Source organism: Cibotium barometz, chromosome 13, assembly GCF_041138505.1.
Source record: "Cibotium barometz isolate CiBa-2024 chromosome 13, ASM4113850v1, whole genome shotgun sequence".
NCBI lineage: Eukaryota > Viridiplantae > Streptophyta > Polypodiopsida > Cyatheales > Cibotiaceae > Cibotium > Cibotium barometz.
Window position 1 is genome coordinate 35,079,904 of NC_141058.1, and position 288,358 is coordinate 35,368,261.

The following is a 288,358-nucleotide window of genomic DNA, read 5'->3' on the forward strand; positions in this document are numbered from 1 at the left end:
ATGAAAACTGTCCAAAATCTGCTAGAAAACACGCCGCCTGCTCCTGGAGCTCTAGGAGAGAGGGGAAATCACCAATGAGTTGATAAACTTCTTAGCAATGACCTAATGCATCATGGGTATGAAGGGTTTGGCTCAATTTTGCCTCAATCTTCCGCATTCGATCCTCCACCGAGCATATGTTCTCTGTTTTTGTAGGGTCCAAAAAACCAGAGTTTTTTTCTTCACAAATTGCCTGTAAAGCATCAATTTTCCATGCAATGATTTGCCCCAAAGTTGCTAATACATGTGTTCATTCACAATACATGAGAGCCTCTGTGTTTCCTTTGTATTTGCCCCAATACATTTGACAAAATACATTCCTTCACAAGCTTTCCATGAAAGCTTCAAAACCAAAAATTTTCTGCTTGCTTTTGCACCTTTAATCTTCTCTTACACTTGCTCTTGATACCTGCAATCCGCAGAGGGGGTCTTGCTACACTTACCAATGGTCCTTAGCTCTCAGATCTGATGCAGATGTGTGCTCCACAGCTTCTCCTTTGCTCCAAGCTCCAATGGCTTCCTTCACAGCTTTTTCTTCTTCTTCCCTCTTCTCTCACTCACTCTCACAACACAGCTAATGAGCTCTTGGCTCTGATACCATGATAAAAAACAGAAGCAAGGAGGAGCACGCACAAGAGAAGCAAACCCTAATCCATATCCATCAATCATAAAGAAGGAGAGAAGCCATAGTCACCATCTCTCTCACACACACAAAGGAGAACACAACATAGTGTTATGTCCACACTACAAAGTAAACCTAATGTAATGTCCACACCACACATGACCAGCTGGACGCGGTCATAAACACACCACACGATATCTATCTACCATACTGTCACTCTGTCAGCACCCATGTGCTATCCTCCCCAGTTGTATACGAGCTTGACATTTCAACAACCCAGATGGGGATCAAACTTTGAAAGCATGTCGCGATGGCCCCTCCCACATGCTTGCAAAGTTTGGTCCCCATCGGAGCATGTTTGGGTATGATAGTATGGGGAAGACCCGGAATTTCCATGGCCTCTTAAGCACCAAGAGACTTGAAAAATTCACACTCGCGCTAATTACTAACCCAAACATGCTCCGATCATGACCAAACCTTGAAAGCATGTGAATGTGGGTCCCCCACACATGCTTGAAAAGTTGGATCCCTATCGGAGCATGTTTGGGTACAATGGTATGGGGAAGACCCGGATTTTCCATGGCCTGTCTAGCAACAAGAGACATGAAAAATCCACACCGGGCGTTGATTACTAACCCAAACATGCTCTAACTGTAATCCAAACTTTGCAAGCATGTGGGGGTGGGTCCCCCCACATGCTTGCAAATTTTGGTCCCCCATCGTAGCATGTTTGGGTATGATGGTATGGGGTAGATGCGGATTTTTCATGGCTTCCTAAGCACTAAGAGACTTGAAAAATTTGCACTGGGCGCTAATTACTAACCCAAACATGCTCTGATCATGACCAAACTTTGCAAGCATGTGGGTGTGGGCCCCTTCCACATGTTTACAAAGTTTGGTCCCCATTGGAGCATGTTTGGGTATGATGGTATGGGGAAGACCTAGATTTTTCATGGCCTCTTCAGCACCGAGACTTGAAAAATCGGCACCGGGCTATAAATACTAACCCAAACATGCTCCAATCATAACCAAACTTTGCAAGCATGTTGGGGTGGCCCTCCCCCACGTGCTTGCAAAGTTTGGTCCCCATCGAAGCATGTTTGGGTATGATGGTATGGGGAAGACCTGGATTTTCCATGGCCTCTTAAGCACCAAGAGACTTGAAAAATTCGCATTGGACGCTAATTACTAACCCAAGCATGCTGGGATCATGACCAAACTTTGCAAGCATGTGGGGGTGGGTCCCCCACACATGCTTGCAAAGTTGGGTCCCCATCGGAGCATGTTTGGGTACAATGGTATATGGGGAAGACCCGGATTTTCCATGGCCTCCCTAGCAACAAGAGACTTGAAAAATCCACACTGGGCGCTGATTACTAACCCAAACATGCTCTGAATGTGACCAAACTTTGCAAGCATGTGGGGGTGGGTCTCCCCACATGCTTGTAAAGTTTGGTCCCCATTGGAGAATGTTTGGGTATGATGGTATAAGGAAGACCCGGATTTTCAATGGCCTCTTAAGCACCGAGAGACTTGAAAAATCCACACTGGGCGCTAATTATTACTAACCCAAACATGCTCCGATCATAACCAAATTTTTTAAGCATGTGGGCGTTGGCCCCCTCCACATGCTTGCAATGTTTGGTTCCCATCATAGTATGTTTGGGTACAATGATGGTATGGGGTAGACGCGGATTTTCCATGGTCTCTTAAGCACTAAGAGATTTGAAAAATTCGCACTAGGCGCTAATTACTACCCAAGAATGCTCCGATCATGAACAAACTTTGCCAGCATGTGGGAGTGGGCCCCCCCCACATGCTCGGAAAGTTTGGTCCACAGCGGAGCATGTTTGGGTACGATGGTATGGGGAAGACCTGGATTTTTCCTGGCCTCTTAAGCACCAAGAGACTTGAAGAATCCGCACAAGGCGCTAATTACTAACCCAAACATGCTCCGATCATGATCAAACTTTGCAAGCATGTGGGAGTGGGCCCCCACATGCTTGCAAAGTTTGGTCCCCACCGGAGCATGTTTGCGTACGATGGCATGGGGAAGACCCGGATTTTTTATGGCCTCTTAAGCACCAAGAGACTGGAAGAATCCACACTGGGCACTAATTACTAACCCAAACATGCTCTGATCCATGACCAAACTTTGCAAGCATGTGAACGTGGGCCCCTTCCACATGCTTGCAAAGTTTGGTCCCCATCGGAGCATGTTTGGGTTCGATGGTATGGGGAAGACCCTGATTTTCCATGGCCTCTTCAGCACCCCACCGAGAGACTTGAAAAATCAAAACGGGACTCTAATTACTAACCCAAACATGCTCCGATGTGAGGACCAAACTTTGAAAGCATGTCGCGGTGCCCCTCCTCCCCACATGCTTGCAAAGTTTTGTCTCCATCGGAGCATGTTTGGATACGATAGTATGGGGAAGACCCGGATTTTCCATGGCCTCTTAAGCACCAAGAGACTTGAAAAATTCGCACTCGGCGCTAATTACTATAACCCAAACATGCTCCGATCATGACTAAACCTTGCAAGCATGTGAAGGTGGTTCCCCCACACATGCTTGCAAAGTTGGGTCCCCATCGAAGCATGTTTGGGTACAATGGTATGGGAGAGACCCGAATTTTCCATGGCCTCTCTAGCAATAAGAGACTTGAAAAATCCACACCGGGCGTTGATTACTAACCCAAACATGCTCTAAGTGTAATCCAAACTTTGCAAGCATGTAAGGGTGGGTCCCCCCACATGCTTGCAAATTCTAGTCCCGCATCGTAGCATGTTTGGGTATGATGGTATGGGGTAGATGCGGATTTTCCATGGCCTCCTAAGCACTAAGAGACTTGAAAAATCCACACTGGGCGCCCTAATTACTAACCCAAGAATGCTCGGATCATGAAAAAACTTTGCAAGCATGTGGGAGTGGGTCCCCCCCACATGCTTGCAAAGTTTGATACACACCGGAGCATGTTTGGGTCTCAATGGTATGGTGAGGGACCAGATGGTATGGGAAGACCCGGATTTTCCATGGCCTCTTCAGCACCGAGAAACTTGACAAATTCGCATGGGGCTCTAATTACTAACCTAAACATGCTCCGATCATAACCAAACTTTACAAGCATGTGGGGTTGCCCCCCCCCCCCCACGTGCTTGTAAAGTTTGGTCCCCATCGGAGCATGTTTGGGTAGGATGGTATGGGGAAGACCTGGATTTTCCATGGCCTCTTCAGCACCGAGAGACTTGAGAAATCCTCACCGGGGTCTAATTAACCCCCAAACATGCTCAAATCATAACCAAACTTTGCAAGCATGTGGGGGTTGCCCCCCCACGTGCTTGAAAAGTTTGGTCCCCATCGGAGCATGTTTAGGTATGATGGTATGGGGAAGACCCAGATTTTCCGTGGCCTCTTAAGCAACAAGAGACTTGAAAAATCCGCACTGGGTGCTAATTACTAACCCAAACATGCTCTGATCCTGACCAAACTTTGCAAGCAAGTGGGGGTGGGTCGCTCACACATGCTTGCAAAGTTCGGTCCCCATCGGAGCATGTTTGGGTGCAATGGCATGGGGAAGACCCGGATTTTCCATGGCCTCTCTAGTAATAGGAGACTTGAAAAATCCACACCTAGCATGCGCTGAAGTGACTAAACTTTGCAAGCATATGGAAGTCGGTCCCCCACATGCTTGCAAAGTTTGGTCCCCATCGGAGAATGTTTGGCTATGATGGTATGGGGAAAAACTGGATTTTCCATGGTCTCTTAAGCACCAAGAGACTTGAAAAATCCGCACTGGGCGCTAATACTAACCCAAAAATGCTCCGATCATGACCAAACTTTGTAAGAATGTGGGAGTGAGCCCCCCCATATGCTTGCAAAGTTTGGTCCCCATCAGAGCATGTTTGGGTTTGATGGCATGGGAAAAACCTGGATTTTCCATGGCCTCTTAAGCACCAAGAGACTTGAAAAATTTACACTCGGTGCTAATTACTAACCCAAATATGCTTGGATCGTGACCAGACTTTGCAAGAATATGGGAGTGGGTCCCCCACACATGCTTGCAAATTTGGGTCCCTATCGGAGCATGTTTGGGTACAATGGTATGGGGAAGACCCCAATTTTCCATGGCCTCTCTAGCAACAAGAAACTTGAAATATCCACACCGGGCGTTAATTATACTAACCCAAACATGCTCTGAATGTGACCAAACTTTACAAGTATGTGGGGGTGGGTCCTTCCATATGCTTGCAAAGTTTGGTCCCCATTGGAGAATGTTTGGGTATGATGGTATGGAGAAGACCCGGATTTTCAATGGCCTCTTAAGCACCGAGAGAATCGTAAAATCCGCACTGCGCACTAATTACTAACGTAAAATCTGCACTGCGCACTAATTACTAACGCAAACATGCTCCGATCATAACCAAATTTTGCAAGAATGTGGGGTGTTGCCTCTCTCCACATGCTTGCAAAGTTTGGTCCCCATCGGAGCATGTTTGGGTACGATGGTATGGGGAAGAGCCCGATTTTCCATGGCCTCTTCAACACTGAGAGACTTGAGAAATCCGCACCAACCAAGAGACTTGAAAAATCCACACTGGGCGCCAATTACTAACCCAAGAATGCTCTGATCTCATGAACAAACTTTGCAAGAATGTGGGAATGGGTCCCCCCCACATGCTTGCAAATTTTGGTCCACACGGGGGCATCTTATGGTATGGGGAAGACGCGTATTTTTCATGGCCTCTTAAGCACGAAGAGACTTGAAGAATCCGCATTGGGTGCTAATTACTAACCCAAACATGCTCCGATCATGATCAAACTTTGCAAGCATGTGAGAGTGGGTCCCCCCCCACTGCTTGCAAAGTTTGGTCCCCACCCGAGCATGTTTGGGTATGATGGTATGGGGAAGACCCGGATTTTTCATGGCCTTTTAAGCACTGAGAGACTTGAAAAATCGGCACCGAGCTCTATAACTACAACCCAAACATGCTCCGATCATAACCAAACTTTGCAAGAATGTGGGGGTGCAACCCCCCAACCCCTCCCCACGTGCTTGCAAAGATTGGTCCCCATCGGAGCATGTTTGGGTATGATGGTATGGGAAAGACTTGGATTTTCCATGGCCTCTTAAAGCACCAAGAGACTTGAAAAATTTACACTCGATGGTTCTAATTACTAACCCAAACATACTCCGATCGTGACCAAACTTTGCAAGCATATGGGGGTGGGTCCCCCACACATGCTTGCAAAGTTGGGTTCCCATCGGAGCATGTTTGGGTACAATGGTATGGGGAAGACCCGGATTTCCCATGGCCTCTCTAGCAACAAGAGACTTGAAATATCCACACCGGGCGGCGCTGATTACTAACCCAAACATGCTCGAAATGTAACCAAACTTTGCAAGCATTTGGAGGTGGGTCCCCTCACATGCTTGCAAAGTTTGTTCCCCATTGGAGAATGTTTGGGTATGATGGTATGGAGACCCGGACTCTTAAGTGAAAAGATGCAGGGGGGAAGAGAGCTTGAGCTCTTGCAAGCACACACACACTCACAAAACCCTAATAGAGAACACACAAGGTGAGAGGCTGAAAATATTCTTCTTCTTCTTCACTCAACACTCAACACACCATATACAAAGATGAGAGTACACACAATATGAAAGGTACTCAACCAAATACATACACGGGTTCTCTATAGTGTGAACCCAACTAAATGAGTTGGCGCTATAACTATGCCAGTCTCTAGAATGGCTGTCACACAGCCTGTCATCCCACTGGCCGCATATCACCCAAGATCTCACCAACCATGCTAGTGGTGTAAGTGTGGGGCCTATCCCCCAACAAGCGGGTCATCAGTGTCCACCGCCTCACTAGACGAGCTCGATATCTCAACACTCCCCCTCGAGCTCAACTCCATCTCATGTACACCAAGCGAAGCCCTGAATCTGCGGAGCTTCTCTGTACCCAATGCTTTGGTGAAGATGTCAGCTACCTGATCCTCTGTACTGACATAAACAAGGTGAAGGTCTCCTGCCAAGACCTTTTCTCTAACGAAGTGGTAGTGGACCTCTATGTGCTTCGTACGAGCATGAAAGACTGGGTTCCTGGCCAACTGTATACTGCTAATGTTGTCACAGAAAATGACAACTTGTCTATCCACTGATAGACCCAAATCTGCAAGTAGCTTTCTCAACCAAGCTACCTCACATGCTGCCATAGCAGCTCCTCTGTACTCGGCCTCTGTACTCGATAGAGCAACCGTAGGCTGCTTCTTGCTGCTCCAAGTCACAGCAGCACTCCCCAAAGAAAACATAAAGCCACTGGTAGATCTTCTGTCTGAGATACTACCAGCCCAATCAGCATCTGTGTACCCATGTACACATATCTCTGTCCCAGTCTCATAGAAGAGTCCACAATGCAAAGTAGACCTCACATACCTCAGTATGCGTCTCACTGCATCCAAGTGCGGTTTTCGTGGAACCTACATAAACTGACTCACCAACCCAACAACATAGCTCAAATCTGATCTGGTGATTGTCATGTAGATCAAACTTCCTATGCGCCTGTACATAGTAGGATCCTCCAAGATCTCTCCTGAATCTGCACTCAACTTGCCATTCTGATCCAATGGCACGGAAATAGGCTTACAGCCTGTCATACCATACTTAGACAACATGTCCAAGCCATACTGTCTCTGCAGTAATCCAATACCATCATGTGGTGACCTAATCACCTCAATGCCCAAGAAATATCTGAGCTCCCCCAGATCCTTCGTCTCAAACTTCTGTCTAAGCAAGATCTTTACATAAAAGATCTCTGCATCATGGTCCCTTGTAATGATCAAGTCATCTTGTTTTAAGCCATACAAGGCTTTCTTCAACCTGCAAACATGCTCGGGGTGACTCACATCCTCATAACCAGGTGGCTGCAACATATACACCTCTTCTTGCAAATCCCCATGCAAGAATGCATTCTTAACATCCATCTGATGAAAGACCATTGCTTTGACGCAGCCACTGCTATCACAACTCTCACCATTGCCATCTTGGCAACTGGGCTGAAAGTTTCCTCATAATCAATGCCATATGTCTGCGCATATCCTTTGGCTATCAATCTAGCCTTGTACCTGTTTATGCTTCCATCACTGTTATGTTTTACTTTCTACACCCACTTGCATCCAATGGCTTTCTTGCCTTCAGGCAATTGCACTAAATCCCAAGTTTCATTTCCATATAGTGCATCCATCTCCTCATCCATAGCTTTCTCCCAACACACATTTCCAACAGCCTCATCAATGCATGTGGGCTCAACAACCTGCACAACCTTTGCCATATATGCATAGTGATGTGCCACATAACCATCATAGGTAAATCTCTACACAAGATTTTTCACTCTCCCAGATCTTCGCAGCTTTTCATTCATGGCTTCCATAGCCTTCTTTACACCAGGTGTTCTCATAGCTGGGATCCCAAGCTCCTCATCAAGGCTCATATCTGAGCCACTAGACTCTCCATCAACATGAGAATGCCCTGCAGAAATGTCAGGCATACCAAGGGGCTCAACCACTTTCTCTTTTCCTTTACGTGATGTACTAATCACATTTGCAGGACTGGTATTATGACGCAGCCTGCCACTCCATGGTCTATCAACAGACCCACTAGATGAGGACTCTCCTGCTCCACTCAAAGACTGTGATTGCTGACCTGCATTCTGTGCAACCACACTTACACTCACATCAGCCCCAACAACAACATCTTTTTCAGCAGCATACCAGCTGCTCATCTCATCAAAGACAACATCCCTGCTTACCCTCAACTCACGTGTAGCAGGGTTATAACACCTGTATCCCTTTTGCTCAAGGGAATATCCAATAAACACACATTTTTCAGCTTTTGAATTCAGCTTAGTTCTCAGCTCATCTGGCACATGCACATATGCAATGCATCCAAAGACTTTCAGATGAGACAAATCTAGTTTTCTGCCAGTAAACCTCTCCTTTGGAGGTACATCATGTATGGCTACAGTTGGAGTCCTGTTGATGATGTATACTGCTGTAGAAACAGCCTCAGCCCAATAGTTATGCGGCATATTCTTCTCTTCCATCAATGCTCGCGCAATCTCAGCAATGTGCCTGTTTTTCCGCGCAGCAACTCCATTTTGCTGCGGAGTGTATCTGCATGTAAACTGTCTCCGAATACCATTCTTTTTCAAAAATTCAGAGAACTCATTGGAGAAGTACTCTCCCCCTCCATCTGACCTTAGGCACTTTACATATTTCCCTGTTTGCTTTTCAACCAAAACTCTGAAATACCCACACTTTCCTTGTGTGGTCATCAATGAAAGTCACATAATACCTGCAGCCTCCCATAGACATGGTCTTCGTAGGACCCCATACATCTGAATGCACAACATCTAGTGCATTTCTGCTCACATATCTATTACATGGAAACACATGCTTTGTTTGCTTCCCAAATTGGCATGCTTCATATATTCTCTGCATACCTTCCACTTTAAACTTTGGCAGCCCTGTCACAATTCCTTTAGTCTGCATAGACTTCATTCGTTGCACATTCACATGTCCAATTCTTTTATGCCAAATGTCTGTTTCTGCAACAATTCCTAAACCATTTGCCAACATCGCAGCACTCATTTTAGGCATGTCTACATTCAACGTAAACATTCTGCCCACTCTGTTGCCTTTTGCAACACTTGTCTTTAAAGTCTTCAACATAACAACCATCAGGGTTAAACCGAACTTGCAAACCCTGCTCAATCATCTGGCCAATTGAAACCAGATTCTTTGTTATGTTCGGAACGTGTACATCTGCAAGGTACTTCACTTTGCTATCCTGCATAGACAATGGCACATCTCCAACATGGGCAATTGGATGAGCAGTGTCATCCCCTGTTTCCACAAAACCTGGTCTTTCCGGGTTTTTCATCTTCTTGAACCACTCCCCATGACTTGTCATGTGGTTCGAAGCACCTGAGTCCACATACCATACATTATCTTTTTGTGCTGTATCAACATTTTCAGACATGGCATTCAGACATGCTGCATAACAAACAACCTTTCATTATCCTCATTATTTCTGCTTGAGGATGCATAGTTGTTTTGCTGCACTTTCCCATTTTGCATGTCAGCCTGCTTCTTATAACATTCTGCCTGCACATGTCCAGGCTTACCACAATAATAGCATTCACGTGCATCATTATACTGCCTTTGCCAATTTCCACGGCCTCTTTGACTCCCCCTGCCTCTGAATTTTCCTCTTCCACCTGCGTGTTGTTGTTGTTGTTGTTGTTGTTGTGTATTTTGGGACTGTTGTTGTTGTTGCTGTGGCCATAATTCTGATTATCTGTTCGGCCACCTCCTTGACCGCGTCCACGACCTCCTCTACCTCGTCCTCTTCCTGAACTTGTGTAGAAGGCCTGTTGCTCTGAACTGTTTTTGTTTTGTGAAGACTGTTGGTCTTCACCCAAGCTCTTCTCTTCTATAATCAGCATAGACACCAAATCTGTAAAGTTGGGAATGTTTTCTCGAGTCTGAATAGACGTCTTGAATGCCTTGTATTGTGGCCCGAGACCAGGTAAACAGACCTCCATCTTATCATCATCATCTACTGACACACCAATAGATGCAAGAGATTCCACAATACCCTTTATCTTCAACGCATAGTCATTCACAGACATGCTCTTTTTCTCACAGTATGAAGTTCATTCTTCAACTGTATCTTACGTGCCTTGGTATTTGCTTCATAGAGCTTTACCAAGGTGTCCCCCCACGCCTCCTTGGGGGACTTGGCATCCTGAATATGCCCAATCATGGTGTCCTGTATACTAATGGAGAGCCAATACATTACTTTGCTGGCTCCTTGGTTCCAGTCTTTAAACTCTTTCACATCTGCAGCAGTTGGATTTACCGGTATCTCTGGTGCCTCTTCATGCTCACCTTCTATGTAGTCCCAATAGCCCTTTCCCATCAGGAAATTCGTCAACCTGAACCTCCAAGCATGGAAGTTATTCTTATCAAGCTTCTCAGCCACAATCTGGGTTATCCCATCATTTGACATCTTGTCAAACACACATTTTTACCAGAAACAGCACTCTGGTTTTTCTGCACAAACTTGCTGTATTTTCTGTAGCGGTACTGTAGTACTCTCAAATGTCACAACCAGTGACTTCAATGTGCATACATACACCCAATGGCAGCTGTTCATCTCTTTGCAGCACCCATAGTGCCTGTACAGTCAATCTGTCTTCCTGCAGTTCTTAAAACAGAGTTCTGCAGAGAATCGATGACTTACCCGCAGTGCTCGAAATCGCTTGCTTTCTGAGAAACGGAGGTCCAGATGTGCCCGAAATGCGTTTTCGGCCCAGAAAATTTTGTCCGCCGATAGTTGCCCTTTAGCTTTACTCCCACGAAGAAAGCTCCTCAATCAGAGATTGTTTGCCGGTGCCTCCCGTAGAGCTCCCGACAAGGGTGTAGTCACCAACACAAATAGGGAAGAGTAGTTGAAGCTCTTACCCTCGTACCGCTTCCTGTGGTTCTCTTGCTTGCAGCTCAGCCCTTAGCACGAACCTGGCTCTGATATCATGAAAAGATGCAGGGGGGAAGAGAGCTTGAGCTCTTGCAAGCACACACACACTCACAAAACCCTAATAGAGAACACACAAGGTGAGAGGCTAAAAATCTTCTTCTTCTTCTTCACTCAACACTCAACACACCATATACAAAGATGAGAGTACACACAATATGAAAGGTACTCAACCAAATACATACACGGGTTCTCTATAGTGTGAACCCAACTAAATGAGCTGGCGCTTTAACTATGCCAGTCTCTAGAATAGCTGTCACACAGCCTGTCATCCCACTGGCCGCATATCACCCAAGATCTCACCAACTATGCTAGTGGTGTAAGTGTGGGGCCTCCCAAGCGGGTCATCAATGTCCACCGCCTCACTGGATGAGCTCGATATCTCAACATTAAGCATCGAGAGACTTGAAAAATCTGCACTGGGCGCTAATGACTAACCCAAACATGCTCCGATCATAACCAAATTTTGCAAGCATGTGGGTGTTGCCCCTCCCACATGCTTGCAAAGTTTGGTCCCCATCGGCGCATGTTTGGGTGTACGATGGTATGGGGAAGACCCAGATTTGCCATGGCCTCTTCAGCACCGAGACACTTGAGAAATCTGCACACCGGGCTCTAATTACTAACCCAAACATGCTCCGATCATAACCAAACTTTGCGAGCATGTGGGGGTGCCCCTCCCCCCACATGCTTGCAAAGTTTGGTCTCCATCAAAGCATGTTTGGGTACGATGGTATGGGGAAGACCCGGATTTTCCATGGCATCTTGAGCACCGAGAGACTTGAGAAATCAGCACCTGGCTCTAATTACTAACCCAAACATGCTCCGATGATAACCAAAATTTGCAAGCATGTGGGGGTGGCCCCGCCCACATGCTTGAAAAGTTTGGTCCCCATCGGAGCATGTTTGGGTATGATGGTATGGGGAAGACCCGGATTTTTCATGGCCTCTTAAGCACACCGAGACTTGAAGAATCTGCACTGGGCGATAATTACTAATCAAAACATGCTCTGATCATGACCACACTTTGTAAGCATGTGGGCTTGGGTCCCTTCCACATGCTTGCAAAGTTTGGTCCCCGTTGAAGCATTTTTGGGTACGATGGTACGGGGAAGACCCGGATTTTCCATGGCCTCTTCAGCACCGAGAGACTTGAAAAATTGGCACCGGGCTATAATTACTAACCCAAACATGCTCCGATCATAACCAAACTTTGCAAGCATGTGGGGGTTCCCACCCCCCCAAAGGTGCTTGCAAAGATTGGTTCCCATATCGGAGCATGTTTGGATATGATGGTATAAGGAAGACCTTGATTTTCCATGGTCTCTTAAGCACCAAGAGACTTGAAAAATTTGCACTCGGTGCTAATTACTAACCCAAACATGCTCCATGACCAAACTTTGCAAGCATATGGGGGTCGGTCCCGCACACATGCTTGCAAACTTGGGTCCCCATCGGAGCATGTTTGGGTACAATTGTATGGGGAAGACCCCGATTTTCCATGGCCTCTCTAGCAACAAGAGACTTGAAATATCCAAACCGGGCAGCACTGATTATTTTACTAACCCAAACATGCTCTGAATGTGACAAAACTTTGCAAGCATGTGGGAGTGGGTCCCCCCACATGCTTGCAAAGTTTGGTCCCCATTGGAGAATGTTTGGGTATTATCATGGTATGGGGAAGACTCGGATTTTCAATGGCCTCTTAAGCACCGAGAGACTTGAAAAATACGCACTAGGCGCTAATTACTAACCCAAACATGCTCCGATCATAACCAAATTTTACAAGCATGTGGGTGTTGTCCCCCCCCACATGCTTGCAAAGTTTGGTCCCCATCGGAGCATGTTTGGGTACGATGGTATGGGGAAGACCCGGATTTTCCATGGCCTGTTTAGCACTGAGAGACTTGAGAAATCCGCACCGAGCTCTAATTACTAACCCAAACATGCTCTGATCATAACAAAACTTTGCAAGCATGTGGGGGTAGCCCCCCCCCACGTGCTTGTAAAGTTTGTTCCCCATCGGAGCATGTTTGGGTACGATGGTATGGGGTAGACCCGGATTTTACATGGCCTCTTCAGCACCGAGAGACTTGAGAAATTCACACTGGGCTCTAATTACTAACCCAAACATGCTCAAATCATAACCAAATCTTGCAAGCATGTGGGGGTGGCCCCCCCACGTGCTTGCAAAGTTTTTTGGTCCCCATCGGAGCATGTTTGGGTATGATGGTATGCGGAAGACCCAGATTTTCCATGGCCTCTTAAGCAACAAGAGACTTGAAAAATCCGCACTAGGCACTAATTACTAACCCAAACATGCTCTGATCCTGACCAAACTTTGCAAGCATGTGGGGGTCCCTCACACATGCTTGCAAAGTTCGGTCCCCATCGGAGCATGTTTGGGTACAATGGTATGGGGAAGACCCGGATTTTCCATGGCCTCTCTAGCAACAGGAGACTTGAAAAATCCACACCTAGCGCTAATTACTAACCCAAACATGCACTGAAGTGATCAAACTTTGCAAGAATGTGGGGGTGGGTCCCTCCACATGCTTGCAAAGTTTGGTCCCCATCAGAGAATGTTTTGCTATGATGGTATGGTGAAGAACTGGATTTTCCATGGCCTCTTAAGCACCAAGAGACTTGAAAAATCCGCACCGGGCGCTAATTACTAACCCAAAAATGCCACGATCATGACCAAACTTTGCAAGCATGTGGGAGTGAGTCCCCCCACATGTTTGCAAAGTTTGGTCCCCATCAGAGCATGTATGGGGAAGACCCGGATTTTCAATGGCCTCTTAAGCACCAAGAGACTTGAAAAATCCACATTGGGCGCTAATTACTAACCCAAGAATGCTCTGATCTCATGAACAAACTTTGCAAGAATGTGGGAATGGGTCCCCCCCACATGCTTGCAAATTTTGGTCCACACGAGAGCATCTTATGGTGTGGGGAAGACCCGTATTTTTCATGGCCTCTTAAGCACGAAGAGACTTGAAGAATCCGCACTGGGCGCTAATTAGTAACCCAAACATGCTCCGATCATGATCAAACTTTGGAAGCATGTGGGAGTGGGTCCCCCCCCACATGCTTGCAAAGCATGTGGGAGTGGGTCCCCCCACATGCTTGCAAAGTTTGTTCCCCACCCGAGCATGTTTGGGTACGATGGTATGGGGAAGACCCAGATTTTTCATGGCCTTTTAAGCACCGAGAGACTTGAAAAATCGGCACCGGGCTCTATAATTACAACCCAAACATGCTCCGATCGTAACCAAACTTTGCAAAGAATGTGGGGGGTACCACCACCCAACCCCCCCCCCCCCACATGCTTGCAAAGATTGGTCCCCATCGGAGCATGTTTGGGTACGATGGTATGGGAAAGACCTGGATTTTCCATGGCCTCTTAAGCACCAAGAGACTTGGAAAATTTACAAAATTTACACTCGACGCTAATTATTAACCCAAACATGCTCCGATCATGACCAAACTTTGCAAGCATATGGGGGTGGGTCCCCCACACATGCTTGCAAAGTTGGGTCCCCATCGGAGCATGTTTGGGTACAATGGTATGGGGAAGACCCGGATTTTCCATGGCCTCTCTAGCAACAAGAGACTTGAAATATCCACACCGGGCGGCACTGATTACTAACCCAAACATGCTCTAAATGTAACCAAACTTTGCAAGCATGTGGGGGTGGGTCCCCTCACATGCTTGCATAGTTTGTTCCCCATTGGAGAATGTTTGGGTATGATTGTATGGAGACCCGGACTCTTAAGCACCGAGAGACTTGAAAAATCCGCACTGGGCGCGCTAATTACTAACCCAAACATGCTCCGATCATAACCAAATTTTGCAAGCATGTGGGTGTTAGCCCCCCCACACGCTTGCAAAGTTTGGTCCCCATCGGCGCATGTTTGGGTGTACGATGGTATGGGGAAGACCTAGATTTTCCATGGCCTCTTCAGCACCGAGAGACTTGAGAAATTCGCATCGGACTCTAATTACTAACCCAAACATGCTCCAATCATAACCAAACTTTGCAAGCATGTGGGGGTGCCCCCTCCCCCCCACGTGCTTGCAAAGTTTGGTCCCCATTAGAGCATGTTTGGGTATGATGGTATGGGGAAGACCCGGATTTTCCATGGCCTCTTGAGCACCGAAAGACTTGAGAAATCAGCACCGGGCTCTATTTACTAACCCAAACATGCTCCGATGATAACCAAAATTTGCAAGCATGTAGGGGTGGCCCCGTCCACGTGCTTGAAAAGTTTGGTCCCCACCATCGGAGCATGTTTGGGTATGATGGTATGGGGAAGACCCGGATTTCCCATGGCCTCTTAAGTAACTAGAGACTTAAAAAATCCGCACTGGGCACTAATTACTAACCCAAACATACTCCGATGGTGACCAAACTTTGCAAGCAAGTGGGGGTGGGTCCCCGACACATGCTTGCAAAGTTTGGTCCCCATCGGAGCATGTTTGGGTACAATGGTATGGGGAACACCCGGATTTTCCATTGCCTCTCTAGCAACAGGAGACTTGAAAAATCCACACCTAGCGATAGTTTCTAACCCAAACATGTGCTAAAGTGACCAAACTTTTCAAGCATATGGGGGTCGGTCCCCCCACATGCTTACAAAAATTGGTCCCCATTGGAGAATGTTTGGCTATGACGGTATGGGGAAGAATCGGATTTTCCATGGCCTCTTAAGCACTAAGAGACTTGAAAAATCCGCACCGAGCACTAATTACTAACCCAAACATGCTCCGATCATGACCAAACTTTGCAAGCATGTGGGAGTGAGCCCCCCCACATGCTTGCAAAGTTTGGTCCTCATCGGAGCATGTTTGGGTAGTACGATGGTATGTTAAGCACCAAGAGACTTGAAAAATCCACACTGGGTGCTAATTATTAACCCAAGAATGCTCCGATCATGAACAGACTTCGTAAGCATGTGGGAGTGGGTCCCCCCCACATGCTTGCAAAGTTTGGTACACACCAGAGCATGTTTGGGTATGATGGTATGGTGAAGGACCAGATTTTTCATGGCCTCTTACGCAGCAAGAGACTTGAAGAATTTGCACTCGGTGCTAATTACTAACCCAAACATGCTCTGACCATGATCAAACTTTGCAAGCATGTGGGAGTTGCCCCCCCCCACATGCGTACAATCGGAGCATGTTTGAGTACAATGGTACGAGGAGCATGTTTGAGTACAATGGTACGGGGAGCATGTTTGAGTACAATGGTACGGGGAAGACCCGAATTTTTCATGGCCTCTTAAGCACCAAGAGACTTGAAGAATCTGCACTGGGCGATAATTACTAATCGAAACATGCTCCGATCATGACCAAACTTTGTAAGCATGTGGGCGTGGGTCCCTTTCACATGCATGCAAAGTTTGGTCTCCGTTGAAGCATTTTTGGGTACGATGGTATGGGGAAGACCCGGATTTTCCATGGCCTCTTCAGCACTGAGAGACTTGAAAAATCGGCACCGAGCTATAATTACTAACCCAAACATGCTCCGATCATAACCAAACTTTGCAAGCATGTGGGGGTGCTCCCCCCCCCCCAAAAGGTGCTTGCAAAGATTGGTCCCCATATCGGAGCATGTTTGGGTACGATGGTATGGGGAAGACCTTGATTTTCCATGGCCTCTTAAGCACCAAGAGACTTGAAAAATTTGCACTCGGTGCTAATTACTAACCCAAACATGCTCCGTGACCAAACTTTGCAAGCATATGGGGGTCGGCCCCGCACACACATGCTTGCAAAGTTGGGTCCCCATCGGAGCATGTTTGGGTACAATGGTATGGGAAAGACCCCGATTTTCCATGGTCTCTCTAGCAAACAAGAGACTTGAAATATCCACACCGGGCGCTGATTACTAACCCAAACATGCTCTGAATGTGACAAAACTTTGCAAGCATGTGGGAGTTAGTCCCCCCACATGCTTGCAAAGTTTGGTCCCCATTGGAAAATATTTGGGTATTATCATGGTATGGGGAAGACCCGGATTTTCAATGGCCTCTTAAGCACCGAGAGACTTGTAAAATACGCACTGGGCGCTAATTACTAATCCAAACATGCTCTGATCATAACCAAATTTTGCAAGCATGTGGGTGTTGTCCCCCCCCCACATGCTTGCAAAGTTTGGTCCCCATCGGAGCATGTTTGGGTACGATGGTATGGGGAAGACCTGGATTTTCCATGGCCTGTTTAACACCGAGAGACTTGAAAAATCCGCAATGGGCTCTAATTACTAACCCAAATATGCTCCGATCATAACCAAACTTTGCAAGCATGTGGGGGTGCCCCCCCCCCACTTGCTTGCAAAGTTTGGTCCCTATTTTTGGGTACGATGGTATGGGAAAGACCCGGATTTTCCATGGCCTCTTCAGCACCGAGAGACTTGAGAAATTCGCACCGGGCTCTAATTACTAACCTAAACATGCTCCGATCATAACCAAACTGTGCACCCCCCCATGTGCTTGCAAAGTTTGGTCCCCATCATCGGAGCATGTTTGGGTACGATGGTATGGGGAAGACCCGGATTTTCCATGGCCTGTTCAGCACCAAGAGACTTGAGAAATCCGCACTGGGCTCTAATTACTAACCCAAACATGCTCCGATCATAACCAAACTTTGCAAGCATGTGGGGGTGGGTCCCCCACACATGCTTGCAAAGTTTGGTCCCCATCGGAGCATGTTTGGATACAATGGTATGGGAAAGACCCGGATTCTCCATGGCCTCTCTAGCAAACAGGAGACTTGAAAAATCTACACCTAGCGCTAATAACTAACCCAAACATGCGCTAAAGTGACAAAACTTTGCAAGCATGTGGGGGTGGGTCTCCCCACATGCTTGCAAAGTTTCGGAGAATGTTTGGCTATGATGGTATGGGGAAGAACCGGATTTTCCATGGCCTCTTAAGCACCAAGAGACTTGAAAAATCCACACTGGGCGCTAATTACTAACCCAAATATGCTCCGATCACATGACCAAACTTTGTAAGCATGTGGCAGTGAGCCCCCCCACATGCTTGCAGAGTTTGGTCCACACCGGAGCATGTTTGGGTACGATGGTATGGGGAAGACACGGATAATTCATGGCCTCTTAAGCACCAAGAGACTTGAAAAATTCGCACTAGGCGCTAATTACTAACCCAAAGATGCTCCGATCATAATCAAACTTTGCAAGCATGTGGGAGTGCGTCCCCCCCACATGCTTGTAAAGTTTGGTCTCCATCGGAGCATGGGTATGATGGTATGCTTAAGACCCGGATTTCTCATGGGCCTCTTAAGCACCAAGAGACTTGAAGAATCCGCAGTGCGCGCTAATTAATAACCCAAACATGCTCCGATCATGACCAAACTTTGCAACCATGTGGATGTGGGCCCCTTCCACATGCTTGCAAAGTTTGGTCCCCATCGAAGCATGTTTGGGTACAATAGTATGGGGAAGACCCATATTTTTCATGGCCTTTTAAGCACCGAGAGACTTGCAAAATCGGCACCGGGCTCTATAATTACTAACCCAAACATGCTCCGATCATAACCAAACTTTGCAAGCATGTGGGGGTGCCACCCCCCCCCATGTGCTTGCAAAGATTGGTCCCCATCGGAGCATGTTTGGGTACGATGGTATGGGGAAGACCAAGATTTCCCATGGCCTCTTAAGCACCAAGAGACTTGAAAAATTCGCACTACTAAACCAAACATGCTCTGATTTTGTGACCAAACTTTGCAAGCATGTGGGGGTGCCACCCCCCTCCCATGTGCTTGCAAAGATTGGTCCCCATCGGAGCATGTTTGGGTACGATGGTATGGGGAAGACCAAGATTTCCCTTGGCCTCTTAAGCACCAAGAGACTTGAAAAATTCGCACTACTAACCCAAACATGCTATGATTTTGTGACCAAACTTTGCAAGCATGTGGGGGTGCCACCCCCCCCCATGTGCTTGCAAAGATTGGTCCCCATCGGAGCATGTTTGGGTACGATGGTATGGGGAAGACCAAGATTTCCCATGGCCTCTTAAGCACCAAGAGACTTGAAAAATTCGCACTACTAACCCAAACATGCTCTGATTTTATGACCAAACTTTGCAAGAATGTGGGGTGTGGGTCCCCCACACATACTTGCAAAGTTGGGTCCCTATTGGAGCATGTTTGGGTACAATGGTATGGGGAAGACCCGGATTTTCCATGGCCTCTCTAGCAACAAGAGACTTGAAAAATCCACACCGGGCGCTGATTACTAACCCAAACATGCTCTGAATGTGACCAAACCTTGTAAGCATGTGGGGGTGGGTCCCCCCACATGCTTGCAAAGTTTGGTCCCCATTGGAGAATGTTTGGGTATGATGGTATGGGGAAGACCCGGATTTTCAATGGCCTCTTAAGCACCGAGAGACTTGAAAAATCCGCACTGGGCACTAATTACTAACCCAAACATGCTCCAATCATAACCAAATTTTGCAAGCACGTGGGTGTTGACCCCCTCCCACATGCTTGCAAAGTTTGGTCCCCATCTGAGCATGTTTGGGTGTACGATGGTATGGGAAAGACCCGGATTTTCCATGGCCTCTTCAGCACCGAGAGACTTGAGAAATCCACACCGGGCTCTAATTACTAATCCAAACATGCTCCGATCATAACCAAACTTTGCAAGCATGTGGGGGTGCCCCCCCCCACGTGCTTGCAAAGTTTGGTTCCCATCAGAGCATGTTTGGGTACGATGGTATGGGGAAGACCCGGATTTTTCATGGCCTCTTCAGCACCACGAGACTTGAGAAATCAGCACACCAGGCTCTAATTACTAACCCAAACATGCTCCGATGATAACCAAAATTTGCAAGCATGTGGGGGTGGCCCCCCCCCCACGTGCTTGAAAAGTTTGGTCCCCATCGGAGCATGTTTGGGTATGATGGTATGGGGAAGACCCGGATTTTCCATGGCCTCTTAAGCACCTAGCATAGAGACTTGAACAATCCGCACTACGCACTAATTACTAACCCAAACATACTCCGATGGTGACCAAACTTTGCAAGTGGGGGTGGGTCCCCGACACATGCTTGCAAAGTTCGGTCGCCACCATCGGAGCATGTTTGGGTACTATGGTATGGGGAAGACCCGGATTTTCCATGGCCTCTCTAGCAACAGGAGACTTGAAAAATCCACACGTAGCATATGGGGGTCGGTCCCCTCACATGCTTGCAAAAATTGGTCCCCATTGGAGAACGTTTGGCTATGACGGTATGGGGAAGAACCGGATTTTCTATGGCCTCTTAAGCACCAAGAGACTTGAAAAATCCACACCGAGTGCTAATTACTAACCCAAACATGCTCTGATCATGACCAAACTTTGCAAGCATGTGGGAGTGAGCCCCCCCACATGCTTGCAAAGTTTGGTCCCCCATCGGAGCATGTTTGGGTAGTACAATCGTATGTTAAGCACCAAGAGACTTGAAAAATCCACACTGGGTGCTAATTACTAACCCAAGAATGCTCCGATCATGAACAAACTTGGCAAGCATGTGGGAGTGGATCCCCCCCACATGCTTGCAAAGTTTGGTACACACCGGAGCATGTTTGGGTACGATGGTATGGTGAAGGACCAGATTTTTCATGGCCTCTTAAGCACCAAGAGACTTGAAGAATCCGCACTCGGCACTAATTTTTACTAACCCAAACATGCTCCGACCAATGATCAAACTTTGCAAGCATGTGGGAGTTGGCCCCCCCACACGCTTGCAAAGTTCGATCCCCATCAGAGCATGATTGGGACGATGGTATGGGGAAGACCCGGATTTTTCATGGCCTCTTAAGCACCAAGAGACTTGAAGAATCCGTACTGGGCGATAATTACTAACCGAAACATGCTTCGATCATGACCAACCTTTGTAAGCATGTGGGCGTGGGACCCTTCCACATGCTTGCAAAGTTTGGTCCCCGTTCAAGCATTTTTGGGTACGATGGTATGGGGAGGAAGACCCGGATTTTCCATGGCCTCTTCAGCACTGAGAGACTTGAAAAATCGGCACCGGGCTATAATTACTAACCCAAACATGCTCCGATCATAACCAAACTTTGCAAGCATGTGGGGTGCCCCCCCCCAAAGGTGCTTGTTGCAAAGATTGGTCCCCATATCGGGGCATGTTTGGGTACGATGGTATGGGGAAGACCTTGATTTTCCATGGCCTCTTAAGCACCAAGAGACTTGAAAAATTTGCACTCGGTGCTAATTACTAACCCAAACATGCTCCGTGACCAAACTTTGCAAGCATATGGGGGTGGGTCCTGCACACATGCTTGCAAAGTTGGGTCCCCATCGGAGCATGTTTGGGTACAATGGTATGGGGAAGACCTTGATTTTCCATGGCCTCTTAAGCACCAAGAGACTTGAAAAATTTGCACTCGGTGCTAATTACTAACCCAAACATGCTCCCTGACCAAACTTTGCAAGCATATGGGGGTGGGTCCTGCACACATGCTTGCAAAGTTGGGTCCCCATCGGAGCATGTTTGGGTACAATGGTATGGGGAAGACCCCGATTTTCCATGGCCTCTCTAGCAAAAAGAGACTTGAAATATCCACACCGGGCGCTGATTACTAACCCAAGCATGCTCTGAATGTGACAACATTGCAAGCATGTGGGAGTGGGTCCCCCCACATGCTTGCAAAGTTTGGTCCCCATTGGAGAATGTTTGGGTATTATGATGGTATGGGGAAGACCCAGATTTTCAATGGCCTCTTAAGCACCGAGAGACTTGAAAAATACGCACTGGGCGCTAATTACTAACCCAAACATTTTTCGATTATAACTAAATTTTGTAAGCATGTGGGTGTTGTCCCCCCCCACATGCTTGCAAAGTTTGGTCCCCATCGGAGCATGTTTGGGTACGATGGTATGGGGAGGACCTGGATTTTCCATGGCCTATTCAGCATCGAGAGACTTGAAAAATCCGCACACCGGGCTCTAAATACTAACCCAAATATGCTCCAATCATAACCAAACCTTGCAAGAATTTTAGGGTTCCCCCCCCACTTGCTTGCAAATTTTGGTCCCCCATCGGAGCATGTTTGGGTACGATGGTATGGGGAAGACCCGGATTTTCCATGGCCTCTTAAGCACCGAGAGACTTGAGAAATCCGCACCGGGCTCTAATTACTAACCCAAACATGCTCCGATCATAACCAAACTTTGCAAGCATGTGGGGGTGCCCCCCCCACATGCTTGCAAAGTTTGGTCCCCAATCGGAGCATGTTTGGGTACGATGGTATGGGGAGGACCTGGATTTTCCATGGCCTGTTCAGCACCGAGAGACTTGAGAAATCCGCACCAGGCTCTAATTACTAACCCAAACATGCTCCGATCATAATCAAACTTTGCAAGCATGTGGGGGTGGGTCCCCCACACATTCTTGCAAAGTTTGGTCCCCATTGGAGCATGTTTGGTTACAATTTGGTTACAATGGTATGGGAAAGACCCAGATTTTCTATGGCCTCTCTAGCAACAGGAGACTTGAAAAATCTACACCTAGCGCTACTAACTAACCCAAACATGCGCTGAAGTGACAAAACTTTGCAAGCGTGTGGGGCTGGGTCCCCCCACATATGCTTGTAAAGTTTGGTTCCCATTGGAGAATGTTTGGCTATGATGGTATGGGAAAGAACCGGATTTTCCATGGCCTCTTAAGCACCAAAAGACTTGAAAATCCGCACTGGGCGCTAATTACTGACCCAAATATGCTCCGATCACATGACCAAACTTTGTAAGCATGTGGCACTGAGCCCCCCACATGCTTGCAAAGTTTGGTCCACACCGGAGCATGTTTGGGTACGATGGTATGGGAAAGACACGGATAACTCATGGCCTCTTAAGCACCAAGAGACTTGAAAAATTCGCACTGGGCACTAATTACTAACCCAAACATGCTCCGATCATGATAAAACTTTGCAATCATGTGTGAGTGGGCCCCCCCACATGCTTGCAAAGTTTAATCTCCATCGGAGCATGTTTGGGTATGATGGAATGGGGAAGACCCGGATTTCTCATGGCCTCTTAAGCACCAAGAGACTTGAAGAATCCGCACTGGATGCTAATTACTAACCCAAACATGCTCCGATCATGATCAAACTTTGCAAGCATGTGAGAGTGGGCCCCTTCCACATTCTTGCAAAGTTTGGTCCCCATCGGAGCATGTTTGGGTACGATGGTATGGGGAAGACCCGGATTTTTCATGGCCTTTTAAGCACCGAGAGACTTGAAAAATCGGCACCGGGCTCTATAATTACTAACCAAAACATGCTCCGATCATAATTAAACTTTGTAAGCATGTGGGGGTGCCACCCCCCCCCCACGTGCTTGCAAAGATTGGTCCCCATCGGAGCATGTTTGGGTACGATGGTATGGGGAAGACCAAGATTTCCCATGGCCTCTTAAGCACCAAGAGACTTGAAAAATTCGCACACACGGTGCTAATTACTAACCCAAACATGCTCGGATCGTGACCAAACTTTGCAAGAATGTGGGGGTGGGTCCCCCACACATGCTTGCAAAGTTGGGTCCCTATCGAAGCATGTTTGGGTACAATGGTATGGGAAAGACCCGGATTTTCCATGGCCTCTCTAGCAACAAGAGACTTGAAAAATCCACACCGGGCACTGATTACTAACCCAAACATGCTTTGAATGTGACCAAACTTTGGAAGCATGTAGTGGGGGTGGGACCCCCCACATGGTTGCAAAGTTTGGTCCCTGTCGGAGCATGTTTGGGTGTACGATGGTATGGGGAAGACCCGGATTTTCCATGGCCTCTTCAGCACCGAGAGACTTGAGAAATCCGCACTGGGCTCTAATTACTAACCCAAACATGCTCCGATCATAACCAAACTTTGCAAGCATGTGGGGGTGCCCCCCCCCCCACGTGCTTACAAAGTTTGGTCCCCATCAGAGCACGTTTTGGTACGATGGTATGGGGAAGACCCGGATTTTCCATGGCCTCTTTAGCATCGAGAGACTTGAGAAATCTGCATGGGGCTCTAATTACTAACCCAAACATGCTCCGATGATAATCAAAATTTGCAAGCATGTGGGGGTGGCCCCCCCCACGTGCTTGAAAGTTTGGTCCCCATCGGAGCATGTTTGGGTATGATGGTATGGGGAAGACTTGGATTTTCCATGGCCTCTTAAGCACCTAGAGACTTGAAAAATCCGCACTGGGCACTAATTACTAACCCAAACATACTCCGATGCTGACCAAACTTTGCAAGCAAGTGGGGGTGGGTCCCTGACACATGCTTGCAAAGTTCGGTCCCCATCGGAGCATGTTTGGGTATAATGGGTAACACCCGGATTTTCCATGGCCTCTCTAGCAACAGGAGACTTGAAAAATCCACACCTAGCGATAGTTACTAACCCAAACATGCGCTGAAGTGACCAAACTTTACAAGCATATGGGGGTCGGTCCCCCCACATGCTTGCAGAAATTGGTCCCCATTGGAGAATGTTTTGCTATGACGGTATGGGGAAGAACCGGATTTTCCATGGCCTCTTAAGCAGCACCAAGAGACTTGAAAAATTCGCATTGAGCGCTAATTACTAACCCAAACATGCTCCGATCATGACCAAACTTTGCAAGCATGTGGGAATGAGCCCTCCCACATGCTTGCAAAGTTTGGTCCCCATCGGAGCATGTTTGGGTAGTACGATGGTATGTTAAGCACCAAGAGACTTGAAAAATCCACACTGGGCGCTAATGCCCAATAATACTCCGATCATGAACAAACTTTGCAAGCATGTTTGGGTACGATGGTATGGTGAAGGACCAGATTTTTCATGGCCTCTTAAGCAGCAAGAGACTTGAAGAATCTGCACTCGGCGCGAATTACTAACCCAAACATGCTCCGACCATGATCAAACTTTGCAAGCATGTGGGAGTTGGTCCCTCCACATGCTTGCAAAGTTGGGTCCCCATCGGAGCATGTTTAGGTACGATGGTATGGGGAAGACCCGGATTTTTCATGGCCTCTTAAGCACCAAGAGACTTGAAGAATCCGCACTGGGCGATAATTACTAAACCGAAACATGCTCCGTTCATCATGACTAAACTTTGTAAGCATGTGGGTGTGGGTCCCTTCCACATGCTTGCAAAGTTTGGTCCCCGTTCAGGCATTTTTGGGTACGATGGTATGGGGAAGACCTGGATTTTCCATGGCCTCTTCAGCACCGAGAGACTTGAAAAATCGGCACTGGGCTATAATTACTAATCCAAACATGCTTTGATCATAACTAAACTTTGCAAGCATGTGGCGGTGCCCCCCCCCAAGGTGCTTGCAAAGATTGGTCCCCATATCGGAGCATGTTTGGGTACGAAGGTATGGGGAAGACCTGGATTTTCCATGGCCTCTTAAGCACCAAGAGACTTGAAAACTTTGCACTCAGTGCTAATTACTAACCCAAACATGGCTCCAATCATGACCAAACTTTGCAAGCATATGGGGGTGGGTCCCACACACATGCTTGCAAAGTTGCGTGTCCCCATCGGAGCATGTTTGGGTACAATGCTATGGGGAAGACCCTGATTTTCCATGGCCTCTCTAGCGACAAGAGACTTGAAATATCCACACCGGGCCGCGCTGATTACTAACCCAAACATGCTCTGAATGTGACAAAACTTTGCAAGCATGTGGGGGTGGGTCCCCCCACATGCTTGCAAAGTTTGGTCCCCATTGGAGAATGTTTGGGTATGATGGTATGTGGAAGACCCGGATTTTCAATGGCCTCTTAAGCACCGAGAGACTTAAAAAATCTGCACTGGGCGCTAATTATTACTAACCCAAACATGCTCTGATCATAACCAAATTTTGCAAGCATGTGGGTGTTGTGCCGCCCACATGCTTGTTGCAAAGTTTTGGTCCCCATCGGGAGCATGTTTGGGTACGATGGTATGGGGAAGACCAGGATTTTCCATGGCCTGTTCAACACCGAGAAACTTGAAAAATCCGCACCGAACTCTAATTACTAACCCAAACATGCTCCGATCATGACCAAAATTTGCAAGTATATGGGGGTGCCCCCCTCCCACTTGCTTGTTGCAAAGTTTGGTCCCCATCGGAGCATGTTTGGGTACGATGGTATGGGGAAGACCCGGATTTTGCATGGCCTACTGTTCAGCACTGAGAGACTTGAGAAATCCGCACCGGGCCCTAATCACTGACCCAAACATGCTCCGATCATAACCAAACTTTGCAAGCATGTGGGGGTGGGTCCCCCACACATGCTTGCAAAGTTTGGAAAGACCCAGATTTTCCATGGCCTCTTTAGCAAGAGGAGACTTGAAAAATCTACACCTAGCACTAATAAACTAACCCTAACATGCGCTGAAGTGACCAAACTTTGCAAGCATGTGGGGGTACATGCTTGCAAAGTTTGGTCCCCATCGAAGAATGTTTGGCTATGATGGTATGGGAAAGAACCGGCTTTTCCATGGCCTCAAGAACCAAGAGAATTAAAATCCGCACTAGGCGCTAATTACTAACCCAAATATGCTCCGATGACATGAACAAACTTTGTAAGCATGTGGCAGTGAGCTCCCCCACATGCTTGCAAAGTTTGGTCCACACCGGAGCATGTTTGGGTACGATGGTATGGGGAAGACACGGATAATTCATGGCCTCTTAAGCACCAAGAGACTTGAAAAATCCACACTAGGCGCTAATTACTAACCCAAACATGCTCCGATCATGATCAAACTTTGCAAGCATGTGGGAGTGGATCCCCCCCACATGCTTGCAAAGTTTGGTCTCCATCGGAGCATGTTTGAATATGATGGTATGGGGAAGACCCAGATTTCTCATGGCCTCTTAAGCATCAAGAGACTTGAAGAATCCACACTGGGCGCTAATTACTAACCCAAACATGCTCTGATCATGACCAAACTTTGCAAGCATGTGGGAGTGGGTCCCCCCCACATGCTTGAAAAGTTTGGTCCACACCGGAGCATGTTTGGGTACGATGGTATGGGGAAGACCCTGATTTTCCATGGGCTCTTCAGCACCGAGAGACTTTAAGAATCTGCACTGGGCGCTAATTCTTAACCCAAACATGCTCCGATCTTGATCAAATTTCACAAGAATGTGGGAGTGGGTCCCCCCCATATGCTTGCAAAGTTTGGTCTCCCCACCGGAGCATGTTTGGGTACGATGGTATGGGGATGGCCTCTTTAGCACCAAGAGACTTGAAGAATCCAAATTAGGCACTAATTACTAACCCAAACATGCTCGGATCATGACCAAACTTTGCAAGCATGTGGACGTGGGAACCTTCCACATGCTTGCAAAGTTTGGTCCCCATCGGAGCATGTTTCGGCACGATGGTATGGGGAAGACCCTTATTTTCCATGGCCTCTTCAGCACTGAGAGACTTGAAAAATCCACACCGGGGACTCTAATTACTAACCCAAACATGCTCCGATCACATGACCAAACTTTGTAAGCATGTGGCAGTGAGCTCCCCCACATGCTTGCAAAGTTTGGTCCACATCGGAGCATGTTTGGGTACGATGGTATGGGGAAGACACGGATAATTCATGGCCTCTTAAGCACCAAGAGACTTGAAAAATCCGCACTAGGCGCTAATTACTAACCTAAACATTCTCCGATCATGATAAAACTTTGCAAGCATGTGGGAGTGGGTCCCCCCCACTGGGTCCCCCCCACATGCTTGCAAATTTTGGTCTCCATCGGAGCATGTTTGGGTATGATGGTATGGGGAAGACCCGGATTTCTCATGGCCTCTTAAGCATCAAGAGACTTGAAGAATCCGCACTGGGCGCTAATTACTAACCCAAACATGCTCCAATCATGACCCAAATTTGCAAGCATGCGGGCGTGCGCCCCTTCCACATGCTTGCAAAGTTTGGTCCCCATCGGAGCATGTTTGGGTACGATGGTATGGGGAAGACCCTGATTTTCTATGGCCTCTTCAGCACCGAGAGACTTGAAAAATCTGCACCGGGATCTAATTACTAACTCAAACATGCTTCGATGGGGACCACACTTTGCAAGCATAGGGGGCTGCCCTCCCCCCACGTGCTTGCAAAGTTTGGTCCCCATCGGAGCATGTTTGGGTACAATAGTATGGGGAAGACCCAGATTTTCCATGGCCCCTTAAGCACCGAGACTTGAAAAATTCCCACTCGCCACTAATTACTAACCCAAACATGCTCCGATCGTGACCAAACTTTACAAGCATGTGGGGGTGGCTCCCCCACACATGCTTGGTTTGATCCCCACCATCGGAGCATGTTTGGGTACAATGGTATGGGGAAGACCCGGATTTTCCAAGGCCTCTCTAGCAACAAGAGGCTTGAAAAATACACACTGGGCGTTAATTACTAACCCAAACATGCTCTAGGTGTGACCCAACTTTGCAAGCATGTGGGGGTGGGTCCCCCCAGATGCTTGTAAAGTTTGGTCCCCATCGTAGAATGTTTGGGTATAATCGTATGGGGTAGACCCGGATTTTCCATGGCCTCTTAAGCACTAAGAGACTTGAAAAATCTGCACTGGGCACTAATTACTAACCCAAACATGCTCCGATCATGACCAAACTTTGCAAGCATATGGGTGTGGGCCCCTTCCACATGCTTGCAAAGTTTGGTCCCCATCGGAGCATGTTTGGGTACGATGGTATGGGGAAGACCCTGATTTTCCATGGCCTCTTCAGCATCGAGAGACTTGAAAAATCCACACCGAGATCTAATTACTAACTCAAACATGCTTCGATGGGGACCACACTTTGCAAGCATGTGGGGGTGCCCTCCTCCCACGTGCTTGCAAAGTTTGGTTTACTAACCCAAACATGCTCTAAGTGTGACCCAACTTTGCAAGCATATGGGGGTGGGTCCCTCGAGATGCTTGCAAAGTTTGGTCCCCATCGTAGAATGTTTGGGTATAATGGTACGGGGTAGACCCGGATTTTCCATGGCCTCTTAAGCACTAAGAGACTTGAAAAATCCGCACTGGGCGCTAATTACTAACCCAAACATGCTCTGATCATGACCAAACTTTGCAAGCATGTGGACGTGGGCCCCTTCCACATGCTTGCAAAGTTTGGTCCCCATCGGAGCATGTTTGGGTACGATGGTATGGGGAAGACCCTGATTTTCCATGGCCTCTTCAGCACCGAGAGACTTGAAAAATCCGCACCGGGATCTAATTACTAACTCAAACATGCTGCGATGGGGACCACACTTTGCAAGCATGTGGGGGTGCTCTCGCCCCACGTGCTTGCAAAGTTTGGTCCCCATCAAAGCATGTTTGGGTACGATAGTATGGGGAAGACCTGGATTTTCCATGGCCCCTTAAGCACCGAGACTTGAAAAATTCCCACTCGGTGCTAATTGCTAACCCAAACATGCTCCGATCGTGACCAAACTTTACAAGCATGTGGGGGGTGGCTCCCCCACACATGCTTGCAAAGTTGGGTCCCCACCATCGGAGCATGTTTGGGTACAATGGTATGGGGAAGACTCCGATTTTCCATGGCCTCTCTAGCAACAAGAGGCTTGAAAAATCCACACTGGGCATTAATTACTAACCCAAACATGCTCTAAGTGTGACCCAACTTTACAAGCATGTGGGGGTGGGTCCCCCCAGATGTTTGCAAACTTTGGTCCCCATCGTAGCATGTTTGGGTACGATGGTATGGGGAAGACTCGGATTTGCCATGGCCTCTTCAGCAACAAGAGACTTGAAAAATCGGCACCAGGCCATAATAACTAACGCAAACATGCTCCGATCATAACCAAACTTTGCAAGCATGTGGGGGTGGCCCCCTCCCTACGTGCTTGCAAGGTTTTGGTCCTCATCGGAGCATGTTTGGGTCCGATGGTATGGGGAAGACCAGGATTTCCCATGACCTCTTAAGCACCCAGAGACTTGAAAAATTCACACTCGGTGCTAATTACTAACCCAAACATGCTCCGATCGTGACCAAACTTTGCAAGCATGTGGGGGTGGGTCCCCCACACATGCTTGCAATGTTGGGTTCCTATCAGAGCATGTTTGGGTACAATGGTATGGGGAAGACCCGGATTTTTCATGGCCTCTCTAGCAACAAGAGACTTGAAAAATCCACACCGGGCACTGATTACTAACCCAAACATACTCTGAATATGACCAAACTTTGTAAGCATGTGGGGGTGGGTCCCCCCACATGCTTGCAAAGTTTGGTCCCCATTGGAGAATGTTTGGGTATGATGGTATGGGGAAGACCCGGATTTTCAATGGCCTCTTAAGCATCGAGAGACTTGAAAAATTCACACTGGGCGCTATATACTAACCCAAACATGCTCCGATCATAACCAAATTTTGCAACCATGTGTGCGTTGGCTCCCCCCACATGCTTGCAAAGTTTGGTCCCCATCGGAGCATGTTTTGGTACGATGGTATGGGAAAGACCCGGATTTTCCATGGCCTCTTCAACACCGAGAGACTTGAGAAATCCACACCGGCGGGCTCTAGTTACTAACCCAAACATGCTTCGATCATAACCAAACTTTGCAAGCATGTGGGGGTGGCCCCCCCCACGTCGTGCTTGTAAAGTTTGGTCCCGATCGGCGCATGTTTGGGTATGATGGTATGGGGAAGACCCGGATTTTCCATGGCCTCAGCACCGAGAGACTTGAGAAATTCACACTGGGCTCTAATTACTAACGCAAACATGCTCAGATCATAACCAAACTTTGCAAGCATGTGGGGGTGCCCCCCCATGTGCTTGAAAGGTTTGGTCGCCATCGGAGCATGTTTGGGTATGATGAAATGGGGAAGACCCAGATTTTCCATGGCCTCTTAAGCAACAAGAAACTTGGAAAATCCACACTGGCCGATCATGACCAAACTTTGCATGCATGTGGGAGTGAACCCGCCCTCATGCTTGCAAAGTTTGGTCCCCATCAGAGCATGTTTGGGTACGATGGTATGGGGAAGACCCCGATTTTCCATGGCCTCTCAAGCACCAAGAGACTTGAGAAATCCGCACTGGGCACGCTAATTACTAACCTAAACATGCTCTGATCATGACAAAGCTTTGTAAAGCATGTGGAGGTGGGTTGCCCCCACATTCTTGCAAAGGTTGGTCCCCATCGGAGAATGTTTGGCTATGATGGTATGAGGAAGAACCGGATTTTCCATGGCCTCTTAAGCACCAAGAGACTTTAAAACTCCGCACCGGGCGCTAATTACTGACCTAAAAATTCTCCGATCATGACCAAACTTTGCAAGCATGTGGGAGTGAGCCCCCCCACATGCTTGCAAAGTTTGATCCCCATCGGACCATGTTTGGGTACGATGGTATGGGGAAGACCTGGAGTTTCAATGGCCTCTTAAGCACCAAGAGACTTGAAAAATCCACACTGGGCACTAATTACTAACCCAAGAATGCTCCGATCATGAAAAAACTTTGCAAGCATGTGGGAGTGGGTCCCCCCCACATGCTTGCAAAGTTTGGTCCACACCGAAGCATGTTTGGGTACGATGGTATGGGGAAGACCCGGATTTTTCTTGGGCTCTTAAGCACCAAGAGACTTTAAGAATCTCCATTGGGCGCTAATTTTTAACCCAAACATGCTCCGATCTTGATCAAACTTTGCAAGAATTTGGGAGTGGGTCCCCCCCACATACTTGCAAAGTTTGGTCCCCACCGGAGCATGTTTGGGTACGATGGTATGGGGATGGCCTCTTTACCACCAAGAGACTTGAAGAATCCGAATTGGGCGCTAATTACTAACCCAAACATGCTCCGATCATGACCAAACTTTGCAAGCATGTGGGCGTGGGGCCCTTCCACATGCTTGCAAAGTTTGGTCCCCATCGGAACATGTTTCAATACGATGGTATGGGGAAGACCCTTATTTTCCATGGCCTCTTCAGCACTGAGAGACTTGAAAAATCCACACCGGACTCTAATTACTAACCCAAACATGCTCCGATGGGGACCAAACCTTGCAAGCATGTCGAGGTGGCCCCCCCCACATGCTTACAAATTTTGGTCCCCATCAGAGCATGTTTGGGTACGATAGTATGGGGAAGACCTGGATTTTCTATGGCCTCTTAAGCACCAAGAGACTTGAAAAATTCGCACTCGGCGCTAATTACTAACCCAAACATGCTCCAATTATGACCAAACTTTGCAAGCATGTGAAGGTGGGTCCCCCACACATGGGTGCAAAGTTGGGTCCCCATCGGAGTATGTTTGGGTACAATGGTATGGGGTAGACCCGGATTTTCCATGGCCTCTCTAGCAACAAGAGACTTGAAAAATCCACACCGGGCGTTGATTACTAACCCAAACATGCTCTAGGTGTAATCCAAACTTTACAAGCATGTGGAGGTGGGTCCCGCAACATGCTTGAAAATTTTGGTTCCCCATCGTAGCATGTTTGGGTAAGATGGTATGAGGTAGACGCGGATTTTCCATGGCCTCTTAAGCACTAAGAGACTTAAAAAATTCACACTGTGGGCACTAATTACTAACCCAAGAATGCTCCGATCATGAACAAACTTTACAAACATATGGGAGTGGGTCCCCGCCCACCACATGCTTGCAAAGTTTGGTCCACAGCGGAGCATGTTTGGGTACGATGGTATGGGGAAGACCCGGATTTTCCATGGCCTCTTAAGCACCAAGAGACTTAAAGAATCCGCACTGGGCGCTAATTACTAACCCAAACATGCTCCGATCATGATCAAACTTTGCAAGCATGTGGGAGTGGGTCCCCCCCATATGCTTGCAAGTTTGGTCCCCACGAGAGCATGTTTGGGTACGATGGTATTGGGAAGACCCGCATTTTCCATGGCCTCTTAAGCACCAGGAGACTTGAAAAATTCGCACTCGACGCTAATTACTAACCCAAACATGCTCCGATCATGACCACACCTTGCAAGCATGTGAAGGTGGGTCCCCCACACATGCTTGCAACGTTGGGTCCCCATCGGAGCATGTTTGGGTACAATGATATGGGGAAGACCCGGATTTTCCATGGCCTCTCTAGCAACAAGAGACTTGAAAAATACACACCGGGCGTTTACTACTAATCCAAACATGCTCTAAGTGTAATCCAAACTTTGCAAGCATGTGGGGGTGGGTTCCCCCATATGCTTGCAAATTTGGGTCCCCCATCGTAGCCTGTTTGGGTATGATGGTATGGGATAGACGTGGATTTTCCATGGCCTCCTCAGCACTAAGAGACTTGAAAAATTCACACTAGGCGCTAATTACTAACCCAAACATGCTCTGATCCATGACCAAACTTTGCAAGCATGTGGACGTGGGCCCCTTCCACATGCTTGCAAAGTTTGGTCCCCATCAGAGCATATTTGGGTACGATGGTATGGGGAAGACCCGGATTTTCCATGGCCTCTTCAGCACCTGCTGGTGCCCCCCCACGTGCTTGCAAAGTTTGGTCCCCACCATCAGAGCATGTTTGGGTACGATGGTATGGGGAAGACCCGGATTTTCCATGGCCTCTTCAGCAGCACCGGGCTCTAATTACTAACCCAAACATGCTCCGATCATAATTAAAATTTGCAAGCATGTGGGGGTGTCCCCCCCCACGTGCTTGAAAAGTTTGGACCCCATCGGAGCATGTTTGGGTATGATGGTATGGGAAGGACCCGGATTTTCCATGGCCTCTTAAGCACCAAGAGAATTGAAAAATCAACACTGGGCACTAATTACTAACCCAAAAATACTTCGCTCGTGACCAAACTTTGCAAGCATGTGGGGGTGGGTCTTTGACACATGCTTGCAAAGTTCGGTCCCCACCATCGGAGCATGTTTGGGTACAATGGTATGGGGAAGACCCGGATTTTCCATGGCCTATCTAGAAACAAGAGACTTGAAAAATCCACACCTAGCGCTAATTACTAACCCAAACATGCGTTGAAGTGAAGAAACTTTTTGAGCATATGGGGGTGGGTCCCCCCACATGCTTGCAAAGTTTGGTCCCCATCGGAGATTGTTTGGCTATGACGGTATGGGGAAGAACCGGATTTTCCATGGCCTCTTAAGCACCAAGATGTTGAGATATCGAGCTCGTCTAGTGAGGCGGTGGACACTGATGACCTGCCTGGGGGATAAGCCCCACACTTACACCACTGGCATGGTTGGTGAGATCCTGGGTGATATGCGGCCACCCAGTGGGATGACAGGCTGTGTGACAGCCATTCTAGAGACTGGCATAGTTATAGCGCCAGCTCATTTAGTCGGGTTCACACTATAGAGAACCCATGTATGTATTGGTTGAGTACCTTTCATATGGTGTGTACTCTTATCTTGTATATGGTGTGTTGAGTGTTGAGTAGAGAAGAAGAAGATTTTCAGCCTCTCACCTTGTGTGTTCTCTATTAGGGTTTTGTGAGTATGTGTGTGTGCTTGCAAGAGCTCAAGCTCTCTTCCCCCCTGCATCTTTTCATGGTATCAGAGCCTGGTTCGTGCTAAGGGCTGAGTTACAAGCAAGAGAACCACAGGAAGCGGTACGAGGGTAAGAGCTTCAACTACTCTTTATTTGTGTTGGTGACTACACCCTTGTTGGGAGCTCTACAGGAGGCACCGGCAATGATCTCTGATTGAGGAGCTTTCTTCGCGGGAGTAAAGCTGTAGGGCAACTATGCTGTCCTATCACGTTTCGGGCGTGTCTGGACCTCCGTTTTTCAGAAAGCAGGCGATTTCGAGCACTGTGGGGTAAGTCATCGATTCTCTGCAGAACTCTGTTTTAAGAACTGCAGGAAGACAGATTGATTGTGCAGACACTGTGGGTGCTGCAAAGAGGTCTACAGTTGCCATTGGGTGTATGTATGCACATTGAAGTCACTGGTTGTGACATTTGAGAGTACTACAGTACCGCTGTGCAGAAAATACAGCAGTTTGTGCAGAAAAACCAAAGTGCAGTTTCTGGTAAAATTGTGTGTTTGGCAAGATGTCTAATGATGGCATAACACAGATTGTGGCTGAGAAGCTGGATAAGAATAACTTCCATGCTTGGAGGTTCAGGTTGACGAATTTCCTGATGGGAAAAGGCTATTGGGACTACATAGAAGGTGAGCATGAAGAGGCACCAGAGATACCGGATATAAATCCGACTGCTGCAGATGTGAAAGAGTTTAAAGACTGGAACCAAGGAGCCAGGAAGGTTATGTATTGGCTCTCCATTAGTATATAGGACACCATGATTGGGCACATTCAGGATGCCAAGTCCCCCAAGGAGGCGTGGGACACCTTGGTAAAGCTTTATGAAACAAATACCAAGGCACGCAAGATACAGTTGAAGAATGAACTTCATACTGTGGAGAAAAAGAGCATGTCTGTGAATGACTATGCGTTGAAGATAAAGGGTATTGTGGAATCCCTTGCATCTATTGGTGTGTCAGTAGATGATGATGATAAGGTGGAGGTCTGTCTACGTGGTCTCGGGCCACAATACAAGGCGTTCAAGACGTCCATTCAGACTCGGGAAAAATTCTCAACTTTACAGATTTGGTGTCTATGCTGATTATCGAAGAGAAGAGCTTGGGTGAAGACCAACAGTCTTCACAAAGCAAAAACAGTTCAGAGCAACAGGCCTTCTACACGAGTTCAGGAAGAGGACAAGGTAGAGGAGGCCGTGGACGCGGTCAAGGAGGTGGCCGAACAGGTAATCAGAATTACGGTCAGCAGCAGCAACAACAACAAGGACATGTAAATGTGCAGAGATTGAAGTCTATGCAGACAAAAGGAATTGTGACAGGGCTGCCAAAATTTAAAGTGGAAGGTATGCAGAAAATATGTGAAGCATGCCAATTTGGGAAGCAAACAAAGCATGTGTTTCCACGTAACAGATATGTGAGCAGAAATGCACTAGATGTTGTGCATTCAGATGTATGGGGTCCTACGAAGACCATATCTATGGGAGGCTGTAGGTATTATGTGACTTTCATTGATGACCACACAAGGAAAGTGTGGGTATATTTCATTAGGAGAAGAGTGAGGTGTTCACTCACTTTCAGAATTTCAGAGTTTTGGTTGAAAAGCAAACAGGGAAATATGTAAAGTGCCTAAGGTCAGATGGAGGGGGAGAGTACTTCTCCAATGAGTTCTCTGAATTTTTGAAGAAGAATGGTATTCGGAGACAGTTTACATGCAGATACACTCCGCAGCAAAATGGAGTTGCTGAGTGGAAAAATAGGCACATTGCTGAGATTGCGCGAGCATTGATGGAAGAGAAGAATATGCCGCATTGCTATTGGGCTGAGGCTGTTTCTACAGCAGTATACATCATGAACAGGACTCCAATTGTAGCCGTACATGATGTAACTCCAGAGGAGAGGTTTACTGGCAGAAAACCAGATTTTTCTCATCTGAAAGTCTTTGGATGCATTGCATATGTGCATGTGCCAGATGAGCTGAGAACTAAGTTGGATCCGAAAGCTGAAAAATGTGTGTTTATTGGATATTCCCTTGAGCAAAAGGGATACAGGTGTTATAACCCTGCTACACGTGAGTTGAGGGTAAGCAGGGATGTTGTGTTTGATGAGATGAGCAGCTGGTATGTTGCTGAAAAAGAAGCTGTTGGGGCTGATGTGAGTGGAAGTGTGGTTGCACAGAATGTAGGTCAGCAATCACAGTCTTTGAGTAGACCAAGAGAGTCCTCATCTAGTGGGTCTGTTTGATAGACCATGGAGTGGTAGGCTGCGTCATAATACCAGCCCTGCAAATGTGATTACTACATCACATAAAGGAAAAGAGAAAGTGGTTGAGCCCCTTGGCATGCCTGACATTTCTGCAGGGCATTCTCATGTTGATGGAGAGTCTAGTGGCGCAGATATGAGCCTTGATGAGGAGCTTGGGATCCCAGCTATGAGAACACCTGGTGTAAAGAAGGCTATGGAAGCCATGAATGAAAAGCTGCGAAGATCAGGGAGAGTGAAGAACCCTGTGCAGAGATTTACATATGATGGTTATGTGGCACATCACTATGCATATATGGCAAAAGTTGTGCAGGTTGTTGAGCCCACATGCATTGATGAGGCTGTTGGAAATGTGTGTTGGGAAAAAGCTATGGATGAGGAGATGGATGCACTATATGGAAATGAAACTTGGGATTTAGTGCAATTTCCAGAAGGCAAGAAAGCCATTGGATGCAAGTGGGTGTACAAAGTTAAACATAACAGTGATGGAAGCATAAACAGGTACAAGGCTAGATTGGTAGCCAAAGGATATGCGCAGACATATGGGATTGATTATGAGGAAACTTTCAGCCCAGTTGCCAAGATGGCAACGGTGAGAGTTGTGATAGCAGTGGTTGCGTCAAAGCAATGGTCTTTACATCAGATGGATGTAAAGAATGCATTATTGCATGGGGATTTGCAAGAAGAGGTGTATATGTTGCAGCCACCTGGTTATGAGGATGTGGGTCACCCCGAGCATGTTTGCAGGTTGAAGAAAGCCTTGTATGGCTTAAAACAAGCACCAAGAGCATGGTCTGACAAGATTGCTGATGCAGAGATCTTTGATGTAAAGATCTTGCTTAGACAGAAGTTTGAGATGAAGGATCTAGGGGAGCTTAGATATTTCTTGGGCATTGAGGTGATTAGGTCACCACATGGTATTGGATTACTGCAGAGACAGTATGGCTTGGACATGTTGCCCAAGTATGGTATGACAAGCTGTAAGCCTATTTCTGTGCCATTGGATCAGAATGGCAAGTTGAGTGCAGATTCAGGAGAGATCTTGGAGGATCCTACTATGTATAGGTGCATAGTAGGAAGTTTGATTTACATGACGATCACCAGACCAGATTTGAGCTATGCTGTTGGGTTGGTGAGTCAGTTTATGCAGGTTCCACGGAAACTGCATTTAGATGCAGTGAGATGTATACTGAGGTATGTGAGGTCTACTTTGCATTGTGGACTATTCTATGAGACTCGGACAGAGATATCTGTACATGGGTACACAGATGCTGATTGGGTAGTAGTATCTCAGACAGAAGATCTACCAGTGGCTTCATGTTTTCTTTGGGGAGTGCTGCTGTGACTTGGAGCAGCAAGAAGCAGCCTACGGTTGCTCTATCGAGTACAGAGGCCGAGTACAGAGGAGCTGCTATGGCAGCATGTGAGGTAGCTTGGTTGAGAAAGCTACTTGCAGATTTGGGTCTATCAGTGGATAGACAAGTTGTCATTTTCTGTGACAACATTAGTAGTATACAGTTGGCCAGGAACCCAGTCTCTCATGCTCGTACGAAGCACATAGAGGTCCACTACCACTTCGTCAGAGAGAAGGTCCTGGCAGGAGATCTTGACCTTGTTTATGTCAGCACAGAGGATCAGGTAGCTGACATCTTCACCAAAGCATTGGGTACAGAGAAGCTCCGCAGATTCAGGGCTTCGCTTGGTGTACATGAGATGGAGTTGAGCTCGAGGGGGAGTGTTGAGATATCGAGCTCGTCTAGTGAGGCGGTGGACACTGATGATGACCTGCCTGGGGGATAGGCCCCACACTTACACCACTGGCATGGTTGGTGAGATCCTGGGTGATATGCGGCCAGTGGGATGACAGGCTGTGTGACAGCCATTCTAGAGACTGGCATAGTTATAGCGCCAGCTCATTTAGTCGGGTTCACACTATAGAGAACCCGTGTATGTATTGGTTGAGTACCTTTCATATGGTGTGTACTCTTATCTTGTATATGGTGTGTTGAGTGTTGAGTAGAGAAGAAGAAGATTTTCAGCCTCTCACCTTGTGTGTTCTCTATTAGGGTTTTGTGAGTGTGTGTGTGTGCTTGCAAGAGCTCAAGCTCTCTTCCCCCCTGCATCTTTTCACAAGAGACTTGAAAAATCCGCGCCGAACGCTAATTACTAACCCAAACATGCTCCGATCATGACCAAACTTTGCAAGCATGTGGGAGTGAGACCCCCCAAATGCTTGCAAATTCTGGTCCCCATCATCGGAGTATGTTTGGGTAGTACGATGGTATGGGGAAGACCCGGATTTTCAATGGCCTCTTAAGCACCAAGAGACTTGAAAAATCGACACTGGGCGCTAACTAAGTGAAGAATGCTCCGATCATGAACAAACTTTGCAAGCATGTGGGAGTGGGTCCCGCCCACATGCTTGCAAAGTTTGGTACACACCGGAGCATGTCTGGGTACGATGGTATGCTGAAGGACCAGATTTTTTATGGCCTCTTAAGCAGCAAGAGACTTGAAGAATCCACACTCGGCGCTAATTACTAACCCAAACATGCTCTGACCATGATCAAACTTTGCAAGAATGTGGGAGTTGGTACCCCCCACATGCTTGCAAAGTTCGGTCCCCATCGGAGCATTTTTGGGTACGATGGTATGGGAAGACCCGGATTTTTGATGGCCTCTTAAGTACCAAGAGACTTGAAGAATCCGCACTGGGTAACCAAAACATGCTCCGATCATGAGGACCAAACTTTGTAAGCATGTGGGCGTGGGTCCCTTCCACATGCTTGAAAAGTTTGGTCCCCGTTCAAGCATTTTTGGGTACGATGGTATGGGGAAGACCCGGATTTTCCATGGCCTCTTCAGCACCGAGAGACTTGAAAAATCGGCACCGGGCTATAATTACTAATAACGAAAACATGCTTCGATCATAACCAAACTTTGCAAGCATGTGAGGGTGTCCCCCACTTGCAAAGTTTGGTCCCCATTGGAGCATGTTTGGGTATGATGGTATGGGGAAGACTTGGATTTTCCATGGCCTCTTCAGCACCGACAGACTTGAGAAATCTGCACCGGGCTTTAATTACTAACCCAAACATGCTCCGATCATAAACCAAACTTTGCAAGCATGTGGCGGTGCCCCCCCCCCCCCCACGTGCTTGCAAACTTTAGTCCCCATCGGAGCATGTTTGGGTACGATGGTATGGGGAAGACCCGGATTTTCCCTGGCCTGTTCAGCACCGAGAGACTTGAGAAATCCGCACCAGGCTCTATTTACTAACCCAAACATGCTCTGATCAAAACCAAACTTTGCACTAACCCAAACATGTGCTGAAGTGATCAAACTTTGCAAGCATGTGGGGGTGGGTCCTCCCACATGCTTGCAAAGTTTGGTCCCCCTCGGAGAATGTTTGGTTATGATGGTAAGGGGAAGAACCGGATTTTCTGTGGCCTCTTAAGCACCAAGAGACTTGAAAATTCCACACCGGGCGCTAATTACTAATCCAAATATGGTCCGATCACATAACCAAACTTTGTAAGCATGTGGCAGTGAGCCCCCCCACATGCTTGCAAAGTTTGGTCCCCATCCAAGCATTTTTGGGTACGATGGTATGGGGAAGACCCGGATTTTCAATGGCCTCTTAAGCACCAAGAGACTTGAAAAATCCACACTCGGCGCTGATTACTAACCCAAGAATGCTCTGATCATGAACAAACTTTGCAAGCATGTGGGAGTGGGTCCCCCCCACATGCTTGCAAAGTTTGGTCCACACGGGAGCATGTTTGGGTACGATGGTATGGGGAAGACACGGATAATTCATGGCCTCTTAAGCACCAAGAGACTTGAAAAATCCGCACTGGGTGCTAATTACTAACCCAAACATGCTCCGATCATGATCAAACTTTGCAACCATGTGGGAGTGGGTCCCCCCCACATGCTTGAAAAGTTTGGTCTCCATCGGAGCATGTTTGGGTATGATGGTATAGGAAAGACCCGGATTTCTCATGGCCTCTTAAGCACCAAGAGACTTGAAGAATCCGCATTGGGCGCTAATTACTAACCCAAACATGCTCCGATTTCATCACCAAACTTTGCAATCATGTGGGCGTGGGCCCCTTCCACATGCTTGCAAAGTTTGGCTTTCATCGAAGCATGCTTGCAAAGTTTGGTCCCCATCGGAGCATGTTTGGGTACGATGGTATGGAAAAAGACCCTGATTTTCCATGGCCTCTTCAACACCGAGAGACTTGAAAAATCCACACCGGGATCTAATTACTAACTCAAACATGCTTTAATGGGGACCACACTTTGCAAGCATGTGGGGGTGCCCCCCCCAGGTGCTTGCAAAGTTTGGTCCCCATCGGAGCATGTTTGGGTATGATAGTATGGGGAAGACCTGGATTTTCCATGGCCCCTTAAGCACTGAGACTTGAAAAATTTCCACTCGGTGCTAATTACTAACCCAAGAATGCTCCAATCATGAACAAACTTTGCAAGCATGTGGGAGTGGGTCCCCCCCACATGCTTGCAAAGTTTGGTCCACACGGGAGCATGTTTGGGTACGATGGTATGGGGAAGACACGGATAATTCATGGCCTCTTAAGCACCAAGAGACTTGAAAAATCCACTAGGTGCTAATTACTAACCCAAACATGCTCCGATCATAATCAAACTTTGCAACCATGTGGGAGTGGGTCCTCCCCACATGCTAGAAACGTTTGGTCTCCATCGGAGCATGTTTGGGTATGATGGTATAGGGAAGACCCGGATTTCTCATGGCCTCTTAAGCACCAAGAGACTTGAAGAATCTGCACTGGGCGCTAATTACTAACCCAAACATGCTCCAATCTCATGACCAAACTTTGCAAGCATGTGGGCGTGGGCCCCTTCCACATGCTTGCAAAGTTTGGCTTCCATCGAAGCATGCTTGCAAAGTTTGGTCCCCATCGGAGCATGTTTGGGTACGATGGTATTGGAAAGACCCGGATTTTTCTTGGGCTCTTAAGCACCAAGAGACTTTAAGAATCTCCACTGGGCGCTAATTCTTAACCCAAACATGCTCCGATCTTGATCAAACTTCGCAAGAATTTGGGAGTGGGTCCCCCCCACATGCTTGCAAAGTTTGGTCCCAACCGGAGCATGTTTGGGTACGATGGTATGGGGATGGCCTCTTTAGCACCAAGAGACTTGAAGAATCCGAATTGGGCGCTAATTACTAACCCAAACATGCTCCGATCATGACCAAACTTTGCAAGCATGTGGGCGTGGGGCCCTTCCACATGCTTGCAAAGTTTGGTCCCCATCGGAGCATGTTTCGGTACGATGGTATGGGGAAGACCCTTATTTTCCATGGCCTCTTCAGCACTGAGAGACTTGAAAAATCCACACCGGACTCTAATTACTAACCCAAACATGCTCCGATGGGGACCAAACCTTGCAAGCATGTCAGGGTGGCCCCCCCCACATGCTTACAAATTTTGGTCCCCATCAGAGCATGTTTGGGTACGATAGTCTGGGGAAGACCTGGATTTTCTATGGCCTCTTAAGCACCAAGAGACTTGAAAAATTCGCGCTCGGCGCTAATTACTAACCCAAACATGCTCCGATTATGACCAAACTTTGCAAGCATGTGAAGGTGGGCCCCCCACACATGGTTGCAAAGTTGGGTCCCCATCGGCCATCGGAGTATGTTTGGGTACAATGGTATGGAGTAGACCCGGATTTTCCATGGCCTCTCTAGCAACAAGGGACTTGAAAAATCCACACCGGGCGTTGATTACTAACCCAAAAATGCTCTAGGTGTAATCCAAACTTTACAAGCATGTGGGGGTGGGTCCCGCAACATGCTTGAAAATTTTGGTCCCCCATCATAGCATGTTTGGGTAAGATGGTATGGGGTAGATGCGGATTTTCCATGGCCTCTTAAGCACTAAGAGACTTAAAAAATTCGCACTGTGGGCGCTATTTACTAACCCAAGAATGCTCCGATCATGAACAAACTTTGCAAGCATATGGGAGTGGGTCTCCCCCCACCACATGATTGCAAAGTTTGGTCCACAGCGGAGCATGTTTGGAGGGATTTTTGCCTTAAGAAAGGGTTCATGCGCTATAGTCTTTTGCTCATACGGTGAGCAAACGATCTCAGAATTGAGATCCGACTGAAGCGTTTCGACCACGGAAGCGAGCCCTACAAGTCAACGTCCAAGATGGCCCCATCTTGGAAATGTCATAATTTTGCCTCGAGAGGAGCGTGCAACAACGAGATTAGGGAAGATGCTCCCGATGCGGCTCCAACCCTCCCTCTTCAAGCTCCTCAAGGAAATGGTAGCCAGGTTAGCTTGGCTATATTTTAAAGAAGAGTTTTTTTTATATTAGTGTTAATAAATGTGTATCTTTTTCCTTTTTGAAATAATGACATAAAATTGTATGAAGTTATGATTTGTGTGATGTTGTATTCATTAAATTGTATTGAAATTGTTATCTTTAAAGAGTGCAAGTTTTTCCTGGCTTCAACGCTAACTCCGTTCCGTGCTTGTGTAGCCGGGCGGCTCCGATCATAACCAAACTTTGCAAGCATGTGGGGGTGCCACCCCCCAACCCCCCCCCCATGTGCTTTTGCAAAGATTGGGGCCCCCCCCACATGCTTGCAAAGTTTGGTCCCCCCCCCACATGCTTACAAAGTTTGGTCCCCATCAGAGCATGTTTGGGTGTACGATGGTATGGGGAAGGCCCGGATTTTCCATGGCCTCTTCAGCACCGAGAGACTTGAGAAATTCGCACTGGGCTCTAACCAAAACATGCTCAGATCATAACCAAACTTTGCAAGCATGTGGGTGTGGCCCCCCCATGTGCTTGAAAGGCTTGGCCGCCATCGGAGCATGTTTGGGTACGATGGTATGGGGAAGACCCAGATTTTCCATGGCCTCTTAAGCAACAAGAGACTTCAAAAATCCACACTAGGCGCTAATTACTAACCCAAACATGCTCTGATCGTGACCAAACTTTGCAAGCATGTGGGGGTCCCTCACACATGCTTGCAAAGTTCGGTCCCATCGGAGCATGTTTGGGTACAATGGTATGGGGAAGACCTGGATTTTCCATGGTCCCTCTAGCAACAGGAGACTTGAAAAATCCACACCTAGCGCTAATTACTAACCCAAACATGCGCTGAAGTGACCAAACTTTGCAAGCATGTGGGGGTGGGTCCCCCCACATGCTTGCAAAGTTTGGTCCCCATCGGCGGAGAATGTTTTGCTATGATGGTATGGTGAAGAACCGGATTTTCCATGGCCTCTTAAGCAGCAAGAGACTTGAAAAATCCGCACCGGGCGCTAATTACTAACCTTGAAATGCCACGATCATGACCAAACTTTGCAAGCATGTGGGAGTGAGTCCCCCCACATGTTTGCAAAGCTTAGTCCCCATCGGAGCATGTATGGGAAAGACCCGGATTTTCAATGGCCTCTTAAGCACCAAGAGACTTGAAAAATCCACACTGGCGCTAATTACTAACCCAAGAATGCTCTGATCTCATGAACAAACTTCGCAAGAATGTGGGATGCTTGCAAATTTTGGTCCACACGGGAGCATGTTTGGGTACGATGGTATGGGGAAGACCCGGATTTTTCATGGCCTCTTAAGCACCAAGAGACTTGAAGAATCTACACTGGGTGCTAATTACTAACCCAAACATGCTCCGATCATGATCAAACTTTGCAAGCATGTGGGAGTGGGTCCCCCCCACATGCTTGCAAAGTTTGGTCCACATCGGAGCATGTTTGGGTACGATGGTATGGGGAAGACCCGGATTTTTCATGGCCTTTTAAGCACCGAGAGACTTGAAAAATTGGCATCGGGCTCTATAATTACTAACCCAAACATGCTCCGATCATAACCAAACTTTGCATGCATGTGGGGATGCCACCCCCCACCAACCCCCCCCCCCCATGTGCTTTTGCAAAGATTGGGCCCCCCCCACATGCTTGCAAAGTTTGGTCCCCATCGGAGCATGTTTGGGTGTACGATGGTATGGGGAAGACCCGGATTTTCCATGGCCTCTTCAGCACCGAGAGACTTGAGAAATCCACACGGGGCTCTAATTACTAACCCAAACATGCTCCGATCATAACCAAACTTTGCAAGCATGTGGGGGTGCCCCCCCCCATGTGCTTGCAGAGTTTGGTCCCCATTAGAGCATGTTTGGGTACGATGGTATGGGGAAGACCCGGATTTTCCATGGCCTCTTCAGCACCACCGGGCTCTAATTACTAACCCAAACATGCTCCGATGATAAGCAAAATTTGCAAGCAGGTGGGGGTCCCCCCCCCACGTGCTTGAAAAGTTTGGTCCCCATCGGAGCATGTTTGGGTATGATGGTATGGGGAAGACCCGGATTTTCCATGGCCTCTTAAGCACCTAGAGACTTGAAAAATCCGCACTGGGCACTAATTACTAACCCAAACGTACTCCGATGGTGACCAAACTTTGCAAGAAAGTGGGAGTGGGTCCCCGCCGACACATGCTTGTAAAGTTCGGTCCCCACCATCGCAGCATGTTTGGGTACAATGGTATGGGGAAGACCTTGATTTTCCATGGCCTCTCTAGCAATAGGAGACTTGAAAAATCCACACCTAGCGCTAGTTACTAACCCAAACATGCGCTGAAGTGACCAAACTTTACAAGCATATGGGGGTCGGTCCCCCCACATGCTTGCAAAAATTGGTCCCCATTGGAGAATGTTTGGCTATGACGGTATAGGGAAGAACCGGACTTTCCATGGCCTCTTAAGCACCAAGAGACTTGAAAAATCCGCACCGAGCGCTAATTACTAACCCAAACATGCTCTGATCATGACCAAACTTTGCAAGCATGTGGGAGTGAGCCCCCCCACATGCTTGCAAAGTTTGGTCCCCCATCGGAGCATGTTTGGGTAGTACGATGGTATGGGGAAGACCCAGATTTTCAATGGCCTCTTAAGCACCAAGAGACTTTTAAAAACGGCACCAGGCTATAATAACTAACCCAAACATGCTCCGATCATAACCAAACTTTGCAAGCATGTGGAGGGTGCCCCCCCAGGTGCTTGCAAAGATTGGTCCCCATCGAAGCATGTTTGGGTACGATGGTATGGGGAAGACCCGGATTTTCCATGGCCTCTTAAGCACCAAGAGACTTGAAAAATTTGCACTCGGTCCTAATTACTAACCCAAACATGCTCCGTGAGCAAACTTTGCAAGCATATGGGGGTGGGTCCCGCACACATGCTTGCAAAGTTGGGTCCCTATCGGAGCATGTTTGGGTACAATGTGGTATGGGGAAGACCCCGATTTTCCATGGCCTCTCTAGCAACAAGAGACTTGAAATATCCACACTAACCCAAACATGCTCTGAATGTGACAAAACTTTGCAAGCATGTGGGGGGAAAAGATGCAGGGGGGAAGAGAGCTTGAGCTCTTGCAAGCACACACACACTCACAAAACCCTAATAGAGAACACACAAGGTGAGAGGCTGAAAATCTTCTTCTTCTTCACACAACACTCAACACACCATATACAAGAATAAGAGTACACACAATATGAAAGGTACTCAAACAAATATATACACGGGTTCTCTATAGTGTGAACCCGACTAAATGAGCTGGCGCTATAACTATGCCAGTCTCTAGAATGGCTGTCACACAGCCTGTCATCCCATTGGCCGCATATCACCCAAGATCTCACCAACCATGCCAGTGGTGTAAGTGTGGGGCCTATCCCCCAGGCGGGTCATCAGTGTTGTCCACCGCCTCACTAGACGAGCTCGATATCTCAACACTCCCCCTCCATGCTTGCAAAGTTTGGTCCCCATTGGAGAATGTTTGGGTATGATGGTATGGGGAAGACCCGGATTTTCCATGGCCTCTTAAGCAACAAGAGACTTGAAAAATCTGCACTGGGCGCTAGTTACTAACCCAAACATGCTCTGATGGTATAGGGAAGACCCAGATTTTCCATGGCTTCTTCAGCACTGCGAGACTTGAGAAATCTGCACCGGGCTCTAATTACTAACCCAAACATGCTCCGATCATACCCAAACTTTGCAAGCATGTGAAGGTGGGTACCCCACACATGCTTGCAAAGTGTGGTCCGCATCGGAGCATGTTTGGGTACGATTGTATGGGGAAGACCCGGATTTTCCATGGTGGTATGGGAAAGACCCCGATTTTCCATGGCCTCTTCAACACTGATAGACTTGAGAAATCCGCACACCGGGCTCTAATTACTAACCCAAACATGCTCCGATCATAACCAAACTTTGCAAGCATGTAAGGGTGGCCCCCTCCATGTGCTTGTAAAGTTTAGTCCCCATTGGAGCATGTTTGGGTACGATGGTATGGGGAAGACCCGGATTTTCCATGGCCTCTTCAGCACCGAGAGACTTGAGAAATTCGCACTGGGCTCTAATTACTAACCCAAACATGCTCAGATCATAACCAAAATTTGCAAGCATGTGGGGGTGGCCTCCCCAAAGTGCTTGAAAGGTTTGGTCCCCATCATCGGAGCATGTTTGGGTATGATGGTATGGGGAAGACCCAGATTTTCCATGGCCTCTTAAGCAACAAGAGACTTGAAAAATCCGCACTGGGCGCTAATTGCTAACCCAAACATGCTCTGATCGCTCGTGACCAAACTTTGCAAGCATGTGGGGGTGGGTCCCTCACACATTCTTGCAAAGTTCGGTTCCCATCGGAGCATGTTTGTGTACAATGGTATGGGGAAGACCCGGATTTTCCATGGCCTCTCTAGCAACAGGAGACTTGAAAAATCCACACCTAGCGCTAATTACTAACCCAGACATATGCTGAAGTGACCAAACTTTGCAAGCATGTGGGGGTGGGTCCCCCACACATGCTTGCAAAGTTTGGTCCCCATCGGTTGCTATGATGATATGGTGAAGAACCGGATTTTCCATGGCCTCTGCACCAAGAGACTTGAAAAATCTACACCGGGCGCTAATTACTAACCCAAAAATACCACGATCATGACCAAACTTTGCAAGCATGTGGGAGTGAGCCCCCCTATGTGCTTGCAAAGTTTGGTCCCCATCGGAGCATGTTTGGGTATGATGGTATATGGAAGACCCGGATTTTCAATGGCCTCTTAAGGACCAAGAGACGCGAATTACTAACCCAAGAATGCTCTGATCTCATGGACAAACTTTGCAAGAATGTGGGAGTGGGTCCCCCCCACATGCTTGCAAATTTTTGTCCACACGACGGGAGCATGTTTGGGTACGATGGTATGGGAAAGACCCGGATTTTTCATGGCCTCTTAAGCACCAAGAGACTTGAAGAATCCGCACTGGGCACTAATTACTAACCCAAACATGCTCCGATCATGATCAAACTTTGCAAGCATGTGGGAGTGGGTCCCCCCCAAATGCTTGCAAATTTTGGTCCCCACCGGAGCATGTTTGGGTATGATGGTATGGGGAAAACCCGGATTTTTCATGGCCTTTTAAGCACCGAGAGACTTGAAACATCGGCACCGGGCTCTATAATTACTAACCCAAACATGCTCCGATCATAACCAAACTTTGCAAGCATGTGGGGGTGCCACCCCCACCCCCACCCCCAACCCCCCCTCCCCCCCCCCACGTGCTTGCAAAGATTGGTCCCCATCGGAGCATATTTGGGTACGATGGTATGGGGAAGTCCTGGATTTTCCATGCTCTCTTAAGCACTAAGAGACTTGAAAAATTTACACTCGGCGGCGCTAATTACTAACCCAAACATGCTCCGATCGTGACCAAACTTTGCAAGCATATGAGGGTGGGTCCTCCACACATGCTTGCAAAGTTGGGTCCCTATCGGAGCATGTTTGGGTACAATGGTATGGGGAAGACCCGGATTTTCCATGGCCTCTCTAGCAACAAGAGACTTGAAACATGGCCTCTCGAGCAACAGGAGACTTGAAAAATCTACACCTAGCGCTAATAACTAACCTAAACATGCGCTGAAGTGACCAAACTTTGCAAGCATTTGGGGGTGGGTCCCACCACATGCTTGCAAAGTTTTGTCCCCATCGGCGGAGAATGTTTGGCTATGATGGTATGGGAAAGAACCGGATTTTCCATGGCCTCTTAAGCACCAAGAGACTTGAAAAATCCGCACCGGGCGCTAATTCCTAACCCAAATATACTCTGATCACATTACCAAACTTTGTAAGCATGCGGCACTGAGCCCCCCCACATGCTTGCAAAGTTTGGTCCCCATTGAAGCATTTTTGGGTACGATGGTATGGGGAAGACCCGGATTTTCAATGGCCTCTTAAGCACAAAGAGACTTGAAAAATCCACACTGGGTGCTAATTACTAACCCAAGAATGCTTCGATCATGAAAAAACTTTGCAAGCATGTGGGAGTGGGTCCCCCCCACATGCTTGCAAAGTTTGGTCCACACCGGAGCATGTTTGTGGGTACAATGGTATGGGGAAGACACGGATAATTCATGGCCTCTTAAGCACCAAGAGATTTGAAAATCCGCACTGGGCGCTAATTACTAACCCAAACATACTCCGATTATGATCACACTTTGCAAGCATGTGGGAGTGGGTCCCCCCCACATGCTTGCAAAGTTTGGTCTCCATCGGAGTATGTTTGGGTATGATGGTATGGGGAAGACCCGGATTTCTCATGGCCTCTTAAGCACCAAGAGACTTGAAGAATCCACACTGGGGGCTAATTACTAACCCAAACATGCTCCGATCATGACCAAACTTCGCAAGCATGTGGCCGTGGGCCCCTTCCACATGCTTGCAAAGTTTGGTCCCCATTGGAGCATGTTTGGGTACGATGCTATGGGGAAGACCCTCATTTTCCATGGCCTCTTCAGCACCGAGACTTTTAAAAAATCTGCACCGCGATCTAATTACTAACTCAAACATGCTTCAATGGGGACCACACTTTGCAAGCATGTGGGAGTTCCCCCCCCCATGTCCTTGCAAAGTTTGGTCCCCATCGGAGCATGTTTGGGTACGATAGTATGGGGAAGACCCGGATTTTCCATGGCCCCTTAAGCACCGAGACTTGAAAAATTCCCACTCGGCGCTAATTACTAACCCAAACATGCTCCGATCGTGACAAACTTTACAAGCATGTGGAGGTGGCTCCCCGACACATGCTTGCAAAGTTGGGTCCCCATCGGAGCATATTTGGGTACAATGGATGGGGAAGACCTGGATTTTCCATGGCCTCTCTAGCAACAAGAGGCTTGAAAAATCCACACTGGGCGTTAATTACTTACCCAAACATGCTCTAAGTGTGACCATACTTTGCAAGCATGTGGAGGTGGGTCCCCCCAGATGCTTGCAAAATTTGGTCCCCATCGTAGAATGTTTGGGTATGATGGTATGGGGTAGACCTGGATTTTCCATGGCCTCTTAAGCAGCACTAAGAGACTTGAAGAATCCGCACTAGGCACTAATTACTAACCCAAAAATCCTCCGATTGTTACCAAACTTTACAAGCATGTGGGCGTGGGTCCCTTCCACATGTTTGCAAAGTTTGGTCCCTAGCGGAGCATGTTTGGGTACATGGTATGGGGAAGACCCGGATTTTCCATGGCCTCTTCAACATCGAGAGACTTGAAAAATCGGCACCAGGCTATAATAACTAACACAAACATGCTCCGATCATAACCAAACTTTGCAAGCATATGGGGGTGGCCCCCTCCCCATGTGCTTGCAAGGTTTGGTCCTCATCGGAGCATGTTTGGGTCCGATGGTATGGGGAAGACCAGGATTTTCCATGCCCTCTTAAGCACCAAGAGACTTGAAAAATTCGAACTCGGCACCAGGCTATAATAACTAACACAAACATGCCCTGATCATAACCAAACTTTGCAAGCATGTAGGGGTGGCCCCCCCCACATGCTTATAAAGTTTGGTCCCCATCGGAGCATGTTTGGGTAGGATGGTATGGGGAAGACCCGGATTTTCCATGGCCTCTTCAGCACCGAGAGACTTGAGAAATTCGCACTGGGCTCTAATTACTAACCCAAACATGCTCAGATCATAACCAAGCTTTGCAAGCATGTGGGGGTGGCCCCCCACGTGCTTGAAAGGTTTGGTCCCCATCGGAGCATGTTTGGGTATGATGGTATGATGGTATGGGGAAGACCCAGATTTCCCATGGCCTCTTAAGCAACAAGAGACTTGAAAAATCCACACTGGGCACTAATTACTAACCCAAACATGCTCTGATCACGTGACCAAACTTTGCAAGCATGTGAGGATGGGTCGCTCACACATGCTTGCAAAGTTCGGTCCCCATCGGAGCATGTTTGGGTACAATGGTATAGGGAAGACCCGGATTTTCCATGGCCTCTCTAGCAACATGAGACTTGAAAAATCCACACCTAGCGCTAATCACTAGCCCAAACATGCGGCGCTGAAGTGACCAAACTTTGTAAGCATGTGGGGGTGGGTCTCCCCACATGCGGCACTGAAGTGACCAAACTTTGCAAGCATGTGGGTCCCCCCACATTGCTTGCAAAGTTTGGTCCCCATTGGAGAATGTTTTGCTATGATGGTATGGTGAAGAACCGGATTTTCCATGGCCTCTTAAGCACCAAGAGACTTGAAAAATCCGCACCGGGCACGCTAATTACTAACCCAAAAATGCCACGATCATGACCAAACTTTGCGAAGCATGTGGCACATGCTTTAGAAAGTTTGGTCCCCATTGGAGCATGTTTGGGTACGATGGTATGGGGAAGACTCGGATTTTCAATGGCCTCTTAAGTACCAAGAGACTTGAAAAATCCACACTGGGCGCTAATTAACTAACCCAAGAATTCTCTGATCTCATGAACAAACTTTGCAAGAACGTGGGAGTGGGTCCCCCTCACATGCTTGCAAATTTTGGTCCACACGGGAGCATGTTTGGGTACGATGGTATGGGGAAGACCCCGATTTTTCATGGCCTCTTAAGCACCAAGAGACATGAAGAATCTGCACTGGGCGCTAATTACTAACCCAAACATGCTCCGATCATCATGATCAAACTTTGCAAGCATGTGAGAGTGGGTCCCCCCCACATGCTTGCAAAGTTTGGTCCCCACACCGGAGCATGTTTGGGTACGATGGTATGGGGAAGACCCAAATTTTTTATGGCCTCTTAAGCATCAAGAGACTTGAAGAATCCACACTGGGCGCTAATTACTAACCCAAACATGCTCCGATCATGACTAAACTTTGCAAGCATGTTAGCGTGGGCCCCTTCCACTTACTTGCAAAGTTTAGTCCCCATCAGAGCATGTTTGGGTACAATGGTATGGGGAAGACCCGGATTTTTCATGGCCTCCTAGGCACCAAGAGACTTGAAGACTCTGCACTGGGCACTAATTACTAACCCAAACATGCTCCGATCAAGACCATGATTTTCCATGGCCTCTTGAGCACCGAGAGACTTGAAAAATCCACACCGGACTCTAATTACTAACCTAAACATGCTTCGATGGTGGGGACAAAACTTTGCAAGCATGTCGGTGTGGCCCCCCCCCACATGCTTGCAAAGTTTGGTCCCCATCGGAGCATGTTTGGGTACGATAGTATGGGGAAGACCCGCATTTTCCATGGCCTCTTAAGAACCAAGAGACTTGAAAAATTCGCACTCGACGCTAATCACTAACCCAAACATGCTTCGATCATGACCAAACTTTGCAAGCATGTGAAGGTGGGTCCCCACGATGCTTGCAAAGTTGGGTTCCCATCGGAGCATGTTTGGGTCCAATGGTATGGGGAAGACGTGGATTTTCCATGGCCTCTCTAGCAACAAGAGACTTGAAAAATCCACACCGGGCGTTGATTACTAATCCAAACATGCTCTAAGTGTAATCCAAACTTTGCAAGCATGTGGGGGTGAGTCCCCCCACATGCTTGCAAATTTTGGTCACCCATCGTAGCATATTTGGGTATGATGGTATGGGGTAGACGCGGACTTTCCATGGCCTCTTAAGCACTAAGAGGCTTGAAAAATTTGCAGTGGGCGCTAATTACTAACCCAAACATGCTCCGATCATGACCAAACTTTGCAAGCATGTGGGCGTGGGCCCCTTCCACATGCTTGCAAAGTTTGGTCCCCATCGGAGCATGTTTGGGTATGATGGTATGGGAAAGACCCGGATTTTCCATGGCCTCTTCAGCACCGAGAGACTTGAAAAATCACCACCGGGCTATAAATACTAACCCAAACATGCTCCGATCACCAGTGCTTGCAAAGTTTGGTCCCCATCGGAGCATGTTTGGGTATGATGGTATGGGGAAGACCTGCATTTTCCATGGCCTCTTAAGCACCAAGAGACTTGAAAAATTCACACTCGACACTATTTACTAACCCATGCATGCTCGGATCATGATCAAACTTTGCAAGCATGTGGGGGTGGGTCCCCAACACATGCTTGAAAAGTTGGGTCCCCATCGAAGCATGTTTGGGTACAATGGTTCGGGGAAGACCCGGATTTTCCATGGCCTCCCTAGCAAGAAGAGACTTGAAAAATCCACACCGGGCACTGATTACTAACCCAAACATGCTCTGAATGTGACCAAACTCTGCAAGCATCTGGGGGTGGGTCCCCCACACGCTTGTAAAGTTTGGTCCCCATAGAAAATCTAGGTTTTCCCTATACCATCAGAGAATGTTTGGGTATGATGGTATAAGGAAGACCCGAATTTTCAATGGCCTCTTAAGCACCGAGAGACTTGACAAATCCGCACTGGGCGGCGCTAGTTACTAACCCAAACATGCTCTGATGGTATAGGGAAAACCTAGATTTTCCATGGCTTCTTCAGCACCGAGAGACTTGAGAAATCCACACCAGGCTCTAATTACTAACCCAAACATGCTCCGATCATAACCAAACTTTGCAAGCATGTGGGGGTGGCCCCCTCCACGTGCTTGCAAAGTTTGGTCCCCACCATCTGAGCATGTTTGGGTATGATGGTATGGGGAAGACTCGGATTTTCCATGGCCTCTTCAGCACACCGAGAGAGACTTAAGAAATCAACACTGGGCTCTAATTACTAACCCAAACATGCTCCGATCATAACCAAATTTTGCAAGCATGTGGGTGTTGGCCCCCCCCACATGCTTGCAAAGTTTAGTCCCCAATCGGAGCATGTTTGGGTACGATGGTATGGGGAAGACCCGGATTTTCCATGGCCTCTTTAGCACCGAGAGACTTGAGAAATCCAAACCGGGCTCTAATTACTAACCCAAACATGCTGCGATCATAACCAAACTTTGCAAGCATGTCGGGGTGCCCCCCCCCATGTGATTGCAAAGTTTGGTCCCCATCGGAGCATGTTTGGGTACGATGGTATGGGGAAGACCCGGATTTTCCATGGCCTCTTCAGCGTCAAGAGACTTGAGAAATCCGCAACAATTGGGCACTAATTACTAACCCAAACATGCTCTGATTGTGACAAAACTTTGTAAGCATGTGGGGGTGAGTTGCCCCGACGTGCTTGCAAAGTTTGGTCCCCATCGGAGAATGTTTGGCTATGATAGTATGGGGAAGAACTGGATTTTCCATGGCCTCTTAAGCACCAAGAGACTTGAAAACTCCGCACCGGGCGCTAATTACTAACCTAAAAATGCTCCGATCATGACCAAACTTTGCAAGCATGTGGGAGTGAGCCCCCCCACATGCTTGCAAAGTTTGATCCCTATCGGAGCATGTTTGGGAACGATGGTATGGGAAAGACCCGGATTTTCAATGGCCTCTTAAGCACCAAGAGACTTGAAAAATCCACACTCGACGCTAATTACTAACCCAAACATGCTCCAATCATGACCAAACTTTGCAAGCATGTGAAGGTGGGTCCCCACACATGCTTTGAAAGTTGGGTCCCCATCGGAGCATGTTTGGGTACAATGGTATGGGGAAGACGTGGATTTTCCATGGCCTCTCTAGCAACAACAGACTTGAAAAATCCAACCCGGGCATTGATTACTAACCCAAACATGCTCTAAGTGTAATCCAAACTTTGCAAGCATGTGGGGGTGAGTCCCCCCACATGCTTGCAAATTTTGGTCACCCATCGTGGCGTATTTGGGTATGATGGTATGGGGTAGACGCGGATTTTCCATGGCCTCTTAAGCACAAAGAGGCTTGAAAAATTCGCACTAGGCGCTAATTACTAACCCAAACATGCTCCGATCATGACCAAACTTTGCAAAGCACGTGGGCATGGGGCCCTTCCACATGCTTGCAAAGTTTGGTCCCCATCGAAGCATGTTTGGGTACGATGGTATGGGAAAGACCCAGATTTTCCATGGCCTTTTCAGCACCGAGAGACTTGAAAAATCGCCACCGGGCTATAAATACTAACCCAAACATGCTCCGATCATAACCAAACTTCGCAAAGCATGTGGGGGTGTCCCCCCCCACGTGCTTGCAAAGTTTGGTCCTCATCGGAGCATGTTTGGGTATGATGGTATAGGGAAGAGCTGCATTTTCCATGGCCTCTTAAGCACCAAGAGACTTGAAAAATTCACACTCGACACTATTTACTAACCCATGCATGCTCGGATCGTGACCAAACTTTGCAAGCATGTGGGGGTGGGTCCCCAACACATGCTTGCAAAGTTGGGTCCCCATCCGAGCATGTTTGGGTACAAATGGTTCGGGGAAGACCCGGATATTCCCATGGCCTCCCTAGCAAGAAGAGACTTGAAAAATCCACACCGGGCGCTGATTACTAACCCAAATATGGTTTGAATGTGACAAAACTCTGCAACAAGCATCTGGGGGTGGGTCCCTCCACACGCTTGTAAAGTTTGGTCCCCATTGGACAATGTTTAGGTATGATGGTATAAGGAAGAACCGGATTTTCAATGGCCTCTTAAGCAACAAGTGAAAAATTTGCACTGGGCTCTAATTACTAACCCAAACATGCTCCGATCATAACCAAATTTTGCAAGCATGTGGGTGTTCCCCCCCCCCACATGCTTGCAAAGTTTAGTCCCCAATCGGAGCATGTTTGGGTACGATGGTATGCGGAAGACCTGGATTTTCCATTGCCTCTTTAGCACCGAGAGACTTGAGAAATCCGATTACTAACCCAAACATGCTCCGATCATAACCAAACTTTGCAAGCATGTGGGGGTGCCCCCCCCATGTGATTGCAAAGTTTGTTGGTCCCCATCGGAGCATGTTTGGGTACGATGGTATGGGAAAGACCCGGATTTTCCATGGCCTCTTTAGCGCCGAGAGACTTGAGAATTCAGCATTGGGCTCTAATTACTAACCCAAACATGCTTGGATCATAACCAAACTTTCCAAGCATCTGGGGGTGGGTCCCCCAAACACGATTGCAAAGTTCGGTCCCCATCGGAGCATGTTTGGGTACAATGGTATGGGGAAGACCCGGATTTTCCATGGCCTCTCTAGCAATAGGAGACTTGAAAAATCCTTACCTAGCGCTAATTACTAACCCAAACATACGCTGAAGTTTGGGTTAGTTCTTCCCCCCACATGCTTGCAAAGTTTGGTCCCCATCGGCAATGATGGTATGGGGAAGAACCGGATTTTCCATGGCCTCTTAAGCACCAAGAGACTTGAAGAATCCACACCGAGCGCTAATTACAAATGCAAAAATGCTCTAATCATGACCAAACTTTGCATGCATGAGGGAGTGAGCCCTCCCTCTTCATGTTTGCAAAGTTTGGTCCCCATCAAAGCATGTTTGGGTACGATGGTATGGGGAAGACCTGATTTTCCATGGCCTCTCAAGCACCAAGAGACTTGAGAAATCCGCAAAACTGGGTGCTAATTACTAACCCAAACATGCTCTAATTGTGACAAAACTTTGTAAGCATGTGGGGGTGGGTTGCCCCCACATGCTTGCAAAGTTTGGTCCCCATCGGAGAATGTTTGGCTATGATGGTATGGGGAAGAACTGGATTTTCCATGGCCTCTTAAGCACCAAGAGACTTGAAAACTCTGCAACCGGGCGCTAATTACTAACCTAAAAATGCTCCGATCATGACCAAACTTTGCAAGCATGTGGAAGTGAGCCCTCCCACATGCTTGCAAAGTTTGATCCCCATTGGAGCATGTTTGGATACGATGGTATGGGGAAGACCCGGATTTTCAATGGCCTCTTAAGCACCAAGAGACTTGAAAAATCCACACTGGGCGCTGATACCCAAGAATGCTCCGATCATGAAAAAGCTTTACAAGCATGTGCGAGTGGGTCCCCACATGCTTGCAAAGTTTGGTTGGGTACGATGGTATGGGGAAGACTTGGATTTTCAATGGCCTCTTAGGCACCAAGAGACTTGAAAAATCCACACTGGGCGCTAATTACTAACCCAAGAATGCTCTAATCTCATGAACAAACTTTGCAAGAATGTGGGATGCTTGCAAATTTTGGTCCACACGAGAGCATGTTTGGGTACGATGGTATGGGGAGGACCCGGATTTTTCATGGCCTCTTAAGCACCAAGAGACTTGAAGAATCTACACTGGGCGCTAATTACTAACCCAAACATGCTCCGATCATGATCAAACTTTGCAAGCATGTGAGAGTGGGTCCCCGACACATGCTTGCAAAGTTTGGTCCCCACACCGGAGCATGTTTAAGTACGATGGTATGGGGAAGACCCAAATTTTTCATGGCCTCTTAAGCATCAAGAGACTTGAAGAATCCGCACTGGGCACTAATTACTAACCCAAACATGCTCCGATCATGACTAAACTTTGCAAGCATGTGGGCGTGGACCCCTTCCACATGCTTGCAAAGTTTGGTCCCCATCGGAGCATGTTTGGGTACGATAATATGGGGAAGACCCGGATTCTTCATGGCCTCTTAAGCACCAAGAGACTTGAAGACTCTGCACTGGGCACTAATTACTAACCCAAACATGCTCCGATCAAGACCATGATTTTCCATGGCCTCTTGAGCACCGAGAGACTTGAAAAATCCACACCGGACTCTAATTACTAACCCAAACATGCTCCGATGGTGGGGACAAAACTTTGCAAGCATGTTGCGGTGGCCCCCCCCCACATGCTTGCAAAGTTTGGTCCCCATCGGAGCATGTTTGGGTACAATAGTATGGGGAAGACCGGCATTTTCCATGGCCTCTTAAGCACCAAGAGACTTGAAAAATTCACACTCGGCGCTAATTACTAACCCAAACATGCTCCGATCAACATGCTCCGATCATGACCAAACTTTGCAAGCATGTGTGGGTCCCCACACATGCTTGCAAAGTTGGGTCCCCATCGGAGCATATTTGGGTACAATGCTATGGGGAAGACGTGGATTTTCCATGGCCTCTCTAGCAACAAGAGACTTGAGAAATCCACACCGGGCGTTGATTACTAACCCAAACATGCTCTAAGTGTAATCCAAACTTTGCAAGCATGTGGGGGTGCGTCCCCCACATGCTTGCAAATTTTGGTCACCCATCCTAGCATGTTTGGGTATGATGGTATGGGGTAGACGCGGATTTCCCATGGCGTCTTAAGCACCAAGAGGCTTGAAAAATTCACACTTGGGTGCTAATTACTAACCCAAACATGCTCCGATCATGACCAAACTTTGCAAAGCATGTGGGCGTGGGCCCCTTCCACATGCTTGCAAAGTTTGGTCCCCATCGGAGCATGTTTGGGTATGATGGTATAGGAAAGACCCGGATTTTCCATGGCCTCTTCAGCACCGAGAGACTTGAAAAATTACCATCGGGCTATAAATACTAACCCAAACATGCTCCGATCATAACCAAACTTTGCAAGCATGTGGGGGTGCCCCCCCCCACGTGCTTGCAAAGTTTGGTCCCCATCGGAGCATGTTTGGGTATGATGGTATGGGGAAGACCTCGATTTTCCATGGCCTCTTAAGCACCAAGAGACTTGAAAAATTCACACTTGACGCTAATTACTAACCCATGCATGCTCGGATCGTGACCAAACTTTGCAAGCATGTGGGGGTGGGTCCCCAACACATGCTTGAAAAGTTGGGTCCCCATCGGAGCATGTTTGGGTACAATGGTAAGGGGAAGACCCGGATTTTCCATGGCCTCCCTAGCAAGAAGAGACTTGAAAAATCCACACCGAGCGCTGATTACTAACCCACACATGCTCTGAATGTGACCAAACTCTGCAAGCATCTGGGGGTGGGTCCCCCCACACGCTTGTAAAGTTTGGTCCCCATTGGAGAATGTTTGGGTATGATGGTATAAGGAAGACCCGGATTTTCAATGGCCTCTTAAGCACCGAGAGACTTGAAAAATCTGCATTGGGAGCTAATTACTAACCCAACCATGCTCCGATCATAATCAAACTTTGCAAGGATATGAAGGTGGGTACCCCACACATGCTTGCAAAGTTTGGTCCCCATCGGAGCATGTTTGGATACAATGGTATGGGAAAGACCCGGATTTTCCATGGCCTCTCTAGCAACAGGAGACTTGAAAAATCTACACCTAGCGCTAATAACTAACCCAAACACGCGCTGAAGTGACCAAACTTTGCAAGCATGTGGGGTGGGTCCCCCCATATGCTTGCAAAGTTTTGTCCCCATCGGAGAATGTTTGGCTATGATGGTATTGGGAAGAACCGGATTTTCCATGGCCTCTTAAGCACCAAGAGACTTGAAAAATCCGCACTGGGCGCTAATTACTAACCCAAGAATGCTCCGATCACATGACCAAACTTTGTAAGCATGTGGCACTAAGCCCCCCCACATGCTTGCAAAGTTTGGTCCCCATTGAAGCATTTTTGGGTAAGATGGTATGGGGAAGACCCGGATTTTCAATGGCCTCTTAAGCACCAAGAGACTTGAAAAATCCACCCTGGGCGCTAATTACTAACCCAAGAATGCTCCGATCATGAACAAACTTTGCAAGCATGTGGGAGTGGGTCCCCCCCACATGCTTGCAAAGTTTGGTCCACACCGGAGCATGTTTGTGGGTACGATGGTATGGGGAAGACCCGGATAATTCATGGCCTCTTAAGCACCAAGAGACTTGAAAATCCGCACTGGGCGCTAATTACTAACCCAAACATACTCCGATCATGATCAAACTTTGCAAGCATGTGGGAGTGGGTTCCCCCCCACATGCTTGCAAAGTTTGGTCTCCATCGGAGTATGTTTGGGTATGATGGTATGGGGAAGACCCGGATTTCTCATGGCCTCTTAAGCACCAAGAGACTTGAAGAATCCGCACTGGGCGTTAATTACTAACCCAAACATGCTCCGATCATGACCAAACTTTGCAAGCATGTGGGCGTGGACCCCTTCCACATGCTTGCAAAGTTTGGTCCCCATCGGAGCATGTTTGGGTACGATGGTATGGGGAAGACCCTGATTTTCCATGGCCTCTTCAGCATCGAGAGACTTGAAAAATCTACACTGCGATCTAATTACTAACTCAAAAATGCTCTGATGGGGACCACACTTTGCAAGCATGTGGGGGTGTCCCCTCCTCCTCCCCCCCCATGTGCTTGCAATGTTTGGTCCCCATCAGAGCATGTTTGGATACGATAGTATGGGGAAGACCTGGATTTTCCATGGTGGCCCCTTCAGCACCGAGACTTGAAAAAATCCCACTCGGCGCTAATTACTAACCCAAACATGCTCCGATCGTGACAAACTTTACAAGCATGTGGAGGTGGCTCCCCCACACATGCTTGCAAAGTTGGGTCCCCATCGGAGCATGTTTGGGTACAATGGTATGGGGAAGACCCGGATTTTCCATGGCCTCTCTAGCAACAAGAGGCTTGAAAAATCCACACTGGGCGTTAATTACTAACCCAAACATGCTCTAAGTGTGACCAAACTTTGCAAGCTTAAGGGGGTGGGTCTCCCTAGATCCTTGCAAAGTTTGGTCCCCATCGTAGAATGTTTGGGTATGATGGTATGGGGTAGACCCAGATTTTCCATGGCCTCTTAAGCACTAAGAGACTTGAAAAATCCGCACAGGGCGCTAATTACTAACCCAAACATGCTCCGATCATTACCAAACTTTGCAAGCATGTGGGTGTGGGTCCCTTCCATATGCTTGCAAAGTTTGGTCCCCCCAGCAGAGTATGTTTGGGTACGATGATATGGGGAAGACCCGGATTTTCCATGGTCTCTTCAGCACCGAGAGACTTGAAAAATCGGCACCAGGCTATAATAACTAACACAAACATGCTCCGATCATAACCAAACTTTGCAAGCATATGGGGGTGGCCCCCTCCCCACGTGCTTGCAAGGTTTGGTCCTAATTGGAGCATGTTTGGGTCCGATGGTATGGGGAAGACCAGGATTTTCCATGGCCTCTTAAGCACCAAGAGACTTGAAAAATTCGCACTCGGCACTAATTACTAACCCAAACATGCTCGGATCGTGACCAAACTTTGCAAGCATGTGGGGGTGGGTCCCCCACACATGCTTGCAAAGTTAGGTCCCTATCGGAGCATGTTTGGGTACAATGGTATGGGAAAGACCCTGGAGAGACGGAAAACTCTCTCTCTTGTAGCAAGAGGAGTACGATCCACACTAAGCTCAATCCAATGGGATTTGCATCCCTTTCGGAGCTAGGGATTCAACCCGTACCGGTGCACAAAAGCTTATCCATTTGATGATGGAGAGAGTGCTAGGAATACTACTACTATTGACATAGACTAACACATACTCAAGCTCAATCTTGCCACACTCAATCACTCAACATCCCACTCATTCCATGCATCCAAACAAGAAGAAAGCTAAGCTATTGCATACACAAGCTCAAAGCATCCTTCATTCTCAAGATCTTACTTCCTAGCATGCACACACACCTTGAAGCTATCAACAACAAAGAAACATGCTTACTAGAGAATAGACATGAGAAGAGAGACAAACATCACTCATTGCATTGAATTAACAAAAGAATAGAACTTACAACAATGTTGATGGGGAGAGAGAAGAGCTTGCACCTCTATGGAAGAAGAGGGAGAGCTAGTCTCAAGAGAGCTCAAACATGAGTTTGCCCAATGTGTCCATGCTCTCAAATGAGCCACCTTTTATACAAAAATTCTAGAACTCTCAAAAGTTCCCATGTGGGATTATTGTGAAGCCCTCTCCCACATTCATCTACAAAGTGGAACTCTTTACAAGAGCCCTAAGTATCTTTTTTGTTGCTTCCTTGTATTGATCTTCATTTGCAAGCAACACTCCCCCCTTCCTATTTTGCGCACGTCCTCGAGTGCGGTAGTAGCAAGAGCTGCAACAAAAAACAATTGATACATTGAAGTATTTTATTGAAAAAGAAAAAAAAAGAAAAGAAAAGAAAAAAATCAGCAATGATGACTTCACACGTGAGCATACAAGTGCAAGGCTGATTAAAGTTTTAATGAGTACTAAAAGAGGTGAGTAAAAACTAGTCAAAGTGAGACTTAGGTAGTAGATAATGCTATGCAAAGGCAAGTGTCTTTGTATACCTCCGGTTATGACCGCAGTCTCAATGTCCTATCAGTATGTAAGTTACTCCTAAGTGGCAACCCTACTCCTAAGTATGAGCAAAGGTGATTGGAGCTCTCTCTTGTTGTTTTTTTTTTTTTTTTTGATATGTGTGTAGAAGGTGATAAAGATTAAGGTTCTATCCCCATGAGACCCAAGCAATGGCCAAGAGACCTCCGCCAAGAGAATCTAAAGACCGCTAAGTATCTCAAGGGCGACAGACCCTTTTTCTTTCTTTTATGACCTAAGGAGTACCCCTTGAAGATGAGGGCATCGGTCTTGAGGGCCCATAGTGTACCCCCGAGTCCTACCAACATCTATCAAGGCGATAGATTCCTCAAAGTTCTTCTTCTGAAGTTTTTAGACAACGGTGTTCACCCCATGGAAACCAAGGCATCGGCCCCAAGGTGCTGAGACATCCCCAGGTCCTACCAAGCACTTCGCATGGCGGTAGACACTTCATGTCGCAATTCACCTTGTATATATATTTTTGTAGGGTATATTTTCATAAATTTTTATTACTCGTAGCACCTAGCTCATATCTAAGAGATAACTACCACTAGGGATAACTAATATACCTTGAAGACATAAGTACTTGGCATACTCCCTTGGTATATATCCTACACTGTCTTTGGATAGACATATCTTTTACTAAGTCTTCTAAGACTCTAGAATTCACTCACCATATTTTAACTACAAATCAAAAACTCAAGCCAGCCAATATTGTGTACATGCAAACCATATATTCGAAAGATAAGAGCACATAAAGAAATAAAGATTAAGATTTGCATACACCTGTTGTAGTGCCCTGTTGATGTTGTTCGTTTGCCTTGATGAATTGCTGATTTTGTGCAGATTGCTCCTCCTTGACCTTTGTAAGCGTAGCATATCTCCCCCCTTCCTAATTTGTGTGTACGATAGGTGGACTGTAGGGGCGTATCTGATGCTCTTCTTAAGCTGAGATCTCTGCACAAAGTTTTATTAACAAACAAAGAAAAAACAAAAGAATAAAATTGTTTAGTGGTGCCAATCACCAAATATAGCCGAGGGGAAAAAACCCAATGGGAGAAAAGTGCCCTGGCTTGTCGTTCTTATTGTGGAGTCGTTGAACTTACTCTTGCGCTGGTGGTGGAGATTATCTCAAAAAGAACACATCTCCTAAAGGCATAAGGAACTACATTATTCAAACATTGTTTTACCAAAGAGCTTTAATTGTAGTGTTAACGCCTTATCTTTAGCTTTTGGTATATCCTTTTTAAGAGGTGTAGACTTTAGCAATTGTCTTGGAATTTGAGCAAGATAAGAAGATTTAGGCATTGAAGCACCAGACTCTATGCTCAAATGAGACTCCTTTGGACTTGTCTTAGGTACACCAGTTGATGGTTGAATTGTGAAACAAGGAGAATTTGGGACAACTGGTGTTTCAATACATGTTTTAGGAAGATCAACACAAGTAGTTTTGTAGGTGCTATCACAGCCACCTTTCCTTTCTTGAAGAGTTTGTGTTGATTTCTTTTGCACCCACTGGTATGGAAAATCAAGGGTGGCTTTTGGCATCTTTTGGAAACAATCTTTTATCCCTGCCAAAGCATGGCATTTTGGAAGCCAAATTGCTGTTGCACCCTCATAATAACCTTGTGCTTTAAGAACCCGTTTTGGGACCCATCGAGTAACAATCCGAGGTTTGGGCTTGGAAATGATGTGCTTCTTAAGAGGCTTAGCAACTGGACTAGATGGTACAAGTTTGTACGCATCTTTGGGTAGCCACATTGATAATTCCTTCTTACCTGGCCTTCTTTGAGCAGCAACTAGAGTAGTTGGAACATGCCAGCCATGGCCCTCACTTGAGTACTCATCAATAATCCACATCATTTGTTTTGGAGCTTTAAGAGCAGATTTTGATTGTGGGTTGGGTAAGGTAGAAACATTACCCTTTTGACACGATAAAGCTCGTGGAGTAGCAAAGACTTCCTCGATATGCAATGCTGTTGTGTATGCATTCCTATAGTACAAATCATCTCGAAGGTTATGTGGTTGTACCATTCGTATAGGTATAATGTCATATCCATCTGAGTCACAGAATTGAATTGGCTTCGGTAAAGCACATGTCGATAATGTTGCAAGGACATGACTCCATTCTAATGGATCAATTAAATGTTCAGGGAAGGGTTGTGGAATGTATGCCTCGTCAGATACACTTCGATTACCCTTAAGTCTCTCAGTGTTGAAATCCCTACATGAGGCTCCACACATCCATAGATCTTCTCGCCCATCTGACAATGTAATTTTTGAGCCCTCAGATGAAGCAGAATCAAACTCATCTATTGGAGACCTTGTTACATCACGATATGAGTGATTCCTTAGGTTGACCCTTGTGATGACAGAATCATGTCTGAGGTACAAGTAGTTGTATCCCCAATCTTGAATCATTTGAAATTGTCGCATGAATGGTCTACCCAATATCACTTCATAGTTTGGATGCTTTCCAAAATCCACCACTGCAAAGGTATGCTCATATTCAATCCCACATGTGGTGACCAATATGTTCTCAAGCAACCCAAGGGGATGTTCTAAGCTTCCATCTGCTAGCTGCAAACGCATCCTGGTACTCCTAATAGCTGGTTTGCCCCATTTCTCCCAAATGGACCTTGTCACAATGCCTACTCCTGCACCACTATCAAGTATTGCAGTTGAAGATACTTTTCGCACTTCCAATGGGAGGGTAGCATTTCCCTGATCGTCTTCACAAAATTTTCCTACTTTGTTGATAGGAACTGGCATTACATGCTTTGTCTCAGGGTGTATAGTACACTCATGGTGACCTTTTTGTAGCAATACCTGCTCCGACAAACATGTGGCAATATCATTCCACAACTCAGGTCGACTTTTTATCAAATCAAGCAAAGGTAAGGTACAAGCCACTGGTGCTGACAAAATAGCCTGCACCATACTCATATCTTTTTCCTTTGTCAACCTTTTATGCATTGAGGGTATCCTCAAGGTTTGAGAACAGTTCTCATATTCTCCCAGATAAGATGGTAAGGTTTTCATTGTATGCTTACTTCTAGGAGAAACCATTGTTTGACCTTCCTCCTGAATGCTTGGGCGTCCAAAGTTGTTTTCCTTGTCTCTGGTAAAATCCACCTCAGAGAATGGAGGCGAACTAACAGAAGACATGTTTGCATTAATTTTCTCAGTTACTGCGGCCCACATGTCATTTGCCATGTCCTCATTAGCATCAATAATTTCATCATTGCATGGGAAGACAAGGCTAGGTGATGGTAGACTTTCTTCTTTCAATGGAGTGTCAATTGGTGCAGACCTTTCGCTTTGAGCTTGTGAAATGAGCTCACTTTTCATTTCCCGACTTGATGACACTTCTGGTATAGTTTCTAATGTTGGCTTAAGAGAGGCTGGGCCACGAGGAATAGGTGGTGGTGGTCCCTCAAGTATTGACTGAGCTTCCCTAATGAGTTGCTGATGTACAGCTAGATTGATCTTCTCCTCACGAGGGTTTGGGTATTCTTGAAGCTTTTTGGGTAGCTCAGATAAAGCTGCAATGCGACTTCTATGAGCATCAATGATGGCCTCTAGAGTCTCATTCACTTTATCCACAAAAACAGAACCCCCAGAACTATCCTCAGTCGTACTAGCCTCATCTTGTTTAACACTAGGCTCAGGTTGAGGTTGATGTTCCTCACGCACTTCCTGGGATGTAAAAGTTTTATCCCTCATGTTTTGTTTAGAGGTTTCCTGAGAACTAGTGGATGTACTTTTAGTTTGTTTGTTTCGGTTCTTCTTTCTCCTAGTGGTTTTTTTTCTATTGGACTGTAGGGTCTTGTCCACTAGATTTGTCTTTGCGTCCCTAGTTCGAGGTGTCTCATCAGTTTGTATTTCAGCGTGTCGTGTCTGTGATCGAGTCATGACTCTAAGTGGCACGACATCCTCATTCTCAGATGAAGGTGGCGATGGAATTGCCCCTACAAGGTTAAGTGAAACCTTTGGTTGAGAGGTGCCTTCCTCATGTGGTTTCAACAGACAATCCTTCGGGAAGTGTTCGACACAACACCCCAGACAATATCTTTCTATTGGTGGAAACTGTTGCACTGTTGTATTGGACCTAGATGCTTGCCTTGAGCGATGTGGACAATCACGAGCCCAATGGGGTTCTCCACACTCATAACAGGGGCCCATTGGTTTGGTCTCTACTTTCCTTGGCTGCCATTGACCTGAGGGGCCTGGAGTCCTAGGTTGGTAGCCGCCTAGCAACATTAAAGAGTTTTGTTCCCCTGGTTGAATCTCCACCAGTGCTTGGTTTGGGTATGTGGGACTTTCAAAGATATTATCCTTGGATGAATATGATACATATTCTTCCTCCACATAGCCTAGGTTTACCAATTCTCTACACATATTTGAATTGTCATAGTCCACAACCCTTACAGGAGCAGTCCCTGGAGCAGGAGGTTGAGCACCAAGAACAGGTCGTGCTTGTTCTTGTGTCATCGGTGGCTTACGTTCAAAATTTGTATATTGTTGATACATTTGTGGAGCCACTCCACCCCTCGGTTGCTCACGTTCCTGTCTCATTCTCGCAATGCGAGTACAATCCTGGGTGGTATGAGTAAAGTTCCAAGCACAGGCTTGGCACCACTTCTTTGTGGGTTGGTTTGTGACTAGAGGAGAAAAGGTATTACAGTCCTCTATTTTATGGTCACCGCCACATGCTCCACAAAGATGAGGACCTGTAGGAAGTATACTCCTCATTCTCTGCTGCTGTTGTTGTGGCTGCATGGGTGGACGATAGGTCTGTCCTAATCTCCTTAGCACTAGGTTGGCTATTTGGTCTGGATTTACTAGTGCGCTAGACCCTGAACTTTGGTCATCACCCCATTGATTTCCAGGTTTAACCTCAGGGCCAGAACCATCCTGGAATTTGAAGTTATCGGTGAAATCCATAGCATCATGGCAACACTCATTGAAACTTGTATGTTTCTTCGCATAGAGATGTGTATGCAGTGTTGAATTTTTGAGGCCTTTTAAGAAGAGAGAAATTAATCGACTTTGGGCGGGCTTCTCATCTTCTGGGCAACGATTAATGTACTGCTTCATTCTATTTACACAGTCTCGAACACTCTCATTCTCACCTTGTTTGAAAGAGTAGATGTGTGCTACCGTGTCATGTTGAATTCCCATCAAGGAAAAAGCTGCAATGAATCTCTCTTCCAAAACTCGTAAAGAAGTTTTGTCTGAAGCTTCTAATGCCTGAAACCAAGCAAGGGCTTTTCCTTCAAGAGTGAGTCCAAACCCTTCTATTTGAGTATGCTTATCAGCAACTTGCTCAGCTCGAACTGCTTGCCTAAAAGCTGCTACATGGTCGTATGGGTCTCCCGACCCTTCATATTTCTTTACCAATTTTTGAAGAGTTGATGGCCTTACTTGTCGTGAATACTCATCATAGGGCCTACGGCCTCTCACTCTCAGTGGGAATTGTTCCTCTCTTTGGAAAGATGGTCCACATGTTTCCAAAATTGGTGTGGGTACCCTATTACCAGCCTCACCAAACCCCTCTAAAGATCTTGTCACCCTCATTTCAGGAGGTGCACTTATAGGAGGCCGAGTTGGCTCCCCTCTCATCCGATTGTCATAGTGGGAAAGATGTTGTTGTGGTGGTGTGACCTGTGGTCGCACATTTGGTGTAGGACGATATCTTGGTGCTAGAGTTGGGCTACTAGCAGTGGTCCACTTAGATGTTGAAGGTCCCTCTCTAGTGAACTCTCGTAGGGGAGGAGCAACAGTTTCTCCAAGAAAGGCTGTCTCTCCTGGTTTGGCTGTATGTGTTGAGAACACTTTCATAAATAATGGTTGTCCTTTCCACGTGAGTTCCCTAATCTCTTTCCAATCTAACGTTCGATATTCATTGGCCCATTTATCAACTATTCTGTTCATGTGTCCTGCACACTTCTCAACTACCACTACATAAGCTAGAGGAAGATCCAGCTCTGGCGATTTAGTTGTGGCATAATATCCCTCTAACGAATCCTTATAGACCTCTTGAAGTGGGTCATCCTGTAAGACCTTTGTCACAGGAATTTGTCGTACAAACTCCCATTGGCCTTCAGTCCCTTGATCCATTTTACACTTGCCTTTCCTATCCTTGTCCAAATTGAGATCTACAAGAAGTAAATCATCTATGGTGGATGGCTTTGAGGATTGGGCATTGGATGGTCCAGGCATGTCCGGCTCGATAAGCCAGTCATCTCTAGACTCTTTTGCTCTGGAAAGTTGTGAATAGTCTAACAACTCAGTTTTAGAGAGCTCCCCTAATTTGTCTACCTTTTCTGGATGGTAGGTGACTTCATAGCGTACACCATCTCCACCCATATACATGTTACCCTGGTCATTGACTAGAGGTGCTCTATCAAGTTCTGAGAATATGTCGGCGATCTTAACAAGATACCGTTGTTGTGGATCCCTAAAGATCTCAGCTCCTTGAGCATTTGTGTAGACATATTGGAGTCGCACATTGAATGTTAACCCCATGGTGTCAGCTTCAAATGGATTAAAGGATCTTGAGGGTGTTCTATTTGGGGCTACGGGATGACTAGTTGATGGCCCTAGATTGTCCATGGACAATGAACTATTTGTTCTAGAGGAAAGGGTATCGGATTGGGATTCAGAAAGGGTTTCAGCAATATCTGCCAAATTGCCTACCGATTGGGTCCCACTTTCTTGCGTAGGTACTCTAGAAGGTGCCCTAGACTCTACAAGACGTCCCGACCGCAAGTGCATAAGGTCAAATTTTGTTTTGGGTTTTTTTGGGTTTCTGTTTCGTTTGTTTTTTTTTTTGATAAAAATATATATATATATATGTATATATATATATATTTTTTACCCTACCTAATCACTAAAGACAAAAAAAAAAAATATGTGGGGCGTAACTATCTATCCTAAGTTTTTTATTATTATTTTTATTATTATTATATATATATATATTTTTTAATGATTTTATAATTTTTTTACTTTTTTTTCTCTTTTAATAATATACACAAAATTATGAATACTAACTATGCACAAAGTTACAAAAATGAAAAAATGCAGGTTACACTAATGAAGAACTACAAAATATGCGAAAAATAATAGACTCCTAAAAAATCAAAAAATTTTCTTTTGTTTGTTTTTTCCTCCTTTTGTTTGTTTGTTTTTTTTTGTTTGTTTTTTTTGTTTTTTTGTTTTTTTGTTTTTTTAATAAAATGAATAAATTTCGTGCCAGATAAAAAGAAAATATGACTATACTAATTATGCATTATTTACAAAAATTTTATAAAAAATAAAAAATGCAAGCTACTTAAATTATGCAAAATTTTAAATGATGAACAATGATTTCAAAATATAAAAATTGTTTTTTTTGCCTTTTTTCTTTTGTTTTGTTTTGTTTTGTTTTGTTATATTACAAAAATTTAAAACAATGCAAATTACCCAATTATGCTAAAAAATACAGAAATGAAAAAAAATAAAAAAATAAAAAATATGCACACACTATGGACTCCTAAAAACAAATAAAAAGAATTTTTTTATTTTAAATTTTTTTTTTTTAAATTTTCCACTATTCTTTTTTTTTTCTTTTTTTTTTTTAAAATTCTTTTTTTTTCTTTCTCTTTTCTTTTCTTTTTTAATCTCTTTTCTTTTTTTTAAAAAAAAATTTAATTGTTTTTTTTAAAATCTTTTTTCTCTCTTTTTTTTTAAAAAATAAAAAAAAATATTTTTTTTTGTCTTATTTAAAAATACAAAAGAGCATTGAAAAATTAATTTTAAAAAAAAAAAAAGAAAAAAGAAAAATACCACCTACCTTATCCTCCACCGTTTGCAAGCTCCCGGATTCTGCGCTGGATTCTTCGCTGGCGCGCGTGGGTAGCCTTCAACGCAGCCGCCTGCTCCTTCTCTCTTCGCCGTCTTCTTCAACGGCCTCCTCGCCTCCACAGCTGCAGCGCCTTCTTCTGCTCTGCAGTCCGTACCTTGCACCACCGCCGACAGCAGCAGAGCTGAGGCTCGGCCTCCTGACCCAGCCGCCGTCGACTTCTTCTTTGGTGTCCCTTAGCTGCACAGCCACAGCTTCGTTCACCTTCACCGCTCTGCAACGCTCACAGCTGCCGCCTGCCTTGCTTACTTGCGGCCCCTCTGGCTTTCCTCACCACCACCGGCTACTCACCGTTCGTCGCCGGCCAGCCACTTCACGGTCTTCCCCGCCGCCAGCTTATCCTGGCTGCCCATAGCTGCCGCCTGCTGCTGCACCGTCTGCACTTTAGCTGCAGAGCCAGCCGCCCACTGCTTGCGTAGCCAGCCGCAGCCGCCGACAGCCACACAAATCGTTTAAAAAAACACTCATATATATAATAATGTTTTTTTTTTATTTTTTTTTTGTTAAAAAAAATCGTTTGCAGGCTACGCCCCCTGCTGCAAGCCTTCTGCGTAAATGTTATATATATATATATATATATATATATATATTAAAGCTGTTTTGGCCGCCTACTCTTCGTTTTTTTGCCTCTGCCCATTAACAGCGGCCCACATCAATGCATAGAATATATATATATATATATATATATATATATATATATATACTCTTAAAACCGCCTTTGCTCTTCCTTCAACCGGCTAATCAGCAGCGGTGCACACATACATATATATATGTATCTAAATAGATATATATATATGTATATATGTCTATTTATTTATTTATTTTTCTTTGTTGCGAAGACTCCCCACAAAACTACAAAACAACAAAACAATAAAGGAAAAACAGCTGCTTCACTACTTCCTACCAACCTCTCGCCACTTGCAAAAAAAATACAAAAACAGAAAGTACTAAAATTTTGATTAATGGCGGGATTACTCAACCGCGGTGGGGTTTAATTTTTTTCTTTCTTACTCATCAAAAAAAATGAAAACACACAAGGCGCCTTTGAGATCACACACTCAATGCCTTAAACCTCAAAATAAAAAGAAATAATGGTAGTAATGCAAGCTTCTCAACCGGTTTTGAGTCTTCTCCCCGGCAGCGGCGCCAATGGAGAGACGGAAAACTCTCTCTCTTGTAGCAAGAGGAGTACGATCCACACTAAGCTCAATCCAATGGGATTTGCATCCCTTTCGGAGCTAGGGATTCAACCCGTACCGGTGCACAAAAGCTTATCCATTTGATGATGGAGAGAATGCTAGGATTACTACTACTATTGACATAGACTAACACATACTCAAGCTCAATCTTGCCACACTCAATCACTCAACATCCCACTCATTCCATGCATCCAAACAAGAAGAAAGCTAAGCTATTGCATACACAAGCTCAAAGCATCCTTCATTCTCAAGATCTTACTCCCTAGCATGCACACACACCTTGAAGCTATTAACAACAAAGAAACATGCTTACTAGAGAATAGACATGAGAAGAGAGACAAACATCACTCATTGCATTGAATTAACAAAAGAATAGAACTTACAACAATGTTGATGGGGAGAGAGAAGAGCTTGCACCTCTATGGAAGAAGAGGGAGAGCTAGTCTCAAGAGAGCTCAAACATGAGTTTGCCCAATGTGTCCATGCTCTCAAATGAGCCACCTTTTATACAAAAATTCTAGAACTCTCAAAAGTTCCCATGTGGGATTATTGTGAAGCCCTCTCCCACATTCATCTACAAAGTGGAACTCTTTACAAGAGCCCTAAGTATCTTTTTTGTTGCTTCCTTGTATTGATCTTCATTTGCAAGCAACAGACCCGGATTTTCCATGGCCTCTCTAGCAACAAGAGACTTGAAAAATCGACACCGGGCGCGCTGATTACTAACCCAAACATGCTCTGAATGTGACCAAACTTTGTAAGCATGTGGGGGTGGGTCCCCCCACATGCTTGCAAAGTTTGGTCCCCATTGGAGAATGTTTGGGTATGATGGTATGGGGAAGACTCGGAATCTCAATGGCCTCTTAAGCAGCGAGAGACTTGAAAAATTTGCACTGGGCAATAATTACTAATCCAAACATGCTCCGATCATAACCAAACTTTGCAACCATGTGTGCGTTGGCCCCCCCCCCCCCCCCCACCAATGCTTGCAAAGTTTGGTCCCCATCGGAGCATGTTTGGGTACGATGGTATGGGAAAGACTCGGATTTTCCATGGCCTCTTCAACACCGAGAGACTTGAGAAATCTGCACCGGGCTCTAATTACTAACCCAAACATGCTCCGATCATAACCAAACTTTGCAAGCATGTGGGGGTGGCCTCCCCCACATGCTTGTAAAGTTTGGTCCCCATCGGAGCATGTTTGGGTACAATGGTATGGGGAAGACCCGGATTTTCCATGGCCTCTTCAGCACCGAGAGACTTGAGATATTCGCACTGGGCTCTAATTACTAACCCAAACATGCTCAGATCATAACCAAGCTTTGCAAGCATGTGGGGGTGGCCCTCCCACGTGCTTAAAAGGTTAGGTCCCCATCGGAGCATGTTTGGGTATGATGGTATGATGGTATGGCGAAGACCCAGATTTCCCATGGCCTCTTAAGCAACAAGAGACTTGAAAAATCCGCACTGGGCGCTAATTACTAACCCAAACATGCTCTGATCGGCGTGACCAAACTTTGCAAGAATGTGAGGGTGGGTCCCTCACACATGCTTGCAAAGTTCGGTCCCCATCGGAGCATGTTTGGGTACAATGGTATGGGGAAGACCCGGCTTTTTCATGGCCTCTCTAGCAACATGAGACTTGAAAAATCCACACCTAGCGCTAATCACTAACCCAAACATGCGATGCTGAAGTGACCAAACTTTGCAAGCATGTGGGGGTGGGTCCCCCCACATGCTTGCAAAGTTTGGTCCGGAGAATGTTTTGCTATGATGGTATAGTGAAGAACCGGATTTTCCATGGCCTCTTAAGCACCAAGAGACTTGAAAAATCCGCACCGGGCGCTAATTACTAACCCAAAAAAGCCACGATCATGACCAAACTTTGTAAGCATGTGGGAGTGAGCCCCCCCACATGCTTGCAAAGTTTGGTCCCCATCGGAGCATGTTTGGATACGATGGTATGGGGAAGACTCGGATTTTCAATGGCCTCTTAAGCACCAAGAGACTTGAAAAATCCACACTGGGCGCTAATTACTAACCAAAGAATGCTCTGATCTCATGAACAAACTTTGCAAGAATGTGGGAGTGGGTCCCCCCCACATGCTTGTAAAATTTTGGTCCACACGGGAGCATGTTTGGGTACGATGGTTGTTGAGATATCGAGCTCGTCTAGTGAGGCGGTGGACACTGATGACCCGCCTGGGGGATAGGCCCCACACTTATACCACTGGAATGGTTGGTGAGATCTTGTGTGATATGCGGCCAGTGGGATGACAGGCTGTGTGACAGCCATTCTAGAGACTGGCATAGTTATAGCGCCAGCTCATTTAGTTGGGTTCACACTATAGAGAACCCTTGTATGTATTGGTTGAGTACCTTTCATATTATGTGTACTCTTATCTTTTGCATATGGTGTGGAGTGTTGAGTGAAGAAGAAGAAGATTTTGAGCCTCTCACCTTGTGTGTTCTGTATTAGGGTTTTGTGAGTGTGTGTGTGCTTGCAAGAGCTCAAGCTCTCTTCCCCCCTGCATCTTTTCATGGTATCAGAGCCTGGTTTGTGCTAAGGGCTGAGCTACAAGCAAGAGAACCATAGGAAGCGGTATGAGGGTAAGAGCTCCAACTACTCTTCCCTATTTGTGTTAGTGACTACACCCTTGTCGGGAGCCTTGTCGGAAGCTCTACCGGAGGCACCGGCAAACGCTCTCTGATTGAAGAGCTTTCTTCGTGGGAGTAAAGCTATAGGGCAACTATATTGTCCTATCGGACAACATTTTTTGGGCCGAAAACGCGTTTCGGGCGTGTCTGGACCTCCGTTTTTCAGAAAGCAGGCGATTTCGAGCACTGCGGGTAAGTCATCGATTCTCTGCAGAACTCTGTTTTAAGAACTGCAGGAAGACAGATTGACTGTGCAGACACAGTGTGTGCTGCAAAGAGGTCAACACTTGCCATTGGGTGTATGTATGCATATTGAAGTCACTGGTTGTGACATTTGAGAGTACTACAGTACCGCTGCAAGAAATACAGCAGTTTGTGCAGGACAAACCAGAGTGTTGTTTCTGGTAAATTTGTGTGTCTGGCAAGATGTCAAATGATGGCATAACCCAGATTGTGGCAGAGAAGCTTGATAAGAACAACTTCCATGCTTGGAGGTTTAGGTCGACGAATTTCCTGATGGGAAAGAACTATTGGGACTACATAGAAGGTGAGCATGAAGAGGCACCGGAGATACCGGACATAAATCGACTACTGCAGATGTGAAAGAGTTTAAAGATTGGAACCAAGGAGCCAGGAAAGTTATGTATTGGCTCTCCATTAGTATATAGGACACCATGATTGGGCACATTCAGGATGCCAAGTCCCCCAAGGAGGCATGGGACACCTTGGTAAAACTCTATGAAACAAATACCAAGGCACGTAAGATACAGTTGAAGAATGAACTTCATACTGTGGAGAAAAAGAGCATGTCTGTGAATGACTATGCATTGAAGATAAAGGGTATTGTGGAATCCCTTGGATCTATTGGTGTGTTAGTAGATGATGATGATAAGGTGGAAGTCTGTCCTATGTGGTCTCGGGCCACAATACAAGGCCTTCAAGACGTCTATTCAGACTCGGGAAAACATCCCCAACTTTACAGATTTGGTGTCTATGCTGATTATAGAAGAGAAGAGCTTGGGTGAAGACCAACAGTCTTCACAAAACAAAAACAGTTCAGAGCAACAGGCCTTCTACACGAGTTCAGGAAAAGGACAAGGTAGAGGAGGACGTGGACGCGGTCAAGGAGGTGGCTGAACAGGTAATCAGAATTATGGCCAGCAACAGCAACAACAACAACAGTCCCAGAATACACAACAACAACATCAACAACACACAAGTGGAAGAGGCAAATTCAGAGGCAGGGGGAGTCAAAGAGGACGTGGAAATTGGCAAAGGCAATATAATGATGCACGTGAATGCTTTTATTGTGGTAAGCCTGGACATGTGCAGGCAGAATGTTATAAGAAGCAGGCTAACATGCAAAATGGAAAAGTGCAGCAGAACAACTATGCATCCTCAAGCAGAAACAGTGAGGATAATGAAAGGTTGTTCGTTATGCAGCATGTCGTGAATGCCATGTTTGAAAATGTTGAAGCAGCACAAAAAGATGATGTATGGTATGTAGATTCAGGTGCTTCGAACCACATGACAAGTCATGGGGAGTGGTTCAAGGAGATGAAAAACCTTGAACGACCAGGTTTTGTGGAAACAGGGGATGACACTGCTCATCCAATTGCCCATGTTGGAGATGTGCCATTGTCTATGCAGGATGGCAAAGTGAAGTACCTTGTAGATGTACTTCACGTTCCTAACATAACAAAGAATCTGGTTTCAGTTGGCCAGATGATTGAGCAGGGTTTGCATGTTCGGTTTAACCCTGATGGTTGTTATGTTGGAGAAGACTTTAAAGACAAGTGCAGGTTGGTTGCAAAAGGTAACAGAGTGGGCAGAATGTTTACGTTGAATGTAGACATGCCTGAAATGAGTGCTGCGATGTTTGCAAATGGTTCAGGAATTGTTGCAGACACAGATATTTGGCATAAAAGAATTGGACATGTGAATATGCAGAGAATGAAGTCTATGTAGACTAAAGGAATTGTGATAAGGCTGCCAAAATTTAAAGTGGAAGGTATGCAGAGAATATGTGAAGCATGCCAATTTGGAAAGCAAACAAAGCATGTATTTCCACGTAACAGATATGTGAGCAGAAATGCACTAGATGTTGTGCATTCAGATGTATGGGGTCCTACGAAGACCATGTCTATGGGAGGCTGCAGGTACTATGTGACATTCATTGATGACCACACAAGGAAAGTGTGGGTATATTTCATGAAGGAGAAGAGTGAGGTGTTCACTCACTTTCAAAATTTCAGAGTTTTGGTTGAAAAGCAAACAGGGAAATATGTAAAGTGCCTAAGGTCAGATGGAGGGGGAGAGTACTTCTCGAATGAGTTCTTTGAATTTTTGAAGAAGAATGGTATTCGGAGACAGTTTACATGCAGATACACTCTGCAACAAAATGGAGTTTTTGAGTGGAAAAACAGGCACATTGCTGAGATTGCGCGAGCATTGATGGAAGAGAAGAATATGCCGCATAGCTATTGTTTCTATAGCAGTATACATCATGAACAGGACTCCAACTACAGCCATACATGATATAACTCCAGAGGAGAGGTTTACTGGCAGAAAACCTAATTTGTCTCATCTGAAAGTCTTTGGATGCATTGCATATGTGCATGTGCCAGATGAGTTGAGAACTAAGCTGGATCCAAAAGCTGCAAAATGTGTGCTTATTGGATATTCCCTTGAGCAAAAGGGATACAGGTGTCATAACCCTGCTACACGTGAGTTGAGGGTAAGCAGGGATGTTGTCTTTGAGATGAGATGAGCAGCTGGTATGCTGCTGAAAAAGAAGCTGTTGGGGCTGATGTGAGTGGAAGTGTGATTGCACAGAATGCAGGTCAGCAATCACAGTCTTTGAGTGGACCAGGAGAGTCCTCATCTAGTGGGTCTATTGATAGACCATGGAGTGGCAGGCTACGTCATAATACCAGTCCTGCAAATGTGATTAGTACATCACCTAAAGGAAAAGAGAAAGTGGTTGAGCCCCTTAGTATGCCTGATATTTCTGCAGGGCATTCTCATATTGATGGAGAGTCTAGTGGCTCAGATATGAGCCTTGATAAGGAGCTTGGGATCCCAGCTATGAGAACACCTGGTATAAAGAAGGCTATGGAAGCCATGAATGAAAAGCTGCAAAGATCTGGGAGAGTGAAAAACCCTGTGCAGAGGTTTACATATGATGGTTATGTGGCACATCACTATGCATATATGGCAAAGGTTGTGCAAGTTGTAGAGTCCACATGCATTGATGAGGTTGTTGGAAATGTGTGTTGGGAGAAAGCTATGGATGAGGAGATGGATGCACTATATGGAAATGAGACTTGGGATTTAGTGCAATTGCCTGAAGGAAAGAAAGCCATTGGATGCAAGTGGGTGTACAAAATAAAACATAACAGTGATGGAAGCATAAATAGGTACAAGGCTAGATTGGTAGCCAAAGGATATGCACAGACATATGGCATTGTTTATGAGGAAACTTTTAGCCTAGTTGCCAAGATGGCAACAGTGAGAGTTGTGATAGCAGTGGCTGCATCAAAGCAATGGTCTTTACATCAAATGGATGTCAAGAATGCATTCTTGCATGGGGATTTGCAAGAAGAGGTGTATATGTTACAGCCACCTGGTTATGAGGATGTGAGTCACCCCGAGCATGTTTGTAGGTTGAAGAAAGCCTTGTATGGCTTAAAACAAGCACCAAGAGCATGGTCTGACAAGATTTTTGAATATCTTGTCACTATTGGCTTTCATGTAGCCAATGCAGATTTCTCGCTGTATGTGAGACATGGTGATAGAGGGGTTGTGCTTGTTGTCATCTATGTAGATGACTTGATCATTACGGGGGACCATGATGCAGAGATCTTTGATGTAAAGATCTTGCCTAGACAGAAGTTCGAGATGAAGGATCTAGGGGAGCTCAGATATTTCTTGGGCATTGAGGTGATTAGGTCACCACATGGTATTGGATTATTGTAGAGACAGTATGGCTTGGACATGTTGTCCAAGTATGGTATGACAGGTTGTAAGCCTATTTCCGTGCCATTAGATCAGAATGGCAAGTTGAGTGCAGATTCAGGAGAGATCTTGGAGGATCCTACTATGTATAGGCGCATAGTAGGAAGTTTAATCTACATGACGATCACCAGACCAGATTTGAGCTATGCTGTTGGGTTGGTGAGTCAGTTTATGTAGGTTCCACGGAAACTGCATTTGGATCCATTGAGACGCATACTGAGGTATGTGAGGTCTACTTTGCATTGTGGACTATTTTATGAGACTGGGAGAGAGATATGTGTACATGGGTACACAGATGCTGATTGGGCTGGTAGTATCTCAGATAGAAGATCTACTAGTGGCTTCATGTTTTCTTTGGGGAGCGCTGCTGTGGCTTGGAGCAGCAAGAAGCAGCCTACAGTTGCTCTATCCAGTACAGAGACCGAGTACAGAGGAGCTGCTATGGCAGCATGTGAGGTAGCTTGGTTGAGAAAGCTACTTGCAGATTTGGGTCTATCAGTGGGATAGACAAGTTGTCATTTTCTGTGACAACATTAGCAGTATACAGTTGGCCCAGGAACCCAGTTTTTCATGCTCGCACGAAGCATATAGAGGTCCACTACCATTTCGTCAGATAGAAGGTCTTGGCAGGAGACCTTGACCTTGTTTATGTCAGCACCTACAGAGGATCAGGTAGCTGACATCTTCACCAAAGCATTAGGTACAGAGAAGCTCCGCAAATTCAGGGCTTTACTTGGTGTACATGAGATGGAGTTGAGCTCGAGGGGGAGTGTTGAGATATCGAGCTCGTCTAGTGAGGTGGTGGACACTGACCCGCTTGGGGGATAGGCCCCACACTTATACCACTGGCATGGTTGGTGAGATCTTGTGTGATATGCGGCCAGTGGGATGACAGGCTGTGTGACAGCCATTCTAGTGACTGCCATAGTTATAGCGCCAGCTCATTTAGTTGGGTTCACACTATAAAGAACCCTTGTATGTATTGGTTGAGTACCTTTCATATTATGTGTACTCTTATCTTGTATATGGTGTGTTGAGAGTGTTGAGTGAAGAGGAAGAAGATTTTTAGCCTCTCACCTTGTGTCTTCTCTATTAGGGTTTTGTGAGTGTGTGTGTGCTTGCAAGAGCTCAAGCCCTCTTCCCCCCTACATCTTTTCAATGGTATGGGGAAGACCCGGATTTTTCATGGCCTCTTAAGCACCAGGAGACTTGAAGAATCTGCACTGGGCGCTAATTACTAACCCAAACATGCTCCGATCATGATCAAACTTTGCAAGCATGTGAGAGTGGGTCCCCCCCACATGCTTGCAAAGTTTGGTCCCCACACTGGAGCATGTTTGGGTACGATGGTATGGGGAAGACCCAAATTTTTCATGGCCTCTTAAGCATCAAGAGACTTGAAGAATCCGCACTGGGCGCTAATTACTAACCCAAACATGCTCCGATCATGACTAAACTTTGCAAGCATCTGGGCGTGGGCCCCTTCCACATGCTTGCAAAGTTTGGTTCCCATCGGAGCATGTTTGGGTAGGATGGTATGGGGAAGACCTGCATTTTCCATGGCCTCTTAAGCACCAAGAGACTTGAAAAATTCACACTCGACACTATTTACTAACCCATGCATGCTCGGATCATGATCAAACTTTGCAAGCATGTGGGGGTGGGTCCCCAACACATGCTTGAAAAGTTGGGTCCCCATTGAAGCATGTTTGGGTACAATGGTTCGGGGAAGACCCGGATTTTCCATGGCCTCCCTAGCAAGAAGAGACTTGAAAAATCCACACTGGGCACTGATTACTAACCCAAACATGCTCTGAATGTGACCAAACTCTTGAAGCATCTGGGGGTGGGTCCCCCACACGCTTGTAAAGTTTGGTCCCCATTGGAGAATGTTTGGGTATGATGGTATAAGGAAGACCCGAATTTTCAATGGCCTCTTAAGCACCGAGAGACTTGACAAATCCGCACTGGGCGGCGCTAGTTACTAACCCAAACATGCTCTGATGGTATAGGGAAAACCTAGATTTTCCATGGCTTCTTCAGCACCGAGAGACTTGAGAAATCCACACCAGGCTCTAATTACTAACCCAAACATGCTCCGATCATAACCAAACTTTGCAAGCATGTGGGGGTGGCCCCCTCCACGTGCTTGCAAAGTTTGGTCCCCACCATCTGAGCATGTTTGGGTATGATGGTATGGAGAAGACTCGGATTTTCCATGGCCTCTTCAGCACACCGGCGAGAGACTTAAGAAATCAACACTGGGCTCTAATTACAAACCCAAACATGCTCCGATCATAACCAAATTTTGGAAGCATGTGGATGTTGGCCCCCCCACATGCTTGCAAAGTTTTGTCCCCAATCGGAGCATGTTTGGGTACGATGGTATGGGGAAGACCCGGATTTTCCATGGCCTCTTTAGCACCGAGAGACTTGAGAAATCCAAACCGGGCTCTAATTACTAACCCAAACATGCTGCGATCATAACCAAACTTTGCAAGCATGTCGGGGTGCCCCCCCCATGTGATTGCAAAGTCTGGTCCCCATCGGAGCATGTTTGGGTACGATGGTATGGGGAAGACCCGGATTTTCCATGGCCTCTTTAGTGCCGAGAGACTTGAGAAATCCGCAACAACTGGGCATTTACTAACCCAAACATGCTCTGATTGTGACAAAACTTTGTAAGCATGTGGGGGTGAGTTGCCCCGACGTGCTTGCAAAGTTTGGTCCCCATCGGAGAATGTTTGGCTATGATGGTATGGGGAAGAACTGGATTTTCCATGGCCTCTTAAGCACCAAGAGACTTGAAAACTCCGCACCGGGCGCTAATTACTAACCTAAAAATGCCCCGATCATGACCAAACTTTGCAAGCATGTGGGAGTGAGCCCCCCCACATGCTTGCAAAGTTTGATCCCTATCGGAGCATGTTTGGGAATGATGGTATGGGGAAGACCCGGATTTTCAATGGCCTCTTAAGCACCAAGAGACTTGAAAAATCCACACTCGACGCTAATTACTAACCCAAACATGCTCCAATCATGACCAAACTTTGCAAGCATGTGAAGGTGGGTCCCCACACATGCTTTGAAAGTTGGGTCCCCATCGGAGCATGTTTGGGTACAATGGTATGGGGAAGACGTGGATTTTCCATGGCCTCTCTAGCAACAACAGACTTGAAAAATCCAACCCGGGCATTGATTACTAACCCAAACATGCTCTAAGTGTAATCCAAACTTTGCAAGCATGTGGGGGTGAGTCCCCCCACATGCTTGCAAATTTTGGTCACCCATCGTGGCGTATTTGGGTATGATGGTATGGGGTAGACGCGGATTTTCCATGGCCTCTTAAGCACAAAGAGGCTTGAACAATTCGCACTAGGCGCTAATTACTAACCCAAACATGCTCCGATCATGACCAAACTTTGCAAAGCACGTGGGCATGGGCCCCTTCCACATGCTTGCAAAGTTTGGTCCCCATCGAAGCATGTTTGGGTACGATGGTATGGGAAAGACCCGGATTTTCCATGGCCTTTTCAGCACCGAGAGACTTGAAAAATCGCCACCGGGCTATAAATACTAACCCAAACATGCTCCGATCATAACCAAACTTCGCAAAGCATGTGGGGGAGTCCCCCCCCACGTGCTTGCAAAGTTTGGTCCCCATCGGAGCATGTTTGGGTATGATGGTATGGGGAAGAGCTGCATTTTCCATGGCCTCTTAAGCACCAAGAGACTTGAAAAATTCACACTCGACACTATTTACTAACCCATGCATGCTCGGATCATGACCAAACTTTGCAAGCATGTGGGGGTGGGTCCCCAACACATGCTTGCAAAGTTGGGTCCCCATCCGAGCATGTTTGGGTACAAATGGTTCGGGGAAGACCCGGATATTCCATGGCCTCCCTAGCAAGAAGAGACTTGAAAAATCCACACCGGGCGCTGATTACTAACCCAAATATGGTTTGAATGTGACAAAACTCTGCAACAAGCATCTGGGGGTGGGTCCCTCCACACGCTTGTAAAGTTTGGTCCCCATTGGACAATGTTTAGGTATGATGGTATAAGGAAGAACCGGATTTTCAATGGCCTCTTAAGCAACAAGAAAAATTTGCACTGGGCTCTAATTACTAACCCAAACATGCTCCGATCATAACCAAATTTTGCAAGCATGTGGGTGTTCCCCCCCCCACATGCTTGCAAAGTTTAGTCCCCAATCGGAGCATGTTTGGGTACGATGGTATGCGGAAGACCTGGATTTTCCATGGCCTCTTTAGCACCGAGAGACTTGAGAAATCCGATTACTAACCCAAACATGCTCCGATCATAACCAAACTTTGCAAGCATGTGGGGGTGCCCCCCCCACGTGATTGCAAAGTTTGGTCCCCATCGGAGCATGTTTGGGTACGATGGTATGGGAAAGACCCGGATTTTCCATGGCCTCTTTAGCGCCGAGAGACTTGAGAATTCAGCATTGGGCTCTAATTACTAACCCAAACATGCTTGGATCATAACCAAACTTTCCAAGCATCTGGGGGTGGGTCCCCCAAACACGATTGCAAAGTTCGGTCCCCATCGGAGCATGTTTGGGTACAATGGTATGGGGAAGACCCGGATTTTCCATGGCCTCTCTAGCAATAGGAGACTTGAAAAATCCTTACCTAGCGCTAATTACTAACCCAAACATACGCTGAAGTTTGGGTTAGTTCTTCCCCCCACATGCTTGCAAAGTTTTGTCCCCATCTCGGCAATGATGGTATGGGGAAGAACTGGATTTTCCATGGCCTCTTAAGCACCAAGAGACTTGAAAAATCCACACCGAGCGCTAATTACAAATGCAAAAATGCTCTAATCATGACCAAACTTTGCATGCATGTGGGAGTGAGCCCTCCCTCTTCATGCTTGCAAAGTTTGGTCCCCATCAAAGCATGTTTGGGTACGATGGTATGGGGAAGACCTGATTTTCCATGGCCTCTCAAGCACCAAGAGACTTGAGAAATCCGCAACTGGGTGCTAATTACTAACCCAAACATGCTCTAATTGTGACAAAACTTTGTAAGCATGTGGGGGTGGGTTGCCCCCACATGCTTGCAAAGTTTGGTCCCCAATGTTTGGCTATGATGGTATGGGGAAGAACTGGATTTTCCATGGCCTCTTAAGCACCAAGAGACTTGAAAACTCTGCACACCGGGCGCTAATTACTAACCTAAAAATGCTTCGATCATGACCAAACTTTGCAAGCATGTGGAAGTGAGCCCTCCCACATGCTTGCAAAGTTTGATCCCCATTGGAGCATGTTTGGATACGATGGTATGGGGAAGACCCGGATTTTCAATGGCCTCTTAAGCACCAAGAGACTTGAAAAATCCACACTGGGCGCTGATACCCAAGAATGCTCCGATCATGAAAAAGCTTTACAAGCATGTGCGAGTGGGTCCCCACATGCTTGCAAAGTTTGGTTGGGTACGATGGTATGGGGAAGACTTGGATTTTCAATGGCCTCTTAAGCACCAAGAGACTTGAAAAATCCACACTGGGCGCTAATTACTAACCCAAGAATGCTCTAATCTCATGAACAAACTTTGCAAGAATGTGGGATGCTTGCAAATTTTGGTCCACACGAGAGCATGTTTGGGTACGATGGTATGGGGAGGACCCGGATTTTTCATGGCCTCTTAAGCACCAAGAGACTTGAAGAATCTACACTGGGCGCTAATTACTAACCCAAACATGCTCCGATCATGATCAAACTTTGCAAGCATGTGAGAGTGGGTCCCCGACACATGCTTGCAAAGTTTGGTCCCCACACCGGAGCATGTTTAAGTACGATGGTATGGGGAAGACCCAAATTTTTCATGGCCTCTTAAGCATCAAGAGACTTGAAGAATCCGCACTGGGCACTAATTACTAACCCAAACATGCTCCGATCATGACTAAACTTTGCAAGCATGTGGGCGTGGACCCCTTCCACATGCTTGCAAAGTTTGGTCCCCATCGGGGCATGTTTGGGTACGATAATATGGGGAAGACCCGGATTCTTCATGGCCTCTTAAGCACCAAGAGACTTGAAGACTCTGCACTGGGCACTAATTACTAACCCAAACATGCTCCGATCAAGACCATGATTTTCCATGGCCTCTTGAGCACCGAGAGACTTGAAAAATCCACACCGGACTCTAATTACTAACCCAAACATGCTCCGATGGTGGGGACAAAACTTTGCAAGCATGTTGCGGTGGCCCCCCCCCACATGCTTGCAAAGTTTGGTCCCCATCGGGAGGGTACAATAGTATGGGGAAGACCGGCATTTTCCATGGCCTCTTAAGCACCAAGAGACTTGAAAAATTCACACTCGGCGCTAATTACTAACCCAAACATGCTCCGATCAACATGCTCCGATCATAACCAAACTTTGCAAGCATGTGTGGGTCCCCACACATGCTTGCAAAGTTGGGTCCCCATCGGAGCATATTTGGGTACAATGCTATGGGGAAGACATGGATTTTCCATGGCCTCTCTAGCAACAAGAGACTTGAAAAATCCACACCGGGCGTTGATTACTAACCCAAACATGCTCTAAGTGTAATCCAAACTTTGCAAGCATGTGGGGGTGCGTCCCCCACATGCTTGCAAATTTTGGTCACCCATCCTAGCATGTTTGGGTATGATGGTATGGGGTAGACGCGGATTTCCCATGGCCTCTTAAGCACCAAGAGGCTTGAAAAATTCACACTGGGTGCTAATTACTAACCCATACATGCTCCGATCAAGACCAAACTTTGCAAAGCATGTGGGCGTGGGCCCCTTCCACATGCTTGCAAAGTTTGGTCCCCATCGGAGCATGTTTGGGTATGATGGTATAGGAAAGACCCGGATTTTCCATGGCCTCTTCAGCACCGAGAGACTTGAAAAATTACCATCGGGCTATAAATACTAACCCAAACATGCTCCGATCATAACCAAACTTTGCAAGCATGTGGGGGTGCCCCCCCCCCCCACGTGCTTGCAAAGTTTGGTCCCCATCGGAGCATGTTTGGGTATGATGGTATGGGGAAGACCTGGATTTTCCATGGCCTCTTAAGCACCAAGAGACTTGAAAAATTCACACTTGACGCTAATTACTAACCCATGCATGCTCGGATCGTGACCAAACTTTGCAAGCATGTGGGGGTGGGTCCCCAACACATGCTTGAAAAGTTGGGTCCCCATCGGAGCATGTTTGGGTACAATGGTAAGGGGAAGACCCGGATTTTCCATGGCCTCCCTAGCAAGAAGAGACTTGAAAAATCCACACCGAGCGCTGATTACTAACCCACACATGCTCTGAATGTGACCAAACTCTGCAAGCATCTGCTGGGGGTGGGTCCCCCCACACGCTTGTAAAGTTTGGTCCCCATTGGAGAATGTTTGGGTATGATGGTATAAGGAAGACCCGGATTTTCAATGGCCTCTTAAGCACCGAGAGACTTGAAAAATCTGCATTGGGAGCTAATTACTAACCCAACCATGCTCCGATCATAATCAAACTTTGCAAGGATATGAAGGTGGGTACCCCACACATGCTTGCAAAGTTTGGTCCCCATCGGAGCATGTTTGGATACAATGGTATGGGAAAGACCCGGATTTTCCATGGCCTCTCTAGCAACAGGAGACTTGAAAAATCTACACCTAGCACTAATAACTAACCCAAACACGCGCTGAAGTGACCAAACTTTGCAAGCATGTGGGGTGGGTCTCCCCACATGCTTGCAAAGTTTTGTCCCCATCGGAGAATGTTTGGCTATGATGGTATTAGGAAGAACCGGATTTTCCATGGCCTCTTAAGCACCAAGAGACTTGAAAAATCCGCACTGCGCGCTAATTACTAACCCAAATATGCTCCGATCACATGACCAAACTTTGTAAGCATGTGGCACTGAGCCCCCCCACATGCTTGCAAAGTTTGGTCCCCATTGAAGCATTTTTGGGTAAGATGGTATGGGGAAGACCCGGATTTTCAATGGCCTCTTAAGCACCAAGAGACTTGAAAAATCCACCCTGGGCGCTAATTACTAACCCAAGATCATGAACAAACTTTGCAAGCATGTGGGAGTGGGTCCCCCCCACATGCTTGCAAAGTTTGGTCCACACCGGAGCATGTTTGTGGGTACGATGGTATGGGGAAGACACAGATAATTCATGGCCTCTTAAGCACCAAGAGACTTGAAAATCCGCACTGGGCGCTAATTACTAACCCAAACATACTCCGATCATGATCAAACTTTGCAAGCATGTGGGAGTGGGTTCCCCCCCACATGCTTGCAAAGTTTGGTCTCCATCGGAGTATGTTTGGGTATGATGGTATGGGGAAGACCCGGATTTCTCATGGCCTCTTAAGCACCAAGAGACTTGAAGAATCCGCACTGGGCGTTAATTACTAACCCAAACATGCTCCGATCATGACCAAACTTTGCAAGCATGTGGGCGTGGACCCCTTCCACATGCTTGCAAAGTTTGGTCCCCATCGGAGCATGTTTGGGTACGATGGTATGGGGAAGACCCTGATTTTCCATGGCCTCTTCAGCATCGAGAGACTTGAAAAATCTACACTGCGATCTAATTACTAACTCAAACATGCTCTGATGGGGACCACACTTTGCAAGCATGTGGGGGTGTCCCCTCCTCCTCCCCCCCCATGTGCTTGCAATGTTTGGTCCCCATCGGAGCATGTTTGGATACGATAGTATGGGGAAGACCCGGATTTTCCATGGTGGCCCCTTCAGCACCGAGACTTGAAAAAATCCCACTCGGCGCTAATTACTAACCCAAACATGCTCCGATCGTGACAAACTTTACAAGCATGTGGAGGTGGCTCCCCCACACATGCTTGCAAAGTTGGGTCCCCATCGGAGCATGTTTGGGTACAATGGTATGGGGAAGACCCGGATTTTCCATGGCCTCTCTAGCAACAAGAGGCTTGAAAAATCCACACTGGGCGTTAATTACTAACCCAAACATGCTCTAAGTGTGACCAAACTTTGCAAGCTTAAGGGGGTGGGTCTCCCTAGATCCTTGCAAAGTTTGGTCCCCATCGTAGAATGTTTGGGTATGATGGTATGGGGTAGACCCAGATTTTCCATGGCCTCTTAAGCACTAAGAGACTTGAAAAATCCGCACAGGGCGCTAATTACTAACCCAAACATGCTCCGATCATTACCAAACTTTGCAAGCATGTGAATGTGGGTCCCTTCCACATGCTTGCAAAGTTTGGTCCCCCCAGCGGAGTATGTTTGGGTACGATGATATGGGGAAGACCCGGATTTTCCATGGTCTCTTCAGCACCGAGAGACTTGAAAAATCGGCACCAGGCTATAATAACTAACACAAACATGCTCCGATCATAACCAAACTTTGCAAGCATATGGGGGTGGCCCCCTCCCCACGTGCTTGCGTTTGGTCCTAATTGGAGCATGTTTGGGTCCGATGGTATGGGGAAGACCAGGATTTTCCATGGCCTCTTAAGCACCAAGAGACTTGAAAAATTCGCACTCGGCACTAATTACTAACCCAAACATGCTCGGATCGTGACCAAACTTTGCAATCATGTGGGGGTGGGTCCCCCACACATGCTTGCAAAGTTAGGTCCCTATCGGAGCATGTTTGGGTACAATGGTATGGGGAAGACCCGGATTTTCCATGGCCTCTCTAGCAACAAGAGACTTGAAAAATCCACACCGAGCGCGCTGATTACTAACCCAAACATGCTCTGAATGTGACCAAACTTTGTAAGCATGTGGGGGTGGGTCCCCCCACATGCTTGCAAAGTTTGGTCCCCATTGGAGAATGTTTGGGTATGATGGTATGGGGAAGACTCGGAATCTCAATGGCCTCTTAAGCAGCGAGAGACTTGAAAAATTTGCACTGGGCAATAATTACTAACCCAAACATGCTCCGATCATAACCAAACTTTGCAACCATGTGTGCGCTGCCCCCCCCCCACATGCTTGCAAAGTTTGGTCCCCATCGGAGCATGTTTGGGTACGATGGTATGGGAAAGACCCGTATTTTCCATGGCCTCTTCAACACCGAGAGACTTGAGAAATCTGCACCGGGCTCTAATTACTAACCCAAACATGCTCCGATCATAACCAAACTTTGCAAGCATGTGGGGGTAGCCTCCCCCACATGCTCCGATCATAACCAAACTTTGCAAGCATGTGGGGGTGGCCTCCCCCACATGCTTGTAAAGTTTGGTCCCCATCGGAGCATGTTTGGGTACGATGGTATGGGGAAGACCCGGATTTTCCATGGCCTCTTCAGCACCGAGAGACTTGAGATATTCACACTGGGCTCTAATTACTAACCCAAACATGCTCAGATCATAACCAAGCTTTGCAAGCATGTGGGGGTGGCCCTCCCACGTGCTTGAAAGGTTAGGTCCCCATCGGAGCATGTTTGGGTATGATGGTATGATGGTATGGCGAAGACCCAGATTTCCCATGGCCTCTTAAGCAACAAGAGACTTGAAAAATCTGCACTGGGCGCTAATTACTAACACAAACATGCTCTGATCGGCGTGACCAAACTTTGCAAGAATGTGAGGGTCCCTCACACATGCTTGCAAAGTTCGGTCCCCATCGGAGCATGTTTGGGTACAATGGTATGGGGAAGACCCGGCTTTTTCATGGCCTCTCTAGCAACATGAGACTTGAAAAATCCACACCTAGCGCTAATCACTAACCCAAACATGCGATGCTGAAGTGACCAAACTTTGCAAGCATGTGGGGGTGGGTCCCCCCACATGCTTGCAAAGTTTGGTCCCCATCGGAGAATGTTTTGCTATGATGGTATAGTGAAGAACTGGATTTTCCATGGCCTCTTAAGCACCAAGAGACTTGAAAAATCCGCACCGGGCGCTAATTACTAACCCAAAAAAGCCACGATCATGACCAAATTTTGTAAGCATGTGGGAGTGAGCCCCCCCACATGCTTGCAAAGTTTGGTCCCCATCGGAGCATGTTTGGATACGATGGTATGGGGAAGACTCGGATTTTCAATGGCCTCTTAAGCACCAAGAGACTTGAAAAATCCACACTGGGTGCTAATTACTAACCCAAGAATGCTCTGATCTCATGAACAAACTTTGCAAGAATGTGGGAGTGGGTCCCCCCCACATGCTTGTAAAATTTTGGTCCACACGGGAGCATGTTTGGGTACGATGGTTGTTGAGATATCGAGCTCGTCTAGTGAGGCGGTGGACACTGATGACCCGCCTGGGGGATAGGCCCCACACTTATACCACTGGAATGGTTGGTGAGATCTTGTGTGATATGCGGCCAGTGGGATGACAGGCTGTGTGACAGCCATTCTAGAGACTGGCATAGTTATAGCGCCAGCTCATTTAGTTGGGTTCACACTATAGAGAACCCTTGTATGTATTGGTTGAGTACCTTTCATATTATGTGTACTCTTATCTTTTGCATATGGTGTGGAGTGTTGAGTGAAGAAGAAGAAGATTTTGAGCCTCTCACCTTGTGTGTTCTGTATTAGGGTTTTGTGAGTGTGTGTGTGCTTGCAAGAGCTCAAGCTCTCTTCCCCCCTGCATCTTTTCATGGTATCAGAGCCTGGTTTGTGCTAAGGGCTGAGCTACAAGCAAGAGAACCATAGGAAGCGGTATGAGGGTAAGAGCTCCAACTACTCTTCCCTATTTGTGTTAGTGACTACACCCTTGTCGGGAGCCTTGTCGGAAGCTCTACGGGAGGCACCGGCAAACGCTCTCTGATTGAGGAGCTTTCTTCGTGGGAGTAAAGCTATAGGGCAACTATTTTGTCCTATCGGACATCATTTTTTGGGCCGAAAACGCGTTTCGGGCGTGTCTGGACCTCCGTTTTTCAGAAAGTAGGCGATTTCGAGCACTGCGGGTAAGTCATCGATTCTCTGCAGAACTCTGTTTCAAGAACTGCAGGAAGACAGATTGACTGTGCAGATACAGTGTGTGCTGCAAAGAGGTCAACACTTGCCATTGGGTGTATGTATGCATATTGAAGTCACTGGTTGTGACATTTGAGAGTACTACAGTACCGCTGCAAGAAATACAGCAGTTTGTGCAGGACAAACCAGAGTGTTGTTTCTGGTAAATTTGTGTGTCTGGCAAGATGTCAAATGATGGCATAACCCAGATTGTGGCAGAGAAGCTTGATAAGAACAACTTCCATGCTTGGAGGTTTAGGTCGACGAATTTCCTGATGGGAAAGAACTATTGGGACTACATAGAAGGTGAGCATGAAGAGGCACCGGAGATACCGGACATAAATCGACTACTGCAGATGTGAAAGAGTTTAAAGATTGGAACCAAGGAGCCAGGAAAGTTATGTATTGGCTCTCCATTAGTATATAGGACACCATGATTGGGCACATTCAGGATGCCAAGTCCCCCAAGGAGGCATGGGACACCTTGGTAAAACTCTATGAAACAAATACCAAGGCACGTAAGATACAGTTGAAGAATGAACTTCATACTGTGGAGAAAAAGAGCATGTCTGTGAATGACTATGCATTGAAGATAAAGGGTATTGTGGAATCCCTTGGATCTATTGGTGTGTTAGTAGATGATGATGATAAGGTGGAAGTCTGTCCTATGTGGTCTCGGGCCACAATACAAGGCCTTCAAGACGTCTATTCAGATTCGGGAAAACATCCCCAACTTTACAGATTTGGTGTCTATGCTGATTATAGAAGAGAAGAGCTTGGGTGAAGACCAACAGTCTTCACAAAACAAAAACAGTTCAGAGCAACAGGCCTTCTACACGAGTTCAGGAAAAGGACAAGGTAGAGGAGGATGTGGACGCGGTCAAGGAGGTGGCTGAACAGGTAATCAGAATTATGGCCAGCAACAGCAACAACAACAACAGTCCCAGAATACACAACAACAACATCAACAACACACAAGTGGAAGAGGCAAATTCAGAGGCAGGGGGAGTCAAAGAGGACGTGGAAATTGGCAAAGGCAATATAATGATGCACGTGAATGCTTTTATTGTGGTAAGCCTGGACATGTGCAGGCAGAATGTTATAAGAAGCAGGCTGACATGCAAAATGGAAAAGTGCAGCAGAACAACTATGCATCCTCAAGCAGAAACAATGAGGATAATGAAAGGTTGTTCGTTATGCAGCATGTCGTGAATGCCATGTTTGAAAATGCTGAAGCAGCACAAAAAGATGATGTATGGTATGTAGATTCAGGTGCTTCGAACCACATGACAAGTCATGGGGAGTGGTTCAAGGAGATGAAAAACCTTGAACGACCAGGTTTTGTGGAAACAGGGGATGACACTGCTCATCCAATTGCCCATGTTGGAGATGTGCCATTGTCTATGCAGGATGGCAAAGTGAAGTACCTTGTAGATGTACTTCACGTTCCTAACATAACAAAGAATCTGGTTTCAGTTGGCCAGATGATTGAGCAGGGTTTGCATGTTCGGTTTAACCCTGATGGTTGTTATGTTGGAGAAGACTTTAAAGACAAGTGCAGGTTGGTTGCAAAAGGCAACAGAGTGGGCAGAATGTTTACGTTGAATGTAGACATGCCTGAAATGAGTGCTGCGATGTTTGCAAATGGTTCAGGAATTGTTGCAGACACAGATATTTGGCATAAAAGAATTGGACATGTGAATGTGCAGAGAATGAAGTCTATGTAGACTAAAGGAATTGTGATAAGGCTGCCAAAATTTAAAGTGGAAGGTATGCAGAGAATATGTGAAGCATGCCAATTTGGAAAGCAAACAAAGCATGTATTTCCACGTAACAGATATGTGAGCAGAAATGCACTAGATGTTGTGCATTCAGATGTATGGGGTCCTACGAAGACCATGTCTATGGGAGGCTGCAGGTACTATGTGACATTCATTGATGACCACACAAGGAAAGTGTGGGTATATTTCATGAAGGAGAAGAGTGAGGTGTTCACTCACTTTCAAAATTTCAGAGTTTTGGTTGAAAAGCAAACAGGGAAATATGTAAAGTGCCTAAGGTCAGATGGAGGGGGAGAGTACTTCTCGAATGAGTTCTCTGAATTTTTGAAGAAGAATGGTATTCGGAGACAGTTTACATGCAGATACACTCCGCAACAAAATGGAGTTTTTGAGTGGAAAAACAGGCACATTGCTGAGATTGCGCGAGCATTGATGGAAGAGAAGAATATGCCACATAGCTATTGTTTCTATAGCAGTATACATCATGAACAGGACTCCAACTACAGCCATACATGATATAACTCCAGAGGAGAGGTTTACTGGCAGAAAACCTAATTTGTCTCATCTGAAAGTCTTTGGATGCATTGCATATGTGCATGTGCCAGATGAGTTGAGAACTAAGCTGGATCCAAAAGCTGCAAAATGTGTGCTTATTGGATATTCCCTTGAGCAAAAGGGATACAGGTGTCATAACCCTGCTACACGTGAGTTGAGGGTAAGCAGGGATGTTGTCTTTGAGATGAGATGAGTAGCTGGTATGCTGCTGAAAAAGAAGCTGTTGGGGCTGATGTGAGTGGAAGTGTGGTTGCACAGAATGCAGGTCAGCAATCACAGTCTTTGAGTGGACCAGGAGAGTCCTCATCTAGTGGGTCTATTGATAGACCATGGAGTGGCAGGCTACGTCATAATAGCAGTCCTGCAAATGTGATTAGTACATCACCTAAAGGAAAAGAGAAAGTGGTTGAGCCCCTTAGTATGCCTGATATTTCTGCAGGGCATTCTCATATTGATGGAGAGTCTAGTGGCTCAGATATGAGCCTTGATGAGGAGCTTGGGATCCCAGCTATGAGAACACCTGGTATAAAGAAGGCTATGGAAGCCATGAATGAAAAGCTGCAAAGATCTGGGAGAGTGAAAAACCCTGTGCAGAGGTTTACATATGATGGTTATGTGGCACATCACTATGCATATATGGCAAAGGTTGTGCAAGTTGTAGAGTCCACATGCATTGATGAGGTTGTTGGAAATGTGTGTTGGGAGAAAGCTATGGATGAGGAGATGGATGCACTATATGGAAATGAGACTTGGGATTTAGTGCAATTGCCTGAAGGCAAGAAAGCCATTGGATGCAAGTGGGTGTACAAAATAAAACATAACAGTGATGGAAGCATAAACAGGTACAAGGCTAGATTGGTAGCCAAAGGATATGCACAGACATATGGCATTGTTTATGAGGAAACTTTTAGCCTAGTTGCCAAGATGGCAACAGTGAGAGTTGTGATAGCAGTGGCTGCATCAAAGCAATGGTCTTTACATCAAATGGATGTCAAGAATGCATTCTTGCATGGGGATTTGCAAGAAGAGGTGTATATGTTACAGCCACCTGGTTATGAGGATGTGAGTCACCCCGAGCATGTTTGTAGGTTGAAGAAAGCCTTGTATGGCTTAAAACAAGCACCAAGAGCATGGTCTGACAAGATTTTTGAATATCTTGTCACTATTGGCTTTCATGTAGCCAATGCAGATTTCTCGCTGTATGTGAGACATGGTGATAGAGGGGTTGTGCTTGTTGTCATCTATGTAGATGACTTGATCATTACGGGGGACCATGATGCAGAGATCTTTGATGTAAAGATCTTGCCTAGACAGAAGTTCGAGATGAAGGATTTGGGGTCTCAGATATTTCTTGGGCATTGAGGTGATTAGGTCACCACATGGTATTGGATTATTGTAGAGACAGTATGGCTTGGACATGTTGTCCAAGTATGGTATGACAGGTTGTAAGCCTATTTCCGTGCCATTAGATCAGAATGGCAAGTTGAGTGCAGATTCAGGAGAGATCTTGGAGGATCCTACTATGTATAGGCGCATAGTAGGAAGTTTAATCTACATGACGATCACCAGACCAGATTTGAGCTATGCTGTTGGGTTGGTGAGTCAGTTTATGCAGGTTCCACGGAAACTGCATTTGGATCCATTGAGACGCATACTGAGGTATGTGAGGTCTACTTTGCATTGTGGACTATTTTATGAGACTGGGAGAGAGATATGTGTACATGGGTACACAGATGCTGATTGGGCTGGTAGTATCTCAGATAGAAGATCTACTAGTGGCTTCATGTTTTCTTTGGGGAGCGCTGCTGTGGCTTGGAGCAGCAAGAAGCAGCCTACAGTTGCTCTATCCAGTACAGAGACCGAGTACAGAGGAGCTGCTATGGCAGCATGTGAGGTAGCTTGGTTGAGAAAGCTACTTGCAGATTTGGGTCTATCAGTGGGATAGACAAGTTGTCATTTTCTGTGACAACATTAGCAGTATACAGTTGGCCCAGGAACCCAGTTTTTCATGCTCGCACGAAGCATATAGAGGTCCACTACCATTTCGTCAGATAGAAGGTCTTGGCAGGAGACCTTGACCTTGTTTATGTCAGCACCTACAGAGGATCAGGTAGCTGACATCTTCACCAAAGCATTGGGTACAGAGAAGCTCCGCAAATTCAGGGCTTCACTTGAGATGGAGTTGAGCTCGAGGGGGAGTGTTGAGATATCGAGCTCGTCTAGTGAGGCGGTGGACACTGATGACCCGCTTGGGGGATAGGCCCCACACTTATACCACTGGCATGGTTGGTGAGATCTTGTGTGATATGCGGCCAGTGGGATGACAGGCTGTGTGACAGCCATTCTAGTGACTGCCATAGTTATAGCGCCAGCTCATTTAGTTGGGTTCACACTATAAAGAACCCTTGTATGTATTGGTTGAGTACCTTTCATATTATGTGTACTCTTATCTTGTATATGGTGTGTTGAGAGTGTTGAGTGAAGAGGAAGAAGATTTTTAGCCTCTCACCTTGTGTCTTCTCTATTAGGGTTTTGTGAGTGTGTGTGTGCTTGCAAGAGCTCAAGCCCTCTTCCCCCCTACATCTTTTCAATGGTATGGAGAAGACCCGGATTTTTCATGGCCTCTTAAGCACCAGGAGACTTGAAGAATCTGCACTGGGCGCTAATTACTAACCCAAACATGCTCCGATCATGATCAAACTTTGCAAGCATGTGAGAGTGGGTCCCCCCCACATGCTTGCAAAGTTTGGTCCCCACACTGGAGCATGTTTGGGTACGATGGTATGGGGAAGACCCAAATTTTTCATGGCCTCTTAAGCATCAAGAGACTTGAAGAATCCGCACTGGGCGCTAATTACTAACCCAAACATGCTCCGATCATGACTAAACTTTGCAAGCATCTGGGCGTGGGCCCCTTCCACATGCTTGCAAAGTTTGGTTCCCATCGGAGCATGTTTGGGTACGATGGTATGGGGAAGACCCGGATTTTTCATGGCCTCTTGAGCACCAAGAGACTTGAAGACTCTGTCTGCACTGGGCACTAATTACTAACCCAAACATGCTCCGATCATGACCATGATTTTCCATGGCCTCTTGAGCACCGAGAGACTTGAAAAATCCACACGGGAATCTAATTACTAACCCAAACATGCTCCGATGGTGGGGACAAAACCTTGCAAGCATGTCACGGTGGCCCCCCCACATGCTTGCAAAGTTTGGTCCCCATCGGAGCATGTTTGGGTACGATAGTATGGGGAAGACCCGCATTTTCCATGGCCTCTTAAGTACCAAGAGACTTGAAAAATTTACACTCGCGCTAATTACTAACCCAAACATGCTCCCATCATCACCAAACTTTGCAAGCATGTGAAGGTCGGTCTCCACACATACTTTTTGCAAAGTTGGGTCCCCATCGGAGCATGTTTGGGTACAATGGTATGGGGAAGACGTGGATTTTCCATGGCCTCTCTAGCAACAAGAGCCCTCAAAAATCCACACCGGGCGTTGATTACTAACCCAAACATGCACTAAGTGTAATCCAAACTTTGCAAGCATGTGGGGGTGAGTTCCCCCACATGCTTGCGAATTTTGGTCACCTATCGTAGCATATTTGGGTATGATGGTATGGGGTAGACGTGGATTTTCCATGGCCTCTTAAGCACTAAGAGGCTTGAAAAATTCACTCTGGGCGCTAATTACTAACCCAAACATGCTCCGATCATAACCAAACTTTGCAAGCATGTGGGCGTGGGCCCCTTCCACATGCTTGCAAAGTTTGGTCCCCATCGGAGCATGTTTGGGTACGATGGTATGGAAAAGACGCGGATTTTCCATGGCCTCTTTAGCATCGAGAGACTTGAAAAATCGCCACCGGGCTATAAATACTAACCCAAACATGCTCCGATCATAACCAAACTTTGCAAGCACGTGGGGGTGCCCCCCCCCACGTGCTTGCAAAGTTTGGTCCCCATCGGAGCATGTTTGGGTATGACGGTATGGGAAAGACCTGGATTTTCCATGGCCTCTTAAGCATCAAGAGACTTGAAAAATTCACTCGACACTATTTACTAACCCATGCATGCTCGAATCGTGACCAAACTTTGAAAGCATGTGGGGGTGCGTCCCCCACACATGCTTGCAAAAAGTTAGGTCCCTATCGGAGCATGTTTGGGTACAATGGTTCGGGGAAGACCCGGATTTTTCATGGCCTCTCTAACAACAAGAGACTTGAAAAATCCACACCGGGCGGTGTTGATTACTAACCCAAACATGCTATGATTGTGACCAAACTTTGTAAGCATGTGGGGGTGGGTCCCCCCACATGCTTGCAAAGTTTGGTCCCCGTTCGAGAATGTTTGCGTATGATGGTATGGTGAAGAACCGAATTTTCCATGGCCTCTTAAGCACTAAGAGACTTGAAAAATCCGCACTGCGCGCTAATTACTAACCCAAAAATGCCACGATCATGACCAAACTTTGCAAGCATGTGGGAGTGAGCCCCCCCACATGCTTGCAAAGTTTGGTCCCCATCGGAGCATGTTTGGGTACGATGGTATGGGGAAGACTCGGATTTTCAATTGCCTCTTAAGCACCAAGAGACTTGAAAAATCCACACTGGGCACTAATTACTAACCCAAGAATGCTCTGATCTCATGAACAAACTTTGCAACAATGTGGGAGTGGGTCCCCCCCACATGCTTGCAAATTTGGTCCACACGGGAGCATGTTTGGGTACGATGGTATGGGGAAGACCCGGATTTTTCATGGCCTCTTAAGCACCAAGAGACTTGAAGAGTCTGAACTGGGCACTAATTACAAACCCAAACATGCTCCGATCAAGACCATGATTTTCCATGGCCTCTTGAGCACCGAGAGACTTGAAAAATCCACACCGGACTCTAATTACTAACCCAAACATGCTCCGATGGTGGGGATGAACTTTGCAAGCATGTTGCGGTGGCCCCCCCTACATGCTTGCAAAGTTTGGTCCCCATCGGAGCATGTTTGGGTACGATAGTATGGGGAAGACCCGCATTTTCCATGGCCTCTTAAGCACCAAGAGACTTGAAAAATTCACACTCGGCACTAATTACTAACCCAAACATGCTCCGATCATGACCAAAGTTTGCAAGCATGTGAAGGTGGGTCCCCACACATGCTTGCAAAGTTATGACGGTATGGGAAAGACCTGGATTTTCCATGGCCTCTTAAGCATCAAGAGACTTGAAAAATTCACTCGACACTATTTACTAACCCATGCATGCTCGGATCGTGACCAAACTTTGAAAGCATGTGGGGGTGCGTCCCCCACACATGCTTGCAAAAAGTTAGGTCCCTATCGGAGCATGTTTGGGTACAATGGTTCGGGGAAGACCCGGATTTTTCATGGCCTCTCTAACAACAAGAGACTTGAAAAATCCACACCGGGCGGCGTTGATTACTAACCCAAACATGCTCTGAATGTGACCAAACTTTGTAAGCATGTGGGGGTGGGTCCCCCCACATCCTTGCAAAGTTTGGTCCCCGTTCGAGAATATTTGCGTATGATGGTATGGTGAAGAACCGGATTTTCCATGGCCTCTTAAGCACTAAGAGACTTGAAAAATCCGCACTGCGCGCTAATTACTAACCCAAAAATGCCACGATCATGACCAAACTTTGCAAGCATGTGGGAGTGAGCCCCCCCACATGCTTGCAAAGTTTGGTCCCCATCGGAGCATGTTTGGGTACGATGGTATGGGGAAGACTCGAATTTTCAATTGCCTCTTAAGCACCAAGAGACTTGAAAAATCCACACTGGGCACTAATTACTAACCCAAGAATGCTCTGATCTCATGAACAAACTTTGCAAGAATGTGGGAGTGGGTCCCCCCCACATGCTTGCAAATTTGGTCCACACGGGAGCATGTTTGGGTACGATGGTATGGGGAAGACCCGGATTTTTCATGGCCTCTTAAGCACCAAGAGACTTGAAGAGTCTGAACTGAGCACTAATTACAAACCCAAACATGCTCCGATCAAGACCATGATTTTCCATGGCCTCTTGAGCACCGAGAGACTTGAAAAATCCACACCGGACTCTAATTACTAACCCAAACATGCTCCGATGGTGGGGATGAACTTTGCAAGCATGTTGCGGTGGCCCCCCGTACATGCTTGCAAAGTTTGGTCCCCATCGGAGCATGTTTGGGTACGATAGTATGGGGAAGACCCGCATTTTCCATGGCCTCTTAAGCACCAAGAGACTTGAAAAATTCGCACTCGGGGCTAATTACTAACCCAAACATGCTCCGATCATGACCAAACTTTGCAAGCATGTGAAGATGGGTCCCACACATGCTTGCAAAGTTGGGTCCCCATCAAAGCATGTTTAGGTACAATGGTATGGGGAAGACGTGGATTTTCCATGGCCTCTCTAGCAACAACAAGAGACTTGAAAAATCCACACCGGGCGTTGATTACTAACCCAAACATGCTCTAAGTGTAATCCAAACTTTGCAAGCATGTGGGGGTGAGTCCCCCCACATGCTTGCGAATTTTGGTCACCCATCGTAGCATGTTTCGGTATGATGGTATGGGGTAGACGCGGATTTTCCATGGGCCTCTTAAGCACTAAGAGACTTGAAAAATTCGCACTGGGCACTAATTACTAACCCAAACATGCTCCGATCATGACCAAACTTTGCAAGCATGTGGGCGTGGGCCCCTTCCACATGCTTGCAAAGTTTGGTCCCCATCGGAGCATGTTTGGGTACGATGGTATGGGAAAGACCTGGATTTTCCATGGCCTCTTCAGCACCGAGAGACTTGAAAAATCGCCACCGGGCTATAAATACTAACCCAAACATGCTTTGATCATAACCAAACTTTACAAGCATGTGGGGGTGGCCCCCCCCACGTGCCTGCAAAGTTTGGTCCCGATCGGAGCATGTTTGGGTATGATGGTATGGGGAAGACCTGGATTTTCCATGGCCTCTTAAGCACCAAGAGACTTGAAAAATTCACACTTGACACTAATTACTAACCCATGCATGCTCGGATCGCGATGACCAAACTTTGCAAGCATGTGGGAGTGGGTCCCTAACACATGCTTGAAAAGTTGGGTCCCCATCGGAGCATGTTTGGATACAATGGTATGGGGAAGACCCGGATTTTCCACGGCCTCCCTAGCAAGAAGAGACTTGAAAAATCCACACCGGGCGCTGATTACTAACCCAAACATGCTCTGATTGTGACCAAACTGTGCAAGCATCTTGGGGGGGGTGGGTCCCCCCACATACTTGTAAAGTTTAATCCCCATTGGAGAATGTTTGGGTATGATGGTATAAGGAAGACCCGGATTTTCAATGGCCTCTTAAGCATCGAGAGACTTGAAAAATCCGCATTGGGTGCTAATTACTAACCCAAACATGCTCTAATCATAACCAAACTTTGCAAGGATATGAAGGTGGGTACCCTACACATGCTTGCAAAGTTTGGTCCCCATCGGAGCATGTTTGGATATAATGGTATGGGAAAGACCCGGATTTTCCATGGCCTCTAGGAACAGGAGACTTGAAAAATCTACACCTAGCACTAATAACTAACCCAAACATGCGCTGAAGTGACCAAACTTTGCAAGCATGTGGGAATGGGTCCCCCTACATGCTTGGCAAAGTTTTGTCCCCATCGGAGAATGTTTGGCTATGATGGTATGGGGAAGAACCGGATTTTCCATGTCCTCTTAAGCACCAAGAGACTTGAAAAATCCACACCGAGCGCTAATTACTAACCCAAATATGCTCCAATCACATGACCAAACTTTGTAAGCATGTGGCACTGAGCCCCCCCACATGCTTGCAAAGTTTGGTCCCCATTGAAGCATTTTTGGGTACGATGGTATGGGGAAGACCCGGATTTTCAATGGCCTCTTAAGCACCAAGAGACTTGAAAAATCCACACTGGGTGCTAATTACTAACCCAAGAATGCTCCGATCATGAACAAACTTTGCAAGCATGTGGGAGTGGGTCCCCCCCACATGCTTGCAAAGTTCGGTCCACACCGGAGCATGTTTGTGGGTACGATGGTATGGGGAAGTCCCGGATAATTCATGGCCTCTTAAGCACCAAGAGACTTGAAAATCCACACTGGGTGCTAATTACTAACCCAAACATACTCCGATCATGATCAAACTTTGCAAGCATGTGGGAGTGGGTTCCCCCCCACATGCTTGCAAAGTTTGGTCTCCATCGGAGTATGTTTGGGTATGATGGTATGGGGAAGACCCGGATTTCTCATGGCCTCTTAAGCACCAAGACACTTGAAGAATCCGCACTGGGCATTAATTACTAACCCAAACATGCTCCGATCATGACCAAACTTTGCAAGCATGTGGGCGTGGGCCCCTTCCACATGCTTGCAAAGTTTGGTCCCCATCGGAGCATGTTTGGGTACGATGGTATGGGGAAGACCCTGATTTTCCATGGTCTCTTCAGCACCGAGAGACTTGAAAAATCTACACTGCGATCTAATTACTAACTCAAACATGCTCTGATGGGGACCACACTTTGCAAGCATGTGGGGGTGTCCCCTCCTCCTCCCCCCCCCATGTGCTTGCAATATTTGGTCCCCATCAGAGCATGTTTGGGTACAATAGTATAGGGAAGACCCGGATTTTCCATGGTGGCCCCTTCAGCACCGAGACTTGAAAAAATCCCACTCGGCACTAATTACTAACCCAAACATGCTCCAATCGTGAGAAACTTTACAAGCATGTGGGGGTGGCTCCCCCACACATGCTTGCAAAGTTGGGTCCCCATCGGAGCATGTTTGGGTACAATGGTATGGGGAAGACCCGGATTTTCCATGGCCTCTCTAGCAACAAGAGGCTTGAAAAATCCACACTGGGCGTTAATTACTAACCCAAACATGCTCTAAGTGTGACCAAACTTTGCAAGCATGTGGGGGTGGGTCCCCTAGATCCTTGCAAAGTTTGGTCCCCATCGTAGAATGGGTATGATGGTATGGGGTAGACCCGGATTTTCCATGGCCTCTTAAGCACTAAGAGACTTGAAAAATCCACACTGGGCGCTAATTTTTACTAACCCAAACATGCTCTGATCATTACCAAACTTTGCAAGCATATGGGCATGGGCCCCTTCCACATGCTTGCAAAGTTTGGTCCCCATCGGAGAATGTTTGGCTATGATGGTATGGGGAAGAACCGGATTTTCCATGGCCTCTTCAGCACCAAGAGACTTGAAAAATCCACACGGGGCGCTAATTACTAACCCAAATATGCTCCGATCACATGACCAAACTTTGTAAGCATGTGGCAGTGAGCCCCCCCACATGCTTGCAAAGTTTGGTCCCCATCGAAGCATTTTTGGGTACGATTGTATGGGAAAGACCCGAATGTTCAATGGCCTCTTAAGCACCAAGAGACTTGAAAACTCCACACTGGGCGCTAATAATTACTAGCCCAAGAATTCTCCAATCATGTTCAAACTTTGCAAGCATGTGGGAGTGGGTCCCCCCCCACGTGGGTCCCCCCCCACGTGCTTGCAAAGTTTGGTCCACACCAGAGCATGTTTGGGTACGATGGTATGGGGAAGACAGATAATTCATGGCCTCTTAAGCACCAAGAGACTTGAAAAATCGACACTGGGCACTAATTACTAACCCAAACATGCTCCGATCATGACCAAACTTTGCAAGCATGTGAGCGTGGGTCCCTTCCACGTGCTTGCAAAGTTTGGTCCCCATCGGAGCATGTTTGGGTACGATAGTATGGGGAGGACCCTGATCTTCCATGGCCTCTTCAGCACCGAGAGACTTGAAAAATCTGCACCGGGATCTAATTACTAACTCAAACATGCTTCGATGGGGACCCCCCCCCCCACGTGCTTGTTGCAAAGTTTGGTCCCCATCGGAGCATGTTTGGGTACGATAGTATGGGGAAGACCCGGATTTTCCATGGCCCCTTAAGCACCGAGACTTGAAAAATTCCCACTCGACGCTAATTACTAACCCAAACATGCTCCGATCGTGACCAAACTTTACAAGCATGTGGGTCCCCCCAGATGCTTGCAAAGTTTGGTCCCCATCGTAGAATGTTTGGGTATGATGGTATGGGGTAGACCCGGATTTTCCATGGCCTCTTAAGCACTAAGAGACTTAAAAAATCTGCACTGGGTGCTAATTACTAACCCAAACATGCTCCGATCATTACCAAACTTTGCAAGAATGTGGGCGTGGGTCCCCCCCACATGCTTGCAAAGTTTGGTCCCCATTGGAGAATGTTTGGGTATGGGGAAGACCCGGATTCTCAATGGCCTCTTAAGCACCGAGAGACTTGAAAAATTCGCACTGGGCGCTAATTACTAACCCAAACATGCTCCGATCATAGCTAAATTTTGCAACCATGTGTGTGTTGCCCCCCCCCCCCACATGCTTGCAAAGTTTGGTCCCCATCGGAGCATGTTTGGGTATGATGGTATGGGAAAGACCCGGATTTTCCATGGCCTCTTCAACACCGATAGACTTGAGAAATCCGCACCGGGCTCTAATTACTAACCCAAACATGCTCCGATCATAACCAAACTTTGCAAACATGTGGGGGTGGCCCCCCCCATGTGCTTGTAAAGTTTGGTCCCCATTGGAGCATGTTTGGGTACGATGGTATGGGGAAGACTGTAAGGTCCCTCCTAAGCCATGTATGTATGTGTCTCTTTTAATATAGATTTCAATAAGGAAAGAGAGTGTAATTAGAGAAGAGTGAGACAATAAGGAAAGAGAGTGTAATTAGAGAAGAGTGAGACAATAAGGCTAGAAACATTAGGAAAGTGTTAGAATAAAAATATGAGCTCCAAAAATCCTAAAAGAAATAAGAACATAAGAATAGTTCTATTAAGAGATAAGTATTCCCAAAAAAAGAATTTCGAGTTTAGGTGATAAGAGGTCATATTTAGAGTGCTTTTACACATTTAGAGTCCATGCATACTAAAAATATGAAAAAATAACGCGTTTCTAAAGATGGTGCGTTTGTGGCTATATACAGACGTTTTTGCCTATTCTGCCCGCGTAGGCTTGTAGACTAGATGCCTTCCCGTTCTTTTGACTGGTTATATGACCATATTCTGAGTTTTTATCAGAGAGTTATGGCCAAAACAATTTGCTGTTTTTGTCAGGGTCTTTACATAGAGAAAACTGTGAGAAGATAGAGTTTGAGATGCATATATCCCTTCATTCTTATCTAATATCTCAGAAAAGAAGCTTAGATTGCTATAGTCTTTCGGAGGAAGAGACCAAAACTCCATAGCTTTTCTTTTAGAGAAAGAATAGTATGCTGTAGCTCTGTAAGAGAAGGCTATTTTGCCATAGATCTTAGAAAGAGAGAAGAGTCACAGTATGAGTAAGAGGAGATAAAGCGTGGAGATAATTGGATGATTTCAATCGTAAGAGAAGGTATTAGAAGACTCTATATTCTAGAGCAAAGGCAACGATAAACGACAAAATTTCTATAAGGTATATACATATTTTGTTTTTCAATTATATATCATTCTTAGGGGTTGAGGTATGGCCCCGGCTTCTCTATTAATTATTAATTAGTGATCTATTTGATTGATTTACTATTTAAAGTTTGTATTCTTTTAAACAATAGCATATGCCGTAAATAAAGAATGTCTTATCGCAATCTCAAGTTGAAATGCTAAAATCTTTGTGAAAAGGATTGTTTTCTTAAGAAGGTAACATGGATTCTAGTCCTATGGTTTTGTGAGTAAATGGATTGTTATCTTGGTTAAATTAAGATACAGGTATAACTCTCCCTGCCTTGACGCTACCCCGTTCTTGTGCTTGTATAGCCGGACGGCGGAGATGTTAGTAAGGCCCAGAGTTGGCCCATGGTATCCCTCATACCATTGGGAGAATGAGGTTCGCCGATTGAGGCGAGTGATTGTGATGCTGCCTAGTTCTGAGGGCCCAGGCTAGTGCGGTAAATTAGCCCACCCTAGTGCGCAGACATCCCTCTGAGGGGCGGGAGGATTGAGCGATGGAGCCTGAGAGGGCGACAGGCCGGCTTGAGTCCTCGCCAGCGGCCGACGATGAGGTGTATGGTCCCGTAGGGTTTTGCCCAGCATGTAGAGGCTGGAAGGCCGAATTCTAGATCATCGACGGTATAAAGGAAAAGAATAAGAGAGCCGATTTGGCTATATGGAATTGATTCATGTATAAACTTTATATATATCTTGTCTTTGGTATGATTGTATTGTGTAAAAAGGCCGTCTTAACAAACCTTGTGAAAAGGGCTTTAATTAAGGAACATGTTTATTTATGTCAAACAATGTGGTAGGATTAATTAGAAAACAAATTGACGCGTGAGTAGGGTGGAAAGTGGGAGGATGGAATGCCCCGATGGCACCATCCTACGGACGGGTGGACCCGATTAGTCGGGTAGCTTTCCAACAGATTAAGTGAAAGCCCTACGCTAGATAATTAGGTTCTTGGGCAACTCAATTCGAGAAGACTAGGCCAGCGGCTGTGCCTTGCACATGGATGAGGAAAAAAGCGTTGTCTCTAGGAATCAAGACTAGTAGTTGCCAACATTATGATCAATTATCCTATGGGTGATTTGATTTTTAGAAGACCACGCTCCCCCTGCGGGATAGAACTAGGTCTTACCTATGAATCGTATCCTTGAATCTCTGCATGGTCAAGGTGTCGATGAGTAGGAAATTTTCTCCAAGTTTAGACTTACTGGACTATCTTAAGTGTTTCCCCTAATTGTGGAAGGGGGGAACCTTACAAAGACCCGGATTTTCCATGGCCTCTTCAGCACCGAGAGACTTGAAAAATCCGCACCGGGCGTTAATTACTAACCCAAAAATGCTCCGATCATGACCAAACTTTGCAAGCATGCGGGGGTGGCCCCCCCCATGTGCTTGAAAGGTTTGGTCCCCATCAGAGCATGTTTGGGTATGATGGTATGGGGAAGACCTAGATTTTCCATGGCCTCTTAAGCAACAAGAGACTTAAAAAATCCGCACTGGGTGCTAATTACTAACCTAAACATGCTCTGATCGTGACCAAACTTTGCAAGCATGTGGGGGTGGGTCCCTCACACATTTTTGCAAAGTTCGGTCCCCATTGGAGCACCCAATGAAACTGGTTGAATTGAATCCCAAGAGGATTAGGAGGAGGTAGATTGTTCATGAAAGATCACACAAAAGTACCACTTTCCTTCTTAAAATATGATACCCACAAGCAAACAAGGCAATTTATGTGTTAGAGAGATCGATGTACCTTAAATACCCATTTAAAAACTGCTCGATCCTCAGTGGGGGCACCAAAATTGAGGCAGTCTGGGGCGGGCAACAAGAAGAGCGGCCTCTAAGCACTCCTCAAGGCTCCCGTGTTGCTCAATGGGATTGGGGCACAACGCAACACAAAATAAGAACCCCAAAACCATACACCCAACAAGAAAAGGGGCACCACCTAGTTATGTGTGAACTAGGACACCAAAGATCTTTTCTTGTAGCCAATCAATACATGCTAACCATATACATCAATCAAAAGACACACACACTCTCAACAAACACTCATAACATATGGTATTATGTGTGGAGGAGACTAGCATAACACAAATAGATGCACACCAAACTTGGAGAAGAACTTAGAGAGACAATATAAGCTTGATTTTGTTGTCGCTATGCACTTGGTCTTAAGGTTACGGGAGCCCTCTCACCATATAACCCTCTTACCATGAATTGAAAGGCAACAAATCAAAAACAAGCCCTCAAGCCTCCAAGCATAAAACCACGCCACAAAATACAAGGATTGAATTTACCTTAAATCAAACATCGGACCGCTTTGCTAAATCAACTTTAGAGATGTAGGAGTCCAAGATTTGTACACAATTGCACCCAAACTACTAATCTTATTTATGCACAAAGGCAAGATACAATTATGATAGGGAGTATGGCATCACTCAAGCCCTCACAAAGACATAACTAGCTTCAAGCTTCAAGCTTCACTATCTCCTTACACACTAGAGTTAGGAGTGGTGTACAATGTGTGTAATCTCCCCTTTACAAGGAATGGAGGGGGCTCTATTTATAGGTTTGAGAAGCTCCAATTAGGATTAAGCCTAATCAATCTTATTATGGAAAATCATAGATTATGGATTTTTTATTTTGAAATGAGAGTGGGCCTCTTCTTATCCCTTGAGTCACATGGATGTGGGCTCAAGGTGAGAGAATTATTGAAGATGAGAGGAGAGTGTGATGTAGAGGTTTGAGCAAATAACTTGTAGTAATGCCTACTCCAAAAGTAGTAGAGTGGGTGCTTATTTACAAATGTTAGTGGTTAGTAGTTAGTAATCACTATAAAAGGTTAGTAATACAATGTACAAAATGAGTGTGAGGAGTAAGATTTGGAAAGATCCTTTGTGTGGTTAAAAGCTCGAAGAAGCTTGGATTCTCCCATGTGTAGATCTTTAAGTTAACCGCCGGTCTCCTTCTTGCATTTAACGCCACAAAAGTTGATTGAGGTGAAGAACATGGAGATTTTTGTAGATGGAAACCCCATATTTGCAGAGGCTAATATGATACATTCATGCTGAATTTTTATGTATTTTTTGAGATTGGAAAAATAATTTAGTAATATGGGAGTAGTAGGGGGAGAAATGGAGATGAGGTATGGGTGTAGAGTAGAAATGAGAGAAAATGGAGATGGAAGGAGAGGGAATAGGTGGAGAGGGTGAGAGAGGACATGAAGTTTGCAGGTTTGATGGAGTGAGAAAGGAATGAGTAAGTATGTAGGTGATGAATGTGTAAGGGAGGTGAGAAGAGACTAGGTGTACCTTGCCAAAAAGTGGGCAGACTGGGGTCCAATAAAAAATTCATATCTCACCGCCATGAGCTCCAAAAATTCTCAAAAAAATTGAGCATATTTCTGAGCTCCCGAGCTAACGTTTGTCTTTTGATGACTAGTCCAAATTCGGAGTGGAGGCGGGCGCAAAAAATTCAGCAGAATCATGTATTTTCTGAATTTTTAAAATCTTTGTGTGGGTCCCCATTGGTGGAATTTCTTGATAGCTCCAAGAGTGAGCCCCCCAATACATCATACCCTGACCTTAGAGACTCAAGTGTATGTGGACACTTGCATGGAGGAGATTTTTTCTATTTTATAAAGGATTTACATAATAAGAAAAAACAAACTAGTATTTAACTAGTCAACATATCATGACAATATGGTTATTATGATAGGAAAATAAATAAAGAGATCTAATTGTGAATAAAATATACAAAAATAATTGATATATAAAAAAGTATAAAAGTATATAAAATATTTAATAGTAAAAAATATATACAAAAATACTAAACTATAGAAGTCAAAAGGGAGGGAGACCCTCATTATTTTAGGGTAGATGAGAGAATAAAAGATGAAATAGTCTAAGGAAAAAAGTGATTTGGGTAGTAGGCTTTCTACATGGTGTGGATAGAAATGTGAGGGCATAGGATTTACTTATGTATGGTGAAGTTGAAGCATATGTACAATGACGGTCCAAAAGTATTATGAAGAAATAATAATAATAATAATAATAAATAAAATATACTTAGGTTTTGTAATACACACACCTAATGAAGTATTTACATATTTGAGAAAATAGAGACCCCCATATTTAGGCCCTTATATGAAATGAAATATTTACACAAAATGGGCCGTAATAATTTTATTTATTTTTGATGAGTAGCTAGCGAATTTTTTTTTATATAATAAAAAAAATATATAGAAGATATGGGTAAAGTCCCTAACGCACACACGCCTATTTACAGAGTGAAAAGGTATTTATGACAAAGAGTTTATTTGATTTTCCTTGGCCGAGGTAGCTCCTTATGGTAATGTGGATAGCCGAAAAAATGGGTATCATTTAGCCCTCCCCCTAGATGATGGTATATTCATGTACCATCATAATGTAGGCCTTCTAAAGCAAGTGGTGTAATGTGGTTCTCTTGTCCATCTTTCTTCTGTTCCTTGTGTTTTGCACCACATCCATCACTCAAACCACATAACTTACATACCCTTTTATCTCCTTTTTGTGGTTGCTTTTGTAAGTCTGTCGGTAGAATGCGACTCAAGTATGGCTTGAGTCTGTAGCCATTAACCCTCTTAGAATGTTCTTTGCCATCCAAATCCATGAGCTGATAATAGCTAGAGTTGAAAACCTTCTTGACAATGTATGGTCCCTGCCATCTAGTTTCAAACTTGGCATCAAACCGATTATCAAGTCGATTGTCATACCTTAGCACAAGATCTCCTTCTTTGATGCCCTTGTCTTTCAAAGTTGCATTGAACTTCTCTGTTGCTTGCATGGCTTTTCTTCTATAACACTCGTATGCAGCTTCTCTTTTCCACTCTAGCTCAACTAAAGTGAGAAGTTGATCTACCCATGCATCTTGATCTCCTAGTCCACCTTTTCCATGTAGCCGCATTGTTGGAATGTTGAGCTCAATAGGCTGCAATGCTTCTTGACCATAAACCAAGTGAAAGGGCGTAAACCCCGTTGCTTCTCGGTAGGTAGTCCGGTATGCCCATAGTGCTCCATCAAGAAACTCGTCCCAAAGCTTCGTCTTGTTCTCCACCATCTTCCTTATAATTCCTGCAATGACACCATTAGCCTTCTCTACTAACCCATTTGATTGGGGATAGTAGGGTGTGCTATGACAATGTGAAATATGAAGCTCTTCACAAACTTCGGTGAGCAAACCTTTTCTAAAACCTGGACCATTGTCAGAAACAATCTCCAAGGGGGTGCCAAATCTGCAACATATATGAGTGTAAACAAATTTGCTTACAGTCTTTCCATTCACCCTTGCCACACTTTGAGCCTCCACCCACCTAGTCATGTAGTCTATGGCCACTAAGACGTACAATTTTCCATTTTTAGTTCTAGGTAGTGGACCCATAGCATCAATGCCCCATTTTTCAAATGGACCACTTGCAATGGGCCACTAATTGGCGTGGACCATGTAGCAACCTCTTATTACCATTGACTTGGCAATGATGACAGCTCCTACACCAATGTTGGACATCCACATGTAAGCTTGGCCAAACATACCCAGCAAGCAAAATCTTTTTCACAGTTAGTTCTTGAGCAAAATGGCCACCACATGCTTCTTCATGCAAACCCTCTAAAATGGCTGGAATCTCCTTGGTTGTTGGTACTCTTCTGCACACTTGATCTTTTCCTTTTTGGTAGAGGGCACCTTCTAAGAACAAGAAAGAACTTGCCCTCTTCATGAGCCTCCTTTTTTGTGCCCTTGTGAAGTCTTGTGGGAATTCACCTTTCAAGATGTAGCTCACTATGGGAGCCAGTGCCTCCATTCCTTGGTACCGTGGTTGCTTAATAGCTGCTGCAGCCAAGACTACTACTTGCATTTCCTTCTTAACACATGCAACAGCTTGTTGTGCAAGTAGATCAGCATCCTCATTTTGTTTCCTAGGAATATGATACAATTGCACCTCCTCAAATTGAACCTTTTGCCGTAATCTTTCATTCTTGCATGCCCAAATGCCTAAAATTTGCCTTACAATAAGAAGTGCATCCCCTTTTACCAGGAGACGTTGTATCCCTTGATTGATGCACACCTTCAAACCATGAAGTAGTATGTCGTACTCTGCTTCATTGTTGCTAGTAGAACTTGGCAAGTTGACCTTCTCCTTCATAACCACCTCTCCATTTGGGTTGAGCAGCACCAGCCCTCCCCCTGCTTTACCTGTGGCTTTTCTAAAAGCTCCATCAAAGAACAAGGTGAATGCATTAGGTATAGTTTTGGGTGGTGGCAATGGTAGGGTCTTTACTTCAGGCACCTTAATCTCCTTTTCATGCACTCTATAAGTGAGAATCCCTGCCAATTGTGCACGCACACTATCTTCTACCTTGAAAGAGTATTGGAATTCTTGCAATTCCATAACCCACTTTGTGATTCTAGCACTGATAGTCATTTGAGAAGACACCCAAGGAAACAAATTTTCTGTAGTGAGAATTACAAAAGGTTTTGGTAACAAGTAGGATCTAAATTTTCTCACCGCAAAGATGAGAGCAAGCATCATGAGTTCCGCTTCCATGTAGCCTTTCTCCAAGACATTCATGACCCTACTAACAAAGTAGATGGGCCGCATCCTAGTACTATGGAGATCTTGCTGTAACAAAATTGCACCCACTGTTTCCTTTCCAACACTAGAGCTAACAAAGAAAGTGTACTCCCAACAAGGAGGCATGAGTGTTGGTAGCTCTGACTAAATGACTTTAATGCTACAAAAGTACTCCTCAAGCTCATTAGACCATGCAAACTCTACTTGCTGAGTCAATTTTTGCAAGGGGTGAAGTAACTCTGAGGCTAAGTGAATGAAGCGTGACATGTACTTCACCTTTTGAATGAATGAGATGGCCTCCTTGAGACTCTTTGGAGATGGTAGGTCGATAAGAGCCTTTGCCTTTGTAGGATCCACCTCAATGCCTTTGGAAGAAACCTTATGACCCAGCAAGATTACTTCATCCTCACCAATATGACATTTGTTGGGATTGAGTTGGCCCCCCATGTCGTAGAGTTTCTTCAAGCCTTCTTCCACCCTCTGACATGCAATGACTTAGAGCTATAGATGCAAAAATCATCTATGAACACTCTAATGGATTTCCCAAAGAATGCTTGAAACACCATGTTCATGAAACGGTGAAATGTCGCTGGAGCATTGGTTAAACCAAATGGCATGACTCTGAAAGCATAACAACCCCAAGGAGTGATGAAGGTTGTTTTCAATTGATCCTCCAATGCAATCCCAATTTGAAAGTAACCCAAGTAGCCATCACATATTGTATACTTCTCATGACCTGCTACCTCATTTAGGATCTCATCTTGAAATGGAAGAGGAAAGTGGTCCCTTTTTGTCGCCTCATTGAGTGGACGATAGTCCACACACACCCTCCATTTGCCGTTCTTCTTGGGAGTGACCACGACGGGAGAGACCCACTCTGAATTTTCTACAGGATATATGAATCCCGCTGCTAGAAGCTTCCTTGCCTCTTTGAGTAGTGCTTGCTCCTTGATGACTCCTAGTCTTCGTAGCTTTTGTGCCTTAGGTTTGGCTTCTGGCTTTAGCTCGATCTTGTGTTGAATGGCCTCTACGCCATGCACATCTGTGTAATCTTTAGCAAAAAACCTAGGAAATTTCCTTAGTACACATTTAAACTCCTCTCCTTCCTCCAATGTAAGCGTTTTTGAGAGCATAGCATCAAACATTTCTTCATCATGCACAATTTGGTCTTCTTGAGAGCCTACCTCCTCCAAACCTTGACAGGGTGTCTCTTTGTCTTTTGCTCTGAATCTTACCCCCATGACTTCAATGGAAGACTCCTCTTCCGTAGTGCTACTGCTGCTTTCTTCCTCTGAGGCGTCATCAGTCCAATCCTCCTCTGTTTCGCCTTGAGAAGATTCTTCATTTATCTCCTCTTGTCGTTGCTCCTTCATGTCAAAGATAATCTTCTTACGATTTTCATTCCTGCAAATTAACTTTCCATTTTCCCAATCCTGCAAAGCTCGCATTCTCGTTAGCCATGGTCTACCTAGGATAAATGGATAACCACTTCCCTTGGTAGACATAACATAAAAATCAACAACCTTCTTAATGCCAAAAACTTCCACAGAAACATTCTTACAAATCCCAAGACACTTTGCTTTGCTATTGTTTGCCATTTTCACCTTAATTTCAGGTGTTTCATGAATATGCATGCCTAGTTTTTGCATAAGGTCCTCTGTCATGATGCAAATTTGTGCACCCCCATCTACTAGACCCTTCTTAACTAGCCTTCCCTTGATGTAGCAATCTAATATAGGTGTAATGTCCTCATCCATCTCGGCTTGTGAAATTTTTACAACAGGCACATTCTCTTTTGTTTTTCTCCTAGTGCTCACGGCCTTTGTTAATTCCCTCCTAACTTGTGGACATAAGGCTAGAAATTGAGGCCACGAGATATCAAGACCCTTACCTCTCATATCTTCCAAAAGGTTGTATGGAGCCATACCATGTCCAAGGGGGAAATCTTGGAGGTTTATACGACATCGTCTCCTCTTGACTTCCTTGTTTTCCTTCACTTTCTTTCCTCGTCCATGGTCACTTTGTGATGCCACACCCTCCTTTTCTTTCTCTTTTCCATGCCCTCGTTTGACACCATTTGCTTCAATGTCTACCTCCTTGGCCTTTGTTACCTCTACCACATGTACATTTGGGTCCGGCAAGGGTGGCATTCCTTCCACTCCTCGTGGAGGTGGTCTTGTTGCATTGGGCCTCTGCAAAATCATCGGTTGTTGTTGACTAGTGCCTTCACCTGCATTCATCACTGGATAATTCATGTTAGGCTTCCCTGGCTCCCCCCACGAGGCCAAGGACAATTATACATCCCATGCCCTGACTCTCCGCAATTCCAACATTGCAAGAGTCGTCTAGGTCGTTGCTCTCGTTCTTCAACCCTTTTAGCTTGGCCCTTCTATTCCACGGCTTGTGCAAAGTGGATAGACAAGTTATTTAAAGACTCATTTAACTTTTCTATCACCTCGACTGTGACCTCAGGTAATTCTCTACGAGTGCAAGACTGTACCTCTTCCCTAGGCTTTGAGTCATCAAAGATAAAGCCCCCCCCAAGCATACACCTCATCTTTCGGAGTTTCTTGGTAGCCCTAGCCTCAGCAGCATCAAATGTTGTGGGCTCTCCTGACTCTACTTGCAATTTTAGTGATGGGTACATCCCTGCAATAAATCTCTCCTTCTTCAAGAATTCAGCACCATCTCCAGGGTTAGGAAGACTACGCAACCAAAGAGTCCAAAGACGTAAGAATTCTTGCTTATAGCTCAAGTAGTCCTCTAGATCCTTTTGCTTATGAGCAACTATTTCTTGCCATAGCTTTTGTGTGTTCAAAGGAGTGAAATAATTGTCTCTAAAAAGTTGCATGACCCCCTTATAATCTACTCGTGCGGGTGCAGGTAGAGATTGAAACCAAGTGGAAGCATCTCTTCGTAGGACCAACTCAAACATGTCTAAGCATTCTTGGTCTCCTACCACTCTCTTTATGTGGAGTGCCATTCTAAAGTTTGATAAGAATAACTCGGCATCCTCACCGGGCTCTCCAAAGAATAAGGGATAGCCACTCATTTGCCTAGTGGTATCCATGCTTGAGAAGAAGGAAGCACAAATATAATTGCACAAAGGTCTTCCTTCACTCTCTTTCTCTCTCACTCCTTTTTTTCTTTTTCTTTTTTTCTTTTTCAAAGTAGAATGAAAATGTAGACGTCAAAGCTTACGTCATAACGAATCAAAGGAAAAATAAATGGATTAACTAAGGCATTAATGGCTGCTACTTGCCTAGGTCCAAACATACGACGAATGACACGCTGAAATTGTAACTTACTACCAACAACTATGTGTATTTCTTGCCTAGCATAAGAGATTGGCCTACGGTATAAGTCTTCTTGATTCATAAAACTAAGGTAAAACAAGATGAAAATATGCACATCAAAGGAAATGGTGTAATCTACAATGGGAAGTATGACAGGATTAGGTGATGCTAAAATCTCACTTAGTCTTTCTGGACCAAAAAGAAGAACCATGCGTTGTTGGTAGAAAATCTTTCTATCAATGCAAACATTCACTCTAATGGAGTGCACCCACAATGAAACTGGTTGAATTGAATCCCAAGAGGATTAGGAGGAGGTAGATTGTTCATGAAAGATCACACAAAAGTACCACTTTCCTTCTTAAAATATGATACCCAACAAGCAAACAAGGCAATTTATGTGTTAGAGAGATCGATGTACCTTAAATACCCATTTAAAAACTGCTCGATCCTCAGTGGGGGCACTAAAATTGAGGCAGTTTGGGACGAGTAACAAGAAGAGCGGCCTCTAAGCACTCCTCAAGGCTCCCGTGTTGCTCAATGGGATTGGGGCACAACGCAACACAAACATAAGAACCCCAAAACCACACACCCAACAAGAAAAGGGGCACCACCTAGTTATGTGTGAACTAGGACACCAAAGATCTTTCCTTGTAGCCAATCAATACATGCTAACCATATACATCAATCAAAAGACACACACACTCTCAACAAACACTCATAACATATGGTATTATGTGTGGAGGAGACTAGCATAACACAAATAGATGCACACCAAACTTGGAGAAGAACTTAGAGAGACAATATAAGCTTGATTTTGTTGTCGCTATGCACTTGGTCTTAAGGTTACGGGAGCCCTCTCACCATATAACCCTCTTACCATGAATTGAAAGGCAACAAATCAAAAACAAGCCCTCAAGCCTCCAAGCATAAAACCACACCACAAAATACAAGGATTGAATTTACCTTAAATCAAACATCGGACCGCTTTGCTAAATCAACTTTAGAGATGTAGGAGTCCAAGATTTGTACACAATTGCACCCAAACTACTAATCTTATTTATGCACAAAGGCAAGATACAATTATGATAGGGAGTATGGCATCACTCAAGCCCTCACAAAGACATAACTAGCTTCAAGCTTCAAGCTTCACTATCTCCTTACACACTAGAGTTAGGAGTGGTGTACAATGTGTGTAATCTCCCCTTTACAAGGAATGGAGGGGGCTCTATTTATAGGTTTGAGAAGCCCCAATTAGGATTAAGCCTAATCAATCTTATTATGGAAAATCATAGATTATGGATTTTTTATTTTGAAATGAGAGTGGGCCTCTTCTTATCCCTTGAGTCACATGGATGTGGGCTCAAGGTGAGAGAATTATTGAAGATGAGAGGAGAGTGTGATGTAGAGGTTTGAGCAAATAACTTGTAGTAATGCCTACTCCAAAAGTAGTAGAGTGGGTGCTTATTTACAAATGTTAGTGGTTAGTAGTTAGTAATCACTATAAAAGGTTAGTAATACAATGTACAAAATGAGTGTGAGGAGTAAGATTTGGAAAGATCCTTTGTGTGGTTAAAAGCTCGAAGAAGCTTGGATTCTCCCATGTGTAGATCTTTAAGTTAACCGCCGGTCTCCTTCTTGCATTTAACGCCACAAAAGTTGATTGAGGTGAAGAACATGGAGATTTTTGTAGATGGAAACCCCATATTTGCAGAGGCTAATATGATACATTCATGCTGAATTTTTATGTATTTTTTGAGATTGGAAAAATAATTTAGTAATATGGGAGTAGTAGGGAGAGAAATGGAGATGAGGTATGGGTATAGAGTAGAAATGAGAGCAAATGGAGATGGAAGGAGAGGGAATAGGTGGAGAGGGTGAGAGAGGACATGAAGTTTGCAGGTTTGATGGAGTGAGAAAGGAATGAGTAAGTATGTAGGTGATGAATGTGTAAGGGAGTATCATGACAATATGGTTATTATGATAGGAAAATAAATAAAGAGATCTAATTGTGAATAAAATATATAAAAATAATTGATATATGAAAAAGTATAAAAATATATAAAATATTTAATAGTAAAAAATATATACAAAAATACTAAACTATGGAAGTCAAAAGGGAGGGAGACCCTCATTATTTTAGGGTAGATGAGAGAATAAAAGATGAAATAGTCTAAGGGAAAAAGTGATTTGGGTAGTAGGCTTTCTACATGGTGTGGATAGAAATGTGAGGGCATAGGATTTACTTATGTATGGTGAAGCTGAAGCATGTGTACAATGACGGTCCAAAAGTATTACGAAGAAATAATAATAATAATAATAATAAATAAAATATACTTAGGTTTTGTAATACACACACCTAATGAAGTATTTACATATTTGAGAAAATAGAGACTCCCATATTTAGGCCCTTGTATGAAATGAAATATTTACACAAAATGGGCCGTAATAATTTTATTTATTTTTGATGAGTAGCTAGCGAAATTTTTTTTTATAATAAAAAAAATATATAGAAGATATGGGTAAAGTCCCTAACGCACACACGCCTATTTACAGAGTGAAAAGGTATTTATGACAAAGAGTTTATGTGATTTTCCTTGGCCGAGGTAGCTCCTTATGGTAATGTGGATAGCCGAAAAAATGGCTATCAATGCTTGCAAAGTTTGGTCCCCCCCTCGAAGAATGTTTGGCTATGATGGTATGGGGAAGAACCGGATTTTCCATGGCCTCTTAAGCACCAAGAGACTTGAAAAATCCGCACCGGGCGTTAATTACTAACCCAAAAATGCTCCGATCATGACCAAACTTTGCAAACATGTGGGAGTGAGCCACCCCACATGCTTGCAAAGTTTGGTCCCCATCGGAGCATGTTTGGGTATGATGGTATGGGGAAGACCCCGATTTTCCATGGCCTCTCAAGCACCAAGAGACTTGGAAAATCCGCACTGGGCGCTAATTACTAACCCAAACATGCTCTGATTGTGACCAAACTTTGCAAGCATGTGGGGGTAGGTCCCTCACACATTTTTGCAAAGTTCGGTCCCCACCATCGGAGCATGTTTGGGTACAATGGTATGGGGAAGACCCGGATTTTCCATGGCCTCTCTAGCAACAGGAGACTTGAAAAATCCACACCTAGCGCTAATTACTAACCCAAACATACGCTGAAGTGACCAAACTTTGCAAGCATATGGGGGTGGGTCCCCCACACATGCTTTGCAAGCATGTCTGGGTCCCCCACACATGCTTGCAAAGTTTGGTCCCCATCGGAGAATGTTTTGCTATGATGGTATGGTGAAGAACCGGATTTTCCATGGCCTCTTAAGCACCAAGAGACTTGAAAAATCTACACCCGGCGCTACTTACTAACCCAAAAATGCTACGATCATGACCAAACTTTGCAAGCATGTGGGAGTGAGCCCCTCTATGTGCTTGCAAAGTTTGGTCCCCATCGGAGCATGTTTGCGTACGATGGTATGGGGAAGACCCGGATTTTCAATGGCCTCTTAAGGACCAAGAGACGCGAATTACTAACCCAAGAATGCTCTGATCTCATGGACAAACTTTGCAAGAATGTGGGAGTGGGTCCCCACCACATGCTTGCAAATTTTTGTCCACACGACGGGAGCATGTTTGGGTACGATGGTATGGGAAAGACCCGGATTTTTCATGGCCTCTTAAGCACCAAGAGACTTAAAGAATCCGCACTGGGCGCTAATTACTAACCCAAACATGCTCCGATCATGATCAAACTTTGCAAGCATGTGGGAGTGGGTCCCCCCCAAATGCTTGCAAAGTTTGGTTCCCACCGGAGCATGTTTGGGTACGATGGTATGGGGAAGACCCGGATTTTTCATGGCCTTTTAAGCACCGAGAGACCTGAAACATCGGCACCGGGCTCTATAATTACTAACCCAAACATGCTCCGATCATAACCAAACTTTGTAAGCATGTGGGGGTGGGTCCCCCACACATGCTTGCAAAGTTAGGTCCCTATCGGAGCATGTTTGGGTACAATGGTATGGGGAAGACCCGAATTTTCCATGGCCTCTCTAACAACAAGAGACTTGAAAAATCCACACCGAGCGGCACTGATTACTAACCCAAACATGCTCTGAATGTGACCAAACTTTGTAAGCATGTGGGGGTGGGTCCCCCCACATGCTTGCAAAGCTTGGTCCCCATTGGAGAATGTTTGCGTATGATGGTATGTTGAAGAACCGGATTTTCCATGGCCTCTTAAGCACCAAGAGACTTGAAAAATCCGCACCGCGCACTAATTACTAACCCAAAAATGCCACGATCATGACCAAACTTTGCAAGCATGTGGGAGTGAGCCCCCCCACATGCTTGCAAAGTTTGGTCCCCATCGGAGCATGTTTGGGTACGATTGTATGGGAAAGACACGGATTTTCAATGGTCTCTGAAGCACCAAGAGACTTGAAAAATCTACAGTCGGCACTAATTACTAACCCAAGAATGCTCTGATCTCATGAACAAACTTTGCAAGAATGTGGGAGTGGGTCCCCCCCACATGCTTGCAAATTTGGTCCACACGGGAGCATGTTTGGGTGCGATGGTATGGGGAAGACCCGGATTTTTCATGGCCTCTTAAGCACCAAGAGACTTGAAGACTCTGAACTGGGCACTAATTACTTACCCAAACATGCTCCGATTAAGACCATGATTTTCCATGGCCTCTTGAGCACCGAGAGACTTGAAAAATCCACACCCGACTCTAATTACTAACCCAAACATGCTCCGATGGTGGGGATGAACTTTGCAAGCATGTTGCGTGGCCCCCCCCACATGCTTGCAAAGTTTGGTCCCCATCGGAGCATGTTTGGGTACGATAGTATGGGGAAGACCCGCATTTTCCATGGCCTCTCAAGCACCAAGAGACTTGAAAAATTCGCACTCGGCGCTAATTACTAACCCAAACATGCTCTGATCATGACCAAACTTTGCAAGCATGTGAAGGTGGGTCCCCACACATGCTTGCAAAGTTGGGTCCCCATCAAAGCATGTTTAGGTACAATGGTATGGGGAAGAGCTGGATTTTCCATGGCCTCTCTAGCAACAACAAGAGACTTGAAAAATCCACACCGGGCGTTGATTACTAGCCCAAACATGCTCTAAGTATAATCCAAACTTTGCAAGCATGTGGGGGTAGGCCCCTTCCACATGCTTGCAAAGTTTGGTCCCCATCGGAGCATGTTTGGGTACGATGGTATGGGAAAGACTCGGATTTTCCATGGCCTCTTCAGCACCGAGAGACTTGAAAAATCGCCACCGGGCTATAAATACTAACGCAAACATGCTTCGATCATAACCAAACTTTGCAAGCATGTGGGGATGGCCCCCCCCACGTGCTTGCAAAGTTTGGTCCCGATCGGAGCATGTTTGGGTATGATGGTATATGGAAGACCTGGATTTTCCATGGCCTCTTAAGCACCAAGAGACTTGAAAAATTCACACTTGACGCTAATTACTAACCCATGCATGCTCGGATCGTGATGACCAAACTTTGCAAGCATGTGGGGGTGGGTCCCCAACACATGCTTGAAAAGTTGGGTCCCCATCGGAGCATGTTTGGGTACAATGGTATGGGGAAGACCCGGATTTTCCATGGCCTCCCTAGCAAGAAGAGACTTGAAAAATCCACACCGGGCGCTGATTACTAACCCAAACATGCTCTGATTTATGACCAAACTCTGCATGCATCTGGGGGGGTGGGTCCCCCCACACGCTTATAAAGTTTAATCCCCATTGGAGAATGTTTAGGTATGATGGTATAAGGAAGACCCGGATTTTCAATGGCCTCTTAAGCACCGAGAGACTTGAAAAATCGGCATTGGGTGCTAATTACTAACCCAAACATGCTCCGATCATAACCAAACTTTGCAAGCATATGAAGGTGGTACCCCACACATGCTTGCAAAGTTTGGTCCCCATCGGAGCATGTTTGGATACAATGGTATGGGAAAGACCCGGATTTTCCATGGCCTCTCTAGCAACAGGAGACTTGAAAAATCTACACCTAGCGCTAATAACTAACCCAAACATGCGCTGAAGTGACCAAACTTTGCAAGCATGTGGGGGTGGGTCCCCCTACATGCTTGCAAAGTTTTGTCCCCATCGGAGAATGTTTGGCTATGATGGTATGGGGAAGAACCGGATTTTCCATGGCCTCTTAAGCAACAACAGACTTGAAAAATCCACACCGCGGGCGCGCGCTAATTACTATAACCCAAATATGCTCCTATCACATGACCAAACTTTGTAAGCATGTGGCACTGAGCCCCCCCACATGCCTGCAAAGTTTGGTCCCCATTGAGGGTACGATGGTATGGAAAAGACCCGGATTTTCAATGGCCTCTTAAGCACCAAGAGACTTGAAAATCCACACTGGGCGCTAATTACTAACCCAAGAATGCTCCGATCATGAAAAATCTTTGCAAGCATGTGGGAGTGGGTCCCCCCCGCATGCTTGCAAAGTTTGGTCCACACCGGAGCATGTTTGTGGGTACGATGGTATGGGGAAGATACGGATAATTCATGGCCTCTTAAGCACCAAGAGACTTGAAAAATCCGCACTGGGCGCTAATTACTAACCCAAACATACTCTGATCATGATCAAACTTTGCAAGCATGTGGGAGTGGGTCCCCCCCACATGCTTGCAAAGTTTGGTCTCCATCGGAGTATGTTTGGGTATGATGGTATGGGGAAGACCCGGATTTCTCATGGCCTCTTAAGCACCAAGAGACTTGAAGAATCCGCACTGGGTGCTAATTACTAACCCAAACATGCTCCGATCATGACCAAACTTTGCAAGCATGTGGGTGTGGGCCCCTTCCACACGCTTGCAAAGTTTGGTCCCCATCGGAGGATGTTTGGGTACGATGCTATGGGGAAGACCCTGATTTTCCATGGCCTCTTCAACACCGAGACTTTTGAAAAATCTGCACCGCGATCTAATCACAAACTCAAACATGCTCCGATGGGGACCACACTTTGCAAGCATGTGGGGGTGCCCCCCCCCATGTGCTTGCAAAGTTTGGTCCCCATCGGAGCATGTTTGGGTACGATAGTATGGGGAAGACCCGGATTTTCCATGGCCCCTTAAGCACCGAGACTTGAAAAATTCCCACTCGGCGCTAATTACTAACCCAAACATGCTCCGATCGTGATGACAAACTTTACAAGCATATGGGGGTGGCTCCCCCACACATGCTTGCAATGTTTGGGTACAATGGTATGGGGAAGACTCGGATTTTCCATGGCCTCTCTAGCAACAAGAAGCTTGAAAAATCCACACTGGGCGTTAATTACTAACCCAAACATGCTCTAAGTGTGACCAAACTTTGCAAGTATGTGGGGGTGGGTCCCCCTAGATCCTTGCAAAGTTTGGTCCCCATCGTAGAATGTTTGGGTATGATGGTATGGGGTAGACCCGGATTTTTCATGGCCTCTTAAGCACTAAGAGACTTGAAAAATCTGCACTGGGCGCTAATTACCAACCCAAACATGCTCCAATCATTACCAAACTTTGCAAGCATGTGGGCGTGGGCCCCTTTCACATGCTTGCAAAGTTTGGTCCCCATCAGAGAATGTTTGGCTATGATGGTGTGGGGAAGAACCGGATTTTCCATGGCCTCTTCAGCACCAAGAGACTTGAAAAATTCACACAGGGCGCTAATTACTAACCCAAATATGCTCCGATCACATGACCAAACTTTGTAAGCATGTGGCAGTGAGCCCCCCCCCCATGCTTGCAAAGTTTGGTCCCCATTGAAACATTTTTGGGTACGATGGTATGGGAAAGACCCGAATTTTCAATGCCCTCTTAAGCGCCAAGAGACTTGAAAACTCCACACTGGGTGCTAATAATTACTAACCCAAGAATGCTCCGATCATGATCAAACTTTGCAAGCATGTGGGAGTGGGTCCCCCCCCACATGCTTGCAAAGTTTGGTCCACACCAGAGCATGTTTGGGTACGATGGTATGGGGAAGACACGGATAATTCATGGCCTCTTAAGCACCAAGAGACTTGAAGACCATGAACTGGGCACTAATTACTAACCCAAACATGCTCCGATCAAGACCATGATTTTCCATGGCCTCTTGGGCACCGAGAGACTTGAAAAATCCACACCGGACTCTAATTACTAACCCAAACATGCTCTAATGGTGGGGACAAAACTTTGCAAGCATGTTGCGGTGGCCCCCCCCACATGCTTGCAAAGTTTGGTCCCCATCGGAGCATGTTTGGGTACGATAGTATGGGGAAGACCCGCATTTTCCATGGCCTCTTAAGCACCAAGAGACTTGAAAAATTCGCACTCTGCGCTAATTACTAACCCAAACATGCTCCGATCATGACCAAACTTTGCAAGCATGTGAAGGTGGGTCCCCACACATGCTTGCAAAGTTGGGTCCCCCATCAAAGCATGTTTAGGTACAATGGTATGGGGAAGACGTGGATTTTCCCTGGCCTCTCTAGCAACAACAAGAGACTTGAAAAATCCACACCGGGCGTTGATTACTAACCCAAACATGCTCTAAGTGTAATCCAAACTTTGCAAGCATGTGGGGGTGAGTCCCCCCACATGCTTGCAAATTTTGGTCACCCATCGTAGCATATTTGGGTATGATGGTATGGGGTAGACGCGGATTTTCCATGGGCCTCTTAAGCACTAAGAGACTTGCAAAATTCACACTGTGTGCTAATTACTAACCCAAACATGCTCAAATCATGACCAAACTTTGCAAGCATGTGGGTGTGGGCCCCTTCCACATGCTTGCAAAGTTTGGTCCCCATTCGGAGCATGTTTGGGTACGATGGTATGGAAAAGACCCGGATTTTCTATGGCCTCTTCAGCACCGAGAGACTTGAAAAGTCGCCACCGGGGTGTAAATACTAACCCAAACATGATTCGATCATAACCAAACTTTGCAAGCATGTGGGGGTGGCCCCCCCACGTGCTTGCAAAGTTTGGTCCCCATCAGAGCATGTTTGGGTATGATGGTATGGGGAAGAACCGGATTTTCCATGGCCTCTTAAGCACCAAGAGACTTGAAAAATCTGCACCGGGCATTAATTACTAACCCAAAAATGCTCCGATCATGACCAAACTTTGCAAGCATGTGGGAGTGAGCCACCCCACATGCTCGGAAAGTTTGGTCCCCATCGGAGCATGTTTGGGTATGATGGTATGGGGAAGACCCCGATTTTCCATGGCCTCTCAAGCACCAAGAGACTTGGAAAATCCGCACTGGGCGCTAATTACTAACCCAAACATGCTCTGATTGTGACAAAACTTTGCAAGCATGTGGGATTGTGACAAAACTTTGCAAGCATGTGGGGGTCGGTCCCTCACACATTTTTGCAAAGTTCGGCCCCCATCGGAGCATGTTTGGGTACAATGGTATGGGGAAGACTTGGATTTTCCATGGCCTCTCTAGCAACGGGAGACTTGAAAAATCCACACCTAGCGCTAATTACTAACCCAAACATACGCTGAAGTGACCAACCTTTGCAAGCATGTGGGGGTGGGTCCCCCACACATGCTTGCACATGTGTGGGTCCCCCACATATGCTTGCAAAGTTTGGTCCCCATCGGAGAATGTTTTGCTATGATGGTATGGTGAAGAACCGGATTTTCCATGGCCTCTTAAGCACCAAGAGACTTGAAAAATCTGCACCCGGGCGCTACTTACTAACCCAAAAATGCTACGATCATGACCAAACTTTGCAAGCATGTGGGAGTGAGCCCCCCTATGTGCTTGCAAAGTTTGGTCCCCATCGGAGCATGTTTGCGTACGATGGTATGAGGAAGACCCGGATTTTCAATGGCCTCTTAAGGACCAAGAGACGCGAATTACTAACCCAAGAATGCTCTGATCTCATGGACAAACTTTGCAAGAATATGGAAGTGGGTCCCCCCCACATGCTTGCAAATTTTTGTCCACACGACGGGAGCATGTTTGGGTATGATGGTATGGGAAAGACCCGGATTTTTCATGGCCTCTTAAGCACCAAGAGACTTAAAGAATCCGCACTGGGCGCTAATTACTAACCCAAACATGCTCTGATCATGATCAAACTTTGCAAGCATGTGGGAGTGGGTCCCCCCCAAATGCTTGCAAAGTTTGGTTTGGGTACGATGGTATGGGGAAGACCCGGATTTTTCATGGCCTTTTAAGCACCGAGAGACCTGAAACATCGGCACCGAGCTCTATAATTACTAACCCAAACATGCTCCGATCATAACCAAACTTTGCAAGCATGTGGGGGTGCCACCCCCACCCCCAACCCCCCCTCCCCCCCCCCCACGTGCTTGCAAAGATTGGTCCCCATCGGAGCATGTTTGGGTATGATGGTATGGGGAAGTCCTGGATTTTCCATGGCCTCTTAAGCACCAAAAGACTTGAAAAGTTTGCACTCGGAGGTGCTAATTACTAACCCAAACATGCTCCGATCGTGACCAAACTTTGCAAGCATATGGGGGTGGGTCCTCCACACATGCTTGCATTGTTGGGTCCCTATCGGAGCATGTTTGGGTACAATGGTATGGGGAAGACCCGGATTTTCCCTCGGGGGGTCACTCACAAAAAAATGTGAATATCACGTGCGTTCCACAGAAGCATAATTTTAATTTATGAAACTTACAGAAATATATTTACATAAGGGTATGATTTAAAATTTTTTCAAAAAAATTTACAGATTCATAAAGAAATGGGGATATTATATAGATTAAAAAATTCACAAATAAGGGATTTAAAATATAGGCCTTGAACGCACGCGATAGGGATATTTTACATATAGTGACCCCCCCGAGGATTTTCCATGGCCTCTCTAGCAACAAGAGACTTGAAACATAGCCTCTCTAGCAACAACAGACTTGAAAAATCTACACCTAATAACTACCCCAAACATGCGCTGAAGTGACCAAACTTTGCAAGCATGTGGGGGTGGGTCCCCCCACATGCTTGCAAAGTTTTGTCCCCATCGGAGAATGTTTGGCTATGATGGTATGGGGAAGAACCGGATTTTCCATGGCCTCTTAAGCACCAAGAGACTTGAAAAATCTGCACCGGGCGCTAATTACTAACCCAAATATGCTCTGATCACATGAACAAACTTTGTAAGCATGTGGCACTGAGCCCCCCCATATGCTTGCAAAGTTTGGTCCCCATTGAGGCATTTTTGGGTACAATGGTATGGGGAAGACTCGGATTTTCAATGGCCTCTTAAGCACTAAGAGTCTTGAAAAATCCACATTGGGCGCTAATTACTAACCCAAGAATGCTCCGATCATGAACAAACTTTGCAAGCATGTGGGAGTGGGTCCCCCCCACATGCTTGCAAAGTTTGGTCCACACCGGAGCATGTTTGTGGGTACGATGGTATGGGAAAGACACGGATAATTCATGGCCTCTTAAGCACCAAGAGACTTGAAAAATCCGCACTGGGTGCTAATTACTAACCCAAACATACTCCGATCATGATCAAACTTTGCAAGCATGTGGGAGTGGGTCCCCCCCACATGCTTGCAAAGTTTGGTCTCCATCGGAGTATGTTTGGGTATGATGGTATGGGGAAGACCTGGATTTTCCATGGCCTCTTAAGCACCAAGAGACTTGAAGAATCCGCACTGGGTGCTAATTTATAACCCAAACATGCTCCGATCATGACCAAACTTTGCAAGCATGTGGGCGTGGGCCTCTTCCACATGCTTGGAAAGTTTGGTCCCCAGCGGAGCATGTTTGGGTACGATGGTATGGGAAAGACCCGAATTTTCCATGGCCTCTTCAACACCGAGAGACTTGAAAAATCGGCACCAGGCTATAATAACTAACACAAACATGCTTCGATCATAACCAAACTTTGCAAGCATATGGGGGTGGCCCCCTCCCCATGTGCTTGTAAGGTTTGGTCCTCATCGGAGCATGTTTGGGTCCGATGGTATGGGGAAGACCAAGATTTTCCATGGCCTCTTAAGCACCAAGAGACTTGAAAAATTCGCACTCGGCGCTAATTACTAACCCAAACATGCTCCGATCGTGACAAAACTTTGCAAGCATGTGGGGGTGGGTCCCCCACACATGCTTGCAAAGTTAGGTCCCTATCGGAGCATGTTTGGGTACAATGGTATGGGGAAGACCCGAGTTTTCCATGGCCTCTCTAACAACAAGAGACTTGAAAAATCCACACCGAGCGGCGCTGAATACTAACCCAAACATGCTCTGAATGTGACCAAACTTTGTAAGCATGTGGGGGTGGGTCCCCCCACATGCTTGCAAAGCTTGGTCCCCATTGGAGAATGTTTGCGTATGATGGTATGTTGAAGAACCGGATTTTTAATGGCCTCTTAAGCACCAAGAGACTTGAAAAATCCGCACCGCGCGCTAATTACTAACCCAAAAATGCCACGATCATGACCAAACTTTGCAAGCATGTGGGAGTGAGTCCCCCCACATGCTTGCAAAGTTTGGTCCCCATCGGAGCATGTTTGGGTACGATGGTACGGGGAAGACTCGGATTTTCAATAGCCTCTTAAGCACCAAGAGACTTGAAAAATCCACAGTGGGCACTAATTACTAACCCAAGAATGCTCTGATCTCATGAACAAACTTTGCAAGAATGTGGGAGTGGGTCCCCCCCCACATGCTTGCAAATTTGGTCCACACGGGAGCATGTTTGGGTACGATGGTATGGGGAAGACCCAGATTTTTTATGGCCTCTTAAGCACCAAGAGACTTGAAGACTCTGAACTGGGCACTAATTACAAACCCAAACATGCTCCGATCAAGACCATGATTTTCCATGGCCTCTTGAGCACCGAGAGACTTGAAAAATCCACACCGGACTCTAATTACTAACCCAAACATGCTCTGATGGTGGGGATGAACTTTGCAAGCATGTTGCGTGGCTCCCCCCACATGCTTGCAAAGTTTGGTTCCCATCGGAGCATGTTTGGGTATGATAGTATGGGGAAGACCCGCATTTTCCATGGCCTCTTAAGCACCAAGAGACTTGAAAACTTCGTACTCGGTGCTAATTGCTAACCCAAACATGCTCTGATCATGACCAAACTTTGCAAGCATGTGAAGGTGGGTCCCCACACATGCTTGCAAAGTTGGGTCCCCATCAAAGCATGTTTAGGTACAATGGTATGGGGAAGACGTGGATTTTCCATGGCCTCTCTAGCAACAACAAGAGACTTGAAAAATCCACACCGGGCGTTGATTACTAACCCAAACATGCTCTAAGTGTAATCCAAACTTTGCAAGCATGTGGGGGTGGGCCCCTTCCACATGCTTGCAAAGTTTGGTCCCCATCGGTTTGGGTACGATGGTATGGAAAAGACTCGGATTTTCCATGGCCTTTTCAACACCGAGAGACTTGAAAAATCGCCACCGGGCTATAAATACTAACGCAAACATGCTTTGATCATAACCAAACTTTGCAAGCATGTGGGGGTGGCCCCCCTCACGTGCTTGCAAAGTTTGGTCCCGATCGGAGCATGTTTGGGTATGATGGTATGGGGAAGACCTGGATTTTCCATGGCCTCTTAAGCACCAAGAGACTTGAAAAATTCACACTTGACGCTAATTACTAACCCATGCATGCTCGGATCGTGATGACCAAACTTTGCAAGCATGTGGGGGTGGGTCCCCAACACATGCTTGAAAAGTTGGGTCCCCATCAGAGCATGTTTGGGTACAATGGTATGGGGAAGACCCGGATTTTCCATGGCCTCCCTAGCAAGAAGAGACTTGAAAAATCCACATCGGGCACTGATTACTAACCCAAACATGGTCTGATTATGACCAAACTCTGTAAGCATCTGGGGGGGTGGGTCCCCCCACACGCTTGTAAAGTTTAATCCCCATTGGAGAATGTTTAGGTATGATGGTATAAGGAAGACCCAGATTCTCAATGGCCTCTTAAGCACCGAGAGACTTGAAAAATCCGCATGGGTTCTAATTACTAACCCAAACATGCTCCGATCATAACCAAACTTTGCAAGCATATGAAGGTGGGTACCCCACACATGCTTGCAAAGTGTGGTCCCCATCGGAGCATGTTTGGATACAATGGTATGGGAAAGACCGGGATTTTCCATGGCCTCTCTAGCAACAGGAGACTTGAGAAATCTACACCTAGCGCTAATAACTAACCCAAACATGCGCTGAAGTGACCAAACTTTGCAAGCATGTGGGGGTGGGTCTCCCTACATGCTTGCAAAGTTTTGTCCCCATCGGAGAATGTTTGGCTATGATGGTACGGGGAAGAACCGGATTTTCCATGGCCTCTTAAGCACCAACAGACTTGAAAAATCCACACCGGGTGCTAATTACTAACCCAAATATGCTCCGATCACATGACCAAAATTTGTAAGCATGTGGCACTGAGCCCCCCCACATGCTTGCAAAGTTTGGTCCCCATTGAAGCATTTTTGGGTACGATGGTATGGGGAAGACCCGGATTTTCAATGGCCTCTTAAGCACCAAGAGACTTGAGAAATCCACACTGGGCGCTAATTACTAACCCAAGAATGCTCTGATCATGAACAAACTTTGCAAGCATGTGGGAGTGGGTCCCCCCCACATTCTTGCAAAGTTTGGTCCACACCGGAGCATGTTTGTGGGTACGATGGTATGGGGAAGACACGGATAATTCATGGCCTCTTAAGCACCAAGAGACTTGAAAAATCCGCAGTGGGCGCTAATTACTAACCCAAACATACTCCGATCATGATTAAACTTTGCAAGCATGTGGGAGTGGGTCCCCCCCACATGCTTGCAAAGTTTGGTCTCCATCGGAGTATGTTTGGGTATGATGGTATAGGGAAGACCCGGATTTCTCATGGCCTCTTAAGCACCAAGAGACTTGAAGAATCTGCACTGGGCGCTAATTACTAACCCAAACATGCTCCGATCATGACCAAACTTTGCAAGCATGTGGGCGTGGGCCCCTTCCACATGCTTGCAAAGTTTCGTCCCCATCGGAGGAGGTTTGGGTACGATGGTATGGGGAAGACCCTGATTTTCCATGGCCTCTTCAGCACCGAGACTTTTGAAAAATCTGCACTGCGATCTAATTACTAACTCAAACATGCTCCGATGGGGACCACACTTTGCAAGCATGTGGGGGTGCCCCCCCCATGTGCTTGCAAAGTTTGGTCCCCATCGGAGCATGTTTGGGTACGATAGTATGGGGAAGACCCGGATTTTCCATGGCCCCTTAAGCACCGAGACTTGAAAAATTCCCACTCGGCGCTAATTACTAACCCAAACATGCTCCGATCGTGATGACAAACTTTACAAGCATATGGGGGTGGCTCCCCCACACATGCTTGCAATGTTTGGGTACAATGGTATGGGGAAGACCCGGATTTTCCATGGCCTCTCTAGCAACAAGAGGCTTGAAGAATCCACACTGGGCGTTAATTACTAACCCAAACATGCTCTAAGTGTGAGCAAACTTTGCAAGCATGTGGGGGTGGGTCCCCCTAGATCCTTGAAAAGTTTGGTCCCCATCGTAGAATGTTTGGGTATGATGGTATGGGGTAGACCCGGATTTTCCATGGCCTCTTAAGTACTAAGAGACTTGAACAATCTGCACTGGGCGCTAATTACTAACCTAAACATGCTCCGATCATTACCAAACTTTGCAAGCATGTGGGCGTGGGCCCCTTCCACATGCTTGCAAAGTTTGGTCCCCATCGGAGAATGTTTGGCTATGATGGTATGGGGAAGAACCGGATTTTCCACGGCCTCTTCAGCACTAAGAGACTTGAAAAATCCGCACGGGGCGCTAATTACTAACCCAAATATGCTCCGATCACATGACCAAACTTTGTAAGCATGTGGCAGTGAGCCCCCCCACATGCTTGCAAAGTTTGGTCCCCATCGAATCATTTTTGGGTACGATGGTATGGGAAAGACCCGAATTTTCAATGGCCTCTTAAGCGCCAAGAGACTTGAAAACTCCACACTGGGTGCTAATAATTACTAACCCAAGAATGCTCCGATCATGATCAAACTTTGCAAGCATGTGGGAGTGGGTCCCCCCCCACATGCTTGCAAAGTTTGGTCCACACCAGAGCATGTTTGGGTACGATGGTATGGGGAAGACACGGATAATTCATGGCCTCTTAAGCACCAAGAGACTTGAAGACTCTGAACTGGGCACTAATTACTAACCCAAACATGCTCCGATCAAGACCATGATTTTCCATGGCCTCTTGGGCACCGAGAGACTTGAAAAATCCACACCGGGCTCTAATTACTAACCCAAACATGCTCTGATGGTGGGGACAATACTTTGCAAGGATGTTGCGGTGGCCCCCCCCACATGCTTGCAAAGTTTGGTCCCCATCGGAGCATGTTTGGGTACGATAGTATGGGGAAGACCCGCATTTTCCATGGCCTCTTAAGCACCAAGAGACTTGAAAAATTCGCACTCGGCGCTAATTACTAACCCAAACATGCTCCGATCATGACCAAACTTTGCAAGCATGTGAAGGTGGGTCCCCACACATGCTTGCAAAGTTGGGTCCCCCATCAAAGCATGTTTAGGTACAATGGTATGGGGAAGACGTGGATTTTCCATGGCCTCTCTAGCAACAACAAGAGACTTGAAAAATCCACACCGGGCGTTGATTACTAACCCAAACATGCTCTAAGTGTAATCCAAACTTTGCAAGCATGTGGGGGTGAGTCCCCCCACATGCTTGCAAATTTTGGTCACCCATCGTAGCATGTTTCGGTATGATGGTATGGGGTAGACGCGGATTTTCCATGGGCCTCTTAAGCACTAAGAGAGTTGAAAAATTCACACTGGGCGCTAATTACTAACCCAAACATGCTCCGATCATGACCAAACTTTGCAAGCATGTGGGCGTGGGCCCCTTCCACATGCTTGCAAAGTTTGGTCCCCATCGGAGCATGTTTGGGTACGATGGTATGGGAAAGACGACCCGGATTTTCTATGGCCTCTTCAGCACCGAGAGACTTGAAAAATCGCCACCGGGGTGTAAATACTAACCCAAACATGCTTCGATCATAACCAAACTTTGCAAGCATGTGGGGGTGGCCCCCCCCCACGTGCTTGCAAAGTTTGGTCCCCATCGGAGCATGTTTGGGTATGATGGTATGGGGAAGACCTGGATTTTCCATGGCCTCTTAAGCACCAAGAGACTTGAAAAATTCACACTTGACGCTAATTACTAACCCATGCATGCTCAGATCGTGATGACCAAACTTTGCAAGCATGTGGGGGTGGGTCCCAACACATGCTTGAAAAGTTGGGTCCCCATCGCATGTTTGGGTACAATGGTATGGGGAAGACCCGGATTTTCCATGGCCTCCCTAGCAAGAAGAGACTTGAAAAATCCACACCGGGCGCTGATTACTAACCCAAACATGCTCTGATTGTGACTAAACTCTACAAGCATCTGGGGGGGTGGGTCCCCCCACACGCTTGTAAAGTTTAATCCCCATCGGAGAATGTTTGGGTATGATGGTATAAGGAAGACTCGGATTTTCAATGGCCTCTTAAGCACCGAGAGACTTGAAAAATCTGCATTGGGCGCTAATTACTAACCCAAACATGCTCCGATCATAACCAAACTTTGCAAGCATATGAAGGTGGGTACCCCACACATGCTTGCAAAGTTTGGTCCCCATCGGAGCATGTTTGGATACAATGGTATGGGAAAGACCCGGATTTTCCATGGCCTCTCTAGCAACAGGAGACTTGAAAAATCTACACCTAGTGCTAATAACTAACCCAAACATGCGCTGAAGTGACCAAACTTTGCAAGCATGTGGGGGTGGGTCCCCCAACATGCTTGCAAAGTTTTTTCCCCATCGGAGAATGTTTGGCTATGATGGTATGGGGAAGAACCGGATTTTCCATGGCCTCTTAAGCACCAACAGACTTGAAAAATCCACACCGGGCGCTAATTACTAACCCAAATGTGCTCCGATCACATGACCAAACTTTGTAAGCATGTGGCACTAAGCCCCCCCACATGCTTGCAAAGTTTGGTCCCCATTGAAGCATTTTTGGGTACGATGGTATCGGGAAGACTCGGATTTTCAATGGCCTCTTAAGCACCAAGAGACTTGAAAAATCCACACTGGGTGCTAATTACTAACCCAAGAATGCTCCGATCATGAATAAAATTTGCAAGCATGTGGGAGTGGGTCCCCCCCACATGCTTGCAAAGTTTGGTCCACACCGGAGCATGTTTGTGGGTACGATGGTATGGGGAAGACACGGATAATTCATGGCCTCTTAAGCACCAAGAGACTTGAAAAATCCGCACTGGGTGCTAATTACTAACCCAAACATACTCCGATCATGATCAAACTTTGCAAGCATGTGGGAGTGGGTCCCCCCCACATGCTTGCAAAGTTTGGTCTCCATCAGAGTATGTTTGGGTATGATGGTATGGGGAACACCCAGATTTCTCATGGCCTCTTAAGCACCAAGAGACTTGAAGAATCCGCACTGGGCGCTAATTACTAACCCAAACATGCTCCGATCATGACCAAACTTTGCAAGCATATGGGCGTGGGCCCCTTCCACATGCTTGCAAAGTTTGGTCCCCATCGGAGCATGTTTGGGTGCGATGGTATGGGGAAGACCCTGATTTTCCATGGCCTCTTCAGCACCGAGACTTTTGAAAAATCTGCACCGCGATCTAATTACTAACTCAAACATGCTCCAAATGGGGACCACACTTTGCAAGCATGTGGGGGTGCCCCCCCCATGTGCTTGCAAAGTTTGGTCCCCATCGGAGCATGTTTGGGTACGATAGTATGGGGAAGACCCGGATTTTCCATGGCCCCTTAAGCACCGAGACTTGAAAAATTCTCACTCAGTGCTAATTACTAACCCAAACATGCTCCGATCGTGATGACAAACTTTACAAGCATATGGGGGTGGCTCCCCCACACATGCTTGCAATGTTTGGGTACAATGGTATGGGGAAGACCCGGATTTTCCATGGCCTCTCTAGCAACAAGAGGCTTGAAAAATCCACACTGGGCATTAATTACTAACCCAAACATGCTCTAAGTGTGACCAAACTTTGCAAGCATGTGGGGGTGGGTCCCCCTAGATCCTTGCAAAGTTTGGTCCCCATCGTAGAATGTTTGGGTATGATGGTATGAGGTAGAGCCGGATTTTCCATCGCCTCTTAAGCACTAAGAGACTTGAAAAGTCTGCACTGGGCACTAATTACTAACCCAAACATGCTCCGATCATTACCAAACTTTGCAAGTATGTGAGCGTGGGCCCCTTCCACATGCTTGCAAAGTTTGGTCCCCATCGGAGAATGTTTGGCTATGATGGTATGGGGAAGAACCGTTTTTTCCATGGCCTCTTCAGCACCAAGAGACTTGAAAAATCCGCACGGGGCACTAATTACTAACCCAAATATGCTCCGATCAGATGATCAAACTTTGTAAGCATGTGGCAGTGAGCCCCCCACATGCTTGCAAAGTTTGTTCCCCATCGAAGCATTTTTGGGTACAATGGTATGGGAAAGACCCAAATTTTCAATGGCCTCTTAAGCTCCAAGAGACTTGAAAACTCCACACTGGGCGGTAATAATTACTAACTCAAGAATGCTCCGATCATGATCAAACTTTGCAAGCATGTGGGAGTGGGTCCCTCCCCACATGCTTGCAAAGTTTGGTTCACACCAGAGCATGTTTGGGTACGATGGTATGGGGAAGACACGGATAATTCATGGCCTCTTAAGCACCAAGAGACTTGAAGACTCTAAACTGGGCACTAATTACTAACCCAAACATGCTCTGATCAAGACCATGATTTTCCATGGCCTCTTGAGCACCGAGAGACTTGAAAAATCCACACCAGACTCTAATTACTAACCCAAACATGCTCCGATGGTGGGGATGAACTTTGCAAGCATGTTGCGTGGCCCCCCCCACATGCTTGCAAAGTTTGGTCCCCATCGGAGCATGTTTGGGTACGATAGTATGGGGAAGACCCGCATTTTCCATGGCCTCTTAAGCACCAAGAGACTTGAAAAATCCACACCGGGGGCGCGCGCTAATTACTATAACCCAAATATGCTCCGATCACATGAACAAACTTTGTAAGCATGTGGCACTGAGCCCCCCCATATGCTTGCAAAGTTTGGTCCCCATTGAAGCATTTTTGGGTACGATGGTATGGGGAAGACTCGGATTTTCAATGGCCTCTTAAGCACCAAGAGTCTTGAAAAATCCACACTGGGCGCTAATTACTAACCCAAGAATGCTCCGATCATGAACAAACTTTGCAAGCATGTGGGAGTGGGTCCCCCCCACATGCTTGCAAAGTTTGGTCCACACCGGAGCATGTTTGTGGGTACGATGGTATGGGGAAGACACGGATAATTCATGGCCTCTTAAGCACCAAGAGACTTGAAAAATCCGCACTGGGTGCTAATTACTAACCCAAACATACTCCGATCATGATCAAACTTTGCAAGCATGTGGGAGTGGGTCCCCCCCACATGCTTGCAAAGTTTGGTCTCCATCGGAGTATGTTTGGGTATGATGGTATGGGGAAGACCTGGATTTTCCATGGCCTCTTAAGCACCAAGAGACTTGAAGAATCCGCACTGGTGCTAATTTATAACCCAAACATGCTCCGATCATGACCAAACTTTGCAAGCATGTGGGCGTGGGCCTCTTCCACATGCTTGGAAAGTTTGGTCCCCAGCGGAGCATGTTTGGGTATGATGGTATGGGGAAGACCCGAATTTTCCACGGCCTCTTCAACACCGAGAGACTTGAAAAATCGGCACCAGGCTATAATAACTAACACAAACATGCTCCGATCATAACCAAACTTTGCAAGCATATGGGGGTGGCCCCCTCCCCATGTGCTTGTAAGGTTTGGTCCTCATCGGAGCATGTTTGGGTCCGATGGTATGGGGAAGACCAGGATTTTCCATGGCCTCTTAAGCACCAAGAGACTTGAAAAATTCGCACTCGGCGCTAATTACTAACCCAAACATGCTCCGATCGTGACCAAACTTTGCAAGCATGTGGGGGTGGGTCCCCCACACATGCTTGCAAAGTTAGGTCCCTATCGGAGCATGTTTGGGTACAATGGTATGGGGAAGACCCGAGTTTTCCATGGCCTCTCTAACAACAAGAGACTTGAAAAATCCACACCGAGCGGCGCTGATTACTAACCCAAACATGCTCTGAATGTGACGAAACTTTGTAAGCATGTGGGGGTGGGTCCCCCCACATGCTTGCAAAGCTTGGTCTCCATAGCTTGGTCCCCATTGGAGAATGTTTGCGTATGATGGTATGTTGAAGAACCGGATTTTTCATGGCCTCTTAAGCACCAAGAGACTTGAAAAATTCGCACCGCGCGCTAATTACTAACCCAAAAATGCCACGATCATGACCAAACTTTGCAAGCATGTGGGAGTGAGTCCCCCCACATGCTTGCAAAGTTTGGTCCCCATCGGAGCATGTTTGGGTACGATGGTATGGGGAAGACTCGGATTTTCAATGGCCTCTTAAGCACTAAGAGACTTGAAAAATCCACAATGGGCACTAATTACTAACCCAAGAATGCTCTGATCTCATGAACAAACTTTGCAAGAATGTGGGAGTGGGTCCCCCCCACATGCTTGCAAATTTGGTCCACACGGGAGCATGTTTGGGTACGATGGTATGGGGAAGACCCGGATTTTTCATGGCCTCTTAAGAACCAAGAGACTTGAAGACTCTGAACTGGGCGCTAATTACTTACCCAAACATGCTCCGATCAAGACCATGATTTTCCATGGCCTCTTGAGCACCAAGAGACTTGAAAAATCCACACCAGACTCTAATTACTAACCCAAACATGCTCCGATGGTGGGGATGAACTTTGCAAGCATGTTGCGTGGCCCCCCCCACATGCTTGCAAAGTTTGGTTCCCATCGGAGCATGTTTGGGTATGATAGTATGGGGAAGACCCGCATTTTCCATGGCCTCTTAAGCACCAAGAGACTTGAAAACTTCGTACTCGGCGCTAATTACTAACCCAAACATGCTCTGATCATGACCAAACTTTACAAGCATGTGAAGGTGGGTCCCCACACATGCTTGCAAAGTTGGGTCCCCATCAAAGCATGTTTAGGTACAATGGTATGGGGAAGACGTGGATTTTCCATGGCCTCTCTAGCAACAACAAGAGACTTGAAAAATCCACACCGGGCGTTGATTACTAACCCAAACATGCTCTAAGTGTAATCCAAACTTTGCAAGCATGTGGGGGTGGGCCCCTTCCACATGCTTGCAAAGTTTGGTCCCCATCGGAGCATGTTTGGGTACGATGGTATGGAAAAGACTCGGATTTTCCATGGCCTCTTCAGCACCGAGAGACTTGAAAAATCGCCACCGGGCTATAAATACTAACGCAAACATGCTTTGATCATAACCAAACTTTGCAAGCATGTGGGGGTGGCCCCCCTCACGTGCTTGCAAAGTTTGGTCCCGATCGGAGCATGTTTGGGTATGATGTTATGGGGAAGACCTGGATTTTCCATGGCCTCTTAAGCACCAAGAGACTTGAAAAATTCACACTTGACGCTAATTACTAACCCATGCATGCTCGGATCGTGATGACCAAACTTTGCAAGCATGTGGGGGTGGGTCCCCAACACATGCTTGAAAAGTTGGGTCCCCATCAGAGCATGTTTGGGTACAATGGTATGGGGAAGACCCGGATTTTCCATGGCCTCCCTAGCAAGAAGAGACTTGAAAAATCCACACCGGGCATTGATTACTAACCCAAACATGGTCTGATTATGACCAAACTCTGTAAGCATCTGGGGGGTGGGTCCGATGGTATGGGGAAGACCCGGATTTTTCATGGCCTTTTAAGCACCGAGAGACCTGAAACATCGGCACCGAGCTCTATAATTACTAACCCAAACATGCTCCGATCATAACCAAACTTTGCAAGCATGTGGGGGTGCCACCCCCACCCCCAACCCCCCCTCCCCCCCCCCCCACGTGCTTGCAAAGATTGGTCCCCATCGGAGCATGTTTGGGTATGATGGTATGGGGAAGTCCTGGATTTTCCATGGCCTCTTAAGCACCAAAAGACTTGAAAAGTTTGCACTCGGAGGTGCTAATTACTAACCCAAACATGCTCTGACCAAACTTTGCAAGCATATGGGGGTGGGTCTTCCACACATGCTTGCATCGTTGGGTCCCTATCGGAGCGTGTTTGGGTACAATGGTATGGGGAAGACCCGGATTTTCCCTCGGGGGGTCACTCACAAAAAAATGTGAATATCACGTGCGTTCCACAGAAGCATAATTTTAATTTATGAAACTTACAGAAATATATTTACATAAGAGTATGATTTAAAATTTTTTCAAAAAACTTTACAGATTCATAAAGAAATGGGGATATTATATAGATTAAAAAATTCACAAATAAGGGATTTAAAATATAGGCCTTGAACGCACGCGATAGGGATATTTTACATATAGTGACCCCCCCGAGGATTTTCCATGGCCTCTTGAAACATAGCCTCTCTAGCAACAACAGACTTGAAAAATCTACACCTAATAACTACCCCAAACATGCGCTGAAGTGACCAAACTTTGCAAGCATGTGGGGGTGGGTCCCCCCCACATGCTTGCAAAGTTTTGTCCCCATCGGAGAATGTTTGGCTATGATGGTATGGGGAAGAACCGGATTTTCCATGGCCTCTTAAGCACCAAGAGACTTGAAAAATCTGCACCGGGCGCTAATTACTAACCCAAATATGCTCCGATCACATGAACAAACTTTGTAAGCATGTGGCACTGAGCCCCCCCATATGCTTGCAAAGTTTGGTCCCCATTGAGGCATTTTTGGGTACGATGGTATGGGGAAGACTCGGATTTTCAATGGCCTCTTAAGCACCAAGAGTCTTGAAAAATCCACACTGGGCGCTAATTACTAACCCAAGAATGCTCCGATCATGAACAAACTTTGTAAGCATGTGGGAGTGGGTCCCCCCCACATGCTTGCAAAGTTTGGTCCACACCGGAGCATGTTTGTGGGTACGATGGTATGGGAAAGACACGGATAATTCATGGCCTCTTAAGCACCAAGAGACTTGAAAAATCCGCACTGGGTGCTAATTACTAACCCAAACATACTCCGATCATGATCAAACTTTGCAAGCATGTGGGAGTGGGTCCCCCCCACATGCTTGCAAAGTTTGGTCTCCATCGGAGTATGTTTGGGTATGATGGTATGGGGAAGACCTGGATTTTCCATGGCCTCTTAAGCACCAAGAGACTTGAAGAATCCGCACTGGGTGCTAATTTATAACCCAAACATGCTCCGATCATGACCAAACTTTGCAAGCATGTGGGCGTGGGCCTCTTCCACATGCTTGGAAAGTTTGGTCCCCAGCGGAGCATGTTTGGGTACGATGGTATGGGAAAGACCCGAATTTTCCATGGCCTCTTCAACACCGAGAGACTTGAAAAATCGGCACCAGGCTATAATAACTAACACAAACATGCTCCGATCATAACCAAACTTTGCAAGCATATGGGGGTGGCCCCCTCCCCATGTGCTTGTAAGGTTTGGTCCTCATCGGAGCATGTTTGGGTCCGATGGTATGGGGAAGACCAAGATTTTCCATGGCCTCTTAAGCACCAAGAGACTTGAAAAATTCGCACTCGGCGCTAATTACTAACCCAAACATGCTCCGATCGTGACAAAACTTTGCAAGCATGTGGGGGTGGGTCCCCCACACATGCTTGCAAAGTTAGGTCCCTATCGGAGCATGTTTGGGTACAATGGTATGGGGAAGACCCGAGTTTTCCATGGCCTCTCTAACAACAAGAGACTTGAAAAATCCACACCGAGCGGCGCTGAATACTAACCCAAACATGCTCTGAATGTGACCAAACTTTGTAAGCATGTGGGGGTGGGTCCCCCCACATGCTTGCAAAGCTTGGTCCCCATTGGAGAATGTTTGCGTATGATGGTATGTTGAAGAACCGGATTTTTAATGGCCTCTTAAGCACCAAGAGACTTGAAAAATCCGCACCGCGCGCTAATTACTAACCCAAAAATGCCACGATCATGACCAAACTTTGCAAGCATGTGGGAGTGAGTCCCCCCACATGCTTGCAAAGTTTGGTCCCCATCGGAGCATGTTTGGGTACGATGGTACGGGGAAGACTCGGATTTTCAATAGCCTCTTAAGCACCAAGAGACTTGAAAAATCCACAGTGGGCACTAATTACTAACCCAAGAATGCTCTGATCTCATGAACAAACTTTGCAAGAATGTGGGAGTGGGTCCCCCCCACATGCTTGCAAATTTGGTCCACACGGGAGCATGTTTGGGTACGATGGTATGGGGAAGACCCAGATTTTTTATGGCCTCTTAAGCACCAAGAGACTTGAAGACTCTGAACTGGGCACTAATTACAAACCCAAACATGCTCCGATCAAGACCATGATTTTCCATGGCCTCTTGAGCACCGAGAGACTTGAAAAATCCACACCGGACTCTAATTACTAACCCAAACATGCTCTGATGGTGGGGATGAACTTTGCAAGCATGTTGCGTGGCCCCCCCCACATGCTTGCAAAGTTTGGTTCCCATCGGAGCATGTTTGGGTATGATAGTATGGGGAAGACCCGCATTTTCCATGGCCTCTTAAGCACCAAGAGACTTGAAAACTTCGTACTCGGCGCTAATTGCTAACCCAAACATGCTCTGATCATGACCAAACTTTGCAAGCATGTGAAGGTGGGTCCCCACACATGCTTGCAAAGTTGGGTCCCCATCAAAGCATGTTTAGGTACAATGGTATGGGGAAGACGTGGATTTTCCATGGCCTCTCTAGCAACAACAAGAGACTTGAAAAATCCACACCGGGCGTTGATTACTAACCCAAACATGCTCTAAGTGTAATCCAAACTTTGCAAGCATGTGGGGGTGGGCCCCTTCCACATGCTTGCAAAGTTTGGTCCCCATCGGTTTGGGTACGATGGTATGGAAAAGACTCGGATTTTCCATGGCCTTTTCAACACCGAGAGACTTGAAAAATCGCCACCGGGCTATAAATACTAACGCAAACATGCTTTGATCATAACCAAACTTTGCAAGCATGTGGGGGTGGCCCCCCTCACGTGCTTGCAAAGTTTGGTCCCGATCGGAGCATGTTTGGGTATGATGGTATGGGGAAGACCTGGATTTTCCATGGCCTCTTAAGCACCAAGAGACTTGAAAAATTCACACTTGACGCTAATTACTAACCCATGCATGCTCGGATCGTGATGACCAAACTTTGCAAGCATGTGGGGGTGGGTCCCCAACACATGCTTGAAAAGTTGGGTCCCCATCAGAGCATGTTTGGGTACAATGGTATGGGGAAGACCCGGATTTTCCATGGCCTCCCTAGCAAGAAGAGACTTGAAAAATCCACATCGGGCACTGATTACTAACCCAAACATGGTCTGATTATGACCAAACTCTGTAAGCATCTGGGGGGGTGGGTCCCCCCACACGCTTGTAAAGTTTAATCCCCATTGGAGAATGTTTAGGTATGATGGTATAAGGAAGACCCAGATTCTCAATGGCCTCTTAAGCACCGAGAGACTTGAAAAATCCGCATGGGTTCTAATTACTAACCCAAACATGCTCCGATCATAACCAAACTTTGCAAGCATATGAAGGTGGGTACCCCACACATGCTTGCAAAGTGTGGTCCCCATCGGAGCATGTTTGGATACAATGGTATGGGAAAGACCGGGATTTTCCATGGCCTCTCTAGCAACAGGAGACTTGAGAAATCTACACCTAGCGCTAATAACTAACCCAAACATGCGCTGAAGTGACCAAACTTTGCAAGCATGTGGGGGTGGGTCTCCCTACATGCTTGCAAAGTTTTGTCCCCATCGGAGAATGTTTGGCTATGATGGTACGGGGAAGAACCGGATTTTCCATGGCCTCTTAAGCACCAACAGACTTGAAAAATCCACACCGGGTGCTAATTACTAACCCAAATATGCTCCGATCACATGACCAAACTTTGTAAGCATGTGGCACTGAGCCCCCCCACATGCTTGCAAAGTTTGGTCCCCATTGAAGCATTTTTGGGTACGATGGTATGGGGAAGACCCGGATTTTCAATGGCCTCTTAAGCACCAAGAGACTTGAGAAATCCACACTGGGCGCTAATTACTAACCCAAGAATGCTCTGATCATGAACAAACTTTGCAAGCATGTGGGAGTGGGTCCCCCCCACATTCTTGCAAAGTTTGGTCCACACCGGAGCATGTTTGTGGGTACGATGGTATGGGGAAGACACGGATAATTCATGGCCTCTTAAGCACCAAGAGACTTGAAAAATCCGCAGTGGGCGCTAATTACTAACCCAAACATACTCCGATCATGATTAAACTTTGCAAGCATGTGGGAGTGGGTCCCCCCCACATGCTTGCAAAGTTTGGTCTCCATCGGAGTATGTTTGGGTATGATGGTATAGGGAAGACCCGGATTTCTCATGGCCTCTTCAGCACCAAGAGACTTGAAGAATCTGCACTGGGCGCTAATTACTAACCCAAACATGCTCCGATCATGACCAAACTTTGCAAGCATGTGGGCGTGGGCCCCTTCCACATGCTTGCAAAGTTTCGTCCCCATCGGAGGATGTTTGGGTACGATGGTATGGGGAAGACCCTGATTTTCCATGGCCTCTTCAGCACCGAGACTTTTGAAAAATCTGCACCGCGATCTAATTACTAACTCAAACATGCTCCGATGGGGACCACACTTTGCAAGCATGTGGGGGTGCCCCCCCCATGTGCTTGCAAAGTTTGGTCCCCATCGGAGCATGTTTGGGTACGATAGTATGGGGAAGACCCGGATTTTCCATGGCCCCTTAAGCACCGAGACTTGAAAAATTCCCACTCGGCGCTAATTACTAACCCAAACATGCTCCGATCGTGATGACAAACTTTACAAGCATATGGGGGTGGCTCCCCCACACATGATTGCAATGTTTGGGTACAATGGTATGGGGAAGACCCGGATTTTCCATGGCCTCTCTAGCAACAAGAGGCTTGAAGAATCCACACTGGGCGTTAATTACTAACCCAAACATGCTCTAAGTGTGAGCAAACTTTGCAAGCATGTGGGGGTGGGTCCCCCTAGATCCTTGAAAAGTTTGGTCCCCATTGTAGAATGTTTGGGTATGATGGTATGGGGTAGACCCGGATTTTCCATGGCCTCTTAAGTACTAAGAGACTTGAACAATCTGCACTGGGCGCTAATTACTAACCTAAACATGCTCCGATCATTACCAAACTTTGCAAGCATGTGGGCGTGGGCCCCTTCCACATGCTTGCAAAGTTTGGTCCCCATCGGAGAATGTTTGGCTATGATGGTATGGGGAAGAACCGGATTTTCCACGGCCTCTTCAGCACTAAGAGACTTGAAAAATCCGCACGGGGCGCTAATTACTAACCCAAATATGCTCCGATCACATGACCAAACTTTGTAAGCATGTGGCAGTGAGCCCCCCCACATGCTTGCAAAGTTTGGTCCCCATCGAAGCATTTTTGGGTACGATGGTATGGGAAAGACCCGAATTTTCAATGGCCTCTTAAGCGCCAAGAGACTTGAAAACTCCACACTGGGTGCTAATAATTACTAACCCAAGAATGCTCCGATCATGATCAAACTTTGCAAGCATGTGGGAGTGGGTCCCCCCCCACATGCTTGCAAAGTTTGGTCCACACCAGAGCATGTTTGGGTACGATGGTATGGGGAAGACACGGATAATTCATGGCCTCTTAAGCACCAAGAGACTTGAAGACTCTGAACTGGGCACTAATTACTAACCCAAACATGCTCCGATCAAGACCATGATTTTCCATGGCCTCTTGGGCACCGAGAGACTTGAAAAATCCACACCGGGCTCTAATTACTAACCCAAACATGCTCCGATGGTGGGGACAATACTTTGCAAGCATGTTGCGGTGGCCCCCCCCACATGCTTGCAAAGTTTGGTCCCCATCGGAGCATGTTTGGGTACGATAGTATGGGGAAGACCCGCATTTTCCATGGCCTCTTAAGCACCAAGAGACTTGAAAAATTCGCACTCGGCGCTAATTACTAACCCAAACATGCTCCGATCATGACCAAACTTTGCAAGCATGTGAAGGTGGGTCCCCACACATGCTTGCAAAGTTGGGTCCCCCATCAAAGCATGTTTAGGTACAATGGTATGGGGAAGACGTGGATTTTCCATGGCCTCTCTAGCAACAACAAGAGACTTGAAAAATCCACACCGGGCGTTGATTACTAACCCAAACATGCTCTAAGTGTAATCCAAACTTTGCAAGCATGTGGGGGTGAGTCCCCCCACATGCTTGCAAATTTTGGTCACCCATCGTAGCATGTTTCGGTATGATGGTATGGGGTAGACGCGGATTTTCCATGGGCCTCTTAAGCACTAAGAGAGTTGAAAAATTCACACTGGGCGCTAATTACTAACCCAAACATGCTCCGATCATGACCAAACTTTGCAAGCATGTGGGCGTGGGCCCCTTCCACATGCTTGCAAAGTTTGGTCCCCATCAGAGCATGTTTGGGTACGATGGTATGGGAAAGACGACCCGGATTTTCTATGGCCTCTTCAGCACCGAGAGACTTGAAAAATCGCCACCGGGGTGTAAATACTAACCCAAACATGCTTCGATCATAACCAAACTTTGCAAGCATGTGGGGGTGGCCCCCCGCCACGTGCTTGCAAAGTTTGGTCCCCATCGGAGCATGTTTGGGTATGATGGTATGGGGAAGACCTGGATTTTCCATGGCCTCTTAAGCACCAAGAGACTTGAAAAATTCACACTTGACGCTAATTACTAACCCATGCATGCTCAGATCGTGATGACCAAACTTTGCAAGCATGTGGGGGTGGGTCCCAACACATGCTTGAAAAGTTGGGTCCCCATCGCATGTTTGGGTACAATGGTATGGGGAAGACCCGTATTTTCCATGGCCTCCCTAGCAAGAAGAGACTTGAAAAATCCACACCGGGCGCTGATTACTAACCCAAACATGCTCTGATTGTGACTAAACTCTACAAGCATCTGGGGGGGTGGGTCCCCCCACACGCTTGTAAAGTTTAATCCCCATCGGAGAATGTTTGGGTATGATGGTATAAGGAAGACTCGGATTTTCAATGGCCTCTTAAGCACCGAGAGACTTGAAAAATCTGCATTGGGTGCTAATTACTAACCCAAACATGCTCCGATCATAACCAAACTTTGCAAGCATATGAAGGTGGGTACCCCACACATGCTTGCAAAGTTTGGTCCCCATCGGAGCATGTTTGGATACAATGGTATGGGAAAGACCCGGATTTTCCATGGCCTCTCTAGCAACAGGAAACTTGAAAAATCTACACCTAGCGCTAATAACTAACCCAAACATGCGCTGAAGTGACCAAACTTTGCAAGCATGTGGGGGTGGGTCCCCCAACATGCTTGCAAAGTTTTTTCCCCATCGGAGAATGTTTGGCTATGATGGTATGGGAAGAACCGGATTTTCCATGGCCTCTTAAGCACCAACAGACTTGAAAAATCCACACCGGGCGCTAATTACTAACCCAAATGTGCTCCGATCACATGACCAAACTTTGTAAGCATTTGGCACTAAGCCCCCCCACATGCTTGCAAAGTTTGGTCCCCATTGAAGCATTTTTGGGTACGATGGTATCGGGAAGACTCGGATTTTCAATGGCCTCTTAAGCACCAAGAGACTTGAAAAATCCACACTGGGTGCTAATTACTAACCCAAGAATGCTCCGATCATGAATAAAATTTGCAAGCATGTGGGAGTGGGTCCCCCCCACATGCTTGCAAAGTTTGGTCCACACCGGAGCATGTTTGTGGGTACGATGGTATGGGGAAGACACGGATAATTCATGGCCTCTTAAGCACCAAGAGACTTGAAAAATCCGCAGTGGGCGCTAATTACTAACCCAAACATACTCCGATCATGATCAAACTTTGCAAGCATGTGGGAGTGGGTCCCCCCCACATGCTTGCAAAGTTTGGTCTCCATCAGAGTATGTTTGGGTATGATGGTATGGGGAAGACCCAGATTTCTCATGGCCTCTTAAGCACCAAGAGACTTGAAGAATTCGCACTGGGCGCTAATTACTAACCCAAACATGCTCCGATCATGACCAAACTTTGCAAGCATATGGGCGTGGGCCCCTTCCACATGCTTGCAAAGTTTGGTCCCCATCGGAGCATGTTTGGGTGCGATGGTATGGGGAAGACCCTGATTTTCCATGGCCTCTTCAGCACCGAGACTTTTGAAAAATCTGCACCGCGATCTAATTACTAACTCAAACATGCTCCAAATGGGGACCACACTTTGCAAGCATGTGGGGGTGCCCCCCCCATGTGCTTGCAAAGTTTGGTCCCCATCGGAGCATGTTTGGGTACGATAGTATGGGGAAGACCCGGATTTTCCATGGCCCCTTAAGCACCGAGACTTGAAAAATTCTCACTCGGTGCTAATTACTAACCCAAACATGCTCCGATCGTGATGACAAACTTTACAAGCATATGGGGGTGGCTCCCCCACACATGCTTGCAATGTTTGGGTACAATGGTATGGGGAAGACCCGGATTTTCCATGGCCTCTCTAGCAACAAGAGGCTTGAAAAATCCACACTGGGCATTAATTACTAACCCAAACATGCTCTAAGTGTGACCAAACTTTGCAAGCATGTGGGGGTGGGTCCCCCTAGATCCTTGCAAAGTTTGGTCCCCATCGTAGAATGTTTGGGTATGATGGTATGAGGTAGAGCCGGATTTTCCATCGCCTCTTAAGCACTAAGAGACTTGAAAAGTCTGCACTGGGCACTAATTACTAACCCAAACATGCTCCGATCATTACCAAACTTTGCAAGTATGTGAGCGTGGGCCCCTTCCACATGCTTGCAAAGTTTGGTCCCCATCGGAGAATGTTTGGCTATGATGGTATGGGGAAGAACCGTTTTTTCCATGGCCTCTTCAGCACCAAGAGACTTGAAAAATCCGCACGGGGCACTAATTACTAACCCAAATATGCTCCAATCAGATGATCAAACTTTGTAAGCATGTGGCAGTGAGCCCCCCACATGCTTGCAAAGTTTGTTCCCCATCGAAGCATTTTTGGGTACAATGGTATGGGAAAGACCCGAATTTTCAATGGCCTCTTAAGCTCCAAGAGACTTGAAAACTCCACACTGGGCGGTAATAATTACTAACTCAAGAATGCTCCGATCATGATCAAACTTTGCAAGCATGTGGGAGTGGGTCCCTCCCCACATGCTTGCAAAGTTTGGTTCACACCAGAGCATGTTTGGGTACGATGGTATGGGGAAGACACGGATAATTCATGGCCTCTTAAGCACCAAGAGACTTGAAGACTCTGAACTGGGCACTAATTACTAACCCAAACATGCTCTGATCAAGACCATGATTTTCCATGGCCTCTTGAGCACCGAGAGACTTGAAAAATCCACACCAGACTCTAATTACTAACCCAAACATGCTCCGATGGTGGGGATGAACTTTGCAAGCATGTTGCGTGGCCCCCCCCACATGCTTGCAAAGTTTGGTCCCCATCGGAGCATGTTTGGGTACGATAGTATGGGGAAGACCCGCATTTTCCATGGCCTCTTAAGCACCAAGAGACTTGAAAAATCCACACCGGGGGCGCGCGCTAATTACTATAACCCAAATATGCTCCGATCACATGAACAAACTTTGTAAGCATGTGGCACTGAGCCCCCCCATATGCTTGCAAAGTTTGGTCCCCATTGAAGCATTTTTGGGTACGATGGTATGGGGAAGACTCGGATTTTCAATGGCCTCTTAAGCACCAAGAGTCTTGAAAAATCCACACTGGGCGCTAATTACTAACCCAAGAATGCTTCGATCATGAACAAACTTTGCAAGCATGTGGGAGTGGGTCCCCCCCACATGCTTGCAAAGTTTGGTCCACACCGGAGCATGTTTGTGGGTACGATGGTATGGGGAAGACACGGATAATTCATGGCCTCTTAAGCACCAAGAGACTTGAAAAATCCGCACTGGGTGCTAATTACTAACCCAAACATACTCCGATCATGATCAAACTTTGCAAGCATGTGGGAGTGGGTCCCCCCCACATGCTTGCAAAGTTTGGTCTCCATCGGAGTATGTTTGGGTATGATGGTATGGGGAAGACCTGGATTTTCCATGGCCTCTTAAGCACCAAGAGACTTGAAGAATCCGCACTGGTGCTAATTTATAACCCAAACATGCTCCGATCATGACCAAACTTTGCAAGCATGTGGGCGTGGGCCTCTTCCACATGCTTGGAAAGTTTGGTCCCCAGCGGAGCATGTTTGGGTACGATGGTATGGGGAAGACCCGAATTTTCCATGGCCTCTTCAACACCGAGAGACTTGAAAAATCGGCACCAGGCTATAATAACTAACACAAACATGCTCCGATCATAACCAAACTTTGCAAGCATATGGGGGTGGCCCCCTCCCCATGTGCTTGTAAGGTTTGGTCCTCATCGGAGCATGTTTGGGTCCGATGGTATGGGGAAGACCAGGATTTTCCATGGCCTCTTAAGCACCAAGAGACTTGAAAAATTCGCACTCGGCGCTAATTACTAACCCAAACATGCTCCGATCGTGACAAAACTTTGCAAGCATGTGGGGGTGGGTCCCCCACACATGCTTGCAAAGTTAGGTCCCTATCGGAGCATGTTTGGGTACAATGGTATGGGGAAGACCCGAATTTTCCATGGCCTCTCTAACAACAAGAGACTTGAAAAATCCACACCGAGCGGCGCTGATTACTAACCCAAACATGCTCTGAATGTGACCAAACTTTGTAAGCATGTGGGGGTGGGTCCCCCCACATGCTTGCAAAGCTTGGTCCCCATAGCTTGGTCCCCATTGGAGAATGTTTGCGTATGATGGTATGTTGAAGAACCGGATTTTTCATGGCCTCTTAAGCACCAAGAGACTTGAAAAATTCGCACCGCGCGCTAATTACTAACCCAAAAATGCCACGATCATGACCAAACTTTGCAAGCATGTGGGAGTGAGTCCCCCCACATGCTTGCAAAGTTTGGTCCCCATCGGAGCATGTTTGGGTACGATGGTATGGGGAAGACTCGGATTTTCAATGGCCTCTTAAGCACTAAGAGACTTGAAAAATCCACAATGGGCACTAATTACTAACCCAAGAATGCTCTGATCTCATGAACAAACTTTGCAAGAATGTGGGAGTGGGTCCCCCCCACATGCTTGCAAATTTGGTCCACACGGGAGCATGTTTGGGTACGATGGTATGGGGAAGACCCGGATTTTTCATGGCCTCTTAAGCACCAAGAGACTTGAAGACTCTGAACTGGGCGCTAATTACTTACCCAAACATGCTCCGATCAAGACCATGATTTTCCATGGCCTCTTGAGCACCAAGAGACTTGAAAAATCCACACCAGACTCTAATTACTAACCCAAACATGCTCTGATGGTGGGGATGAACTTTGCAAGCATGTTGCGTGGCCCCCCCCACATGCTTGCAAAGTTTGGTTCCCATCGGAGCATGTTTGGGTATGATAGTATGGGGAAGACCCGCATTTTCCATGGCCTCTTAAGCACCAAGAGACTTGAAAACTTCGTACTCGGCGCTAATTACTAACCCAAACATGCTCTGATCATGACCAAACTTTACAAGCATGTGAAGGTGGGTCCCCACACATGCTTGCAAAGTTGGGTCCCCATCAAAGCATGTTTAGGTACAATGGTATGGGGAAGACGTGGATTTTCCATGGCCTCTCTAGCAACAACAAGAGACTTGAAAAATCCACACCGGGCGTTGATTACTAACCCAAACATGCTCTAAGTGTAATCCAAACTTTGCAAGCATGTGGGGGTGGGCCCCTTCCACATGCTTGCAAAGTTTGGTCCCCATCGGAGCATGTTTGGGTACGATGGTATGGAAAAGACTCGGATTTTCCATGGCCTCTTCAGCACCGAGAGACTTGAAAAATCGCCACCGGGCTATAAATACTAACGCAAACATGCTTTGATCATAACCAAACTTTGCAAGCATGTGGGGGTGGCCCCCCTCACGTGCTTGCAAAGTTTGGTCCCGATCGGAGCATGTTTGGGTATGATGTTATGGGGAAGACCTGGATTTTCCATGGCCTCTTAAGCACCAAGAGACTTGAAAAATTCACACTTGACGCTAATTACTAACCCATGCATGCTCGGATCGTGATGACCAAACTTTGCAAGCATGTGGGGGTGGGTCCCCAACACATGCTTGAAAAGTTGGGTCCCCATCGGAGCATGTTTGGGTACAATGGTATGGGGAAGACCCGGATTTTCCATGGCCTCCCTAGCAAGAAGAGACTTGAAAAATCCACACCGGGCATTGATTACTAACCCAAACATGGTCTGATTATGACCAATTTCTGTAAGCATCTGGGGGGGTGGGTCCCCCCACACGCTTGTAAAGTTTAATCCCCATTGGAGAATGTTTAGGTATGATGGTATAAGGAAGACCCAGATTCTCAATGGCCTCTTAAGCACCGAGAGACTTGAAAAATCCGCATGGGTTCTAATTACTAACCCAAACATGCTCCGATCATAACCAAACTTTGCAAGCATATGAAGGTGGGTACCCCACACATGCTTGCAAAGTTTGGTCCCCATAGGAGCATGTTTGGATACAATGGTATGGGAAAGACCGGGATTTTCCATGGCCTCTCTAGCAACAGGAGACTTGAGAAATCTACACCTAGCGCTAATAACTAACCCAAACATGCGCTGAAGTGACCAAACTTTGCAAGCATGTGGGGGTGGGTCCCCCTACATGCTTGCAAAGTTTTGTCCCCATCGGAGAATGTTTGGCTATGATGGTACGGGGAAGAACCGGATTTTCCATGGCCTCTTAAGCACCAACAGACTTGAAAAATCCACACCGGGTGCTAATTACTAACCCAAATATGCTCCGATCACATGACCAAACTTTGTAAGCATGTGGCACTGAGCCCCCCCACATGCTTGCAAAGTTTGGTCCCCATTGAAGCATTTTTGGGTACGATGGTATGGGGAAGACCCGGATTTTCAATGGCCTCTTAAGCACCAAGAGACTTGAGAAATCCACACTGGGCGCTAATTACTAACCCAAGAATGCTCTGATCATGAACAAACTTTGCAAGCATGTGGGAGTGGGTCCCCCCCACATTCTTGCAAAGTTTGGTCCACACCGGAGCATGTTTGTGGGTACGATGGTATGGGGAAGACACGGATAATTCATGGCCTCTTAAGCACCAAGAGACTTGAAAAATCCGCACTGGGCGCTAATTACTAACCCAAACATACTCCGATCATGATCAAACTTTGCAAGCATGTGGGAGTGGGTCCCCCCCACATGCTTGCAAAGTTTGGTCTCCATCGGAGTATGTTTGGGTATGATGGTATGGGGAAGACCCGGATTTCTCATGGCCTCTTAAGCACCAAGAGACTTGAAGAATCCGCACTGGGCGCTAATTACTAACCCAAACATGCTCCGATCATGACCAAAGTTTGCAAGCATGTGGGCGTGGGCCCCTTCCACATGCTTGCAAAGTTTTGTCCCCATCGGCGGAGGATGTTTGGGTACGATGGTATGGGGAAGACCCTGATTTTCCATGGCCTCTTCAGCACCGAGACTTTTGAAAAATCTGCACCGCGATCTAATTACTAACTCAAACATGCTCCGATGGGGACCACACTTTTCAAGCATGTGGGGGTGCCCCCCCCATGTGCTTGCAAAGTTTGGTCCCCATCGGAGCATGTTTGGGTACGATAGTATGGGGAAGACCCGGATTTTCCATGGCCCCTTAAGCACCGAGACTTGAAAAATTCCCACTCGGCGCTAATTACTAACCCAAACATGCTCCGATCGTGATGACAAACTTTACAAGCATATGGGGGTGGCTCCCCCACACATGATTGCAATGTTTGGGTACAATGGTATGGGGAAGACCCGGATTTTCCATGGCCTCTCTAGCAACAAGAGGCTTGAAGAATCCACACTGGGCGTTAATTACTAACCCAAACATGCTCTAAGTGTGACCAAACTTTGCAAGCATGTGGGGGTGGGTCTCCCTAGATCCTTGAAAAGTTTGGTCCCCATCGTAGAATGTTTGGGTATGATGGTATGGGGTAGACCCGGATTTTCCATGGCCTCTTAAGTACTAAGAGACTTGAAAAATCTGCACTGGGCGCTAATTACTAACCTAAACATGCTCCGATCATTACCAAACTTTGCAAGCATGTGGGCGTGGGCCCCTTCCACATGCTTGCAAAGTTTGGTCCCCATCGGAGAATGTTTGGCTATGATGGTATGGGGAAGAACCGGATTTTCCACGGCCTCTTCAGCACCAAGAGACTTGAAAAATCCGCACGGGACACTAATTACTAACCCAAATATGCTCCGATCATATGACCAAACTTTGTAAGCATGTGGCAGTGAGCCCCCCCACATGCTTGCAAAGTTTGGTCCCCATCGAAGCATTTTTGGGTACGATGGTATGGGAAAGACCCGAATTTTCAATGGCCTCTTAAGCGCCAAGAGACTTGAAAACTCCACACTGGGTGCTAATAATTACTAACCCAAGAATGCTCCGATCATGATCAAACTTTGCAAGCATGTGGGAGTGGGTCCCCCCCCACATGCTTGCAAAGTTTGGTCCACACCAGAGCATGTTTGGGTACGATGGTATGGGGAAGACACGGATAATTCATGGCCTCTTAAGCACCAAGAGACTTGAAGACTCTGAACTGGACACTAATTACTAACCCAAACATGCTCCGATCAAGACCATGATTTTCCATGGCCTCTTGGGCACCGAGAGACTTGAAAAATCCACACTGGGCTCTAATTACTAACCCAAACATGCTCCGATGGTGGGGATAATACTTTGTAAGCATGTGGGGGTGGGTCCCAACACATGCTTGAAAAGTTGGGTCCCCATCGGAGCATGTTTGGGTACAATGGTATGGGGAAGACCCGGATTTTCCATGGCCTCCCTAGCAAGAAGAGACTTGAAAAATCCACACCGGGCGCTGATTACTAACCCAAACATGCTCTGATTGTGACTAAACTCTACAAGCATCTGGGGGGGTGGGTCCCCCCACACGCTTGTAAAGTTTAATCCCCATTGGAGAATGTTTGGGTATGATGGTATAAGGAAGACTCGGATTTTCAATGGCCTCTTAAGCACCGAGAGACTTGAAAAATCTGCATTGGGCGCTAATTACTAACCCAAACATGCTCCGATCATAACCAAACTTTGCAAGCATATGAAGGTGGGTACCCCACACATGCTTGCAAAGTTTGGTCCCCATCGGAGCATGTTTGGATACAATGGTATGGGAAAGACCCGGATTTTCCATGGCCTCTCTAGCAACAGGAGACTTGAAAAATCTACACCTAGCGCTAATAACTAACCCAAACATGCGCTGAAGTGACCAAACTTTGCAAGCATGTGGGGGTGGGTCCCCCTACATGCTTGCAAAGTTTTTTCCCCATCGGAGAATGTTTGGCTATGATGGTATGGGGAAGAACCGGATTTTCCATGGCCTCTTAAGCACCAACAGACTTGAAAAATCCACACCAGGCGCTAATTACTAACCCAAATATGTTCCGATCACATGACCAAACTTTGTAAGCATGTGGCACTAAGCCCCCCCACATGCTTGCAAAGTTTGGTCCCCATTGAAGCATTTTTGGGTACGATGGTATCGGGAAGACTCGGATTTTCAATGGCCTCTTAAGCACCAAGAGACTTGAAAAATCCACACTGGGTGCTAATTACTAACCCAAGAATGCTCCGATCATGAATAAAATTTGCAAGCATGTGGGAGTGGGTCCCCCCCACATGCTTGCAAAGTTTGGTCCACACCGGAGCATGTTTGTGGGTACGATGGTATGGGGAAGACACGGATAATTCATGGCCTCTTAAGCACCAAGAGACTTGAAAAATCCGCAGTGGGCGCTAATTACTAACCCAAACATACTCCGATCATGATCAAACTTTGCAAGCATGTGGAAGTGGGTCCCCCCCACATGCTTGCAAAGTTTGGTCTCCATCGGAGTATGTTTGGGTATGATGGTATGGGGAAGACCCAGATTTCTCATGGCCTCTTAAGCACCAAGAGACTTGAAGAATCCGCACTGGGCGCTAATTACTAACCCAAACATGCTCCGATCATGACCAAACTTTGCAAGCATATGGGCGTGGGCCCCTTCCACATGCTTGCAAAGTTTGGTCCCCATCGGAGCATGTTTGGGTGCGATGGTACGGGGAAGACCCTGATTTTCCATGGCGTCTTCAGCACCGAGACTTTTGAAAAATCTGCACCGCGATCTAATTACTAACTCAAACATGCTCCAAATGGGGACCACACTTTGCAAGCATGTGGGGGTGCCCCCCCCCATGTTCTTGCAAAGTTTGGTCCCCATCGGAGCATGTTTGGGTACGATAGTATGGGGAAGACCCGGATTTTCCATGGCCCCTTAAGCACCGAGACTTGAAAAATTTCCACTCGGTGCTAATTACTAACCCAAACATGCTCCGATCGTGATCACAAACTTTACAAGCATATGGGGGTGGCTCCCCCACACATGCTTGCAATGTTTGGGTACAATGGTATGGGGAAGACCCGGATTTTCCATGGCCTCTCTAGCAACAAGAGGCTTGAAAAATCCACACTGGGCATTAATTACTAACCCAAACATGCTCTAAGTGTGACCAAACTTTGCAAGCATGTGGGGGTGGGTCCCCCTAGATCCTTGCAAAGTTTGGTCCCCATCGTAGAATGTTTGGGTATGATGGTATGGGGTAGAGCCGGATTTTCCATGGCCTCTTAAGCACTAAGAGACTTGAAAAATCTGCACTGGGCACTAATTACTAACCCAAACATGCTCCGATCATTACCAAACTTTGCAAGCATGTGAGCGTGGGCCCCTTCCACATGCTTGCAAAGTTTGGTCCCCATCGGAGAATGTTTGGCTATGATGGTATGGGGAAGAACCGTTTTTTCCATGGCCTCTTCAGCACCAAGAGACTTGAAAAATCCGCACGGGGCACTAATTACTAACCCAAATATGCTCCGATCACATGATCAAACTTTGTAAGCATGTGGCAGTGAGCCCCCCACATGCTTGCAAAGTTTGTTTCCCATCGAAGCATTTTTGGGTACAATGGTATGGGAAAGACCCGAATTTTCAATGGCCTCTTAAGCTCCAAGAGACTTGAAAACTCCACACTGGACGGTAATAATTACTAACTCAAGAATGCTTCGATCATGATCAAACTTTGCAAGCATGTGGGAGTGGGTCCCTCCCCACCTGCTTGCAAAGTTTGGTTCACACCAGAGCATGTTTGGGTACGATGGTATGGGGAAGACACGGATAATTCATGGCCTCTTAAGCACCAAGAGACTTGAAGACTCTGAACTGGGCACTAATTACTAACCCAAACATGCTCCGATCAAGACCATGATTTTCCATGGCCTCTTGAGCACCGAGAGACTTGAAAAATCCACACCAGACTCTAATTACTAACCCAAACATGCTCCGATGGTGGGGATGAACTTTGCAAGCATGTTGCGTGGCCCCCCCCCACATGCTTGCAAAGTTTGGTCCCCATCGGAGCATGTTTGGGTACGATAGTATGGGGAAGACTCGCATTTTCCATGGCCTCTTAAGCACCAAGAGACTTGAAAAATTCACACTCGGTGCTAATTACTAACCCAAACATGCTCCGATCTCATGACCAAACTTTGCAAGCATGTGAAGGTGGGTCCCCACACATGCTTGCAAAGTTGGGTCCCCATCAAAGCATGTTTAGGTACAATGGTATGGGGAAGACGTGGATTTTCCATGGCCTCTCTAGCAACAACAAGAGACTTGAAAAATCCATACCGGGCGTTGATTACTAACCCAAACATGCTCTAAGTGTAATCCAAACTTTGCAAGCATGTGGGGGTGAGTCCCCCCACATGCTTGCAAATTTTGGTCACCCATCGTAGCATGTTTCGGTATGATGGTATGGGGTAGACGCGGATTTTGCATTGACCTCTTAAGCACTAAGAGACTTGAAAAATTCACACTGGGCGTTAACTACTAACCCAAACATGCTCTGATCATGACCAAACTTTGCAAGCATGTGGGCGTGGGCCCCTTCCACATGCTTGCAAAGTTTGGTCCCCATCAGAGCATGTTTGGGTACGATGGTATGGGAAAGACCTGGATTTTCCATGGCCTCTTCAGCACCGAGAGAATTGAAAAATCGCCACCGGGGTATAAATACTAACCCAAGAATGCTTCGATCATAACCAAACTTTGCAAGCATGTGGGGGTGGCCTCCCTCTTGTGCTTGCAAAGTTTGGTCCCCATCGGAGCATGTTTGGGTATGATGGTATGACCTGGATTTTCCATGGCCTCTTAAGCACCAAGAGACTTGAAAAATTCACACTTGACGCTAATTACTAACCCATGCATGCTCGGATCATGATGACCAAACTTTGCAAGCATGTGGGGGTGGGTCCCCAACACATGCTTGAAAAGTTGGGTCCCCATCGGAGCATGTTTATGTACAATGGTATGGGGAAGACCCGGATTTTCCATGGCCTCCCTAGCAAGAAGAGACTTGAAAAATCCACACCGGGCACTGATTACTAACACAAACATGCTCTGATTGTGACCAAACTCTACAAGCATCGGGGGGGTGGGTTCCCCCACACGCCTGTAAAGTTTAAGCCCCGTTGGAGAATGTTTGGGTATGATGGTATAAGGAAGACCCGGATTTTCAATGGCCTCTTAAGCACCGAGAGACTTGAAAAATCCACATTGGGCGCTAATTGCTAACCCAAACATGCTCCGATCATAACCAAACTTTGCAAGAATATGAAGGTGGGTACCCCACACATGCTTGCAAAGTTTGGTCCCCATCGGAGCATGTTTGGATACAATGGTATGGGAAAGACCCGGATTTTCCATGGCCTCTCTAGCAACAGGAGACTTGAAAAATCTACACCTAGCGCTAATAACTAACCCAAATATGCGCTGAAGTGACCAAACTTTGCAAGCATGTGGGGGTGGGTCCCCCTACATGCTTGCAAAGTTTTATCCCCATGGGAGAATGTTTCGTTATGATGGTATGGGGAAGAACCGGATTTTCCATGGCCTCTTAAGCACCAACAGACTTGAAAAATCCACACTGGGCGCGTGCTAATTACTAACCCAAATATGCTCCGATCACATGACCAAGCTTTGTAAGCATGTGGCACTGAGCCCCCCCACATGCTTGCAAAGTTTGGTCCCCATTGAAGCATTTTTGGGTACGATGGTATGGGAAAGACCCGGATTTTCAATGGCCTCTTAAGCACCAAGAGACTTGAAAAATCCACACTGGGCGCTAATTACTAACCCAAGAATGCTCTGATCATGAACAAACTTTGCAAGCATGTGGGAGTGGGTCCCCTCCACATGCTTGCAAAGTTTTGTTCACACCGGAGCATGTTTGTGGGTACGATGGTATGGGGAAGACACGGATAATTCATGGCCTCTTAAGCACCAAGAGACTTGAAAAATCCGCAATGGGCGCTAATTACTAACCCAAACATACTCCGATCATGATCAAACTTTGCAAGCATGTGGGAGTGGGTCCCCCCCACATGCTTGCAAAGTTTGGTCTCCATCAGAGTATGTTTGGGTATGATGGTATGGGGAAGACCCGGATTTCTCACGGCCTCTTAAGCACCAAGAGACTTGAAGAATCCGCACTGGGCGCTAATTACTAACCCAAACATGCTCCGATCATGACCAAAATTTGCAAGCATGTGGGCGTGGGCCCCTTCCACATGCTTGCAAAGTTTGGTCCCCATTGGAGGATGTTTGGGTACGATGGTATGGGGAAGACCCTGATTTTCCATGGCCTCTTCAGCACCGAGACTTTTGAAAAATCTGCACCGCGATCTAATTACTAACTCAAACATGCTCCGATGGGGACCACACTTTGCAAGAATGTGGGGGTGCCCCCCCAAAATCCGGGTCTTCCCCATACTATCGTACCCAAACATGCTCCGATGGGGACCACACTTTGCAAGCACATGGGGGGGGCACCCCCCCATGTGCTTGCAAAGTGTGGTCCCCATCGGAGCATGTTTGGGTACGATAGTATGGGGAAGACCCGGATTTTCCATGGCCCCTTAAGCACGGAGACTTGAAAAATTCCCACTCGGTGCTAATTACTAACCCAAACATGCTCCGATCGTGATGACAAACTTTACAAGCATATGGGGGTGGCTCCCCCACACATGATTGCAATGTTTGGGTACAATGGTATGGGGAAGACCCGGATTTTCCATGGCCTCTCTAGCAACAAGAGGCTTGAAAAATCCACACTAGGCATTAATTACTAACCCAAACATGCTCTAAGTGTGACCAAACTTTGCAAGCATGTGGGGGTGGGTCCCCCTAGATCATTGCAAAGTTTTGTCCCCATCGTAGAATGTTTGGGTATGATGGTATGGGGTAGACCCGGATTTTCCATGGCCTCTTAAGCACTAAGAGACTTGAAAAATCTGCACTGGGCACTAATTACTAACCCAAACATGCTCCGATCATTACCAAACTTTGCAAGCATGTGGGCGTGGGCCCCTTCCACATGCTTGCAAAGTTTGGTCCCCATCGGAGAATGTTTGGCTATGATGGTATGGGGAAGAACCGGATTTTCCATGGCCTCTTCAACACCAAGAGACTTGAAAAATCCGCACGGGGCGCTAATTACTAACCTAAATATGCTCTGATCACATGACCAAACTTTGTAAGCATGTGGCAGTGAGCCCCCCCACATGCTTGCAAAGTTTGGTCCCCATCGAAGCATTTTTGGGTACGATGGTATAGGAAAGACCCGAATTTTCAATGGCCTCTTAAGCGCCAAGAGACTTGAAAACTCCACACTGGGTGCTAATAATTACTAACACAAGAATGCTCCGATCATGATCAAACTTTGCAAGCATGTGGGAGTGGGTCCCCCCCCACATGCTTGCAAAGTTTGGTCCACACCAGAGCATGTTTGGGTACGATGGCATGGGAAAGACACGGATAATTCATGGCCTCTTAAGCACCAAGAGACTTGAAGACTCTGAACTGGGCACTAATTACTAACCCAAACATGCTCCGAGCAAGACCATGATTTTCCATGGCCTCTTGGGCACCGAGAGACTTGAAAAATCCACACCGGACTCTAATTACTAACCCAAACATGCTCCGATGGTGGGGACAAAACTTTGCAAGCATGACCGAGAGACTTGAAAAATCCACACCAGACTCTAATTACTAACCCAAACATGCTCCGATGGTGGGGATGAACTTTGCAAGCATGTTGCGTGGCCCCCCCCCCCACATGCTTGCAAAGTTTGGTCCCCATCGGAGCATGTTTGGGTACGATAGTATGGGGAAGACTCGCATTTTCCATGGCCTCTTAAGCACCAAGAGACTTGAAAAATTCACACTCGGTGCTAATTACTAACCCAAACATGCTCCGATCTCATGACCAAACTTTGCAAGCATGTGAAGGTGGGTCCCCACACATGCTTGCAAAGTTGGGTCCCCATCAAAGCATGTTTAGGTACAATGGTATGGGGAAGACGTGGATTTTCCATGGCCTCTCTAGCAACAACAAGAGACTTGAAAAATCCATACCGGGCGTTGATTACTAACCCAAACATGCTCTAAGTGTAATCCAAACTTTGCAAGCATGTGGGGGTGAGTCCCCCCACATGCTTGCAAATTTTGGTCACCCATCGTAGCATGTTTCGGTATGATGGTATGGGGTAGACGCGGATTTTGCATTGACCTCTTAAGCACTAAGAGACTTGAAAAATTCACACTGGGCGTTAACTACTAACCCAAACATGCTCTGATCATGACCAAACTTTGCAAGCATGTGGGCGTGGGCCCCTTCCACATGCTTGCAAAGTTTGGTCCCCATCAGAGCATGTTTGGGTACGATGGTATGGGAAAGACCTGGATTTTCCATGGCCTCTTCAGCACCGAGAGAATTGAAAAATCGCCACCGGGGTATAAATACTAACCCAAGAATGCTTCGATCATAACCAAACTTTGCAAGCATGTGGGGGTGGCCTCCCTCTTGTGCTTGCAAAGTTTGGTCCCCATCGGAGCATGTTTGGGTATGATGGTATGGGGAAGACCTGGATTTTCCATGGCCTCTTAAGCACCAAGAGAGATGAAAAATTCACACTTGATGCTAATTACTAACCCATGCATGCTCGGATCATGATGACCAAACTTTGCAAGCATGTGGGGGTGGGTCCCCAACACATGCTTGAAAAGTTGGGTCCCCATCGGAGCATGTTTATGTACAATGGTATGGGGAAGACCCGGATTTTCCATGGCCTCCCTAGCAAGAAGAGACTTGAAAAATCCACACCGGGCGCTGATTACTAACCCAAACATGCTCTGATTGTGACCAAACTCTACAAGAATCTGGGGGGTGGGCCCCCCCACACGCTTGTAAAGTTTAAGTCCCGTTGGAGAATGTTTGGGTATGATGGTATAAGGAAGACCCGGATTTTCAATGGCCTCTTAAGCACCGAGAGACTTGAAAAATCCGCATTGGGCGCTAATTACTAACCCAAACATGCTCCGATCATAACCAAACTTTGCAAGCATATGAAGGTGGGTACCCCACACATGCTTGCAAAGTTTGGTCCCCATCGGCGGAGCATGTTTGGATACAATGGTATGGGAAAGACCCGGATTTTTCATGGCCTCTCTAGCAACAGGAGACTTGAAAAATCTACACCTAGCGCTAATAACTAACCCAAATATGCGCTGAAGTGACCAAACTTTGCAAGCATGTGGGGGTGGGTCCCCCTACATGCTTGCAAAGTTTTATCCCCATGGGAGAATGTTTCGTTATGATGGTATGGGGAAGAACCGGATTTTCCATGGCCTCTTAAGCACCAACAGACTTGAAAAATCCACACTGGGCGCGTGCTAATTACTAACCCAAATATGCTCCGATCACATGACCAAGCTTTGTAAGCATGTGGCACTGAGCCCCCCCACATGCTTGCAAAGTTTGGTCCCCATTGAAGCATTTTTGGGTACGATGGTATGGGAAAGACCCGGATTTTCAATGGCCTCTTAAGCACCAAGAGACTTGAAAAATCCACACTGGGCGCTAATTACTAACCCAAGAATGCTCTGATCATGAACAAACTTTGCAAGCATGTGGGAGTGGGTCCCCTCCACATGCTTGCAAAGTTTTGTTCACACCGGAGCATGTTTGTGGGTACGATGGTATGGGGAAGACACGGATAATTCATGGCCTCTTAAGCACCAAGAGACTTGAAAAATCCGCAATGGGCGCTAATTACTAACCCAAATATACTCCGATCATGATCAAACTTTGCAAGCATGTGGGAGTGGGTCCCCCCCACATGCTTGCAAAGTTTGGTCTCCATCAGAGTATGTTTGGGTATGATGGTATGGGGAAGACCCGGATTTCTCACGGCCTCTTAAGCACCAAGAGACTTGAAGAATCCGCACTGGGCGCTAATTACTAACCCAAACATGCTCCGATCATGACCAAACTTTGCAACCATGTGGGCGTGGGCCCCCTTCACATGCTTGTTGCAAAGTTTGGTCCCCATCGGTTTGGGTACGATGGTATGGGGAAGACCCTAATTTTGCATGGCCTCTTCAGCACCGAGACTTTTGAAAAATCTGCACCGCGATCTAATTACTAACACAAACATGCTTCGATGGGGACCATGGAAAATCCGGGTCTTCCCCATACTATCGTACCCAAACATGCTCCGATGGGGACCACACTTTGCAAGCATGTGGGGGTGCCCTCCCCCCCATGTGCTTGCAAAGTTTGGTCCCCATCGGAGCATGTTTGAGTACGATAGTATGGGGAAGACCCGGATTTTCCATGGCCCCTTAAGCACCGAGACTTGAAAAATTCCCACTCGGCGCTAATTACTAACCAAACATGCTCCGATCGTGATGAAAAACTTTACAAGCATATGGGGGTGGCTCCCCCACACATGCTTGCAATGTTTGGGTACAATGGTATGGGGAAGACCCAGATTTTCCATGGCCTCTCTAGCAAACAAGAGGCTTGAAAAATCCACACTAGGCGTTAATTACTAATCCAAACATGCTCTAAGTGTGACCAAACTTTGCAAGCATGTGGGGGTGGGTCCCCCTAGAAAATTTGGTCCCCATCTCGTAGAATGTTTGGGTATGATGGTATGGGGTAGACCCGGATTTTCCATAGCCTCTTAAGCAACTAAGAGACTTGAAAAATCTGCACTGGGTGCTAATTACTAACCCAAACATGCTCCGATCATTACCAAACTTTGCAAGCACGTGGGCGTGGGTCCCTTCCACATGCTTGCCAAGTTTGGTCCCCATCGGAGAATGTTTGGCTATGATGGTATGGGGAAGAACCGGATTTTCCATGGCCTCTTCAGTACCAAGAGACTTGAAAAATCCGCACCGGGCGACCCAAATATGCTCCGATCACATGACCAAACTTTGTAAGCATGTGGCAGTAAGCCCCCCCACATGCTTGCAACGTTTGGTCCCCATCGAAGCATTTTTGGGTACGATGGTATGGGAAAGACCCGAATTTTCAATGGCCTCTTAAGCGCCAAGAGACTTGAAAACTCCACACTGGGCGCTAATAATTACTAACCCAAGAATGCTCCGATCATGATCAAACTTTGCAAGCATGTGGGAGTGGGTCCCCCCCTTATGCTTGCAAAGTTTGGTCCCCATCGAAGCATTTTTGGGTACGATGGTATGGGAAAGACCCGAATTTTCAATGGCCTCTTAAGCGCCAAGAGACTTGAAAACTCCACACTGGGCGCTAATTACTAACCCAAACATGCTCCAATCATGACAATACTTTGCAAGCATGTGAGCGTGGGCCCCTTCCACGTGCTTGCAAAGTTTGGTCCCCATCAGAGCATGTTTGGGTACGATATGGGGAAGACCTTGATTTTCCATGGCCTCTTCAGCACCGAGAGACTTGAAAAATCTGCACCGGGATCTAATTACTAACTCAAACATGCTTCGATGGGGACCCCCCCTACGTGCTTGTTGCAAAGTTTGGTCCCCCATCGGAGCATGTTTGGGTACGATAGTATCGGGAAGACCTGGATTTTCCATGGCCCCTTAAGCACCGAGACTTGAAAAATTCCCACTCGGTGCTAATTACTAACCCAAACATGCTCTGATCGTGACCAAACTTTTCAAGCATGTGGAGGTGGCTCCCCCACACATGCTTGCAAAGTTGGGTCCCCATCGGAGCATGTTTGGGTACAATGGTATGGGAAAGACCCGGATTTTCCATGGCCTCTCTAGCAACAAGAGGCTTGAAAATTCCACACTGGGCGTTAATTACTAACCCAAACATGCGCTAAGTGTGGCCAAACTTTGCAAGCATGTGGGGGTGGGTCCCCCCCAAAAGCTTGCAAAGTTTGGTCCCCCCCAAGTGCTTGCAAAGTTTGGTCCGCATCGTAGAATGTTTGGGTATGATGGTATGGGGTAGACCCGGATTTTCCATGGCCTCTTAAGCACTAAGAGACTTGAAAAATCTATACTGGGTGCTCATTGCTAACCCAAACATGCTCCGATCATTACAAAACTTTGCAAGCATGTGGGCATGGGTCCCCCCTCCCCACATGCTTGCAAAGTTTGGTCTCCATTGGAGAATGTTTGGGTATGGGGAAGACCCGGATTCTCAATGGCCTCTTAAGCACCGAGAGACTTGAAAAATTCACACTGGGCGCTAATTACTAACCCAAACATGCTCCGATCATAACTAAATTTTGCAACCATGTGTGTGTTGGCCCCCCCCCACATGCTTGCAAAGTTTGGTCCCCATCGGAGCATGTTTGGGTATGATGGTATGGGAAAGACCCGGATTTTCCATGGCCTCTTCAACACGGATAGACTTGAAAAATCCGCACCGGGCTCTAATTACTAACCCAAACATGCTCCGAGCATAACCAAACTTTGCAAGCATGTGGGGGTGCCCCCCCATGTGCTTGTAAAGTTTGGTCCCCATGGGAGCATGTTTGGGTACGATGGTATGGGGAAGACACGGATTTTCCATGCCCTCTTTAGCACCGAGAGACTTCAAAAATTCACACTGGGCTCTAATTACTAACCCAAACATGCTCAGATCATAACCAAACTTTGCAAGCATGTGGAGGTGCCCCCCCCATGTGCTTGAAAGATTTGGTCCCCATCGGAGCATGTTTGGGTATGATGGTATGGGGAAGACCCAGATTTTCCATGGCCTCTTAAGCAACAAGAGACTTGAAAAATCCGCACTGGGCGCTAATTACTAACCCAAACATGCTCTGATCGTGACCAAACTTTGCAAGCACATGGGGGTGGGTCGCTCACACATTTCTGCAAAGTTCGGTCCCCATCGGAGCATGTTTGGGTACAATGGTATGGGGAAGACCCGGATTTTCCATGGCCTCTCTAGCAACAGGAGACTTGAAAAATCCACACCTAGCACTAATTACTAACCCAAACATGAGCTGAAGTGACCGAACTTTGCAAGCATGTGGGTGTGGGTCCCCCCACATGCTTGCAGAGTTTGGTCCCCCTCGGAGAATGTTTGGCTATGATGGTATGGGAAAGAACCGGATTTTCCATGGCCTCTTAAGCACCAAGAGACTTGAAAAATCTGCACCGGGCGTTAATTACTAACCCAAAAATGCTCCAATCATGACCAAACTTTGCAAGCATGTGGCAGTGAGCCACCCCACATGCTTGCAAAGTTTGGTCCCCATCGGAGCATGTTTGGGTATGATGGTATGGGGAAGACCCCGATTTTCCATGGCCTCTCAAGCACCAAGACTTGAAAAATCCGCACTGGGCGCTAATTACTAACCCAAACATGCTCTGATCGTGACCAAACTTTGCAAGCATGTGAGGGTGGGTCCCCCACATGCTTGCAAAGCATGTGTGGGTCCCCCACACATGCTTGCAAAGTTTGTGGGGGACCCACCCTCACATGCTTGCAAAGTTTGGTCACGATCAGAGCATGTTTGGGTTAGTAATTAGCGCCACCCTCACATGCTTGCAAAGTTTGTGGGGGACCCACCCTCACATGCTTGCAAAGTTTGGTCCCCATCGGAGAACGTTTTGCTATGATGGTATGGTGAAGAACCGGATTTTCCATGGCCTCTTAAGCACCAAGAGACTTGAAAAATCTGCACCCGACGCTAATTACTAACCCAAAAATGCTACGATCATGACCAAACTTTGCAAGCATGTGGGAGTGAGCCCCCCTATGTGGTTGCAAAGTTTGGTCCCCATCGGAACATGTTTGGGTACGATGGTATGGGGAAGACCCGGATTTTCAATGGCCTCTTAAGAACCAAGAGATGCGAATTACTAACCCAAGAATGCTCTAATTTCATGGACAAACTTTGCAAGAATGTGGGAGTGGGTCCCCCCCCACATGCTTGCAAATTTTTGTCCACACGACGGGAGAATGTTTGGGTACGATGGTATGGGAAAGACCCGGATTTTTCATGGCCTCTTGAGCACCAAGAGACTTGAAGAATCCGCAAATTACTAACCCAAACATGCTCCGATCATGATCAAACTTTGTAAGCATGTGGGAGTGGGTCCTCCCCAAATGCTTAAAAAGTGTGGTCCCCACCGGAGCATGTTTGGGTATGATGGTATGGGAAAGACCCGGATTTTTCATGGCCTTTTAGGCACCGAGATTTCTGAAGCAGCAGCACCGGGCTCTATAATTACTAACCTAAACATGCTCCGATCATAACCAAACTTTGCAAGCATGTGGGGGTGCCACCCCCACCCCTAAACCCCCCCCCCCCCATGTGCTTGCAAAGATTGGTCCCCATCGAAGCATGTTTGGGTACGATGGTATGGGGAAGTCCTGGATTTTCCATGGCCTCTTAAGCACCAAACGACTTGAAAAATTTGCACTCGGCGGTGCTAATTACTAAACCAAACATGCTCCGATCGTGACCAGACTTTGCAAGCATATGGGGGTGGGTCCTCCACACATGCTTACAAAGTTGGGTCCCTATCGGAGCATGTTTGGGTACAATGGTATGGGGAAGACCTGGATTTTCCATGGCCTCTCTAGCAACAAGAGACTTGAAACATGGCCTCTCTAGCAACAGGAGACTTGAAAAATCTACACCTAGCGCTAATAACTAACCCAAACATGCACTGAAGTGACCAAACTTTGCAAGCATGTGGGGGTGGGCCCCCCCACATGCTTGCAAAGTTTTGTCCCATCGGAGAATGTTTGGCTATGATGGTATGGGGAAGAACCGGATTTTCCATGGCCTCTTAAGCACCAAGAGACTTGAAAAATCTGCACACCGGGTGCTAATTACTAACCCAAATATGCTTCGATCACATGACCAAACTTTGTAAGCATGTGGTACTGACCCCCCCACATGCTTGCAAAGTTTGGTCCCCATTGAAGCATTTTTGGGTACGATGGTATGGGGAAGACCCGGATTTTCAATGGCCTCTTAAGCACCAAGAGACTTGAAAAATCCACACTGGGCGCTAATTACTAACCCAAGAATGCTCCGATCATGAACAAACTTTGCAAGCATGTGGGAGTGGGTCCCCCCCACATGCTTGCAAAGTTTGGTCCACACCGGAGCATGTTTCTGGGTACAATGGTATGGGGAAGACACGAATAATTCATGGCCTCTTAAGCACCAAGAGACTTGAAAAATCCGCACTGGGCGCTAACTAACCCAAACATACTCCGACCATGATCAAACTTTTCAAAGCATGTGGGAGTGGGTCCCCCCCACATGCTTGCACAGATTGGTCTCCATCGGAGTATGTTTGGGTATGATGGTATGGGGAAGACCCGGATTTCTCAAGGCCTCTTAAGCACCAAGAGACTTGAAGAATCTGCACTGGGCGCTAATTACTAACCCAAACATGCTCCGATCATGACCAAACTTTGCAAGCATGTGGGCGTGGGCCCCTTCCACATGCTTGCAAAGTTTGGTCCCCATCGGAGCATGTTTGGGTACGATGGTTTGGGGAAGATTCTGATTTTCCATGGCCTCTTTAGCACCGAGACTTTTGAAAAATCTGCACCGTGATCTAATTACTAACTCAAACATGCTCCAATGACCACACTTTGCAAGCATGTGGGGGTGCCCCCACATGTGCTTGCAAAGTTTGGTCCCCATCGGAGCATGTTTGGGTACGATAGTATGGGGAAGACCCGGATTTTCCATGGCCCCTTAAGCACCGAGACTTGAAAAATTCCCACTCGGCGCTAATTACTAACCCAAACATGCTCCGATCGTGACAAACTTTACAAGCATATGGGGGTGGCTCCCCCACACATGTGTGGCTCTCCCACACATTCTTGCAAAGTTGGGTCCCCATCGGAGCATGTTTGGGTACAATGGTATGGGGAAGACCCGGATTTTCCATGGCCTCTCTAGCAACAAGAGGCTTGAAAAATCCACACTGGGCGTTAATTACTAACCCAAACATGCTCTAAGTGTGACCAAACTTTGCAAGCATGTGGGGGTGGGTCCCCCTAGATCCTTGCAAAGTTTGGTCTCCATCGTAGAATGTTTGGGTATAATGGTATGGGGTAGACCCGGATTTTCCATGGCCTCTTAAGCACTAAGAGACTTGAAAAATCCACACTGGGTGCTAATTACTAACCCAAACATGCTCGGATCATTACCAAACTTTGCAAGCATGTGGGCGTGGGCCTCTTCCACATGCTTGTAAAGTTTGGTCCCCAGCGGAGTATGTTTGGGTACGATGGTATGGGGAAGACCTGGATTTTCCATGGCCTCTTCAACACCGAGAGACTTGAAAAATCGGCACCAGGCTATAATAACTAACACAAACATGCTCCGATCATAACCAAACTTTGCAAGCATATGGGGGTGCCCCCCCCCATGTGCTTGCAAGGTTTGGTCCTCATCGGAGCATGTTTGGGTCCCATGGTATGGGGAAGAGACTTGAAAAATTCACACTCGGCGCTGACTACTTACCCAAACATGCTCCGATTGTGACCAAACTTTGCAAGCATGTGGGGGTGGGTCCCCCACACATGCTTCCAAAGTTAGGTCCCTATCAAAGCATGTTTGGGTACAATGGTATGGGGAAGACCTGGATTTTCCATGGCCTCTCTAACAACAAGAGACTTGAAAAATCTACACCGAGTGGCGCTGATTACTAACCCAAACATGCTCTGAATGTGACCAAACTTTGTAAGCATGTGGGGGTGGGTCCCCCCACATGCTTGCAAAGCTTGGTCCCCATTGGAGAATGTTTGCGTATGATGGTATGTTGAAGAACTGGATTTTTCATGGCCTCTTAAGCACTAAGAGACTTGAAAAATCTGCACCGCGCGCTAATTACTAACCCAAAAATGCCACGATCATGACCAAACTTTGCAAGCATGTGGGAGTGAGTCCCCCCACATGCTTGCAAAGTTTGGTCCCCATCGAAGTATGTTTGGGTACGATGGTATGGGGAAGACTCGGATTTTCAATGGCCTCTTAAGCACCAAGAGACTTGAAAAATCCACACTGGGCACTAATTACTAATCCAAGAATGCTCTGATCTCATGAACAAACTTTGCAAGAATATGGGAGTGGGTCCCCCCCACATGCTTGCAAATTTGGTCCACACGGGAGCATGTTTGGGTATGATGGTATGGGGAAGACCCGGATTTTTCATGGCCTCTTAAGCACCAAGAGACTTGAAGACTCTGAACTGGGTACTAATTACTTACCCAAACATGCTCCGATCAACACCATGATTTTCCATGGCCTCTTGAGCACCGAGAGACTTAAAAAATCCACACCAGACTCTAATTACTAACCCAAACATGCTCCGATGGTGGGGATGAACTTTGCAAGCATGTTGCGTGGCCCCCCCCCCACATGCTTGCAAAGTTTGGTCCCCATCGGAGCATGTTTGGGTACGATAGTATGGGGAAGACCCGCATTTTCCATGGCCTCTTAAGCACCAAGAGACTTGAAAACTTCGCACTCGACGCTAATTACTAACCCAAACATGCTCTGATCATGACCAAACTTTACAAGCATGTGAAGGTGGGTCCCCACACATGCTTGCAAAGTTGGGTCCCCATCAAAGCATGTTTAGGTACAATGGTATGGGGAAGACGTGGATTTTCCATAGCCTCTCTAGCAGCAACAAGAGGCTTGAAAAATCCACACCGGGCATTGATTACTAACCCAAACATGCTCTAAGTGTAATCCAAACTTTGCAAGCATGTGGGGGTGGGCCCCTTCCACATGCTTGCAAAGTTTGGTCCCCATCGGAGCATGTTTGGGTACGATGGTATGGGAAAGACTCGGATTTTCCATGGCCTCTTCAGCACCGAGAGACTTGAAAAATCGCCACCGGGCTATAAATACTAACGCAAACATGCTTCGATCATAACCAAACTTTGCAAGCATGTGGGGGTGGACCCCCCCACGTGCTTGCAAAGTTTGGTCGTCCCGATCGGAGCATGTTTGGGTATGATGGTATGGGGAAGACCTGGATTTTCCATGGCCTCTTAAGCACCAAGAGACTTGAAAAATTCACACTTGACGCTAATTACTAACCCATGCATGCTCGGATCGTGATGACCAAACTTTGCAAGCATGTGGGGGTGGGTCCCCAACACATGCTTGAAAAGTTGGGTCCCCATCGGAGCATGTTTGGGTACAATGGTATGGGGAAGACCCGGATTTTCCATGGCCTCCCTAGCAAGAAGAGACTTGAAAAATCCACACCGGGCGCTGATTACTAACCCAAACATGCTCTGATTATGACCAAACTCTGCAAGCATCTGGGGGGGGTGGGTCCCCCCACACGCTTGTAAAGTTTAATCCCCATTGGAGAATGTTTACGTATGATGGTATAAGAAAGACCCAGATTTATAATGGCCTCTTAAGCACCGAGAGACTTGAAAAATCCGCATTGGGTGCTAATTACTAACCCAAACATGCTCCGATCATAACCAGACTTTGCAAGCATATGAAGGTGGGTACCCCACACATGCTTGCAAAGTTTGGTCCCCATCGGAGCATGTTTGGTTACAATGGTATGGGAAAGACCCGGATTTTCCATGGCCTCTCTAGCAACAAAAGACTACAGAAATCTACACCTAGCGCTAATAACTAACCCAAACATGCGCTGAAGTGACCAAACTTTGTAAGCATGTGGGGGTGGGTCCCCCTACATGCTTGCAAAGTTTTGTCCCCATCGGAGAATGTTTAGCTATGATGGTATGGGGAAGAACTGGATTTTCCATGGCCTCTTAAGCACCAACAGACTTGAAAAATCCACACCGGGCGCTAATTACTAACCCAAATATGCTACGATCACATGACCAAACTTTCTAAGCATGTGGCACTAAGCCCCCCCACATGCTTGCAAAGTTTTGTCCCCATTGAAGCATTTTTGGGTACGATGGTACGGGGAAGACCCGGATTTTCAATGGCCTCTTAAGTACCAAGAGACTTGAAAAATCCACACTGGGCGCTAATTAGTAACCCAAGAATACTCCGATCATGAACAAACTTTGCAAACCTGTGGGAGTGGGTCCCCCCCACATGCTTGCAAAGTTTGGTCCACACCGGAGCATGTTTGTGGGTACGATGGTATGGGGAAGACACGGATAATTCATGGCCTCTTAAGCACCAAGAGACTTGAAAAATCTGCACTGGGTGCTAATTACTAACCCAAACATACTCCGATCATGATCAAACTTTGCAAGCATGTGGGAGTGGGTCCCCCCCACATGCTTGCAAAGTTTGGTCTCCATGGGAGTATGTTTGGGTATGATGGTATGGGGAAGACCCAGATTTCTCATGGCCTCTTAAGCACCAAGAGACTTGAAGAATTCGCACTGGGCGCTAATTACTAACCCAAACATGCTCCGATCATGACCAAAATTTGCAAGCATGTGGGCGTGGGCCCCTTCCACATGCTTTCAAAGTTTGGTCCCCATCGGAGGATGTTTGGGTACGATGGTATGGGAAAGACCCTGATTTTCCATGGCCTCTTCAGCACCGAGACTTTTCAAAAATCTGCACCGCGATCTAATTACTAACTCAAACATGCTCCGATGGGGACCACACTTTGCAAGCATGTGGGGGTGCCCCCCCCCCCATGTGCTTGCAATGTTTGGTCCCCATCGGAGTATGTTTGGGTACGATAGTATGGGGAAGACCCGGATTTTCCATGGCCCCTTAAGCACCGAGACTTGAAAAATTCCCACTCGGCGCTAATTACTAACCCAAACATGCTCCGATCGTGATGACAGACTTTACAAGCATATGAGGGTGGCTCCCCCCAACATGCTTGCAATGTTTGGGTACAATGGTATGGGGAAGACCCAGATTTTCCATGGCCTCTCTAGCAACAAGAGGCTTGAAAAATCCACACTGGGCGTTAATTACTAACCCAAACATGCTCTAAGTGTGACCAAACTTTGCAAGCATGTGGGGGTGGGTCCCCCTAGATCCTTGCAAAGTTTGGTCCCCATCGTAGAATGTTTGGATATGATGGTATGGGGTAGACCCGGATTTTCCATGGCCTCTTAAGCACTAAGAGACTTAAAAAATCTGCACTGGGCACTAATTACTAACCCAAACATGCTCCGATCATTACCAAACTTTGCAAGCATGTAGGCGTGGGCCCCTTCCACATGCTTGCAAAGTTTGGTCCCCATCGGAGAATGTTTGGCTATGATGGTATGGGGAAGAACCGGATTTTCCATGGCCTCTTTAGCACCAAGAGACTTGAAAAATCTGCACGGGGCACTAATTACTAACCCAAATATGTTCCGATCACATGACCAAACTTTGTAAGCATGTGGCAGTGAGCCCCCCCACATGCTTGCAAAGTTTGGTCCCCATCGAAGCATTTTTGGGTACGATGGTATGTGAAAGACCCGAATTTTCAATGGCCTCTTAAGTGCCAAGAGACTTGAAAACTCCACACTGGGCGCTAATAATTACTAACCCAAGAATGCTCCGATCATGATCAAACTTTGCAAGCATGTGGGAGTGGGTCCCCCCCACATGCTTGCAAAGTTTGGTCCACACCAGAGCATGTTTGGGTACGATGGTATGGGGAAGACACGGATAATTCATGGCCTCTTAAGCACCAAGAGACTTGAAGACTCTGAATTGGGCACTAATTTTACTAACCCAAACATGCTCCGATCAAGACCATGATTTTCCATGGCCTCTTGGGCACCGAGAGACTTGAAAAATCCACACCGGACTCTAATTACTAACCCAAACATGCTCCGATGGTGGGGACAAAACTTTGCAAGCATGTTGCGGTGGCCCCCCCACATGCTTGCAAAGTTTGGTCCCCATCGGAGTATGTTTGGGTACGATAGTATGGGAAAGACCCGCATTTTCCATGGCCTCTTAAGTACCAAGAGACTTGAAAAATTCACACTCGGTGCTAATTACTAACCCAAACATGCTCCGATCATGACCAAACTTTGCAAGCATGTGAAGGTGGGTCCCCACACATGCTTGCAAAGTTGGGTCCCCCATCAAAGCATGTTTAGGTACAATGGTATGGGGAAGACGTGGATTTTCCATGGCCTCTCTAGCAACAACAAGAGACTTGAAAAATCCACACCGGGCGTTGATTACTAACCCAAACATGCTCTAAGTGTAATCCAAACTTTGCAAGCATGTGGGGTGAGTCCCCCCACATGCTTGCAAATTTTGGTCACCCATTGTAGCATGTTTCGGTATGATGGTATGGGGTAGACGCGGATTTTCCATGGGCCTCTTAAGCACTAAGAGACTTGAAAAATTGACACTGGGCGCTAATTACTAACCCAAACATGCTTCGATCATGACCAAACTTTGCAAGCATGTGGGCGTGGGCCCCTTCCACATGCTTGCAAAGTTTGGTCCCCATCGGAGCATGTTTGGGTACGATGGTATGGGAAAGACCCGGATTTTCTATGGCCTCTTCAGCACCGAGAGACTTGAAAAATCGCCACCGCCGGGGTGTAAATGCTAACCCAAACATGCCTTGATCATAACCAAACTTTGCAAGCATGTGGGGGTGGCCCCCCCCACATGCTTGCACAGTTTGGTCCCCATTGGAGCATGTTTGGGTATGATGGTATGGGGAAGACCTGGATTTTCCATGGCCTCTTAAGCACCAAGAGACTTGAAGAATTCACACTTGACGCTAATTACTAACCCATGCATGCTCGGATCGTGATGACCAAACTTTGCAAGCATGTGGGGGTGGGTCCCAACACATGCTTGAAAAGTTGGGTCCCCATCGGAGCATGTTTGGGTACAATGGTATGGGGAAGACCCGGATTTTCCATGGCCTCCCTAGCAAGAAGAGACTTGAAAAATCCACACCTGATTACTAACCCAAACATGCTCTGATTGTGACCAAACTCTGCAAGCATCTGGGGGAGTGAGTCCCCCCACACGCTTGTAAAGTTTAATCCCCATTGGAGAATGTTTGGGTATGATGGTATAAGGAAGACTCGGATTTTCAATGGCCTCTTAAGCACCGAGAGACTTGAAAATCCACATTGGGCGCTAATTACTAATCCAAACATGCTCCGATCATAACCAAACTTTGCAAGCATATGAAGGTGGGTACCCCACACATGCTTGCAAAGTTTGGTCCCCATCGGAGCATGTTTGGATACAATGGTATGGGAAAGACCTGGATTTTCCATGGCCTCTCTAGCAACAGGAGACTTGAGAAATCTACACCTAGCGCTAATAACTAACTTAGACATGCGCTGAAGTGACCAAACTTTGCAAGCATGCGGGGGTGGGTCCCCCTACATGCTTGCAAAGTTTTGTCCCCATCGGAGAATGTTTGGCTATGATGGTATGGGGAAGAACCGGATTTTCCATGGCCTCTTAAGCACCAACAGACTTGAAAACTCCACACCGGGCGCTAATTACTAACCTAAATATGCTCTGATCACATGACCAAACTTTGTAAGCATGTGGCACTAAGCTTCCCCACATGCTTGCAACGTTTGGTCCCCATTGAAGCATTTTTGGGTACGATGGTATCGGGAAGACTCGGATTTTCAATGGCCTCTTAAGCACCAAGAGACTTGAAAAATCCACACTGGGTGCTAATTACGAACCCAAGAATGCTCCGATCATGAACAAACTTTGCAAGCATGTGGGAGTGGGTCCCCCCCCACATGCTTGCAAAGCATGTGGGTCCCCCCGACATGCTTGCAAAGTTTGGTCCACACCGGCGGAGCATGTTTGTGGGTACGATGGTGTGGGGAAGACACGGATAATTCATGGCCTCTTAAGCACCAAGAGACTTGAAAAATCCGCACTGGGCGCTAATTACTAACCCAAACATACTCCGATCATGATCAAACTTTGCAAGCATGTGGGAGTGGGTCCCCCCCACATGCTTGCAAAGTTTGGTCTCGGAGTATGTTTAGGTATGATGGTATGGGGAAGACCCGGATTTCTCATGGCCTCTTAAGCACCAAAAGACTTGAAGAATCCACACTGGGTGCTAATTACTAACCCAAACATGCTCCGATCATGACCAAACTTTGCAAGCATGTGGGCGTGGGCCCCTTCCCCATGCTTGCAAAGTTTGGTCCCCATCGGGAGGATGTTTGGGTGCGATGGTATGGGGAAGACCCTGATTTTCCATGGCCTCTTCAGCACCGAGACTTTTGAAAAATCTGCACCGCGATCGAATTACTAACTCAGACATGCTCCAATGGGGACCACACTTTGCAAGCATGTGGGGGTGCCCCCCCCCATGTGCTTGCAAAGTTTGGTCCCCATCGGAGGATGTTTGGGTACGATAGTATGGGGAAGACCCGAATTTTTCATGGCCCCTTAAGCACCGAGACTTGAAAAATTCCCACTCGGTGCTAATTACTAACCCAAACATGCTCCGATCGTGATGACAAACTTTACAAGCATATGGGGGTGGCTCCCCCACACATGCTTGCAATGTTTGGGTACAATGGTATGGGGAAGACCCGGATTTTCCATGGCCTCTCTAGCAACAAGAGGCTTGAAAAATCCACACTGGGCGCTAATTACTAACCCAAACATGCTCTAAGTGTGACCAAACTTTGCAAGCATGTGGGGGTGTGTCCCCCTAGATCCTTGCAAAGTTTGGTCCCCATCGTAGAATGTTTGGGTATGATGGTATGGGGTAGACCCGGATTTTCCATGGCCTTTTAAGCACTAAGAGACTTGAAAAATCTGCACTGGGCACTAATTACTAACCCAAACATGCTCCGATCATTACCAAACTTTGCAAGCATGTGAGCGTGGGCCCCTTCCACATGCTTGCAAAGTTTGGTCCCCATCGGAGAATGTTTGGCTATGATGGTATGGGGAAGAACCGGATTTTCCATGGCCTCTTCAGCACCAAGAGACTTGAAAAATCCGCACGGGGCACTAATTACTAACCCAAATATGCTCCGATCACATGACCAAACTTTGTAAGCATTTGGGAGTGAGCCCCCCACATGCTTGCAAAGTTTGGTCCCCATCGAAGCATTTTTGGGTACGATGGTATGGGAAAGACCCGAATTTTCAATGGCCTCTTAAGCGCCAAGAGACTTGAAAACTCCACACTGGGCGCTAATAGTTACTAACCCAAGAATGCTCCGATCATGATCAAACTTTGCAAGCATGTGGGAGTGGGTCCCCCCCCCACATGCTTGCAAAGTTTAGTTCACACCAGAGCATGTTTGGGTACGATGGTATGGGGAAGACACGGATAATTCATGGCCTCTTAAGCACCAAGAGACTTGAAGACTCTGAATTGGGCACTAATTTTACTAACCCAAACATGCTCCGATCAAGACCATGATTTTCCATGGCCTCTTGGGCACCGAGAGACTTGAAAAATCCACACCGGACTCTAATTACTAACCCAAACATGCTCCGATGGTGGGGACAAAACTTTGCAAGCATGTTGCGGTGGCCCCCCCACATGCTTGCAAAGTTTGGTCCCCATCGGAGTATGTTTGGGTACGATAGTATGGGGAAGACCCGCATTTTCCATGGCCTCTTAAGCACCAAGAGACTTGAAAAATTCACACTCGGTGCTAATTACTAACCCAAACATGCTCGGATCTCATGACCAAACTTTGCAAGCATGTGAAGGTGGGTCCCCACACATGCTTGCAAAGTTGGGTCCCCATCAAAGCATGTTTAGGTACAATGGTATGGGAAAGACGTGGATTTTCCATGGCCTCTCTAGCAACAACAAGAGACTTGAAAAATCCACACCGGGCGTTGATTACTAACCCAAACATGCTCTAAGTGTAATCCAAACTTTGCAAGCATGTGGGGGTGAGTCCCCCCACATGCTTGCAAACTTTGGTCACCCATCGTAGCATGTTTCGGTATGATGATATGGGGTAGACGCGGATTTTCCATGGGCCTCTTAAGCACTAAGAGACTTGAAAAATTCACACTGGGCGCTAATTACTAACCCAAACATGCTCCGATCATGACTAAAATTTGCAAGCATGTGGGCGTGGGCCCCTTCCACATGCTTGCAAAGTTTGGTCCCCACCGGAGCATGTTTGGGTACGATGGTTCGGGGAAGACCCAGATTTTTCATGGCCTCTTAAGCACCAAGAGACTTGAAGACTCTGCAGTGGGCACTAATTACTAACCCAAACATGCTCCGATCAAGACCATGATTTTCCATGGCCTCTTGAGCACCGAGAGACTTGAAAAATCCACACCGGACTCTAATTACTAACCCAAACATGCTCCGATGGTGGGGACAAAACTTTGCAAGCATGTTGCGGTGGCCCCCCCCACATGCTTGCAAAGTTTGGTCCCCATCGGAGTATGTTTGGGTACGATAGTATGGGGAAGACCCGCATTTTCCATGGCCTCTTAAGCACCAAGAGACTTGAAAAATTCGCACTCGGCGCTAATTACTAACCCAAACATGCTCCGATCATGACCAAACTTTGCAAGCATGTGAAGGTGGGTCCCCACACATGCTTGCAAAGTTGGGTCCCCCATGAAAGCATGTTTAGGTACAATGGTATGGGGAAGACGTGGATTTTCCATGGCCTCTAAAGCAACAAGAGACTTGAAAAATCCACACCGGGCGTTGATTACTAACCCAAACATGCTCTAAGTGTAATCCAAACTTTGCAAGCATGTGGGGGTGAGTCCCCCCACATGCTTGCAAATTTTGGTCACCCATCGTAGCATATTTGGGTATGATGGTATGGGGTGGACGCGGATTTTCCATGGCCTCTTAAGCACTAAGAGGCTTGAAAAATTCGCACTGGGCACTAATTACTAACCCAAACATGCTCTGATCATGACCAAACTTTGCAAGCATGTGGGCGTGGGCCCCTTCCACATGCTTGCAAAGTTTGGTCCCCATCGGAGCATGTTTGGGTACGATGGTATGAGAAAGACCCCGATTTTCCATGGCCTCTTCAACACCAAGAGACTTGAAAAATCGCCTCCGGGCTATAAATACTAACCCAAACATGCTCCGATCATAACCAAACTTTGCAAGCATGTGGGGGTGCCCCCCCCTCCCAAGTGCTTGCAAAGTTTGGTCCCCATCGGAGCATGTTTGGGTATGATGGTATGGGGAAGACCTGCATTTTTCATGGCCTCTTAAGCACCAAGAGACTTGAAAAATTTACACTCGACACTATTTACTAACCCAAGCATGCTCGGATCGTGACCAAACTTTGCAAGCATGTGGGGGTGGGTTCCCAACACATGCTTGAAAAGTTGGGTCCCCATCAAAGTATGTTCGGGTATAATGGTTCGGGGAAGACCCGGATTTTCCATGGCCTCCCTAGCAAGAAGAGACTTAAAAAATCCACACTGGGCGCTGATTACTAACCCAAACATGCTCTGAATGTGACCAAACTCTGTAAGCATCTGGGGGTGGGTCCCCCCACACGCTTGTAGAGTTTGGTTCCCATTGGAGAATGTTTGGGTATGATGGTATAAGGAAGACCTGGATTTTCAATGGCCTCTTAAGCACTGAGAGACTTGAAAAATCTGCACTGGGCGCTAGTTACTAACCCAAACATGCTCCGATGGTATAGGGAAGACCCAGATTTTCCATGGCTTCTTCAGCACCGAGAGACTTGAGAAATCCGCACCGGGCTCTAATTACTAACCCAAACATGCTCCGATCATAACCAAACTTTGCAAGCATGTGGAGGGATGGCCCCCTCCACGTGCTTGCAAAGTTTGGTCCCCACCATCTGTTCATGTTTGGGTACGATGGTATGGAGAAGACCCGGATTTTCCATGGCCTCTTCAACACCCGAGAGACTTAAGAAATCAGCACTGGGCTCTAATTACTAACCCAAACATGCTCCGATCATAACCAAATTTTGCAAGCATGTGGGGGGGGCCGAGTGCGAATTTTTCAAGTCTCTTGGTGCTTAAGAGGCCATGGAAAATCCGGGTCTTCCCCATACCATCGTACCCAAACATGCTTCGATGGTGACCAATGGTGACCAATTTTTGCAAGCATGTGGAAGGGGCCCACACCCACATGCTTGCAAAGTTTGGTCATTGATCGGAGCATGTTTGGGTTAGTAATTAGCGCCCAGTGCGGATTCTTCAAGTCTCTTGGTTCTTAGGAGGCCATGGGAAATCGGGGTCTTCCCCATACCATCGTACCCAAACATTCTCCGATGTGGACCACAATTTGCAAGCATGTGGGGGGGACCTAGGTTCACATGCTTGCAAAGTTTGGGCACCATCAGAGAATGTTTGGGTTAGTAATCAGCGCCCGGTATGGATATTTCAAGTCTCTTGGTGCTTACGAGGCCATGAAAAATCCGGGTCTTCCCCATACCATTGTACCCAAACATGCTCTGATGGGGACCAAACTTTTTAAGCATGTGGGGGGGACCCACCCCCACATGCTTACAAAGTTTTGTCACAATCAAAGCATGTTTGGGTTAGTAATTAGCACCCAGTGCGGATTTCTCAAGTCTCTTGGTGCTTGAGAGGCCATGGAAAATCGGAGTCTTCCCCATACCATCGTACCCAAACATGCTCTGATGGGGACCAAACTTTTCAAGCATGTGCAGGGGCTCACTCCCACGTGCTTGCAAAGTTTGGTCATGATCGGAGCATTTTTGGGTTAGTAATTAGCGCCCGGAGTGGATTTTTCAAGTCTCTTTGGTGCTTAAGAGGCCATGGAAAATTCGGTTCTTCCCCATACCATCATAGCCAAACATTCTCTGAGGGGGACCAAATTTGCAAGCATGTGGGGAGACCCACCCCCACATGCTTGCAAATTTTGGTCACTTCAGCGCATGTTTGGGTTAGTAATTAGCGCTAGGTTTGGATTTTTCAAGTCTCCTGTTGCTAGAGAGGCCATGGAAAATTTGAGTCTTTCCCATACCATTGTACCCAAACATACTCCGATGGAAACCGAACTTTGCAAGCATGCGTGGAGGACCCACCCCCACATGCTTACAAGTTTTGGTCATGATCAGAGCATGTTTGGGTTAGTAATTAGCGCCCAGTGCAGATTTTTCAAGTCTCTTGGTGCTTAAGAGGCCATGCAAAATCTGGGTCTTCCCCATACCATCATACCCAAACATGCTCCAATGGGGACCAAACTTTTCAAGCACGTGGGGGGGGGGGGGGGGGGCACTTCCACATGCTTGCAAAGTTTGGTTATGATCGAAGCATGTTTTGGTTAGTAATAAGAGCCCAGTGCGGATTTCTCAAGTCTCTCGGTGCTGAAGAGGCCATGGAAAACCTGGGTCTTCCCCATACCATCGTACCCAAACATGCTTCGATGGGGACCAAACTTTGCAAGCACGTGGGGGAACACCCCCCACATGCTTGCAAAGTTTGGTTATGATGATCAAAGCATGTTTGGGTTAGTAATTAGAGCGCGGTGCGGATTTCTCAAGTCTCTCAGTGCTGAAGAGGCCATGGAAAATCCGGGTCTTCCCCATACCATCGTACCCAAACATGTGGATCAGACTTTACAAGCATGTGGGGGGGGGGGCAAGGCCCACATGCTTGCAAAATTTGGTTATGACCACATGCTTGCAAAATTTGGTTATGATCGGAGCATGTTTGGGTTAGTAATTAGCGTCCAGTGCGGATTTTTCAAGTCTCTTGGTGCTTAAGAGACCATTGATAATCACATGCTTCCAAAGTCTGCTCACATTCAGAGCATGTTTGGGTTAGTAATCGCCGGTGTGGATTTTTCAAGTCTCTTGTTGCTAGAGAGGCCATGGAAAATCCGGGTCTTCCACATACAATTAGACCCAAAAATGCTCCGACTTTGCAAAGTTTGGTCTCACGATCGGAGCATGTTAGGGTTAGTAAAATTAGGGTGCCGAGTGCGAATTTTTTAAGTCGCTTAGTGCTTAAGAGGCCATGGAAAATCGAGATCTTCCCCATACCATCCTACCCAAAAATGCTCTTATGGGGACCAAACTTTGCAAGCATGTGGGGGGGCCAACGCCCACATGCTTGCAAAATTTGATAATGATCAGAGCATGTTTGGGTTAGTAATTAGTGCCCACTGCGGATTTTTCAAGTCTCTCAGTGCTTGAGAGGCCATTGAAAATCCGGGTCTTCCCTATACCATCACACCCAAACATTCTCCAATGGGGACCAAACTTTGCAAGCATGTGGGGAGACCCACCCCCACATTCTTGCAAAGTTTGGTCACATTCAGAGCATTTTTGGGTTAGTAATCAGCGTCCGGTGTGGATTTTTCAAGTCTCTTGTTTGCTAGAGAGGCCATGGAAAATCCGGGTCTTCCATATACCATTGTACCCAAAAATTCTCCGATAGGGACCCAAGTTTACAAGCATGTGTGGGGGACAGAGCATGTTTGGGTTAGTAATTAGCGCCGAGTTGTGCGAATTTTTCAAGTCTCTTGGTGTTTAAGAGGCCATGGAAAATCCAGGTCTTGCTCCGATGGGGACCAAACTTTTTCATGCACGTGGGGGGGGGGGGGGGGGGAGGGGGGCACTCCAACATGCTTGCAAAGTTTGGTTATGATCGGAGCATGTTTGGGTTAGTAATTCTAGCCCGGTGCCGATTTTTCAAGTCTCTCGGTGCTGAAGAGGCCATGGAAAATCCGGGTCTTTCCCATACCATCGTACCCAAACATGCTCCAATGGGGATCAAAATTTGCAAGCATGTGGAAGGGGCCCACTTTCACATTCTTGCACCATTTGGTCATGATCGGAGCATGTTTAGGTTAGTAATTAGCGCCCATTGCGGATTTTTCAAGTCTCTTAGTGCTTAAGAGGCCATGGAAAATCCGAGTCTACTCCATACCATCATACCCAAACATGCTACGATGGGGACCAAACTTTGCAAGCATGTGGGGGGACCCACTCCCACATGCTTGCAAAGTTTGGTCACACTTAGAGCATGTTTGGATTAGTAATCAACGCCCGGTGTGGATTTTTCAAGTCTCTTGTTGCTAGAGAGGCCATGGAGAATCCGAGTCTTCCCCATACCATTTTAACAAAACATGTGTGGGGGACCCAACTTTGCAAGCATGTGTGGGGGACCCACCCCCACATGCTTGCAAAGTTTGGTCATTAGAGCATGTTTGGGTTAGTAATTAGCGCCCAGTGCGGATTCTTCAAGTCTCTTGGTGCTTAATAGGCCATGAAAAATCCCATACCATCGTACCCAAACATTCTCCGGCGGGGACCAAACTTTGCAAGCATGTGGGGGGGACCCACTCCCACATGCTTGCAAAGTTTGATCATGGATCAGAGCATGTTTGGGTTAGTAATTAGCGCCCGGTGTGGATTTTTCAAGTTTCTTGGTGCTTAAGAGGCCATGGAAATTCCGGGTCTTCCCCATACCATTGTACCCAAACAATGGGGAAGAACCGGATTTTCCATGGCCTCTTCAGCACCAAGAGACTTGAAAAATCCGCACGGGGCACTAATTACCAACCCAAATATGCTCCGATCACATGACCAAACTTTGTAAGCATGTGGCAGTGAGCCCCCCACATGCTTGCAAAGTTTGGTCCCCATCGAAGCATTTTTGGGTACGATGGTATGGGAAAGACCCGAATTTTCAATGGCCTCTTAAGCGCCAAGAGACTTGAAAACTCCACACTGGGCGCTAATAATTACTAACCCAAGAATGCTTCGATCATAATCAAACTTTGCAAGCATGTGGGAGTGGGTCCCCCCCCCACATGCTTGTAAAGTTTGGTCCACACCAGAGCATGTTTGGGTACGATGGTATGGGGAAGACACGGATAATTCATGGCCTCTTAAGCACCAAGAGACTTGAAAAATCTGCACTGGGCGCTAATTACTAACCCAAACATGCTCCGATTATGACCAAACTTTGCAAGCATGTGAGCGTGGGCCCCTTCCACGTGCTTGCAAAGTTTGGTCCCCATCAGAGCATGTTTGGGTATGTTAGTATGGGGAAGATCCTGATTTTCCATGGCCTCTTCAGCACCGAGAGACTTGAAAAATCTACACCGGGATCTAATTACTAACTCAAACATGCTTCGATGGGGACCCCCCCACGTGCTTGTTGCAAAGTTTGGTCCCCATCGGAGCATGTTTGGGTACGATAGTATGGGGAAGACCCGGATTTTCCATGGCCCCTTAAGCACCGAGACTTGAAAAAATCCCACTCGGCGCTAATTACTAACCCAAACATGCTCCAATCGTGACCAAACTTTTCAAGCATGTCGGGGTGGCTCCCCCACACCTGCTTGCAAAGTTGGGTCCCCATCGAAGCATGTTTGGGTACAATGGGATGGGGAAGACCCGATTTTCCATGGCCTCTCTAGCAACAAGAGGCTTGAAAAATCCACACTGGGCGTTAATTACTAACCCAAACATGCTCTAAGTGTGGCCAAACTTTGCAAGCATGTGGGGGTGGGTCCCCCCCCAAATGCTTGCAAAGTTTGGTCCCCATCCTAGAATGTTTGGGTATGATGGTATGGGGTAGACCCGGATTTTCCATGGCCTCAAGAGCACTAAGAGACTTGAAAAATCTGCACTGGGCGCTAATTACTAACCCAAACATGCTCCAATCATTACCAAACTTTGCAAGCATGTGGGCATGGGTCCCCCCCACATGCTTGCAAAGTTTGGTCCCCATTGGAGAATGTCTGGGTATGGGGAAGACCCGGATTCTCAATGGCCTCTTAAGCACTGAGAGACTTGAAAAATTTGCACTGGGCGCTAATTACTAACCCAAACATGCTCCGATCATAACTAAATTTTGCAACCATGTGTGTGTTGGCCCCCCCCACATGCTTGCAAAGTTTGGTCCCCACATCGGAGCATGTTTCGGTATGATGGTATGGGAAAGACCCGGATTTTCCATGGCCTCTTCAACACCGATAGACTTGAGAAATCCGCACACCGGGCTCTAATTACTAACCCAAACATGCTCCGATCATAACCAAACTTTGCAAGCATGTGGGGATGGCCCCCCCCCCATGTGCTTGTAAAGTTTGGTCCCCATCGGAGCATGTTTGGGTACGATGGTATGGGGAAGACCCGGATTTTCCATGGCCTCTTCAGCACCGAGAGACTTCAGAAATTCGCACAGGGCTCTAATTACTAACCCAAACATGCTCAGATCATAACCAAACTTTGCAAGGATGTGGAGGTGGCCCCCCCATGTGCTTGAAAGGTTTGATCCCCATCGGAGCATGTTTGGGTATGATGGTATGGGGAAGACCCAGATTTTCCATGGCCTCTTAAGCAACAAGAGACTTGAAAAATCCGCACTGGGCGCTAATTCCTAACCCAAACATGCTCTGATCGTGACCAAACTTTGCAAGCACGTGGGGGTGGGTCCCTCACACATTTTTACAAAGTTCGGTCCCCATCGGAGCATGTTTGGGTATAATGGTATGGGGAAGACCCGGATTTTCCATGGCCTCTCTAGCAACAGGAGACTTGAAAAATCCACACCTAGCGCTAATTACTAACCCAAACATGAGTTGAAGTGACCAAACTTTGCAAGCATGTGGGTGTGGGTCCCCCCACATGCTTGCAGAGTTTGGTCCCCCTCGGAGAATGTTTGGCTATGATGGTATGGGGAAGAACCGGATTTTCCATGGCCTCTTAAGCACTAAGAGACTTGAAAAATCCGCACCGGGCGTTAATTACTAACCCAAAAATGCTCCGATCATGACCAAACTTTGCAAGCATGTGGCAGTGAGCCACCCCACATGCTTACAAAGTTTGGTCTCCATCGGAGCATGTTTGGGCATGATGGTATGGGGAAGACCCCGATTTTCCATGGCCTCTCAAGCACCAAGAGACTTGAAAAATCCGCACTGGGTGCTAATTACTAACCCAAACATGCTCTGATTGTCATGACCAAACTTTGCAAGCATGTGGGGGTGGGTCCCTCACACATTTTTGCAAAGCATGTTTGGGTGCAATGGTATGGGGAAGACCCGGATTTTCCATGGCCTCTCTAGCAACAGGAGACTTGAAAAATCCACACCTAGCACTAATTACTAACCCAAACATATGCTGAAGTGACCAAAATTTGCAAGCATGTGGAGGTGGGTCCCCACACATGCTTGCAAAGTTTGGTCCCCATCGGAGAATGTTTTGCTTTGATGGTATGATGAAGAACCGGATTTTCCATGGCCTCTTAAGCACCAAGAGACTTGAAAAATCTGCACCCGGCACTAATTACTAACCCAAAAATGCTACGATCATGACCAAACTTTGCAAGCACGTGGGAGTGAGCCCCCCTATGTGCTTGCAAAGTTTGGTCCCCATCGGAGCATGTTTGGGTACGATGGTATGGGGAAGACCCAGATTTTCAATGGCCTCTTAAGGACCAAGAGACGCGAATTACTAACCCACGAATGCTCTGATCTCATGGAAAAACTTTGCAAGAATGTGGGAGTGGGTCCCCCCCACATGCTTGCAAATATTTGTCCACACGACGGGAGAATGTTTGGGTACGATGGTATGGGAAAGACCCGGATTTTTCATGGCCTCTTAAGCACCAAGAGACTTGAAGAATCCGCACTGGGCGCTAATTACTAACCCAAACATGCTCCGATCATGATCAAACTTTGCAAGCATGTGGGAGTGGGTCCCTCCCAAATGCTTGCAAAGTTTGGTCCTCACCGGAGCATTTTTGGGTACGATGGTATGGGGAAGACCCGGATTTTTCATGGCCTTTTAGGCATCGCGATTTCTGAAACATCGGCACCGGGCTCTATAATTACTAACCCAAACATGCTCCGATCATAACCAAACTTTGCAAGCATGTGGCGGTGCCACCCCCACCCCCAAACCCCCCCCATGTGCTTGCAAAGATTGGTCGCCATCGAAGCATGTTTGGGTACGATGGTATGGGGAAGTCCTGGATTTTCCATGGCCTCTTAAGCACCAAAAGACTTGAAAATTTTGCACTCGGCGGTGCTAATTACTAACCCAAACATGCTCCGATCGTGACCAGACTTTGCAAGCATATGGGGGTGGGTCCTCCACACATGCTTGCAAAGTTGGGTCCCTATCGGAGCATGTTTGGGTACAATGGTATGGGAAAGACCCGGATTTTCCATGGCCTCTCTAGCAACAAGAGACTTGAAACATGGCCTCTCTAGCAACAGGAGACTTGAAAAATCTACACCTAGCGCTGATAACTAACCCAAACATGCGCTGAAGTGACCAACTTTACAAGCATGTGGGGGTGGGTCTCCCCACATGCTTGCAAAGTTTTGTCCCATCGGAGAATATTTGGCTATGATGGTATGGGGAAGAACCGGATTTTCCATGGCCTCTTAAGCACCAAGAGACTTGAAAAATCCACACCGGGCGCTAATTACTAACCCAAATATGCTCCGATCACATGACCAAACTTTGTAAGCATGTGGCACTGAGCCCCCCCACATGCTTGCAAAGTTTGGTCCCCATTGAAGCATTTTTGGGTACGATGGTATGGGGAAGACCCGGATTTTCAATAGCCTCTTAAGCACAAAGAGACTTGAAAAATCCACACTGGGCGCTAATTACTAACCCAAGAATCCTCCGATCATGAACAAACTTTGCAAGCATGTGGGAGTGGGTCCCCCCCACATGCTTGCAAAGTTTGGTCCACACCGGAGCATGTTTGTGGGTACGATGGTATGGGGAAGACACGGATAATTCATGGCCTCTTAAGCACCAAGAGACTTGAGAAATCCGCACTGGACGCTAATTACTAACCCAAACATACTCTGACCATGATCAAACTTTGCAAAGCATGTGGGAGTGGGTCCCCCCCACATGCTTGCAAAGTTTGGTCTCCATCGGAGTATGTTTGGGTATGATGGTATGGGGAAGACCCGGATTTCTCATGGCCTCTTAAGCACCAAGAGACTTGAAGAATCCGCACTGGGCACTAATTACTAACCCAAACATGCTCCGATCATGACCAAACTTTGCAAGCATGTGGATGTGGGCCCCTTCCACATGCTTGCAAAGTTTGGTCCCCATCAGAGCATGTTTGGGTACGATGGTTTGGGGAAGATTCTGATTTTCCATGGCCTCTTCAGCACCGAGACTTTTGAAAAATCTGCACCGCGATCTAATTACTAACTCAAACTTGCTCCAAATGGGGACCACACTTTGCAAGCATGTGGGGGTGCCCCCCCCATGTGCTTGCAAGGTTTGGTCCCCATCGGAGCATGTTTGGGTACAATAGTATGGGGAAGACCCGGATTTTCCATGGCCCCTTAAGCACCGAGACTTGAAAAATTCCCACTCGGCGCTAATTACTAACCCAAACATGCTCCGATCGTGACAAACTTTACAAGCATATGGGGTTGGCTCCCCCACACATGCTTGCAAAGTTGGGTCCCCATCGGAGCATGTTTGGGTACAATGGTATGGGGAAGACCCGGATTTTCCATGGCCTCTCTAGCAACAAGAGGCTTGAAAAATCCACACTGGGCTTTAATTACTAACCTAAACATGCTCTAAGTGTGACCAAACTTTGCAAGCATGTGGGGGTGGGTCCCCCTAGATCTTTGCAAAGTTTGGTCTCCATTGTAGAATGTTTGGGTATGGTAGACCCGGATTTTCCATGGCCTCTTAAGCACTAAGAGACTTGAAAAATCCACACTGGGCGCTAATTACTAACCCAAACATGCTCCGATCATTACCAAACTTTGCAAGCATGTGGGCATGGGCCTCTTCCACATGCTTGGAAAGTTTGGTCCCCAGCGGAGTATGTTTGGGTACGATGGTATGGGGAAGACCCTGATTTTCCATGGCCTCTTCAACACCGAGAGACTTGAAAAACCGGCACCAGGCTATAATAACTAACACAAACATGCTCCGATCATAACCAAACTTTGCAAGCATATGGAGGTGGCCCCCTCCCCATGTGCTTGCAAGGTTTGGTCCACATCGGAGCATGTTTGGGTCCAATGGTATGGGGAAGACCAGGATTTTCCATGGCCTCTTAAGCACCAAGAGACTTGAAAAATTCCCACTCGGCGCTAATTACTAACCCAAACATGCTCCGATCGTGACCAAACTTTGCAAGCATGTGTGGGTCCCCCACACATGCTTGCAAAGTTAGGTCCCTATCGGAGCATGTTTGGGTACAATGGTATGGGGAAGACCCGGATTTTCCATGGCCTCTCTAACAACAAGAGACTTGAAAAATCCACACCGGGCGCTGACCCAAACATGCTCTGAATGTGACCAAACTTTGTAAACATGTGGGGGTGGGTCCCCCCACATGCTTGCAAAGTTTAGTCCCCATTGGAGAATGTTTGGGTATGATGGTATGGGGAAGACCCGGATTCTCAATGGCCTCTTAAGCAGCGAGAGACTTGAGAAATTTACACTGGGCGATAATTACTAACCCAAACATGCTCCGATCATAACCAAACTTTGCAACCATGTGTGTGTTGGCCCCCCTCACATGCTTGCAAAGTTTGGTCCCCATCGAAGCATGTGTTGGGTACGATGGTATGGGAAAGACCCGGATTTTCCATGGCCTCTTCAACACCGAGTGACTTGAGAAATCCGCACCGGGATCTAATTACTAACCCAAACATGCTCCGATCATAACCAAACTTTGCAAGCATGTGGGGGTGGCCCCCCCCCACATTCTTGTAAAGTTTGGTCCCCATCGGAGCATGTTTCATTACGATGGTATGGGGAAGACCCGGATTTTCCATGGCCTCTTCAGCACCGAGAGACTTGAGAAATTCGCACTGGGCTCTAATTACTAACCCAAACATGCTCAGATCATAACCAAACTTTGCAAGCATGTGGGGGTGGCCCCCCCATGTGCTTGAAAGGTTTGGTCCCCATCAGAGCATGTTTGGGTATGATGGTATGACGGTATGGGGAAGACCCAGATTTCCCATGGCCTCTTAAACAACAAAAGACTTGAAAAATCCGCATTGGACGCTAATTACTAACCCAAACATGCTCTGATCGTGACCAAACTTTGCAAGCATGTGAGGGTGGGTCCCTCACACATGCTTGCAAAGTTCGGTCCCCATCGGAGCATGTTTGGGTACAATGGTATAGGGAAGACCCGGATTTTCCATGGCCTCTCTAGCAACAGGAGACTTGAAAAATCCACACCTAGCGCTAATCACTAACCCAAACATGTGGCACTAAAGTGACCAAACTTTGCAAGCATGTGGGGGTGGGTCCCCCCACTTGCTTGCAACATTTGGTCCCCATCGGAGAATGTTTTGCTATGATGGTATGGTGAAGAACCGGATTTTCCATGGCCTCTTAAGCACCAAGAGACTTGAAAAATCCGCATCGGGCGCTAATTACTAACCCAAAAATGCCACGATCATGACCAAACTTTGCAAGCATGTGACACATGTTTGCAAAGTTTGGTCCCCATCATAGCATGTTTGGGTACGATGGTATGGGGAAGACTCGGATTTTCAATGGCCTCTTAAGCACCAAGAGACTTGAAGAATCTACACTGGGCATTAATTACTAACCCAAACATGCTCCGATCATGATCAAACTTTGCAAGCATGTGAGAGTGGGTTCCCCCCACATGCTTGCAAAGTTTGGTCCCCACACCGAAGCATGTTTGGGTACGATCGTATGGGGAAGACCCAAATTTTTCATGGCCTCTTAAGCATCAAGAGACTTGAAGAATCCGCACTGGGCGCTAATTACTAACCCAAACATGCTCCGATCATGACTAAACTTTGCAAGCATGCGGGCGCGGGCCCCTTCCACATGCTTGCGAAGTTTGGTCCCCATCGGAGCATGTTTGGGTACGATGGTATGGGGAAGACCCGGATTTTTCATGGCCTCTTAAGCACCAAGAGACTTGAAGACTCTGCACTGGGCACTAATTACTAACCCAAACATGCTCCAATCAAGACCATGATTTTCCATGGCCTCTTGAGCACCGAGAGACTTGAAAAATCCACACCGGCCTCTAATTACTAACCCAAACATGCTCCGATGGTGAGGACAAAACTTTGCAAGCATGTCGCGGTGGCCCCCCCCACATGCTTGCAAAATTTGGTCCCCATCGGAGCATGTTTGGGTACGATAGTATGGGGAAGACCCATTTTCCATGGCCTCTTAAGCACCAAGAGACTTGAAAAATTCGCACTCGATGCTAATTACTAACCCAAACATGCTCCGATCATGACCAAACTTTGCAAGCATGTGAAGGTGGGTCCCCACACATACTTGCAAAGTTGGGTTCCCATCAGAGCATGTTTGGGTCCAATGGTATGGGGAAGACGTGGATTTTCCATGGCCTCTCTAGCAACAAGAGACTTGAAAAATCCACACCGGTCGTTGATTACTAACCCAAACATGCTCTAAGTGTAATCCAAACTTTGCAAGCATGTGGGGGTGAGTCCCCCCACATGCTTGCAAATTTTGGTCACCCATCGTAGCATATTTGGGTATGATGGTATGGGGTGGACGCGGATTTTTCATGGCCTCTTAAGCACTAAGAGGCTTGAAAAATTTGCACTGGGTGCTAATTACTAACCTAAACATGCTCCGATCATGACCAAACTTTGCAAGCATGTGGGCGTGGGCCCCTTCCACATGCTTGCAAAGTTTGGTCCCCATCGGAGTATGTTTGGGTACGATGGTATGGGAAAGACCCGGATTTTCCATGGCCTCTTCAGCACCGAGAGACTTGAAAAATCGCCTCTTAAGCACTAAGAACTAACCCAAACATGCTGCGATCATAACCAAACTTTGCAAGCATGTGGGGGTGCCCCCCCCTCCCAAGTGCTTGCAAAGTTTGGTCCCCATCGGAGCATGTTTGGGTATGATGGTATAGGGAAGACCTGCATTTTCCATGGCCTCTTAAGCACCAAGAGACTTGAAAAATTAACACTTGACACTATTTACTAACCCATGCATGCTCGGATCATGACCAAACTTTGCAAGCATGTGGGGGTGGGTCCCCAACACATGCTTGAAAAGTTGGATCCCCATCGAAGCATGTTTGGGTACAATGGTTCGGGGAAGACTCGGATTTTCCATGGTCTCCCTAGCTAGAAGAGACTTGAAAAATCCACACCGGGCACTGATTACTAACCCAAATATGCTCTGAATGTGACCAAACTCTGCAAGCATCTGGGGGTGGGTCCCCCCACACGCTTGTAGAGTTTGGTCCCCATTGGAGAATATTTGGGTATGATGGTATAAGGAAGACCCGGATTTTCAATGGCCTCTTAAGCACCGAGAGACTTGAAAAGTCCGCACTGGGCGCTAGTTACTAACCCAAACATGCTCTGATGGTTCCATGGCTTCTTCAACACCGAGAGACTTGAGAAATCCGCACCCGGCTCTAATTACTAACCCAAACATGCTCCGATCATAACCAAACTTTGCAAGCAGGTGGGGGTGTGGCCCCCTCCACGTGCTTGCAAAGTTTGGTCCCCACCATCTGATCATGTTTGGGTACGATGGTATGGGGAAGACCCAGATTTTCCATGGCCTCTTCAACACCGAGAGACTTAAGAAATCAGCACTGGGCTCTAATTACTAACCCAAACATGCTCCGATCATAACCAAATTTTGCAAGCATGTGGGTGTTGGCCCCCCCCACATGCTTGCAAAGTTTAGTCCCCAATCGGAGCATGTTTGGGTACGATGGTATGGGGAAGACCCGGATTTTCCATGGCCTCTTTAGCACCAAGAGACTTGAGAAATCCGAACCGGGCTCTAACTACTAACCCAAACATGCTCCGATCATAACCAAACTTTGCAAGCATGTGGGGGTGCCACCCCCATGTGATTGCAAAGTTTGGTCCCCATTAAAGCATGTTTGGGTACGATGGTATGGGGAAGACCCGGATTTTCCATGGCCTCTTCAGCGCCGAGAGCCTTGAGAAATCAGCATTGGGCTCTAATTACTAACCCAAACATGCTCAGATCATAACCAAACTTTGCAAGCATCTGGAGCTGGGTCCCCCACACACGATTGCAAAGTTCGGTCTCCATCGGAGCATGTTTGGGTATAATGGTATGGGGAAGACCCGGATTTTCCATGGCCTCTCTAGCAACAGGAGACTTGAAAAATCCTTACCTAGCGCTAATTACTAACCCAAACATACGCTGAAGTTTGGGTTAGTTCTTCCCCCCACATGCTTGCAAAGTTTGGGCCCCATCGGGGAGAATGTTTAGCAGTGATGGTATGGGGAAGAACTGGATTTTCCATGGCCTCTTAAGCACCAAGAGACTTGAAAAATCCGCACCGGGCGCTAATCACAAATGCAAAAATACTCTGATCATGACCAAACTTTGCATGCATGTGGGAGTGACCCCCCCTCTTCATGCTTGCAAAGTTTGGTCCCCATCAAAGCATGTTTGGGTACGATGGTATGGGGAAGACCCCGATTTTCCATGGCCTCTCAAGCACCAAGAGACTTGAGACATCCGCAAAACTGGGCACTAATTACTAACCCAAACATACTTTGATTGTGACAAAACTTTGTAAGCATGTGGGGGTGGGTTGCCCCCACATGCTTGCAAAGTTTGGTCCCCATCCGAGAATGTTTGGCTATGATGGTATGGGGAAGAACTGGATTTTCCATGGCCTCTTAAGCACCAAGAGACTTGAAAACTCCACACCGGGCGCTAATTACTAACCTAAAAATGCTCCGATCAATGACCAAACTTTGCAAGCATGTGGAAGTGAGCCCCCCCACATGCTTGCAAAGTTTGATCCCCATCGGAGCATGTTTGGGTACGATGGTATGGGGAAGACCCGGATTTTCAATGGCCTCTTAAGCACCAAGAGACTTGAAAAATCCACACTCGACGCTAATTACTAACCCAAACATGTGAAAAGATGCAGGGGGAAGAGAGCTTAAGCTCTTGCAAGCACACACACTCACATAAACCCTAATAGAGAACACACAAGGTGAGAGGCTGAAAATCTTCTTATTCTTCACTCAACACTCAACACACCATATACAAGATAAGAGTACACACAATATGAAAGGTACTCAACCAATACATACACGGGTTCTCTATAATGTGAACCCAACTAAATGAGCTGGCGCTATAACTATGCCAGTCTCTAGAATGGCTGTCACACAGAGCCTGTCATCCCACTGGCCGCATATCACCCATGATCTCACCAACCATGCCAGTGGTGTAAGTGTGGGGCCTATCCCCCAGGTGGGTCATCAGTGTCCACCGCCTCACTAGATGAGCTCGATATCTCAACACTCCCCCTCGAGCTCAACTCCATCTCATGTACACCAAGCGAAGCCCTGAATCTGCGAAGCTTCTCTGTAACCAATCCGGGTCTTCCCTATACCATTGTACCCAAACATGCTCCGATGGGGGGACCCAACTTTGCAAGCATGTGTGGGGGACCCACACCCCACATGCTTACAAAGTTTGGTCACGATCGGAGCATGTTTGGGTTAGTAATTAGCGCCGAGTGCGAATTTTTCAAGTCTCTTGGTGCTTAAAAGGCCATGGAAAATCCGGGTCTTCCCCATACCATCGTACCCAAACATGCTTCGATGGTGACCAATTTTTGCAAGCATGTGGAAGGGGCCCACACCCACATGCTTGCAAAGTTTGGTCATTGATCGGAGCATGTTTGGGTTAGTAATTAGCGCCCAGTGCGGATTCTTCAAGTCTCTTGGTGCTTAGGAGGCCATGGGAAATCGGGGTCTTCCCCATACCATCGTACCCAAACATTCTCCGATGTGGACCACAATTTGCAAGCATGTGGTGCAAGCATGTGGGGGGGACCCAAGTTCACATGCTTGCAAAGTTTGGGCACTATCAAAGACTGTTTGGGTTAGTAATCAGCGCCCGATATAGATATTTCAAGTCTCTTGGTGCTTACGAGGCCATGAAAAATCCGGGTCTTCCCCATACCATTGTACCCAAACATGCTCTGATGGAGACCAAACTTTTTAAGCATGTGGGGGGGGACCCACCCCCACATGCTTACAAAGTTTTGTCATGATCAAAGCATATTTGGGTTAGTAATTAGCACCCAGTGCGGATTTCTCAAGTCTCTTGGTGCTTGAGAGGCCATGGAAAATCGAGGTCTTCCGAATACCATCGTACCCAAACATGCTCCGATGGGGACCAAACTTTTCAAGCATGTGGAGGGGCTCACTCCCACATGCTTGCAAAGTTTGGTCATGATCGGAGCATTTTTGGGTTAGTAATTAGCACCCGGAGTGGATTTTTCAAGTCTCTTTGGTGCTTAAGAGGCCATGGAAAATTCGGTTCTTTCCCATACCATCATAGCCAAACATTCTCCGAGGGGGACCAAAATTTGCAAGCATGTGGGGGGACCCACCCCCACATGCTTGCAAATTTTGGTCACTTCAGCGCATGTTTGGGTTAGTAATTAGCGCTAGGTTTGGATTTTTCAAGTCTCCTGTTGCTAGAGAGACCATGGAAAATTTGAGTCTTTCCCATACCATTGTACCCAAACATACTCCGATGGAAACCGAACTTTGCAAACATGCGTGGAGGACCCACCCCCACATGCTTACAAGTTCTGGTCATGATCAGAGCATGTTTGGGTTAGTAATTAGCGCCCAGTGCAAATTTTTCAAGTCTCTTGGTGCTTAAGAGGCCATGCAAAATCCGGGTCTTCCCCATACCATCATATGCTCCAATGGGGACCAAACTTTTCAAGCACGTGGGGGGGGGTGGGGCACTTCCACATGCTTGCAAAGTTTGGTTATGATCGAAGCATGTTTTGGTTAGTAATAAGAGCCCAGTGCGGATTTCTCAAGTCTCTCGGTGCTGAAGAGACCATGGAAAACCTGGGTCTTCCCCATACCATCGTACCCAAACATGCTTCGATGGGGACCAAACTTTGCAAGCACGTGGGGGGAACACCCCCACATGCTTGCAAAGTTTGGTTATGATGATCGAAGCATGTTTGGGTTAGTAATTAGAGCGCGGTGTGGATTTCTCAAGTCTCTCAATGCTGAAGAGGCCATGGAAAATCCGGGTCTTCCCCATACCATCGTACCCAAACATGTACCGATGGGGACCAGACTTTGCAAGCATGTGGGGGGGGGGCAATGCCCACATGCTTGCAAAATTTGGTTATGACCACATGCTTGCAAAATTTGGTTATGATCGGAGCATGTTTGGGTTAGTAATTAGCGCCCAGTACAGATTTTTCAAGTCTCTTGGTGCTTAAGAGGCCATTGAAAATCCAGGTCTTCCCCATACTATCATACCCAAACATTCTCCAATGGGGACCAAACTTTGCAGGAATGTGGGGGGACCCACCCCCACATGCTTCCAAAGTCTGCTCACATTCAGAGCATGTTTGGGTTAGTAATCAGCACCCGGTGTGGATTTTTCAAGTCTCTTGTTGCTAGAGAGGCCGTGGAAAATCCGGGTCTTCCACATACAATTAGACCCAAAAATGCTCCGATGGAGACCCAACTTTGCAAGCATGTGTGGGGGGGGACCCACCCCCACATGCTTGCAAAGTTTGGTCTCATGATCGGAGCATGTTAGGGTTAGTAAAATTAGGGCGCCGTCGAGTGCGAATTTTTTAAGTCGCTTGGTGCTTAAGAGGCCATGGAAAATCCAGATCTTCCCCATACCATCCTATACCCAAAAATGCTCTTATGGGGACCAAACTTTGCAAGCATGTGGGGGGGGCCAACGCCCACATGCTTGCAAAATTTGATAATGATCAGAGCATGTTTGGGTTAGTAATTAGCGCCCACTGCGGATTTTTCAAGTCTCTCGGTGCTTGAGAGGCCATTGAAAATCCGGGTCTTCCCTATACCATCATACCCAAACATTCTCCAATGGGGACCAAACTTAGCAAGCATATGGGGAAACCCACCCCCACATTCTTGCAAAGTTTGGTCACATTCAAAGCATGTTTGGGTTAGTAATCAGCGCCCGGTGTGGATTTTTCAAGTCTCTTGTTTGCTAGAGAGGCCATGGAAAATCCGGGTCTTCCACATACCATTGTACCCAAAAATGCTCCGATAGGGACCCAACTTTGCAAGCATGTGTGGGGGACAGAGCATGTTTGGGTTAGTAATTAGCGCCGAGCTGTGCAAATTTTTCAAGTCTCTTGGTGTTTAAGAGGCCATGAAAAATCCAGGTCTTCCCCATACCATCGTACCCAAACATGCTCTGATGGGGACCAAACTTTTTCATGCACGTGGGGGGGGGAGGGGGGGGGCACTCCAACATGCTTGCAAAGTTTGGTTATGATCGGAGCATGTTTGGGTTAGTAATTCTAGCCTGGTGCCGATTTTTCAAGTCTCTCGGTGCTGAAGAGGCCATGGAAAATCCGGGTCTTTCCCATACCATCGTACCCAAACATGCTCCAATGGGGATCAAAATTTGCAAGCATGTGGAAGGGGCCCACTTTCACATTCTTGCACCATTTGGTCATGATCGGAGCATGTTTAAGTTAGTAATTAGCGCCCATTGCGGATTTTTCAAGTCTCTTAGTGCTTAAGAGGCCATGGAAAATCCGAGTCTACTCCATACCATCATACCCAAACATGCTACGATGGGGACCAAACTTTGCAAGCATGTGGGGAGACCCACTCCCACATGCTTGCAAAGTTTGGTCACACTTAGAGCATGTTTGGGTTAGTAATCAACACCCGGTGTGGATTTTTCAAGTCTCTTGTTGCTAGAGAGGCCATGGAGAATCCGGGTCCTCCCCATACCATTTTAACAAAACATGTGTGGGGGACCCAAATTTGCAAGCATGTGTGGGGGACCCACCCCCACATGCTTGCAAAGTTTGGTCATTAGAGCATGTTTGGGTTAGTAATTAGCGCCCAGTGCGGATTCTTCAAGTCTCTTGGTGCTTAACAGGCCATGAAAAATCCCATACCATCGTACCCAAACATGCTCCGACGGGGACCAAACTTTGCAAGCATGTGGGGGGAACCCACTCCCACATGCTTACAAAGTTTGATCATGGATCGGAGCATGTTTGGGTTAGTAATTAGCGCCCAGTGTGGATTTTTCAAGTTTCTTGGTGCTTAAGAGGCCATGGAAATTCTGGGTCTTCTCCATACCATCATACCCAAACATGCTCCAATGGGGACCAACCTTTGCAAGCATGTGGGGGGACCCACCCCCACATGCTTACAAAGTTTGGTCACATTTAGAGCATGTTTGGGTTAGTAATCAGCACCCGGTGTGGAGTTTCAAGTCTCTCGTTTGCTAGAGAGGCCATGGAAAATCCGGGTCTTCCACATACCATTAGACCCAGAAATGCTCCGATGGGGACCCAAATTTGCAAGCATGTGTGGGGGACCCACCCCCATATGCTTGCAAAGTTTAGTCACAGTCGGAGCATGTTTGGGTTAGTAATTAGCACCGAGTGCGAATTTTTTAAGTCTCTTGGTGCTTAAGAGGCCATGGAAAATCTAGGTCTTCCCCATACCATCGTACCCAAACATGCTTCGATGGGGACCAAACTTTGCGCACGAGGGGGAGGGCACCCCCACATGCTTTGCAAAGTTTCGTTATGATCGGAGCATGTTTGGGTTAGTAATTATAGCGTGGTGCCGATTTTTCAAGTCTCTCGGTGCTGAAGAGGCCATGGAAAATCCGGGTCTTCCCCATACCATCATACCCAAACATGCTCCGATGGGGACCAAACTTTGCAAGCATGTAAGAGGGGTCCACACCCACATGCTTAAAAAGTTTGTTCATGATCGAAGCATGTAAGAGGGGTCCACATGCTTGAAAAGTTTGTTCATGATCGAAGCATGTTTGGGTTAGTAATTAGCGCGCCAGTGTGGATTTTTCAATTCTCTTAGTGCTTAAGATGCCATGGAAAATCCGGGTCTACCCCATACCATCATACTCAAACATGCTACGATGGGGACCAAACTTTGCAAGCATGTGGAAGGGGCCCACGCCTGTTGAGATATCGAGCTCGTCTAGTGAGGCGGTGGACACTGATGACCCGCCTGGGGGATAGGCCCCACACTTACACCACTGGCATGGTTGGTGAGATCATGGGAGATATGCGGCCAGTGGGATGACAGGCTGTGTGACAGCCATTCTAGAGACTGGCATAGTTATAGCGCCAGCTCATTTAGTCGGGTTCACACTATAGAGAACCCGTGTATGTATTGGTTGAGTACCTTTCATATTGTGTGTACTCTTATTCTTGTATATGGTGTGTTGAGTACCTGACAACGATGCCGCCTTAACTGTGTCTACCACCGCTTGCAAGTTTTGCCCTCTTTTTCGCAGAGGGTAAGAGCTTCAACTACTCTTCCCTATTTGTGTTGGTGACTACACCCTTGTCGGGAGCTCTACAGGAGGCACCGGCAAACGATCTCTGATTGAGGAGCTTTCTTCGCGGGAGTAAAGCTATAGGGCAACTATCGGGTCCTATCGGACAAAATTTTCTGGGCCGAAAACGCGTTTCGAGCGCGTCTGGACCTCCGTTTTTCAGAAAGCAGGCGATTTCGAGCACTGCGGGTAAGTCATCGATTCTCTACAGAACTCTGTTTTAAGAACTGCAGGAAGACAGATTGACTGTGCAGACACTGTGGGTGCTGCAAGAGGTCAACAGTTGCCATTGGGTGTATGTATGCACATTGAAGTCACTGGTTGTGACATTTGAGAGTACTACAGTACCGCTGTGCAGAAAATACAGCAGTTTGTGCAGAAAAACCAGAGTGCAGTTTTTGGTAAAACTGTGTGTTTGGCAAGATGTCAAATGATGGGATAACTCAGATTGTGGCTGAGAAGCTTGATAAGAAGAACTTCCATGCTTGGAGGTTCAGGTTGACGAATTTCCTGATGGGAAAAGGCTATTGGGACTACATAGAAGGTGAGCATGAAGAGACACCGGAGATACCGGATATAAATCCAACTGCTGCAGATGTGAAAGAGTTTAAAGACTGGAACCAAGGAGCCAGGAAGGTTATGTATTGGCTATCCATTAGTATACAGGACACCATGATTGGGCACATTCAGGATGCCAAGTCCCCCAAGGAGGCGTGGGACACCTTGGTAAAGCTCTATGAAACAAATACCAAGGCACATACAGTTGAAGAATGAACTTCATACTGTGGAGAAAAAGAGCATGTTTGTGAATGACTATGCGCTGAAGATAAAGGGTATTGTGGAATCCCTTGCATCTATTGGTGTGTCAGTAGATGATGATGATAAGGTGGAGGTCTGTCTACGTGGTCTCGGGCCATAATACAAGGCGTTCAAGACGTCTATTTAGACTCGGGAAAACATTCCCAACTTTACAGATTTGGTGTCGATGCTGATTATCGAAGAGAAGAGCTTGGGTGAAGACCAACAGTCTTCACAAAGCAAAAACAGTTCAGAGCAACAGGCCTTCTACACGAGTTCAGGAAGAGGACGAGGTAGAGGAGGCCGTGGACGCGGTCAAGGAGGTGGCCGAACAGGTAATCAGAATTATGGCCAGTAGCAGCAGCAGCAGCAACAACAGTCCCAGAATCAACAACAACAACACGCAGGTGGAAGAGGTAAATTCAGAGGCAGGGGGAGTCAAAGAGGCCGTGGAAATTAGCAAAGGCAATATAATGATGCACGTGAATGCTATTATTGTGGTAAGCCTGGACATGTGCAGGCAGAATGTTATAAGAAGCAGGCTGACATGCAAAATGGAAAAGTGCAGCAAAACAACTCCACAAGCAGAAATAATGAGGATAATGAAAGGTTGTTTGTTATGCAGCATGTCGTGAATGCCATGTCTGAAAATGTTGATGCAGCACAAAAAGATAATGTATGGTATGTGGATTCAGGCGCTTCGAACCACATGACGAGTCATGGGCAGTGGTTCAAGGAGATGAAAAACCCGGAAAGACCAGGTTTTGTGGAAACAGGGGATGACACTGCTCATCCAATTGTCCATGTTGGAGATGTGCCATTGTCTATGCAGGATGGCAAAGTGAAGTACCTTGCAGATGTACATGTACCGAACATAACAAAGAATCTGGTTTCAGTTGGCCAGATGATTGAGCAGGGTTTGCAGGTTCGGTTTAACCCTGATGGTTGTTATGTCGAAGACTTCAAAGACAAGTGCAGGTTGGTTGCAAAAGGCAACAGAGTGGGCAGAATGTTTATGTTGAATGTAGACATGCCTGAAATGAGTGCTGCGATGTTTGCAAATGGTTCAGGAATTGTTGCAAACACAGACATTTGGCATAAAAGGATTGGACATGTAAATGTGCAGAGATTGAAGTCTATGCAGACCAAAGGAATTGTGACAGGGCTGCCAAAATTTAAAGTGGAAGGTATGCAGAAAATATGTGAAGCATGCCAATTTGGGAAGCAAACAAAGCATGTGTTTCCACATAACAGATATGTGAGCAGAAATGCACTAGATGCTGTGCATTCAGATGTATGGGGTCCTACGACGACCATATCTATGGGAGGCTGCAGGTATTATGTGACTTTCATTGATGACCACACAAGGAAAGTGTGGGTATATTTCATGAAAGAGAAGAGTGAGGTGTTCACTCACTTTCAGAATTTCAGAGTTTTGGTTGAAAAGCAAACAGGGAAATATGTCAAGTGCCTAAGGTCAGATGGAGGGGGAGAATATTTCTCCAATGAGTTCTCTGAATTTTTGAAGAAGAATGGTATTCGGAGACAGTTTACATGCAGATACACTCCGCAGCAAAATGGAGTTGCTGAGCGAAAAAACAGGCACATTGCTGAGATTGCACGGGCATTGATGGAAGAGAAGAATATGCCGCATTGCTATTGGGCTGAGGCTGTTTCTACAGCAGTATACATCATGAACAGGACTCCAACTGCAGCCATACATGATGTAACTCCAGAGGAGAGGTTTACTGGCAGAAAACCAGATTTGTCTCATCTGAAAGTCTTTGGATGCATTACATATGTGCATATGCCAGATGAGCTGAGAACTAAGTTGGATCCAAAAGCTGAAAAATGTGTGTTTATTGGATACTCCCTTGAGCAAAAGGGATACAGGTGTTATAACCCTGCTACACGTGAGTTGAGGGTAAGCAGGGATGTTGTCTTTGATGAGATGAGCAGCTGGTATGCTGCTGAAAAAGAAGCTGTTGGGGCTGATGTGAGTGGAAGTGTGGTTGCACAGAATGCAGGTCAGCAATCACAGTCTGTGAGTGGACCAGGAGAGTCCTCATCTAGTGGGTCTGTTGATAGACCATGGAGTGGCAGGCTGCATCATAATACCAATCCTGCAAATGTGATTAGTACATCACATAAAGGAAAAGAGAAAGTGGTTGAGCCCCTTGGTATGCCTGACATTTCTGCAGGGCATTCTCATGTTGATGGAGAGTCTAGTGGCTCAGATATGAGCCTTGATGAGGAGCTTGGGATCCCAGCTATGAGAACACCTGGTGTAAAGAAGGCTATGGAAGCCATGAATGAAAAGCTGCGAAGATCAGGGAGAGTGAAGAACCCTGTGCAGAGATTTACATATGATGGTTATGTGGCACATCACTATGCATATATGGCAAAGGTTGTGCAGGTTGTAGAGCCCACATGCATTGATGAGGCTGTTGGAAATGTGTGTTGGGAGAAAGCTATGGATGAGGAGATGGATGCACTATATGGAAATGAAACTTGGGATTTAGTGCAATTACCTGAAGGCAAGAAAGCCATTGGATACAAGTGGGTGTACAAAGTAAAACATAACAGTGATGGAAGCATAAACAGGTACAAGGCTAGATTGGTAGCCAAAGGATATGCGCAGAGATATGGCATTGATTATGAGGAAACTTTCAGCCCAGTTGCCAAGATGGCAACAGCAGTGAGAGTTGTGATAGCAGTGGCTACGTCAAAGCAATGGTCTTTACATCAGATGGATGTAAAGAATGCATTCTTGCATGGGGATTTGCAAGAAGAGGTGTATATGTTGCAGCCACCTGGTTATGAGGATGTGAGTCACCCCGAGCATGTTTGCAGGTTGAAGAAAGCCTTGTATGGCTTAAAACAAGCACCAAGAGCATGGTCTGACAAGATTTCTGAATATCTTGTCACTATTGGCTTTCATGTAGCCAATGCAGATTTCTCGCTGTATGTGAGACATGGTGATAGAGGAGTTGTGCTTGTTGTCATCTATGTAGATGACTTGATCATTACGGGGGACCATGATGTAGAGATCTTTGATGTAAAGATCTTGCCTAGACAGAAGTTCGAGATGAAGGATCTGGGGGAGCTCAGATATTTCTTGGGCATTGAGGTGATTAGGTCACCACATGGTATTGGATTACTGCAGAGACAGTATGGCTTGGACATGTTGTCCAAGTATGGTATGACAGGCTGTAAGCCTATTTCTGTGCCATTGGATCAGAATGGCAAGTTGAGTGCCGATTCAGGAGAGATCTTGGAGGATCCTACTATGTATAGGCACATAGTAGGAAGTTTGATCTACATGACGATCACCAGACCAGATTTGAGCTATGTTGTTGGGTTGGTGAGTCAGTTCATGCAGGTTCCACGGAAACCACATTTGGATGCAGTGAGACGCACACTGAGGTATGTGAAGTCTACTTTGCATTGTGGACTATTCTATGAGACTGGGACAGAGATATGTGTACATGGGTACACAGATGGGTACCCATGTACTATTCTATGAGACTGGGACAGAGATATGTGTACATGGGTACACAGATGCTGATTGGGCTGGTAGTATCTCAGACAGAAGATCTACCAGTGGCTTCATGTTTTCTTTGGGGAGTGCTACTGTGACTTGGAGTAGCAAGAAGCAGCCTACGACTGCTCTATCGAGTACAGAGGCCGAGTACAGAGGAGATGCTATGGCAGCATGTGAGGTAGCTTGGTTGAGGAAGCTACTTGCAGATTTGGGTCTATCAGTGGATAGACAAGTTGTCATTTTCTGTGACAACATTAGCAGTATACAGTTGGCCAGGAACCCAGTATTTCATGCTCGTACGAAGCACATAGAGGTCCACTACCACTTCATCAGAGAGAAGGTCTTGGCAAGAGACCTTGACCTTGTTTATGTCAGCACAGAGGATCACGTAGCTGACATCTTCACCAAAGCATTATGTACAGAGAAGCTCCGCAGATTCAGGGCTTCGCTTAGTGTACATGAGATGGAGTTGAGCTCGAGGGGGAGTGTTGAGATATCGAGCTCGTCTAGTGAGGCGGTGGACACTGATGACCCGCCTGGGGGATAGGCCCCACACTTACACCACTGGCATGGTTGGTGAGATCATGGGAGATATGCGGCCAATGGGATGACCGGCTGTGTGACAGCCATTCTAGAGACTGGCATAGTTATAGCGCCAGCTCATTTAGTCGGGTTTACACTATAGAGAACCCGTGTATGTATTGGTTGAGTACCTTTCATATTATGTGTACTCTTATTCTTGTATATGGTGTGTTGAGTGTTGAGTGAAGAAGAAGAAGATTTCAGCCTCTCACCTTGTGTGTTCTCTATTAGGGTTTTGTGAGTGTGTGTGTGTGCTTGCAAGAGCTCAAGCTCTCTTCCCCCCTGCATCTTTTCAACGTCCACATGCTTGCAAAGTTTGGTCATGAGATCAGAGCATATTTGGGTTAGTAATTAGCACCCAGTGTGGATTCTTCAATTAGCACCCACCAGTGCGGATTCTTCAAGTCTCTTGGTGCTTAAGAGGCCATGAAAAATCCGGGTCTTCCCCATACCATCGTACCCAAACATGCTCCGGTGTGAACCAAACATTGCAAGCTTGTGGGGGGGACCCACTCCCACATGCTTGCAAAGTTTGTTCATGATTGGAGCATTCTTGGGTTAGTAATTAGCACCCAGTGTGGATTTTTCAAGTTTATTGGTGCTTAAGAGGCCATTAAAAATCCGGGTCTTCCCCATACCATCGTACTCAAACATGATTTGATGGGGACCAAACTTTGCAAGCATGTGGGGGGCTCACTCCCACATGCTTTAAAGTTTGGTCATGATCGAAGCATTTTTGGGTTAGTAATTAGCGCCCGGTGCGGATTTCTCAAGTCTGTTGGTGCTTAAGAGGCCATGGAAAATCCGGTTCTTCCCCATACCATCATAGCCAAACATTCTCCGATGGGGACCAAACTTTGCAAGCATGTGGGGGGACCCACCCCCACATGCTTGCAAAGTTTGGTCACTTTAGTGCATGTTTGGGTTAGTAATTAGCGCTAGGTGTGGATTTTTAAAGTCTCCTGTTGCTAGAGAGGCCATGGAATATCCGGGTCTTCCCCATACCATTGTACCCAAACATGCTCCGATGGGACCGAACTTTGCAAGCATGTGTGGAAGACCCACCCTTACATGCTCCGATGGGGACCGAACTTTGCATGCATGTGTGGGGGACCCACCTCCACATGCTTGTAAAGTTTGGTCTCGAATCAGAACATGTTTGGGTTAGTAATTAATGCCCAGTGCAGATTTTTCAAGTCTTTAATTGCATAAGAGGCCATGGAAAATCTAGGTCTTCCCCATACCATCATACCTAAACATACTCCGATGGGGACCTAACTTTTCAAGAACGTGGGGGGGGGAGGCACCACCACATGCTTGCAAAGTTTGGTTATGATTGGAGCATGTTTAGGTTAGTAATTAGAGCCCGGTGCGGATTTCTCAAGTCTCTCGGTGTGCTGAAGAGGCCATGAAAATCCGGGTCTTCCCCATACCATCGTACCCAAACATGCTTCAATGGGGATCAAACTTTGCAAGCACATGGGGGGGCTACCCCCACCTTCTTTCAAAGTCTGGTTATGATCGGAGCATATTTGGGTTAGTAATTAGAGCCCGATGCGGATTTCTCAAGTCTCTCGGTGCTGAAGAGGCCATGGAAAATCTGGGTCTTCCCCATACCATCGTATACCCAAAAATGCTTCGATGGGGACCAAACTTTGCAAGCATGTGGGGGGACCCACCCGCACATGCTTGCAAAGTTTGGTCACATTCAGAGCATGTTTGGGTTAGTAATCAACACCCGGTGTGGATTTTTCAAGTCTCTTATTGCTAGAGAGGCCATGGAAAATCCGGGTCTTCCCCATACCATTGTACCCAAACATTTTCCAATGGGGACCCAACTTTGCAAGCATGTGTAGGGGAACCTCATGCACCTCCAATACTTGATCATTGTTTGCATCAAGAATGGCCCAATTCAAAATATGTTGACTTACCAAGACACACAAAAGAGGCAAACATATTTCAAACCAACTTTTATTATAGTTCTGATGTTTGCCTCTTTGTTGCATGTTGTCATTTGTTACATAATTAGTGCAAGCCATGAATCATCATACATCAATAGGAAAAACTTTCACCTTCAGCCTGGATCTTGCACAAATTTCAAATCGAAAACTTGTGAAGCACTTCCTCGCACATGTACAAAGTACATATATCAACTAAAGAACTGCTAACAAGATTTTCATACAATCCTTCCTTTGCTTTTGGAAATGGGTATCTTAGCTCATCATGGTACTTTTGTAGTAGATCAATCCTTCCTTTGCTTTTGGAAATGGGTATCCAAGCTCATCATGGTACCTTTGTAGCAGATCAAAGTAAGTGTCCCTACAACAAAAGAAAGACATCTTTGACATCAGTTCACCTTCCCACAATGAAAAGGGACAATTGGGGTATAAAACCATGTACTCATTCAACTAATTATTGTTCTTGTTATGATAACATATGTGAGGAAGCCCTAAAATGACAAGGAGAAAGACATGGGGGAAAGGCAATGAAGCATCATGCCTATTATTCATGTCCAACTCTGTTTTGTCGCTCGCAATTCAAATTTACACTCTAGCCAATACCATTGCTCATAGTGCCTTTCTCACACCACTGCATGCTTGTATCCGCTTGTTTAAAGCAGTGCACTTGATTATGTTTCCCTTCTACAATACACATCATGATATACAAAAAATAATCATACTTGTTGCAAATTCTACAAAATTTACCAAAAAATGAAATGGTTCATAAAGCATCATGCAACCTTGCATATTGTCATAATGGGAGTGACACATAGGAGAAGTATATACCAGATTTGAGTCACGGATCTTACACGTGGGGAGAAGGATAGTGTCTGTTACCATTGGGCATATCTAGACCTCTCACAGCTGTTGTGTCATGTTGTTCCAACTCCCGATTTCAAATTTCATTGTTCAATGTTTGCCTCCTTCAAGACTACCTTCCCACTTGGAGCTTCTGTTGATATGTCCCCCAAGACTGTGACTTCTGCTACATCATCAGGGGTAATGTCGAGGACAATTAAAAAGTGGATGCTGCAAGTCCTAGTTCAAGAAAAACCACACAACCAATATGTCAAACAAATAAGAACAACATGAGGCCTAGCCAATTAAACTCAATAGATCCATCTCATGACTACCTGTCACGTGCACTGATGACACACTGGTAGCTGAGCTCAGGTTTCACCTCCAAAGGGTGTTCCATGAAGGGATCTAGGAAAATTGGTATTTTACTCCCTTCTAGGAAGGGTGCTAGAAGGGAGTTCCTAGGCAGCCTCCATGCAGCAAAGTGTTGGCAAACTACTCCCTTCCCTTCTACACTACACATCATGATACACATAGCAACTAGTTATAGTCACATAAAAATTTACATGATATTAATCAAACAATAGATGAGACCTTACACAATAGCATAATAGATTATGATTCATCATGATGAGAAGAAAGAAGAGAATGATGTGTAGAGAGGCAATGAAGAATTATACCTGCAATTCATGTTCAGTTCTGCTTTACCGCAATTTGGACATATACTCCAGCCAACACCATTGCTCATGGCCATTTATCATAGCCGTGTATCCAATACACGATTTTATGCTCTTGTCCAAAGCAGTCCCTTTTAAACTACAAATCAGGGAACACATAGCAAATACCTATAATTGTAGCAAGTTCTTCATAGCATTAATTGTGAGAAACCCAAACAACAAAAGCACAATGCATCATCATTTATTCCACATTGACATTTGAATTACAAAATTACCTTGAGGGTACACCACCCAAAAGTTTTGTGCAATATCAAGCCAACTGTAGATCTCAGCTCCTACAACATATAGTACTTGCCTGTATTTTAAAAAGATAAGATCAACATTTTTATTTTGCATGTAATATCCATCAAAAGCTCTTACAACCATTTCCTTGAGAGTAAAAAACATAAAGATTTGTCCAAAATAAGTGCAAACATGAACTCCTAGAAAATATAGCAATTGAATTTATTTACAAAAGATAATATCAACACTTCTCTCTCACATGTGATGCTATGTCAACAACATCAAGATTCATGCCACCTCGACATTTGCCTCACTGTCTGTTAACAAGATATTATCCTCTCCCTAAAAGGGGAGTTGGATTGACATTAGGGCTGCTCAGAGTCTTAGCAAGAGCGGAGGATTTACATCTTACACTCTTGGGGTTAGGAGATCTCTTGTTAAATACTATTAGGATTAGATATAATTAGTGTTAGATATTGGTAAATAGTCTTAGTGTTACATATTGATCGTAATACAAGTACTAATAGGTCCAACATTTATAAGTATTCAATACTACTAACATTGATACAGTTAAATAGTAATACTAATAGCATCTTTAAGTATCTAGTGCAAACATCAACAATATGTGGAGTGAGCTCACTTGCTCTCTCAGAGGCCGTTGGGAATCATAGCATTCAATGCAAATCTCGAGCATTACATTGATATGTGTTGATCAAATACTAATACTATTAGTGTTAGGTGTTATTAGATACTAACTAATGCTTACATTAGTTAGTGTTAGGTGTTATTAGATACTATTAGTGTTAGGTGTTATTAGATACTAACTAATGCTTACATTAAATTGAGTCTGATCTAGCTAATCCTAAATTTGTAAATCTAATATAACTATAAAACTAACTCCAATTATTCTACTACTAATTGTTCTAATATTGACTAATATTAAGTGTATGCAATACTAATTAATAGTACTTAGTTAGTAAATGTTCTAAATATTGATCCTAACCTAGCTAATACTAACTATATGAACTGATCCAAACTATCCAACTAATACTACTACTAGCTTTTGTACTACTAAACGTATTTGTGTTAGTCTTATACTAACTATAGGCCCATATTAACAATAAGTCTATTCAACTTATACTGATTAGATACTAATTCAAACTAATTGTATCTAATACTAACATTTAGACTGCTATCAAAAAATAATCTGTTGTGAATTGTTCCTAACTATTATGAATTGTTCTAGTTTTGGACTGTTCCTGTTCTGAATTGTTCCAAACTAAATGTTCTGGACTGTTCTAAACTAATACTAATAGTGTTAGATACTATCAGTGCTAGATATTTGGTGTTAGTCTTATACTTATACTAACCTAACTATTACTAATTCTGATACTACATCAAATCTCTCTTGCATAGCTTGATAGATATAACTCCCTCTTTACCAAGGTCTACCCATATGAATTTGAAAATGAGAAATATAAAGCTTACCAGTTAAAATAAGTAGCTCATGCAATAGTTAGGAGTTAAACCAAAAATATTGCAAAAAACAGGAAGTGGTGATCACCCTGCAAAACAATAGAATAAAGTAAGAGACTATACCACAAGCAATGAAATCAAAGAGGGAGACCATCAGCAACCCTAAACCTTGAAAAGTATAAAAACAAGATAACAGAGTGTGCCAATAAGAGAAGAAACAAAGCAAGTGAAACTTGCCAGAAAATTTTTCACAGATTTGGATGGACATGCTCAAATGCTTTTTCATCTTGTAATGCATTCTTGTTAATAGTCCTTCTATGACAATTTGAGTCCCATAAAGCATACGCCTCCTCAAATGGAAATGTGCTAAGGTCATGTTTGGTAGTATACAATCTCAAACATGTATCCAAATTCTTTTCAAGTCTATTTCGCAAGTTGTTCTTTATGAAGGACAAGCTACTAAACACCCGCTCATCTTCCACTAAATCAAGAATCATTGTTTGGCATAGATCAACAAGCTTGAAGCGCTCAGACATTCTCTCCTTTAGATATAAGTTTGTCTCTAATTTCCTCCACAATCTAGTCATGGATCCAGGCTTTGATGGTTCTTCTAGCTTGCTATATTGCTCCCACATAGTTTGCCCAAAGATGCCCGACTGATTTATGAGCTCTTTGGGACAGATTAATGCATTCACTCTATTGTCATTCAGCTCCACACTTTGACCAAATTGATTTGAAATGACTTGGACTTTGTTAGTGAAGTCAATCATCAATACTCTTTTGTCTTTTTTATTGTTCCAATAGATGGGGTGAACAATTGCAAATGATTCAAGGAGTTCATCTTTGGGAAACCGTTGTTGGATCTCATCAACTAGAGTGGCGCACACAGAAATAAGCTCTTTCCTAACAAAGCTTATGAGTTGTGGAAAAGTTGACTGTTTGACTTTTCGATGCTTTTCAACTCCCTTCACCTTTCTCATGAGATGAAGTTCTATCAATTTTCCTTTTGACTTCATGCACAAACATCCTTTTTGATTATAGCATAAAAAGCTATTCTCATTCTCAATATCCAAACTAGTATTCCATTCCTCAAACTCTTTGCTTGAGAAGCTTGAGCTTTCTCCATAGAGGGTGATTAATTGCAAGCATGCGAGCTTTCGTGCTACAGTATACTCCATAATGTAACAGTCCCGTGCTTGTGCTATTTTTATTAGATGATTCATCTCTCGTAACATTGGAAGTAATCCACCAAGATATAAAAATGTTTCTGCATCAGTAAAAGGAGATCTAACAACAATGGCCTTTTCTCGCCCCTTTCCCTTCTTTAGAGCAAGTGCATGCACAGTCCCAATGATTGATTTATATTCTTCATATAGGCGCTGAACTGGACCAATGAGTGAAATCCACCTGGTATCAACTTGCTTCAAGAGCTTCTTACCTTGGCTAACTCCTTTTGCAAACACCTTAAACTAATTGAATCTTTTAGGACTCCTTGAAAAAAAAGCATATGCTTTTCTCACCAAATCCTCTATCTTCTGCAAAACAATCAAAACTTTGGAGAATCTTATAAGCCAAGTTTGTACGGTGAGCCATACAATGTATGCCAACCATGTAATGAGCATAAAGCCTCTTCAATTGGACACAAAATCCAACTCGAATCCCATGCATTACCGAACATCCATCAACACCCACACATATAATCTTTTGAGACAAATCTCTCAAGCTCATCCCACCATTTGTTGTCATGCTTTCAATTAGCAACCTCAATATAGCATTTGAAGTCGCACTACATTCCAACTTGGAGACTCCCACATAGCATACCTTTCTCACATGTTCTTCCACAAAATATGCATTTATACACACCCATGAGCGTGTGGTTACCTCATCAAGTGAGACAGCAATGAACTTGGCATTTGCTAATTTCTCTTGTATAAGCGTCCCTTGACCACTTCTGCCATGTAGTAGGCAAACTCCCAACCTGCAGTTTCACTCCAATGGTTTGTTGGAAAATGTGGAACACGAAGTCCAATGAAGCTCAAAGGGCTCTCCCACTTGGAATATTCTGACATGGGCATCCCTATGGAGAGAATGTGCAATACAATGGCAAATTGTGCAAGCGTGTATTGGTAATCCTTTAAGACCCTTTTCTCATACAAGTGTTGAATGGTTGCTCCAGCCTTTCTATCCTCTTCAAACTGCAATAAGTGAGCTTCATATTTAGCCATGTTTTGTATATGCCTACATTCACCACTACTCTTCCAACAACGAGCAACAATTTTTGTATTTCCATCAACCATCTCTTTCTCATAAACTTTTCCAAGGCGTTTCTCTATTGTGTCAAGCTTTAATTGTAGCTTGATTGATTGACCTAGCTTCCAACTACAAGCTATACAAGTAGCAAACTTTGATGACTCCTCATTTTCTGACTCCAAAGGCTGTATGATTGGATACTTTGAAACCCAATCAGCTTGGAATGTCCTCCCGATATCCCATTGACCTCTCTTCCTCTTACTTTCCTTTCTAATTGACTCTTATTCTCTTGGATTTGTTGGAGATGAGTGGTTGCTCCTTGCAATTGACTGTGTTGCATCCACTCCTACACTTTGGACATCTTGTGACGGTGTTGATGCAACAACTTTAGTTGATTTCAATGAGTGTATCATTTCATTGCTACTAAGGCTTTCCTTAGATAAACAATCTGGACCATTATCAGCTTGCTCAAGTCTTGTTGACTTACTTGAACCCATTGAGGATTCTGCCATGCTATTAAAATATTGTGTTAAACATCTAGCACTTGTTCCAACACTCTTCTTTTTTGGAGCCATATGTACATGAAAATAAACCTGGAGCTGAAAATTCCCAATTACAAATTTACAATGATTAGAGCTCTCTCTCTCTCTCTCTCTCTCTCTCTCTCTCTCTCAGCTTTGAAGGTTCAAAACATTCTTTCAATGCATGCTTAGAACACATAGCTTGAATACATAGAATGGTAGCCATTGCCCACTTGACGGGATCGGTTTCAACCCCTGCAACAGCAGGAGGCTCCACGACCTGTTCGAATACCTAGGTGGTTGTTGGACACCCTTCGGGAGTCAGTTGCACGGAGTTACCCTCCAAGTGGACCACAGAGGAAATCAATGCCGAGGATCGTGTAGTCATCGAGAGTACCAGCGCGTAGCCTGCTGCCCCCTGCGCCTCCCCCATCGCTGTCGCCGCCAGCCTTCCCAGCCCCCCGCCTGTCCCCGCAGCCCCTCCCCTCCCCCGCTTTCTTCCCGCCTGCCCCCCTCAGCCCCCCGCCTGCGCCGCCAGCCTTCTCAGCCCCCCGCCTCCCTCTTCCGCGCCGCCCTCTTCTTCCCCCCCCCTTCGCCTTCCTTGCGCAGCCCCCCCTCGCCCTCCTGCCTTCGCCTCCCCCCCCTGTTTTCCGCCTCCTTCCTTTCTTCCCCCCCTCCTCGCGTCGTCGGCCTCTCTGCCCCCCGTCCCTGCTTCTCCCCTTCTCCCCGCCTCAGCCCCCCGTTCCCCTTTTTTTCGGCGATTTCCGCGTAGTGGAGAGGTTTTTTCTTGGGTTCGTCTCTTCGGTTCAGCCTGTACCTGGTCTTTTCCCTTAGGAGGACTCCATGGCAGCCTCTCCGTCAGCCCCGACCGATACAGGTCTTCGATTAGACTTCTCAGATGCAGAGCAGCAGCTTCTCGCGTCCTCCGTTTCTTCCTTGGAGGCCTCTTCCTTGGTTTGCAAGGTGGTGGGTAGCCGCCCAATGCGGAGAGAGCTACGCGACCTACTGCAGGGTAGCCTCATTGGCGTGACTGCAAGAATCGTCAGCGTGGATTTTTTAGGCCGCGGCTACTACCAGGTGGAGTTCGAGTCCCCTCCAGCAGCTCAGAGGGTGCTGGCTCGGAGCCCCATTGCCCTACGCTCCTCTCGGGCGTTCTTTGCACGATGGACCCACGGTTTCGACCCATCGTCTGATCCACTGGCAGGCGCGACTGGTTTCCCCATCACCGTCTGCTTTCCAGGTCTCCGAAGGGAGTACTTGCCCCTCTTGCCGTCCATAGGCAGGGCTTTCGGGCAAGTGGTGGAGGTGCCACAGACCGCGGCCTCAGTGGTTGCTCGGGCAGCAGGACTCCCGGCCATTCGTGTTGTGGTTCCGTCACCAGAGTCCCTCCCGAAGACGATCCTCCTCCCTTGTCTTTCTGGAGGACATCTGATACAGCGCGTGGAGTATTCGGGCCTCCCCGGCCAGTGTTTCATATGTCGGGAGATGGGCCATCTCGCACGCGTATGCCCCCGCAAGGGGGTTCATCCTTCACGCTATGCGGCCTCTGGACCCACTGCAGGAGACCCGAGAGGTGGACATCCACCTCCGAGACCGGACATCCCTGGCTCGCCACAGCAGGCACCACCATCGGACGAGCAGGCTCCAGCGGAGAACGCCGCGCAGACCCAGGAGACTGGCGGCTGGTAGGAGGTTCGCCGGCGGAAACGCCCGGCCCGCAGGGACCGTCGCAGACGCCAGCAGGCAGCACAGGCTGGCGGACAGGCTGGTGGACAGGCGACTCCGGCTGGCGTACAGGCACCTACCCGCATTTATGCTCCAGTCAGGGATAGGCGGCCTGCAGGTCCCACCCCGATGGACGAGGATTCAGACTCAGTGCCCGTTGTTGAGGCCGATGGTGGAGCCTCTCACGTGGAGACACCACTCCCGCCTCCCCCCCCGGGGGGGCCCGCCCCCTCCTTGGAGCAGTTTCCTGAGGATCCCCGGCCGCTCTCTGCGACCCCCGGTTCCCCTCCCCCCCACCCGGAGAGCACTCTTTCCTCCCTCCCCTCTCCCCCCCCCGCCCCCCACCTCCCTCCTCCCCCTGCGGCCCCCCCTGACTCCTATCCTCTGACAGATGCCTTTCCTTCCTCCACTCGCTCTCCCCCCTCCTCGCCGCGAGCCCCCATCCCCCCCTCGGCCTCTCCAGGATATTTCGCCAGACCACCCGCTGCCCCGGGGCAGCGCAGCGGGTAGGCCAGAGTTCAGTCCAGCGGCTGTTTCACCGCCTCTCCGGGCCGGTGGAGATGGCGATCCTAGCTTCACCCGCCACAGAGTTCTCTCCAGCCTCCCCTGGGGGGCCCCCACGAGTGATGGGGCTACCAGTGGATTACAGTTTTTTCAGGTGCCTCCAGCTGGATGCTGGCCCATTCGAGACGCTGGTCGCGCCCTTGCGAGTTTGCGTGGTGTGCCATCCCTCTCGTTCTCCTTCAGTGGTGAGCAGCATGGTGGCCTTCTCCTTTCCTCTCAGCGTTGCCCCAGACACAGCATGGGACTGCAACTCTGTAGAGGAAGTTCTTCGTGACCAGATACTGGAGTTTTCTCACCACTTCAGTGACTTGGGGCTCACGGACTTATTGCAGACCCGACTACACTCAGCCCGCATGAGCCTGTTTGGTATAGGAGATTGGCGGGTGGATCCGGTCCACACATCAGTTGAGGCGGTGCTATTGATTCTCCTCCATGCCGCCCCGAGGGTGCAGCCTACCTTTCGATATTTATATGCAGAGGAGTGGTCTCACGCCTATGCTCTGGACAGGGCGAAGGCGGAGTGGAGCTGGACACAGACTCAGGTCACCCTCTTTCTGGAGAGACTCCGCACCCGGACAAACAGTGACTACTCTCCTTCCAAGCCGGCGCCCAAGACTCACAGAGTGGAGGGCAGATCATCCGGACCGGCTGAGAGGGGTGAGCCAGTGGTGGCTGCTTCACTTGCCACAGCACATCCATGAGGATCCTCTCATGGAACATCCAGGGTCTCGGTGGACGTCGCTGCTACATTGGTCGGGGCAGACTTCGCCAGGAGATCCAGAGGGCTCTCGTTGGAGGACCCATAGATATCCTCTTCATCCAGGAGCACCACCTTTCTGCCGGGCGTACCCGCACCTGCGGGAAGATCTTGCCAGGCAGGAGTCACACTTTTTGGTCCCCGGCATATGGCCCCCAGGGGAATCAGGGCGGAGTATGCATTTCAGTCAGCGAGCAGCTTCTTTCCGAGGTTGTGGACTCTGGCACCCTGGTTCAGGGTCGCGCGCAGTGGATCATCCTTCGGGTTGGGGAAGATCGCATTGGCTTCCTCAACTTCTACGCCCCTAACGGGGCATCCGGGAGAGCTGAGTTCTGGAGCACCATTAGGCAGTCCCTCCCCTTGGCAGACCACTGGTGCCTAGGAGGGGATTGCAACATGCTGGAGGATGCAGAGGACAGGCTGGGGGGCAGCCAGGAGACCATTCATGGGCCAGAGCTCGCTGCCTGGGAGGAGCTTGTGCTACAGGTGAGAGGCCAGGATCCGTGGACCCTCCCGGAGTTTGGCAGGTTGCAGGGGAGTCTCTCTTTCTCGCGCTCGGATAGACGGGCCACAGGAGTTAACCTCTCTCGCATCGATAGGTTCTACATTGATGAGTGGGCTTGTGATAGAGGTGGCACCGTGGGCATACTTGCAGGCTCCTCGCTTTCAAACCACTTCCCAGTGCTTCTCCAGATTGAGGACCCTACGAGAGGAGAGCGGGGCCAGAGCGTCCGGATTCCAGATTGCCTCATAGAGGAGCCTGAGATCGCGATCAGAGTTGAGCAGGTCTGGCAGGAGCTGCAGTTCAAGAGAGGATCGGCAGCCAGTGATCTTGCCAGTGGCCTGCAGGAGATCAGTCGGATGCTCAGACTGGCTGCCTTGGACCGTCTGGAGGCCTTCAGAGAGCAGGAGAGGAGCCTACGGAGGAGTCTAGCGTCCCTTCAGAGACTCCAGGAGAGAGATCCTCTGAGCCCCTGGATCTCAGAGCAGATGGAGACAGCCCGCACTGAGATCAGATCCATCGAGGAGAGGCGGGTGGAGTTTCGATTCCATGCTCGGGCTTCTTTTTGGACTCAGGCTGGAGACAGAGTGACTCGGGATTTCTTTGAGGCGAATGGGCCTCGATTCAGACGAGAGGGTCTCAGGCGGCTTCGCCAGGCTGATGGCCAGGTTGTGGTGGATCCCCCCAGGGTTCGGGCGATAGCCACAGATTTTTACAGGGATCTTCTCTCTGCTGAGCCAGCAGACGACAGGGTGAGAGAGGCTAGGGAGGCAGTCTGGAGCTTCACGAGACCGGTTGTGCCGGTCCATTTGCAGCACTCCCTTCTCTCCCCTTTCTCGGATACGGAACTGGAGGAGGCTCTGCAGGCATTACCTCGGGGCAAATGCCCAGGAGAGGATGGTCTCTCAGTGGCTTTCTTCCAGAGATACTGGGGCCTCCTTCATAGGGGCTTCAGATTGGCACTCCAGGAGATTATGGAGACGGGAGTCATGCCGGACAGCATGGCAGAGGGGTTGATCCACTTGATCCCCAAAGAGGGAGGAGACAGACTGGAGATTAGACAGTGGAGACCGATCACCCTGCTAGGCACGGCCTACAAGGTCCTAGCTAAGGCGATCAGCAGGCGGCTTCAGCCTCACCTTCCGGACATCATCCACTCCACGCAGACAGGCTTCATCCAGGATAGGAGCATTCTGGATAACATTTTCTCTTTCTGGGAGGCTACGGCTTTGGCTAGATTTCGACAGGAGGATCTGGCGGTGCTCCTTCTCGACTTTGAGAAGGCATATGATCGGGTGGACTGGGCCTTTCTGGAAGGCACTATGGAGAGGATGGGCTTCCCCCCTCAGTGGATTCGTGGGGTCTCTGCACTCTACACTTCGGCTCATAGCCAGGTGCTGATACAGGGCGTGTGCGGAGAGAGGTTCCAGCTCTCGCGCTCGGTGCGGCAGGGGTGCCCCTTGGCGCCCTTTCTTTTTCTTTTTGTGGCGGAGGCCATGAGCACCTTCTTGACGGCACAGGATACAGGTTTGAGGGGCCTCCAGCTTCCCATCTGCACCTCGGAGGAGCTCCTAGACTCGGAGTTTGCGGATGACACTGCTGTCTATCTTCAGGGAGGTGAGGAGAACCTTCGCCGCTTCGCCTCAGCCATGGACAGGTTCTGCAGAGCTTCGGGCGCTTTGATCAACTGGCACAAGTCGTGTGGGCTGTGGGTCAGTTCTATGCCCCCCCCGACTTGGAGGCCAGTTGATGGTTTTCAGTGGCTGCCCCCCGGCACTACAGTGCGTTATTTGGGATGCTATGTGGGCATTGATATATCTCCGGAGCAGCAGATAGCCCCCCTTCTTCTGAGTATTCGGAAGAAGCTCCTGTATTGGAGTACCGCTCGTTTATCTCTGGCTGGCCGAGTAGTTGTGGCCAACCAGGTTCTGCTCGCTACCATGTGGTACATCACTTCTTGCTGGGCCTTCTCTCGGGCGTGCATTGGCCAGGTGCAGAGGCTCATCAGGAACTTTCTTTGGTCCGGAGGCGACGGGCGACCCGCCAGGGCCAAGGTGGCATGGGCTGTGATCACTCAGCCGAGGGAGAGAGGCGGCCTGGGCATTGTAGATCCTATTTGCCAAAGTCGTGCTCTGCTTGGCAAGTTGGTAGTTCGTGGTCTCCTGCCAGGCGCTGAGCCGTGGAAGGAGTTTCTTGTTTCCAGGATGCTCAGCCGCACTCCTTCTCTTAGCGGCCCCTGGACCCCCAGCATCAGGTGGATCTTTACGGAGCAGCGATCCAGAGGAGTGGGCCTTGGCTTCGAGGAGCGTTTTGCAGCCAGCCTTCTGAGGGCCTGGGCGCATCTGAGGCCGTCCCTTTTCCAGACTCCCCCGGGCACCGATGAGGAACGCTTGCGGCAGCCATTGATCTAGAACCCCTTGATTCGACTTCCCAGTGGCCATATGGTTGGCTCGCGGTCTCACGTGTCGTGGGGCCCGTTGAGCTCCGGCCCGGCCCAGTCCCTAGACGACTGGATATGTTTTCAGCAGTTGCCTCCAGAGGTTCAGGAGAGGAGGCTCAGTGGGATGAGGGGCAGAGAGTTGATGAGACAGGACATTGAGGCGGCCATCCCCCGGGAGTGGCGGACCCCAGTACAGGACCCTCCACCTCCACAGTGGATGGGTGTCTTTACTCGGCATGAGATCCTTCTAGCGGTCTGCGGCACAGCGGAGAGCGTCTCCCCACTCACTTTCGAGGTGGGAGAGGGTGGCCAGCTCCAGAGGACACGACTGGATTTGGATGGGCTCCAGGGTTGTATTCTTCAGAGGGTACGGGTGGTCGGCTTTCATCAGAGGCAGTGGTATGTAGACCCCTCACCGGCCTCGATAGGGGAGGACTGCTCTTGGAGATTATGGGCATGGGACAGCAGGCCTCTTATTCGCCTCCAGTGGGATCCAGGTGAGTGGTTTTGGCGAGATCCCTACTCGGCCCCTACCAGCCCTGCCATCCCCTTCTTTCAATACACAGCGAGGCTGGGGCGGCGGATTCAGAGACACAGGATAGCGAGCACCCCGGCAGCGGCCGAGCATTGGCGGCGACAGGGGCTCTCTCCTGCCTTTCTTAGGGACTTCTGGCAGCGCCTTTGGGCCAGTTTCCGGCCCCGGAAGGTGACGCTTTTTCTCTGGCTCACAGCGCATAGAGGATTGGCTGTGGGGGCTTGGCTAGCTTTTGGCAGACACCCAGCGTCCTGCCCTCGGTGCGGCCATGCACAGGAGTCACAGCGGCACTGCTTATGGGATTGCCCACAGGCACAGCAGGTCTGGCAGCGCGCTCTCAAGATGGTTTTTGCAGGCTCACCAGGTGAGATGTTGGTGACGTGGGGTGCGGTGGCTTGGGCCACGGACAGCGGCCCTGCACTTGGATATGAGGACGTCCCTGGCAGTGTGACCATCCAGGTCTCTGACAGGGCGATGGCGGTGGTTCCGACACCAGACTTCTCTTCGGCAGCCTCTCAGGAGGGGGTCGGGCAGAGATGGGAGATGATCAGCAGCATGACGGCTTGGCACATATGGAGAGCCCGATGCAGGGAGGCCATTGACCACCAGGCGACCCCACCGGCGGAGGTCATACAGGCCCTCTGGGTGGACATCATTCATACCTTGAGAGGACACTGGGGGAAACTCCAGGGCGACTCGGATCGCATGAGAGGGCGCCGCAAGGCTTTCCTCCGCACTTGGCAGCCTGGTCCTTTCCTCACCGCCGCGAGTGACGAGGATGTCACTTGGCACTATAGACCGCCAGTTTGGCTTTTCTCACCTCCATCATGTATTACTAGGTAGCCCCCCCCAGAGAGCGGCCAGCCACGGGGGGGAGCTCAGGTGTTCATTGTGTTTTTTATCCCTCCTTGCGAGGTGAGCTTTGTAGCCATATGGCGTTTTCTCATTAACTAATAGAAGGATCGTTTTTCCCAAAAAAAAAAAAAAGAATGGTAGCCATTGACCTCCACACACAGGAAGACTGTAGCCTATTAAGAGCCGAAAAATGCGCACTTCTATGTTGGCTAAATGAGCACAAATCTGACATTGTTGTCCTTGCTGGTTGAGCACAAATGTGGCATGCTTTTTTACATTAACAATAGCTGAAAATGGTAGGCAGAATTTCAATGTGGCAATGCTCTTGGCTGAATATCTGGCACTGAATATGTGGCAATGTGGCTGGCTGGACTGATGCACAAGTCTTGTGAAAAAATGGCACAGGGCTGGTTAGGCAATGGCAACTAGGGGGTATCTGTGAGAGGCTGTGCCGCAACCTCCTCCAGACTGTGAGGAGACTGCAGAGGAAAGGGGAGCAAGGCTGAGTCAGTGGGGCTGCCGTGAAGATCCACCTGGTAGAGAGTTGCCAATCTCCTCCTCTCCGGGGGGTGCAGGTGCTGAGACCCTGCTGAAGCAAGAGTTTCCATGTCTGCCCTCCTGGGTCAGTCCACAGATGACCAGCTTGCCTAGCAGAGCTTGACTCTGAAGCTCTTGGTCGATGATGCCGAGACCACCCTCTGCCTATGGGAGAATAGCTGTCTACCAGGCTACCTTGGCTCTGGTGGCACTGGAGCCATCTAAGCCGGACCAAACAAAGTTCCGCACAAGTCGCCTCAACTGTGCTACACATGAACGAGAGAAGCACCAACATGACGCTACATACCATGCGGTGGCAAGAAGGACCTGATTGACCACCACGAGGGCCGTGCCTGCAAGAGATAGGCGTGCCGTGCTCCAAAAGGCTAGCTTCCATTGAATGGACGCTAGGACAAGTAGGAACTGCTGTGTCGGCGTGGTATCCAACCCTATCTGGAATCCTAGGTAGTGCGTCGTCTGACCTCGAGGGATCCAACGGAACCCAAGGAAAATACCCCACTATGAGCTGGCTCCAGGATCTGTGAGAAAACCAACTGACTTATGCTAGTTGATTTTCGCCCCTGCTGCTAGACAAAACACCTCTAGAGCCTCACTCTCTCCAGAGACTCTACATCATCCTGAACATAAAGGGCCATGTCATCTGCATACTCTGAGTCTAGGAGCTCTGTATCATCCCTGATAGGTAGGCGCATTCCGGTGGTGCGGGCTCGGAGGAAGTGAGCCATGGCCTCCGCGAAGAAAAGGAAGAGATATGGCGCTAGCAGGCATCCCTGTCATACCGAGCGCTCGAGAGTGAACCTCTCTCCCATCTGGCCTCCGATGATGACCCGGCTGGAGGCTGACCTCCTGTAGAGGGCTGCCATACCTCTAATCCATGCCTCTGGGAAGCCTAGCCAAAGTAACGTGCCCTCCAGGGATGACCAGTCCACCCTATCATAAGCCTTCTCAAAATCGAGGAGGAGTACGGCTAGGTGCTACCCACTGTGCTAAGCTCACTCTGTCACCTCTGAGAATGTGAAGATATTGTCCAGAATGCTATGATCCTGGACAAATCTGGTTTGTGTGTCGTGAATCAGATCAGGTAAGAGGGGGCGGATGCGGCCACTGATCATCTCGGCAAGGATTTTGTAGGTTGTGGGGAGGAGGGTGATGGGACGCCACTATCGATCTCCCCTTTGGGGACCCCTTTGGGGAGGAGACAAATTAGTCCTGACGCGAGGCACTCTTGCATCTGCCCGCTAGAAAAGATCTACTGAAAGGCTGCGAGGAGGGGCTGGTGGACTTGCTCCTAGAATGTGGTGAAGAATGCTCTGGACAGCCTTTCCTCACCTGGCATTTCTGCCCATCTATGTCCCTCACTGCCTCCTGCATCATCTCTGTGACTGTGAACGGGGCGAGAAGGGCCTCTCCCATGCTGGGCTACACAAGGGTCGGCATGTGCCTCCACACCTCCTCCCTGCATCGGCGCGCTCGAGGGTCTGGAGGATCCTACTGAAATAAGGTCCTGTAGTAGTCTGTCGCCATGTCCATGACCTCCTCTGGACCTGTCCTGATGCTGCCATCCTGTGCCCTGAGAGAGCGGACTGCTCCCCTGCAGACCTTTGATCATGTGTCCTAAAGAACTCTCTGCACATCCGGTCACCTTTCCTAGCCCAGAAGGACTTGGAGGTGTGGAACGAGAACTCTGATCGTCTCTGCGTGATCTCCTCCAACATGGCTCGTGCCCTAATCTCCTGAAGCCTGAGCTCCTCAGAACCTGGAGATCACTGCTGCATGCACTGAATTGAGGGCCAAGTCTCTCCGGAGGCCCCTCTCCTTCGCCCACCACTGCTGCCTGACCTGAACCGCCTCCTCCTGACAGATGCTGCTGGACTCGGTCAGAGCCTGCGATACCTACGCTGCCAGATCCCCCCGGGGTCCCACTCCCGATCCCAAAGGTCCACTATCTTGTTGTGAACCTCCACCCTGGCATAGATGGAGTCTGGGATCCTGCAAAAGCAGGGGGCTAGGGAGTGGGTAGTTGTGTCTATGGATAAAATGACAGGGGCATGATCGGAAAGTGTCATCCCTCTGATGCTCCCCCTTTGCCTATCGCCCAATCACTGACATAGAAGCGATCCAACCGCTCCAAGAGTCTACCACCCTCCCTCTTGTAACCTCATGAGAAGTCCAGGCTCCCTGTCCACCTACTGAAGGAGGGATCTCTCCAACTGTCCCTCCCTCCTATCGCGAAAAGAAAGGACTCCCACTCCGACTGCTCCGCATGAGCGATGCCGAAAAACTCTGGGCCCCGGCCCTGCTGGTCCTCTAACGCCTCAAGGTTGTTGAAGTCCCCTCCAACTATCCATGAGTCCATCTCTGGGACCGATCCTGCCAAAGTGCTCCAGAAGGTGGCTCTCCTCCTCACATCAGTCGTCGGGGCTATTGAGGATTCCAATCCTAGAACCCTCAATGTCCAAGCCCACCCATAAAGCTCGACCTGGAACTAAAGTGCCATGACCGTAGACGTGCTGCAAGAGTGGAGCGCCGATGGAGGTACTAACACCTCCGCTCCTCCCCTGCTCACAATCGAGGGCTCCCAGTAGGTGTGTGAATGTCCTAGGAGGACCTTCCCACCTGCTAGTCTGTGAGGCTAAAAGTTTGTTTTCCTGTAGCACGAGCACATCCACCTGCCCAGCCAAAGCTGGCTGAAGCTCCTGTCTCAAAATCATTTTCTTGGGACCACGGGTTCTGGAGGAATGGAACCCGTTGACGTTCCAAGAGATGATGCGTATACTCATGAGACGAGGAATGGTGGGCCACGAATAGCTGTCTGCTCGCAGTCGAAGTCGAAGTCCTTGGTGGATGTCCGGTATGCAGACGAAGGCGCTTCTATGAAGGTTTTGAGGGGGGGAGGCTGGATCGTCCATCCCATCTCCTAAAACCTTCAATAGTGGAGTGAGGCCCTTTGTCCCATAATGATAGGCTCTCTCTAGCTAGCTCAAAACCTCTGCCAATGAAATGTTGTAGAAGCTCGCTACTAAGGGCAGAACTCTGCAAGATAGATCCACTCCAACGGTGGGCAAAAAATAACCATCAAACGGAACTGCTTAGCGCTACGAAGTCACCTCAAGAGCGGACATCCCCCTCCTGCCACTGCTGTCGGAGTAGATCCCCTACTCTACTACCGATCCAGCTCTGTACCTACTCCTGGGACTGTCTACGGATGGTCTTTCATGCACTATCGTCAGTCCACTGCTCTGTCCCATCTCACTAGTGAGAGTGAAGGAGTGAGAGTGAAGGAGTAGCTCGGCCCATCATGGGGGGAGAGGGCGGACACCTTACCTTCCACCCCCTTTCGGAGGAAGAAGATACTGATGTCCAGGAAGGCACGAAATGAGCCTACGCCGGCTGCATCCAAGTAGTCCCACGGTCCTACGTGATAGAACTCCAGAGGTAGAGCTCTGGGGGCTCGCTGAGGGGGTGGGGTCGATGACAAGGATGAAGAAGATCCTGACTGAGGGGTGCTGGCAACCTGTGGGGCAGGTGGTATGCTGGCTACCTGTGATGGCTCCTAGCTCCCCTTCTCCATCTGGATGCTAGCTGCCAGTGTGGGAGACACCGGTATCGTCCCCGGGGCCCCGGCCTCCTTTGAGATGACGACTGGTGGGGGCGACGGAGGAGGGGGGGACATATGAGGAGGGGAGGGAGGAGGCAGCGGAGGAGAGGAGGATGATGAGAGGGAGTGGCATCTGGCTGACCTTCTCCTTCCCCTTTCCAGAAGACTGCTGCTGCCTGCTACGGCCCACTTTTGCACTCTCAAGGTGGGTATCCATCTGAGGTGGTTTGCCCTTTTTCTTCTTTGGTCTTTTCTTTTTCTTTTCCACCTTTGTCCATCCTTCCTCCCCTGGCGGGGTAGACGTGTGGCGGGTGGAATCCTGTGCTGCCTGTCAGGCCGAGCTGGGGGCAGGCAGTGAAGGGCTCTGATCTGGTGAAACGTGGGCAAGACCGTGCTTGGTGTCCAAAACCATGACATCTCAAGCACTGGTTAGGAAGGCCTATGACTATAAGACTTTGTGTCACAATGCCTACATCCGTCATGATCTCTAGCTCTAAAGAAATACTATGCGGGTCCAAGACTGCTACTTTGACTCAAGGGACTCCTAGGGTAGCCACCGCATCTACGAACATATCTTGCATGACCCACCCGAAATGTGCCCCCAAGTCTCTGACAATAGGGCGTAGCTCCGCTGCGAGACTTGTTGGGAACTATAACGTGACTGGATGGTGAGGTATGTGGAAGCGCTCGTCAAAGTCAGCTGCACTGAAGCCCCTGTTCTATGGGACTAGGTTGATGATGAGTCTTCCGTCCACGGCAATCAGAGAGCAGTCTAGGAAGTCTCTTGTGGCTCTCGGGGGGGAAAGTCAAAGCCAAAAGATGCCGCGGCCCATGAGGGCAACATCCTCTATGTGACTATCCTCCAGAAGCAAGGTCTCTTGGAGCCAATCCCGTACCTCTGCTTGTGAAGGGGAGTACCCTATGACCCGCCCATACATCAAAGTAGTGGCGTAGTCATTGGCTGCTTTCTTCACCATGGTGGTTTGTTGCTCTGTCAGAATGACTCGATAGGCTTTGGATGTAGGGGGGTCCTACTGGGCCACCGGTTCCTGTCTAGGAGCCGCCATATCGAAGGGTGACTTACTGCTAGCTCTCGCAAGGGAAGGGATTGAAGCCGTAGGAGAAGGGGGGATGAAGGCGATGGCTCAATCCAGAGATGAAGGGGCCGAGTCAAGTTGTAAACTTGGCCTACTGAAGCTCACTGCCTACATGCAGGCACGCTGGTAACAACCCGCTACGAGTAGGGATGCCTACCAGGAGTTGCCCACAAGTTGCGAGTCCTTGCGCAACAGCCTGTACTTTGGATATCAGCGTGCAGATCTGTTCTCACATGAGCAAGCCACTTCATAGGCTGGACATGAGTAGGAGGCGCACGAAGTCTGGTCACGCAGGTAGACACCCTGCGCAGGTTGGGCACGCTCAGGCCCAGAACAGAAACGTAAGCTGGTCACTAGCGAAGAGCTTGATGGGGGACACGCAAAGTGGTCTATCTGGTCACGCAGATAGACACCCTGCACAGTCTGGGAACTTCCAGCTAAGGGCAGATTTGCACAGACCTTGACGAGGGTGAAACTATCGATTACAAACAGACTGGCGGGCAAAACTGTCAATGATGAGCAGAATGGCAAAACTGTCAATGATGAGCAGAATGACGAGCAGAATGGTGGGAAAAACTGTCAACGAACGAACAAAATGGCGGGGCTGAGCAGGTGATGCACAGAGGGGTGGCGGGGCGAAAGCTGGAGCCTACTGGAGCAGGTGACAGCGGGAGGGTTGCGTTCAGAGGGGTGGCATGACGAGGAGGAGGAGATAAGGTAGATGGGGTAGGGAGGAGAGTGGGAGCGTGAGCAGGAGCTATACTATATACATACTTGTACATGTAGATGCTAATTGGATCTAGATACTAAATATAGACTAGATCTAGATACTAACTACTCATCTACTAACCTTTGATCTACTGATCAACTAACTAGTTAGTATACATTCATTAATAGACAATTAGTATAGTTCATTACTAATTACTAACTAATCAGTAGTTGAATACAATGTATACAGTTTACTGACTATCTATTATTGAATAGAATAGAATGTAGCTACTCTTCCTCGTGGTTGAGTCTTCCCTTCATTGCTCTACTTTGTGTGTAGTGGGCAGCAATGTTGGCGGGCAACTGTAGCTTCTGATGGGCTCTAATGGCAACCCAACAGGCTGAAATTCAAATGGGTCATCACATGTGAAACATTGCCAACCACGTGACCTCATTAGGGTGTAGCCCTTGAGTAAGAATCATATTCTAATGAAACACAATCAGCTCATCCTTGAGCTGTAGGCTCAATATGTCGAACAACCTTTGAGCATGAGGTATAGAACACTAGGAGAGCTAGCCAGCAGACATGCACCCCATACCACACATCTCTTCCTCTACATCCACATAAGACAACCAACTCTAGAATCCTCAAAGGCCCTTCAATATGAAGTTATAGGCTTGTATTTATAAGCCTGTCCTTAGCTATCTCTAGCGATTGATTAACCTTGAGGCTTCCACAAAGGCCTCTGCTTTTCCTTTTAAGCCATGCTTTTCCCAGAATTGCTAAATTGAGCTTTTCCTTTCATGGATTAGGTCTTATACATTGGATCTAAACCTTACCCATGTCAATTGTAGTCTCACCCTTGGAACCTACTGGTTGGGGGCTTATTGACCTATAGAAAGAGCCACAAGTAGGGGCCAAAATAGAAATTCAATTACCTTGGACTAGGCTGCACCTAGAGCAGCCTGAAGAGGACACAATAGACTACTCAGCCTGCAAATATACACACTTGAATGAAGAGCATTGGGATTACCATACCAGTCTGTAGGCAGCCTATTGCTCCAATTCTATGGCCTAGAATATGCCCTTTCTGCTAGTCATATGCTCAGCCAAAGCCCTGCTACCTGACATAATTCCCTACTGCACTTGGTGACAACTCTGCTATTCCAGCTGACCATTATTGCTTGTACTTGCTGTTGAATCCCAGCCCAATCAAACCCTGGACAAACTAGAACTTAGTTATAGTAGTAACACGAACATGAACAAAAACAAGCTGAGAACATATGCAAGTTACCACGATGATCCACCCGGGCCTTGCTAGAGTTGAGGCTGCCACAAGCATGTTCCTATATAACTCTAGCATACCATTCCACTAGAGCCCATCCCCAAGGATCATCCTAAAACCACCACACACATGTCAACCCTCAGTTCAAGCCAAACCATCTAGTATAGCCACGCTCTTATAAAGAGTAGGCACCTTGCCATAAATAGCATCGCTAGCCAAATATAGCCAGTCAACCCTATGTTAGTGCTCATGGCTCCAATACCCTACCAGTCTTGACTCTGGATCCCAAGGCTCCCAAGCCCCATTGGATCAAGTCCACTAATCCGAGGATTAGCATCTAGGTACATAACATTCCTCCCCTCTTCAAAGGTTTACTCTTAAGACAAAAGAGAGGAAGGCCCTTTGCAATTTAGCAATCAATTCCCAAGTTGAATTCTCTTCATCTGTATCCTTCCACTTAAGTTTAAACTTAGGAATCAATTTGTTCCTAAGTACTCTCTCCCTAAAACCAGCATCTCTTTCTAGTTCATGTGGAATGTAGGTCAAATCCTCGATGTACACTATTTCACCAAGTGAAACAACATTTGTTTCCAGCCCCAAACATATTTTGACATGAAGGGGAGGTAATTCTATTCTATAAGCGACCTCACCAGCCTTTTTCAAGAGCAAGAAACCCAGAGATGCTTGGACACTAATGAGAACATAAGTGTTGCTACGCTTATAATTGTTGAGGTTCTTTTTTTAAAAATGTTGTTTTGTTTTTTCTTCGTTATGTAATTTGGTTTTTGTTTAATTTTAAGTTTCTTAAAAAACTTAAATCTATAAGATTAGATTTGTTCTAGCCTTATGAAGCTATATATAAAAAGGTCCACAATATCTAGTGGTAACTTCTCTACCAACCATGTCTATAACATCTAGATGCAACTAACCAATAGTCGCAACTAACCAATAGTCAGCTGGAGGAAGACTTGCCAGTTGTTTGGTTGATACACACTTGCTGTTACTTATATGTATGAAACTTGCCAATTTTTAGATTCCAATGCGTAGCCTGTAAGGGCTGGCTTCCCTTCATTATTTGGCATATTTTCACTTCATCTCCTTCAGCCCCACATCTCCCTATGGGTGGGTGCTACCTCCCAAACTAGCCTTAGATTTGCCATCTTTAAACTCTCATAAAGTAGCCATTTATGGCCAGCCGTCTTCTCCACTCATGGCTCTCCATTGGCTACACAATCCTCTCCAATGCAGAGTAGCAATATTCAACATCAGAGGTGCATCACTTAGAATAGATCCAGGGTTGTCATTTTGAGCTCCACAGCTCTTTTGAAGGGTGGTTAAGCTTTTCTAAGTAACCCCTATGTAAAAAATGCAAAAACACCAAAAATTAACTTGTCTACAAAAGTAGAGGTACCTGAGATTTGATATTACATCTCCAAATAGGCAAAAGGAGGAGGTTAATGTAATAGAGTGTTCCTATAAATTATTGAGAACATGATAGCAGTGCACTCACTCATGGAACAACCAATTACAAAAATACCCAAAGGAATTAGTTTTGAGATTATGTGAGATGAAATATTCACAAATTGATGAACTAGATGTAAGCAAAAAAAAGCTACCCATGTCAATGTGAAAGGCACACAAAGTTACTCAACACATGGGACAAGATATAGTGATACAAGCAGGGCTTTATATTACGTGGGGAGAGAAATCACACAAGGTATACCTAAATCTGAAATCGCACAAGGCATACGTGAATGTGTCAGCTATCAGATGATGTGGAACTCATTTCTCCCTCGTAGAGTCATGCTACAACTTACAAGATTGCTTTTGTCGTCTCCATAGTTTTTGAAGGACAATAAAAAATTGACGTTTTACGTTTGCGACATTGCGAGTCTTCATTCTACATTTTCAAGTCTTCAAGCTTATGTAGAAGGTAGAAATCTGCAAGAGCAATTAGATGTTAGTTGATATCAAACGTCATTTATGAGTGGCTCCATGACATAAGCAAACATAGCATCTACCTCTCATAGGCATCAAAATGTAATTTACTCACAAAATTTAGTGCAGGAATAGATCTAGGCAATGGGATAGCGTTTGTTTCAATACTTCACTTGGATGGAAATCCAAAAAATGGAGAGGCAAGGCCAGCAACAACAGAAGCAGCACATATAAAAAATCATGAAAAGTTTTTATAGAATGTAGACTCAATACCATATGCGTCGATTCAGCCTATTACTTGGAACCTGAGAAGCAAGGCAATAGTGCATTGGCCAAGCCACCCAGGCGAATGCATGACAAGTACATCTAAGCGAGGAGAGAAAGTCGGGTGAACTTCTTCGTGAAAGGGGAGAAAGTAGAAAAGGGCGGGCGATTTAACACATCCATGTCTTCAACTAAATGTAAGCTTTTGGGGCTAATTTTTTACATTCTTTTACATACAAAATAACCCACCCACTTTTTTAATTGCTTTAAATTTGCCTTTGGGCTATAATTCGCCCTTAAAATTTACCCTGATGTGGAAGGGGCCCACGCCCACATGCTTGCAAAGTTTGGTCACGATCGAAGCATGTTTGGGTTAGTAATTAGCGCCTACTACGGATTTTTCAAGTCTCTTGGTGCTTAAGAGGCCATGGAAAATCCAGGTCTTCCCCATGCCATCATACCCAAACATGCTCAGATGGGGACCAAACTTTTCAAGCACGTGGGGGGGGAGGGGGGGCACCCCCACATGCTTGCATGGAGCATGTTTGGGTTAGTAATTAGATCCCGGTGCGGATTTCTCAAGTCTCTCAGTGCTGAAGAGGCCATGGAAAATCCGGGTCTTCCCCATACCATCTTATCCAAACATGCTCTGATGGAGACCAAACTTTGCAAACATGTGGTGGGGGCCCATGCCCAGATGCTTGCGAAATTTGGTTATGATCGGAGCATGTTTGGGTTACTAATTAGTGCCCAGTGCGGATTTCTCAAGTCTCTTGGTGCTTAAGAGGCCATGGAAAATTGGGTCTTTCCCATACCATCGTACCCAAACATGCTCAGATGGGGACCAAACATTGTACGGATTTTTCAAGTCTCTTGGTGCTTAAGAGGCCATGGAAAATCCAGGTCTTCCCCATACCATTGTACCCAAACATGCTCAGATGGGGACCAAACTTTGCAAGCTCGTTGGGGGGGCCACCCCCACATGCTTGCAAAGTTTGGTTATGATCGGACCATGTTTGGGTTAGTAATTAACGCCAAGTGTGGATTTCTCAAGTCTCTCGGTGCAGAAGAGGCCATGGAAAATCCGGGTATTCCCCATACCATCGTACCCAAACATGCTTTGATGGGGACCAAACTTTGCAAGCATGTGGGGGGCCCACGCCCACATGCTTGCAAAATTTAGTTATGATCGGAGCATGTTTGGGTTAGTAATTAGTGCCCAATGCAGATTTTTCAAGTGTCTCGGTGCTTAAGAGGCCATTGAAAATCCGGGTCTTCCCCATATCATCATACCCAAACATTCTCCAATGGGAATTGAACTTTGCAAGCATGCGGGGGGGGCCCACCCTCACATATCCGAGCATATTGGTTTGGGTTAGTAATCAGTGCCTGGTGCGGATTTTTCAAGTGTCTTGTTGCTAGAGAGGCCATGGAAAATCCCGGTCTTCCCCATACCATTGTACCCAAACATGCTCCGATGGAGACCCAACTTTGCAAGAATGTGTGGCGGACCCACGCCCACATGCTTGCAAAGCTTGGTCACGATCAGAGCATGTTTGGGTTAGTAATTAGTGCCGAGTGCGAAGAGGCCATGGAAAATCCGTGTCTTCCCCATACCATTGTCCAAAACATTCTCCAATGGGGGACCAAACTTTGCAAGCATGTGTGGGGGACCCACCTCCACATGTTTGCAAAGTTTAGTCACGATCGGAGCATGTTTGGGTTAGTAATTAGCACCCAGTGCAGATTTTTCAAGTCTCTTGGTGCTTAAGAGGCCATGGAAAATCGGGTTTTCCCCATACCATCGTACCCAAACATGCTCAGATGGGGACCAAACTTTGCAAGCACGTGGGGGGGTCCACCCCCACATGCTTCCAAAGTTTGGTTATGATTGGAGCATATTTAGGTTAGTAATTATAGCCCGGTTCTGATTTTTCAAGTCTCTCGGTGCTGAAGAGGCCATGGAAAATCCGGGACTTCCCCATACCATCGTACCCAAACGTGCTCCGATGGGGATCAAACTTTGCAAGCATGTGGAAAGGGCCCATGCCCACATGCTTGCAAAGTTTGGTCATGATCGGATCATGTTTGGGTTAGTAATTAGCACCGCACCCAGTGCGGATTTTTCAAGTCTCTTAGTGCTTAAGAGGCCATTGAAAATGGGGTTCTTCCCCATACCATCGTACCCAAACATGCTCTGATGGGGGCCAAAATTTGCAAGCATGTGGGCGGGACCCACCCCCACATTCTTGAAAAGTTTCGTCTCACAATCAGAGCATGTTTGGGTTAGTAATCAGTACCCAGTACAGATTTTCAAGCCTCTTGGTGCTTAAGGGGCCATGGAAAATCCGGGTCTTCCCCATACCATTGTACCCAAACATGCTCTGATGGGGAAGAAACTTTGCAAGCATGTTGGGGGGACCCACCCCCACATGCTTGCAAAGTTTTGTCACGATCGGAGCTGGTTTAGGTTAGTAATTAGCGCCCAATGCGGATTTCTAAAGTCTCTTGGTGCTTGAGAGGGCATGGAAAATCGGGGTCTTTCCCAAACCATCGTGCCCAAATATGCTCCAATGGGGACCAAACTTTGCAATCATGTGGGGGGGGACCTCCATATGCTTGCAAAGTTTAGTCATGATCAGAGCATGTTTGGGTTAGTAATTAGCGCTCGATGCGGATTTTTGAAGTCTCTCGGTGCTGAAGAGGCCATGGAAAATCCGGGTCTTCCACCCCCACATTCTTGCAAAGTTTAGTCATGATCCAAGTATTTTTGGGTTAGTAATTAGCGCCCAGTGTGCGGATTCTTCAAGTCTCTTGGTGCTTAAGAGGCCATGAAAAATCTGGGTCTTCCCTATACCATCGTACCCAAACATGCTCCGGTGGGGAGACCAAACTTTGTAAGCATGTGGGGGGGACCCACTCCCACATTCTTGCAAAGTTTGGTCATGATCGGAGCATGTTTGGGTTAGTAATTACAGCCCAGTGCAGATTTCTCAAGTCTCTCGGTGCTGAAGAGGCCATGGAAAATCCGGGTCTTCCCCATACCATCGTACCCAAACATGCTCCGGGGACCAAACTTTGCAAGCATGTGGGGGGGGGGGGCAACGCCCACATGCTTACAAAATTTGGTTATGATCGGAGCATGTTTAGGTTAGTAAATTAGCGTCCAGTGCGGATTTTTTAAGTCTCTCGGTGCTTAAGAGGCCATTGAAAATCCGGGTCTTCCCCATAACATCATACCCAAACATTTTCCAATGGGGACCAAACTTTGCAAGCATGTGGGGGGACCCACATGCTTGCAAAGTTTGGTCACACTCAGAGCATGTTTGGGTTAGTAATCAGCGCCCGGTGTGGATTTTTCAAGTCTCTTATTGCTAGAGAGGCCATGGAAAATCCAGGTCTTCCCCATACCATTGTACCCAAACATGCTCCGATGGGGACCTAACTTTGCATGCATGTGTGGGGGACCCACACATGCATGTGTGGGGGACCCACCCCCACATGCTTGCAAAGTTTGGTCACGATCCAAGCATGTTTGGGTTAGTAATTAGCGCCGAGTGCGAATTTTTCAAGCACGTGGGGGGGGCACTTCCACATGCTTGCAAAGTTCTACTATGATTGGAGCATGTTTGGGTTAGTAATTATAGCCCGGTGCCGATTTTTCCAATGGGGACCAAACTTTGCAAGCATGTGGAAGGGGCCCACGCCCACATTCTCGCAAAGTTTGGTCATGATCGGAGTATGTTTGGGTTAGTAATTAGCGCCCAGTGCGGATTTTTCAAGTCTCTTAGTGCTTAAGATGCCATGGAAAATCCGGGTCTACCCTATACCATCATACTCAAACATGCTACGATGGGGACCAAACTTTGCAAGCATGTGGGGGGACCCACCCCCACATGCTTGCAAAGTTTAGTCACACTTAGAGCATGTTTGGGTTAGTAATCAACGCCCGGTGTGGATTTTTTAAGTCTCTTGTTTCTAGAGAGGCCATGGAAACTCCAAGTCTTCCCCATACCATTGTACTCAAACATGCTCCGACGGGGACCCAACTTTGCAAGCATGTGTGGGGGACCCACCCCCACATGCTTGCAAGGTTTGGTCACGATCGGAGCATGTTTGGGTTAGTAATTAGCACCGAGCGTGAATTTTTCAAGTCTCTTGGTGCTTAAGTGGCCATGGAAAATCCGGGTCTTCCCCATACTATTATACCCAAACATGCTCTGATGGGGACCAAACTTTGTAAGCACGTGGGGGGGCCTACCCCCATGTGCTTGTTGCAAAGTTTGGTCCCCAACCATCGGAGCATGTTTGGGTTAGTAATTAGAGCCCGGTGCAGATTTTTCAAGTCTCTCGGTGCTGAGAGAGGCCATGGAAAATCCAGGTCTTCCCCATACCATCATACAAACATGCTCCGATGGGGACCAAACTGTGGACGGGGCCCACACCCATATGCTTGCAAATTTTGGTCATAATCGGAGCATGTTTGGGTTAGTAATTAGCGCCTAGTGCGGATTCTTCAAGTCTTTTGGTGCTTAAGAGGCCATGAAAAATCTGGGTCTTCCCCATACAATCATACCCAAACATGCTTCAGTGGGGACCAAACTTTGCAAGCATGTGGGGGGGACCCACTCCCACATGCTTGCAAAGTTTGATCATGATGGGAGCATGTTTGGGTTAGTAATTAGCGCCCGGTGCTGATTTTTCAAGTCTCTTGGTGGTTAAGAGGCCATGGAAAATCCGGTTCTTCGCCATACCATCATAGCCAAACATTGTCTGATGGGGACCAAAATTTGCAAGCATGTGGGGGGACCCACCCCCACATGCTTACAAAGTTTGGTCACTTCAGCGCATGTTTGGGTTAGTAATTAGCGCTAGGTGTGAATTTTTCAAGTCTCTTGTTAGAGAGGCCATGGAAAATGCGAGTCTTCCCCATACCATCGTACCCAAACATGCTCCGATGGGGACCAAACTTTGCAAGCATGTGGAAGGGGCCCATGCCCACATGCTTGCAAAGTTTTGTCCCCATCGAAGCATGTTTGTGTACGATGGTATGGGGAAGACTCGGATTTTCCAAGGCCTCTCTAACAAACAAGAGACTTGAAAAATCCACACCTAGCGCTAATTACTAACCCAAAAATGCGCTGAAGTGACCAAATTGTGTAAGCATGTGGGGGTGGGTCGGCGGCCCACGCCCACATGCTTGCAAAGTTTGGTCACGATCGAAGCATGTTTGGGTTAGTAATTAGCGCCCAGTGCGGATTTTTCAAGTATCTTGGTGCTTAAGAGGCCATGGGAAATCCGGGTCTTCCCCATACCATCATACCCAAACATGCTGCGATGGGGACCAAACTTTTCAAGCACGTAGGGGGGACCACCCCCACATGCTTGCAAAGTTTGGTTATGATCGGAGCATGTTTGGGTTAGTAATTGAAGCCTGGTGTGGATTTCTCAAGTCTTTATGGAAAATTCGGGTCTTTCCCATAGCATCGTTTCCAAACATGCGTGCAAAGAGGCCATGGAAAATCCGGGTCTTCCCCATACCATTGTACCAAAACATGCTCCGATGGGGACCAAACTTTGCAAGCATGTGTGGGGGACCCACCCCCACATGTTTGCAAAGTTTGAACACGATCGGAGCATGTTTGGGTTAGTAATTAGCGCCCAGTGCAGATTTTTCAAGTCTCTTAGTGCTTAAGAGGCCATGGAAAATCGGGTTTTCCCCATACCATCATACCCAAACATGCCCAGATGGGGACCAAACTTTGCAAGCACGTGGGGGTGGGGGCCGGGGGGGCACCCCCACATGCTTGCAAAGTTTGGTTATGATCGGAGCATGTTTAGGTTAGTAATTATAGCCCGGTGCCGTGTTTTCAAGTCTCTCGGTGTTGAAGAGGCCATGGAAAATCTGGGTCTTCCCCATACCATCGTAGCCAAACATGCTCCGATAGGGATCAAACTTTGCAAGCATGTGGAAAGGGCCCACGCCCACATGCTTGCAAATTTTTGTCATGATCGGAGAATGTTTAGGTTAGTAATTAGTGCCCAGTGTGGATTTTTCAAGTCTCTTAGTGCTTAAGAGGCCATGGAAAATCGGGTTCTTCCACATACCATGGTACCCAAACATGCTCTGATGGTGGGGACCAGAATTTGCAAGCATGTGGGCGGTACCCACCCCCACATGCTTGAAAAGTTTGGTCACAATCAGAGCATGTTTGGGTTAGTAATCAACGCCGCCTAGTACGGATTTTCAAGTCTCTTGGTGCTTAAGAGGCCATGGAAAATACGGGTCTTCCCCATACCATTGTATCCAAACATGCTCTGATGGGGAACAAACTTTGCAAGCATGTTGGGGGGGAGCCACCCCCACATGCTTGTAAAGTTTTGTCACGATCGGAGCAGGTTTGGGTTAGTAATTAGTGCCCAGTGCAGATTTCTCAAGTCTCTTGGTGCTTGAGGCCATGGAAAATCGGGGTCTTTCCCAAACCATCGTGCCCAAATATGCTCCGATGGGGACCAAACTTTGCAATCATGTGGGAGGGGGAGGGGCATCCCCACATGCTTGCAAAGTTTGGTCATGATGGGAGCATGTTTGGGTTAGTAATTAGCGCTCGGTGTGGATTTGTCAAGTCTCTCGGTGCTAAAGAGGCCATGGAAAATCCGGGTCTTCCTCATACCATCGTACCCAAACATGCTCCGATGGAGACCAGAGTTTGCAAGCATGTGGGGGGGGGGCCCACCCCCATATTCTTGCAAAGTTTGGTCATGATGGGAGCATGTTTGGGTTAGTAATTAGTGCCCAGTGCGGATTCTTCAAGTCTCTTGGTGCTTAAGAGGCCATGAAAAATCTGGGTCTTCCCTATACCATCGTACCCAAACATGCTCTGGTGGGGACCAAACTTTGCAAGCATGTGGGGAGGACCCACTCCCACATGGCTAACTAGGAGAGATTGGCAATTCTTTTTAAAAAAATGCTTGTTTTTAGGCTAAAGCCAAGGGCTCCCACTAAGTGAAATAGATAACCTCATGTTGCAACCACCCTTTCTCATAATGAATAGAGACAATCCCCCTTTGTGCTATGGAGAGCTCTTCTTTGTGTCTTGAGAGAGATTGACAAAGAGCATTCTAGCACTTGTGCCTCTTCTATGCTTGTATGTTGTTGCATGCTGGTGTTGCAGAGTGAGAGAGAGTGATTGCCTTATGCAACGGCGCGAGCGACTCTATGGTGATAGCGTGGAGGTGGAGCTTGGATGCTTGGAGCTTAACAAGCGATCTTGGAGGCCTCAAGGGACTCAAGCTCGAAGCATTGGTAAGTGCCCTACAACAGTTGTGTTCTATTGCTCTTCCTTTAGGTAAATGCATTGAGTTCCCTCTTAGAGGTGTGGTAGCCCATAACATAGACACAAGAACCTGTTGCTCATAAGGTGGTAACCAAAATATATATATATGTTTTTAAAAGAGAGATATAAAAAAAGAAAAGAAGAAGAAAAAAGACACAAACACAAGGGAGTCACGCATATGGCAAAAAATCCCAAGCAACTCCCATTGATCTTCAATAGCCAATACATTTTTGTTACGCTTATAGCAGCTTACTATCCTTTTGGCTAAATTAATGTAGTAGCTGCTCCATGAGTACATATCCATACTCATGCACTGGAGGACATTTACACCAAAGCCTCACCATCGACAACTTTCCAAGTACATCTTTGGATGGGGGGGCCTTGGTGGGTGAAAACTTGATCAATGGTACAACCCATCGCCTAGAATTTTCAAATAAATTTCAAACCTCCCCAAACAAAGCTAAATTCTTCACAACACAATGATTTTTAATCCTTAGTGAAGATATCTATATTAGCCTTGCAAGTCAACGTAATTCTTTCAAGCCTAGCCAATAACAAGTGGCTACTTCAACAAGAGCAGCTCAATAAGAGTCTATGTGACTCAATCAATGATTTTATATTCACGTGATCACAAAATTTTTTTTGTTAATAACATGTGTTAACATGTTAACATGTTCCCAAAAAAGCCGGTGGGAGGTTCCCTGATAACCAGCTAAAATCCCGCCGGGATTTTGCAATACCCGGTGGTCTCGCCGGGAAAATTAAAAACCCGGCAGGTCCCACCACCGGGGTCGTCATCTAGCCCGGCGGGCTACAATTTTCTATATATATGGGCCCGGGGGACCCTTTGGGAGTTCATTGCTGACAGTATACACATGTAATGAGAGTTGTGGGTGTGTGTTTGTGTGGGTGTGTGTTCGTGCGGGCAGCCGCCCATTGTCGCAATGCGCGGCAGGATGTGGGTGGTCCGCCACACGAGGGGTGTGTGTGTAAGGCCATTCTTCGGAATGGTGCTTATCCTGGGGCACTTAGTCGGTAACGCGGCTGGTCTGTGTCCTATGGTATGTATGGCACGCCGTAGGGGTACTAGTCGTCGGTAACGCGGCAAGCATAGTATCGTTATGGCGATGTCACCTTCCCTTCCCTTCCCTTTGTCAAATGCGGGCATATGGTCGGTAACGTGGCTAGTGTATGTCCGTATCCTATTCGTATTCCCATAGAATTGGGCGGCATTTTGTCGTTAACGCGGCAAGTTGGTGTCGTCCGCTAGTGCATATATTGTTCTTTGCATATTGCGGCATTTGATCGTTAACGCGATCGAAAAAATGTCATAAATTTGCTTGATTTGACTTGTATTGTTTTTATTGTGTGTGATCCATGCGATACTTGGTTGGTAACACGGCATGAGTATTTCATGGATCAAAGTTTACATCATATTGTCTTTACGTTTAATTTCATAATCTCGTAACTCGAAAAAATGAATATCTCTCTCTCTCTTCCTCCCCCCCTCTCTCTCTCTCATGATACACTTCACAACTCTTTCTCTCTCTCTCTCTCTCTCATGATACACTTCACAACACGATAGATGTGTAGATGAGGAGTTCTTTTTTTTTCTCTTAAAATATACATAATCCCTAATAAATTCTTTTTTCTCTCTCTATTAACTTAAAAAATAAAACAGTACATTATTTTCCTCTCTTTAGGAACTCACAAAACTATTGAAAATGTCATCTAATGTTTCTTCTCTCTATCTGTCTCACAACTCTCTCTCTTCCTCCCCCTCTCTCTCTCTCTCTCATGATACACTTCACAATTCTCTCTCTCTCTCTCTCTCTCTCTCTCTCTCTCTCTCATGATACACTTCACAACTCTCTCTCTCTCTCATGATACACTTCACAACTCTCTCTCTCTCTCTCTCTCTGTCTCTCTGTCTCTCATGATAAGTGTGTAGATGAGGAGTGCTTTAGGAATACAAAACATTATTTTTCTCTCTTTAGGAACTCAAAAACTCTCTCTCATGATACACTTCACAACTCTCTCTCTCTCTCTCTCTCTCTCTCTCTCTCTCTCTGTGTCACGGTAGGTGTGTAGATGAGGAGTGCAACATGTATACACTTGATAAGTAATGATAAGTAATGATGCACTTGTTGCGGTTGTCTCATGTTCGATAATGTATTGCATGATGTTGAGTTCAGTAATATTGTTTGATATTCCGTTTTTGTTTGATCATTGATAAGTAATGATATACTTGTTGCGGTTGTCTCACGTTTGATGATGTATTGGATGATGTTGATTTCAGTAATATTATTTGATATTCCGTTTTTGTTTGATCATTGATAAGTAATGATACACTTGTTGCTGTTCTCTCACGTTTGATGATGTATTGCTTGATGTTGATTTCAGTAATGTTGTTTAATATTCTGTTTTTGTTCTGTTTAGTGATATTTGCTAGATTTACGAAGACGACCAACATGCTTTCCCCTGAAGAGTGTAAAATCGTTCTACGAGCAATTCGCATTAAAGCAATCATCACAGTGTCACAATGTGCAGATGACGTCGTCAAAAAGATCAATGAGTCTGAGATACTCATGCGAGATCTATTAGAGCAGATATGGAAAAATGCACAGCGTCGACTTTGAAGCGGAGGCAACGCTGAGTTGCTTGATAGACAAAAGATAGCAGACTTCAACCATCAACATATAACACGAACTATTTTGGGGAGTATGCGTGTAGCATGCAATGATCTTAGAGATGCTGCCCTGCCTGAAGCTAATATGCATCATCTACAGTTATGGGACGCTGTATGGAGCGAGCTAAGAGCTAAGAGCAAGCGTATGAAGGCGTTGGATGCAGAGTCACTCCCCAAAAGAGTGCGCATTGCCCACCAGGATGTCGCTGCAACGTCCAGCCAGGCAGATGCGAGTGGGACAGGTGCCATTAATCATACAATCTACAATTCTTTGTGCACACACCTTATTGGCGTCCCGCACAAGGCTCTGCTCGAAGGGTGAACAATAGGCTCTGGTGTTTTTGGCACAGTAAAAGAGTATACAGTTAGAGGTATATCATTTTTGCCAGAGCACATTACTTTTTGCAGAAAGCACTACAAAGGAGAAGGCAGCGCCAAGTTTGAGAGCTTCCAGGCAGAGCAGGGCATGCAGGTTCTACACCCATCAATTGTCAGGTGTATTGCCTTCACAAAAGAATCTCCTTGGATCACTATTTTCCCATACTATAATGGCGGCTCGCTTGGTGATACTCTTCTGAAGGTCCCCTTCAGATTCAGTGAGTTCACCAGAGCAATTTTCCGTTTGGATCGAGGATGGAGAAAACCCCCGCCCGATAATATTCCTTTAAGTTATCTAGAACTTTCTAAAATAAAACAAATAGTAATAACCATGCCCTGGTGGAAGGCCTAGCGGCAGCACATTTGGCAGAAATTGTACATACCGACCTACATCCATTCAATGTAGTGTTGGATTTTACAAAAGAGTTGAAGCCACGCGTAGGTATTATCGATTGGGGGTTACTGCTGAGAGTGTCCAAAAAACGGGTGTCTCTTAATTTTGTATTTGAAGCAGACAAGAACCCTGAGAAGGTGGCACAGGCGGTCTCCTACGCAGATAGAGAGCGAAATAAACGGCCGTGGATAGCCCCGAAAATTTATGATCCGTTTTTGGCAGATGTATACACTCCTTCATCTGATGTTTTTGCTTTAGGGTATTTATTACAAATTTTATATGACTTTTGGCAGAAAGTACAAGAGTTGTGGATGGACAATAGTTCCTATGACAAAGTTACCATGGATACTATTATTTAGAGAGTCAAAAATTGGATGTATTTGCCTAATCGCAAACGAGCGAAAATCTATTTTGCAAGTAGTGGAATTTTTTAAATCACTAAATACTGACCCAACGAGGGCACAACGTCCTCTTGTAGAGCTATCGGTGTCATTCACCCCAATTTTGTAATGATACAGTATCAGGAGATTAAGTTTCAAGAATGGCTCTTTGTTTGTCTCTCTTCAAAATTTGATATGTGCCCATTGTTTGAAATATTATCTCATTGAGTCTTTGCAATATCTCTCTCCTCTTGTGGTGTTTAAGTTTATGTTTTCTCTTCAAAATTTGATGTGCGCGCATTGTTTGAAGTATTTTTTGAGTCAAGTGGATATTTCTCATTGAGTCTTTGCAATACATATCTCATCTCGTGGTGTTAAACTTTAAGTTTTTGAGGGTAATGGTCAATTTATCTTACGTTGATCTTTACAGTTCATTAAAATCCTAAAGTCATTTACGTTCATGCAGATATGGTAGAAGCGCAAGCAAACGAGCATCAAGAGTTAGCCAAGAAGGCGTATGAGCGAATGAAGGCCCTTGCACATGGACTGACAGCCTGCGAAGCTACGAGAACAGCATGCAGGTTGTCGAAATGGACAAATCCTACTTATGCCCAATGGAAAGACATAAATAAACGCGTAACCACAGAGATGATAAAGGAAATATGGCCATGTCCAGATGGCGAGATTAAGAAGGGAAGATGGAAGGTTTCACGTTGCACTCATAATGATATCAAAATTAATGCCGAGCGCATTTTCTTGGAGGTGTACGGTCGTCCTCTCCATAATGCCGACGCTCCACTCTATTTTGCTAAGATGCTATATGTACAATTTATCCTAGAAACTCCAGTGGACTTCGCCTCCAGAGAGGCCACTGTCAACACCCACGACATACGTGAAGAGACAGTGACATTCATAAGGGAGGAGCTTGCTCTCATGGTGGAGGGCGCTGGATTGGAGTTAAACAAGGTCAAAGAAAGCTTAGGGGCACAGCTAGCAGAGAAGGAGAAAGAAGCTGTACGATTATCTCAAGCGTCAACTCCTCCCCCGGCCAATAGAGGGATTCAAGAGCAGCTCACAAAGATCAGCCAAGATGTACAGACCATCTCTTCACGTATAGCTCCTATGCACCAAGGGAACCACATCTCTCATTTTTTGATACATCCTGATCTTGTGGGAGTTTCTGCTGAGGCTACTAGTTCCTCCACCCCCCAATGTCCTGTATGTTACAAAGTATTCGATGGGTGGAGTGGCCAGTATATACTACCCTGTGGACACTACTACCACTTAATATGTTTAGTGAGGCAAATGCAAAATATTTCCACATGTGCATTGTGCAGTGTCCCAATAAATCAAGGTATTTATACAGTGTTCGGCATGGCTAGCGAATATAAACCACCAGGACCTTTAGATGCAACTCCTAGTGCAATTCGTAATTTATTTCAAGATGAAAGCTAAGAAAGACATAAATCCTACTTTTGTATTGATAATTTCTCCAAATACAATCATTTGTACAAGTACTTTTTATGAAATTAATGAAATGACTTCTTCCTCTATGTCAGTATCTTGCTCCAAAATTCTTTCACCATTTACCCTCTCGTCTGCTAAATTAAGCTCATCTAAGTCAATGTCCAAATTGACTTCTATCTCAAGGGTAGTGCACGACGTGCGTCCAACATCAAAGTTCTCGTCTACTACATCATCACAATCGTACATCCATCTGGGCATATCTTCTTCATACTCTTCGCTTTCAATGTCTCGCAAGATCTTTTCATTGCAGTACGTGTAAACAAGTTTATATGCTCGATCTGCAAGAAGTCGATTGCGAATAGTACTGTGAATATATTTGTACATGCTCCAGTTTCTTTCTGAGCCTGAGTTTGAAGAGCACTGACTTAGAACCTTCATCGCAAGGTTGCGCAATAAAGCATAATGCTCACCACCATTCATTATCCACCACTTCCATGCAGGTTGCTCTTTAGCCATTTGTTGAACAAGGGAGTTGGAAAATAAACCCTCTTTCAATCGAAATGAGGTCATCTCCTTTATGCACTTTACACGATCATCAACATTATTATAAAAAGTGTTTACCACTTTATAAAAATCTTGCACCACTTCAACGTTGGACATCAAATCCATATTCCAATATTCAGGATCTAACATGTAAACAGCACTGTGTAGTGGTGAATGCGCTCCAATCCATCTAGCATGAAAGTACTTCAATAGGACTTTTCTTTGTCTACTGGAGAATGGTACACGCCATTGCTTTTCCACCATTAAATGCTCTAATTTCTTAGGACACTCCAAACTCCGATGGACAGTCCACCATTGCATCCATGCTTTCTCGAGATTAGGCGCTCTTTGATCAAGACTTCGTACGGCATACATAACAGGCATCATTACATGGTATGCATCCATCACACTGTTCCACCAACTTCTTCTCGTAAGCACTGCCTTCAAGACTTTGATTTTCTCTTTCACTTTTTCAAGTTGAGTGCTCTCCCAGTCATGAAATGCCATGCATGTAAATGTTTCGCAAACTGCATCTTTATTTCAAAGAAGAGACTCAAAAGTGTAAAAGTGAGTGCAAAACCTAGTCTCCACTGGAAGCTTTAACATAACTGACATGCGAGGTCGAAAAATATCTAACACTCTCTGTCTCTTGAGCATGAATCTCACAAGCTGGCGAGCAGTGTCGACGACGATTGAGGCAAACCATTTGGTATCATCACTTTTATACCAATCTTTTAATACAAGATTCAAACTATGAGTATTACAACCTACCGGAAAAACATGTGGATAGTGTCGCTTTAGGATTTTGGATGCATTCTTGTAATTCTTTGCATTGTCCATGACCATTTGGACTACATTTTTGGCACCCACTTCCTCTATCACAGAGCCAATGACTTGAGCAATGTAAGCCCCAGTTTTGATTGAACCAGCAAAATCCACGGCATGGATGAAAGTCTCACCTCTAGGTGAAATAACCATTATATTAATTAATGGTTTTCTTTGTACATTAGAACATCCATCACTTACTATACTACATCCAGAAAGCTCTATATTGCTAAGAATTATTCTTTGTACATGTTCTTTTACTTGCGCATAACATTTCTCTAATAGATCATTTCGCATAGCATGGTACGTAGGCGGTGAAAACCCTGGTCCAAACTCACAACAGGTTGAGGCCAAGTCTTCACCTCCACACCTGATCCTCCACCGTACCACTTTACCACGGCACTCACGGCACGGTGGATTCAAGCCATGCTCCCCCCCGGGCCTCTCCACCAACACCCGGGGTACCCTCACCAACATATCTAGTTTCTAGAAATTGAAGTGAGTGCAAACACTTGTGAGGTGCATATAGCTTGAATATGAAAATGAGGCGGATCACTTATACAAGGATGTGGCATGACTCATGCCCATTACAATATACTCATAAACCATTATGCATGAACTCATGCTTATCCACATAGCTCCAAATGTCTGCCATTCATCCAAAGATCCAACATCAAGCACAAGTGAGGTAATACCATATACCAATGACATCAATATCCAATTGGTATCACTCCCAAAAGCATTGCTTATGAGTAATTGGCATCAAATGGCATTCAAGGGCATCAACTTGCATTTGAATGTAGCATTACCAATTGATTCCAATCACACATCAAGCTCTTCCAATGCTCAATAGCATCATACCAATGCATAAAAGCATCATGTCCATAGCAAAAACCGTCTCATTATTACCCAACATCCACTCCATGCATGTGGCTCAATCAATGCATCTAAGCATATGCATTCCTTCATCCATTTATGCATGGATTCATCAAAGAATCTTGCATTTGTCTCACAAATGGCTACATGACATCCAAATGGGTGTGATTAAAGAAAGATGTAAGCAATAAGAGCATGTAATCACTTTCCAATGGATCATGAGTTATGTAGGAATGTTAAAATTTTGTAAATTAGGGTTTCCATTCATGAATAACCCCAATTTGTCCATAGCATAAGGATTAATCACCATTGCTTGAGAAAATGGCCATAGCAACTCACCCCAATGGTATTCCGAAAGCTTCAATGGTTGGATTGTTGCTTGATAGAGCCTCCAATGGAACTAAATCTTGAAGATTTTTGCAATTTCTGAGGGCTGCTCAAACCTCCTCTTCTCCCTCTCCAATAGCAATGAAGAACTCCCCAAAATCCACCAAAAAGATGCCAAACATCATAGCTAACAACTAAATGGTATGGAATGGCATGGAATGGAGCCACTACTTATGATTTTGGGCCATGAGGATGCGTGGGAAAACGGCGCAGCTACGCCTAGCCTCACGGGTAAAAAGGAGCAAAATCAACACCATGTTTAGCTCTCATTAGCCATAGAATACACTTGCAGCCATTTAGAGTGAGTGGAGATGGACAATGGTGAGCTATGTGAGAGAGATTAGGGTTTGGAGCAAAGGGAAAGAAAAGGGAAAGAAATTTTCAAATTTTTTTTAAAAAATGCATGTAAATTGGTACTCTATGTGTTCCTCTCCTTAAGATCAACAAAAGCCCTAGCAAATGGGAGCAAAACGGGGAAAAAATTGAGAAGTAATGGCTATGGAAAGCTTGGAAAAGAAGCACAAAAAGATAAACGTGATTAATAGAGAAATTAACAGGTGATTAATTTAAATTTTTTCCAATTTTTATAGCCCGCCCGAAATAATTGGTCCAGGGTACCTAAATTAGGTCCAATTGAGCTAAATCTCCATGAAATCACATGAAATGATGCCTCTCCTCCACTAATCTCCAAAGATTAAGTAGAAATTAAGCAAGATTAAGCCAAAACTCCAAGAAATCAAGAGAAAATTCAAAAAAATATCAAGAAAATGACTAATCTCATGCCCAAAACCTTGATAATGGATCAAAATCAAGGCTCTGATACCAAATGAAATGGATCTATAGCAAAATATTGAATCAAACACATCAAAGCAAGAATCTAGTATCCATTAATCATGAGATTAGTTATCAAATGGCTCATCACATGAATATACAAGAGAGAGAGAATCTATAAGTGCATGTAGTAAGAGAAGATGCACAAATAGCCTAAGTGTATTTAACCTCTCACCAAGAGGATGGCTTTCAAGCTAGCCATGAACTTGACCATGGAAGGCCAAATCTCCATTGATGGAGCCCAAAGGTACAAGATGACCAAAATTAGTAAAAGTGTCAAAAGATCCTACCAATGTATCCCAAGCTCTATTCAAAAAAATTATCAAGAAAATGACTAATCTCATGCCCAAAACCTTGATAATGGATCAAAATCAAGGCCTGATACCAAATGAAATGGATCTAGAGCAAAATATTGAATCAAACACATCAAAGCAAGAATCTAGTATCCATTAATCATGAGATTAGTTATCAAATGGCTCATCACATGAATATACAAGAGAGAGAGAATCTATAAGTGCATGTAGCAAGAGAAGATGCACAAATAGCCTAAGTGTATTTAACCTCTCACCAAGAGGATGGCTTTCAAGCTAGCCATGAACTTGACCATGGAAGGCCAAATCTCCATTGATGGAGCCCAAAGGTACAAGATGACCAAAATTAGTAAAAGTGTCAAAAGATCCTACCAATGTATCCCAAGCCCTATTTATAGTCACTTTCTCCTTTTGCCCATGGGCCCCTATGTACATGTGAAAATCAAGCTCTATGGTTCATGACAAAAGGCTCCCGAGAATTAAGCCCATTAGGATCAAGCCTTCATAAAGGCTATCTCTATGATGTGAAAGCCCATTAGGAAAAAAAAAATAGTTGTCCTTGTTGTTCTTTACTTGACTTTACTGAAGGTAGCCACGCGTACATGAAAAATCTAGCAAATATGGACAAAAATAATTGATGGATGGAGAATTGATTTGGACAAATAATTGGATGCAAGGAAGAATTGATTTGGATGTGTGAAATTTGGACAAAAGTAATTGGATGCGAGCTAGTGGATACTAGAATTGATTTGGATGTGTGAAATTTGGACAAAAGTAATTGGATGCGAGCTAGTGTGAAATTTGGACAAAAGTAATTGGATGCGAGCTAGTGGATAGGCTCTATCTAGTGCATGAGAAATGTAGGCGCAAAAGTAGAGATAGAAAGTGTACAAAAAGAATTGTCCTTCATGTTGTTGTTTACTTTACTCTACTTTAGTGAAGGTAGGGATACTAGGGCTCATTTTTCCCCATACTTTGATTTCTATAACCCCTTTTCTTTATCTTAATGAAAGAAAAGTAAGAAAGAAAGAATCAAATTTTTTGTCCTCGACCCTACGTCGAGGATGTCCGTCCGGACTTCGGAGTCACAGACCACGTGTGATGTCCGTCCGGCCCTTCTTTCAAACATGTCCTCTGCCTGTCTTTACTTTACTCGACTATCATCAGACCCTGCTGCTGCTAGCCTCTCCTCCTCATGACCGTCTCCTCATACACGATTATAAATACCTTGAGGCTTCTAGAGCAAGAGCCCCACTGCATCTACCCAAGCTTCCTCCTTCATGGAGCCATTCAAGTTCTCCACTACTCTTCTTCTTCCTCTCTTCTTAATGCTACTGCTCTGCCTGGGAAAATCTGCAGAGGGCCAGGGCCCCTTCTGCCCTGCCATCGAGTGTGTCGTTGGTTTCGATTGCTGCGCCAACTGCGGAATCCCTTCAGATTCATGTCCATCTCCGTGTGTGACTTCTTGCCCCACAACTGTTCCGCCTGCACTGCTTCGTGGAGGTGGAGTGGCAGAAGCTTGAAATGAAATTCTGGGTTTACACCTGCAAATCGCAATTATATGCGGAAATAAACCTTACTGTGCCACGAAAACCTGTCATATGATATGATAATTTGCATGTTATCTCGCATCAAGTTTTTGAAAGGTATCGAATGTAAATGTTGCTTGTATTCTCTCTACCTGGTCTGCCTCCCTCTCTCTTTCTCTCTCCCCCTCTCTCTCTCACATTTCCCCCTCTTTCTAAGTCTCTCACCCTCTCCTAATAATTTTGACGCCCTTCAAAATTGACGGTTCCTGTTGGATTTTCACCCATATTTTAACTTTTTAATGTATTTTTGAGAGCCTAACGGTATTCCCACCCATATTAAACGACAGAAAAGCTAGCCCGTTCAACTTTTTTTTCCCGAAACAAAAACAACTATTAACCCATGAAGGATGTAATAGCAAATTCCTCACCTTCTATGAGGGACAACCTATGTAGGCTTTTACAAATTTTGGTTTTCTTTTTAAAACATATATAAAAATGTTTTCCAAAACCTTGATTGAGAGAGATTTAATTGTGTGCAAGAAACAATGTATACTTAACCAAACATTGGGTTTGCAACTACGTAGCACCTGAGAGAGACATTGCAATTGCAATTTGGCTTTTAATATAGAATGGTAGAGGGGCAGCCGCGACAACCACTCTTATAATGTAGCATTAGGATTAGACTTTAAGATTTAAAACATTGCTTAATTTGCTTTGACAAATCAAAACCATCTAAAAAACTATATTATTGAGACTCATTCTCTTCTGCCATGCAGAGGAGGAGAATTTGTCTCCTTTATATACTTGATACACTCGTCATCAATGGATAGCCTCTCTCTCTGTCTCTCTCTCTCTCTTCGTTGGACCCTTTCTCTTTCCCTCCTTCATACACTCCCAACCCACTCTCTCTCCCTCCTTGAAATCTCTCTCTCTCTCTCTCTCTACGCATTTGCGTGTGTGAGAGAAGAAATTATCATTGCATGTTTGGGTACGATGGTATGGGGAACACCCGGATTTTCCATGGCCTCTTAAGCACCAAGAGACTTGAAAAATCCGCACTGGGCGCTAATTACTAACCCAAACATGCTCTGATCCTCCTGACCAAACTCTGCAAGCATGTGAAGGTGGGTCCCCCACACACATGCTTGCAAAGTTGGGTCTCCATCAGAGCATGTTTGGGTACCATGGTATGGGGAAGACCCGGATTTTCCATGGTCTCTCTAGCAACAAGAGACTTGAAAACTCCACACCTAGCGCTAATTACTAACCCAAACATGCCCTCAATGTGACCAGACTTTGCAAGCATGTGGGGGTGGGTCCCCCCACATGCTTGCAAAGTTTGGTCCCCATCGGAGAATTTTTGGGTATGATTGTATGGGGAAGAACTGGATTTTCCATGGCCTCTTAAGCACCAAGAGACTTGCCGCACCGGGCGCTAATTACTAACCCAAAAATGCTCCGATCATGACCAAACTTTGCAAGCATGTGGGGGTGGGCCCCCCACATGCTTGCAAAGTTCGGTCCCCATTGCAGCATGTTTGGGTACGATGGTATGGGGAAGACCCGGATTTTCAATGGCCTCTTAAGCACCGAGAGACTTGAAAAATCCACACTAGGCACTAATTACTAACCTAAACATGCTCTGATCATGGCCAAACTTTACAAATAGATATTCCAAACATGCTTCGGTGGGGACCAAACTTTGTAAACATGTGGGGGAGACCCACTCCCACATGGTTGCAAAGTTTGGTCATGATCAGAGCATGTTTGGGTTAGTAATTAGAGCCCGGTGCAGATTTCTCAAGTCTCTCAGCACTGAAGAGGCCATGGAAAATCCGGGTCTTCCCCATACCATCGTACCCAAACATGCTCCGATGGGGACCAAACTTTGCAAACATGTGGGGGGGGCCAAACTTTGCAAGCATGTGGGGGGGGGGAGGCAACGCCGACATGCTTGCAAAATTTGGTCATGATCGAAGCATGTTTAGGTTAGTAATTAGCGCCCAGTGCGGATTTTTCAAGTCTCTCGGTGCTTAAGAGGCCATTGAAAATCTGGGTCTTCCCTATACCATCATACCCAAACATTCTCCAATGGGGACCAAACTTTGCAAGCATGTGGGAGGGACCCACCCCCACGTGCTTGCAAAGTTTGGTCACATTCAGAGCATGTTTGGGTTAGTAATCAGAACCGCCCGATGTGGATTTTTCAAGTCTCTTATTGCTAGAGAGGCCATGGAAAATCCGGGTCTTCCCCATACCATTGTACCCAAACATGCTCCGATGGGGACCCAACTTTGCAAGCATATGTGGAGGACACACCCTCAGATACTTGCAAAGTTTGGTCATGATCCGAGCATGTTTGGAGTAGTAATTAGCACCGAGTGCAAATTTTTCAAGTCTCTTGGTGCTTAAGAGGCCATGGAAAATCCAGGTCTTCCCCATACTATCGTACCTAAACATGCTCCGATGGGGACCAAGCACGTGGGGGGGGGGGGCATCCCCACGTGCTTGCAAAGTTCTGTTATGATTGGAGCATGTTTGGGTTAGTAATTATAACCGGGTGGCGATTTTTCAAGTCTCTTGGTGCTACTGAAGAGGCCATGGAAAATTCGGGTCTTCCCCATACCCTCGTACCCAAACATGCTCCGATGGGGACCAAACTTTGCAAGCATGTGGAAGGGGCCCACACCCACATTCTTGTAAAGTTTGGTCATGATCGGAGTATGTTTGGGTTAGTAATTAGCGCCCAGTGCGGATTTTTCAAGTCTCTTAGTGCTTAAGACGCCATGGAAAATCCGGGTCTACCCTATACCATCATACTCAAACATGCTACGATGGGGACCAAACTTTGCAAGCATGTGGGGGGAACCACCCCCACATGCTTGCAAAGTTTGGCCACACTTAGAGCATGTTTGAGTTAGTAATCAACGCCCGGTGTGGATTTTTTAAGTCTCTTGTTTCTAGAGAGGCAATGGAAACTCCTAGTCTTTCCCATACCATTGTACCCAAACATGCTCCGATGGGGACCCAACTTTGCAAGCATGTGTGGGGGACCCACCCCCACATGCTTGCAAGGTTTGGTTTACGATCAGAGCATGTTTGGGTTAGTAATTAGCATCGAGTTTGAATTTTTCAAGTCTCTTGGTGCTTAAGAGGCCATGGAAAATCCGGGTCTTCCCCATACTATTGTACCCAAACATGCTCCGATGGGGACCAAACTTTGCAAGCACGTGGGGGGGCCTACCCATACGCTTGCAAAGTTTGGTCCCCAACCATCGGAGCATGTTTGGGTTAGTAATTAGAGCCCGGTGCAGATTTTTCAAGTCTCTCGGTGCTGAAGAGGCCATGGAAAATCCGGGTCTTCCCCATACCTGTTGCCATATATATAGGCAGTGATATGTGTGAACACACTTAGGACCACCGGGGCACTTTTTTCCTCCTTAGGAGGTTTTTTCCCCCGGCTTGTATTTACGCCTATCATTCTAGGGCTAACCTATCTTTGTACATTGACACAATCTAATATACTGTGTGTTGTGTATCAAAGCAGGCATCGGCTCCCAGGGCTACGCCGCTAGCACCCTCCGACTCACGTTCTCCGATTGAGGTGAGATTTCACGAGCGCTTGCAGGTCCCTATACTCTATAGGTAATACTGTAAAGCTTTGCGTTCTCAGAAATTGCATTTGAGGTCGTTTCGGGCTCCGTTTTTGCATTACAAGTTTTGTACAGGTGTTTTCGTCATTTTGTGCAGAAATTTTGACAGTACAGTTTTCTGCAAAACAGGCATACATATTCTATTGTGGACCATGCTACGTAGCACGAGTTGTTTTCTGTTCAATCTTTGCTTCATTACAGGTAGCTTTTGCATTAGTTTCAGTCAGTGGCCATGGCTGATAACAGCAATGATGTATTTCGCATGTTGTCTGCTGATGACAAATTGGATGGAGACAGCAACTACCCACTTTGGGCATACATGATGCAACATGTTTTGGTTGCAAAAGGAGTGTGGAACATTGTGCAGGGTATGGATGTACGTCCAGGTTCTGTGGATGTAGGATCTGTGTTGAGGATGTTGCAGGTTCTAGCAGCTCTACTGTTGCTGCTGTTTTACCCACTGCTGAACAAGCTCGTTGTTGGGATGGTAAAGATGCGCAGGCTCATGCCTTGATTGCACTTTCTGTCAAACGTAACATCACTCCACATATTCGTTCAGCTAAAATAGCAAAACACGCTTGGGATATTCTAGCTAGTTTGTATGCAAGTCGTAACGAGGCAAAAACCTCTTACATGCGTAAAGAGCTAGAATCGAAGATTATGCAGGAAGATGATGACATGAATGTTTTTCTTACTGAGATTAAAGATCTCAAGGAACAGTTGATTTCTAAAGGTGAGATTATTCCTGATCATTCTCTTGTGCAGATTGTTCTTGATGCTTTACCTGAGTCATATCAGACTTTTGCTTCCACGTGGAGACTTGTTACTGAGGACAGACCTGATGTTGTCAAGTATGATACTTTAGTCAACAAGCTCTTGCAAGAAGCGCAGTCCAGGCAAAATAGGGCTAGACACTGTGCAGTTGATCAGGCATTTGTTACTGTGTGCCCAGCAGAGAAGAAGTTGTAAGGTAGCCCCTTCCACTGTTTCTTCTCCTATTAGTAGGTCTGCAACTTCTTCTCCTTCCACAGGTAGCAATAATAGGTCTGAGAAGGCTCTTGATAAAGGCAAGAAAAAGATCAGGTGCAACTATTATAAGGCAACTGATCATATCATTAAGAATTGCCCTAAGCTAAAGGCTAAAGAGGCAAAGAAGAAAGAGTCAAATGTAGCCACAATAGCGGATGCTTCTACAAATGCAGATTCTGCAAATGTTATGCAGGATACAGAATGGGTGTTTAGCGTGTATTGCCAGTTTGACCCATCTGTACATGATGCATGTTTGGCAGTTTCTGTTGACTCTGATGTATGGTATTTTGACAGTGGTGCTACAAAGCACATTACCTCGCATCATGATATGTTCACTTGTCTTGAGACTGTCCCTAATGGGAATACTGTCACATATGCCAATAATGCTTCTTACCCACTGAAGGGCATTGGTAAAATTATGCTTACAGCTGCAAATGGCAGCGCTTTCACACTTTCAAATGCTTTGTATGTGCCAGGGATAAAGAAGAATCTATTGTCTGTCTCTATGCTTGCTAGACTTGGACTTGTAGTCAAATTTATGGATGACAAATGTATTGTTCATGATTTGACTTCTGGTGATACGATTATTGCATCTAGCACCTTGTTTCGTGGGCTGTATAGGCTCAATTCTTATGACAAGTGTATGGAAGATTCAGCAAATGCAGTTTCTGATGAAAAGGCAGTTTCAGATGCAAAACTATGGCATGCTCGTTTTGGTCATCTGGACTTTGCTAGTTTGTCGCGTTTGCAGAAATTTGATATGGTTGCTTCATTGCCCCCTCTTGAGGCACCATTAAAACATGTTTGTGAAGGCTATATTTTGGGCAAAATGCAGCGTTCTCTGCGTTTCCATAGGATGGTTTTGTGCGGGCCACTCGCAAATTGCAACTTGTACATAGTGATGTATGTGGGCCTATGCAAACTCCGTCATTTGGTAAACACTTGTACTTTGTGACTTTCATTGATGATTACTCAAGGCATGCATGGGTATATCCACTGAAGGCAAAGTCCGAAGTGTTTTTGTGCTTCAAACAATTTTGCTTATGGTTGAAAATGTATCCAATTGTACTGTGGGCACCCTCCGTTCTGATCGAGGTGGGGAGTACATGTCTAAAGAGTTTGATGCATTTCTGGCTAGTCATGGGATAAAACACCAATGTAAAGTGCCATATACCCCTCAGCAAAATGGTGTTGCTGAGAGGAAAAATAGGTCACTTATGGAGATGGCATGATGTATGGTCAAGAGCCAAGCTTTGCCACATGCGTTTTGGCTTGAGGCTGTCATGTGTGCTGCATATGTACTAAACAAGTGTCCCACTAAGGCCTTGCAGTTTGTTACTCCATACGAAGCTTGGCATGGCAGGAAGCCTTCTATTGGTCACTTGCGTGTCAGGAAGCCTTCTATTGGCATGGCAGGAAGCCTTCTATTGGTCACTTGCGTGTCTTTGGTTGCTTGGCCTATGCTTTAGTGCCTGTGCAACAATGTAGAAAATTGGATGATAAGGCTGTCAAATGCATTTTTGTTGGCTATAGTGCTGAGAGCAAGGGTTACAGATTGTATCATCTGCAGTCAAAGCGTATCTTGATTAGTCGAGATGTTGTTTTTGTGGAAGACGTTGTGCAGCCTTTGTTATCATGTACCAAAGAGACAGGTGTGAGCTCACGGACGTATTTGATACGTTGTTGCCTCTGTTTACAGATGGGAATGCAAATGTAAGTCCTAAAATGAGGCAAATATTCAGCCTATGTAGATTTCAAACGATATCATAGATCAACCTATTTCTGATGCAGATTTACAGGATGTAATTTATGATGATAGGGCTAAAAATGAATAGGCTAGAGGTATGCCTAAATGGCTGGTGCAAACCTAAATGGCTGGTGCAAACCTTGCATGTGATAGTAAAATTGATGCACCTATTTCTAGTCGTACTCGTTCAAGTTTTTAGCATGCCTCTTATGCATCAGATTGTTATGCTTTGGCTGTGTCTAGTATGTGTGTAGAGGAAGAACCTCTTTCATTTGATGAGGCACAAAAATCAGAAAATTGGTTGGCTGCAATGGAAAGTGAATATGATGCTATAATGAAGAATGGTACATGGTCTTTGTGTGATTTGCCTATTGGTAAAAAGGTCATTGGATGTAAGTGGGTTTTTAAGTTGAAACGAAAGCCAGATGGCAGTGTTGATCGCTATAAGGCTAGACTTGCAAAGGGTTATGCTCAAGAAAAGGGCATTGATTTTGATAAGACCTTTGCTCCCACTTGTCGTATGACTACCATTCGTAGCATTTGTGCATTGGTAGCTCATAATGGTTGGAATGTATATCAGTTGGACATAAAGACTGCGTTCTTGAATGGAGATTTACATGAGGAGGTGTATGTATCGCAGCCTCGTGGTTTTGTTCAGAGGGCAGGAAAACAAAGTGTGCAGGTGTTGAAAAAGGCTTTGTATGGTTTAAAGCAAGCTCCACGAGCTTGGTATGAAAAGATACATACATATTTGACTGCACATGGTTTTCAGAATAGTCCAACAGAAAGCACTTTTGTATGTTAAACATGTGGATGATGTACATCTAATCATTGCTCTCTATGTCGATGACATGCTGCTCACAGGACCAAATGAGAGTCATATTGCTGATTTTAAGGCTGATTTGAATGCCTCTTTTGAGATGTCAGATTTGGGGCATTTGCATCATTATTTGGGGATACAATTTAAGCAGTGTGATGGAGGTATTGCTTTGTGTCAGACAAAGTATATTGAGACATTGTTGCGGAGATTTGGCCTTGAAGACTGCAAGCCTATTGCTACTCCAATGGAGACAGGTATGAAGTTGAGTCTTCATGATACTGGAGATCACTTTGATGTCACACTCTATCAGACAGCTGTTGGTTGCCTCATTTATGTATGCATTACGAGGCCGCACATTCAGTTTGCAGTCTCACAGGTGAGTAGGTTTATGCATAGCCCAGGGTCTCAGCATTGGACGGCAGTTAAACGCATCTTTCGCTACTTGAGTGGCACCATACATCTTGGGTCGTTTTATCCCAAAGGGGGGATCGTTGCTGCCAGATTTACATGCTTTTTCGGACTCAGATTGGGCTGGTTGCTATGACACAAGAGTGTCCACAAGTGGTTTCTATTTCATGCTCGGTAGCTCATGCATATCTTGGTTGAGCAAGAAGCAACCTACTGTGGACACTTGTGAAGCTGAGTACAGGGCAGCTTTCACAGCTACGGTTGAGTGTGTGTGGCTCAGACGGCTTATGGCTGACTTGGGTGTTGGATAGGAGTCTGCCACCTCTATCTACACTGACAGTCAGAGCGCATTGGTAGTTGCGAGAAACCGAGTTTTTCATGCTCGCACAAAGCACATTGAGGTGCATTATCACTATGTCAGGGAGAGACTCTCAGCAAGAGAGATAAGCTTGGGATATGTGCCAACACAGAACAACCTCGCCAATCTTTTCACAAAGGTGCTTCCTCGTGAGAAGTTTGAAGCTTTTCGCAAAGCTTTGGGCTTGCTCCCCTTTGTGGACTGATCTACTTCAGCCATGGCACTTCCCTGTACATGAGTGCCGGCTCTCGTTCACACCATCACTCTCAGGGGAGATTTGTTGCCATATATATAGGCAGTGATGTGTGTGAACACACTTAGGACCATCGGGGCACTTTTTCCCTCCTTAAGAGGTTTTTTTTCCCGGCTTGTATATACGCCTATCATTCTAGGGCTAACTTATCTTTGTACATTGACACAATCTAATATACTGTGTGTTGTGTGCATTCTTGCTTCTTCTTCTCCAAGCTTTGTGTGCTTTCCTGCAACCCTAATTCCAACAATACCATCGTACAAACATGCTCCGATGGGGACCAAACTTTGCAAGCATGTGGAAGGGGCCCACACCCACATGCTTGCAAAGTTTGGTCATGATCGGAGCATGTTTGGGTTAGTAATAAGCGCCCAGTGCGGATTCTTCAAGTCTTTTGGTGCTTAAGAGGCCATGAAAAATCTGGGTCTTCCCCATACAATCGTACCCAAACATGCTTCGGTGGGGACCAAACTTTGCAAGCATGTGGGGGGACCACTCCCACACGCTTGCAAAGTTTGATCATGATCGAAGCATGTTTGGGTTAGTAATTAGTGCCCGGTGCAGTTTTTTCAAGTCTCTTGGTGCTTAAGAGGCCATGGAAAATCCGGTTCTTCCCCATACCATCATAGCCAAACATTCTCTGATGGGGACCAAACTTTGCAAGCATGTGGGGGGACCCACCCCCACATGCTTGCAAAGTTTGGTCACTTCAGTGCATATTTGGGTTAGTAATTAGCGCTAGGTGTGGATTTTCAAGTCTCTTGTTGTTAGAGAGGCCATGGAAAATCCGAGTCTTCCCCATACCATTGTACCCAAACATGCTCCGATGGGGACCAAACTTTGCAAGCATGTGGAAGGGACCCACGCCCACATGCTTGCAAAGTTTGGTCACGATCCAAGCATGTTTAGGTTTGTAATTATCGCCCAATGCAGATTTTTCAAGTATCTTGGTGCTTAAGAGGCCATGGAGAATCCGGGTCTTTCCCATACCATCATACCCAAACATGTTGCGATGGGGACCAAACTTTTCAAGCACGTGGGGGGGACCACCTCCACATGCTTGCAAAGTTTGGTTATGATCAAAGCATGTTTGGTTTAGTAATTAGGGCCCGGTGCGGATTTCTCAAGTCGCTCGGTGCTGAAGAGGCCATGAAAAATCCGGGTCTTCCCCATACCATCATACCTAAACATACTTTGATGGGGACCAAACTTTACAAGCATGTCGGGGTGGGCCCACGCCCACATGCTTGCAAAATTTGGTTATGATTGGAGCATGTTTGGGTTAGTAATTAGCACCCAGTGTGGATTTCTCAAGTCTCTTGGTGCTTAAGAGGCCATGGAAAATCTGGGTCTTCCCCATACCATCGTACCCAAACATGCTACGATGGGGAGACTAAACTTTGCAACATGGGGAGGGGGCACACCCACGTGCTTGCAAATTTTAGTCAAGATCGGAGCATGTTTGGGTTAGTGATTAGCGCCCGGTGCAGATTTTTCAAGTCTCGTGGTGCTTAAGAGGCCATGGAAAATCCGGGTCTTCCCCATACCATTGTACCAAAACCTGCTCCGATGGGGACCAAACTTTGCAAGCATGTGTGAGGGACCCACCCCCACATGCTTGCAATGTTTGGTCACGATCAAAGCATGTTTGGGTTAGTAATTAGCACCCAGTGCGGATTTTTCAAGTCTCTTGGTGCTTAAGAGGCCATGGAAAATCAGGCCTTCCCCATATCATCGTACCCAAACATGCTCAGATGGGGACCAAAACATCATACCCAAACATGCTCAGATGGGGACCAAACTTTGTAGCCACGTGGGGGAGGCCACCCCCACATGCTTGCAAAGTTTGGTTATGATCGGAGCATGTTTGGGTTAGTAATTAGCACCTAGTGTGGATTTCTCAAGTCTCTCGGTGCTGAAGAGACCATGGAAAATCCGGGTATTCCCAATACCACCGTACCCAAACATGCTTCGATGGGGACCAAACTTTGCAATCATGTGGGGGGGGTCCACGCCCACATGCTTGCAAAATTTGGTTATGATTGGAGCATGTTTGGGTTAGTAATTAGCGCCCAGTGCGGATTTTTCAAGTCTCTCTCGGTGTGCTTAAGAGGCCATTGAAAATCCGGGTCTTCCCCATACCATCATACCCAAACATTCTCCAATGGGGACCAAACTTTGCAAGCATGTGGGGGGACTCACCCCCACATCGAATCATGTTGGTTTGGGTTAGTAATCAGCGTGCGGTGTGGATTTTTCAAGTCTCTTGTTGCTAGAGAGGCCATGGAAAATCCGGGTCTTCCCCATACCATTGTACCCAAACATGCTCCGATGGGGACCCAACTTTTCAAGCATGTGTGCGGGCCCACCCCCACATGCTTGCAAAGTTTGGTCACGATCAGAAGCATGTTTGGGTTAGTAATTAGTGCCGAGTGTGAAGAGGCCATGGAAAATCCGGGTCTTCCCCATATCATTGTACCAAAACATGCTCCGATGGGGACTAAACTTTGCAAGCATGTGTGGGGGACCCACCCCCACATGTTTGCAAAGTTTGGTCACGATGGGAGCATGTTTGGGTTAGTAATTAGCGTCCAGTGCGGATTTTTCAAGTCTCTTGGTGCTTAAGAGGCCATGGAAAATCGGGTTTTCCCCATACCATCCTACCCAAACATGCTTAGATGGGGACCAAACTTAGCAAGCACGTGGGGGGGGGCACCCCGACTGCTTGCAAAGTTTGGTTATGATCGGAGCATGTTTAGGTTAGTAATTATAGCCCGGTGCCATTTTTTCAAGTCTCTCGGTGTTGAAGAGGCCATGGAAAATCCAGGTCTTCCCCATACCATCGTAGCCAAACATGCTCCGATGGGGATCAAACTTTGCAAGCATGTGGAAAGGGCCTAGGCCCACATGCTTGCAAAGTTTTGTCATGATCAGAGCATGTTTGGGTTAGTAATTAGCCCTGCGGATTTTTCAAGTCTCTTAGTGCTTAAGAGGCCATGGAAAATCGGGTTCTTCCCCATACCATCGTACCTTGAAAAGTTTGGTCACAATCAAAGCAGCATGTTTGGGTTAGTAATCAGCGCCGAGCACGGATTTTCAAGTCTCTTGGTGCTTAAGAGGCCATGGAAAATACGGGTCTTCCCCATACCATTGTACCCAAACATGCTCTGATGGGGAACAAACTTTGCAAGCATGTTGGGGGGAAGCCACCCCCACATGCTTGTAAAGTTTTGTCACGATCGGAGCAGGTTTGGATTAGTAATTAGCGCCCAGTGTGGATTTCTCAAGTCTCTTGGTACTTGAGAGGCCATGGAAAATCGAGGTCTTCCCCAAACCATCGTACCCAAATATGCTCCGATGGGGACCAAACTTTGCAATCATGTGGGGGGGGGGGCACCCCCACATGCTTGCAAAGTTTGGTCATGATGGGAGCATGTTTGGGTTAGTAATTAGCACTCGGTGCGGATTTCTCAAGTCTCTCGGTGCTAAAGAGGCCATGGAAAATCCGATCTTCCTCATACCATCGTACCCAAACATGCTCCGATGGAGACCAGACTTTGCAAGCATGTGGGGGGGGCCCACCCCCATATTCTTGCAAAGTTTGGTCATTGATCAGAGCATGTTTGGGTTAGTAATTAGCGCCCAGTGCGGATTCTTCAAGTCTCTTGGTACTTAAGAGGCCATGAAAAATCTGGGTCTTCCCTATACCATCGTACCCAAACATGCTCCGGTGGGGACCAAACTTTGCAAGCATGTGGGGGGGGACCCACTCCCACATGGCTAACTAGGAGAGATTGGCAATTCTTTTTAAAAAAATGCTTGTTTTTAGGCTAAAGCCAAGGGCGTCTACTAAGTGAAATAGATAACCTGCCAAATTTTTGTTAAGCTTATAGCTTACTATTCTTTTGGCTAAATTAATGTAGTAGCTGCTCCATGAGTACATATCCATACTCATGCACTGGAGAACATTTACACCAAAGCCTCACCATCGACAACTTTCCAAGTACATCTCTGGATGGGGGGGGGCCTTGGTGGGTGAAAACTTGATCAATGGTACAACCCATCGCCTAGAATTTTCAAATAAATTTCAAACCTCCCCAAACAAAGCTAGATTCTTCACAACACAATGATTTTTAATCCTTAGTGAAGATATCTATATTAGCCTCGCAAGTCAACGTAATTCTTTCAAGCCTAGCCAACAACAAGTGGCTACTTCAACAAGAGCAGCTCAATAAGAGTCTATGTGACTCAATTCTTCTATTTCATGTATATACGATTCATAAGAGCCCTTAAATATACATAAAAAAATAAAAAAGCACATGGGAAGAAGCATGCAGGAACAGGTCCTACTCAACAACATTTGACAAGAATCTTGCCTCAAAAGGGACATCATCGAAACCCAATTCTTCAAGTGATGTGACTATCAATTCAATGAATCAGATGAGGAACTGAGGAACACAATCTCGTTCTAATGATTTATCTCTCCATGCTTTATCTTAAGTACTTTAATTGCTACTATTTGCTCTTGGCTGTCATATAATCTTATATGATGCTCTTCTTTGCTTTAACTTACATGCTATATCAAAAAGTTGGCAAATGTCTAAAATTTGGAGAACAAAAATAACTGGAGACATGGCAAAAATAATTTGGACAAGGATAATTGGATATGCAAGGCTCCAGCTAGTTGAGAGAAGACCCACCTAAAGGCAGTGGTCAAAAATAATTATCCTTGACTATGTCGTCAGAGGGTTTGTTCAGCAGTTTCTCTCTCAACTTTCCTCTTTATGAGAGGATGTCGACTTGGTGGTACATAAAATCATCTCTTAGTAAGATGTCTAGAAAGGAATGGCCTTAAGTTTGTGTAACCATAAGTTATAACGACCACAAAATTTCTAGTTTGATTATGTTCCAAAGCTTTTTTGAACGTGCTACATCCTCCCCGAACAACATTTATTTCCAATGTAACTCCCTAGTGCTAGAAAGGCTCCCGAGAATTAAGCCCATTAGGATCAAGCCTTCATAAAGGCGATCTCTATGATGTGAAAGCCCATTAGGAAAAAAAAAAGTTGTCCTTGTTGTTCTTTACTTGACTTTACTGAAGGTAGCCATGCGTACATGAAAAATCTAGCAAATATGGACAAAAATAATTGATGGATGGAGAATTGATTTGGACAAATAATTGGATGCAAGGAAGAATTGATTTTGATGTGTGAAATTTGGACAAAAGTAATTGGATGCGAGCTAGTGGATAGGCTCTATCTAGTGCATGAGAAATGTAGGCGCAAAAGTAGAGATAGAAAGTGTACAAAAAGAATTGTCCTTCATGTTGTTGTTTACCTTACTTTAGTGAAGGTAGGGATACTAGGGCTCATTTTTCCCCATACTTTGATTTCTATAACCCCTTTTTACTTTACTTTACTTTAGTGAAGGTAGGGATACTAGGGCTCATTTTTCCCTATACTTTGATTTCTATAACCTTTCTTTATCTTAATGAAAGAAAAGTAAGAAAGAATTAATTTTTTACGTCGATGTCCGTCCGGACTTCAGAGTCACAGACCACGCGTGATGTCCGTCCGGCCCTTCTTTCAAACCTTACTCGACGGTCCTCTGCCTGTCTTTACTTTACTCGACTATCATCAGACCCCATGCTGCTGCTGCTAGCCTCTCCTCCTCATGACCGTCTCCTCATACACGATTATAAATACCTTGAGGCTTCTAGAGCAAGAGCCCCACTGCATCTACCCAAGCTTCCTCCTTCATGGAGCCATTCAAGTTCTCCACTAGTCTTCTTCTTCCTCCCTTCTTAATGCTACTGCTCTGCCTGGGAAATTCCGCAGAGGGCCAGATCTGCCCTTTCATCGAGTGTCTCGATGGTTACAATTGCTGCTTCGAGTGCGGAATCCCTTTAGAATTATGTCCAGATCTGTGTGTGACTTCTTGCCCCACAACTGTTCCGCGTGCACTGCTTCGTGGAGGTGGAGTGACGAAAAGCTTGAAATGAAGTTCTGGGTTTACACCACCCAACATGCAAATCGCAATTATATGCGGAAATAAGCCTATGTAAACCTTGTTATATGCAGAAATAAACCTTATGCCATGTAAACCTGTCATATGATATGATAATTTGCATGTTATCAAAGGTATCGGATGTAAATGTTGCTTGTATTCTCTCTACCTGGTCTGCCTCCCTCTCTCTCTCTCTCCCTCTCTCTCTCTCTCTCTCTCTCATTTCCCCCTCTTTCTAAGTCTCTCACCCTCTCCTAATAATTTTGACGCCCTTCAAAATTGACGGTTCCTGTTGGATTTTCACCCGTATTTTAACTTTTTAATGTATTTTTGAGAGCCTAACGACGGTATTCCCACCCATATTAAACGACAGAAAAGCCCAAATACGGGCGTTGGCTTCTCTCTCTCTCTCTCCCCTTTGTACCATCCCCACCAACTCTCCCTCTCTCTCTCCTTGCAACCCCCCCCTCTCTCTCTCTCTCTCTGCATGAACGCAGAGAGAGAGAGAGAGAGAGAGAGAGAGAGAGAGAGAGAGAGAGAGAGAGAGAGATGCATCTACTAGCACAAAAGAGAGATAGGGGGTGTTTCGAATGTGTGTGAGAGAGAGAGATAGAAAGAGAGACTTCATTGTGTGTTTAGTGTATTGTCTAATTTTGTGTGTGTGTGTGTGTGTGTGTGTGTGTGTGTGAGAGAGAGAGAGAGAGAGAGAGAGAGAGAGAGACTCGTAGGATTCAGGAAAAGAAAGTTCGCTTTAGCCTTTAACTTGTTCAACTTCGAGAAAATTCTTTTCCCGATTCAACTTTTTTTTTCGAAACAAAAACAGCTGTTAACCCATGAAGGATGTAATAGCAAATTCCACACCTTCTATGAGGAACAACCTATGTAGGCTTTTACAAATTTTGGTTTTCTTTTTAAAACATATACGAAAGTGTTTTTCAAAACCTTGATTGAGAGAGATTTAATTGTGTGCGAGAAACAATGTATACTTAACCAAACATTGGGTTTGCAACTACGTAGCACACCTGAGAGAGACATTGCAATTGCAATTTGGCTTTTAATATAGAATGGTAGAGGGGCAGCCAACATTGAGACTCACTCTCTTTAGCCATGCAGAGGAGGAGAATTTGTGTCCTTTATATACTTGATACACTCGTCACATCAATGGGTAGCCTCTCTCTCTGTCTCTCTCTCTCTTCGTTGGACCCTTTCTCTTTCCCTCCTTCATACACTCCCAACCCACTCTCTTTCTAAGTCTCTCACCCTCTCCTAATAAATTTGACGCCCTTCAAAATTGACGGTTCTTGTTCGATTTTCACTCGTATTTCAAGTTTTTAATGTATTTTTGAGAGCCTAATAATGATATTCCCACCCATATTAAACGACCGAAAAGCCCAAAAACGGGCTTGACAATCGTCAAAAAGCATTGCGGGCTTCTCTTTCTCTCTCGCTCTGTCTCTCAGGCTCTAGACCCTGCAATGCCTCTTTCGCTCATTGGCTCATTTCTCCGTCTCTCTCTCCTTTGTACCATCCCCACCAACTCTCCGTATCTCTCTCACTCCTTGCAACCCCCCTCTCTCTATGTGCTTGTGTGCATGAGCAAAGAGAGAGAGAGAGATAGATGCACCTACTAGCACAAAAGAGAGATATGTGGCGTTTCGAATGTGTGTGAGAGAGAGACTTCATTGTGTGTTTAGTATATTGTCTAATTGTGAGTGTGTGCGTGTGTGCGTGTGTGTGCGTGTGTGTGCGTGTGTGTGAGAGAGAGAGAGTTCATTGTGTATTTAGTGTATTGTCTAATTGTGTGTGTGTGTGTGTGTGTGTGTGTGTGTGTGAGAGAGAGAGAGAGAGAGAGAGAGAGAGAGAGAGAGAGAGAGAGAGAGAGAGAGAGAGAGAGAGAGACTTCATTTTGTGTTTAGTGTATTGTCTAATTGTGTGTGTGTGTGTGTGTGTGTGTGTGTGAGAGAGAGAGAGAGAGAGAGAGAGAGAGAGAGAGAGAGATTCTCGAGAGATTAAGACTCGCAGGACTCAGGAAAAGAAAGTTCGCTTTAGCCTTGAACTTGTTCAACTTGGAGAAAATTCTTTTCAAATTTTGTTGAGAAGGAAAAAAAAACCGGTTCAATTTTTTTTTTCGAAACAAAAATAGCTGTTAACCCATGAAGGATGTAATAGCAAATTCCTCACCTTCTATGAGGGACAACCTATGTAGGCTTTTACAAATTTTGGTTTTCTTTTTAAAACGTATATAAAAATGTTTTCCAAAACCTTGATTGAGAGAGATTTAATTGTGTGCGAGAAACAATGTATAACATTGGGTTTGCAACGACGTAGCACCTGAGAGAGACATTGCAATTGCAATTTGGCTTTGAATATAGAATGGTAGAGGGGTAGCCGACAACCACTCTTATTGTAGCATTAGGATTAGACTTTAAGATTTAAAACATTGCTTAATTTGCTTTGACAAATCAAGACCATCTAAAAAACTATATTATTGAGACTCATTCTCTTCTGCCATGCAGAGGAGGAGAATTTGTCTCCTTCATATACTTGATACACTCGTCAATGGGTAGCCTTTCTCTCTCTCTCTCTCTCTCTTCGTTGGACCCTTTCTCTTTCCCTCCTTTATACACTCCCAACCCACTCTCCCTCCCTCCTTGAAATCTCTCTCTCTCTCTCTCTCTCTCTCTCTCTCTCTCTACGCATTTGTGTGTGTGGAGAGAAGAAATTATCATTGCATGTTTGGGTACACTCGGGACTCTCTCAACTATCTCCCGACCTTAAGCTTCTCTGAGAGGAAGAACTTTTTGAGCCATATTTGGCCCGAAGAAAAGCTTGTTGCCTGGGTAAGAGGCTTACAAAAAGAGTATCTACATGCTTCTCGGCCTCATTTTGAGGCTCCAAGTCCAGTGAGAAATGGGTTGATGAATACCTTGACGTCAAATTGGGCATCTATGCCATAAAATAAATAACTATGCATAAGCTCATACAATAGCGCTAAGTGAGTGAGATCTATGCATATGCAACCATCTTAAGATTGAGAGCTGCATATGTGTGGAATATCACATACACAAGCAAGGGCATGCAAGAATGTAGATTTTAAAGAATGAACGCAAATCGTCTAAGAGGCTATATGCATGTCCTTCTAAGGGCTATTCATGAATGGAATAACCCTTGTAGTTAGAGTGCTTATGCATGCCACATCTTATAAGATTTCTACTCATTTATGTGGGCATCTTGATAACTATTCATAAGAGGATGAAAACTTTTAATTCAAGTCTCAAAAATAAGGTCTTGCCAGAATAAAGAATAACCCTCGTGGTGGTTAGCGTGCTTATGCATGCCACATATCATGACATTTCTACTCATTTACATGTGCATCTTGATAACTATTCATAAGAGGATTAAACTTTTTAACTTACGGCTCACAAATAAGGTTTTCAAGAATAAAGAATATTCTCATAATAGAGCTATTAGTGAATGCACTAACTATATAACTACATGTGAGTGCATTTATATACACATGTGAGAGCATTTATATAACTATATGTGGGAGCATTTATATACACATGCACCTTGAGATCTATTCATGAATAGAATAGCACGTCTTCCTAGATTGAGACACATAAACAAGGACTTTCATTTCCATAATGACCATAGGTAAACATATATACTTACCCATATTCTTAGCAATAAAACACATATGGCATGCATTCTATTCTTTGAAAATAGTGGTAGAAAATAGCTTGTAGCATACCTCGAAGAGTTTAGAGAGAGAGAGAGAGAGAGAGAGAGAGAGAGAGAGAGAGAGAGATTTAGGGTTTCTTATAGTAGAGCCTAATTGAAAAGGATTAAGATATGAAAGTGGGAGAGATCTTGCCTAGAGAGCTTAATCAAGAGGGCTTTAGGGTTTCATTGAGTACTAGGGTTTCTACACCATATGTCTTGTCAAGCATTGAGAGAGGGAACAAGGCTCAAATTTGGGGTAAAATGGTTTCAATAGTAGCCTTTTGCAAATCCTAGCAATTCATTTAGAGAGAGAGAGAGAGAGAGAGAGAGAGAGAGAGAGAGAGAGAGAGAGAGAGAATCCTTAGAGAGAGAGAGAGAGAGAGAGAGAGAGAGAGAGAGAGAGAGAGAGAGAGAATCCTTAGAACTACGTGTGTGTGTGTGTGTGGAGAGAGAGAGAGAGAGAGAGAGAGAGAGAGAGAGAGAGATTATTATTACTTTGATTATTATTATCATATTATTATGTTAATTAGCTAATATGCTTATTACTATTTTAGATTATAGTTAATAATTTCTATTAAAAAAGTTAGTCAGTTGTAATACACATACAATAATTAATGCAATGTGTTTGAGAGAGAGAGAGAGAGAGAGAGAGAGAGAGAGAGAGAGAGAGAGAGTATTAGTGCAGAGATAGAGAGAGAAAGAGTATTAGTGCAAAGAGAGATACTATTAGTGCAAATAATATGAGAATACCCTCGTTATTAAGTTATGGAAACCCTCGCTATTGTGTGTTGGAGTCTAGTGTGTAAGTGTGTGAGCATTGGGAGGGCTCGAGCGTTGTGTGTGTGTGTGTGAGCATTGGGAGGGTTGAAGCGTGCAAGCGTGTGCACCCAACATTGAATCAACCGGCAATACTTCCATGCATCAGTCAATTAATGTAGATCAATTTTTCCTTTTTGAATTCATGAGCTGGCGCTATGCAAGCATTTTCCTTAGCTTACATAACATTAAGGCTATATTATATATATAATATGTATAATATAACATAAAACTTAGATAATATATAATACATAAACTATATATAATACTACATAATTTAGTAAATACTCTATATATAGTATATAGTATACACTATATCTACAATATACATGCACATATCCATACATAGGCACATACACATACAGATACACATATAGTAAATAGTCTATATACAGTATATAGTATACACTATATACTATATATATAATATACACTATATATACAATATACATGCACATATCCATACACATGCATATACACATACACATACATATACACATACACATATACCTACATACACGTATACCTACACATGCACACACACACACACACACACACACACACACACACACACTATATATATATATATATACAATATACATGCACATATCCATACACATGCATATACCTACATACACATATACCTACACACACGTATACCTACACACACACACACACACACACACACACACACACACACATATACCTACATACACGTATACCTACACATGCACACACACATACCTGCTACACACATATATACATATGCACACACACATACCTACTACACACATATATACATATGCACACACATGTATACACATGCACATACACATACCTATCAACACATGTATACATATGCACACACGTATACACATGCACATATACATATTCACGTACACATACACGTACACATACACATACACATACACATACAGATACACATGAATATACACAAATGTATACACATGCACATATACACATTCACATACACATATATACACACACACATACACATACACATACACATGCACATGCACATACACACATGTATACAAATGTATTTATATACACATATACGAATGCATTTATATACACATACTGATACACACATGCACATGCACATGCGTATACACATAGGTATACAAATGCATATATATATATACATATACACATTCACATACATACACACATACACATGCACATATACATACACATACACATACACATACACACATGTATACACATACACATATACATACATATACACATACAAATACACATACACATATACATATACACACATACACATACACATGCACATATGCATACATATACACATACACATACACATACACATACACATACACACATGAATACACATACACATGCATATACACACATGAATACACATGCACATACACATACACATACACATGCACATGCACATATACATACATATACACATACACATGTACACATACACATGCACGTACACATGCACATACACATACACATACACATACACATACACATACACACACATGCACATATACATACATATACACATACACATACATGTCTACATACACATACACATACACATACACACATATACACATACACATAAACATGCATATGCACATACTCATACACATACATATACACATACACATACACATATGCATACACACACATATCCATACGCATATGCATACACATACACATGCACATGCACATGCACATGCATATACATATACACATTCGCATACATATACACATACACATACATATACACATACACATACACATACATATACACACACACATACATATACACATATAAATTCACATACACATACACATACACATACACATACATATATACACACACATACATATACACATAAGCATACATAAACACATACACATACACATACACATACACATACACATACACATAATACACATTGACATACACATACACATACACACATGCTTATGGGTGGAAGCATGAAAGGGTGTATATACTTTTGGCCAAACTTATACTATACTTTTTGCCCTAGTTAACAATTGAGTTTAGGTAAGTTAAGTAGAGTCAAAAAAATTTTAAAAGGGAAGGTATGGTATCCCAAAACTTATTTTTAGATTTAGGAATCTTGCCAAGCCACAACACCTCTCCTAACCATAATTTGAAATGCATGCTACTTTCCTATCTCTCGTGCGCTCCTCACCTCTGCAATTCAAGCGAGCTCGTATGCCCTAACCTCTGCATGCACAAATACAAAGCTCTCTGAAAGGTAAGGTTTATGCTTTCCCTCTTGTATCCTATGGTTTGGCTCTCTCTCTCTCTCTCTCTCTCACGCATATACACCAAAGAAACATAATAGCAGGTGATGTGTTGCTGCTGTTCACATTTTTTTGTGTGCTGGAATTGTGTGCAGCCATTTGCTAGCTGGTAGCCATGCTAAAAGCAAATACTTCTATCGAATGCAGCCATTTGCTAGCTGGTAGCCATGCTAAAAGCAAATACTTCTATCGAATGAAGCCAGAGCAAGACAAGTCCATGAGCAAATGGATGGAGGAGATAGGGGGGATGGTAGCCCCTCCTACTTGGCGGGGGTTTAGATTGGGCTCAATCAACAAGGATTAGTTGCCTGAGCTCATAGTGTTTTACAAGTCCATATACAAGAGCGAGACAGTTTTGAACAACGAGGTTGACACTTTGTTTGAATGCACATTTGTTGCACACTGAGCATGGTGTGCTAGTGGACTGGTCCGACTTCAAGAGACACAGAGATGCAACAAAAAAAAAAATCTAGAGAAAGCATTATAGTCCAGTACTATTAGTACTTAGAAGTGGTTGTGTTCTCAATTTATTTTGGTTGACTTTAGTTCTTTTAGTACTACTGACTTACATAAAATAATATTATTTGCTTGTTCTTAGTACAATGTTGCACAATGATTTTAGTCTTATAGTATTGTGGTACTTAAATAAAGTACTACTCTATTGTACTATGACTTCTTAGTATATGGATAAATACAACATGGTACTTTCATCAGTACTTATAGTAACTTATTTGCAGCAATGTGGTAGTACTACTGGTTTTGGGTTCGTATGCTCAATACAACTACATAAGTTTTAGGTCTGTATGCTCAGTACTACTAGTTTTGGGTCCGTATACTCAGTACAACTTAGATTGGTTTTACTTCTTTTAAAACTAAAGACCTACATAAAGTACTGCTCTTGCTTGTTCTTAATACAATATTGCACATTGATGTACTTGTATTGTTGGCATGTTACAAAAGTACTACTCTGAATCGTGATTTAGTACAACATGGTACTTTAGTACTTTTCCATGTTCAATGCTGCACTGTGACTTTTTGGAACATGGCTCAATACAACATGGTACTTTCATCAATTGTTCTGGCAGTACAACTAAACAATTAGAAGTACAACTAAACAATTAGAAGTACTATGTGCTTGCCAAACCCTTAGTACTAAGCATAATATTCTGTTTTGGTACTACTATGAACTGTGATTGAATGGTACTTACAATACTTGCATCCATACTTTGTGTATGGCTACAGTACTTATGTCAAGTACTATGAGTTAAATACTGTGAGCGTAGTAGAATTGTGATTCAAATGGTACTTATAGTACTTGACATCAGTGCTCTATCCAATTAGAAGTACTATATGCTTGCCTAAACCTCAGTACTAAACATAATATTCTATTTTAGTACTACTATGAACTGTGATTCAATGGTACTTACAGTACTTGCATCAGTACTTTGTGTATGGGTATAGTACTTATGTCAAGTATACCATGAGTTAAATACTGTGAGCATAGTAGAATTACGATTCAATGGTACTTATAGTACTTGTATCAGTACTTTGTGTATGGATAGAGTACTGATGTCAAGTACTACAAGTTAAATACTGTGAGTAGTACTATGTTTCTTTTTATGCCTAAGCTTGGTGTCAACAAGTAACTGATGTCAAGTACTACAAGTTAAATACTGTGAGCAGTACTATGTTTCTTACTATGCCTAAGCTTGGTGCAAGATAATTAATTTTATAGTAATGTAGCCTATTATGAAGGATTGTTCTTATTTGATGTTATGTGCTACTCTAAACTAAGAGTCAACACAACAGAGTACTTCAAAAGTTGACTAAGTATACTATTTTACGGTGGCTTCTTGGTTGAGGTTTAATGATAGCAGAATACTTATAATACTTTGTGGATTATTATATAACCATTTTCAAGTACATAATTATGTTTTTTGATTCCTTTCTTGATGACTATATTAGTTAATTTTTTGGTAGTATTGTGTGCCTAATCTTGCTTTTTTTTTTTCCATTTGCTGTCGTTGTCTTGTGTGCAGTTCTTCTCCCTTCTCCTTCATCTCCAAAGATAAATTCCAAGCTTGGGAAAAGGTCATCCTCAGAGAGTCATGCAAGTTTCTTCACTCCATGCAGCATGGCACCACAAGGGTCAACTAAGAAAGAGGCTCATACATCTACTGTCCAAGAGTCTAGTGCCAGGCAAGCAAGGGAAAGCGCAAAAGAAGATAGTTGTAACAATGAGGATGAATGTGTAATAGTTGTGAAGAAGCAGAAAGTAATGGAGAAGAAGACCTTAGAGAAAGATAAGGAAGCTATTCAGCGGCAGTCACCAAGGTTTGTAGACCCTGCAATCATCAGGTGAATCCCTTTCTTATCAGCATAAGTATCAAATTTTGGAATGTGTTGTATGTAGTTTATGTGCATAAAACAAGACTCAAATTGGTCATGTTAACCATGCAGTTCTTGTTGAGAAAGAGGTTAGTCCCAAGAAAAAGGTTAGTCATGCAGAGGAGTCTGTGGTGGGGCCGATATGGGCAAAGGCAGGAAAAGCTCTACGATGCAGTCCTTGTACAAGTCTAAAAAAGGCAAGGGTAAGAAATAATGCAAGAATGGAAATACTGGTTTAGAAGGAGGTAATTGTTTGTTACTTTTATGTTCTTTAGTGCACAAATTTTTAGTATGTTATTGCATGTTTCTTTGTACTTTTATAGACATCTTGGATCATGTTCCTACGCTATGTGCTATGAATTAAACTCCTTTTATTGTGCTGGCTTCAGCGTTTGTATGTGACCACCGCGCAATGAATCAGATGATGGTCCAATGGAATCTGTACCTCTGCTAGTGGAGGAGAAGAGGATGTAAGCACACATGAAGATGTCTTGAAGAAAGGGGTTATGGAAGATGAGCCTCATTTGGGAGGAATTAATGAACATCCTGGTACAGATGCAGAAATGGAGGATGCGGTAGAGGGTGTGCAAAGAGAACATGGATGGTAGTGTTTTGGAGACACTTGAGTTTGCAACGTCAACGAAAGATGATGTCCAAGATAGTGCAGATGACATACTTGTGGGAGGTAGTAATGATCAGCATGTTTGTATCGATTGTAGAATTGGAGGATGCAGTGGAGGATGTGGAAGAGAATGTGGATAGCAGTGCTGGGGAGAAGCATGGGTTTGTGGGGACGGAGATGAACCACTGGTGGGAGAAAGCAATAAACATGGAAAAATGGAGTGTAGGTAAGAGTTACGAAGCAACATGCAAAAGCCTATGCAAGAAGGAGAACTCAAGGTCAACACCAATAAAGAGGCCAACGAGGAGGACGTGCCGCTAATCCACCTATTTGCTCATATTTGTACCCCCTTGTCCCAACTTTTCCTGAAAAAAAAAGTGTTTATAACGCTTATACTACACTGTCATGTACGCGTTGTAGCCTGATTCCATTTATGTATTACCCACACGATAAGTGTCATTGACACTTATTGTACAGTGTCACATAATATGAAGTTATCATATCCCATTTGTTGCTTGCCCTCTGTACAAACAGCTCTTAAATGAAAATGCTAATGGGTTGTGATACAATGCAAATGCTAATGGAATGTGATACTAAAAAGTTTGCGTTAGGGTGACCATAATGGAAAAAAATTGGCATTTATCTATCTTTGTAAACAGTAAAGTATAAAAACATGCATGACCGAAGGTCATAACAACAAATCCAATAAGGTAGAAGAGGTTGGAGCATGCTAAATGGGACCAGATATATGCTCAACTTTTAGACATCGCAGATAGATTGGAGGTAAAGCCATTTGGACCAGTTGCCATCCTTTTGATTGATCACCCTTAGTTGCCTTGTCTATCTCCACCCCCAGCAAGGATGGTGCCAAGATCTCTCTCTAGAGGATGAAACAAGAGCAATTGTGTTGGATTTGGATGGACTCTTGGTAAAGGTTGTTGAGTACAATCTTGAAGAAAAACCCCCACTGTATGCACCATAAATGGTTAGATTTCAAAAGAGAAGGACACGTAGTGTGTTTGTACGAAGAGATGCTCCTGCTTTCTTGGAGCAATTCTTGACTAAAGAAAGTCGACTTGGATGCGTGTTTTCCATGCCACAAGAGGAAAAGAGTTCTGGCCCAGGGTGAGTGTGATGAGGCATGCTTTCTTGTGGATACAAAACTTGTCTTTTTCAAGAATTTACAGTGCATCTGGTACCGATAACTGCATATCACAAGAAAATACTATCATTTTGGATGACTCATTATACAAGGTGTGCCAAAACCCATCTAGGAATTGGTTAGTACTTCCAAAGTTTGAGCTACAAGATGATGAAGAAGTCTATTTGTTCTTAATTGATCATGTGCAACCGTGGTTGTTTCTATGGCTTCAATCGGAGGACCCTCGAGAGTACACAACATGCATGGAGCGTGTACTATACCACAACGACAAGAGTCGATGATGAAGGTCTTGGAGAGGATCGTTGAGTACAATGAGATGGGAAACCAAAGGCGAAGGGAAAGAAATGCATGATTATCAACATGGCTTTTTTTTCGGATGCGTGTAGCATGAGCATGAGTCTGGACACCTCTTGTCTCAGTTGTATGGCTAGTTGGAAATATATACAATGGACTTGTATTATCTAACCACTACTCAGCTTGTAAGTTGGTTTTTTTTTTTGGTGAATGAAAACATATACTTTGGATTTTTATTAACACTAAAGTTACAAATTGGATTTCTTTTGGTCAGCTTGTCAAGTAGAAAGTGTACTCGTAATAGGGTCCTAATAGGCTAGCACAAGTGTATTTGACTCTAAAAGTCATGCCAGTTTCTTCACTTAAGCAACTCATGTCCCCTTGCACCACTATCCCCTGTGGTGGCAAATGCTCCAAAAGCAATGCCAAATGAATCATCCATGTTTGTACCCCCTTGTCCTTTACCTTCAGTAAGATAAGTGTTTATAACACTTGTACTACAATTTTGTATTCTTTAAACTTGTTTGTTCTTTTCTAATTACTTTCAAATGTTCCAAAATACTTAAGCGACACGTGCTTGTTTACTTTGATAGAGTGTGGACGATCCAGCGAGGTACCTCACAGAAAACTAATTATTCTTGACGTAAATGTTCTTCTTCTCAAACGTTGGTTTCGTCACCCACCACCTCACTGTACAGGACGAACACTGAAAGTGGGCACACATTGCTTTCAAATCGGGTCTGGAAGATTTCCTTCATGCAATTTTTGGGAAGTTCGATGTGGCAGTATGGTCTTCTATGACCGAATGGAACTTGGAACAACTTCTCGCAGCCATGCTTCGGGAGTTGCAATAGTGGAAGGGGTGGAAGGAAGAGAGGTTGCCTTTGAAGTTTTTCTACTCTCAAAGCGAATGCAGGAAGGTTAAGGGATATAAACACCCGTCTCGACCAGATGTCTTGTTTTTTATCAAGCATTTTGATGCCAAAAGGGTTGAAGTCTAAGACCCCTTGTACACATTGCTTATCAACGACACATCCGAGAAGGCTACATTGAATCCCAAAAACACTTGTATTTCACCCGTCACATTTGAAGGAGATCTGCATGACACGTACCCTCAGAAGGATCTACTTCCTTACTTGATGTTGATGACAGACCACAATACTAAGACCCCTTGTACACATTGCAACGACACATCCGAGAAGGCTACATTGAATCCCAAAAACACTTGTATTTCACCCGTCACATTTGAAGGAGATCTGCATGACACGTACCCTCAGAAGGATCTACTTCCTTACTTGATGTTGATGACAGACCACAGTGGAATAGTTCTAGATTTTGTCTCAGATCATCCATACAAATTCTACCAATGTGAGCTTGAAGGTGCGAGAATCGGTGTTCCACCGGGTCGTGTATTTTGAGATTCACTACTTGCACATCCATTGTACACTGACCTTGACTTAAGGGATGCTTTGTCACCTCTTTTTAAGGAGCCTGAGGTTACAACATGGGAGGAGCTGCGCAAAAGAATCTTAGGACTTGACGTTGCGGTGCAGAGACTTTGGGCGTTGCATGTGTACAAATTACGACAAGTGTAGGGTTGTCTTCCAAGGGACTCGTTTACTTATGCATGAGAACTCTATTGTACAACACCTAATTACTTACCATTGAAGATGAAAGACCATCTGATTTTGTATACAATACTTGCACCTAATTATGTATGAGAGCTCCATTGTACAACACCTTATACACTTTTACCGTAATAAATATGTTGTATCAGTATTGGTGAAGGTTGCCTTAGATGGTTTTGTGATTAAAATGTCATGAAGTCTAGTGGTTAACAATTAAAAAAAACACTTCATGCTCAATGATTGGACAATATACCGGGAACAAAAAAAGGCATTGTAATGAGTACGACTCTGTTCAATTTTAAATTGGATAATATCATAACATGTTGAACTACAATGAGATAGCCAAAATACTTCCATGCACCTCTGTGGGTACTTGATACAAGGTGGAGTAACCCTTCACCTTGTGCTTAACTTGCACCATGTGAAACTTGATTGTTATAACATCTTCAACATGGATAATAACATCTGGTGCATTTGAGAGAAGTGCATAACTATTCTTGCACGAAGGGACTTTCTCATAGTACATGCCATAAATAACTTCATCCCTTGGACTGAATTCATTACCCCAACCATCCTTCACAGATTTATCCAGCACACACTTAGGCTGCTTGCATAGAACAATGAAATATTCCTCACATGAGTCCTCATGCTGTCAATACTGTAAAATTTTCCCCAACTTCCAACAAGTCTGCTAGTTCTCCGTGTTCTTCAAGGTTCATAATGATCCTCTTGAACTGCACCCCCTTCCTCATGTACACTATCCACATTCTTTGCCATGTTTGCCTGCATTTCTCTCAACTTTTTGTGATCCACTGCACTTATAGGTTCTAGCTTCTTTAATGCAAATGCTCGACAATGTGCCAATGAAGAGCACTTGTCCCACTCCTCGTCGATGCAAGAAGAACAAAATCATGAAAGGCTTCTACATAGGACATGAGTGGGGTCTTTTCTTGAGAACCCATATACACAATGTGTTGTGTGCATTCCCTCTATAGTATTGCAATCCCATTTATTTTTTCTATCAACCTCGCCAAGCTTCACCTCCACGAACTTGCGAGAGACTTTTTCATCATCTCCCATCTTCCATGTGAGCCAGCCAATTGATCATTGATTTGTGCACATTTTACATGAGTAAGAGATCTTTTGAGATAATTGAAAATAGTTGCAGAAACATTATCGGTCCCTTAACTGGTTATCTTAGAAACTTCTTTGATCTCTTGATGCTGCAAGAATCTACCTAGCAGTTGGGCCTTTGAGCACAAGCTAAGGCCACTAGCAGCCTTATAGCAAATTGAAGGATGACATGTAGCGCGTGGCACCTAATACTCATGGCCGACTCTTTATTGTTGTTGGATGATACATTCACTACACCTTTAATTGTAACATTGTTGGCTTCTTCCACAAGGTCAGAAGCACCTACGTGTTCCATATTTCTCCTTGAATCAAAAAACACCAGCTCCTGCACGTGCAAAAAAAGATTTCCCTCCATTGCAACCTTGTCCTGCTTCAAAAATAAATCCTATAAAGACCTTTGCATGGGTAATGAGTGATTTTCTATTGAATTCATAGGTATATGAATTCAAAGGTATATGAGAGAGATACATAGCAATTTTTTATTGAACTCATAGGTATGTGTGTGTGTGTGTGTGTGTGTGTGAGAGAGAGAGAGAGAGAGAGAGAGAGAGAGAGAGAGAGAGAGAGAGAGAGAGAGAGAGAGAGAGAGAGAGAGAGAGGAAACAAGTGCCTTATACATTAATTAGCATATACATTAAGTCATACCATGTGACTTGGAGGGAATATAGGGCTTAAACAGTTGTGAAATCAAGTGCTTTGTTGGTAGAAAAGTACAAAAAGAACCCCCCAAATTGTGGCCAAAATCAATAATTTGTATTTCACTGTTTCATGCTTCCACCCTTGCTTGGCTTAGGGAGAAGATTCCATGTCCTTATGCTCTATGCAAGCATGTAATAAAAGGAGAGAATGCCAGAGAACATGGGCACAAATAAGGAAGCATGTCCAATTTGATCTCTCCATCGAAGACATGGCTCATGAAAGATGGAGGGTGATGATTTTAGATTTGTGCCCCATCCTTGTGTGCTTCGAGTGGAAGGTATCAGAGGGCCAATGTGGTGGTGGACGACCAAGCTCACATACAAGCTATAGTAGACCCTAATGTTGATGCGAACATAGTTGTGCCCCCTTCTCATGACATTGAAGCAATGCGAGCTAGCATGGATCATCAAAATGACTTTAAGGTTCATGGTGAGGATGGTGATCAACACATAGCCATATATTCAGGAAATATTATGGAGGACACACATCATTCAATGGTGGAAGAGAGGCTAATCCAAATCCATGACATACAAGAGGAAGATCATGCTAAAGAGCTCACGCAAGATCAGATGACAATACTCATGGACATGTACATGGAGACAATGGTGGGGCCAAGCATAGATGTGCAACAAGAAAGTTCTTATACACATAGTTTACTAACAATATCTCTCGTCGTCGTCGACCTAGATCTTGATGAAATTGGATTTAGAGATTTGTTTGATGATGCCCAAGAGGCTATTTCTTGATAGAAATTTGTACATATTGACATTGCCTATTGGTATTAGAAATGACTATTTGTAGTAGCTTTGACAATAAATTTGTTAAACTATTTTCCTTAATTATTGTAAAATTGTCATTACATCTAATTTTTCAATCTTTGTTTTCGTTGGTAAGTCTTGAAAATTAAGCTTCATTAATGTGCATTGGAAAATAATTTAGTCATTACATCTAATTTTTCAATCTTTGTTTTCATTGGTAAGTCTTGAAAATTAAGCTTCATTAATGTGCATTGGAAAATAATTTAGTCACAACAGAGCTATAATTTGTGTTAACTTTAGAGAATGGAAGATCTTTTTATGTGCCATCATGAACTAAGTGCTTTTGGCTATGCCTAATGCAGTAAGTATATTGCCTAAAGCTCTATGCACCGAACAAGAATATGCAAGCTTGGCCTAAACCATATGTGCATATGACCTTATGTATGCAAACATGCAAGTTATGAAAGCTTGAAAAACATGCACATTTGGCTATGTGCATGTGCATGACCATATGCGCATGTTGCTTGCCCGGAAGACCATATTCAAGCTTGGTCTGACCATGTAAATTCACTTCCAACTTGTATGTGAGCAAGTTGGAAGCACAAATATGCTTCCAACTTGCATGTGAGTAGGTTCAAAGCAAAAATACGCTTCCAACTGGCATGCAAGCAAGGTGGAAGTGTGAACTTGCTCACATGTAAGTTGGAAGGATGAATACACTTCCAACTTGCATGTGAGCAAGTTGCAAGTACAATTACGCCACATGCAAGCTCAAATCGTAAATATGCTTCAAACTTGCATGTGGGCATGTTGGAAGTGTAAATGTACTTCCAACTTGCATGTGAGAAAGTTCAAAGCATTAATACGCTTCCAGCTTGTATGTAGGTAAATCAAAACCATAAAGACGCTTTTAACTTTCTCACATGCAAGTTTGAAGCACAAATGTGCTTCCAACTTGCATGTGAGAAATTTGGAGCATAAATGCGTTTCCAACTTGGCCACATGTAAGTTGCAAGCACGAATATGCTTCCAACTTGCATGCGGGCAAGTTGGAAGCAAAAATATGCTTCCAACTTGCATGCAGGCAAGTTGGAAGCAAAAACATGCTTCTAACTTGCATATGCAAGATAGTTGGAAGCGTAAATTCACTTCAACCTTGCATGTGGGCAAGATGCAATCGTAAATATGCTTCCAACTTGTCCAAATACAAGTTTGAAGCATGAATACACATCCAACTTACATGTGAGCGAGTTGGAAGCATCAATTGGCTTCCAAATTGTTCACATGCAAGTTGGGATTGTGTATATGCTTCCAACTTTCATGTGAGTAAGCTAGAAGTGTAAGTATGCTTCTTCCAACTTGCATTTGGAAAAGTTGGAAGTGTGAATACACTTCCAACTTGCATATGTAAATGTGCTTCCAACTTAGCCATATACAAGTTGAAAGGGCCAATACACTCCTAACTTGCATGTAGGCAAGTTGGAAGAGTAAGTATGATTCCAACTAAGCCACATGCAAAAGTTGGAAGCATGAATACACTTCTAAATTATATGTGAGGAAGTGTTGGAAGAGTAAATATACTTTCAACTTGACCAAAGTCAAGTTGGAAGCTTGAATATGCTACCAATTTGCATGCGGGTAAGCTGGAAGTGTAAATATGCTTCCGAATTGCAAGTGTAAATACGCTTCTAACTTGCAAGTGAGAAAGTTGGAAATGTACATGTGCTTTCAACTTAAATGTGAGCAAGTTAGAAGTGTAAAAATGCTTCCAACTTGCATGTGAGGAAGTTAGAAGTGTAAATGCACTTTCAACTTTTCCACATGTAAGTTGAAGTGCAAATATGCTGCCAACTTGCATGTTGATGAGTTAGAAGTGAAAATACACTTTCAAGTTGCATGTGGGCAAGTTGGAGAAGTATAAACACGCCTCCAATATGGTGGCCACATGCAAGTTGGAAGCAGGAATGCGCATCCAACTTGCATGCGGGCAAGTTGGAAGCATAAATGCACTTCCAACTTGCATGTGAGCAAGTTGGAAGAATAAATGCGCTTCCAACTTGCATGTGAGAACATTGGAAGTGCGAATACGCTTCCACCTTGCTTACATGCAAGTTGGAAAATGCGAATACACTTCCAACTTACATTTGTGAAAATTGTAAATGTGAATTCGCTCCCAACTTGCCGACATGCAAGTTGGAAGTGCTAATACGCTTCTAGCTTGCATGCGCATAAGTTGGAAGTGTGCATACACTTCCAACATGCATGTGAGAAAGTTGGAAGTGTAAATGCACTTCCAACTTATATGTCAACAAGTTCAAAGCATGAATACAATTCCAACTTTCTCACATGCAAGTTGGAAGTGTGAATATGCTTTGAACTTGCATGTGAGCAAGTTGGAAGCGTAAATGCACTTCCAACTTGGCCACATGGAAGTTGGAAGCTTGAATACACTTCCGACTTGCATGCACACAAGTTGGAAGTGAGAATACACTTCCACCTTGCATGTAAGAAAGTTGGAAGCTTAAATGCTCTTCCTAAGTGCAAATACACTTCCAAGTTGCATGCAAGCAAGTTTGGAGCATAAATATGCTTTTAATGAGCTGGCCACATGTAAGTTGGAAGCACGAATATGCTTCCAACTTGCATGTTGCTTCATATCTTGAATGTATGACCCTTTGGTGTATCTACCTTGACTCCTTGATGTCAGATAATGGTGGTAGCTTTTGTCAACCCTAGGAATGGGTTAACGTCCCCCCCTTCCTGATGGTGATCGCATCCTCGTGATTGCATTGAAGACCTTTGTGTGTGGGGAGAATGGACAAGCTTTGTCGATGGTTTTGATATTAAGTGACCTTCAATGGTCTTTGTTCCTCCGGAAGGAATAAGAAAATCTAGTTAGTGAATGAAAAGGCTAGTAGTTTATGGGAATTTCTAACGGGGTGGGGGAGTGGGGTTTTTTCCGAGTGATTGCATTTTTATATTTTTGTGAACTCTTTTTTTTTTGGCTTACTTTTTTTTTGGCAATCATAAGCAAGGTTACATGTGATTTATGTTAGTGGGGATGCTAAGAGATGTTAATAATGGGAGAGGAGAAGGAAGGATCCGGAGGAACGTAGACTTAATCATCACAACAAGACTTAATCGCGCTTTCCAGTGCGATTTTTGGTGGTGCTAGAAAAAATCTATCATTTTATCTTTCTCATGTGCATGTGAGAACTAGAATGGGTAGTATTACTCTCTCATAGGTGTGGGTAGGAGTGATTTGAGCTTGTGGGATAGCCAAATACTCTTACCTTCAATGAATGTAAATTCTCTATCCTTAAAGGAATAGAAGAAAGGATGAAAATACAATACTAAATAGATTAAGGATTGATTGGACATTAGTATTGATTAATCAAGGGCCTTGCATGCTTGTGGTTGACTCCATTGTAACTTAGTCTTTGATTGAATGCTTGCATACTAGTTGAGTAGAGATGGTGAGAGGGGTAGAAATAGAGGGTTGTTGATTTCTCTCATTTATGAGATAAGCCTTCATGCACTAGCTAGGTGAAACTACCTGGGATTGACAAGAGGTCTTAAAACCCTAATAGGCATTGGTTTTCTTTGCTAACACTAAGAGGCATTGGCAAGATACCGAGAGGGGTTAAACTTTTCCAACATCTTGGTTCATGATAAGAGTGTGCTCCCATGGTGATAGAGTGATGGACATCTTGGTTCATGACAAGAAGTGATAAGAGTGTGTTCCCATGGTGACAGACATATGGCTTCGCACTTACCTTGGTGAATTTTTTGAGACGGGGCCCGTCTCACAAAAATCACCCAGGGTAAGGCCTTGTCTTGATCATTTGACATTTGATGTCATCCAAACCTTACATAAAGAGGCGTGGAACCTATGACCTCTCTCTTATAAAGTTTGGTAACCATCAGACACCAAAAAATGGAGAAGGGGCAAATTTTGTGCCACGGGGCCCATGAGAAAAAGCTGTGAGGGTGAGGCCTTGTCTAAGTCATTCGATGTCTGATGTCATCCAAACTTTGCACAAAGGGGCATGGGACCTAATATCTCTCTCCTTGAAATTTTGGTCACCATCAAATACCAAACGATGGAGACGAGGCCTTACCTTGAGGACGAGTTTTATGAGATAGGGCGGCCCATGTGCAAAATTCATCAGGGTAAGGCCTCATCTCAGTCATTCCACATCTGATGTCAACCAAACTCTACACGAAGGGGCATAGGATCTAGGCCCTCAACCCTATAAGGTTTGGTCACCACATGAGACACCAAAAGATGGAGACGGGGCCTTACCTTGACAAATTTTGTGAGAAGGGGCCCATGTGACATCCGGGTAAGCTTTGTCTCAGCCATTCGACAGGGTAAGTTTTGTGTAATTTGACATGTTAAGCTTTTTCTTGGCCATTCGACATCCGATTTCAACCAAACTTTGCATGGAGGAGAACGAGATCTAGGACTTCTCTATTGAAAAGTTTATTTACCATCAGACATTGTAGAATGGAAACAAGGCCTTACCTTGGAAAATTTTGTGAGACGTTGCCCATGTGCAAAGTTTGTCAGGGTAAGGTCTCGTCTTAGTTGTTCAACATCTAATGTCAACCAAACTTTACACAAAGGGGCATGGGACCTAATACCTCTGCCATTTAAAGATGGGATTAAGCACAATTGGACTCAATTATATGCAATTGAGCCCAATTGTATGCAATTGAGCCCAATTATATGCAATTGGACTCAATTATATGCAATTGAGCCCAATTGTATGCAATTGAGCCCAATTATATGCAATTGATGCACAATTGAGCTCAATTTAGTCTAATGGAGATAGGACCTTACCATCAAGAATTGAACATCTGAGACAAGGCATTATCTTGATGAATTTTACACAATTGAGTCTTATAAGGTGAAATTCAGTCTAATTTGGCAACAATTGAGTGTAATTGGATTCAACTGGATGCGATTAAGCTCAAGTGGACTTAATTGTATGGTATTTGACTCAATTATATGAAATTGGACTCAATTTTATTCAATTGGACTCAATTGAATGCAATTGGACTCAATCGATGCACAATTGATTGAGTCCAATTAGGTACAATTGAGCTCAATTAGGTATAATTGAGACTTGTAAGATACAATTGAGTCTAATTGGGCACCAATTGAGTGTATTTAGATTGAATTAAGCCTAATTGGACTCAATTGATGCACAGGTAAGCTCAATTGAGTCTAATTGGGCATTAATTGAGTGCAATTGGATGGATGAAATTGAGTCCAACTGGGTTTAATTGATACTCATTTCAGCTCAATTGGATTAATTTTACTTTAGCTCAATTGGATTAATTTTACTTTAGCTCAATTGGATTAATTTTACTTTAGCTCAGTTATGTATAATTGAGTCTTTTAAGGTACAATTGAGTCTTATAAGGTACAATTGAGTCTTATAACATACAATTGAGTCTAATGGGGCATCAATTGAGCATTCTTGGACTCAGTTGTACCCATTTGGACTCAGTTGTACTGGATCAGTTGTACCCATTTGGACTTTAATTGTTGCACAATTGAATCTAACTGGCCATCACTTGGGTGCAATTAAGCCCAATTGGATTAAATTGATACACAATTTAGCTCAATTGGACTAATTTCACTTTAGCTTAATTAGATACAATTGATTCTTATAAAGTACCATTGAGTATATTTGGGAATCAATTGAGGGCAATTGGATTCAATTGAGCGTGATTGGACTCAATTGATGCACAATTAAGCTCAATTTAGTCTAATTGGCCATCAATGGAGTGCAATTGGATTCAATTGGGTGCAATTGGAACAAAATTGCATTCATTTCATACACAATTTCATTCAATTAGACTAATTTCACTTGATTTTAGCTAGGTACAATTGAGTCTTATAAGGTACAATTGAGTCTAATTGGGCATCAATTAAGTGTAACTAGATTCAATTGAGTGTGATTGGACTCAATTGCACCCAATTGGACTCAATTGATGCACAATTAAACTCAATTGAGTCTAATTTGCCATTAATTGAGTGTAATTGGATTAAATTGGGAGTAATTTGATACATAATTAAACTCAATTGAGTCTAATTTGCCATTAATTGAGTGCAACTGGATTAAATTGGGTGCAATTTGATACACAATTTAGCTCAATTAGACTAATTTCACTTGATTTTAGCTAGGTACAATTGAGTCTTATAAGGTACAATTGAGTCTAATCGGGCATCAATTAAGTGTAACTAGATTCAATTGAGTGCGATTGGACTCAATCGCACCCAATTGAGTGTGATTGGACTCAATTGGACTCAATTGTGATGCACAATTAAACTCAATTGAGTCTAATTTACCATTAATTGAGTCTAATTTACCATTAATTGAGTGCAATTGGATTAAATTGGGTGCAATTGAACCTGATTGGATTCAATAGCTCAATTGAGCCTAATTGAGCCTGATTGAGTGCAATTGGATTAAATTGGGTGCAATTGAGCTTGATTGGATTCAATAGCTCAATTGAGCCTAATTGGATTCAATAGCTCAATTGGACTAATTTCACTTGAGCTTTGTTAGGTACAAATAAATCTTATAAGGTTCAATTATGTCTTATTGGGCATCAATTGAGTGCAATTGGAATCAATTGAGTGCAATTGGATTCAATTGAGCCCTATTGGACTCTATTGATGTACAATTGTACCTAATTTAATTTAATTGTATGCACTCAATTGATGCATACTTGAGCTTAATTAGACTAATTTCACTTGAGCTCAATTGGGTACAATTGAGTCTAATTGGGCGCATCAATTGAGTGCAATTGGATTTGATTGGGTGTAATCAAGTGCAATTAGACTCAATTGAGTGCAATTGGATTTGATTGGGTGTAATCAAGTGCAATTGAGTGAAATTGGATTTGATTGGGTGTAATCAAGTGCAATTAGACTCAATTAATCATGCACAATTGAGCTCAATTGGATTTAGTACAATTGAGTCTAATCGTGCATTAGTTGAGTGCAATTGGACTCAATTGGGTGTAATTGAGCCCAATCAGACCCAATTGATGCAAAACTACGCTCAAATTGTACCCAAGTCAGCTCAATAATACTCCATTGAGCTCAAATTGTACCCAATTCAGCTCAATAATACTCCATTGAACTCAGTTGTACCCAATTTAGCTCAATTGTATCCCATTGAACTCAATTATACCCAATTCAGCTCAGTTGTATCCCATTGAACTCAATTGTACCCAATTAAAGTTAATTGTACCCAATTAAAGTTAATTGTATCCAATTAAAGTTAATTGCACCAACAAATTGGACTCAATTGATGCACAATTGAGATCAATTGGACTAACCTTGATAACTCACTTGAGTGTAATATTTTATGGTGTGTGGGTGTTGACCAAAAGAGTGGAAAAGAGAGTGCCACATGGATGATGATGTGTAAAGTGGGATAAGGCTAGAAGGCCTATATCATTGTATGGTTCATTGTGAATGCAGCAGAATAGAGATCAAGTGTTGAGTGTGCAATCTCTCTCTCTCTCTCTCTCCCCCTCTCTCTCATGGAGTTTTTACTGTGCTACAACCCACCTTAATCTTATGCCTAATATTGTTTCTATCACCATGATCAATCCCATATTAGAATTGTTAACATGGTATCAAAGCTTTGGTGGGCTCTTGATCATGGTGAATATTTATGTATATATTTCTTGGTTATGTGTATTTGATTAAGCATTATTTCCAATTTATTATGAAAAACATTAGCACACTCATTGTCATTAGTATTGCATTTGGAGAGATATTATTCCCATGGAGATTTGGAGATTATGGTGTTGCCCAAAGAAGCTGAAAATGGAGATTTTGGCAAGTATGAAGGCTATGGAGTCTTCGGTGCCAACAAGGAAGCTGCCACCACGAAGACAAAGGTGTCTCATGAATGTTGGTTTGTGTATTATATTGCCTCAATATTTTGGTGTTTGAGCATGGGAAAATGCTCTTGTGAAGAGTTGCTCATTAAAAGGAATGTGGAATCATTCTTTGAATTCTTGCATTATGGCAAGGAGCATGTGTGGAGGGGCATGCTTGCCAAGATGATGGCAAGCGAGATGATGGACTCAATGGAGTTCACATGTGTGTGCATCAGGAAAGAGGATGCACTTGTGAATGTTGCTCAAGGAGATGAGCAAAGTGGTAGAAGTTGTGGGAACTTCATATGTGTATGCACCTATAGTTTTTCAATGGGGGAAACTTGACAAAGCACCCTTAAAGTTTGTATGCAAGGAAGTAGCATGTAAGTTTAGAGCGCAATGTAGCCATATTGATGGCTGTTGAAACTCATGGAAGAGTTTTGTGGAGGTAGTTTTGCAGCGTGAAGAGATTGAGGGCTCAAATAGCTCATGAAGCTCAAGAAGAGATGCTACAAATGGAGCTCATTTGAGAGCTCATGGTAGCTATTCTAATAGCTATGTTTGAACCTCGAGATAGAGGTATTCAGAGGCAAGAAGTTTTAGCAAATGAGTTGCATATGGAGCTCAAATGGGATCTCCAGCACAGCAGCATCAGAGACCATGTTGATGGTCATCACAAAAACCTCAAGAAGGTTGTGGGTTTCTAGAGAGTGGATTGTGGAGCTTAGTAAGGAGCCCACATTCAAAAGCAAGCTCACAGCAAGAGAAAGCAGAGAGCAAAGGTGCTCAACAGCTCAGTAGAGTAGAAGGAAATAGTTGGCAGTGTTAAAGCAATGCACTTTCAACATAAGAAGCAATAATAGCTGTCAAAAGAATCACGTAGCTATAGAAGGAGAAGGGCTTTTAGGAGGTGCTATTGCGAACACAAGCACCATCAACAAGAAAGCAAGCAAGAGAAGCTATAGAGCAATTGAGCATGGCAATGGCATTAGCTGCACATGGAGCACAATAGATTCAAGGGCAGTAGATCAAGTCAGCAAAGAGGAGTGGGCATGAGAGATGTTCTGACAACACATAAGCTTAGAGAATAAGACCAAGGTATTGGCTATGGCGGATGACTATACCAGAGAATGGAGGTCGCCCCCATGGAAGCTCAAGGAGCAGTATAGTAGAGCTTGATGAAGAAGACGATGACCAAAGTGGGTTCTAGTGACTGCAAGCAGTAGGGTAACCATCGATGAAGATAAGCAAGATGCGTGGCATCTGACATGGAGTGTGGCGTGTAGCAGAGAATCCATCTGTGAAGTTTGCACAGTGATTTCAAAAACCATTTTCAAAAGGTTTTTTTAAATTAAAAAATTCAATGTATTTTTCAAGGTTTTAACCTTAGGGCAGCTTCACATGCAGCCTATGCATCATCGAAGGATTTATTCATACAACATTTTTTTAAAACTTTGAAAAGTTTTAAAGGCTTGTTCATATGGTGAACTATCTATTCAAGAAAATTTTCACACCCATTGCTATTCTTTTGTAAAAGGAGCATCACCATGAAATCATAGGTAAAGATTGGCTTATATGGGTCCACTGCCCAGCTTTGGCCAAAAGGCATTGTATTTGTTTCACCCAGGTATATGAGGGCAAGCGTGCCTGAACCTGCGTGCTCAAAACGAGAATTGTTTTGTAATCACCCATTGGTATGAGGGTAACCTGCCCGAGCTCACCAAGAAGTTCAAAATGGTTGTCATGATGTGTGCATGAGCAATGCATGTGTGAGGTGCATGCGCATGGGTTGGTTCCCACCCGAACTTCTATGTTCAAATCGGACTCAATGGTTCCGCTCTCGAGCAAGTGGGCTCAAAATGAACTTTGGTGTCTAAGATGGTAGACACACGCACACATGTTTATTTGATGGACACTCCAATGTATCATTGAGGGGGAGTGTTGAGAGGTAGCGACTGCGGTTTTACAATGCTACATTGACATGGGTGATGGGTGAGTTGTGGAACACCTCAATTAAGAGGGGGTGTTGAGAGATGTAATTGCGGTGTTGTGTGTATGTGGGAAAGCACCCTAGAGGTGCAAGATATTGTGAAAAGATAAGAATTAAACATGTAATATTGTATAGTGTGTGAGCGTTGAACAAAAGAGTGGAAAAGGGAATGCCACATGGATGATGATGTGTAAAGTGGGATAAGGATAGAAGGCCTATATCATTGTATGGGTCATTGTGAATGCAACAGAATAGAGATCAACTTGAGTGTGCAATCTCTCTCTCTCTCTCTCTCTCTCTCTCTCTCTCATGGAGTTTTTAGTGTGGTATAACCCACCTTAATCTTATGCTAAATCTTGTGTCTATCACCATGATCAATCCCATGGAGTTTTTAGTGGTATAACCCACCTTAATCTTGTGTCTATCACCATGATCAATCTCATGGAGTTTTTAGTGTGGTATAACCCACCTTAATCTTATGCTAAATCTTGTGTCTATCACCATGATCAATCCCATGGAGTTTTTAGTGTGGTATAACCCACCTTAATCTTATGCTAAATCTTGTGTCTATCACCATGATCAATCCCATATTAGGATTGTTAACACATGTGAGCAAGTTCAAAGCACGAATACACTTCCAGCTTGAATGCAGACAAATTGGAAGCATAAATACGCTTCCAACATGCTCGCATCTAAGTTTAAAGGACAAATATGCATGTACTTTAACTTAAATGTGAGCAAGTTGGAAGTGTAAAAATGCTTCCAACTTCCATGTGAGGAAGTTAGAAGTGTAAATGCACTTCCAACTTGGCCACATGCAAGTTGAAAGTGCAAATACATTGCCAGCTTGCGTGTCAATGAGTTGGAAGTGCAAATACACTTTCAAGTTGCATGCAGGTAAGCTGGAAGCATAAATATGCTTCTAATGTGGTGGCCACATGCAATCTGGAAGCATGAATATGCTTCCAACTTGTATGCTTCCAATTTGTATGTAGGCAAGTTGGAAGCATAAATGCGCTTCCAACTTGCATGTGAGCAAGTTGGAAACATGAATACCCTTCCAAATTACTTACATGCAAGTTGGAAGCATAAATAAATTTCCAACTTGCATATATGTGAAAGTTGGAAGCATAAATAAATTTCCAACTTGCATATATGTGAAGGTTGTAAATATGCAAGTTGCAAGCGCAAATACGCTTCTATCTTGCATGCATGCGCGTAAGTTGGAAGCATGAATACACTTCCAACATGCATGTGAGAAAGTTGGAAGCCTAAATACAATTCCAACATGCATGTGAGAAAGTTGGAAGCCTAAATGCACTTCCAACTTATATGTCAACAAGTTCAAAGCATGAATACAATTCAAACTTGCTCACATGCAAGTTGGAAGTGCGAATATGCTTTCAACTTGCATGTGAGAAAGTTGAAAGGGTAAATGTGCTTCCAACTTGGCCACATGCGAGTTGAAGCTTGAATAATCTTCTAACTTGCATGCAGACAGTTGGAAGTGATAATAGGCTTCCAACTTGCATGTGAGAAAGTTGGAAGCATAAATGTGCTTCCAACTTATCCACATGCAAGATGGAAGCGTGAATACGCTTTCCACTTACATGTGGGCAAGTTGGAAACTTAAATATGATTCCAACTTGCATTTGTAAAAGTTTGAAACATGAATAGGTATCCAACTTGCATATGAGCAAGTTGGAAGTGTAAATGCACTTCCAACTTGGCCACATGCAAGTTGGAAGTGTAAATGCACTTCCAACTTGGCCACATGCAAGTTGTAAGTGTAAATGCAAGTTGGAAGTGCAAATGCACTTCCAACTTGGCCACATGCAAGTCGGAAGAAGTGTGCATATGCTTCCAACTTGCTTCTCCAACTAAACCACATGCACATGTGTTGGAAGAAGCGTAAATATGCTTCCAACTTACTTGTGAGCAAGTTGGAAGCGTAAATAAACTATCAAGTTGACCACATGCAATTTGGAAATGTGAATACGCTTCAAACCTGCACGTGAGCATGCAAGTTGGAAGCTTAAATATGCTTCCAACTTGCATTTGGAAAAGTTGAAAGTGTGAGTATGCTTTCAACTTACACTTGAGCAAGTTGGAAGCTTAAATATGCTTCCAACTTGCATTTGGAAAAGTTGAAAGTGTGAGTATGCTTTCAACTTACACTTGAGCAAGTTGGAAGTGTGAGTATGCTTTCAACTTACACTTGAGCAAGTTGGAAGCTTAAATATGCTTCCAACTTGCATTTGGAAAAGTTGGAAGTATGAATATGCGTCTAGCTTGCATGTGAACAAGTTGGAAGTGTAAATTTACTTCCAACTTGGCCACATGCAAGTTGGAAACACGAATACGCTTCCAACTTGCATGTGACTAAGTTTGAAGTGCCAATACGCTTCTAACTTTCATTTGAGCAAACTAAAAGCATAAAGACACTTCTAACCTACCCACATGCAACATGGAGGTGCGCATATGCTTCTAACTTGCATGCCTGCAAGTTAGAAGCACGATTACACTTTCAACTTGCCTGTGAGTATGTTGGAGACATAAATGTGCTTCCAACATGCATGTGACAAAGTTTAAAGCTTGAATATGCTTCCATATTTCTCACATACAAGTTGAAAGCATGAATATACTTTTAACATGCATTTTTAAGAAGTTGGAAGCATAAATGCACTTCCAACTTGGCCACATGCAAGTTCGAAGCGCGAATACACTTCCATTTTGCATGTGTGCAAGTGGGAAGAACAAATAGCTTCCAACTTGCATGATAGCAATTTGAGATCTTAAATGCACTTCCAACTTGGCGACATGCAATTTGGAAGCGCGAATTTTCTTTCCAACTTACTTGTGAGCAAGTTGGAAGATTAAATATGCTTCCAACGTGCATTTGTAAAAGTTAGAAGTGTGAATATGCTTCCAACTTGCATGTGAGCAAGTTGGAAGCATAAATGCGCTTCCAACTTGGCCACATCCAAGTGGGAAGTGTGAATAGTCTTCCAACTTTCATACGGGCAAGTTGGAAGTGTAAGTATGCTTTCAACTAAACCATATGCAAGTTGGAAGCCGGAGTACGCTTCCAACTTACATGTGAGCAAGTTAGAAGCAATATGACACCTTGGAGCTTGTTGACTAACCACCCAAATGCAAGGTAATTGATACAAAATGGCTTTGGAAAGCTAAGTAAGGTGATGGCTCTTTAGAAAAATACAAGGCTAGGTTGGTTGCCAAGGGATTTTTACAGGTTGAAGGTTTCGACTTTGTTTAAACCTTTGCTCCCACAGCCCGAATGACAACAATCACGGCACTCCTTGCAATAACTGCCCATAACAAATGGTGGGTCTATCATATGGATGTTAAATCAACGTTCCTGAATGGACATCTCAAGAAGGAGGTGTATGTAATACAAGTTTTGAGATGCCCGGATCAGAGAACAAGGTATGCAAGCTGAAAAAAGGCATTATATGGGCTGAAATAGGCCCCTAGAGCATGGTATCATAGGATTGACCAATTTTTCAAAAAGCATGGTTTCATTTGATGTGTCTCCGAATGCTAACTTGTATGTTGAAAGAAGGCATGGAAACACCCTCATAGTCGTCCTCTATGTGGATGACTTAAAAATCACAGGTAGTAACAATGAAGCCTGATGGTCCAAGGGAGATTCTAAGTCAAGAGTTTGAAATGACAGACTTGGGTTTGTTTGGGGATTGAAGTATGGCAAGAGTCAGATAAGATCTTCATTTCACAATAGAAGTATGCCTAAGAGATTTTAAAGGCACTCGGGATGCTGATTGTAAGCCAGTTTCTATGCCTATAGAGGTGAATGTGAAGCTTTTTGTAGAGGATTCTTCTCCACTTGCTGACATCAAGAAGTATAGGAAGCTGGTGGGAAGCTTAATTTTTCTAACAAACAATAGACTTGA

General features: G+C 45.8%; 1 protein-coding gene across 1 annotated transcript; it reads right to left on the bottom strand.

The window, feature by feature from the left end:
• Nucleotides 1–204,432: 204,432 nt before the first annotated feature.
• On the bottom strand, nt 204,433–207,222 carry LOC147632638 (uncharacterized). The gene is made up of 6 exons (XM_086806904.1): nt 207,143–207,222; nt 205,648–205,727; nt 205,376–205,511; nt 205,031–205,210; nt 204,707–204,935; nt 204,433–204,539 (listed from the first exon to the last, which is right to left on the bottom strand). The coding sequence occupies exons 3-5, from the start codon at nt 205,447–205,449 to the stop codon at nt 204,800–204,802; spliced, it is 390 nt and encodes a 129-aa protein (XP_086663030.1). The 5' UTR covers nt 205,450–205,511; nt 205,648–205,727; nt 207,143–207,222; the 3' UTR covers nt 204,433–204,539; nt 204,707–204,799.
• Between the last annotated feature and the right edge of the window lie 81,136 nt (nt 207,223–288,358).

What these genes read in the sequence shown, in the direction of transcription:
- LOC147632638 (XM_086806904.1), bottom strand. Translation starts at nt 205,449, where the DNA reads ATGGCCATGAGCAATGGTGTTGGCTGGAGTATATGTCCAAATTGCGGT. An exon ending in GAACTGAACATGAATTGCAG is followed by an intron (nt 205,211 to 205,375) that starts GTATAATTCTTC and finishes CATGATGTGTAG; the next exon opens with TGTAGAAGGGAAGGGAGTAG. An exon ending in GTCATCAGTGCACGTGACAG is followed by an intron (nt 204,936 to 205,030) that starts GTAGTCATGAGA and finishes TTCTTGAACTAG; the next exon opens with GACTTGCAGCATCCACTTTT.